A 243,793-nucleotide genomic window follows, 5' to 3' on the forward strand; every position below is an offset into this window, starting at 1 on the left:
CTAGTGGAGCAGATACTGTGTCACGCCCTCTCAGTCACATCGGGCTGTCTTGTTAAAGCCCGGCATGGGACTAATGATAGGCATTTAAATACCAATGCCAATCATTAGCCCCACACCAAAATCCTGATGCCCGGGATACTAAACGTAGGTAAGCTGGGCGTTGGGAGCTCATAGCAGCGAGGGAGTGGGGGCGTTAAGGTATAGTGACTCCCCGGGGGGATTTAGGGCTAGGCTAGGGGTAGGTGGGGGGTTAGCATCAGGCACCACCGGGGGAGGTAAGGTTTAGGGTGCGGGGAGGGGATTTAGGTTTTTCCTGGGGGGAGGTTAAGGGGGGAAGAGGGGAGGGTTAGGGGTCTTACTCACCTCATGGATCTTTATATTCCGGTATCAGTATTTCATCCGCCGGGCTTAGGTCCGTCAGTAATACATACCGATTCCAAGCTCACAGCTACAATACTTCTCCTTTTACATTAAATACATTGTAATATATCATGGCCTATTTGACCCTAACCAATCCTGTGCTCATCACTTTTAGAGTGCGATATATACAGATTACAGGTTGCCCCATTCCCACCTGCCAACCTAACTGCTGCCAGGGCGGGATGTATGACGCATCGATGTACCCCGCCGTACAATATCTAAGTACTAGATACTGAAACCTATATATTTAGCAAAGGCCACAGGTGGGTATACTAGTACATTACAGTGACCAAGAGGTGTATTACCCCACATAGGACTGTTTTGTTTTTTTCTTTGTATTAGCAATTGCCCAGATTATCTTATAATAACTTGTCTACTTAATAAATGAGCCATTTAGTAGAGTTGGGCAATAACCCCACCAGGTGCAGCTGGGAAAGTGCCCTGACTGTGTTATAATAGGTGTAACACAAACCTTAAGGGAGGTGATGGTCCTGGTGTATTCCACAGTTTCCTGGAGGTGCTGTGCCCGGAGCGCTGTAGGGAAAAGGAGCACAGTTACATCGTAGGTCAGAGGACAAACACACACCGACCAAAGCCCTTCCACCAGGTACACAGTGCTCCTGTCAGGCATCAGTGATGTCACTGGTAACCAGAGCCTGATGGGAACAGGTCAGGCCTCAGTGATGTCACTGGTAACCAGAGCCTGATGGGCACAAGTCAGGCATCAGTGATGTCACTGGTAACCAGAGCCTGATGGGGACAGGTCAGGCCTCAGTGATGTCACTGGTAACCAGAGCCTGATGGGCACAAGTCAGGCATCAGTGATGTCAGTGATAAACAGAGCCTGATGGGAACAGGTCAGGCATCAGTGATGTCACTGGTAACCAGAGTCTAATGGGCACAAGTCAGGCATCAGTGATGTCACTGGCAACCAGAGTCTGATGGACACAAGTCAGGCATCAGTGATGTCACTGGTAACCAGAGCCTGATGGACATAAGTCAGGCATCAGTGATGTCACTGGTAACCAGAGTCTGATGGGCACAAGTCAGGCATCAGTGATGTCACTGGTAACCAGAGCCTGATGGGCACAAGTCAGGCATCAGTGATGTCACTAGTAACCAGAGCCTGATGGACACAAGTCAGGCATCAGTGATGTCACTGGTAACCAGAGCCTGATGGGGACAGGTCATGTATCAGTGATGTCACTGATAAACAGAGCCTGATGGGCACAAGTCAGGCCTCAGTGATGTCACTGGTAACCAGAGCCTGGTGGACACATAGGTTAGGCCTCAGTGATGTCACTGGTAACCAGCACCTGATGGACACATAGGTCAGGCCTCAGTGTTGTCACTGGATCCCAGGAACATTATAGGAAGGAAAATATTGCTTAGCAAACCCAGATGACACGTTACCTATACGTGGCACAACAGAAATATACCTATTATCACCTTACCTGCACACTCCCTCTCCCACCGCAATGGACTGATCCCTAACAGCCTGCAATACACAAAGTGTGGCAAAACATTTACAGTTTAAACGCAGTAAGATAATAAATATTAGTTATACTATTATTATAAAATAACACCTGATGGTAAATCTCCTAACCCTACCCCTAACCCTCTCTCACTGTACCCTAAACTTAACCTCTCTCCTAGTGCCTAAAGCTAACAGTGCCTTACCTTAACTCTACCTCCCTAGTGCCTAACCCCACTACTTACAGTCGGGATTGTGACTGGTGTCGGGACTCCAGCGCCAGCTTTCTGAGCGCGAGCATCCCAACAGCCGGGATTTCAACTGCATCCCCCCTCATCTGGCTTTGTCCCCCCTAGGAGCATAGCTAAGGGCACTCTGTATTTACTGTCTAATTGTACGAGAAGCTTTTAGGGCCACAAAAGGTCTATAGGGACTAAACTAGAGCAAATAAGCTCTCAGGGAAATTAAGAAGGCACTTGGGCCAAGTGTAATTCACCCTCTGCTATTCCATCCCTGTTCTACCTAAAGAGAAAACACTATGTATAGATAGATTTGCATCTGACCTGTTCCTTCAGCTGCATCAGCTCATCCTTCAACAGCTTATGCAGCAGCTGGTTGGCCTCCCGTACAGCCTGTAACTCCTCCAGGTGCTACTGGAGGAGAGTGAGGATATCCCTCTCCTGTTGCTGGAATTGTTCTGTGTATTAGCTCAAGAGAATATCAGACTGAGCCATAATACTCCATAATAGATTTTATTTGTTTCTAATGACATACAATCTACACAGCACTACAAAAAACAGAGGCAATGTTCTGAGGCGCAATACAGAGGACATAACACATCACTCATGTTAGTCACAAAGACAATATAGTGGGCACTCCCATACAGATTCGGTGAGCCAAATAAGGTGTTTTATTCAGATTGCCTAAGTGGTGCATGACCTTGTTCACAACGTGTTGCAAGCCAGGACACTGTCGAAGCTGGATAATTGGCTGAGACAAGATCAGCTTAAAGTTAGATCGTAAAGACGCCATCTTGCGAATGGCCGCAAGACGCCATTTTAGAAAATGAGATCGCAAGACGCCATTTTGCGAATGGCCGCCCAAGCGCCATTTTAGGTAAACTCACACTTAAGTACATATGGCGATATTACTATTAGCATCATGCGATTGCATCTTTCACCATTTCTCATACACACATTAATACGCACAATTGCGCTGTTAACTAGTCGCATATTAGCGAATGCATAAGATCCTGTATGAAAACGCTGTTTACTAGCTTCATGCGCACGCATCTGCCCCAAGTTAACTAGCATCTTTATATCAAACCCCAAATACTTACACAGTACATATTCACATAAAAGGTCTCATAAGCTATAAGATTCAAGTTTGTTCATTTATTATAATTGCTGAGAAATAAAGGTTATTTGGTAGCTAATGTTTAATACATGATAAGTAAGTCATGTTTGATATTATAGTGATCTGCACTCTTTCAACAGCATTTTGATATCGTCAGTGTGAAGATCGCAACATACATTCTCAACTTATGGACCGCAGAGACTTAAAGCACAGAAATGTACATTATATGACTAACTGTTAGGATGTGCATGAACAGGAAACCAGAGACAACCAGTTGTTAGAGGCTGGAATGTGTCTATTTGAATCAACCTGTTAAATGCTCTGCAACAGATGCATCCTCCTGGGAACCAATGGCATCAGCGACAAGTCTCTCTATTGTGTTGTCTGTTTCTGTGAGAGTATAAACGTGTGTGTTGTGACCCCAGTCTGAGTCTTCTTGCTGAATGCTGATAGACAGGGGTTTCTTGCTGAAGCCTACATCTGGTCCAGAAGCGCTGCATATGTATAACTGTACTTGGGTCTGTATAATTCTTTGCGCTAAATTGTACTTAGATCATAGCGTGTAACTGACTGTACTTTTACTTGAAATATCACTGTGCTTTGGAACCACAGGAAAAAGGTCTGGAGTCTTTATTTACTATATGACTGCATACGCAAAATAGCGTCATCCCTAGAGGTTTATAGGCAGGATATTAGAAGGTATAGGCAGGAGTGTATAGAGGTTCTAATTCAATATCCTTAACACGTTCTCCACTTGCCCATTCCTCCTTGACATGGTTTAGTACATCTCTCCCTATGTTCTATATCTACAAAATACTCTTCAGGCAAAAGCCAACCAAGTAGACACCAGGCCTGGCCAACCTGTGGCTCTCCAGCTATTGTGAAACTACAAGTCCCAGCATGCCCTGCCACAGTTTTGTTATTGGGGAATGCTAGAACTGTGGCAGGGCATGCTGGGACTTGTAGTTTTACAACAGCTGGAGAGCCATAGGTTGGCCAGGCCTGAAGTAGACCATGAAAATCAACATTTTCTTAAAGGGATTGTCCATCTTCACAAGGGCACCTGCTCTGTAAGGGGATGGAACATGGACCCTTTCAGAGAATGTCCCTTCTTTACAGGCCAAATCCTATCAGTATATCAGCCGTGTACAGCAGCAGGGACAGTACAGGTCACGTGGAGCAGATAGACTCAAATGGGGCTCATTCAATTAATGGCAATGGGCCGCCTAGCATCAGGTGGTGTCAGGTTGCGTTCGTATGTGAATATTATGGTAGACTGAACATCGCTAGATTCCTGTGTACCTCTATGAGATGCAGGGAAAAACCACATCAAGTCACATAGAATCTATAACATATCCAATAAGGACCTGTAGGGACGGCTGTCAGAGACAGGTGGCAGTAGCTGTAATGATCTTTCCCAATCTTCTCCCCATATTTAAATCATCATTGTTGTTTTTGTTTTGTTTTTTTAAATCTCCTCTTAAATCCATATATTACATGTATTATATTGCTAGTATCATTGGTTACAGGCCATGCAGTAACATTATACAGATGTACATTAGCTCAGAACATGGATAAGCCATTTAATATGTGCTATAGAGCATATTTATTACTATTGAGGGGTGTTTGTATAGTTACTGTGATTTGCTTGTCTACACGCAATAGGGATAGGTTGATGGAGCAGGTTATGTCCCATTGAGTTGTGTTAAGGAGTGTTGTGGAAGTAGGTGGAGTGCAACTGTTTTTTTTTATTCTACTAGAATGCTGCTGAATCTGTCCCCTCCTTGTATTACTAGTGACCTGGGAAATGCCAACTGAAAATGTACAAAGCAATCATGGGTAAAACCATATATACACACGCATCTGTCCATGTCACATGTCTGTACAACATAGCAGGTAAGATGATTCTCTTACCATTCAGCTTCTCAATTTGCTGAGCCTGCTCCTCCAGCTGGGCCTTACGGCGGCTCTGAGAGAGAGAATAATGTATTTACAGCAATAGTTATATTACGCAGATATTACCCTGGGGCCCTTGTCATGTGTAGGTGTAAACAGTGTGATACAGAATGACACTTACTCATTAGTGCCCCCTGTTACAGGTGTACTGGTACATGAGCTGGGCTTCTCCTCTTATCGCTGCCAGTCGGTATTGTTACATTGTGGGGATAACTGATTTTACAGCAATATTATAAATAATAATGATACATAGCCCCTTAGGTGTTAGTCTTGGGCACAGATGCCTCTCAACATTTACACCTACTAAATTGGGACAAACCCCACCCTCTATGCTCAGAAACACCCACTTTCAGCTAAGCGCCGCCCCCACTGAGATCCATGAACAAATTTGTTTGTCTCTGTGTTCATACTGCGTGTGAAGATATGGTGATGGTGTGTTTTTATGGATACCGAGCATTTCAACATGTGTGAGGGTCATAACTTCTGGGACTACTCTTCCCAGGTAACACAAACCTTCGGAACTCGGGGAGAGCCACTTATACGCCATTCTTCCACATATAAAATACACATTATCAGGGAGAACATAAGGAATAGTATGCATTATTATCATTAAACACATTTCCCTTGCAAACAATCCTATTTCAGGTTCTTCCATCTGGTACATGCAAGTCTCTGGTTGTATTATTTTAGCACAATAACCATCTGGTACCTTACCAACAATTTCTTTGGTGGAACTCAATGTGTACCGGTACCTAAAATGTTTCCCACTAGATTTAATTGAGCGTAACAGGTCATAGTTTATGGACTCATTATCAGCTCTCTGTGAGAAGGTCATCGTCTGATTATTCCCCATCACTTCCCAACTCCTGGGTTTATTGGGGTTGGTTATGTTTAAACACAAAAGTGATCTATCTACTTGGAATTGATAGAGTTTGAAATGAGGTAGTTTGGATGAGAGGAATTTTCCATCCAATGTTTTCCCTTTTTGTAATTCTAAAATTTCCGTGATATTCAGCGGAAATGGCACCAACCCTACGTTATGCTGTCCCTGTGGCACATGTGAACACACCCAGTAATCAGTTTGATTTAACACTTTGCCTGCCATGCTATGATAATCCTCTAAAGGTTACCCACCCCAGTACGGATTATATTTAGGCTGGCACCGTTGAATACAGTTCTCATCAACTAGGGACCCACAAAGCTCACAAATACAGGAATCTTCAGACGATAAACCTCCACACTGTCCCCGAGTATCCGGAATTATAGCTCTCTTAATAATAACAGTACTAAGATTGATCAGACACTCCCCTGATTGGCATTGCACTCCTCCTGACTCCACTCCATCGGCACTGCCATCAGCTCCCATCTCCTCTATCGGTCCTCCATCACAGAAACTGGGTATCCCCAAACAAACCAAGATGACGGAAACTCTGGAAGAAGAATACAAAAATGAACACAGCAGAACAATTCCTTGCTGTGACACTGATCTACAGTTTTCTTTTAGCTCAGGTTTCTCACTGTCACCTTTTTAATCCTCCCAGCACAAGCTCGCAATCGACAGGTTTTAATCCTCCTTGCATCTCCACCGGTTGATTAACTTCCCTATAGTGAGTGGAATGGACCCACGTATCTTCCCCGGCCACCCTTTGAGGATGTGGTACTTTGTCAACAACGTCAGATATGGACCTTTCCACCGATCAGTCAAACAACCTGAGCTAAAAAAAAATTTGGATAATAACAAATTCTCCAGGTTTAATATCATGACAGTTTGCTTCAGTCATGTTAGTTAATAACATTTTCAATTTCAGTTGTTCTTGCTCATCTTCGTGAGACACTGCACAGTAACCTCATTATCATATTTTCACATGAGGCTGCCTGTTAAACAGTATCTCAAAGGGGGACAGGTAGACAGATGGTCTGGGATGATCTTGATATTAATACCCATCACCTTACACAGGTTATAGAAGACATTACTTGTGAAATGAGTGTCCCTCCTATATTCAATTATTCTAGGGATACTGTATTTGTACACAAATTCCTGCAATTTAAATTCTGTTATCAATATCTACTGCCTGGGCCCCTGGGTTGGACAGTATTCCGAGTATTTGACCTTAGCCTGGCATGGCTGCCCTTTGTCCTTAGCGACCTTGTGTCCTGTGTGTGAGATATAAAGCACAACAGTTTAATATCATTTAAACATGACCTAAATACAACAATAAATTGTCCACATTTTACATTAGAACAGATCCATTGGCAGGTTGAAAAGATTGTAAACAGTCATATAAGGCCTGGGAGAAGATACTGGGGTTGTCTATGAACCCATGGAACACTCGTGTCCATGTGTAGTGTACACCTCCCCCTAGGTGGGATAAGAAAAATACTGACAGTCAGGGTGTTAGGGCACAGGGAAGAAAGCAGAACAGAGATTGGGTATCAGTTACATCAATTACCATTACCAGTTTTTCCCTAGTACTTCCCGTCAGTCAACCTGTCTATCTGCAGACCACAAGTATGACCCGACTCCTAGCGTTGGCTCTCACTCTCCAATAAAGCATTAATGGCCACAATTGGAGCTGGTGCCTGTTGGACATTTGCTGGTCTCTGTGCATATCCCTTATGGGGATATCCAGGTACTCCCTGGTTTGGGAGTCCTACCCTCTTTGCCGTGCAGCTCTTACTTATGTGTCCTGGCTGGTTGCAATTAAAACACTTTCGTGGGAAGGATTGTTGTGTGGGTTGAGCAGGAGAGAAAGGTGGTGGGTATGGGGAAGGATATTGAGGAAAAGGATATTGTGGGAGGTATGGAGCTTGTGGGTAGTATGGGACTTGTGGTTGTGTAGGATAAGTGGGATAAGGCTGTGTTTGCTGTGGTGTAGGATTAGTGAGGGTGTATAACTGTTCAGGTGCAGGTGTGTGTGTGGGTGCAAGTGTGTCTGCTGGCTGTAATGTTACCGTCACCCCTTCCAGAGCTTGAATACTGACAGCCATTAGTTTCTCGCTCTGTGTCTCTCTCTTCTTTGAGATGTTTTTATCATGTTCTATGGCGGATTCTATGAGGTTATCTATTGTGACTCCCCTCCAGCCAGGCTGTGAGGTCTGAATCCGGGTTTTTAGGTTCTCTTTAAGGCCATCCATGAGTATGGTGACAATCATTCCCCTGTGGTGAACGCTATCTTTAATATCCTCTAACCCAGTGTACTGGGTGATAGCCTGCAGAGCCCGGTCGCAATAATCTTCTGCAGATTCACTCTCCTTTTGCTTTATGGTGAAAATTTTGTTCCAGTTAACTACTACTGGAAAATATATACCCAATTGAGTTATGATGCGGGAAATGTTACCTTGGCTTACTTGGTCTGTTAAGGGAATGTCACCATCCAATACACAATCCGTGATAAATTTTGTCACGTCGATATTGCGTGGTAGACAGGCCCTTAACACCACTCACCCATCTTTATTAGTTGGCTCATGAGAACTACCCAAATTCCTCAAAAATCTTTGACCTTTGGCTAGCTCCTTTTTGGGATCGGGGAAATCATTTATGATGGAATTTAGTTCTGCCCTTGTCCAAGGACAATGTATTACAACTTCCCTCATGGGCACTACACCGTTCGCATCTGCATTTCCATTCGGAACAGTTATTGTCCGAATGGGATGCAGACCGGCAGCGCTGCTACCTTTGACCTTGTTACCTGGCTGGGGTTTAATCTGTTGCTGCTACGTATGGCATTAACAACTTCTTCTACAGGTGCAGAGGGTGTTAGCACTTCCCTTGCTGTTACCGATGGAGATGGCGGCACCACTCGTGATTGTCGTGGTACAGCATCTATCATTTGTACAGCATGGGAAATGGCAGACATTACAATAGGCCCATCATCCACATCATGAACATTTTCTTTATGGTTGCTTAAGAGAGGGTACAAATTGCTTGTTACATTTTTAGGTTTTTTTTCGATAACTGTACTTGCACCCCCATCCACATAAGGTGGCAGTGGTGCGCGTGAACTGCTGGCAATACCTTCTGCAACGCTACATTGCCGCACGTACGCGCCATTATGCGTCTCGCACGCATTGCAATCCAGCGCCGCGGGTGTATTTGCTGGCAATGCGCTCGCAATGCTAGTTTGTGTCGCTTGCACATTTTTAAGCCACGCATCCCCTTCATGCTGCCACAATTTTAAACATTCATAATATTTTACCTTTTTACCTCGAGACCGCAATAGACTGATGTGGTCCCGGACATTATCCAATACATCTTTATCAAAACTACCAATTCTGGGAAACGGTCTAACACTCTTCATCGTTATTTTAAACCATACGTCACAATACCTTATTGCATAAGTACCGTACTTAGTATGCATAATACGACGGACCGATCCAAGCGGCGCCTCCAGTAGCAGTACATCATTGTCTAACATCTCTATTGTTTGCATGGCTCCCATCTTGAGACAACTCCTACGTTTTTCAATAAAGATTTAACTGGTGAAAGACAGTCAAGATACTTTCACTTATCTGTGGACGCCTTTGAAAAAGGGTCTATCCACCAAACCCTATGAAGGACCTCTAGATGCCTTCACTCACCTATGGAAGGAAGATGCTCCCATACAATAAAATCCCTTTTTGACTACGTTTCAACTGCTAGGGGGCAGCTAAGTACCCTTTATGTTCCAGTTGATTTTGTCCACCCTCTGACCAGCTCACAATCAAAATCTAGCCAAGATTATGCGGTTCAATTATAATATTCAAATAAGCCTAACAAATCACACACATTGATTACTGAACACTATAATCAAGCTGGGAGCCGAACCCTAACAAAAATAACAAACCATAAACCTGCTCTGTGTAAAGTAAACGGTATGCTGCTACCGAGTCACTAGGCCACCTTCCTGCGCCTAGCCTATGATACCCTTAACATTTAGGTCCCGTGTTACACCCTAAACAAACACTCACAGTTACACAGTTTTTTCCTGCACAGAAAAATACACGTTAACTCAGTTATTGGCAACAATTGAAAAATGTAAACCTCAACGGCATTGTTTAAACACGTGGCAGCACAACTGGAAATACGTATACGCTATTGTGTGACCAGTCGCATACACAATAATGCAACTACTACTCAACCGTATGACTTTCCCTTAGCTGCGTACGCAAAAGTGCGCCTTTACCATGCGCGCCCCCTTTTAAACGCAAAATACTATCAACAAAGGAAAACAAACTTTTTCCTTTCTGGTCCCTGGATTCTATTCAGCGTACCTTGACTCACACGATAACGGATAGCGATCTCTCAGCATAGAGTGGTTGCAGGGAAAACTGCGTGTGGCCACTATCCACCCTTTGGTGAGATATCGATAACCGTATTTTATCGTGTGAACAGGTAAGTGACTTCACTATGAGCCCCCAACTAAGGATTCTAGATTCTAACCTCTATACACCCCTGCCTATACCTTCTAATATCCTTCCTATAAACCTCTAAGGATGACGCTATTTTGCGTACGCAGTCATACAGTAAATAAAGACTCCAGACCTTGAACCTGTGGTTCCAAAGCACAAAGTATTATTCAAGTAAAAGTACAGTCAGTTACATGCTATGATCTAAGTACAATTTAGCGCAAAGAAATTATACAGACCCAAGTACAGTTATACATACTGAAAAAGTTCCCAGCCAGTAAGGAACGAAATGCATTGATTAGCCACCTATCGGAGCTCCATTTATGCTACTAAGGTGACCGTTCAGTGGATGAGTACACAGCACACAAGGAGGACTGACCGCGAGCACTTACACCTGCCAATTAGTACTTGCACTCGGAGGATTATTCCAAACAGCGTGGCGGCTGTATTCAGCATCTCCGATACCATGTGCACGCTATACGGCTCCCCACAGTGTCTCCACAGTGTTCCCATACGGACACAGATCCAGCTATTGAGCCAGTGAGACCTGCGCATATCCAATGGTCGATGACCAAAGACTGCAATTAAATTACGGGTGCTCGTCACACTGAGCCTCACTCTACCACTTGACCTGGACTCTATACCATCATATCTGGAAAGGCCGTACAAATCCCGCATCCTGAAAAGCGGCACATCAAGGAAGTCTGCCGGCAGAAACATCGACCCCACGGGACTCATAAGGACTCGATCCGGAGGAAGATCAAACCCATATACACCTGGACTGTAGAAGGAAGACCAAGGTAATCACCCACCTATTAAGGTGTCCAAGACTGTATTCCTCTTGCATTGGATGTATGTCAGGATTATTCCTGCAACTTGGAACTTATTATTCCCTCTGAAGCAATATAAAACTATATTGTGCCCAGTCAACCCTGGACCCACTATCAGTGCAGAATAAGTAAAACGCTTACAGTGTATTACTCTGCAGAGTACGCACACAGGGGGTGATTCAGACCCGCTCGCGAGCAAAGGTCGCTCGCAAGTGGGTGCGAATGCGCATGTGCACGGCGGAGGGAGCTCCGTCGTGCGCATGCGCGAGACCCGGCGAGCGATGAGAAATACGTCGCATGGGGTCTCACACCAAAGGGGGCGTGCTGTCGATGGTGACTGACAGCACGCCCCCTTTGGTGAGCGTGTCGGGGGCGTGGCTGCCAGACGGAGGCGTCCCCATTGGAACGCCTACCGTCTGAAGCCGGCCCCACTGACATCAGTAATGATGTCAGTGGGAGTGATTTTGGCTCTGATTGCATTTTTAATTCATTGAGCATCTGTGAAATTATTTACCAATTTACCTATATTAGCTCATACACTGTAGGAATCCAACATTTATATGATCATTTCACTAATTAATTTAGGTGTTGTATGCGCTGGGTGTTCCCCCCTCTTTTATGTACCACAGTTATACATACGCAAGCGCTCTGGACCAGATCCCGGCATCAGCAAGATAACCTCCGTCAATCAGCAATCAGCAAAAAGACTAGCAACCCAGGGTCAGAGCACACATATTTATACCCCCCCCCCAGAAATAGGCAACACAATAGAGGAGTTTGTTGCTGATCCCATTGGTTCCCAGTGCGGGTGCATTTGTTACAGGGCATTTAACAGGTTGGTTCAAATGGACACAGAACAGCCTCTAACAGCTTGTTGCCTCCTCTATTTCTCCTGCATGCACAAAAATATATTTTGGTTCTTTATGTCTTTACGGTCCAAAAGTTGCGAACGCATGTTCCGATTTTCACACCGTTGATACCGGAAAGCTGTGGATAAAGTGCGGATCAGTATAATATCAAACACGGCTTACTTATCATGTATTAAATCTTAGATACCAAAATAGTCTTTATTTTACAGCATTTGTAATAAATTAATAAAACTTGGATCTTTTACTTTATAGCTATGGAACCTTCTGTGTAAGTGTGCATTATGTAAGTATTAGGGATATGGGAAAAGACGCTAGTTAGGTTTATCTGATTTGGGGCAGATGTGCACGCATGCAGCTAATAAACAGCGTTCGCATGCAGGATATTGTGCATTCGCTACTGAGCATCATGTTAGCAGCGCAACTGTGCGTAATGTGCGGTGTTTATGCATGAGATTCTATCTATGATGGACTTAACATATACATATATATATACATGCACATACATATATATATATATATATATATATATATATATATATGCACATATCTCATTCCTTACTTACAGTTTGAAACTGCAATGCAAATGTGTTACCCCCAGCTGTGAAGCCGGAGCCATTCTGTCTGGGTGTGGGACTAAAACCTGTTTAGGATTCAGACAAATTAAATTGTGTAGATCAATGTCTGGGTTATATAACAATTGCCACAACTATACTTGTCTATATACAGGGATTCCCAATTTGTATGTAAAACACTCACAGTATTCTGGTGTATTGTCTATTCTATTTACTTTTCTCAAGAGGCTGGTTTTCTAGTTTTTGGTGGATTATCAAAAACATTGCCATCTGTACTTAGCTCGTGAGTTGTAACTTAAAATGGCGCTAGTTGCAAAATGGTGTCTTGCAGATTCTTGTTTCTAAAATGGAGTCTAGCTGCCATTCGCAAGATGGCATCGCGCACGCTAATTTTTATGCTGATTCCATCTCAGACACTGATCCAGCTTCGACAATGTAAATATGTGTGCGTGGGGCTGCTTGTTTATGTGTGTATGATATATATATATATATATATATATATTTATACGCATGGGGGTGCTTGCTTATGTGTGTATGATATATGTATATGTGCGTGGGGGTACTTGCTTATGTGTGTATGATATATGTATATGTCCGTGGGGGTGCTTGCTTATGTGTTTATGATATATGTATATATGTGTGCATGGGGATGCTTGCTTATGTGTATATGATATATGTATATATGTGTGTGGGGGTGCTTGCTTATATGTGTATGATATATGTATATATGTGCGTGGGGGTGCTTTCTTATGTGTATATGATATATGTATATATGTGTGTGTGGGGGTGCTTGGTTATGTGTGTTATATGTGCGTGGGAGTGCTTGCATATGTGTATATGATATATATATATATATGTGTGTGTGGGGGTACTTGCTTATGTGTGTATGATATATGTATATATGTGCCTGGGAGTGCTTGCATATGTGTATATGATATATGTATATATGTGCATGGGGTGCTTGCTTATATGTATATGATGTATGTATATATGTGTGTGTGGTGGTGCTTGCTTATGTGTGTATAATATATGAATATATGTGTGTGTGGGGGTGCTTTCTTATGTGTGTATGATATATGTGTGTGTGGGGGTGCTTGCTTATGTGTGTATGATATATGTATATATGTGTGTGTGGGGGTGCTTGCTTATGTGTGTATGATATATGTATATATGTGTGTTTGGGGGTGCTTGCTTATGTGTGTATGATATGTGTATATATTAGGGGTGTGCACCGGCCACTTTTCGTGTTTTGTGTTTTGGTTTTGGATCTGGATTTTTCTTCGTGTTTTGGATCTGGATTGGTTTTGCCAAAACCACCCTTCCGTGTTTTGGGTTCTGGGTTTTGTGTTTTGGATCTGTATTTTTTTTTTAAAAAGCATAAAAACAGCTAAAATCACAGAATTTGTGTGTTTTTCTGCTCCTATGCTATTATTAACCTCAATAACCTTAATTTCCACTCATTTCCAGTCTATTCTGAACACCTCACACCTCACAATAGTGTTTTTATGTCCAAAAGGTTGCACCGAGGTAGCTGGATGACTATGCTAAGCGACACGAGTGGGCGGCACAAACATGTGGCCCATCCAGGAGTGACACTGCAGTGGCAGACAGGATGGCAGTTTGAAAAACTAGGCCCCAAACAGTACATAATGCAAAGAAAAAAAAGAGGTGCAAGATGGAATTGTCCTCCCACCCACCCTTATGTTGTATAAACAGGACATGCACACTTTAACAAACCAAACATTTCAGCGCCAGGGTCTGCCACATGACTGTGGCTGAAATGATTGGTTCGTTTGGGCCCCCACAAAACAAGCTGGCAATTAATCTGTCCCTGCACAAACTGGCTCTACGGAGGCAAGATGTCGTCCTCATCCTCCGATTCCTCACCCTCTTCAGTGTTGTGTACATCCTCATCCTCAGAGTATTAATTCGTCCCCGCTGGAATCCACAACCACAGGTCCCTCTGTACGTTCTGGAGGCTGGTCTCCCTGGAAGAGTTGATAATTCATTTTATGAACATCATCTTCTCCACATTTTGTGGAAGCAACCTCCTATGCCTTTTGCTGACAAGGTTCCAGGCTGCACTAAACACTCTTTCGGAGTACACACTGGAGGGGGGGCAACTCAGGTAAAATAGAGCCAGTTTGTACAGGGACCTCCAAATTGCTTCTTTTGCCTGCCAGTACAGGTACGGACTGTCTGACATGCCTACTTGGATGCTGTCACTGATGTAATCCTTTAACAGACAGACGCACGCTTGTCGCTGCTGCTTTAAGGATGCAGGTGCGGCTACAGCCCACACAATTCACAAAGACAGAAAAAAAAAGAAGAATATTTTTATTGTTTGTGGAGCACACTTTGAGGGTGTCACCACCCTTTAACAGACAGACGCACGCTTGTCGCTGCTGCTTTAAGGATGCAGGTGCGGCTACAGCCCACACATTTCACAAAGACAGAAAAAAAAATAAGAATTTTTTAATTGTTTGTGGAGCGCACTTTGAGGGTTACACCACCCTTTAACAGACAGACGTATGCTTGTCACTGCTGCTTTAAGGATGCAGGTGCGGCTACAGCCCACACATTTCACAAAGACAGAAAAAAAATAAGAATTTTTTAATTGTTTGTGGAGCGCACTTTGAGGGTTACACCACCCTTTAACAGACAGACGCACGCTTGTCGCTGCTGCTTTAAGAATGCAGGTGCGGCTACAGCCCACACATTTCACAAAGACAGAAAAAAAAAGAAGAATATTTTTATTGTTTGTGGAGCACACTTTGAGGGTTACACCACCCTTTAACAGACAGACGCACGCTTGTCACTGCTGCTTTAAGGATGCAGGTGTGGCTACAGCCCACACATTTCACAAAGACAGAAAAAAAAATAAGAATTTTTTAATTGTTTGTGGAGCACACTTTGAGGGTTACACCACCCTTTAACAGACAGATGCACGCTTGTCGCTGCTGCTTTGAGGACAGTATCATATGCAGTGACAGTAGACTTGTCAGAAATTGTTGGCACGTCCTTCAGTCCGGACCAGATGTCCAAACCGGCCCTTGACTTATGACACAGGCGCACGCTTGGCACTGCTACTGTGTTGCTGCACGTGCGGCTACATCGCACACAAGTCACAAACACATAAAAAAAATATTTTTTATTTTTTGGAGCACTTTGAGGGTTACACCACCCTTTAACAGACAGACACACGCTTGTCGCTGCTGCTTTGAGGATGCAAGTGCGGCTACAGCCCACACAATTCACAAAGACAGAAAAAAAAAGAATATTTTTATTGTTTGTGGAGCGCACTTTGAGGGTTACACCACCCTTTAACAGACAGACACACGCTTGTCGCTGCTGCTTTGAGGATGCAAGTGCGGCTACAGCCCACACAATTCACAAAGACAGAAAAAAAAAGAAGAATTTTTTAATTGTTTGTGGAGCGCACTTTGAGGGTGTCACCACCCTTTAACAGACAGACGCACGCTTGTTGCTGCTGCTTTAAGGATGCAGGTGCGGCTACAGCCCACACATTTCGCAAAGACAGAAAAAAAAAGAAGAATATTTTTGTGGAGCACACTTTGAGGGTTACACCACCCTTTAACAGACAGACGCACGCTTGTCACTGCTGCTTTAAGAATGCAGGTGCGGCTACAGCCCACGCATTTCACAAAGACAGAAAAAAAAATAAGAATTTTTTAATTGTTTGTGGAGCGCACTTTGAGGGTTACACCACCCTTTAACAGACAGACGCACGCTTGTCGCTGCTGCTTTAAGGATGCGGGTGCGGCTACAGCCCACACATTTCACAAAGACAGAAAAAAAAAAAAGAATATTTTTATTGTTTGTGGAGCACACTTTGAGGGTTACACCACCCTTTAACAGACAGACGCACGCTTGTCGCTGCTGCTTTGAGGATGCAAGTGCGGCTACAGCCCACACAATTCACAAAGACAGAAAAAAAGAAGAATATTTTTATTGTTTGTGGAATGCACTTTGAGGGTTACACCACCCTTTAACAGGCAGACGCACGCTTGTCGCTGCTGCTTTAAGGATGCAGGTGCGGCTACAGCCCACACATTTCACAAAGACAGAAAAAAAAAATAAGAATTTTTTAATTGTTTGTGGAGCGCACTTTGAGGGTTACACCACCCATTAACAGACAGACGCACGCTTGTCACTGCTGCTTTGAGGATGCAGGTGCGGCTACAGCCCACACAATTCACAAAGACAGAAAAAAAAATAATATTTTTATTGTTTGTGGAGCGCACTTTGAGGGTTACACCACCCTTTAACAGACAGACGCACGCTTGTCGCTGCTGCTTTGAGGATGCAGGTGGAATCTAGACGGGATTTGTAACCGGGGACACAGTACCTCCATCAATTGTCTAAATCCCACTGCACTAATGGCGGATACCGGACCCACGTCTAACACCAACATAGCAGTCAAGGCCTCAGTTATACGTTTTGCTTCAGGATGACTGCTGTCGTACTTCATCCTCATCGCTAGGGACTGTTGGAGGGTCAATTGTTTAGTAAAAGTGGTGGTGTTCCTACTTTCTCTCTGGGATGATGAACAACTCCCAGCAGCAGCAACAGCACTAGGAGGAAGTGGTTCTTGATCTTTCCCTATTTTATTTTTATCGGAGAAAGTTTGGTCCTCCATTTATGTTATATTGATATATACGTGCGGCTAAAGCGCACACAAACACAGAAAATATTTTTTTATTTTTGCTGGAGAGTAGTGCACTTTGTGGGTTACACCACCCTTTAAGAAATGAGCCAGCCGGATCTTTACTTATGGGACACAGGCGCACGCTTGGCGCTACTTTGTTGATGCACGTGCGGCCACAGTGCACACAATTCACAAACACAGAAAATATTTTTTTTTTTGGTTTGGACTGGAGTGTACTTTGGGGGTTACAGCACCCTTTAATGGTCAAGCCAGCCGGCCCTTTACTTATGACACAGGCGCACGCTTGGCACTACTTTGTTGATGCACGTGCGGCTACTGCGCACACAATTCACAAACACAGAAAATATTTTGTTATTTGGTTTGGAGTGTACTTTGGGGGTTACAGCACCCTTTAACGGTCAAGCCAGCTGGCCCTTTACTTATGACACAGGCGCACGCTTGGCACTACTTTGTTGATGCACGTGCCGCTACTGCGCACACAATTCACAAACACAGAAAATATTTTTTTATTTGGTTTAGAGTGTACTTTGGGGGTTACAACACCCTTTAACGGTCAAGCCAGCCGGCCCTTTACTTATGACACAGGCGCACGCTTGGCACTACTTTGTTGATGCACGTGCGGCTACTGCGCGCACAATTCACAAACACAGAAAAAATATTTTGTTATTTGGTTTGGAGTGTACTTTGGGGGTTACAGCACCCTTTAACGGTCAAGCCAGCCGGCCCTTTACTTATGACACAGGCGCACGCTTGGCACTACTTTGTTGATGCACGTGCGGCTACTGCGCACACAATTCACAAACACAGAAAATATTTTTTTTTTGGTTTGGACTGGAGTGTACTTTGGGGGTTACAGCACCCTTTAACGGTCAAGCCAGCCGGCCCTTTACTTATGACACAGGCACACGCTTGGCACTACTTTGTTGATGCACGTGCGGCTACTGCGCACACAATTCACAAACACAGAAAAAATATTATTTTTTTAGCACTTGGGGGGAGCACCCCTGATGGACAGAGCACCCCCTGGACAACACTACAGCACCCCTTTAGGACTGGGACACTGCACAGGACTTTGGAGTGGACACAGCCCCTATGGAGAACTGACTGCACAACACAGTCCAGCCAGCCCCTATGGACTTTGAAGTAGTGGACACAGCCCCTATTAACAACAGCAGCACAGCACAACACAGCCAGCCCCTATGGACTTTGAAGTAGTGGACAACAGCAGCACAGCGCAGCACAGCACAGCACAACACTACTCTGCACTACACTACACTACACTACACAGCCCAGCCAGCCCTAACTCCCACCCTCCCTCTTCACTGTCCACAGCCGAGTGAGAAAATGGCGCCGACGTGGGTACCTTATATAGGATCCAAAACCCGCGAGACCCGGAAGGCGGGATGATGACGTTTTGCCTCGATTTCAGATCCGAGTCAGGCGGGAAAAGTCGAGCCTGACTCGGATCGGGCTCAGATCGGGGGGGCTCGGGGGGGTTCGGATTTCAGAAATCCGAACCCGCTCACCCCTAGTATATATATATATATATATATGTGTGTGGGGGGGTGCTTGCTTATATGTGTATGATATATGTATATATGTGTGCGTGGGGGTGCTTGCTTATGTGTATATGATATACAGGTTGAGTCTCCCATATCCAAAATGCTTGGGACCAGGGGTATTTTGGATATCGGAATAATCCGTATTTTGGAATATTTGCATAAAATAATGAAATATCTTGGTAGTGGGACCCAAATCTAAACACAGAATGATTTTATGTGTTATATACACCTTATACACATAAACTGAAGGTCATTTTCTACTATATTTTTAATAATTTTGTGCATCAAAAAAAGTTTGTGTATATACATGAAATTCATTTATGTTTCATATACACCTTATACACACAGCCTGAAGGTTATTTTATACTATATTTTTAATAATTTGTGCTTTAAACAAAGTTTGTGTACATTGAACTATCAGAAAGCAAAGGGTTCACTTTCTCAGTCATGCTAAAAATATTCCGTATTTCGGAATATTCCGTATTTCGGAATATTTGGATATGGGAGACTCAACCTGTATGTATATATGTGCGTGGGGGTGCTTGCTTATGTGTGTAAGATATATGTACATATGTGTGCGTGGGAGTGCTTTCTTATGTGTGTATGATATATGCATATATGTGGGGGGGGGAGTGCTTGTTTATGTCGGTATGATATATGTATATACAGGGCTATTTTTCTGGAAAATAGGTTCAGGATCTGTGGGTGGAGGTACTGGTGGTGGAGCCATAGAGAAACAATTATATATATATATATATATATATATATATATATAAATATAAATAAATATAATATTTATATATATACATACACACAGTACAAGCGGTCTGGCACTCCACTAACATTGGTCAGCTTGCTCTGGTGCCCTCCATGACTAAGTAGATTCCAAAAGCCAAAGCGGCGGCACTCAGAGACTGGTAAAAAAAAATCTGTATTATAGTGTCACATAAAACTCCAATGTTTTGGAGCCCGAAGCCCCTTCACACCTTGACAAAGGAGCTTCGGGCTCCGAAACATTGGAGCTTTATGTGACACTATAATACAGGTTTTTTACCAGTCTCTGAGTGCCGCCATTTTTGCTTTATTTGGTAAATATATATATATATTTCTGTATACACTAGTAGAGTTAGCCACAGTCTGCCGGCACTCAGATCAACAGGTACAATGTGCTCCAGTGCCCATTTGAATCAGATTCATTATAGTAGCGAACAAGATGGCAATGAGAGTCAGCTTCAGTGTAAAAAAGGTAAGTTTCTTTGCCCTCTCCTGACTTCCGCAGGTCGTCCACCAGATACTTGTTCCTGGCTTAACATTGATGGAACGCAGACAGCCGGCCAATGGAACGCACGCCTGAAGTATCCATGGTGACGGTGGCCTCGGATCCAGAAGTGCAGCAGAGGGCTGTTCCGGTGGGTGGTGATCTAGAGGACGATGTGGAGCGGAAACAGGTGACATATGGTGAGGCATTTGTATGGGGTAAGTGCACATTTTATCCTTGTACGGTTATGTTTGTGGTCACGATGAAGGGGTAGTTACCCCGAAAACGTTTCACCAACATAACGTCTTTTTGCATTGAAGCTGACTCTGAGTGCCATTTTCTTTGCTACTATTATATATACTAGTATTTAGTTAGGAAGGCACTCAAAAGGGACTTTAAAATAAAACTTTTCTTATGGAAAATACTTTTTGGCCCAACACATTATGTCATAGTTAATGAGAGATTCAGGAATGAGTTATGGTGGGTACACACTACACGATATGCTCCATGAGCGATATCGTCTAGTGTTGTCCCCGGCAGACTGTGCCCAGTGTCGTTCATGACATTGAGCACAGCCGCTGAACGATATCATTAACGATATCGTTCAGCGCCGGGCTCTCTCCCCCATTCCCTGACATGCAGCAATCTGACGAGATCGTCAGGTTGGCCTGCATGTCAGCCTGATGAACGATAATGACGAACGACCTGCGGGAACGCGCGTCGTCATTATCATTCATCTTTTTGGGGTTAAAAATGGACGATAAAGTGGACGACTGAATGATAACGATATCGTTATCGTTCAGTCGTCCACTTTATTGCCCAGTGTGTACGCACCTTTACTGTTTGTTCCTGCTGAAAAATAGCGCTGTGTATATAACAGTTTGTCACAAATTGCAATAGCTATTTAAACCACACCCACATTAGGCAAACCACACCCACATTAAGCAAACCACACCTACAACATTGTTTAATACACCCATCTCTCTGTTGCACGCACTGGTAGAAAAGCCGGGCCATGTGTTTGCGTCTGCCCCCCAGGCTGAAAGTTGCCAGCCAGCCCCTGGTCACAGTTGTATGGAAGAGAGTATTTAATGAGAGCTTTGAGTGAGAGAAGCTTGAATTGAAATCTGGTGGCAATAAGGAGCCAGCGATTTACTGAGTGATACTGCGGATGTGAATCAGCAATGGAGGAAGAGGAATCTTGTGATTAGCACAGATAAAGAGACATCTGAGGGGAACTCATAGAACTACCTGCAAACCTTTCCTATTTCTTTGCCATCTTTACATCCTGAAGGGCATCAATGAAAGAGTCTTATCAATTCTGAGCTAAACTGTAGTCAACAAGGGGCCCTATTTAATTAGCCGTGATAAACCGTTTTCTGCAAAAAGTTTCCGTCGATGACGTCTTTTCACTAGGCGAGAACTTATCTCCATTTTCAATTGCAAAGACTTTTCGCAGGAGCGGAAAGTCTGCGCCTTGTAACCAGTGGAAAAGATTCGCCTCTGAATGGAGGCGAAAAAGTGCAGAATTGGGGGTTTGGGGTGCAAAGTTGCGGGAACACACCAGCAGCCTTGGGACGGTACCCCAAAGGTAAACTGCGTCAAAAAAAGTAAAAAAAATACTTTAGATCAACCGAAAAAAGTACTTTCGTTTTGGGGGCGGAAAAAACTAAGTTGGGGGATAAACTTAAAAACTAGCTAAATAGATTCCAGGGGGTCCCTCAAGTATGCCCCAGGTGTTTTTTTCTTTGCAGGTGTTTGCATAAAGTGCATTTTTTTTGCGTTTTTTAACACATCACTTTAGCGATTTTTAACCATGCTTCCACCCATTTTCATGTACCCCAAATTTGCTGGGACTACATATTTTAGCCAAAAAAAACCTGCTAAATGCTATTCTTCACCACTTGTGCAAAGACGCTAATTATCAGCAATTGAGAGCATTTCAGCACCCCAAATACCTTCAGCAGGGCTATTCGGGGGTATCCTAGTGATCCCCCATGTCAGAGCATCTGTCGGGGGGTGTCAGGCTGATTTCCCTAAATCTGATAGCATTTTTCGCCTGTTTGAGATATCCAAGGACGCGTTTTTGCGTCCTTTGCAATTGAATAGGGCGAAAAGTGGGGACGAGCGCAAAACTTTTCTGGAGGCAAAACTAGCGATGACGGCGGAAAGTCCAGCAGGCGAAAAGCCCAGGACTTTTCGCTGGCAATTAAATATGGGCCAAGATCTAGTAGTACTCATTCCACCATTCTCTTCTGCACAGAATTTATTGCGGCATCAATCATGGGAGGACACATTATACTATAAAAAAAAATCAGTTAAGTTTACAATGTTTACAGTGAATTCACCATTGCTCTGGCATGGAAACAGGTGATCTAAAGGTCAGCTGTCCCCACAAAAATTAGTGCTGCCAAGTCTGACTCTGTAGTGCTACTGCGTATGCGGGCACTTCGGTTCACTCATGCGCGGCTTCTGGCAGAAAGAGCCGAGCAGTGTCGGAGGGATCTGAATGGATTCCTCTTTGCAACCTGGTCTCCTCCCATAGGGAAGCAGTGGGGGTGTGGAAACAAACACCATCTGAAGATGGCGAAAGTTCCCACAGTTAAGCTTGATGAATTTAGGTCCCTATACTGGTGTATGGGGACAGCAGGCCAAATCAGGGCTGAAAGCTAAGCAGGAGCTATCAGTGATATTTCCTGCGTTACCTTTATAATGAATAGCTCTGAGACTTAACAAAAGTAGTTGAAAATTGTAAGTTTCATCTGGTTTTGTATCAATTTAGGGATGATGTATAGACCCCTTTCTTGAGTGTTAAAATTTTTTATTTTTTATTCTTCATAATCTTAATCCAATTGTTTTCAAATCTAGAGACCCTTGTATTTTACATTCTGACTCCTCAGTTGATGACTGTAGCTCATAGAGTAGTTTTGAATTTTACCTTCAGAAATATCCATTTACATTAAGTGATGCTTGGTTGAAGGACCTGTGGTAAGTGTCATTACTCTGCTTGAAAGTGATTGGAGAATAACGTTACGTTAGCCACGTTGACATAGTCCATGGGTACAGTTAGAGAATTCTTTCTCTTTTAAATGTGTGGTGGCATTAAACAAATACAGACTTGCTTGGCAGAAGTATTTTTCATAACTACATTACCCATTTTGTTCAGTGTGATTTCCTCCTCTGATGATACATGTTGTGTTTGGGGCTGTATGACCTATGGAAGGTGCAATAAAGACTCTCTCATCATTGAGATGTTCTTCTTGAGGCCTCAAACTGTAGCAGACTAATATACAAGTTTTTTTTTATATTAACAATTTGATCACTTTTTAACCTAATGAAGCCTGCACAGATCATAATGAGTTTTGCATTGCTTCTCCCTTACTCGTCTGCCTCAGGCAGGTCTATTGTTTGGCTGGGTTTCCCATCATTTTGCAGTCTGTTTGTAGTCATTTGTAAAACCAACCATTAGTAAATCTGAGGATCCTATTCTACTCTACATATGTGGAAATATTGATTGTTGGTTCGATACTCTATTGGATTTTTGGTAGTTGTGCCATCGGTTTTTACTTTAGTCAATGGTCGATTGCAAAACCGACGGAGATGCAACCAAAAATCAAAACCTAACCTTTAACAACTGTATCCTTTTGTATTTCCTTTTTTGTTTTTATTAATACTGCTTACTGTACTGTATGTGCCAAATGGAAATTGGATTTTTTTATTCCTTTCTCCATATCTTGCTTTCTGCATCCGCAATGTTGATGTCTTTACTTATGGTCAATAATAATGTTTGGAAGTAAAATGAAAATTTGTCTGTGCGGAGGATTCATTATATCCAACTGCCAACCATACGAGTAAGTCTTTGTTATCATAATACAATGGATGAAATATCATGGCAAATTTAACTCAGAAGTGTCTATCACTCTTTCTCATACAGTATGTCTCAGGTTAGTTAATAAGGATGTGTAATAAAGGACTCGGATGGCAGTCTGTTCTGGGTACCAGAAGATCTGCATTGCAGACAGACAATAAAAGATGTTCTGAAGGCTTTATCAGTCATTCAGTAGAACAAGTTTATTAAAAGAGAGTGCAAAGGTCTAGGTTTGCAGATAGAAATTATAGTTGGCTAGGCTGTTAGAAGTAGTTGAATAGTGAAGAAGAGCGTGCTAGGAACCAAGAAACAGTAGCAATAATTAGGCAAGTTAGTAAGTAACTCATCTAGGCTTATAAAGAGCCAGATAGGAAAGAGGAGAAATATATCAACCAAGGGCCCTTGCTGCATTGACCTCTATGATTAAGAGCTCGGCTTAGCAGGTAAAACCCTTATACCTGTTGCCAGATTAAAGATCATACGTTAGATGGCACCATAGTTGGCATGTAACCCATTCTGTAGATAAAAACGGAGCCGAATGACCCATACACACAAGTTCCAATTAAAATACTTTAATGGTGAGTGACCGAAGCATGCCATTGTATAACAATCCCACTCTTAGGGAGAGGCCCATGGAACCAAAACATGACCTCAGTGAGGGTGTTATTTCAGTATATCCCTTAATAACTTGTAGGTATTAAGATCTTCAGCTTTGGCACACTATCTGCCCTCAGACATGTGACCCCACCAATGGACGATCCAATCCAAATAGCAGTTACAGCTTCAGGAATCCAGAAATCTCTATACTTCAATTTCTTTGGAATCTCAATATACAGGAGGTGGAGCTTTGGGAACTATAGATCTAAAATTATTTAGTAGTGGGGTCTCAGGTCTGAAATATGGAAACAAAACAAAGATTTTTATGGTGGAAGTTAGAGGGTCAAAATGAAATGTGGAGCTAACTTGTGAGATTACACTTACAGAGCCCTGGCTGTTGTCAGTCAGCACCATGTTGACAGCTGGAAGATTAGTTGAGGAAAATACATCTGAGAAATATTTAGGATTTTCTCCAGTAAATAAATATAAAGTGCTTGTGGAGGGGTGAGGTTAGGGTTAGGCATTAGGGGGAGGTCAGGGTTGGATAGCGGGGTTAGGATTAGGTAGCAGGGTTAGGCATTAGGGGGAGGTTAGGGTTAGGTAGTGGGGTAAGATTTAGGGGGAGGCTAGGGTTAGGTAGTGGGGTTAGGGTTAGGCATTAAAAAGTCCAATATCATCCACCATAAGTATCTATTATAAGAATCTAACCTATATATCATAAAGGTGCTTTCATAATAATCTATTATTGATTCCCTACCAGTGTTCAAAAAATTTTCTTGTGCATTATTTATTCTTTAATGATCTTATTGTGAAAATACATTCCAATTAGTCTAACATTATTTCCCTAATTCTTATATTTATGAATTGTAATTGTGCAAGTGACCGCTAAAGATATCCAACGTATTAAATAAAAGGAAAAATACTGTGAACAATTCTAAACACCACTCAAAAATTAACATGTAAAATTGATCTACATCTCGTGTCACAATGAAAATATTAAGTATTTATCCTTACCTATAATAACCTTTTCTTTTAGGGCGTATATAACCTTAACCCTATTTATATTCCCAAATATTCCTATAATCACACTTCCTACTAGAATTATTCATACTCTCTTATTTGATCACCCAAATGTAGCTTCCAATATTCATTTTAGGAATCAGATCTTTATAAAAACCAATTATTACTTATTACATCATTCTACCAGGATTAATAGACAAACTCCTTAGATATTATATATATGTGAGGGGTGGGTGCGGTGCAATGCCTGCTGCCGTGCAGGTGTACGTCTGTTACTTACCTTGCGTATCACCCTCTCACCTTCAGGCCGTGTGTTGAGCAGACGGTCCTGGAACCTCCATATAGAACACGGACACGATGACCTAGGGGGAAGGAGACGAGGTGAGTACCGTCCTTCCTCACGTCGACAGACGCGCCCTACCGAACCGGGGGATAAATTCAGGTTTTAAGTGAAGATCATCATTGGCACTTTTGGCCTCAGATCCCGAATTTTCACCTATCGGTACTCACGCACCAGGTGAAGATCCGTCCTTGCACCGGGTTGCAAGGTTCACCGTCCGCCCAGAAGGAAGGAGAGATAGATAGTGACAAACAAAGAGAGACAGTACACACACATATTCCTCACCGTGTCCACACTTGCTCTTTGTCCGCTCACTCGCCTACAGGTCCCTGTAAGGAGATACACAACACAGCCGTGCAGGGCCTAAACCTATGTCAAGCAACTACACATACTAAAACGGCATCACCCTCAACCTATGGTGTGTGTAGTGCGACAGATATAACAACAACTAAACATTTGCCCTGCACGACAGATATAACAACAACTAAACATTTGCCCTGCACGGAACACCAATCACAGACTAAATATACAAGAGTCAAACACAGTACTGTCTCTTTAAATGTCTGCTACCTACCTATCCAGAGCTGGCCAGCTCCTCTTCTCGGTGACTGGGGAAACCACTACCTCATGGGTGGAAGCCGTACAGCTCTCCACAACTGCTCACACCTCTCATCCGCCTCTCTGTTAGCGCTGCAGCTAATGGGCTCACGGCCCTGGGCCTAACGCCCAGGGTCTTACCTGCGGCTCAGGCCTAGGTGCCTGCCAAACGGTGGGCTCTGGTAGTGGTCTGGGCCTAATGCCCAGACCAATTTTTATGGGGCTCAGGCCTATTTGCCTGCCTATCTGTGGGGCTCATATATAGGGCCTAGTGCCCTCCTGTATGGGTACAGGCCTATGCCTGATTTATGGCCACGGGCCTGGTGCCCGCCTACTTTATTGAGTAGTGACCTGGGCCTAGTACCCAGGCCACTTATTCCTAATTAAGAGGAGATCCTTTTATGGGGCCTAATGCCCGCTACTGTGCCCCGGGCCTTGTGCCCGACTAATTGCCCACGGGCCTAGTGCCCGACAATGCTCCACGGGCCTAACGCCCGACAATCCTGGCGGTCTACGGAGGGGGTATATGGTGGGCCTCACGGAGGGCCTACCTGTGACGTTGGAAGAGGCTGCGGGGGGGAACTTCGTGACGCTCTTTAACTTCCCTCCCCCGCAGTCCTCTCCGGTCCTCAGGTGCATTCTTCGGCCGCTGGCCCGTCCTGGCCAGCGGCGCCGCCTCTTCTTCTTTTCTTCCAGCCGGCGCCGCCTGTCTTCTTTGTTGACAGCGGCGTCTTCTGGCCTCTTCCGCGGCCGCCGCCCCTGGTGCCGCGTCGATCCTCCGCTCTTCGGGAGGTCTTCTCTCCTCCCTCTCCGCCGCCGAACGAACTGTTCCCGCTCGGCGCCGTCTAATACAAGACGGCACGAGTGGGCGGGGCTAAGACGCGGCGAGCCGCGATTGGCTCATCGCGTCCGCCTCTGATTGGCTGCTGGCCCGCGAGCCGACTGACCGGTGCTGGGAGCAGGTACTCTGTCCCAGCGCCGGCTACCCGCCGCTTCTTGGCTGCCGGGCGCCAAGCTCCGCTGAGCTTGCGCCCGGAGCCAAGCTTCTCCCAGCGCCAAAGTACCGCCGGCACTGGTGAAAGGGACCAGGCGGTATCTGCATTAACGCTAGGGACATTACTGTCCCAGCGCCGGCGACGGATGTGTCCCGCAGAGGACACATCCCCTCTGCCTGCCCCTGCACCTCGGCTGATGCTGGGATCAAACACGTGATCCCAGCACAGCCTTCCACATATATACAATTTATTCCAGAAAGTTTGTATAGCTGTTATTTTCATTGAGGCCATTAGGGATTACTGTATTCATCAAAAAGATCCACCTTGTCTCCTTTTTTCCAAGCTTTTACATCTCCTCCTCTGATCCCCATTTGTATTCTTTCGATACCATAGGCTTTTAAATGACCAGTGGTTCCTCCATGCACTTTAAGGAAATGTCTTCACATGCTAGTGAGTTGTACATATCTATCTTGATCTCTTCCATTCCTGATATTTCCAAGATGTTCAAGTAGCCTTTGTTTAAATTTCCTACTCGTCATATGAATATATCTTTTCTGGCAACTGCACTCCAATCAGTAAATAACCTCTTGTGTATCGCAGTTAATATAGTTCTTGATCTTATTTTTATTTCCATATCTATCCACAAATTCTTCAGTCTTTGATGTTTTGGCTTGAGAGATGGCTGAATACTAGGCTATCTTTAATGTTTGCCGATTTTCTCCAACTAATTTCTATTTTGTCCCCAATCTCCTTCGCCAAGTCATCATCTGTCTGGAGAATGTGCCAGTGTTTCTGTAATGTAGGAACAATTTCTTCCCACTGATTACAGAAAGTTCCAATGAATCTTGTTTTATTGTTTAAAGTTGTCTTATCCTTGTTCTGGGGTTTCAGAAGTTCTCTCCTATCACTCTCTTTGGTGGTCTTATAGGCTCGTTTAATGATTCTCTTGCTGTATCCTTGTTTTTCCAAACTTATCCTGGAGTCTGGGCAGGTGATGCAGCTGCTGCCATCTTCAGCGATGCCACGGTGTTCTAAAAAGAGTAGCAGATACTGAGTTACACCCTCCCAGTCACATCATGCCATCTCATGGAGCAGAGGGTGTGACACATTATCTGCTCCATCAGACACATCAGGCCATCTCATGGAGCAGATACTGTGTCACACCCTCTCAGTCACATCAGGCCATCTCATGGAGCAGATACTGTGTCACACCCTCTCAGTCACATCACGCCATCTCGTGGAGCAGATACTGTGTCACACCCTCTCAGTCACATCAGGCCATCTCATGGAGCAGATACTGTGTCAAACCATCTCAGTCACATCAGGCCATCTAGTGGAGCAGATACTGCGTCACACCCTCTCAGTCACATAAGGCCATCTAGTGGAGCAGATACTGTGTCACACCCTCTCAGTCACATCAGGCCGTCTAGTGGAGCAGATACTGTGTCACACCCTCTCAGTCACATGAGGCCGTCTTGTGAAAGCCCGGCATGGGACTAATGATAGGCATTTAAATACTGATGCCTATCATTAGCCCCACACCGAAATCCTGATGCCCGGGATACTAAACGTAGGTAAGCTGGGCGTTGGGAGCTCATAGCATCGAGGGAGTGGGGGCGTTAAGGTATAGGGACTCCCCGGGGGGATTTAGGGTTAGGCTAGGGGTAGGTGGGGTGTTAGCATCAGGCACCACCGGGGGAGGTTAGGTTTAGGCACCACCCCTGGACAGTTAGGTTTAAGGTGCGGGGAGGGGGGTTAGGTTTTCCCTGGGGGGAGGTTAAGGGGGGAAGAGGGGAGGGTTAGGGGTCTTACTCACCTCATGGATCTTTATATTCCGGCGTCAGTATTTCATCCGCCGGGCTTAGGTCCGTCGATAATACATACCGATTCCAAGCTCACAGCTATAATACTTCTCCTTGTACATTAAATACAATGTAATATATCATGGCCTATGTGACCCTAACCAATCCCGAGCTCATCACTTTTACAGTGCAATATATACAGATTACAGGTCGCCCCGTTCCCACCTGCCAACCTAACTACTGCCAGAGCGGGATGTATGACAAATCGATGTACCCCAGCGTACAATATCTAAGTACTACATACTGTCACCTATATATTTAGCAAAGGCCACAGGTGGGTATACTAGTACATTACAGTGACCAAGAGGTGTATTACCCCACATAGGACTGTTTTGTTTTTTTCTTTGTATTAGCAATTGCCCAGATTATCTTATAATAACTTGTCTACTTAATAAATGAGCCATTTAGTAGAGTTGGGCAATAACCCCACCAGGTGCAGCTGGGAAAGTGCCCTGACTGTGTTATAATAGGTGTAACACAAACCTTAAGGGAGGTGATGGTCCTGGTGTATTCCACAGTTTCCTGGAGGTGCTGTGCCCGGAGCGCTGTAGGGAAAAGGAGCACAGTTACATCGTAGGTCAGAGGACAAACACACACCGACCAAAGCCTCCGGCATGACCCCTTCCACCAGGTACACAGTGCTCCTGTCAGGCCTCAGTGATGTCACTGATAAACAGGGCCTGATGGGAACAGGTCAGGTATCAGTGATGTCCCTGGTAACCAGAGTCTGATGGGCACAAGTCAGGCCTCAGTGATGTCACTGGTAACCAGAGCCTGATGGACACATAGGTCAGGCCTCAGTGATGTCACTGGTAACCAGAGCCTGATGGGCACAAGTCAGGCATCAGTGATGTCACTGGTAACCAGAGCCTGATGGGCACAAGTCAGGTCTCAGTGATGTCACTGGTAACCAAAGCCTGATGGACACATAGGTCAGGCCTCAGTGATGTCACTGGTAACCAGCACCTGATGGACACATAGGTCAGGCCTCAGTGTTGTCACTGGCTCCCAGGAACATTATAGGAAGGAAAATATTGCTTAGCAAACCCAGATGACACGTTACCTATACGTGGCACAACAGAAATATACCTATTATCACCTTACCTGCACGCTCCCTCTCCACTGCAATGGACTGATCCCTAATAGCCTGCAATACACAAAGTGTGGCAAAACATTTACAGTTTAAATGCAGTAAGATAATAAATATTAGTTATACTATTATTATAAAATAACACCTGATGGTAAATCTCCTAACCCTACCCCTAACTCTCTCTCACTGTACCCTAAACCTCTCTCCTAGTGCCTAAACCTAACCCTCCCCCCCTAGTGCCTAAACCTAACAGTGCATTACCCTAACTCTCCCTCCCTAGTGCCTAACCCCACTACTTACAGTCGGGATTGTGACTGGTGTCGGGACTCCAGCGCCAGCTTTCTGAGCACCAGCATCCCGACAGGTGGGATTTCAACTGCATCCCCCCTCATTTGGCTTTGTCCCCCCTAGGAGCATAGCTAAGGGCACTCTGTATTTACTGTCTAATTGTACGAGAATCTCTTAGGGCCACAAAAGGTCTATAGGGACTAAACTAGTGCAAATAAGCCCTCAGGGAAATTAAGAAGGCACTTGGGCCAAGTGTAATTCACCCTCTGCTATTCCAGCCCTGTTCTACCTAAAGAGAAAACACTATGTATAGATAGATTTGCATCTGACCTGTTCCCACAGCTGCATCAGCTCATCCTTCAACAGCTTATGCAGCAGCTGGTTGGCCTCCCATACAGCCTGTAACTCCTCCAGGTGCTGCTGGAGGAGAGTGAGGATAGCCCTCTCCTGTTGCTGGAATTTTTCAGTGTATTAGGACAAGAGAATATCAGACTGAGCCATAATACTCCATAATAGATTTTATTTGTTTCTAATGACATACAATCTACACAGCACTACAAAAAACAGAGGCAATGTTCTGAGGCGCAATACAGAGGACATTACACATCACTCATGTTAGTCACAAAGACAATACAGTGGGCACTCCCATACAGATTCGGTGAGCCAAATAAGGTGTTTTATCCAGATTGCCTAAGTGGTGCATGACCTTGTTCACAACGTGTTGCAAGCCAGGACACGTTCGCCACTTGTCCATTCCTCCTTGACATGGTTTAGTACATCTCTCCCTATGTTCTATATCTACAAAATACTCTTCAGGCAAAAGTCAACCAAGTAGACCAGGCCTGGCCAACCTGTGGCTCTCCAGCTATTGTGAAACTACAAGTCCCAGCATGCCCTGCCACAGTTTTGTTAATAGGGAATGCTAAAACTTTGGCAGGGCATGCTGGGACTTGTAGTTTTACAACAGCTGGAGAGCCACAGGTTGGCCTGAAGTAGACCATAAAAATCAACATTTTCTTAAAGGGATTGTCCATCTTCGCAGAGCACCTGCTCTGTAAGGGGATGGAACATGGACCCTTTCAGAGAATGTCCCTTCTTTACAGGCCAAATCCTATCAGTATATCAGCCGTGTACAGCAGCAGGGAGAGTACAGGTCACGTGGAGCAGATAGACTCAAATGGGGCTCATTCAATTAAATGCAATGGGCTGCCTAGCACCAGGCGGTGTCAGGTTGCGTTCGTATGTGAATATTACGGTAGACTAAACATCGCTAGATTCCTGTGCACCTCTATGAGATGCAGGGAAAAACCACATCAAGTCACATAGAATCTATAACATATCCAATAAGGACCTGTAGGGACGGCTGTCAGAGACAGGTGGCAGTGGCTGTAATGATCTTTCCCAATCTTCTCCCCATATTTAAATCATCATTGTTTTGTTTTTGTTTTGTTTTTTTAAATCTCCTCTTAAATCCATATGTTACATGTATTATATTGCTAGTATCATTGGTTACAGGCCATGCAGTAACATTATACAGATGTACATTAGCTCAGAACATGGATAAGCCATGATATTTGTGCTATAGAGCGTATTTCTTACTATTGGGGGGGATGTTTGTATAGTTACTGTGATTTGCTTGTCTACACACAATAGGGATAGGTTGATGGAGCAGGTTATGTCCCATTGAGTTGTGTTAAGGAGTGTTGTGGAAGTAGGTGGAGTGCAACTGTTTTTTTTTTTATTCTACTAGAATGCTGCCGAATCTGTCCCCTCCTTGTATTACTAGTGACCTGGGAAATGCCAACTGAAAATGTACAAAGCAATCATGGGTAAAACCATATATACAGACGCATCTGTTCATGTCACATGTCTGTACAACATAGCAGGTAAGATGATTCTCTTACCATTCAGCTTCTCAATTTGCTGAGCCTGCTCCGCCAGCTGGGCCTTACGGCGGCTCTAAGAGAGAGAGAATAATGTATTTACAGCACTAATTATATTACGCAGACATTACCCTGGGGCCCTAGTCATATGTAGGTGTAAACAGTGTGATACAGAATGACACTTACTCATTAGTGCCCCATGTTACAGGTGTACTGGTACATGAGCTGGGCTTCTCCTCTTATCGCTGCCAGTCAGTATTGTTACATTGTGGGGATAACTGATTTTACAGCAATATTATAAATAATAATGATACATAGCTCCTTAGGTGTTAGACTTGGGAACAGATGCCTCCCAACATTTACACCTACTAAATTGGGACAAACCCCATCCTGTATGCTCAGAAACACCCACTTTCAGCTAAGTGCCGCCCCCACTGAGATCCATGAAAAATCCTAATGGTGCAAACAACAGAGTATAACAAATAACAGTGGACTTACCTTTCTCCTAAAGCAGGGCCAGCGGAACTTGAACGGGAAACAGCTCATTGCTGCACCCCAATGCCTCCTCCCTACTCTCTCCTATCCTACTACTATATACAATAAAATAATATACTAAACTAAAGAAAATACTAAACCTATACTATAAAGAAAACTGCCTATCACTAAGAAACTACTATAGATACTAATATACCAAACGAAAGATAATCTTAAACTTATACTAAACCTATACTAAAAAGAAAACTGCCTAAAACTTAAAACTAAAAAACTACTAAAGATACCTAAAACTATACTAAGAGATAAAACTATAATAAATAAAACCTAACTATCACTAACACCACCAGCGCCAGACAATGCTTCCTGCTCTAGGGGGGACCATGCAACAGTATAACCTGTAGTGTTCTGCCCTGGCTTACCACTTATTGTGTAACAATGGGCCATTGTGATGTCATCACACAGACATTAGCAGCAGCCATACAGGCAGATATTTGTATGAAATAAAAAGTATCAGACTGTGATTAGGTGTGAGCAGGGGCAGGATAGCATGCCACCCAACTGCCCCAAATTACAAAGCCTAAAAGGGACAATATTTCAAACAAATTGGGCATAGTTTGGCAGATTTGGGAGGGATTATTGGGATTATTTTGTTCCAATGTAACATGTCTGAATGTTGTGCAGTGGATCAGGCAGTGCCACGCACCATAGTAAAGTTTGGGTAGGGGACCTGGCGATGCTGTTCCAGCCTCCTAGGACACACACTGTGCCCTTAGAAGGCCAGAATGGGGCACCTCTTCTGTTCATGTGTAGCTCTGTACTGGCAGAGGCATATCTCGGCTTTCTGTCAACCAGGGAAAGACTTACCATCCCCCCACCCCCCCATCAGAGAAAAGTAGCGATAAAAGAGGAGCATTATAAAGGCAGTGATGGCTGTCATACAATGTAGAAATGCAGAGCCAGCGTGACAACAGGGCAGTTGCCCAGGGGCCCCAACATGCCAGGGCCCAACCCACAATCACCAGTGTGGCGGGCCATATGAGGATTGATTATTCTGTGTGGCATAACGGGTACTGTGGGCACTACACTGTGTATAACACACTTGTGGTACTGGGAGTATTTATACATTATATTTTTTTAATAACTTCGTCAGTATATCTTATTGACAATTTTATCAGTAGCGGTTCCAACAACTTAGCTGCTCTGGGGTCCCACAAACATTAATCTGGAGCTATAATTACCATCAATACATCACAGCTGTAACTACAAGAGCAGATAACCCCAGATTTGGGCAGTAACACCACTCCAATGTGCCATGTACCCAATATAACATAAACAACCCGCTCAGCATGCCAGTTGTGTGTAACACTTTTCACAAAGATGTTTTTTTTCAAAACATTTTGCTTTGAACAAGACTATTCTATGCCGCCAAACACCCCGTCCCGGGATATAGAATGAGCGTGTGGGGGTTGTACCATAGTTGCCTACCTTTGGCTTCTCCTCCCTGGGAGAAGCCTTGGTAGGAGAAGCAGGTGGGCTGTGACGGGGCAGGGCCTGACAGCACGCGTCATTAAGCCCCCTTCGTGGCAAATTGCCGCGATTGGCTTAAATTTAAATAGGGAGTAGGGCTAAATGACACAATTCACTGAGAATCGCGTCATTAAGCCCCGCCCCCTCTGTACGCGGGAGAAGTGCCTACCCTTCCGGGGGTGCGGGGGGTGCACGAGAAATTGCGAGCCTCCCGCGAAAACCGGGAGGGTAGGCATGTATGGGTTATACACAAGTCTGAGCCTGAGTGCTTGGCTTTGTGTCTACTTTTAGGGGCAGTATGGAACTGGGGCTTGAAGGGCACACTAGGATAAAGCAATGGTAGAAGCCCATGAGGAGCACAGCTGACAGGACGTGGGTACAAGCTCACAGCACATGCTGTATGAGCAGTGCCCATTTCTACATCAGGGTCCATAGAGTATCCACAGGATACCTTGGGGTATAGGTGATGACGTCAGGCATCGGGCACCATATAGTTAAGTTTTCAGCCTCCCAGGATGCACTAGGGTCCCCCTCCTATACCCCGCCCCCGAGCCAAGGCATCTCAGTTTCGTTGGTGCTCGGCTCGGAGTCGGAGCATCTGTTTAGAGGGGTGCTAAGGATAGCCCCTGAAGTTTTCTTCAAGGCAGTTGTGACTGAACATCTGGGAGTACAGCATGGACAGTCACTGCTGATGTCCATGCTGTCTCTCCTACACCCCGCCGGTACCAGAACGCCGGTACTGATCCGGGGATGCTGGTAAGCATTGGCGTCATGGCTAGCGGTGACCCCAGATGTTTTGGACCATGGCCGGATTCAAGGGGCAGCAGGTAAGCAGCGGGGGTCCCACGGTGGGTCCCTCCTGAAAGCACATGGTCCACAGTCCCCAGGCAGGGGGCTCCCTGGGGACTGGCTGCAGCGTGGAGCCAGGTAGCTAACCTGCGCTTCCACTACCCCCTAGGACAGTGGGCCGCAGCTGAGTGGCAAGCGCTGCGGCGTCCCAGTGGTTAATTGCATGCCAGGGGAGCGCTCCTTCCCTGTACACAGCCGGCGCCTCCCCCGCTGCACACAGCCCTCTCTGCACTGCCAATTGGTCCTGTGGCAGCGCTCCTCCCCCAGACCGGCCTCCTCTCTGCTCCTCGGTGGCCATCTTTGTATGGTGAACGCTGCTGGAGCTGCTGAAGGTGGCATCGCGGTCTGGGTCCCCCGGCATACCTCTCCTCCGTTGAAACAAGTCTGTGTATGCAACGCTGTGTCCTACCAGGCTCTGTGTCTGTGTAGTTGAGGAACAGCACTGATAGTGCAGGGATTAATTCTTCTGCATTGTATGTGACTTCTGCTAGCGTCTGCTGCCTGAACTTTCACTTTCTACTGTCAGCCATTTTACTGTCCCTGCTCTTCCTCTGCTAAAGCCCTTGTGGTGCGGTGCTTGCAGGGTGGTTCTCCCACTATACTAACGAGTATCAGTGAGAGGGGTCACATACTTACCATCATGTCTGAGAGTGACAGCTTATGTGTATTAAGTGCAATGCACCAATAGCGGAGGGGGAGGGTAACGCGGAGGGGCTATGTCGGCAGTGTTATTTATTGGCGCGGCCAATTACTGTCACGGCCCCAGTACAGGAACCTCCCTGGGCTTGTTTCGCTAAAGCGCTTACAACCCTAGTGGGCCAGTTAGCTCCGCCACCTGCGTTTTCTCAGATGGGATTGTCCCAGCAGTCAGTGGTTTCGTCACCCATGCAACTGATGGTACCCCACAGTCTCCCTATTTCCCCCCAGGTTTCACAGGAGCCTGCGTGGGTTAATTCACTGACAAATTCGGTACAGCATTTGTCGGACGTGTTACAAGGGGAGTCTGTGTTGCGGCCACATAAGCGGCCTGTGGCGTCTCTGTCTGCTCCTTATGAGGATGATGACGTGACGTCCGATGATGGTGAGATTCTGGATCTATCTGACCAAGAACCTCTCCGTACTAAAGAGTCGGACGCTAAGTCCAAGGTTTATATTCCTGGCCTTATTCGGGCAGTCCGCACGGCTTTAGTTATTGAGGATGACGATCCTCCGGTGTCCAAGTCCAAATATGCCTTTTTTAAGGATATTAAGGGTGACGCCACAGTGTTTCCTCTTTCGGGTCAGTTAGTAGACCATTTAGAGGAGGCGTGGAAACACCCTGGTAAACGGTATCAGCCCCAGAGACGTTTAGCTGTGGCTTATCCGTTTGCGGACAATTATTTTTCTAAGTGGGGATCCCCTCCATAAGTGGATTCTCACATGACACGCCTAGTCCGAAGTGCCACCTTGCCCATGCCCTCCACGTTCTCCTTGAAGGATGCTATGGACCGCAATGTGGAGATCTGCCTAAAGTCCATTTATTCCCTCGAGGGGGGGGGGCATCCAGACCGGCTATGGCCGTATGTTGGGTAGCCAGAGCTATGGAGCACTGGGCTGATAGTTTGGAGGCGTCTTTGGATTCCGACTGTTCGGCTGAACAGGCCGAGTTGGTAGGCAATCTCCAGGATTTGGCCACTTACATCAATGAAGCGGCCTTGGATATCAGTATCCTCACGTCTAGGATTTCTTCGGCAGCTGTTGCTGCTCGTCGCACCTTATGGTTGGAATCTTGGAAGGCAGACGCTGATTCCATAAAGGGCTTAGAAGCTTTGCCTTTTAATGAAGAAGTCCTATTTGGTCCGGATCTGGACAAAATTGTAGCCACGCTGGCGGCAGCCAAATCTGCATGTCTCCCGTCTGCTGCGGTCCCTTCAAGTTCGGATACGTCGTCCTTTCGGCCTTACAGGCCCCAGGGTAGGCCTAAAGCACAGTCTTTTCCTCGACAGGCTGGGCCCAAGAAATCGGCCAAGCCCAGGAAACAGGCCTGGAGTACCAGACATCCGGCCCCTAAGTCAGATGACAAACCTGCGGCCTGATGGTCCGGGCCTTCCTTTGGGGGATCCCAAAGTGGGAGGCCGCCTGCTGTAGTTCGCCCAGTGTTGGTCGATAACCACGACAGACAATTGGGTTCACGTGGTGGTTTCTCACGGGTATGCCCTCTCCTTTCGGCACAGGTCCCCATCCCGATTCTTCACTACGGGCCTTCCATTAGACCGGAACAAAGCCTTGGAACTGCGGAAGGTTTTGCACACTATGCTCCAGGCTGGAGTTATAGTGCCTGTTCCATTCTCCCAGAGGGGCCAGGGTTTCTATTCCAATCTATTTTTGGTGCAGAAACCCAATGGGTCGTACCGTCCGATTCTCAACCTCAAGGCCCTTAACAAGTCCTTGCGGGTGCCGCGGTTTCGGATGGAGACCCTACGGTCCATCATTCTGGTGCTGGAACCTGGGGATTACATGGCGTCATTGGACATACAGGACGCTTATCTGCATGTCCCTAGTCTCTTGCGCCATCAGCAGTTCCTCAGGTTTGCAATCCGCAATGATCACTTCCAGTTCCGGGCGTTACCTTTTGGCCTGGCGACAGCACCACGAGTGTTCACCAAGGTCATGGTGGTCATGGCGGCTTACCAGCGGCTGCAGGGAGTATGCATGTTGCCGTACCTAGACGACCTACTGTTGGTGGCAGGATTTCCAGAGCTCCTTCTACGCAACTTGGACCTGACCATTGCAGTTCTGCAACGTCACGGCTGGTTAATAAACTGGCAAAAGTCCACCCTGATCCCGTCTCAGAGGATTCTGCACCTCAGAGCCTTATTGGACTCCAGACAGCAGAGGATCTTTGTGACGGGGGAAAAGATCTCTGCCTTACAGTTGAGGGTGCGCAGTTGTCTGCAGAGTTGCCGAGTGTCTCTGCACTCGGTGATGAGGTTACTGGGCTCCATGGTGTCAGTATTCGACATGGTGGAATATGCCCAGTTTCACTCCAGACCTCTGCAGCAATTGATCCTGTCCAAATGGAATGGATTGCCTCAGAGTCTAAAGTCCCAGACGATGGTGCTCACTCCGGAGGTTTGGTTGTCTCTAGCCTGGTGGTTACAGACGACCCACCTCAACAAGGGTCGTCCATTTTGGGTGGCGAACTGGGTCCTGTTAACACAGACGCCAGTCTTCGGGGCTGGGGAGCTGTCACGGGTCCACACTTGTTCCAGGGCAGGTGGACTCAGGTGGAAAAGGAGCTTCCAATAAACATCTTGGAACTCCGCGCGGTTTTCAATGCTCTCCAGCAGGCACATCGGGTTCTCCAAGGTCACCCCGTGCAGGTCCAGTCGGACAATGCCACCACCGTGGCCTACATAAACCGACAAGGAGGAACCTGAAGTCAGGCGGCACTCGTAGAGGTGTCCCGCATCCTGGTCTGGGCGGAGCGCAACCTCCTGGCCATATCAGCAGTATTCATCCCGGGAGTCCTCAACTGGGAGGCGGATTTTCTCAGTCGCCAGGACGTACATCCGGGGGAATGGTCTCTGCACCAGGATGTCTTTCAACTTCTGGTGGACAGGTGGGGTCTTCCAGAGATAGACCTCATGGCGTCACGGCACAACAACAAGTTGCCGGTGTACCGGTCTCGAACAAGAGTTGAAAAGGCATGTCTGGTGGATGCACTGTCCGTCCAGTGGACGTTCCGGTTTGCTTATCTCTTTCCTCCATTTTCCCTTCTTCCGCGGAAAATCCGGAAATTCAAACAGGAAGGAGGTACGCTCCTGTTGAAAGCTCCCGAGTGGCCCAGGCGGCACTGGTTCTCAGACCTTCAGAGTCTGTCCGTGGACATTCCTCTGCGGTTGCCGCTATGACCTGACCTGCTATCACAGGGTCCTTGTTTTCACCCGGACCTGACTCAGCTGTCTTTGACGGCATGGCTGTTGAGATGGCCATGTTAAGGTCCAGGGGGTTTTCCAGCTCTGTGGTGCAAACCATGCTAAGGGTTCGGAAACCATCCTCTGCGAGGATATACCATCGTGTGTGGCATACGTTCTTCCAGTGGTGTCGACCGAGAGGTTATGCCCCTTGGGAGTTCCATCTATCTAGAGTGTTAGCTTTCCTACAGGTGGGGCTAGACCATGGGCTTCGCCTTGCTTCTTTGAAGGTGCAGGTGTCTGCCCTGTCTGTCTGGTTCCATCGTAGGATTGCTGCGATCCCTGATGTGCGCACCTTTATGCAAGGTGTTCTTCGAATTCAGCCACCTTTTGTTAAACCGGTGGCGCCTTGGGATTTAGCTGTGGTCCTGAGGGCTCTCCAAGGACCGCCGTTTGAACCACTGGGCTCAGTGGACCTTAAATGGCTGACAGCTAAAACAGTATTCCTTCTGGCCATTGCTTCAGCCAGACCCCCTTTTCTGATTTTTCATAGGAACAGGGCGGTGCTGCGTACTCGTCCTGGATTCCTTCCCAAAGTTGTTTCAAGTTTCCATATCAACGAGGAAATCGTTGTGTCGGCTTTTAACTCACCTGATCTTTCAGTGGGTGAGACCACTTTGGACGTTGTGCGGGCATTAAGGATTTATATTGACCGCACTTCTTCGTTTAGGAAGTCGGATGCCTTGTTTGTCCTCTATGGCTTCCGTAAAAAGGGTTGGCCTGCTTCAAAGCAAACTTTGGCAGGCTGGATTCGTATGGCAATTTCAGAAGCTTATCTTCATGAAGGCCTTCCGGTTCCATCCTCTGTGAGGGCTCATTCCACTAGGTCTGTGGATCCTTCATGGGCAGCTCGACGTGGTGCCTCTGCAGACCAGATCTGCAAGGCTGCCACGTGGTCTTCTGTTCATACCTTTGTGAGGTATTACGCGTTTGACACCTTTGCCTCTCAGGATGCTTCCTTCGGGCGGCGGATTCTCCTTTCAGCACAGGAGCGTCCCCACCCTTAAAGGATACTGCTTTGGGACATCCCCAAGGTATCCTGTGGATACCCTATGGACCCTGATGTAGAAAATATGAGATATGGTAAGAACTTACCTTTGTTATCTCTATTTCTACGAAGTCAATAGGGGTCCACAGGACTCCCGCCCTGTCGCACCTGTGCTGCAGATGGGCTTTACTCTGGTCACCGTTTTTTTCCGTCTCCCCCTGGTGAGAATGTGATTCTTGTGTGTGTCCAGATCTTTTTTCTCTCTCTTCCTTCTCCTCCTCCGGCCTATGGCTTGGTACGTAACTGAGATGCCTTGGCTCGGGGGCGGGGTATAGAAGGGGGACCCTAGTGCATCCTGGGAGGCTGAAAACTTCACCTATACCCCAAGGTATCCTGTGGAACCCTATGGACTTCGTAGAAATAGAGATAACAAAGGTAAGTTCTCACCATATCTCATATTATCTTAAGGTGCATTCAGGTGCCAGGAATAGTGAAACTGCCCATGTAACCTATGGCTCTCCAGTTATTTTGGAACTACAAGTTCCGGCTTGGCATCTGACAGGACATGCTGTGCTTTGTAGTTCCACAACACTGAAGAACTAGATATATTGAAAAAACTAGTGTCATTAGCTGAAAGCCACCTACCTTGCAGCGTGCGTTCTGGCTGGTCTTCCCATCTGTAGTGTCTCTGGGGCAGTGCAGGGGACAGGGCCGGTGCTAGACTTCTAGGTACCCTAGCAAAACTTCTGCATGCACCCCCCCCCCCATACTCATTTAGCCCCTCAGGTGAAAATGACTTTGCACAGGTGGAGTGGCGGATTTTTTATATATATATATATATATATATATATATATATATATATATATATGTTCTAAATAAAACACACTCCACCTGTGCAAAGTCATTTTCACCTGAGGGGCTAAATGAGTACGAAGAGGGGGGCATAGGTAGAAGTATGTATATATATACACACACAGTATCAGAGGCGTAACTAGAACTTTTTGGGCCCCATATCAACAATTTTAATGGGTCCCCCTAACTTGGGTCTTACACAATGCTCACAGTAGTAGTTCTCTTAAAACACTAAATGCCCACTTGTAATCAGTGGCGGGCTGGGCTGGGGGGCAGGGTGCCATCTGCCCCCCAGGCCGGCATATTGTTAACGACTGCGGGCCGCAGGCGCGCTATGCTTGCGCAGACTCAGAGACTGCAGCTGGGAGACATGTATAGTATGCTCCCGGCCGCTCAGAGTGTGTGGCCATGGATTGGATGCAGCGTTTTGGGGGCGGAGCTGTCTAGGTCAGAGTCACATGCAGCAGTTCCTTGCCTGATCTACAGTTCTACACTCGTGCATAGCTGCTGCTGCTGTCCATGCTTTATAGTGGCTGGCCCCTCCCTTGGGACCAGCCACCAATGATCAAAGCTCCTACAGTCTGGCCCCTCCTCTCCTGCTCCATTCTCTGTCCCACTTTCATCCTCTCCCCCGACTCCTCCCAGTACTCATGTCTCCTCTTCTATTCACTCCTCCTCTCTATACCTGTAGCCATGGCTGCCCTCCTAGTGCCTGCATTACCATCAGACACCAGGTAAGTGGCTTGGTGTGCAAGGGGGAGCACTTGCATATGTGTGTGTGATACAGTATACGATGTATATATGTGTGTGTGTGTGGGGGTCTGTTTATATATATGTATGATATATGTATATATATATATGTGTGTGTGGGGGAGGAGGGGCGTGCTTGTTTATGTGTGTATGATATATGTATATATGTGCGTGGGGGTGAATGTTTATGTGTGTATGATATACAGTATGTATATATGTTTGCATGGCGTGCTTGCTTATGTGTGTATGATATATGTATGTGCATGGGGGTGCTTATTTATGTGTGTATGATATATGAACATGTGTGCATGGGGGAGCTTGCTTATGTGTGTATGATATATGTATATATGTGCATGGTGTGCTTGCTTATGTGTGTATGATATGTATATATATATATGTGCGCGAGGGTGCTTGCTTATGTTTTTATGTATATATGTTCGTGGGGGTCCTTGCTTATGTGTGTATTATATATGTATATATGTGCGTGGGGGCCCTTGCTTATGTGTGTCTCATATATGTATATATGTGCATAGGGGTGCTTGCTTATGTGTGTATGATATATGTATATATGTGTGCGTGGGGGTGCTTTCTTATGGGTGTATGATATATGTATATATATATATATGTGCGTGGGGGTGCTTGCTTATGTGTGTATGATATATGTATATATATATATATATTGTGATAGGATCACTGGTAAAGTGGTCTGTGACAGGGACATTTATCCCAGATTCCTGTCCTATGTGTTTAAAATCCCCAGGAGAAAGTCTGCAGTGTAGCAGGCTTGAGTCTCGGCATTTTGAAAAGCCAGTTTGGGACCTGGGGGTTGTGGGTGAGAGGAGAGGGAGGGCTCCACCCACGGCCACTCCAGGTTTTGGTTCTCGCAGCCTGGTAACAGGCTTGTTAGGGTTTCCTCCTGAGAGTGGCCAATATAAGCCTAGTGTGTATAGGGCTGAGTGTCTCACCTGGGAGAGCAGGCAGGGAGTTTGCTCAGAGACACTTGGAAACCTAACTGTGAGTGTTGTGCTGTGCCTTTGTTGCTGGTGAGGGCATTAGGCCCTGCCAGGTTCTGGTAGTGAGGGAACTACCTGTGAAGTTAGTGCCCCGACAGGGCTAGGATTTATGTTTATGTTTTCTTTATGTTATTTCTGACATTGTACAATAAAGACTGGCGCCGACCAGCTTGTACTTGCATCCAGACTGGTGTGCTGCTTCCCTGCTGCTGTGGGTGTGTGTAAGAAAGGAGTCCTTCTACCCAGGAGAGGGAACCCCTAATCTGTGTCACAATATGGTGGAGAATGCGGGCACCCACACACACTGAAGTTGCAGCAAGAGGAAAACTTTCCGTTTAAAAATTAAAGGGACAGACACCCAATTGGTGAGTGTGGAAATAACACTGTGTCCTTGGAGTCCCATAGAGGAGGCATCAGCCAATGCTCAGAGAGGCAAGGTTCAGCTTCCAACCTACACCCCAGGACAAAATGGAGGACATTATTAAGGCCTTGCTCCAAGCTACAGCAGCTCAGCAGGAGACAAACAAACTTCAGCAGGAATCTACCAGGGCTCAGCAGGAGACTAACAGACTTCAACAGGTCGCCATTGAGGAAACCCGCCAGGCCTTAGCGGAAAACAGCCAGGCCATAAGAGAAGTGGTACAGCACCTGGTCGCCCGGCCAAGAGAGGTTACTGCTGGTCCTCCCACCCCCACTCACTCCGTACGAGCCAGTCACTTCCTCCAAAAGATGACTTCGGGCGATGATGTGGAGGCCTATCTCGCCGCATTTGAAAGAATGGCCGAAAGGGAGAGTTGGCCCAAGGAGCAGTGGGCAAGTCTGGTGGCACCTTTTTTGTCTGGGGAGCCACAAAAGGCCTATTTCGACTTATGCCTGGCTGATGCCAAGGACTATAAAAAACTAAAACAGGAGATCCTAACTCGCTTGGGAGTCACCTCCTTTGTTCGTGCCCAACGGGTCAACCACTGGGAGTTCCATATGGACAAGCCTCCACGTTCACAGATGCATGACCTCGTCCATCTGTCCTCAAAATGGCTACAGCCCGAGACGCTGACGGGACCACAGATCGTGGAAAGGGTCGTGATGGACCGGTACCTGCGATCGTTACCTGCGACTCTGCGCAAGTGGGTGAGCCATGCAGACCCTAAGTCCGCGGACCAGTTGGTCGAGCTGCTGGAGAGGTACATGGCGGCTGAGGAGCTGATGAGTATGCCCCACCGAGCCCCGATGGTGCACCGGCGAACTCCCACAGACACTGGTAAGACTGTTCCAGGGGAGAAGGGTGCTGGGCGGTGGGATGTACCTAAGACTGAGGGTGTAGAACCTGGAGACAGGCCTGCCAGGCCAGGAAGGTTCTTGCCCCGTAAACGACTAGACATTAATATGATTCAGTGTTTCCGGTGTGGAGACTTCAGCCATATTTCCGCTAATTGTTCACTTACAACTGAACCTATGCAATGTGATACTGCTCATGTCTACCGCAGGGCGTCTTTCTTTGCACAGACAGCCTGTATGGCTGACCGGCAGGCTGAGACTGATAAGCACATGTGTGTACTCACTGTAGATGGCAACCGAGTAGAGGCACTGTTAGACTCTGGTAGCTTGGTGACACTTATGAAAGCTGAGCTGGTGAACCCCTTGAGGCATACAGGGAAAACTGTTGGTGTGACCTGCATACATGAGGATACTCGATATTATGTTACTGCCGAGGTGAACATCGAGACACCATGTGGTTCTGTTATAGTTTCTCTGGGTTTGGTGCATGGTCTGATGTACGATGCAATATTGGGGAGAGACTTTGCTCACTTCTGGAAGTTGTGGGAAAGCCGTTTTGTTCCAGAAGTGAACAACCCTGATCCATTTGAGAAGGTTGTCGATGTAGTGGAGGAGGGAGTTTCTTCTGAGTCAGAGGTACTCCCTTTTTCTACTATGATTGGCGAACTAGAGAATGCGGAGCGTGACGGTGGCCCGCCAACTGATGTGCCTCCCATTGAGGTGGGAAGTGTTGTTGGGCCAGGTGATCGTCTGCCTGATTTAGAGGTCAGAAGAGAGGTCTTTGCCGTGGAGCAGTTGAATGACCCTACTTTGGTAAAAGCCAGGGAGAATGTAAAAGTAGTTGATGGTAAACCCGTAGACCCTGATAGTCCTTTGTCCTATCCCCACATGGCAATGTGTCAGGATTGGTTATATCAGGTGACTAAGAAGGGGGAAGATGTTGTGGAATAACTAATACTTCCCAAAGCCTACAGAAGAACAGTGTTGGATCTGGCCCATGGTCATATAACGGCAGGCCATCTAGGGATAGAGAAAACCACTGAGCGAATAATGCAGAGGTTTTTCTGGCCAGGGCTTCATAAAGAGGTGTCTGACTTTTGCGCATCCTGCCCTGAGTGTCAGTATCATGCTCCCAGGCCACATTTTAAGGGTCCACTAGTTCCAGTGCCTATTATAGAGGTGCCGATAGTAAGAGAGCACCTGGAACCGGCTCAACAGGCACGGCAGAGGGTATACAACCGCAATGCTCGGTTACGCAGCTTTGCTCCTGGGGACAGAGTGTTAGTGTTGGTTCCCACTGTGGAAAATAAACTGTTGGCTAAATGGCAAGGGCCCTTTGAAATCTTAGAAAGAGTGGGACAGGTCAATTACAAAGTTTACCAGCCGGGGAAAAGAAAGCCGGAACAGATATACCATATAAATCTGTTAAAGCCCTGGAAAGATTGAACGGTACTGTCGGCCGTCCGAGCCCCTCCAGTAAATCCAGGGCCCTTAGTTCCCGAAGTGACAGTGGCAAAAACCCTGTCGGCAATTCAACAACGAGAGGTCAAGGAGTTTCTGGTCAGAAATAGGGTGCTGTTCTCTGACGTACCTGGGAAAACCTCGGTCGTTAAACATGACATCATCACTGACCCAGGGGTTAAAGTTAATCTAAAGCCCTATAGGTTACCAGAAGCACCAAGAGCATCGGTGTCGAAAGAAATTAAAAATATGCTAGAGTTAGGGGTTATTGAAGTATCACATAGTGAATGGTCAAGTCCCATTGTGTTGGTTCCAAAACCCGACGGGAGTGTGCGTTTCTGCAATGACTTCCGAAAGTTGAACTGTGTTTAAAAATTCGATGCCTACCCGGTGCCACAGTGGAGAAGGAGGCGTTGGCCATAAAGTGGGCGTTAGAGTCTCTCAGGTACTACTTGGTTGGAAGAAACTTCAAATTGATCACTGATCATGCCCCTTTGAAGTGGATGTCCGAAAATAAGGGCAGTAATGCGAGAATTACGTGATGGTTCTTGGCGTTACAAGCTTTTAAATTTTCAGTGGAACTCAGGCCAGGGGGCCTGTTGTCTAAAGCAGACGCGTTGTCACGCGTTCATTGTTTGGGGGCTTCAGTTGTTCCGCCCCATAGGTCGAAACAAAGGGGGGGGATATGTGATAGGATCACTGGTAAAGTGGTCTGTGACAGGGACATTTATCCCAGATTCCTGTCCTATGTGTTTAAAATCCCCAGGAGAAAGTCTGCAGTGTAGCAGGCTTGAGTCTCGGCTTTTTGAAAAGCCGGTTTGGGACCTGGGGGTTGTGGGTGAGAGGAGAGGGAGGGCTCCACCCACGGCCACTCCAGGATTTGGTTCTCGCAGCCTGGTAACAGGCTTGTTAGGGTTTCCACCTGAGAGTGGCCAATATAAGCCTAGTGTGTATAGGGCTGAGTGTCTCACCTGGGAGAGCAGGCAGGGAGTTTGCTCAGAGACACTTGTAAACCTAACTGTGAGTGTTGTGCTGTGCCTTTGTTGCTGGTGAGGGCATTAGGCCCTGCCAGGTTCTGGTAGTGAGGGAACTACCTGTGAAGTTAGTGCCCCGACAGGGCTAGGATTTATGTTTATGTTTTCTTTATGTTATTTCTGACATTGTACAATAAAGACTGGCGCCGACCAGCTTGTACTTGCATCCAGACTGGTGTGCTGCTTCCCTGCTGCTGTGGGTGTGTGTAAGAAAGGAGTCCTTCTACCCAGGAGAGGGAACCCCTAATCTGACTGTGTCACAATATATATGTGCGTGGTGGTGCTTGCTTATGTGTGTAAGCTATATGTATATATGTGCATGGGGGTGCTTGTGTATGATATATGTATATATATATTAGGGGTGTGCACCGGCCACTTTTCGTGTTTTGTGTTTTGGTTTTGGATCTGGATCTTTCTTCGTGTTTTGGATCTGGATTGGTTTTGCCAAAACCACCCTTCCGTGTTTTGGGTTCTGGGTTTTGTGTTTTGGATCTGTATTTTTTTGAAAAAAAGCATAAAAACAGCTAAAATCACAGAATTTGTAGGTTTTTCTGCTCCTATGCTATTATTAACCTCAATAACCTTAATTTCCACTCATTTCCAGTCTATTCTGAACACCTCACACCTCACAATAGTGTTTTTATGTCCAAAAGGTTGCACCGAGGTAGCTGGATGACTATGCTAAGCGACACGAGTGGGCGGCACAAACACGTGACCCATCTAGGAGTGACACTGCAGTGGCAGACAGGATGGCAGTTAGAAAAACTAGGCCCCAAACTGTACATAATGCAAAGAAAAAAAGAGGTGCAAGATGGAATTGTCCTTGGGCCCTCCCACCCACCCTTATGTTGTATAAACAGGACATGCACACTTTAACAAATCAATCATTTCAGCGCCAGGGTCTGCCACACAACTGTGGCTGAAATGATTGGTTCGTTTGGGCCCCCACAAAACAAGCTGGCAATTAATGTGTCCCTGCACAAACTGGCTCTACGGAGGCAAGATGTCATCCTCATCCTCCTCATCCACCGATTCCTCACCCTCTTCAGTGTGTACATCCTCATCCTCACAAAGTATTAACTCGTCCCCACTTGAATCCACCACCACAGGTCCCTCTGTACGTTCTGGAGGCTGGTCTCCCTGGAAGAGCTGATAATTCATTTTGATGAACATCATCTTCTCCACATTCTGTGGAAGCAACCTCCTACGCCTTTCGCTGACAAGGTTCCCGGCTGCACTAAACACTCTTTCGGAGTACACACTGGAGGGGGGGCAACTCAGGTAAAATAGAGCCAGTTTGTACAGGGGCCTCCAAATTGCCTCTTTTTCCTGCCAGTACAGGTATGGACTGTCTGACATGCCTACTTGGATGCTGTCACCGATGTAATCCTCCACCATTCTGTCAATGGTGACAGTATCATATGCAGTGACAGTAGACATGTCAGAAATTGTTGCCAGGTCCTTCAGTCCGGACCAGATGTCCAAACTTGGTCCTGCCTGCCCTGCATCACCGCCAGTGGGTTGCTTAGGATACCTAAGTTTTTTCCTGGCAGCCCCAGTTGCGGGAGAAAATGAAGAAGGAGCCGTTGACGTGTCACGTTCCGCTTCAGCTGACAGTGTGTTCACCAGCAGGTCTTTGCACCTCTGCAGGCTTGTGTCGGCCGGAAAGAGAGACACCACATAGGCTTTAAACCTAGGATCGAGCACGGTGGCCAAAATGTAGTGGTCTGATTTCAACAGATTGACCACCCTGGAATCCTGGCAAAGCGAATGAAGGGCTTCATCCACAAGTCCCACATGCCGAGCGGAATCGCTCCGTCTTAGCTCCTCCTTCACTTTCTCCAGCTGCTTCTGCAAAAGCCTGATGAGGGGAATGACCTGACTCAAGCTGGCAGTGTCTGAACTGACTTCACGTGTGGCAAGTTCGAAGGGCTGAAGAACCTTGCACAACACGGAAATCATTCTCCACTGCGCTTGAGTCAGGTGCATACCCCCTCCTTTGCCTATGTCATAGGTGGATGTATAGGCTTGTATGGCCTTTTGCTGCTCCTCCATCCTCTGAAGCATATAGAGGGTTGAGTTCCACCGCGTCACAACCTCTTGCTTCAGGTGATGGCGGGGCAGGTTCAAGAGTGTTTGCTGGCGCTCCAGTCTTCGGCACGCAGTCGCTGAATGGCGAAAGTGGCCAGAAATTTTTCGGGCCACCCAAAGCGTCTCCTGCACGCCCCTGTCGCTTTTCAGAAAATTCTGCACCACCAAGTTTATTGTGTGAGCAAAACATGGGACGTGCTGGAATTTGCCCAGATGTAATGCCCGCACAATATTGGTGGCGTTGTCAGATATCACAAATCCCCAGGAGAGTCTAAGTGGGGTAAGCCACTGGGCGATGATTTCCCTCAGTTTCTCTAAGAGGTTGTCGGCGGTGTGCCTCTTACTGAAACCGGTGATACACAGCGTAGCCTGCCTTGTAACGAGCTGGCGTTTCTGAGATGCTGCTACTGGTGACGCTGCTGCTGTTGCTGCGTAAGGTGATACATCTACCCAGTGGGCTGTCACAGTCATATAGTCCTTAGTCTGCCCTGTTCCACTTGTCCACATGTCCGTGGTTAAGTGGACATTGTGTACAACGGCATTTTTCAGGACACTGAGGACACTTTTTCTGACGTTTCTGTACAGTCTCGGTATCGCCTGCCTAGTGAAGTGGAATCTAGACGGGATTTGGAACCGGGGACACACTACCTCCATCAATTGTCTAAATCCCACTGCACTAATGGCGGATACCGGACGCACGTCTAACACCAACATAGCAGTCAAGGCCTCAGTTATACGTTTTGCTTCAGGATGACTGCTGTCGTACTTCATCCTCCTCGCTAAGGACTGTTGGAGGGTCAATTGTTTAGTAAAAGTAGTGGTGTTCCTACTTCCTCTCTGGGATGATGAACGACTCCCAGCAGCAGCAGCAACAGCAGCAGCGGCAGCAGTAGGCGTAGCAATGCAGGATCCTCCGGAGGAATCCCGGATAGGAGAGTCAGTCATGCCAGTGATATGGCCTGCAGGACTACTTCCGATCCTGACTAAGGAGGAAATTGACGAGGAGGGAGTTGACGGTGTGGTTTGCAGGCGCTTGGATACAACAGGACAACGGGATTTAGGTGTCCCTGGACTGCTTACGGTCTGAGCCAAAGTTTCTGAACTTGACAGTAACTTTTTATGAATGCGCTGCAGGTGCCGTATAAGGGAGGATGTTCCTAGGTGGTTGACGTCCCTACCCCTACTTATTTCACCTTTACATATGGTACATATGGCAAGACAGTTGTTGTCCGGATTTGGATAGAAATATTGCCAGACCAAAGAGGTGGAATGTTTGGTCTTCTGCCCAGGCATGACCGTGATGGGCTTTTTCATCCCACGGACAACAACTGTCTCCCCCGGAGCCTGATTTAAACAAACCACATCACCATCAGAATCCTCCTCGCCAACTTCCTCCTCAGCGCCAGCTACACCAGTATCCTCATCCTGTTGTACTTCAACAGTGACATCTTCAATTTGCATATCAGCAAGTGGACTGTGGGTGCTCCTTTCAGCACTTGCAGGGGGCGTGCAAATGGTGGAAAGAGCCACCTCTTCCCGTCCAGTGCTGGGAAGGTCAGGCATCGCAACCACCACCACACTTGGACTCTCCTTGGGGATTTGTGATATCTTCTTAGAAAGCACAGTTCTTCGCTGTGCTTTTGCCAGCTTAACTCTTTTGATTTTTTTAGTGGGAGGAGTGCTTCCATCGTCATGTGAAGCTGAACCACTAGTCATGAACATACTAGGGATCGACCTTAGCCGTTCCTTGCCACTCCGTGTCGTAAATGGCATATTGGCAAGTTTACGTTTCTCTTCAGCTGATTTAAATGTCTTTTTCAAGGTCATTTTCCTGAACTTTGCCATTTGGGATTGTATGTGCCCTCTACTATGACATTGGGCATCGGCCTTGGCAGACGACGTTGATGGCATGTTATCGTCTATGTCATGACTAGTGGCAGCAGCTTCAGCACTAGGAGGAAGTGGTTCTTGATCTTTCTCTATTTTATTTTTATCGGAGAAAGTTTGGTCCTCCATTTATGTTATATCGATTTGATATATACGTGCGGCTAAACACAGAAAATAATTTTTTTTTTGGTTTGGACTGGAGTGTACTTTGTGGGTTACAGCACCCTTTAACGGTCAAGCCAGCCGGCCCTTTACTTATGACACAGGCGCACTCTTGGCACTACTTTGTTGATGCACGTGCGGCTACTGCGCACACAATTCACAAACACAGAAAATAATTTTTTTTTGGTTTGGACTGGAGTGTAATTTGGGGGTTACAGCACCCTTTAACGGTCAAGCCAGCCGGCCCTTTACTTATGACACAGGCGCACGCTTGGCACTACTTTGTTGATGCACGTGCGGCTACTGCGCACACAATTCACAAACACAGAAAATAATTTTTTTTTGGTTTGGACTGGAGTGTACTTTCGGGGGTTACAGCACCCTTTAACGGTCAAGCCAGCCGGCCCTTTACTTATGACACAGGCGCACGCTTGGCACTACTTTGTTGATGCACGTGCGGCTACTGCGCACACAATTCACAAACACAGAAAATAATTTTTTTTTGGTTTGGACTGGAGTGTACTTTCGGGGGTTACAGCACCCTTTAACGGTCAAGCCAGCCGGCCCTTTACTTATGACACAGGCGCACGCTTGGCACTACTTTGTTGATGCACGTGCGGCTACTGCGCACACAATTCACAAACACAGAAAATAATTTTTTTTTAGGTTTGGACTGGAGTGTACTTTCGGGGGTTACAGCACCCTTAACGGTCAAGCCAGCCGGCCCTTTACTTATGACACAGGCGCACGCTTGGCACTACTTTGTTGATGCACGTGCGGCTACTGCGCACACAATTCACAAACACAGAAAATAATTTTTTTTTTGGTTTGGACTGGAGTGTACTTTCGGGGGTTACAGCACCCTTTAACGGTCAAGCCAGTCGGCCCTTTACTTATGACACAGGCGCACGCTTGGCACTACTTTGTTGATGCACGTGCGGCTACTGCGCACACAATTCACAAACACAGAAAATAATTTTTTTTTGGTTTGGACTGGAGTGTACTTTCGGGGGTTACAGCACCCTTTAACGGTCAAGCCAGCCGGCCCTTTACTTATGACACAGGCGCACGCTTGGCACTACTTTGTTGATGCACGTGCGGCTACTGCGCACACAATTCACAAACACAGAAAATAATTTTTTTTTGGTTTGGACTGGAGTGTACTTTCGGGGGTTACAGCACCCTTTAACGGTCAAGCCAGCCGGCCCTTTACTTATGACACAGGCGCACGCTTGGCACTACTTTGTTGATGCACGTGCGGCTACTGCGCACACAATTCACAAACACAGAAAATAATTTTTTTTTGGTTTGGACTGGAGTGTACTTTCGGGGGTTACAGCACCCTTTAACGGTCAAGCCAGCCGGCCCTTTACTTATGACACAGGCGCACTCTTGGCACTACTTTGTTGATGCACGTGCGGCTACTGCGCACACAATTCACAAACACAGAAAATAATTTTTTTTTAGGTTTGGACTGGAGTGTACTTTCGGGGGTTACAGCACCCTTAACGGTCAAGCCAGCTGGCCCTTTACTTATGACACAGGCGCACGCTTGGCACTACTTTGTTGATGCACGTGCGGCTACTGCGCACACAATTCACAAACACAGAAAATAATTTTTTTTTGGTTTGGACTGGAGTGTACTTTCGGAGGTTACAGCACCCTTTAACGGTCAAGCCAGCCGGCCCTTTACTTATGACACAGGCGCACGCTTGGCACTACTTTGTTGATGCACGTGCGGCTACTGCGCACACAATTCACAAACACAGAAAATAATTTTTTTTTAGGTTTGGACTGGAGTGTACTTTCGGGGGTTACAGCACCCTTAACGGTCAAGCCAGCCGGCCCTTTACTTATGACACAGGCGCACGCTTGGCACTACTTTGTTGATGCACGTGCGGCTACTGCGCACACAATTCACAAACACAGAAAATAATTTTTTTTTTGGTTTGGACTGGAGTGTACTTTCGGGGGTTACAGCACCCTTAACGGTCAAGCCAGCCGGCCCTTTACTTATGACACAGGCGCACGCTTGGCACTACTTTGTTGATGCACGTGCGGCTACTGCGCACACAATTCACAAACACAGAAAATAATTTTTTTTTAGGTTTGGACTGGAGTGTACTTTCAGGGGTTACAGCACCCTTAACGGTCAAGCCAGCCGGCCCTTTACTTATGACACAGGCGCACGCTTGGCACTACTTTGTTGATGCACGTGCGGCTACTGCGCACACAATTCACAAACACAGAAAATATATTATTTTTTTAGCACTTGGGGGGAGCACCCCTGATGGACAGAGCACCCCCTGGACAACACTACAGCACCCCTTTAGGACTGGGACACTGCACAGGACTTTGGAGTGGACACAGCCCCTATGGAGAACTGACTGCACAACACAGTCCAGCCAGCCCCTATGGACTTTGAAGTAGTGGACACAGCCCCTATTAACAACAGCAGCACAGCACAACACAGCCAGCCCCTATGGACTTTGAAGTAGTGGACAACAGCAGCACTACACTACACTACACTACACAGCACTAACTCCCACCCTCCCTCTTCACTGTCCACAGCCGAGTGAGAAAATGGCGCCGACGCGGGTACCTTATATAGGATCCAAAACCCGCGAGACTCGGAAGGCGGGATGATGACGTTTTGCCTCGATGTCAGATCCGAGTCAGGCGGGAAAAGTCGAGCCTGACTCGGATCGGACTCGGATCGGGGGGGCTCGGGGGGGTTCGGATTTCAGAAATCCGAACCCGCTCACCCCTAATATATATATGTGCGTGGGGATGCTTATGTGTGTATGATATATGTATATATGTGTGCATGGGGGTGCTTGCTTATGTGGGTATGATATATGTATATATGTGTGCATGGGGTGCTTGCTTATGTGTGTATGATATATGTATGTGCATGGGGGTGCTTGTTTATGTGTGTATGATATATGAACATGTGTGCGTGGGGGAGCTTGCTTATGTGTGTATGATATATGTATATATATGTGCGTGGAGGTGCTTGCTTATGTGTGTATGCAGGTTTGTACTGGCCCACAGGGGTATAGGGGAAACCCCCGGTGGGCCCCACTGCATGAGGGCCCACCCCCTTCTCTAGGGATCAGGTTCCAGATTGTGCACTTAATTATACATTATACATATGTTACATTATACTGCACAGGACTATGCTGTATTTTCTACAATGCATACCTGTTATTAATCTGGTACATTATCTTGCATTCGCTAGCAGCATTTACTATATATATATATATATATATATATATATACATATATATATATATTATATATGTATATATATATTTATTTAAAGAGGCCCATACCATGCTCTCTACAATGGTTAGCCAAGCCTGTGGAGGCTTGCCACACCCCTTCTGGACGCTGGCTTCACCCCTTGGTGTGAGCCCCTATCACTGCATTCCCCCGGTGGGCCCTTCATACCCCAGTCCAACACTGTGTATGATATATGTATATATGTGTGCGTGGGGGTGCTTGTTTATGTGTCAATGATATATGTATATATATTGGTGGGGGTGCTTGCTTATGTGTGTATGATATATGTATATATGTGCGTGGGGGTGCTCGCTTATGTGTGTATGATATATGTATATATGTGTGCGTGGGGGTGCTTGCTTATGTGTTTATGATATATGTATATATGTGTGCAGGGGATGCTTGCTTATGTGTGTGTGATATATGTATATATGTGCATGGGGGTGCTTTCTTATGTGAATATGATATATGTATATATGTGCGTGTGAGTGCTTGCTTATGTGTGTATGATATATGTATATATGTGCATGGCGGTGCTTGCTTATGTGTGTATGATACATGTATATATGAGCGTGGAGGTGCTTTCTTATGTGTGTATGATATATGTATATATGTGTGTGTGGGGGTGCTGGCTTATGTGTGTATGATATATGTATATATGTGTGTGTGGGGGTTCTTGCTTATGTGTGTATGATATATGTATATATATGTGTGTGTGTGGGGGTGCTTGCTTTTGTGTGTGTGATATATGTATATCTGTGCATGGGATGTTTGCTTATGTGTGCATGATATATGTATATATATGTGCGTGGTGGTGTTTTCTTATGTGTGTATAATATATGTATATTTATGTGCGTGGTGGTGCTTGTTTTTATGTGTATGATATATGTAAATATGTGTGCATGGGGGTGCTTGCTTATGTGTGTATGATATATGTATATATACATGCGTGGGGGTGCTTGCTTATGTGTGTATGATATATGTATATATGTGCATGGGGTGCTCTCTTATGTGTGTATGTGATATATGTATATATATATATATGTGTGGGGGTGCTTGCTTATGTGTGTATGATATACGTATATATGTGCATGGGGGTGCTTGCTTATGTGTGTATAATATATGTATATATGTGCGTGGGGGTGCTCGCTTAAGTGTGTATGATATATGTATATATGTGTGGGTGGGGGTGCTTGCTTATGTGTTTATGATATATGTATATATGTGTGCGGTGGGTGCTTGCTTATGTGTATATGATATATGTATATGTGTGCGTGGGGGTGCTTTCTTATGTGTGTATGATATATGTATATATGTGTGTGGGGGTGCTTGCTTATTTGTGTATGATATATGTATATATGTGCATGGGGGTGCTTTCTTATGTGTGTATGATATATGTGTGTGGGTTTTCTTGCTTATGTGTGTATGATATATGTATATATGTGTGTGTGGGGGTGCTTGCTTATGTGTGTATGATTTCTACTTCAGGGTCCATAGGGGGTCCACAGGGTTGACCTTGGGGTATAGCTGGATCTGGATCCATGGGCACCACGCAGTTAAAGCTTTGCTGCTCCCAGGATGCACTTGGGCCCGTCCTCCTCTATACCCCGCCCCCGAGCCACAGGCACCTCAGGTTTAGTTGGTGCCCGGCCGGAGTCGGGTCACCCTGGGCAGTGCGGCTGCATAAGCAGCCCCTAAGCTTTATTTTTATTTTTAAAAAAAGATTTTATTTATTTCATTTTTTGTACTTCTTCAGAGCGGCAGCATCAGACTGTCCATCTGGACGTCCACGCTGCCGCTCCAACAGCCCCGCTGGCGCTGCGACGCCAGTACTGATCTGGGGATCGCAGCAGGACCCCGGAGTCAATACTAGCTTGGCTCCGGGACCTCCCACTGACTGCTGCCGGATTCTACGGGGCCAGGTAAGCCGCGTGCAGCGCTTTGCGCTGCGCGTGGGGATGAAATGCAGTCTTTAGCCGCCGGTCTCTGGGGACAGACCGGCGGCGCTAGTAGCGGCGGCGGGCTCACCCTGCACCAGGAATACCCCGCGTGACTGCTGGACCACCAGGGTGTAAGGTCTGGAAGGGAACCGGCATCCCTGGGGGTAAATTACTAGCCAGGGGAGGCAGCCTTCCCTTGTTTAGCGGCTCCTCCCCTCAGCCCAGCGCGCCTTCTCTCATGTGTGCTGGTGTCGCTGGGCTGTTCTCTCTCTCGGCCACTCCTCCTCAGAGCTCTCCGGCGGCCATCTTCTCAGGGCAGCAAAGCAGAGCTCCCAGGCGGTATCAAGTGGACCGGTCCCCCTGCGTACCTCTCCCCTGCAAAGGACAGTGTTCGCAGCACTATAGCCCTCCCAGACACTGAATCTGGGAGGTTGATTGTAGCTGAAGGTGCAGTGAGTATAACTTCCTTCATGGTATGTGACTTTTGCTAGTGCTGCTGTCTGTGCTTATTTATTCTTACTGTCAGCTTATACCTATCCCTTTCCTTCTCCTACGGCCCGCAGGTGCGTGGGGGAGGGGTGTTCTTTCTGTGTACCTCACTTATATAGATCTACGTATTTGTGTGGTCCGTCACATACAGTGGTGTGCTACACAGTTCCATATTGTGGGCTGTTTGTGTTGCATACTTGGGAGTGCGCAGGTGTTATACGCCTTACCTCATTTCGGTGATACTCTTTTATTGCAAAGTTTTTGTATCATGTCTGATGAGGAGAATGAGCGCTCCGTGGCTCCTGTGTTGTTTTCCTGCTGGCTCTGTTCGGCAGGGGTTGATGGGGTGGATTTGTCTCAGGACGGTCTGTGCGGACGGTGCCCGGTCCCTCTAAACCCCTGGTGGCGCAGGATCCTCCTTGGGTGATGTTTACACAAGTGCTGGCGTCAATTGCGGACCGGCTTGCGGTCCCGACTGCGGTCCCTTCTAGGGCGTTGCCCCAGCCTACCATCCCCCGTTCCCCGGGGGTTACGCATCTGGTGCAGTCTCCTCCCGGGTCTCAGACTGTGGGTCCTTATGCAGGATTGCCTGTATACATGCAGTCTCCCACGGTGACGCAGCAGTCAGTGGTACCCTTTCAGGGGTATCTTCAGACGGTACCCCCTCCCTGGGTGGATGTCCTCTCCAGCTCTGTTCAGAGCCTGGCGGCCTCGTCATCGGCTTTTCAGTCAATGTTGCACAGTGATTTGCCCCCAAAGGTGTCCAAGCGACCCATTCCGGCTTCACTGGCGGCGCAGTTCATGAACACGGACGTGTCTTCGGATGACGGAGAGATCCATGAGGACTCTGACTCAGATGCCGCGGCCCAGGAGGTGGAGGCTAAGTCCTTCATTAATGTGCCGGCTTTGGTTAGGGCAGTGCGGGCCATCCTTCATATAGAGGAGGATGCACCGGCTCCCAGGTCGAAGTACGCTAATTTTAAAAAGGCCAAAGTAGCTTCGACTGTTTTTCCCCTGTCAGACCAGTTGACGGATCATATGGCGGGGGCCTGGCAGTTGCCCAGCAAGAGATTCCAACCGCAGAAACGGTTGGCTTCCAACTATCCTTTTCCTGAGGCTCATTGCAGGAAATGGGAACCTCCACCTGCGGTGGATTCCCATGTCACCCGCTTAATTAAAAGCGCTACGTTGCCTTCGCTGTCGATCTCCTCTCTGAAAGATCCCACGGACAGGAAAGTGGAGACTTGTTTAAAGTCTATCTACTCTCTCTCTGGCGCTGTGACCCGTCCGTCCATGGCCATCTCTTGGGTGGCTAAGGACATCGAGAGCTGGGCCAACGCTTTAGAAGATACCTTTCCGGATGATGCTCCGGATATCCAGAGAGCGTTGATAGGACAAATGAGGGATGCGACTTCCTACACTGGGGAAGCATCGTTGGATGAAAGCTTGCTGACCTCTAGGGTGTCGGCGGCAGCTGTGTCGGCGCGTCGGTCCTTGTGGCTGCAGTCTTGGAGAGCTGACGCAGACTCCAAAAAGGGCCTGGAGGCCTTACCTTTTAATGGAGAGTTGCTTTTTGGTCCAGACTTGGACAAAATAGTGGATACTCTGGCAAAGTCTAAATCAGCTTTCCTCCCTTCGGCTTCTGCACCTACCAAGGTACGGAGCTCTGCCTTTCGGTCCTTTCGGGTTCAGGGTAAGGCCAAAGGTCGGTCCTTCCCGAGACAGTCGGCGACCAAGACCGCTTCTAAGCTCAAGATGCAGGCCTGGAGTGCCAGGCGCCCTTCTTCCAAGCAGGAAGATAAACCTTCTGCCTAATGGGACGGGCCTCCCTCTGGGGGACACCAGGGTGGGAGGCCGACTTCTTCAATTTGCCCAGTGCTGGCACAATACCACCACGGATGCCTGGGTTCGAGAAGTGGTCTCCCAGGGGTATGCCCTGTCTTTTCGGCACAGACCGCCCCACCAGTTTTTCTGCATGAGTCCTTCTCAGGACAAGACCAAGGCTTTACAGATTCAGGAGGCTATAGAGTCCTTGCTGAAAGCAGGGGTCATTGTTCCCGTTCCTCAATCACAAAGAGGGATGGGGTACTATTCTACTCTGTTTCTGGTGCAGAAACCCAATGGTTCTCATCGCCCTATCCTCAATTTGAAGTCTCTGAACAAATTCCTCAGAGTTCCCAAATTCAGGATGGAAATGTTACGTTCCATCATTCTGGCAATGGAACCTGGGGATTACATGGTGTCCCTGGATATACAGGACGCCTACCTCCATGTTCCGATAGCACCTTCGCACCAGCGGTATCTGAGGTTCGCTATCCTTCAGCATCATTATCAGTTCCGGGCATTACCCTTTGGTCTCTCCACGGCACCGAGGATATTCACAAAGGTTATGGCAGTCATGGCCGCACATCTTCGGAACCATAATGTACAGCTGCTGCCGTATCTGGATGACCTCCTGTTGCTGGCAAGTTCCCCAGAGGTACTGCTTCAACATCTCCACCTGACGATCACTTGCCTGCAAGCGCATGGGTGGTTGATAAATTGGAGAAAGTCCTCCCTGATTCCATCGCAACGGATGGTTCATTTGGGAGCCCTGCTGGATTCTCATCAGCAAAGGATCTTCCTGACTCCGGAGAAGGTCTCCTCCCTGCAGCTGCGGATACGCAGTTGCCTGAGCAGTTGCCGCCTGTCGGTCCATTCGGCTATGAGAGTTCTGGGGTCCATGGTGTCGACATTCGACATGGTGGAATTTGCCCAGTTCCACTCCCGGCCCCTGCAGGGGCTGATTCTATCGTAGTGGAACGGGTTACCTCACCAGATCCGCTCTCAGATGCTGGTGTTGTCCCCAGAGGTTCAGCAGTCTTTGGCTTGGTGGCTTCAGACAGCTCATCTAGTCGAGGGGCGCCCCTTTTGGATCCTGGACTGGGTCCTGCTCACGACGGATGCAAGTCTCCGGGGTTGGGGGGCAGTGAACGGCTCGTTGTCACTTAAGGGTCGTTGGTCTGCGGAAGAAACTCTTCTCCCCATCAACATCCTGGAACTGCGGGCAGTATACAGGGCCCTGCAGTCGTCTGGCCCCGCTCTTCACGGAAGGGCGGTTCAGGTGCAGTCTGACAACGCCACCACGGTGGCATATATCAACCACCAAGGAGGAACTCGCAGTCGGGCAGTGTTGTCAGAGGTGTCTCGCATCCTTGCTTGGGCGGAGTGCCACTTTCCAGCCATCTCGGCGGTCTTCATCCCCGGAGTCCTCAATTGGGAGGCGGACTTCCTCAGCCGTCATGATGTGCATCCCGGGGAATGGTCGCCTCACCCAGAGGTGTTTCAGCTACTCGTGGACAGATGGGGGCTGCCGGAACTGGACTTGATGGCCTCCCGTCACAATCACATGTTGCCCATTTACGGGTCAAGGATAAGAGACGCAGGCGCATGTCTGGTGGACGCGCTGTCGGTGAAATGGATGTTTCACCTGGCGTATCTGTTTCCTCCGATTATCCTTACTTCCTCGGGTCCTGCGGAAATTCAAGCAGGACGGTGGCACACTCGTGCTGGTGGCTCCGGCGTGGCCCAGACGTCCTTGGTACTCCGATCTGAGGAGCCTCTCCATCGACGCTCCGTACCTTCTCCCTCAGCGTCGGGACCTGTTGTCTCAAGGGCCCTGCCTTTACCCGGATCTGGGTTGGCTGTCTTTGACGGCGTGGTTCTTGAGACAGCCGTCTTGAGGTTTCGGGGTTTCTCCAGTTCGGTTATTGTTACCATGCTCAGGGCACGCAAGCCTGCTTCCGCACGGATTTACCACAGGGTGTGGCGCACTTACTTTCAGTGGTGTGAGTCCAGAAGCTATGATCCTCAGGTGTTCCGAGTTTCTAGAATCTTGGAATTTCTTCAATCAGGTTTGGACCTCGGCTTACGCCTCTCTGAAGGTTCATGTGTCCGCTTTGTCCGTGTGGTTCCAACGACGGATTGCTACCCTGCCAGATGTTCACACCTTTTTTCAAGGTGTTCTCAGGATCCAGCCTCCCTTCGTGCCTCCTGTGGCTCCTTGGGACTTGGCGGTGGTGCTACGGGTCCTGCAGAGTCCTCCTTTTGAGCCTCTTGAGTCAGTGGAACTCAAGTGGCTGACGTTTCAGACTGTTTTTCTCCTGGCAATTACTTCTGCCAGGAGGGTGTCAGAAATGGGGGCGCTTTCCTGTCACCCTCCTTTTCTGATTTTTCACCAGGACAGAGCGGTGCTCCGTACTCGTCCTGAGTTTTTACCTAAAGTGGTCTCGAAGTTCCACATCAATCAGGAACTTGTTGTGCCAGCTTTTCAGTCACCTGATCTTTCAGCTGGTGAGGCTTCCTTAGATGTAGTCCGGGCGCTTAGAATCTATGTGGACTGGACTGCTTCGGTTAGGAAGTCTGATTCGTTGTTTGTCCTCTTTGGTTTTCACAAGAGGGGATGGCCTGCCAACAAGCAAACGTTAGCCCGTTGGCTTTGTTCCGTTATTTGTGAGGCTTATGCACAGGAGGGTTTACCTGTGCCGGCCTCTGTTAAGGCTCATTCCACTCGTTCTGTGGATCCCTCTTGGGCTGCTAGGCGTGGCGCCTCTGCTGTTCAGTTGTGTAAGGCGGCCACTTGGTCTTCAATTCAGACATTTTTGAGGTTTTATGCATTTGACACTTTCGCCTCTCAGGATGCATCCTTTGGGCGCCGGGTTCTCCTTTCAGTACAGGAGAGTCCCCGCCCTTAGTTGAACTGCTTTGGGACATCCCCAAGGTCAACCCTGTGGGCCCCCTATGGACCCTGAAGTAGAAAACAAGAGATATGGTAAGAACTTACCTTTGTTATCTCTGTTTCTACGAAGTCCATAGGGTCCACAGGGCGCCCGCCCTGACACACCTGGCTTCATATGGGCTGTGTGGCCTGTCACCGGTTTTCCGTCTCCCATTTCTGTGAGTATGGGCCCTCATTCAGAGCCGCTCGTTAGCGGCAGTACGCTCGTTCCGAGCGATGTTTGCACATCTGCGCATGCGTACGGTTTTTAGTACGCATGCGCGAACCAGTCAGTGCGGCCAAAAATCGTTTGTTCGCTATATAGCGAGTGCCTGCTATTTTGAGTGACAGAATGAGGCGTATGTGGGTGGTAACAGGGGAAGGTGCTTGAAAATGGGGAGTGGAGATCCGAACGCAGGCGTGCTTAAAGGTCAAAATGGGCGTATTATGGGTGTGCATAATTAATACAGCAGCGTCATTGACCACGTCACTGGGTTATTTTATAGCCAGAACTGCTCGCAAATTTGTGGTAGCAAACACCAACCACAAGAATAGCGAGCAGTTCATACGCTGGTCGATGTACTCGATTAATCTAATAAATAGCGGACATGACGTATGGTGCGAGCGGCCAGGGGGCGTTTTTAACAAATAAACGAGCGTATGTTTTGCTCGCTCGTTCAGACTTAGAGGTGTGAACAGACTGCAATTTGCGAACGGATCATTTGAATAGCCACCCCTTGTTTTTGAACGAACGACCGCAAATAGCGAACGGCTCTGAAAGAGGGCCATGGTTTCTTGTGTGTTCCAGTCTTCCTTCTCTCTGTTTAGTCTCCTCCTCCGGCCTTGGCTGCTTACCAACTGAGGTGCCTGTGGCTCGGGGGCGGGGTATAGAGGAGGATGGACCCAAGTGCATCCTGGGAGCAGCAAAGCTTTAACTGCGTGGTGCCCGTGGACCCAGATCCAGCTATACCCCAAGGTCAACCCTGTGGACCCTATGGACTTCGTAGAAACAGAGATAACAAAGGTAAGTTCTTACCATATCTCTTGTTTTATGTATATATATGTGTGTGTGGGGGTACTTGCTTATGTGTGTATGATATATGTATATATGTGTGTTTGGGGGTGCTTGCTTATGTGTGTATGATATGTGTCACTGTATATATATATATATATATGTTAGGGGTGTGCACCGGTCACTTTTCGTGTTTTGTGTTTTGGTTTTGGATCTGGATTGGTTTTGCCAAAACCACCCTTCCGTGTTTTGGGTTCTGGGTTTTGTGTTTTGGATCTGTATTTTTTTTTTAAAAAGCATAAAAACAGCTAAAATCACAGAATTTGTTGGTTTCTCTGCTCCTATGCTATTATTAACCTCAATAACCTTAATTTCCACTCATTTCCAGTCTATTCTGAACACCTCACACCTCACAATAGTGTTTTTATGTCCAAAAGGTTGCACCGAGGTAGCTGGATGACTATGCTAAGCGACACGAGTGGGCGGCACAAACACGTGACCCATCTAGGAGTGACACTGCAGTGGCAGACAGGATGGCAGTTAGAAAAACTAGGCCCCAAACTGTACATAATGCAAAGAAAAAAAAGAAGTGCAAGATGGAATTGTCCTTGGGCCCTCCCACCCACCCTTATGTTGTATAAACAGGACATGCACACTTTAACAAATCAATCATTTCAGCGCCAGGGTCTGCCACACAACTGTGGCTGAAATGATTGGTTCGTTTGGGCCCCCACAAAACAAGCTGGCAATTAATGTGTCCCTGCACAAACTGGCTCTACGGAGGCAAGATGTCATCCTCATCCTCCTCATCCACCGATTCCTCACCCTCTTCAGTGTGTACATCCTCATCCTCACAAAGTATTAACTCGTCCCCACTTGAATCCACCACCACAGGTCCCTCTGTACCTTCTGGAGGCTGGTCTCCCTGGAAGAGCTGATAATTCATTTTGATGAACATCATCTTCTCCACATTCTGTGGAAGCAACCTCCTACGCCTTTCGCTGACAAGGTTCCCGGCTGCACTAAACACTCTTTCGGAGTACACACTGGAGGGGGGGCAACTCAGGTAAAATAGAGCCAGCTTGTACAGGGGCCTCCAAATTGCCTCTTTTTCCTGCCAGTACAGGTATGGACTGTCTGACATGCCTACTTGGATGCTGTCACCGATGTAATCCTCCACCATTCTGTCAATGGTGACAGTATCATATGCAGTGACAGTAGACATGTCAGAAATTGTTGCCAGGTCCTTCAGTCCGGACCAGATGTCCAAACTTGGTCCTGCCTGCCCTGCATCACCGCCAGCGGGTTGCTTAGGATACCTAAGTTTTTTCCTGGCAGCCCCAGTTGCGGGAGAAAATGAAGAAGGAGCCGTTGACGTGTCACGTTCCGCTTCAGCTGACAGTGTGTTCACCAGCAGGTCTTTGCACCTCTGCAGGCTTGTGTCGGCCAGAAAGAGAGACACCACATAGGCTTTAAACCTAGGATCAAGCACGGTGGCCAAAATGTAGTGGTCTGATTTCAACAGATTGACCACCCTGGAATCCTGGCAAAGCGAATGAAGGGCTTCATCCACAAGTCCCACATGCCGAGCGGAATCGCTCCGTCTTAGCTCCTCCTTCACTTTCTCCAGCTGCTTCTGCAAAAGCCTGATGAGGGGAATGACCTGACTCAAGCTGGCTGTGTCTGAACTGACTTCACGTGTGGCAAGTTCGACGGGCTGGAGAACCTTGCACAACACGGAAATCATTCTCCACTGCGCTTGAGTCAGGTGCATACCCCCTCCTTTGCCTATGTCATAGGTGGATGTATAGGCTTGTATGGCCTTTTGCTGCTCCTCCATCCTCTGAAGCATATAGAGGGTTGAGTTCCACCGCGTCACAACCTCTTGCTTCAGGTGATGGCGGGGCAGGTTCAAGAGTGTTTGCTGGCGCTCCAGTCTTCGGCATGCAGTCGCTGAATGGCGAAAGTGGCCAGAAATTTTTCGGGCCACCCAAAGCGTCTCCTGCACGCCCCTGTCGCTTTTCAGAAAATTCTGCACCACCAAGTTTATTGTGTGAGCAAAACATGGGACGTGCTGGAATTTGCCCAGATGTAATGCCCGCACAATATTGGTGGCGTTGTCAGATATCACAAATCCCCAGGAGAGTCTAAGTGGGGTAAGCCACTGGGCGATGATTTCCCTCAGTTTCTCTAAGAGGTTGTCGGCGGTGTGCCTCTTACTGAAACCGGTGATACACAGCGTAGCCTGCCTTGTAACGAGCTGGCGTTTCTGAGATGCTGCTACTGGTGACGCTGCTGCTGTTGCTGCGTAAGGTGATACATCTACCCAGTGGGCTGTCACAGTCATATAGTCCTTAGTCTGCCCTGTTCCACTTGTCCACATGTCCGTGGTTAAGTGGACATTGTGTACAACGGCATTTTTCAGGACACTGAGGACACTTTTTCTGACGTTTCTGTACAGTCTCGGTATCGCCTGCCTAGTGAAGTGGAATCTAGACGGGATTTGGAACCGGGGACACACTACCTCCATCAATTGTCTAAATCCCACTGCACTAATGGCGGATACCGGACGCACATCTAACACCAACATAGCAGTCAAGGCCTCAGTTATACGTTTTGCTTCAGGATGACTGCTGTCGTACTTCATCCTCCTCGCTAAGGACTGTTGGAGGGTCAATTGTTTAGTAAAAGTAGTGGTGTTCCTACTTCCTCTCTGGGATGATGAACGACTCCCAGCAGCAGCAACAGCGGCAGCAGTAGGCGTAGCAATGCAGGATCCTCCAGAGGAATCCCGGATAGGAGAGTCAGTCATGCCAGTGACATGGCCTGCAGGACTACTTCCGACCCTGACTAAGGAGGAAATTGACGAGGAGGGAGTTGATGGTGTGGTTTGCAGGCGCTTGGATACAACAGGACAATGGGATTTAGGTGTCCCTGGACTGCTTACGGTCTAAGCCAAAGTTTCTGAACTTGACAGTAACTTTTTATGAATGCGCTGCAGGTGCCGTATAAGGGAAGATGTTCCTAGGTGGTTGACATCCCTACCCCTACTTATTTCACCTTTACATATGGTACATATGACAAGACAGTTGTTGTCCGGATTTGGATAGAAATATTGCCAGACCAAAGAGGTGGAATGTTTGGTCTTCTGCCCAGGCATGACCGTGATGGGCTTTTTCATCCCACGGACAACAACTGTCTCCCCCGGAGCCTGATTTAAACAAACCACATCACCATCAGAATCCTCCTCGCCAACTTCCTCCTCAGCGCCAGCTACACCAGTATCCTCATCCTGTTGTACTTCAACAGTGACATCTTCAATTTGCATATCAGCAAGTGGACTGTGGGTGCTCCTTTCAGCACTTGCAGGGGGCGTGCAAATGGTGGAAAGAGCCACCTCTTCCCGTCCAGTGCTGGGAAGGTCAGGCATCGCAACCACCACCACACTTGGACTCTTCTTGGGGATTTGTGATATCTTCTTAGAAAGCACAGTTCTTCGCTGTGCTTTTGCCAGCTTAACTCTTTTGATTTTTTTAGTGGGAGGAGGGCTTCCATCGTCATGTGAAGCTGAACCACTAGTCATGAACATACTAGGGATCGACCTTAGCCGTTCCTTGCCACTCCGTGTCGTAAATGGCATATTGGCAAGTTTACGTTTCTCTTCAGCTGATTTAAATGTCTTTTTCAAGGTCATTTTCCTGAACTTTGCCATTTGGGATTGTATGTGCCCTCTACTATGACATTGGGCATCGGCCTTGGCAGACGACGTTGATGGCATGTTATCGTCTATGTCATGACTAGTGGCAGCAGCTTCAGCACTAGGAGGAAGTGGTTCTTGATCTTTCTCTATTTTATTTTTATCGGAGAAAGTTTGGTCCTCCATTTATGTTATATCGATTTGATATATACGTGCGGCTAAACACAGAAAATAATTTTTTTTTTGGTTTGGACTGGAGTGTACTTTCGGGGGTTACAGCACCCTTAACGGTCAAGCCAGCCGGCCCTTTACTTATGACACAGGCGCACGCTTGGCACTACTTTGTTGATGCACGTGCGGCTACTGCGCACACAATTCACAAACACAGAAAATAATTTTTTTTTTGGTTTGGACTGGAGTGTTCTTTCGGGGGTTACAGCACCCTTAACGGTCAAGCCAGCCGGCCCTTTACTTATGACACAGGCGCACGCTTGGCACTACTTTGTTGATGCACGTGCGGCTACTGCGCACACAATTCACAAACACAGAAAATAATTTTTTTTTGGTTTGGACTGGAGTGTACTTTCGGGGGTTACAGCACCCTTAACGGTCAAGCCAGCCGGCCCTTTACTTATGACACAGGCGCACGCTTGGCACTACTTTGTTGATGCACGTGCGGCTACTGCGCACACAATTCACAAACACAGAAAATAATTTTTTTTTGGTTTGGACTGGAGTGTACTTTCGGGGGTTACAGCACCCTTTAACGGTCAAGCCAGCCGGCCCTTTACTTATGACACAGGCGCACGCTTGGCACTACTTTGTTGATGCACGTGCGGCTACTGCGCACACAATTCACAAACACAGAAAATAATTTTTTTTTGGTTTGGACTGGAGTGTACTTTCGGGGGTTACAGCACCCTTTAACGGTCAAGCCAGCCGGCCCTTTACTTATGACACAGGCGCACGCTTGGCACTACTTTGTTGATGCACATGCGGCTACTGCGCACACAATTCACAAACACAGAAAATAATTTTTTTTTTGGTTTGGACTGGAGTGTACTTTGGGGGTTACAGCACCCTTTAACGGTCAAGCCAGCCGGCCCTTTACTTATGACACAGGCGCACGCTTGGCACTACTTTGTTGATGCACGTGCGGCTACTGCGCACACAATTCACAAACACAGAAAATAATTTTTTTTTTGGTTTGGACTGGAGTGTACTTTCGGGGGTTACAGCACCCTTAACGGTCAAGCCAGCCGGCCCTTTACTTATGACACAGGCGCACGCTTGGCACTACTTTGTTGATGCACGTGCGGCTACTGCGCACACAATTCACAAACACAGAAAATAATTTTTTTTTTGGTTTGGACTGGAGTATACTTTCGGGGGTTACAGCACCCTTAACGGTCAAGCCAGCCGGCCCTTTACTTATGACACAGGCGCACGCTTGGCACTACTTTGTTGATGCACGTGCGGCTACTGCGCACACAATTCACAAACACAGAAAATAATTTTTTTTTTGGTTTGGACTGGAGTGTACTTTCGGGGGTTACAGCACCCTTAACGGTCAAGCCAGCCGGCCCTTTACTTATGACACAGGCGCACACTTGGCACTACTTTGTTGATGCACGTGCGGCTACTGCGCACACAATTCACAAACACAGAAAATAATTTTTTTTTTGGTTTGGACTGGAGTGTACTTTCGGGGGTTACAGCACCCTTAACGGTCAAGCCAGCCAGCCCTTTACTTATGACACAGGCGCACGCTTGGCACTACTTTGTTGATGCACGTGCGGCTACTGCGCACACAATTCACAAACACAGAAAATAATTTTTTTTTGGTTTGGATTGGAGTGTACTTTCGGGGGTTACAGCACCCTTTAACGGTCAAGCCAGCCGGCCCTTTACTTATGACACAGGCGCACGCTTGGCACTACTTTGTTGATGCACGTGCGGCTACTGCGCACACAATTCACAAACACAGAAAATAATTTTTTTTTTGGTTTGGACTGGAGTGTACTTTGGGGGTTACAGCACCCTTTAACGGTCAAGCCAGCCGGCCCTTTACTTATGACACAGGCGCACGCTTGGCACTACTTTGTTGATGCACGTGCGGCTACTGCGCACACAATTCACAAACACAGAAAATAATTTTTTTTTGGTTTGGACTGGAGTTTACTTTCGGGGGTTACAGCACCCTTTAACGGTCAAGCCAGCCGGCCCTTTACTTATGACACAGGCGCACGCTTGGCACTACTTTGTTGATGCACGTGCGGCTACTGCGCACACAATTCACAAACACAGAAAATAATTTTTTTTTGGTTTGGACTGGAGTGTACTTTGGGGGTTACAGCACCCTTTAACGGTCAAGCCAGCCGGCCCTTTACTTATGACACAGGCGCACGCTTGGCACTACTTTGTTGATGCACGTGCGGCTACTGCGCACACAATTCACAAACACAGAAAATAATTTTTTTTTTGGTTTGGACTGGAGTGTACTTTCGGGGGTTACAGCACCCTTAACAGTCAAGCCAGCCGGCCCTTTACTTATGACACAGGCGCACGCTTGGCACTACTTTGTTGATGCACGTGCGGCTACTGCGCACACAATTCACAAACACAGAAAATAATTTTTTTTTTGGTTTGGACTGGAGTGTACTTTCGGGGGTTACAGCACCCTTAACGGTCAAGCCAGCCGGCCCTTTACTTATGACACAGGCGCACGCTTGGCACTACTTTGTTGATGCACGTGCGGCTACAGCGCAAACAATTCACAAACACAGAAAATAATTTTTTTTTGGTTTGGACTGGAGTGTACTTTCGGGGGTTACAGCACCCTTTAACGGTCAAGCCAGCCGGCCCTTTACTTATGACACAGGCGCACGCTTGGCACTACTTTGTTGATGCACGTGCGGCTACTGCGCACACAATTCACAAACACAGAAAATATATTATTTTTTTAGCACTAGGGGGGAGCACCCCCTGGACAACACTACAGCACCCCTTTAGGACTGGGACACTGCACAGGACTTTGGAGTGGACACAGCCCCTATGGAGAACTGACTGCACAACACAGTCCAGCCAGCCCCTATGGACTTTGAAGTAGTGGACACAGCCCCTATTAACAACAGCAGCACAGCACAACACAGCCAGCCCCTATGGACTTTGAAGTAGTGGACAACAGCAGCACTACACTACACTACACTACACAGCCCTAACTCCCACCCTCCCTCTTCACTGTCCACAGCCAAGTGAGAAAATGGCGCCGACGCGGGTACCTTATATAGGATCCAAAACCCGCGAGACTCGGAAGGCGGGATGATGACGTTTTGCCTCGATTTCAGATCCGAGTCAGGCGGGAAAAGTCGAGCCTGACTCGGATTGGACTCGGATCGGGGGGGCTCGGGGGGGTTCGGATTTCAGAAATCCGAACACGCTCACCCCTAATATATATATATATATATGTGCATGGGGGTGCTTGCTTATATGTGTATGATATATGTATATGTGTGTGCGTGGGGGTGCTTGCTTATGTGTATATGATATATGTATATATGTGCGTGGGGGTGCTTGCTTATGTGTGTATGATATATGTATATATGTGTGCGTGGGGGTGCTTTCTTATGTGTGTATGATATATGCATATATGTGTGGGGGGGAGTGCTTGTTTATTTCGGTATGATATATGTATATACAGGGCTATTTTTCTGGAAAATAGGTTCAGGATCTGTGGGTGGAGGTACTGGTGTTGGAGCCATAGAGAAACAATTATATATATATATATAAATATAAATAAATATAATATTTATATATATACATACACACAGTACAAGCGGTCCGGCACTCCACTAACATTGGTCAGCTTGCTCTGGTGCCCTCCGTGACTTAGTAGATTCCAAAAGCAAAAGTGGCGGCACTCAGAGACTGGTAAAAAAAAATCGGTATTATAGTGTCACATAAAATTCCAATGTTTTGGAGCCCAAAGCCCCTTCACACCTTGACAAAGGGGCTTCGGGCTCCGAAACATTGGAGCTTTATGTGACACTGTAATACAGCTTTTTTTGCCAGTCTCTGAGTGCCGCCATTTTTGCTTAATTTGGTATATATATATATATATATATATATATATATTTGTGTATACACTAGTAGAGTTAGCCACAGTCTGCCGGCACTCAGATCAACAGGTACAATGTGCTCCGGAGCCCATTTGAATCAAATTCATTATAGTAGCGAACAATATGGCACTCAGAGTCAGCTTCAGTGTAAGAAATGTAAGTTTCTTTGCCCTCTCCTGACTTCCGCAGGTCGTCCCCCAGATACTTGTTCCTGGCTTAACATTGATGGAACGCAGACAGCCGGCCAATGGAACGCACGCCTGAAGTATCCATGGTGACGGCGGCCTCGGATCCAGAAGTGCAGCAGAGGGCTGTTCCGGTGGGTGGTGATCTAGAGGACGGTGTGGAGCGGAAACAGGTGACATATGGTGAGGCATTTGTATGGGGTAAGTGCACATTTTATCCTTGTACGGTTATGTTTGTGGTCATGATGAAGGGGTAGTTACCGTGAAAACGTTTCTCCAACATAACATCTTTTTGCATTGAAGCTGACTCTGAGTGCCATTTTCTTTGCTACTATTATATATACTAGTATTTAGTTAGGAAGGCACTCAAAAGGGACTTTAAAATAAAACTTTTCTTATGGAAAATACTTTTTGGCCCAACACATTATGTCATAGTTAATGAGAGGTTCAGGAATGAGTTACTGTTTGTTCCTGCTGAAAAATAGCGCTGTGTATATAACAGTTTGTCACAAATTGCAATAGCTATTTAAACCACACCCACATTAAGCAAACCACACCCACATTAGGCAAACCACACCCATATTAAGCAAACCCCACCTACAACATTGTTTATTACACCCATCTCTCTGTTGCACGCACTGGTAGAAAAGCCGGGCCATGTGTTTGCGTCTGCCCCCCAGGCTGAAAGTTGCCAGCCAGCCCCTGGTCACAGTTGTATGGAAGAGAGTATTTAATGAGAGCTTTGAGTGAGAGAAGCTTGAATTAAAATCTGGTGGCAATAAGGAGCCAGCGATTTACTGAGTGATACTGCGGATGTGAAGCAGCAAAGGAGGAAGAGGAATCTTGTGATTAGCACAGATAAAGAGACATCTGAGGGGAACTCATAGAACTACCTGCAAACCTTTCCTATTTCTTTGCCATCTTTACATCCTGAAGGGCATCAATGAAAGAGTCTTATCAATTCTGAGCTAAACTGTAGTCAACAAGGGGCCCTATTTAATTAGCCGTGATAAGCCGTTTTCTGCAAAAAGTTTCCGTCGATGACGTCTTTTCACTAGGCGAGAACTTATCTCCATTTTCAATTGCAAAGACTTTTCGCAGGAGCGGAAAGTCTGCGCCTTGTAACCAGCGGAAAAGATTCGCCTCTGAATGGAGGCGAAAAAGTGCAGAATTGGGGGTTTGGGGTGCAAAGTTGCGGGAACACACCAGCAGCCTTGGGACAGTACCCCAAAGGTAAACTGCGTCAAAAAAAGTTGACATAGTCCATGGGTACAGTTAGAGAATTCTTTCTCTTTTAAATGTGTGGTGGCATTAAACAAATACAGACTTGCTTGGCAGAAGTATTTTTCATAACTACATTACCCATTTTGTTCAGTGTGATTTCCTCCTCTGATGATACATGTTGTGTTTGGGGCTGTATGACCTATGGAAGGTGCAATAAAGACTCTCTCATCATTGAGATGTTCTTCTTGAGGCCTCAAACTGTAGCAGACTAATATACAAGTTTTTTTTTATATTAACAATTTGATCACTTTTTAACCTAATGAAGCCTGCACAGATCATAATGACTTTTGCATTGCTTCTCCCTTACTCGTCTGCCTCAGGCAGGTCTATTGTTTGGCTGGGTTTCCCATCATTTTGCAGTCTGTTTGTAGTCATTTGTAAAACCAACCATTAGTAAATCTGAGGATCCTATTCTACTCTACATATGTGGAAATATTGATTGTTGGTTCGATACTCTATTGGTTTTTTGGTAGTTGTGCCATCGGTTTTTACTTTAGTCAATGGTCGATTTGCAAAACCGACGGAGATGCAACCAAAAATCAAAACCTAACCTTTAACAACTGTATCCTTTTGTATTTCCTTTTTTGTTTTTATTAATACTGCTTACTGTACTGTATGTGCCAAATGGAAATTGGATTTTTTTATTCCTTTCTCCTTATCTTGCTTTCTGCTTCCGCAATGTTGATGTCTTTACTTATGGTCAATAACAATGTTTGGAAGTAAAATGAAAATTTGTCTGTGCGGAGGATTCATTATATTCAACTGCAAGTCTTTGTTATCATAATACAATGGATGAAATATCATGGCAAATTTAACTCAGAAGTGTCTGTCACTCTTTCTCATACAGTATGTCTTAGGTTAGTTAATAAGGATGTGTTATAAAGGACTCGGATGGCAGTCTGTTCTGCTTAGGATTAGGTAGCAGGGTTAGGCTTTAGGGGGAGGTTAGGGTTAGGCATTAAAAAGTCCAATATCATCCACCATAAGTATATATTATAAGAATCTAACCTATATATCATAAAGGTGCTTTCATAATAATCTATTATTGATTCTCTACCAGTGTTCAAAAAATTTTCTTGTGCATTATTTATTCTTTAATGATCTTATTGTGAAAATACATTCCTATTAGTCTAACATTATTTCCCTAATTCTTATATTTATGAATTGTAATTGTGCAAGTGACCCCGCTAAAGATATACAACGTATAAAATAAAAGGAAAAATACTGTGAACAATTCTAAACACCACTCAAAAATTAACGTGTAAATTGATCTACCAAACATCTCGTGTCACAATTAAAATATTAAGTATTTATCCTTACCTATAATAACCATTTCTTTTAGGGCGTATATAACCTTAACCCTATTTATATTCCCAAATATTCCTATAATCACACTTCTTACTAGAATTATTCATACTCTCTTATTTGATCACCCAAATTTAGCTTCCAATATTCAATTTAGGAATCAGATCTTTATAAAACCAATTATAACTTAGATTGCTCATCATTCTACCAGGATTAATAGACAAACTCCTTAGATATTATATATATACAATTTAATCCAGAAAGTTCATATAGCTGTTATTTTCATTGAGGCCATTAGGGATTACTGTGTTCATCAAAAAGATCCACCTTGTCTCCTTTTTTCCAAGCTCTTTCATTACATCTCCTTCTCTGATCCCCATTTGTATTCTTTTGATACCATAGGCTTTTAAATGACCAGTGGTTCCTCCATGCACTTTAAGGAAATGTCTTGCCATGCTAGTGAGTTGTACAAATCTATCTTGATCTCTTCTAGCATTCCTGATATTTCCAAGATGTTCAAGTAGCCTCTGTTTAAATTTCCTACTCGTCATATGAATAGATCTTTTCTGGCAACTGCACTCCAATCAGTAAATAACCTCTTGTGTATCGCAGTTAATATAGTTCTTGATCTTATTTTTATTTCCATATCTAGCCACAAATTCTTCAGTCTTTGATGTTTTGGCTTGAGAAATGGCTGAATACTAGGCTATCTTTAATGTTTGCTGATTTTCTCCAACTAATTTCTATTTTGTCCCCAATCTCCTTCGCCAAGTCTTCATCTGTCTGGAGAATGTGCCAGTGTTTCTGTAATGTATGACCAATTTCTTCCCACTGGTTACAGAAAGTTCCAATGAATCTTGTTTTATTGTTTAAAGTTGTTTTATCCTTGTTCTGGGGTTTCAGAAGTTCTCTCCCATCACTCTCCATGGTGTCTTATAGGCTCGTTTAATGATTCTCTTGCTGTATCCTTGTTTTTCCAAACTTATCCTGGAGTCTGGGCAGGTGATGCAGCTGCTGCCATCTTCAGCGATGCCATGGTGTTCTAAAAAGAGTAGCAGATACTGTGTCACACCTTCCCAGTCACATCATGCCATCTAGTGGAGCAGAGGGTGTGACACATTATCTGCTCCATCAGACACATCAGGCCATCTAGTGGAGCAGATACTGTGTCATACCCTCTCAGTCACATCAGGCCATCTAGTGGAGCAGATACTGTGTCACACCCTCTCAGTCACATCAGGCCATCTAGTGGAGCAGATACTGTGTCACACCCTCTCAGTCACATAAGGCCATCTAGTGGAGCAGATCCTGTCACACCCTCTCAGTCACATGAGGCCGTCTAGTGGAGCAGATACTGTGTCACACCCTCTCAGTCACATGAGGCCGTCTTTTGAAAGCCCGGCATGGGAATAATGATAGGCATTAAAATACCGATGCCTATCATTAGCCCCACACCGAAATCCTGATGCCCGGGATACCGAACGTAGGTAAACTGGGCATCGGGAGCTTATAGCAGCGAGGGAGTGGGGGCGTTAAGGTATAGGGACTCCCCGGGGGGATTTAGGGTTAGGCTAGGGGTAGGTGGGGGGTTAGCATCAGGCACCACTGGGGGAGGTTAGGTTTAAGCACCACCCCTGGATGGTTAGGTTTATGGTGCGGGGAGGGGGGTTAGGTTTTCCCTGGGGGGAGGTTAAGGGGGAAGAGGGGAGGGTTAGGGGGTCTTACTTACCTCATGGATCTTTATATTCCGGCATCAGTATTTCATCCGCCGGGCTTAGGTCCGTCAGTAATACATACCGATTCCAAGCTCACAGCTACAATACTTCTCCTTGTACATTAAATACATTGTAATATATCATGGCCTATGTGACCCTAACCAATCCCGTGCTCATCACTTTTACAGTGCGATATATACAGATTACAGGTCGCCCCGTTCCCACCTGCCAACCTAACTACTGCCAGGGCGGGATGTATGACAAATCGATGTACCCCGCCGTACAATATCTAAGTACTAGATACTGAAACCTATATATTTAGCAAAGGCCACAGGTGGGTATACTAGAACATTACAGTGACCTGGAGGTGTATTACCCCACATAAGACTGTTTTGTTTTTTTCTTTCTATTAGCAATTGCCCAGATTATCTTATAATAACTTGTCTACTTAATAAATGAGCCATTTAGTAGAGTTGGGCAATAACCCCACCAGGTGCAACTGGGAAAGTGCCCTAACTGTGTTATAATAGGTGTAACACAAACCTTAAGGGAGGTGATGGTCCTGGTGTATTCCACAGTTTCCTGGAGGTGCTGTGCCCGGAGCGCTGTAGGGAAAAGGAGCACAGTTACATCGTAGGTCAGAGGACAAACACACATCGACCTAAGCCTCCGGCATGAACCCCTTCCACCAGGTACACAGTGCTCCTGTCAGGCATCAGTGATGTCACTGGTAACCAGAGCCTGATAGGCACAAGTCAGGCATCAGTGATGTCACTGGTAAACAGAGCCTGATGGGAACAGGTCAGGCATCAGTGATGTCCCTGGTAACCAGAGTCTGATGGGCATAAGTCAGGCATCAGTGATGTCAGTGATAAACAGAGCCTGATGGGAACAGGTCATGCATCAGTGATGTCACTGGTAACCAGAGTCTGATGGGCACAAGTCAGGCATCAGTGATGTCACTGGTAACCAGAGCCTGATGGACACAAGTCAGGCATCAGTGATGTCACTGGTAACCAGAGCCTGATAGACACAAGTCAGGCATCAGTGATGTCACTGGTAACCAGAGCTTGATGGGCAGAAGTCAGGCATCAGTGATGTCACTGGTAACCAGAGCATGATGGGCACAAGTCAGACATCAGTGATGTCACTAGTAACCAGAGCCTGATGGGGACAGGTCAGGCCTCAGCGATGTCACTGGTAACCAGAGCCTGATGGGCACAAGTCAGGGATCAGTGATGTCACTGGTAACCAGAGCCTGATAGGCACAAGTCAGGCATCAGTGATGTCACTGGTAAACAGAGCCTGATGGGAACAGGTCAGGCATCAGTGATGTCCCTGGTAACCAGAGTCTGATGGGCATAAGTCAGGCATCAGTGATGTCAGTGAAAAACAGAGCCTGATGGGAACAGGTCATGCATCAGTGATGTCACTGGTAACCAGAGTCTGATGGGCACAAGTCAGGCATCAGTGATGTCACTGGTAACCAGAGCCTGATAGACACAAGTCAGGCATCAGTGATGTCACTGGTAACCAGAGCCTGATAGACACAAGTCAGGCATCAGTGATGTCACTGGTAACCAGAGCTTGATGGGCAGAAGTCAGGCATCAGTGATGTCACTGGTAACCAGAGCATGATGGGCACAAGTCAGACATCAGTGATGTCACTAGTAACCAGAGCATGATGGGGACAGGTCAGGCCTCAGCGATGTCACTGGTAACCAGAGCCTGATGGGCACAAGTCAGGCATCAGTGATGTCACTGGTCACCAGAGTCTGATGGGCACAAGTCAGGCATCAGTGATGTCACTGGTCACCAGAGCCTGATGGGCACAAGTCAGGCCTCAGTGATGTCACTGGTCACCAGAGCCTGATGGGCACAAGTCAGGCATCAATGATGTCACTGGTAACCAGAGCCTGATGGGCACAAGTCACACCTCAGTGATGTCACTGGTAACCAGAGCCTGATGGACACATAGGTCAGGCCTCAGTGATGTCACTGGTAACCAGCACCTGATGGACACATTGGTCAGGTTTCAGTGTTGTCACTGGCTCCCAGGAACATTATAGGAAGGAAAATATTGCTTAGCAAACCCAGATGACACGTTACCTATACGTGGCACAACAGAAATATACCTATTATCACCTTACCTGCACGCTCCCTCTCCACCACAATGGACTGATCCCTAACAGCCTGCAATACACAAAGTGTGGCAAAACATTTACAGTTTAAACGCAGTAAGATAATAAATATTAGTTATACTATTATTATAAAATAACACCTGATGGTAAATCTCCTAACCCTACCCCTAACCCTCTCTCACTGTACCCTAAACTTAACCTCTCTCCTAGTGCCTAAACCTAACCCTCCCCCCCTAGTGCCTAAACCTAACAGTGCATTACCCTAACTCTCCCTCCCTAGTGCCTAACCCCACTGCTTACAGTCGGGATTGTGACTGGTGTTGGGACTCCAGCGCCAGCTTTCTGAGCACCAGCATCCCAACAGCTGGGATTTCAACTGCATCCCCCCTCATCTGGCTTTGTCCCCCCTAGGAGCATAGCTAAGGGCACTCTGTATTTACTGTCTAATTGTACGAGAAGCTCTTAGGGCCACAAAAGGTCTATAGGGACTAAACTAGTGCAAATAAGCCCTCAGGGAAATTAAGAAGGCACTTGGGCCAAGTGTAATTCACCCTCTGCTATTCCAGCCCTGTTCTACCTAAAGAGAAAACACTATGTATAGATAGATCTGCATCTGACCTGTTCCCTCAGCTGCATCAGCTCATCCTTCAACAGCTTATGCTGCAGCTGGTTGGCCTCCCGTACAGCCTGTAACTCCTTCAGGTGCTGCTGGAGGAGAGTGAGGATATCCCTCTCCTGTTGCTGGAATTTTTCTGTGTATTAGGACAAGAGAATATCAGACTGAGCCATAATACTCCATAATAGATTTTATTTGTTTCTAATGACATACAATCTACACAGCACTACAAAAAACAGAGGCAATGTTCTGAGGCGCAATACAGAGGACATTACACATCACTCATGTTAGTCACAAAGACAATACAGTGGGTACCCCCATACAGATTCGGTGAGCCAAATAAGGTGTTTTATCCAGATTGCCTAAGTGGTGCATGACCTTGTTCACAACGTGTCACAATCTGATAACATTTGTTGCAAGCCAGGACACGTTCTCCACTTGCCCATTCCTCCTTGACATGGTTTAGTACATCTCTCCCTATGTTCTATATCTACAAAATACTCTTCAGGCAAAAGCCAACCAAGTAGTCCAGGCCTGGCCAACCTGTGGCTCTCCAGCTATTGTGAAACTACAAGTCCCAGCATGCCCTATCACAGTTTTGTTATTAGGGAATGCTAGAACTGTGGCAGGGCATGCTGGGACTTGTAGTTTTACAACAGCTGGAGAGCCATAGGTTGGCCAGGCCTGAAGTAGACCATAAAAATCAACATTTTCTTAAAGGGAATGTCCATCTTCGCAGGGCACCTGCTCTGTAAGGTGTCGAAGCTGAATAATTGGCTGAGAGAAGTTCAGTTTAAAATTTTATCGCGGCGATGCCATCTTACAAATGGCCGCAAGACTCCATTTTGGAAATGAGATCGCAAGACACCATTTTGTGGCCAGTGTCAATTCAAGTTATAACTCAGGAGCTAAGAACAGATGGCAATGTTTTTGTAAATCTACCAAGGGCAACTGGAAAAACAAGCTTTCTGAGTAAAAGTAAATAAGAATAGACAATGGGTATTTTTACATACAAATTGGGAATCCCTGGATGCAGATAAAGTATAGTTGTGGCAATTGTAATATAATCCAGGCATTGATCTACACAATTGGATTTGTCTGAATCCTAGACAGGATGGCCCCAAACTCCACAGCTTGAGGTGATAATACATTTGCATTTCACACAAGAGTCTGTGAGAACAAAAGAGGTTTTGTTTTCCTTTGAACACACAACAGGTGGGGGCCTGCTGACAGAGGGCATGTAGAACTACAACCCTCAGCCATCCACACTGCTGGATGTTCACTTTGTGTATGAGAGATTATGCACTTAAATCTCACCCATTAATAACTAGCGTCCTTATACCAAACCCCGAATACCCACACACTACATATTCGCACACAAGGTTCCATTAGCATCAAATTGTATGATTCAAGTTGGTTAAGTTAGTTTAAATGCTAAGAAATAGAGGTTTTTTGATAACTAAGGTATTATACATGATAAGCAAGGTGTGTTTGGTTTCGTTCTGATGCGTACGCTTTTTACAGCATCCCGGTGTTATCGGTGGAGAGATCGCATCATGCAAACTCAAGTTACGGATCGCAGAACTTACAAGCAACAAAATGTTTAGCTGATGGAATGTTACAGGAGGCGTTACTAGAAAGACCCCTGTTGTCGGAGGCAGGGAAAGTCTATTTGAAACAACCTGTTAAATGTGCCGTAACATATGCTTCTCCTCTGGGAACCAATGAGATCAGCAGGAAGTTTTCCCTTTGTCCTGTTTCAGTCTGGGGGGGAATAAATACATGTGTCCAAATACTGGTTTGCCAGTTCATGCTGAATTTTGGGTGTACTGAGGATATCTAGTCTGAGGTCTATCTCTGGGTCCAGAGGCGCAGCGTAAGTATACTGTACTTGGGTCTGTATTATTTCTTTTTACGCCTAACTTGTGTATGTATAGATTGAGTGTAACTGACTGTACTTTTACCTGAATAATACTTGTGCGTTGGAAACACAGATTCCACTCCTGTCTTTATTTGCGGTTATACTGCGTACGCAATTAGCGTTCTGTTTAGAGGTTATAGGCAGGTTTTTGTCTTAGAGGTTCTAGGCAGGTGAATCTTAGAGGTTTATAGGCAGGAATATACTAAAGGTTAATACAACAGTTGGGGGCTCATCGGTTTATCACACTATCTGATACACGATAACACTCGGTCAGTCCTCTTTCAGCAAAAGGGTGGAGGCACCTTTTGAGAGACGCATTAGTCTTTCATTACCACAGTGTTGCTGAGAGCGTACTGCCGGTTATTGTGTAGAGGAAGCGCTGATCAGAATCCAGGGACAAGAGAGGAAAAAAAAACGTTTTTTTTTCTCTGTTGATAGAACCTTACGTTTAGAGGGGTGCCGCAGTATTGAGTATGCGGCTGAGACACATTTTTGCGTATGCAGTTAGAAAAAGTAATTATACGCTTGTGTGGTAGTCGCATATTTGTGTATGCGGCCGATCGCACAATAGCGTATACGCACTTCCGGTTCTGCTGCCACGTGTTTGAACAAAGCCATTGAGGTTTACATTTTTTTTTCTATCTACCAATATCTGGGTTAAACGTTTATTTTCTGCGCAGAGAAAAAGTGTGTAACAGTGAGTGTATTGTTGGTAGGCGTAATTTATTCCCTAAAGTTAAGGGTACCGTATGATCCTTAAGGGCTAGGTGCAAGGGTTAGCCTAATCGCTCGGTAAGCAGCTTTACCGTTCTAAACACAGTATCAGGTGTACATGTTGTCTTTGTTGTATAGAGGTGCGTGAGAGTGGCCGACATATAAACTCTCATAGGTCTGGAAGTTACCTTACTAAAGCTTATCCGGGTCTGGAAGTTGCCTGTTTCAAAGCTTATCTAGGTGTGGAAGTTGCCTTATTAAATCTTATCCAGGTGTGTGGACGCCGCCGACTTAAATCGTTCACAGGTAAGTGAAAGTATCTTGATTGTCTTTCACCAGCTTAAATTTTTATTGAAAAGTGTAGGAGTTGTCTCAGAATGGGAGCCATGCAAACAGTAGAAATGTTAGGCAATGATGTGCTGCTAATGGAGGCGCCGATCAGATCGGCCCGTCGTATCATGCATAACTAAGTACGGTACTTATGCAATAAGGTATTGTGATATATGGTTTAATATGACGAGAATGAGTGTTAGACCGTTTCCCAGAATTGGTAGTTTTGACAAAAATGTGTTAGATAATGTCCAGGATCACATCAGTATGGTGCGATCTCGAGAGAAAAAGATTAAGTATTTTGAATGTTTAAAAATATGGCAGCATGAAGGGGATGCTTGGCTTAAAAATGTGCAAACGACGCAAACTAGCGTTGCGAATACATTGCCAGAAAATACATCCACGACGCTGAGTTGCAATACGGGCGAGCCGCAAATTGGCGCGCACCCGCGGCAAAGTAGCGTCGTGGAGAGTATTGCCAGCAGTTCACGCTCACCTCCCCCACCTTTTGTGGATGGAGGTGCAAGTACAGTTACCAAAAATACCAATAAAAATGTAACAAGTAATTTGTACCCCCTCTTAAGTAACCATAAAGAAAATGTTTATGATGTAGAAGATGAGCCTATTGTAATGTCTGCCATTTCCCATGCTGTGCAAATGATAGATGCTGCATCACCACAATCACGGGTGGTGCCGCCATCTCCATCGGTAACAGCAAGGGAAGTGTTAATACACTCAGACCTCACAGCCTGGCTGGCGGGGACTTACAATAGATAACCTCATAGAGTCTGCGATAGCACATGACAAAAACATCTCAAAAAAGAGGAAGACCCAGAGCGAAAAATTAATGGCTGTCAGTATACAAGCTCTGGAGAGAATGACGTTAACATCACAGCCAACAGACACGCTTGCACTTGCACACACACTCATGTCAGAACAAGTTGCTCTCACTAACCCCACTCAACAATAAACACAATTCTATCCCACTAACCCAATGCAACCACAGGTCCCAGGATATCCACCCACGTCTTTTCCCCCACAATACCCTTACCCTCCCTATCCTTACCCATATCCACCACCTTTACCCTCTGCTCAAACTTCACAACAACACATGCTTTCACCTGAATCACGGACATGTTTTAATTGCAAACAAACAGGACACTTAAGTAGAAACTGCACAGTAAAAAGAGTATGGACCCCACATCAAGGAAAATCTGGACACCCCCATAAGGGATATGCACAGAGACCAGCAAATGCTCAGCAAGCACCAGCTTCAATTGGAGCCATAAATGCTTTATTGGAGAATGGTAGCCAACGCTAGGGGTCAGGTCATACCTGTAATCTACAGATAGTCAGGTTAACGGGAAGTACAAGGGAAGAACCGGTCTTGATGGTTGATGTAGCTGGTACTGAATATCCTTTTCTTGTAGACACAGGGGCGACCAAGTCAGTGATGAAATCTCCCGTTAATTTACAGGTGACCAACGAGACAATACCAACAATGGGTGTGACAGGTAAAGTGGAACGTTATCCTTTAACAAGGCCCGCAGAGGTTGGTATTGGGCCGTTGCATACCAGACATTCTTTTCTTCTGGCTGCCGCAGCTCCTACTAACCTGCTGGGCAGAGACTTTTTATGTAAAATGGGATGTGTCATATATTGCACCCCTGATGGTGTATATTTAGATATCCCAGAGAGAATGGTATACGAGGTGCGGGATATGTTAGACACCCCTCAAAGGATAATGTACCACTCTACAGTTTTAAAAGAAAATCCATCACAAGTAGATGAAATGATGTCCCAAATTCCAGATTCCCTTTGGACAAAAGATGGACAGGACACTGGATTAATGGCAAACGTAAGCCCGGTAATGATAAACTTAAAAAGCAGTAGGCAAGCTCCAAAAATTCCCCAGTACCCACTTAAACAGGAAGTGGAACTAGGGGTGTTTCCAATAATTGAGCGATTATTGCAACAAGGAATTTTAGTTCGTACAGCTAGTGTAGCCAACAGTCCCATCTTTCCAGTAAAGAAGAGTGGTGGGAGGGGTTATAGGCTGGTACAAGACCTTAGAGGTGTTAATAAGGTAGTAGAGAGCCAATTCCCTGTAGTGCCAAATCCAGCTGTCATCCTGATGCAGATCCCACCAAATTCAACCCATTTCACTGTCATTGACCTCTGTTCTGCTTTCTTCTCTGTGCCTCGCCATCCTGACTGTCAGTACCTATTCGCATTCACATACAGAGGTGTGCAATATACATGGACACGATTTCCCCAAGGTTTCATAGACAGCCCCAGTATTTTCTCCCAGGCATTGCATGACTGTTTACAAGCTTTTCAACCTGCCAATGGATCAGTTCTAATTCAATATGTGGATGATTTATTGCTATGTTCTGACTCTTTTATGTCATGTGTGAATGATACTAAACTTTTGTTACTTCATCTCTCGCAAACAGGACACAAAGTGGCTAAGGACAAGTTACAGCCGTGCCAGCCCAGAGTAAAATATTTGGGACACTGCCTAACCCAGGGGTTACGACATCTCACAAATGATAGAATCCAGGCCATACAAAACATGACACTGCCGCAGAATCAACAGCAAATTCGTACCTTCTTGGGAATGTTTGGATATTGCCGAATGTGGATACCAGGTTTTTCTATTTTGGCCTTGCCTTTACAGGAGCTAGTCTCTTCCTCAAAGCCCGATCACGTCATACACACTGAGGAATCAGAACAGGCTTTTCTTAATCTTAAGGATAGTCTGACAAAAGCTCCTGCATTGGGAATACCTGATTATGAAAAACCTTTTGATTTATATTCTATGGAAGCCGATGGTTGTGCTGCAGGTGTCCTTACACAAAAACATGGTGATGCCAGTAGGCCCGTAGCATACTACAGTGCCCAATTGGACATGGTAGCAAGATCACTCCCCACCTGTTTGAGAAGTGTAGCAGCTACCACTTTACTGGTGAGTAAAAGTGAGGACGTAGTATTGGGCCATGATATGATTGTCTACACTCCCCATGCTGTATATGCCCTGTTGAACTCAGCTCAAACCAGACACATCTCCTCAACTAGGTTCACCAAATGGGAACTACCCTAATCGCTCCTGCAAATATTACAGTTAAACATTGCAGTACGCTGAATCCAGCAACATACCTGCCATATGTACAACATGATGTACAAAGGGTGGAAGGAGAGGAGTTGCTGGCGGGAGGTGAGTTCGGCAGACATGATGATACTCACGATTGTATGACATATCTGAATCAGACCTTTACTGCTAGACCTGACATACATGACACACCTTTAGAGAATGTGGATGTAACTTTCTATACGGATGGGAGTTGTCATAGACAAACAGACACAGGTGAATTATGTACAGGTTATGCTGTTGTAAATGACACAGACATCATGGAAGCTAAACCTCTCGGTCCTCCTCACTCAGCCCAGGTGGCAGAGTTAGTAGCACTGACTAGAGCATGTGAACTGGCAGCAGGCAAATCTGCTAACATTTACACTGACTCGAGGTACGCGTTCGGGGTGGTGCACGACTTTGGGGCCCTATGGCGTCTGAGAAATTTTATGACAGCAGCAGGCACACCAGTTGCACACTCCCGACACATAAAACATCTCTTAGAAGCAATCCAACTGCCCAAAGTAGTGGCAGGAATTAAATGCAAAGCCCACACATGTGAGGATGACCCAGTGTCACTGGGCAACAACAGAGCTGACGAAGCTGCAAAATGGGCAGCGGGGTTAAAAAATGCCTTCTCCAATTGAAACAATTATGTCATTCCAAACCATTGATATGCTGAAATTAATTGAGATGCAAAATTTGTGTTCAATTCAGGAAAAATCCATTTGGAAGTCCAAGGGGTGTGGGCAAGAGTCCTCCGGGCTCTGGAGGGACGGACATGGTAAGCCAGTAGCCCCCAAGGCATATTACCCCAGCCTGGCTGAAGCAGCACATGGTCTGACTCATCTGGGTAAACAGGGCATGTGCAAGTTGGTGAGGGCATACTGGTGCGCACCAGGGTTTTCTTCACAAGCAGAGAAGATAGCAATGTCCTGTCTGACCTGCTTGAGAAAGAACATAGGGAAAGCGATCCCTACCGAACCGTCCCACATTCCACCAACTGATGGACCTTTCCAGGTGATACAAATTGATTTCATCCAATTACCACCCTGCAGGAACCTTAAGTATGTATTAGTGTGCACAGACATATTCTCTAACTGGGTTGAGGCCTACCCAGCAGCCACTAATACTGCTGCGTTTACTGCCAAGAAAATAGTTCAGGAATTTGTATGCAGGTACAGTATCCCTAGAATCATCGAAAGTGATAGGGGTACCCATTTCACAGGTGATGTTTTCCAAAATATGTGTAAGCTGATGGGTATTAATAGCCGACTTCACACCCCCTACCGACCGCAAGCCAGTGCCAAGGTAGAGAGGATGAACGGGACTATTAAAAATAAGCTAAGTAAAATCATGGCGGAGACTGGACTGGGATGGCCAGAAGCTTTACCTTTGGTCCTACATAGTATAAGGACCACTCCTAGATTTCCTCTGAATCTGTCCCCATTTGAAATATTGTTTGGTAGACAACCTCATTTGATTATAAGTCCACAGGAAGATCTAAAGGGTAACAACGAGGTAACTGTGAAGTATCTTATATCAATGAGTAAGCAGTTAAAGCAACAGCAGCAGAAACTGAAATTGTTGTCCCATGATATGCCTGAAATGAACTGCCATGATGTTGAACCAGGAGAATATGTAATGATCCGAAATTTCTTACGTTCAGGTTGTTTGACTGATCGGTGGGAAGGTCCGTACCAGGTGCTGCTGACGAGTACTACATCTTTGAAGGTGGCCGAGAGAGATACCTGGGTCCATTCCACTCACTGCAAAAGGTCAATCAACCGGTGGAGAAACAAGTCGGAAACAAAGCTGATAGTGTGGATCCGTCGCTCGCGAGCTTGTTCTGGGAGGATTGAACAGGTCGTAGTGAGATACCTGAACTGAGAGAAATTTGCAGGTCTTGTTGTGACAATGGACGGGCCTGCTGTGTTCATTTTCATATTCTCTTTCAGAGTGTTCACCATCCTGGTCGGTTCGGGAATATCCAGTTTCTGTGATGGGGGACCTATTGAGGAAACAGGAGCTGATGGCAGTGCTGATGGAGTGGAGAAAGGAGGAGTGCAATGCCAATCAGGGGAGTGTCTGACCAATCTTAGTACTGTTATTGTTAAGAGAGCTGTCATTCCGGATACTCGGGGAAGGTGTGAAGGGTTATCGTCTGAAGATTCCTGTATTTGTGAGTTTTGTGGGTCCCTAGTTGATGAGAACTGTATTCAACGGTGCCAACCTAAATATAACCCGTACTGGGGAGGGTATCCTTTAGAGGATTATCACAGCATGGTAGGCAAAGTGTTAAATCAAACCGATTGCTGGGTGTGTTCACATGTGCCACAGGGACAGCATAATGTAGGGTTGGTGCCATTTCCGCTGAATATCACGGAAATTTTAGAATTACAAAAGGGGAAAACATTGGATGGAAAATTCCTCTCATCCAAACCGCCTCATTTCAAACTCTATCAATTTCAAGTAGATAAATCACTTTTGTGTTTAAACATAACCAACCCCAATAAACCCGGAGGTTGGGAAGTGACGGGGAATAATCAGACGATGACCTTCTCACAAAGAGCTGATAAGAGTCCATAAACTATGATCTGCTACGCTCAATTAAATCAAGTGGGAAATATTTTAGGTACCGGTATACATTGAGTTCCACCAAAGAAATGATTGGTAAAGTACCAGATGGTTATTGTGCTAAAATAATACAACCAGAAACTTGCATATACCAGATGGAAGAGCCTGAGATAGGATTGTTTGCAAGAGAAATGTGTTTAATGATAATGATGCATACCATTTCTTATATTCTCCCTGATAATGTATATTTTATATGTGGAAGAAAAGCGTATAAATGGCTCTCCCCGAGTTCCGAAGGTTTGTGTTATCTGGGAAGAGTAGTGCCAGAAGTTATGACTCTCACACATGTTGAAATGTTGGGAATACATAAAAACACACCGTCACCATATCTTCACACACAATATGAAAACAGAGGCAAGAGAAATATGATACCTGGTGATATGCATAAAGTCGCTCAGTTAATCAGTGAGACAACTGGCTTACAAGTTTTAGCCGCCCTGGATCCCACCAGAATTGCTAGGGGTACATTAAATTTTAGATATATCCAGGAACTTGCTAAATTAATAGATAATATCACCGAGATGTACGATGACACATTCAGGTACACAGGGAGAGAATTGCAAGCGTACAAGAAAGAACTAGTGCAACACAGGCTAGTGTTGAATAATTTAACTGCTGTTACTGGAGGGTATTGCGTAATGTTAGCCACCCAATTTGGAGTAAAGTGTTGCACTTATGTCACCAATGATACCAGCGACCCTAAGGAGGTGATAGACCAGAAGATGGATGAGATTCTGCAGCTGAAGTGGGATTTCGTAAGAACCATAATGCATCAGTGGCTGAAGCAGGGGAAAAGATAGAAGGATAGGTGTCATGGCTGAACCCAGTGAAATGGTTCTCGGGTCTAGGAGAGTGGGTCCAGGAAGTGGTCGCCAGCGTAGGCAAATTCTTGATCCTTATACTGATTGTCATCATAGTAATTGGCATATGCGTCCGGTGTGTTCCTATTGTGTTGAAGTGTGGAAAATGTGAAAACAGAGTGAAACGAAGGAATGAAACTATGATGGTGGTCAGAAATGATAATATGTATACCGAGGTAGATACAGAACTGCACTACAACCCTGAGCTAGGAAGTACCATCATTTAAATGTATAATATTTAGACATGCATAGAAGATATTATTGAAATGTTATTTATAGAACACCCAGACAATGTAAAGTCTCAAATTCCCCTTCAAAACTGCTGTTATAAGACTGGTGCATTCCCACATCTGTAACATGATCTCCCAAGATCCGCGGTGTGCGTAAAATAGTAGTTTTATGCCCCCGCCTATTGACACATTATTGATGGATTAAGAACCACCTTGTGCCATCCCATAATAACACCAAATAATATGTAAATGTAAGCCTAAATTAAATTCTAATAGCAGATTGTGATAGCATGTTGTTTGCTATGAAAGGGTGGACAGTGTCAATTCAAGTTATAACTCAGGAGCTAAGAACAGATGGCAATATTTTTGTAAATCTACCAAGGGCAACTGGAAAAACAAGCTTTCTGAGTAAAAGTAAATAAGAATAGACAATGGGTATTTTTACATACAAATTGGGAATCCCTGGATGCAGATAAAGTATAGTTGTGGCAATTGTAATATAATCCAGGCATTGATCTACACAATTGGATTTGTCTGAATCCTAGACAGGATGGCCCCAAACTCCACAGCTTGAGGTGGTAATACATTTGCATTTCACACAAGAGTCTGTGAGAACAAAAGAGGTTTTGTTTTCCTTTGAACACACAACAGGTGGGGGCCTGCTGACAGAGGGCATGTAGAACAACAACCCTCAGCTATCCACACTTCTGGATGTTCACTTCGTGTATGAGAGATTATGCACTTAAATCTCACCCATTAATAACTAGAGTCCTTATACCAAACCCCAAAAACCCACACACTACATATTCGCACACAAGGTTCCATTAGCATCAAATTGTATGATTCAAGTTGGTTAAGTTAGTTTAAATGCTATGAAATAGAGGTTTTTGATAACTAAGGTATTATACATGATAAGCAAGGTGTGTTTGGTTTCGTTCTGATGCGTACGCTTTTTACAGCATCCCGGTGTTATCAGTGGAGAGATCGCATCATGCAAACTCAAGTTACGGATCGCAGAACTTACAAGCAACAAAATGTTTAGCTGATGGAATGTTACAGGAGGCGTTACTAGAAAGACCCCTGTTGTCGGAGGCAGGGAAAGTCTATTTGAAACAACCTGTTAAATGAGCCGTAACATATGCTTCTCCTCTGGGAACCAATGAGATCAGCAAGAAGTTTTCCCTTTGTCCTGTTTCAGTCTGGGGGGGAATAAATACATGTGTCCAAATACTGGTTTGCCAGTTCATGCTGAATTTTGGGTGTACTGAGGATATCTAGTCTGAGGTCTATCTCTGGGTCCAGAGGCGCAGCGTAAGTATACTGTACTTGGGTCTGTATTATTTCCTTTTACGCCTAACTTGTGTATATATAGATTGCGTGTAACTGACTGTACTTTTACCTGAATAATACTTGTGCGTTGGAAACACAGATTCCACTCCTGTCTTTATTTGCGGTTATACTGCGTACGCAATTAGCGTTCTGTTTAGAGGTTATAGGCAGGTTTTTGTCTTAGAGGTTCTAGGCAGGTGAATCTTAGAGGTTTATAGGCAGGAATATACTAAAGGTTAATACTGACGATTCAACAAAGGGGATGGAACATGGACCCTTTCAGAGAATGTCCCTTCTTTACAGGCCAAATCCTATCAGTATATCAGCCGTGTACAGCAGCAGGGAGAGTACAGGTCACGTGGAGCAGATAGACTCAAATGGGGCTCATTCAATTAAAGGCAATGGGCCGCCTAGCATCTCGCGGTGTCAGGTTGCGTTCGTATGTGAATATTATGGTAGACTGAACATCGCTAGATTCCTGTGTACCTCTATGAGATGCAGGGAAAAACCACATCAAGTCACATAGAATCTATAACATATCCAATAAGGACCTGTAGGGATGGCTATCAGAGACAGGTGGCAGTAGCTGTAATGATCTTTCCCAATCTTCTCCCCATATTTAAATCATCATTGTTTTTGTTTTGTTTTTTAAATCTCCTCTTAAATCCATATATTACATGTATTATATTGCTAGTATCATTGGTTACAGGCCATGCAGTAACATTATACAGATGTACATTAGCTCAGAACATGGATAAGCCATGTCATATGTGCTATAGAGCGTATTTATTACTATTGGGGGGGGGTGTTTGTATAGTTACTGTGATTTGCTTGTCTACACGCATTTGGTATAGGTTGATGGAGCAGGTTATGTCCCATTGAGTTGTGTTAAGGAGTGTTGCGGAAGTAGGTGGAGTGCAACTGTTTTTTTTATTCTACTAGAATGCTCCTGAATCTGTCCCCTCCTTGTATTACTAGTGCCCTGGGAAATGCCAACTGAAAATGTACAAAGCAATCATGGGTAAAACCATATATACCCGCATCTCTCCATGTCACACGTCTGTACAACATAGCAGGTAAGATGATTCTCTTACCATTCAGCTTCTCAATTTGCTGAGCCTGCTCCGCCAGCTGGGCCTTACGGCAGCTCTAAGAGAGAGAGAATAATGTATTTACAGCAATAGTTATATTACGCAGACATTACCCTGGGGCCCTAGTCATGTGTAGGTGTAAACAGTGTGATACAGAATTACACTTACTCATTAGTGCCCCATGTTACAGGTGTACTGGTACATGAGCTGGGCTTCTCCTCTTATCGCTGCCAGTCAGTATTGTTACATTGTGGGGATAACTGATTTTACAGCAATATTATAAATAATAATGATACATAGCTCCTTAGGTGTTAGACTTGGGCACAGATGCCTCTCAACATTTACACCTACTAAATTGGGACAAACCCCATCCTGTATGCTCAGAAACACCCACTTTCAGCTAAGCGCCGCCCCCACTGAGATCCATGAACAAATTTGTTTGTCTCTGTGTTCATACTGCGTGTGAAGATATGGTGATGGTGTGTTTTTATGGATACCGAGCATTTCAACATGTGTGAGGGTCATAACTTCTGGGACTACTCTTCCCAGGTAACACAAACCTTCGGAACTCGGGGAGAGCCACTTATACGCCATTCTTCCACATATAAAATACACATTATCAGGGAGAACATAAGGAATAGTATGCATTATTATCATTAAACACATTTCCCTTGCAAACAATCCTATTTCAGGTTCTTCCATCTGGTACATGCAAGTCTCTGGTTGTATTATTTTAGCACAATAACCATCTGGTACCTTACCAACAATTTCCCACTGAGATCCATGAAAAATCCTAATGGTGCAAACAACAGAGTATAACAAATAACAGCGCCTTTCTCCTAAAGCAGGGCCAGCGGAACTTGAACGGGAAACAGCTCATTGCTGCACCCCAATGCCTCCTCCCTACTCTCTCCTATCCTACTACTATATACAGTAAAATAATATACTAAACTAAAGAAAATACTAAACCTATACTATAAAGAAAACTGCCTATCACTAAGAAACTACTATAGATACTAATATACCAAACGAAAGATAATCTTAAACTTATACTAAACCTATACTTAAAAGAAAACTGCCTAAAACTTAACACTAAAAAACTACTAAAGATACCTAAAACTATACTAAGAGATAAAACTATAATAAATAAAACCTAACTATCACTAACACCACCAGCTCCAGACAACGCTTCCTGCTCTAGGGGGGACCACGCAACAGTATAAGCTGTAGTGTTCTGCCCTGGCTTACCACTTATTGTGTAACAATGGGCCATTGTGATGTCATCACACAGACATTAGCAGCAGCCATACAGGCAGATATTTGTATGAAATAAAAAGTATCAGACTGTGATTAGGTGTGAGCAGGGGCAGGATAGCATGCCACCCAACTGCCCCAAATTACAAAGCCTAAAAGGGACAATATTTCAACCAAATTGGGCATAGTTTGGCAGATTTGGGAGGACTTATTTTGTTCCAATGTAACATGTCTGAATGTTGTGCAGTGGATCAGGCAGTGCCAAGCACCATAGTAAAGTTTGGGTAGGGACCTGGCGATGCTGTTCCAGCCTCCTAGGACACACACTGTGCCCTTAGAAGGCCAGAACGGTGCACCTCTTCTGATCATGTGCAGCTCTGTACTGGCAGAGGCATATCTCGGCTTTCTGTCACCCCGGGAAAGACTTACCATCCCACCACCACCCCTCACAGAAAAGTAGCGATAAAAGAGGAGCATTATAAAGGCAGTGATGGCTGTCATACAATGTAGTAATGCAGAGCCAGCGTGACAACAGGGCAGTTGCCCAGGGGCCCCAACATGCCAGGGCCCAACCCACAATCACCAGTGTGGGGGGGCATATGAGGATTGATTATTCTGTGTGGCATAATGGGTACTGGGGGCACTACACTGTGTATAACACACTTGTGGTACTGGGAGTATTTATACATTATATTTTTTAATAACTTCGTCAGTATATCTTATTGACAATTTTATCAGTAGGGGCCCTAACAACTTAGCTGCTCTGGGGGCCCCAGAAACATTAATCTGGAGCTACAATTACCAGCAATACATCACAGCTGTAACTACAAGAGCAGATAACCCCACATTTGGGCAGTAATATACACCACTCCAATGTGTACATCTGGTATAGGTAAGTATGTGTGAATGGGTAGGTGTGTGTAAAAAAGTTATAATAATCACGGTGTGTGTGTTTTGTCTTTATTTAACTATTTATTTTACAGTGGGAGTACAGGCGCCGCCCGTCTGCTGGCACTTGTAGTTCCACAAGTGCCAAAGGGCAGCATGCTGGCACCTGTAGTCCCACTGTAAAATACAATAGTTTACTTAAATTTCCCCACTTTATAACCCTCGTACCCAACGCTCCAGGGGTGCGGGGAAGAGCCCAAGGCTTCAGACCAAGCCTGGGGTTAAGGGAGAGGGGGGACCCCTTTTTTGGGGGGTTCCCACCTCTCATGAGATCCCCAGCTTGGCCTGACTGGTTTGGGCTGAGAATGCTTTGGACTCGGAGCCCCGGTGAAAGGGTCTCCAGGCTGTGGCATTACAGCCCGGCCGTTTTGGGTCTGGTGCAGGTTTTAAATATAGTGAGGACACTACGCAATTTTTTCCCCCCTATATTTAAAATCAGGACTGGCCCTGCAGCCTGGTGTTGGTTTCTAAATTACGTGGGAACCCTACACATTTTGTTCCTCGTAATCTTAGAAACCAGGACAGGCTGGCAAGCCTGGGGCTGGTTAAGCTTTAGGGGGGGGGGGGAGAGGAGGACCCTATGCCATTTTTTTTCTGATATTTAAATTTATTTTCTATATTTACAGGCAGAAACATACATGGATCACAGCGATCTGTGTATGTTTCTGCCAAACTCTCAGATCTCAGGCAGGTGTATTTTTTTCACAAGTTTTTACAGGAGAATTTTCCCTTCTCATGAGAGTTTTGAAACTCTCTGCTTGGTAAATTCCAGAATCCTATCTGTTCCAGTGAAAAGGTTCTCAAATGTTGCCGATGATGAATTGAAGAAAGTTTGCTAACTCTCCAGTATTTTCCCGTAGCAAAGGAGATCTCTCTCCCGAGTTTCACATTAGTAAATTTGAGAGTGGGAAAAAATGGCCAAACTCTCCAAAGTTTGCAAACTCTCCCAGACTCGATTCTTAGTAAATTTACCCCTGAATCTGTGAAATAGGGCTCTGATACCAGCGGTCGTGGCTTTTCCTCACATCAGGTTACATTGTGTTTCATCTGTGATCAATCCAAATCCTCTCCGGTTAAAGTTGCAGCCCAGCATCCCTGGTGCACTGTGAGTGGCTTTAAGCTGCATCTGTGGTGTGACTAAGATGCAAAATTGAAAGAAATAGATGGTACACTGCTCATCTCATGGTGTCTAATTCGTGATAGACGTCTTATGCCATATGGCGCAAGGACACTTAGTATATGAGGACACATAGTGAGTTCTAGTGATGTGGTGTTATGAGCTGCCGCGCTGGCCATGATGGCTCACATCGTTTGTCACGGGATTCAGTATGATTTACCGCATGGCCGGCGGTTCAAATCCCGACAGCAGCATCCCGGCAGCAGAGAAAATCCCGATCGTCGAGAGGTAAGTATTCACTAACCTATTCTCCCCCCTAACCCTATCCCTCCCTTAGGGGTGCCTAACCCTAACCTCCCCCCTAAGTGCCTAACCCTAATTCCCTAAACCTAAGCCCACCTTCCCCGCCGTCTAAACTCTATCCCCCCCTTCTCCGCCGCCAAAACCTAAGTCCCCTGGGGGGGTGCATAACCATAACCCCCCCTTCCCCTAGCCTAACCCTAAACTCCCAGGGGGGTGCCTAACCCTAAATACCCCCGGAAACCCTAAAGCTAACCTTCCCCCCCCGACACCTGTCATTTAGCCCTTGCCGGGATTAGACAGTCGGGAAGCCGACGGTAGGGATTCCGTCCATCAGCTTCCCGACTGTTTCCCTGTGTCTCGTCCCGGTCATTGCTAGGCCACTTCTGCCGGACGACTATGACATAATGACACTCGGGTGTCTGCGATAACACAGGTGTCTGCGATAATTAGGGGATTGTTGATTGGCTGCTGTACAGCTAAAATGCAAAGAGGACTTAAGCTGCATACACACACGATTTTCTGTCAGATTATCTGTCAGATTTTTTAAAGTGTAATGAACGATTTTTTGGAACTACAAACGATTTTTGCATATTTCCTTAATGAAAATCGTCTGACTGAACTACAAACTACAAACGTGAATGCGCATGAACGATAATCGTTCTTCGTTTTAGCTCAGAAAGTGAACGATTTTTTCAACAATTGAACGATAAACGATATCGATAATTGTTCAAAAAATCATTGTGTGTGTATGCACCTTAAGCCTTCTTGCTGGTTATAGTGTCCTCCGTCTCCCTCTCCATATGTACTGTCCAGTCAATGCAGGGGACACTACACCCCCCATCTGCACCTATATAACCTCTTCCTCATTTTCATCCTCCGCCTCAGAAAATCTTCATGTTTAATAATAGTCTATATGATGGATCTTCTTAGCTCCTGCTCCCTTCTGTTCTCTTTCTTCTTTTTCCTACATATGTCAGTGTATATAGGTGTATTTATGACTCCAATATGTTGCTTCTGTGTGTATACATACATACGTGTGTGTACGTGTGTGACCCCCAGTGTATGTGTGGACCCCCGGAATGGGCGCTGGGAGAACTACATCTCCCACCAGCCCCCGGGACTCCCAGAAGCCCCCTCTCCAGTAAGAAGATAGAAGGGAGGCCACTGGGACCTGCGGAGGCCACCGGAGACCCCCGGGCAAGTGAGTGAAAAATGTATTTATGTTTACGCGGCGCAGGGTTTTCAGAGCTGAAAACTCTGCGACTACTATTTTTTTCTTCTTTTATTGAACACGACAGGTATTGGGAGCGCGCATACTTGCGGTATTCCAAAATTGGGCGCGAGGGGCGCAAGGCTTTTTCTTTGCTAAACCTTGCGTCCAATTGAATATTCCCCATAGTATTAAATACAATTTGCAAAGTGTCACTCAATTTATGGGAAAAAAATGTAAGAATTCACCCAGGGACTTTAGTAATTTCAAGTCCTTGAGCACCTCTGCCCTAATGATAAGGGAAGTAAGAAGCTTAGAGTAGGAGGTAGAGATCTGGGGAACGGACAACCCAGCCCAGAAAGCATTTTGATGCAAGACATCAATTGAATATTGAGCATAAAGCTAGTTTAAAATTCTTTTAAAGACCTCCAGAACCTCCCTACCCCTATTTACCCGAGAGCCATCTGCTTTTGATTAGAGCAATAACATGAGTAGAGGGTCTAGTGCTCTGTAACAGATTGGACAAAAGACGTCCAAATTTGTTCCCCTGTTTATAAAATTGGAAGTTAGTATAAAAAGGTGTGTCTAGTATTATCAAGGATAGCATCAAAATCAATTTGAGTTGTTGCCTGAAGATACTGTAAGCTGTTTTATTTATATTGTTTATACGATAAGGTTAAAGCAGATTGAGGGCCTGATTCAGCAAGGATCGCAGTAGCAAAGACGCACACAATTGGTCGATTAATTTGCATTGTGCATGAATCGCAGTGCGCATGCACGAACTAGCAATTGTGATGGGAAATGTGTTTGCAGAGGCTACGCAGACCCCGGGCACAGTGATTGACAGGAAGTGGCGTTTGTGGGTGGTGACAGGGGGGGTGGTCGGGTGAACGCAGGTGTGCCAGTGCGTTGGGATGGCGTTGCAGGAGCGTGCACAAATTATCCACTGTAATACCATATGCAGCCTGTGGCCTCATAGCTTGCACTGAAGTTAGCAATTCCTGAGTGAGGTCTGACCTGCCTTAACTGTGCGTATGGGTCCGATGTTACTCAATGTTACCGATTGTTTCACTATGTTGCCCAAGTATACGGATGTGAGTAAGGGGAAGTGGGCGTCCTTATGGTAAGCTGTGATCGCAATGGGATTGCAAACATTTGCATTTCACTGCTAATATTAGCAACTGCGGTGCGTGCGAGCGATCCTTGCTGAATCATGTCCTCAGTCTGCAAATACTCTGATGAAAATATTTTTTATATTTACATGTATACAAAATAATCTCTCCCCTCATGACCGATTTAGCCGCTTGCCAAAACAATAAGGGATCAGAGACGAGCTCCTGATTATTGTGTAAATATTATTGCCATTGCACCTCCAACTTAGGGCTTGATTCAGAGATGTATGTTATTCCGATGTTTATGCAGTTGCACAATAATCGACAATCTACGCATACATCTAAGTGAATTGTACAGTGATAGAACTTTTCACTCGCAGTGTAATGATTAGGCATTTGAGGGAAGTAAAGGGGAAATGGCAGCAATGAATGCAGGTGTTTTGCAACTGTTTTCGGGGCATGTCACATCCTTCGTCTGCGATCCCGTACGCAGTCAAAGTGATTCCGGCATCTCAGTTCCTGTGACCAATGTGAGTAGCCATAGGGTTACTCAGAACTGCGATAATCAAATGATCTGCGTCCGGTGCTTCGTCTTTGTACGCAGATACTTGGATTGCAAAGCTGCAGGTGGGCGTCTCAATATATTTCTCGGCGTCTGCGACATTTGCATATTTTTGCACAGCCGCTGCATACGGGATTGCAGCTGCGATGGTATTAGCGTACAACTCTGAATCAGGCCCATATAACAAAATTTAAGGGAGTTGGATAAGTGGGAGAGGAAATGCCACTTACACAAAGACGTGCGGGATGCCGACTGTCTTAATACTGGCAGCAAAATCTCAACAGGTCGGGATCCTGGCACCAGTACCCCAACCGTCGGCATGCCTAAGGTAAGTATCGGGGTGCAGGGGGAGGGTAGCGTAAGGTAGCGGGATTAGGGTTAGGCACTAGGGGGTGTTAGGGTTAGGCACCGGGGAGGAAGGGTTAGGATTAGGGTGCAGGGAGGGGATGGTTAGGTTTAGGCACTAGGGGGGAGGTTAGGTTTAGGCATCGGGGAGCGGGTGTTAGGGTACGGAGAGGGGGAGGTTAGGTTTAGGCACATGGGGGGGTTAGGGTTAAGCACCAGAAAAGGTGAGTTAGGGGAGGGGCTAGCAAAATACGTACCATTGACTTGTATAGCTGTTGGATTCTGGCTGTCGGGATGTCGCTGTCGGTATTCTGACTAGTGGCATCCCGACAGCTGGGATATCACACCCAACCCGTAGTGGGCAAAGTACCCCATATCATAGCATGATCTGAAAAACAAATTTGGGCTATTCCCAAATCTGAAATCTACAGAATGAATCTGTGTGAGGGGAGGAAATAATCTACTGTATACGGGATAGAGTCCTATAGGCCGCAGAGAGACAAGTAAAATCCGTACCTGTGAGGTGATGTGCCCTACAACAGTCAACTAAATGTAGTTGATCAGCAAAATATTGAATCCCCAACACTGGCTGTTTAGGGGATTTTGGGGATGGGAGGAGTCGTCCATAGAATGGAAAGCTGTTAGGCTGAAATTACCTCCTACAATGAACTGTGAATCCACAAATGGATATAGTTGGGCCAATAGGCTTGGGAAAAAGGAAAAGGAAAAAGGATTTAATAGATGACAAAACACTATTTTCTGTTAGTATGGAGAAATATTCTTTCCTAGGATGTTTCAAGAACATTCCTTACAGCCAGGGTCAGATTGGCCCACAGGTGTACAGGGGAAATGCCCAATGGACCCAATTGCCTGAGGGCCCCACCTATTCTTTTAGGTGTCAGTAACAGTGGACAGGATCATGAATGAACTTGGATGTTGGTTTGTTTCTATAGATTATCCCTCCTGCCATTCAAATTGGATGGTCCTGACACACCCCTCCCCTCCTTTATAAAGGGATCCTGTTATTTACATGTCCTCTTTAAAGGTTGGCCAAGTCCCTCTGCAGTGGCTGGCTACAACCCTCTGGTGGCTGGCCACACACATTAACCCCTATCACTGCATTTCCTGGTGGGCCCTACTTGACCCAGTCCAACACTGCTTATAGCTATAAATTATCCTTTCTAATTGTTATCATTTATTTATATTGTGCCAAAATATGTTAAATAAATATATGAAATAAATATTTGTCATTTACATCAATACCTGACCCATTGGAGCTTACAGTCTAATTTCCTTAACACACAAACACACACACTCATTAAGGTATATTACAGTCTCTAGTCATTTAACCTACTGTACCAGTATGTTTTTTGGCATGTGGGAGGATTGAGGAAACCTGAGTACCTGGCTGCAGGAATCCCTACATCCTGGTTTAGAAATTCTGGACCTCATTCAGAGTCGGTCGTTGCGGCCGCTTGGACGTAAGGAAAAAGCGTCTGGATATGCAAATGAAGCGCTCGCAAGTTGCGTCGTTAAGATGGGATCGTTCGCTGGACGAGCGAGGGGAGGATGCGGCCATAAGACTAAAAACACGCCCCCTTCTCGTTTGCAAAACACGTCATCTCCGGGCATATAAGGATTAATCGAGACCATCGGGAACCATCGGAGCTGGTCGTAGAGCTTAAGGTTGACCATACCCTCTCTTAAGCACTACGATCTAGTCAGTGTAATAACCTCCCATGTCACATGTGCCATGACACTACTTAGTTAATTATGCACTCCCAGAAAACGCCGTTTGCATAGTCAGGCATGCCTGCGTTCGGATCGCCACTCCCCCGTTCACAAGCACCTTCCCCTGTTACCACCCACAAACGCCTCATCCTGTCACTCAAACTAACGACCCGGCCAAGTTGAAGGAGAGAGAAATTTCCGATCGCAACAGCTAGTTTGCGCACGCGCATTGCGAAGCTTACGCATGCGCTGTTTTGCGAACATCGCTGGGTACGACCGACTCTGAATGAGGTCCTCATTGCTTACATTACATTGGATAAAATTTGTATCTTTATTTGAAAGCATGAAAGTATATGATAGAGCACCAAAAGGCAGATGCCGTATAGGGTGTTGGTCAAAAATGATTACATCTTAAACAAATACATTGTAATTGCGACATCCTTAGTGACACTACTTAGTGACATACTGTAAACACACAATGACACCAGTTCTTGTAAATCTATAATTTGCATCACCTAATCCTATTTCCTGTAAATGAATAGGTAATAAAAACCGAAGAGACTTTTCTGACTTATATGTTGTTCCGCTTTACTTTTTTTAAATGATTCAGTAATTTTCATTCAAATTTGAAACGCTTTTCACAGCAATTAATGACAAACATTAGCCATCGCCTCGTAGTGCCCGATTCAGAGTTGTATGATTTTAGCATCGCTGCTGCGTGTTTGGATGCAGCAGCGATGCTACAATATGCTAATGCAGCAGGAGGTGTCTTGTGTAAATAGAAGACTCCTGCTGGCTTTGCTGCCATGGGATCACTTGCGTGAACATTGGCCATCTTAGTAACTCCCAGGTTACACAGAATGGCCGGTGTTTTCACACAGCCGGGGCCAGTGAAGCTTAGAAGATGCAGACATTGGTTTTGGCACGCCCAGAAAAAAGGACCTTCATGCCCCCATTTTCTGGGACACTGTCCGTCGCCAACCCTCAAAGAGCTGCAGCATGCCAATTATGCTGCGGTCAAAGGGGCGCTGCGAGCGATCTCAGACAGTTGTCGGCACATGCGCAGTACAGACCAATCGCCCTCCATGTTGTATGCAAATCATTATATATATATATATATATATATATATAGAACAAGGGCACTGTTAATAGCGCTACACCAAGAATTATCTGTGTTTAAGTCCTTTAAAATGAATTCTTCCAAAAATACACTCCCCGTTTGACAGGTGGCCGCCAATTTTCTCCTGAGAGACTGTTGTTGTATCATCTCAAATAGTAGTAATCTAAAAAAGGAGGTGAGAAAAGGCGCTCTCTGGTGTAGTATTTTAGAAATATTAGAATTTTCAAGATAAGTATTTCAAGTACCTTCATCAATTAAAAAACAGGCACATCAGGGGTCTTAGTGTGGAGCCAGCGTGTACTGGTTCTCAAAAAGAATCCCAGAATCGACAGATAACTTTATCAAGTGTGCCCTCGGAATTCTGAAACAATCACTTTGGTTCCGCTCCTCCCCGTACATTCAATGGTGGAACCTCCTCACACCTCCTCTCGCCCTGCCGCTGCTGCATCCAAATATATATATAAAGAAAAACACCATCATATTGTACAATATAGTGCAAATAACAAACTTTGCGTGTTATTAATATTATTGTTGATTACAAAATTGAGAAAATTTTACATCATATAACTACTTAGGGCCGGATTCAATTAGTTGCTATAAAACTTAACGGTGGTGAAGTCTTCGTACTATTCGCCAGTTTGATGCAATATTTTTGCATCTTTTGTCAATACGCGCTCCCGTTTTTCACCCTATCATATTACAAAAGACATGAAAACTCATACGTGCAAAACTGTGCATGGCGAAACCAGCGAAATGTACAGCACGTTTTGTGGAAATCAGTCTGTACCCCATAAAAAGCATAACTGACATAGGAAATCAATATAGAAGTGTATTAATAGCCCTAATACAAGTATTTTGGGTTCTTAAATTGTGTCAAATGGTTGTTATATGCTTATTTGCAGGGACGTAGTTATGACTCTCAATCCCGACAGCGGAATCCCGGCAAGGGATTTAACATAGGCGTCGAAATACCGACGCCCATGTTAATCCTGACGCCGAGGACGACAGCCCGAACGAAGGCAAGTCCAGGGCGCCCTTAGCCAAAAGGGGGGAGGGTTAGGATTAGGCACCACCAGGGGGAGGTTAGGGTTAGGCACCCCCTCCCCCCCGCCGGGAGGGTTAGGTTTTGGGTGCGGGGAGGGGGTTAGGATTAGGCACTCCCGGGGGTTATTTAGGGTTAGGCACCACCCCGGAAATTTAGGGTTAGGCACCCCTAAGGGAGGGTTGGGGGGAGGGGGAGAGGGGAGGGTTAAGTAACTTACCTGACGCTGTCGGAATTTCATCTTCTCGGCCTGACGCTGTCGGGATTTGAACAAACAGCCGCCGGCATTTCAATCCCATTCCTTATTTGCATAAGTGTTGAAAATTATAAAAAGCAATATTTTTGGAAAAAATAATTGCTGTAGTTAAATTGGGAGTACATTAACATGGGTTCTAGTATATTTTTGTTTCTAGTGCCCCATAACCTAACAAATCTTGGAATCTTAAGCCTTTAAAAAGCATTATTTAGGGGTCTATTTACTAAACAGTGTTAGGAGACAGAGAGAAAAGTGATAAGGTGCCAGCCAATCAGCTCCCAACTGTCATTTTTCAAACACAGCCTGTGAGATGACAGTTGGGAGCTGATTGGCTGGCACCTTATCACTTTCTTATCACTTTTCACTCTGTCTCCTAACACTGCTTAGTAAATAGACCCCTTAATTTCTTAATGTTCCTTGCAGAGTTTTTCAAAATAATGTATAAGGTATCTTACATCCAGGGGCGCCGAGAGGAGGGGGCAGCCGGTAATAATCATCTGGGCTTGATGGAGGGGCCCAGCGGGCCTCTGATCCGCCCCCTAACCCCCCCTCCCCCATACCATACCTGTTTCTGAACTAGGAGCTTTATAATAGCTGCCTTGGAAGGAGGGGTGTGCAAGCAGTTCCGTCGGCCCAGGGTGCAGGAGGGTCCTGGGCATGGGAGCAGGTACTAAATTTGCCTCATGCCCCTTCCACCCCCCCCCCTTCCCTTAACTATCATTGGCAACAGCCTGTATCTCCCCAGCCCAGAGCTCTTCCCCCATCTTGGTGGCATTGGATGTTGGGGTAATTGTGTAAATTATAGAAAATACTTTGTTCTTTACCGTGGAACTACAGGTCCCAGCAAGCCTGCTTTGGCATGCCAGCATTTGTGGAACAACAAGTGCCAGCATGCCTGGACATTGAAGGCCTGCTGGTACCTGTTGTCACTTCATTTGATGGTGGTGCTTCCAAAGACTGTAAAGTGGTCACTTTAAAATGTACGAAACAGACATTTGCATACATTATGAAGTATTGCAGGGCTACGTAATGTAATGTAAATTGACCCTACTACTATTATTATACTACTATTCTGCCTTTATACATTACTGGACTTTAAGGACTTCATCAAACCTACCAATGTTAAAAAATGCTTTTTTAAAAAAAAGGCATTTAAAGGCTACCTAAATTTTCCTGCTTTGTATTCATTTGCAAGTGTGAATGAGCCCTAAAGGTGGGCAATACTGTCCTTTAGTTTAAACACATTAGTAAGCAGTGTGTAAGGGTGAGCAGAGAGACAGAATGCATTTTATATGCAAGTAGTAAATTAAACCCCCAAGTCTATGGTCTGCTTCCGGTCAATCAGGGGTTTAGGTTTAAGTGAGATAATGGGGGGTGGAGTTAGGAGGGTTGTCAGCCTATAGAATGGTTTTGGGGGAGGAGTTTCAGGGTCATTTTGTAGAGTTATTCAAATCCATTCTAGTGTGTTCTGGCTTGGAAATCGGTTCCCGCCCACCCTCCCTTGGATTTTTGGGTTTGTAGGTGTTGGCTTTGTTGTGGCGGGAAAGAACGGTAGCAGTCGCCATCTGTCTTTTGCAGCTTGAGGTGCTCTCCCTTCCAATACATGGCTTAGGCTGATTATACCCTACTCGGGTCAGCGGCAACCACCTAACCAGGTGGGCCTTATGGTGTGTCATTGGGGTGGGAGGTGGATACCTTGAGTATGGTAATGGGCTGGCTGCCTGTCTCCCATTTGGAAGAGCTGAATGAGTGTGCAGATGGTGATATTGCTTAGTGGGGCCGTTCTTTCTGCGACACCATACTGTGTCTATTCTTTCCTTCTACCTTTGCTTAGATAGTTAAAACCTAAATAGTAGGTTAAATAGTTTATAATTCAATAAAGTAAGTCTCCGTGTCTTTATTTCATTATGGTTAAAGTGTTAAGATGTTTTACTCATGTTGGTAGGAGGGAGCACATATCAGACGATGGGGAGTTTATAGGTTACTACTGACTCCTCAAGTGACTTCTCTTAAAAACTCAGGTAATCATACATACAGATCTATCACATTTACTCATCTTTGGCAAACATTTGTCATATTAGGAAAGTCCACAGACAACAATGTTTTGTAGCTTGGGAAACAATTACGGTATGTTATGTGTCAATGTTTAATTACATGATTTCTGCAAATCACCTTCAGGGTTTAGTTTCAAAATCATACCAGCAGTACACAGAATAGAACAAAAATGTCATTTACCCTAATAAATTACATTTATAGCACATAACTTAAAGTGTCTGTCAACTTTTGTACAACCCCTCATCTTTACATAATATGCCCTCCCAATATAATGATCACAGCTGCTGACCCCAGGCGGAGGGGCAGGAATATTTGACCACTTCAAAGGTTCGGTTCAAGGGTATTAAAAAACCTTGGCAGTACGAATGCTTTAATTTTGGTTTGACAGTCACAGGTGAATTCTTCATTAAATGTTCCTTTCAAATTAAAAGTTTAAGTTTGCAGCTACATTTTAAAACAACAGACATTCAAATGAACTAATACTGTATTTTTTCTGTTTGAGGCTACAACACTAGATTTTATGTTATAGTTGTGGCCGGCACCCGACCACACCTGGCCAAAATGGCTGCCGCGGCACTGAATGGGTTAACCTTCGTGCTGCGGTGCCATTTTTTAAATGTGATATGCACTAGGCGTCATTTGCTTAAATTGTATGGCTTAAACTGTTCGCTCATTGTGCCATGGGTCGGGACCCTCTCCGACGGCCGCAGCAGCTCTGTGTATTGACCCCCTGGAAACCGTTGCAGCTGGGAAGTAGTCCCAGGCTGCAGGCTGACCGCTGGGGACCAGGAGCCTGGCTCCCAATGTCCTAGTGCAGCAGGGCTGAGAGCTACACATGGGGAGACTGGACAGTCTGGCTCCCTGTGCGTTGAGATAGTGTTTAAAGCATAGGCAAACGCAGGGAGGGGGGTCTGGTTGCCTGGAAACCCCTCTCCCCAGTCCACACCATGACCACAATAGAAATAGTAATATAATAGAATTTTGCTGGTGCTGCATGTACTTTTCACTATCACAAATGAATAATTAGCACCACATGTGGATCTTTTAACATGTCAGTCATCATCAATAGGGTTATTTACTGTGTTAATACTGTATAATAATACACTATCCAGCGCATAAGGAGACAAACATGTACATACAGTATATGTCCAGGTCAGTGCTAGGTTCTTCTGCTTCTCCCCCAGACCACCGCACTTGCTCCAATGCTCTATAATGGTGCCCACATCTGAAATAAAAACATTCAGCTCAGACAGGATGACCCTACTGCTGCATTTAATGGCTATACTGTGATCACTGGTCCTGTATGTGCTATGACACACAAAGTGCGGCTGTAGCCTGTGCATTGAGAGCAAATCCGGCTTCCAGTGCAGAGATGCAGGGCTAGGAGGAGCATAACTTGTAGAGCACTGCAGGGGTGCGCTAAGCGCTGGGCGAAGTGTATAAAAAGAAAACACATGGTTTTAAATAAAATTTACAAATATATATATATTTACATGTAATGTAATAGGACAAGTCTATGCAGGGCCACCATCAGGAAGGGTCACTGCCAGGACTGGAACCCGGGCTCGAGCACTCGGGAGGGGGGGCGAGGGGGGCACGTCCGACAACTGCTACTGCCGGCCGCTACTAATTCCCTGGCTCGCGGTTGCAGACAGTGACATCCAGGCCCAGCGGTGGGGACCCATCCGCTCCTATCAGTACGCATGTGGCCGTCTGCTGCTATCCTCCTGGCCGAGTCCCCCCACCACACAGTACAGTGAGTAAGTCACCCAGCTGCGCCACTTACCCGCATTGCCTGGCGTACCCACTGCCCTGCCCTCAATAACATTTTTCTGTCAACGCTGAAGCAGTCGCGGCGTAACGATGTGCTGTCACGCCGCTCAATGAGAGGAGCCGCGTCCGACAGGCGAGTTAGAGTAATGTGAAGAGTCAGCATCCGGAGCATACAGACAGAGACCATCTAGAAGAAGGAGCGAGATAGGTAAGTTAAGTGTGTGTGTGTCCTTTCTCCCAGACCCTGGCCAGGCCATTGGATGATTGTGTATTCAGACAGTGGACACAGAGCATGATGGGGGAACCAGACTGTCCCTGCTCCTTGTGCTCCATTGAATTCTCCCATTACATGCTGGCAGACTCCAGCTATTTTTAATATGCTTCAATTTTTTTAGATGTGCTCTACCTTCTCTGAAATATAATCTCTTTCTGCATTTTCTGTTATTGTGTATGAATAAAGTAGCCAAGGGGTGTTGTGGGGGGTCAGGGGTGGTCTGTCTATTTAGTCAGTCCTGGGCCCCACAATTTCTGATGGCAGCCCTGAGTGTATGTGCAGCACTGTGCCGGGCACACCAATCCTGTGTAAGTATGTATATCTATCTATCTATCTATATATATATATATATATATATATATATATATAAAATATATATTTAAGCTGAATGTCTTTTAAATGTATCATTTAAAGTGAAATGCACTTACCTTTGTTTCCCTGGAAGTCTATGGGGATCCAGGGCTTTGTGTGAACTGCTGGATCCCCCAGCCCCTTCCAAGGAAACAGGGTGCCCTCCTGTGCAACGTCATGCCTGAAAGTGATATGAGGAGGTGCATGGGGAGCTGGCCAATACAGCCAGATAATTATTTTCAGGGAGCTCTAAATAGCTTCCCCTCTGTGGCCAGGAAACTCTGCCTGGGGACCTTGGTTCCCACCTCTTCAGCTCAGATTCAGGCTAGAGTTGGCAGGCTTAGGGGTCTATGTACTAAGCAGTGTTAGGAGACAGAGAGAAGAGTGATAAGTAGGTGATAAGGTGCCAGCCAATCAGCTCCCAACTGTCTTCTCACAGGCTGTGTTTAAAAAATGACAGTTGGGAGCTGATTGGCTGGCACCTTATCACCTACTTATCACTTTTCACTTTGTCTCCTAACAGTGCTTAGTAAATAGACCCCTAAGTCCCTTAGCAGATTCCTGGTAGTACATTTTGGAGGGAACGTCTTTTTCATTCTAGATGTGATGGAGCCTGGGCGTCGCTGAGCTCTATGTGTGGGCTCAGGTAGAGGGAAGTGACCACTCCACACTGTCCATAGGATATAAAGTTAAAGGTGAGCATGCCTTGGGCATGCAATGCACATGCACATAATTTGATTGGGTAAAACCACAGGGAGGACTTACCCCCCTGTGGTAATGTGTATTGGAGTAACATAAAAGAAGGCCTGCATGCCTGGTTTGTGTGTATCATTTTGTACATCAATAAGGAATGAACTGCTATAATATCTGTATGCTGTGATACCCCCAAAGGGAAGAGTCTTTTTGAAGACTATTTCAGCAATACCAAAAATGAAAAATAGGGTGCCTCAATAATCAGTATGATAATTATGATAGCTCCAAAGATAAGGTGCACTGTGCTGTGATGCGATGATAGTCCCGGTAACAAATAAAAATGTCCTCTTATTCCTGGATGTCGCTCATTGGGAGCGGTAGCAGCTGCTTAAATGCATTAAGATGTTGCTGGTAAAGTAATGAAGCAACAAGTCTGTCGCCAGTCTATGTCACCCGCGTACTGCTCAAAGGTATGGGTATAGACACCTAACACGTTTCTGATTGTTGCTAGCCGTTTCCTCAGAGGCCAGGTACACATCAGAACGCTGAAGTGTATCCCGTCTGACCTGACGCCCGACGGAAGTATATATTGGGCGATATATGCACGATCTGGTGTATGACTGCGGGATATACACTTCCATCCTACATTCACCTGCATGCGGTCATCAGCAACAACGTCCCATCTGACATGCAGCATATCAGTTGGGACCATGATTCTGACGACACACATGAACGCGCGATTGAGGGTACACACTGAGCTATATGGGCGATATATATTGTTACGATCCACGTCGGAACGTTATATTGTCTAATATATCACCTGATTTGTACCCGGCCTTACAGAATCAACCAATTTGAAACATATTTGAGCATCTCACCAGGAAAGGAACAAGAGCTGATCTTTTTGTGCACTTTGTAGTGCACTAAATGTAACAATGAGAACTTGTGCTGCTGGTCATAATTTTTAAAAAGGGTTTCAAAGAGTGGAGATTGTGTAATTACTGTACATGGGTATTCTTGTATTGGGGGTTTTACAGAGACTCTTTGCAGGACTATAGAAAAAAATAGACTTAATCCAGGGGCCCCGCACCGCACACCCTGCACCCATATAATTTAAAACTCACCTGTCCGTGGTCCCGCGTCAGGTGTCAGCGCTGCACAGAACACCAGAAAATGGCCGCCATGGCCATTTTTACGGCATTGTGCGCATGCGCAGTAGACTCCGGGTACACTCTAGAGCCTCTACTGCTTCTGTTGTGGCCGGCCAGCCGCTTCAGTCGGCTGCCGGACGCCAGGGAGAGAGTAGGGGGCCCAGCGCAGAAAATGCACACGGGCCCCCTCCTCTCTTAAGACGCCCCTGACTTAATCCCAATCAATACAATTTGATTACCATTATAAAACAGGCTGAATTAGGGCAAAGCATTCTATACTCTGTATTGATAACTCCACCAATTCTGTTTCTGATAAACTTTTTTCTCTCTCTTCTTTATTTGGCTTTGTCTAGTCTCTTACTACCTATAACAGTCACTCACTTCATTTCATCTTCTCCGGCTTTTGTGCAATCAATCTCCAATGTTTCCAACAGATACTTCCTACTCATTGACCACAGCCTCCTTTCATTCTGGGCATCTTACGCTGCCATTATCCAAATACAGTTTCACTCCTTTTGATACCCTTGACCCTGCTCCTCCATCCTCTGGTATCAACTTTACTACTCCCATTAGATTATAATTGCTCATGAGCAGGACCCTCTTGTTTTCCCCCATCTCATTCACCTGTGCTTCCTTGTACAATGCCTTTTGCAAAAGTACAAAAATATAAAAATATACCTTGTCTATTATTATTATTATAATTATTATTATTATTATTATTGCTACCAGTTATTTATTTAGGGCACACATATTACGCAGCATTTTACAGAGAATATTTGACCATTCAATCACTGCCCCAGTGGATCTTAGAATGTATATTCCCTACCACATGTAAATGCACATACACAGACTAGGGTTACTTTTGCTGGGAGCCAATTAACCTACCAGTATATTTTTGGGCTGTGGGAGAAACCAGAGGACCCTGAGGAAACCCACATTTGTACAGGGCCATGGTGGGAATCTAACTCACAACCTCAGTGCTGTGAAGCAATAAAGCTAACCATTACACCATCCGTGTCTGTTACATCTGATGTATAGTGCTTTGCTTCTTGAATGTCCGGTATAATGCCTGGTCGTGTTCGGTCCCTTCTTCTCTGTAATACTCTAAAGTTCTACTTCCCATCTGCATGCATGAACTGTATAATATCCAATAGATACAAATACATCAACGTACATATATATTATATGCCAATATTATGATAAAATGTATAGCTAAGATGTTCACTGACCAGTTTTTTGTCTGTCACAAAGTTGGTAAAACTTGCTCATGGTCATTATTTGTTTTTAAGTTGAATATAATACATTTAATATACCTTTTCTACAACAATATTTCAGCCTATAGTTCATTGCACACATACCGTGTCCTTCAATTAACTACTTATTGTAGCTCAAATTCTTTACATAATATCCCATACTGAAAACATGACAAAAGAATAATGGTATTTTCAGGAGTATTTATAATTACCAAGCATTCTGTCAGGCTGACAAAGCACACACCCAGCCTTGGGCAACCTTCAAAAAAGTGTGTTGCTCTAATAAAAATAAATGTAAGACGTACCCTACTAATTTGCATACTTAAGGCATTTTTGCAGGAGGGAAGTTAGAGATTTGGGATAAAAGCAGTGACATAATCATGTTTAATTCTAGTAGGATTCAGTCTTCTGATCATTTAACCACTTGAATAAAAATCATAGAAGGCACAATGACAAGTAAGTACTGTATAATTCATTTCATAGTAGATGCTTGCAATACTTATTATTTACTTTCAGCAGTGAGTATATTTGTCTTGCTGTGGTGATAACATGTACAACTCTAAAGGGTTAATGGGAGCTTAGTATAAAAGCAACTCCATGTGAATAAGAACTGTACTGTATATAGGATATATGTATATAAAAATACACATGTAAAATAAAACTTTGCGTGGCTTTCTGCAGACATGCTAACAAGCCTCATTCTTAAAGAAAATAGCACTTAATATCCTTATTTTGCAATAACAGCAGTTTTCAGTGTTATGTAAAATATGTTTCCAAATTCCATATCTTCTATGGTTTTATAATATTTCCAAAGGGGCATGTCCGGTGTGGAATGGCCAGTGACAGACATGGGAGAGTGTATAAAATAACTGTTTGAGTATCTCAGAAAGTCGATAGCACATTGTCAGTACACAGTAGTCAAGCTATATTGTGAGTAACATAAAATATGCTTAGATAATGGACTAATAGCTGACTCTGAGTAAGCTAAAGCTCAAATATAAAAAGTGTCATGACTTATTTTAATGAAATAATTAGTATAGAGTCTCTCTCTCTCTCTAGTACTCACACACATCTGAAATGTTATATCTTATTGATGATATACACAATACAAGAATGACATATGAAGCAGTAGTGGTACATGTAGCCCTAGGTAAAGAAAGTGAAAGTCTATAGTCTTCTAATTTGTATTTAGTCAGAACGTTGATGATGGTAATGATGACCCAAAGCCACAACTGGGTGATGCATAAAATTAAATACATCCAAAATAATGACAACTTGCATTTGAAGGGAATGTAATGTTCACATTAAGCTTTGTTACATAATTAGTTCTAGGTTTAAATAAAATAACGATAACATAACAATGCCATGCTAATTAATTGCTAATGCCACAAGATCTTACTTTTCCCATTCAAAGAATCTTGTTATAACTGGGTCACTCCCAGCAGAGAATATATTAGCAATGTTGTACTTAAATCTGCACTACCACCTAGTAACCATCACCTAACAATCCAGTGGTCATAAAGCTATAGTGCAGATTAAGTTACAAGGTGCACAATGTATTGTATTTACACTATCACTTTACTTACAGGTTCAGACCTGGCCACGCAACTGCCTCTCCTATGTATCTAACCTTAATAGTTTTAATAAATCAGTGTTAGAGTTAATTCTGTCTGCAACATGCACAAACAGATTTCTGCATATTTTAAGGACAGAATAAGTTTTATAACCCCATAATGTTTTATATCTAACAAATAATTTTGAGATGTGGTTTTAATTGTTGACATGTAATGAAGAATCATAGATTGTAAAAACTACTTCATTCCTCAAACAACAATTGAACTGAATATATAAATTATACATTTACCAACTTAAAAAAGACAATATTATATGAGAAGTGCACAGGAGTTTTGTAGTTGGTGGATAAAGAAAAGAGCATTGTAATAAAAGAGTTTCAAGCGGCAACAAAAAAAATCACCGTAAATAAACAAAGGTAACCAAATTGGTCTAGTGGTGGAAATATATTAATGTTCTGCAAGAGCTGTAATATTAATAATAATAATAATAATTTGGTCTATTTACATTTTTGGAGACAAACTACAGTGTAAAACACAAACAGGGCCCCTACCATGCCCCCTAAACAATTCCAGGCTTTGGTAATTAGTACCCACTCCCTGAAATTTCATAAGCTTGAATGAACAGATGAGTTTTCAGGGAACACTTGAATGTTTGAAGACTAGAGGAAAGTCTTATTATTCATGAACCATCCCAAATTTTCCTGGTTACTAACTAACATTGCTCATCAATGCTGCTCACTGCATTATTTTAATTATTTTCTGCATTAAGCAGCTGCCCCGGCTAATAGTAAAACTACTCATACACTGCCAGGTTCTGTGCGGCCGTGTTCCTGCACATGTGCGCTGAATAGGTCAGCGCATGTGCACAAAAATATTTGTAAGGAGCAGAGGGTTCTGAAACAATCACATTTCGCTCTCCGATAGCTCTTTCCATTAGAGCTGCTAACTCCATCTGAAGGTGACATTAGCTATCAGATACATGTGCAAAAAAGCTAAGGGTTTAGGAGCTTACTAAACTGGCCAAGACTGCAACTCCCATATACTGTAGTGTTGGAAGGGGTCCACTCCTGCACTGCCTCCCTTCAGCATGTGATAGATAGGACTGACCCGGCTGTCTCTAGGACCTGCCGGAGCTCAGCTAGCATCCCCACACGTCTTTATTCCCTGGCACCACTTTGGAGCCTAGCAGTGCCTCTGTATTACCCACAAGTACACTATACTGCCACAGTTGCACACTAGACCACCAGTGCTACCATCCACCGGGGCCAGTACCCAGGGGTGCCGAGAGGGGGGAGCAGGTACTAATTTCCCAGGCCTGGGCCTATTGGAGGGGCCCGGCGGGACCCTCCCTCTTACCTGTCAGTAGCCCAGCACACGCTGCTGTGTACTGGGCTGCCATCAGAAATGGTTGGGCCCAAGACTCCCCCACCCTTTTTTTTGAACAGCAGCAATTATGTGTATGTATTAGTATTTTCAAAGTAGTATTAATGATTATATATCCCCTTGATAATTGAGATAATCTTTCTGTCTATCACTGAAGTGACACCAGGCAGCGCAGTCTTTTGGTTTCCTTTTAAATTTTGACACATCTGTCTCTCCAGCCCAGCCCTGCTGTCCAGCTCTTGTCTCCAGTCCCTGCCCAAGACAGCCAGTTCCTGCCCCAGACAGCCAGTCTCAGATAGCCAGCCCCAAACCCCAGAAAGCCAGCCCCAGACAGCCAGTCCCACACTTACCTACTACTTCTTGTTGCTCCTCAGTCGTCACAAGACGCGACTCGTCTCTCTATCAGTAGTGCGGCTTGTCGTCATAATGTCACGCGCCGGGTCTCACTCTCCAAAACAAAAAAAAAATCTTGCTGCTTTTGTAGTGCAGCGAGCGGCGGTGGTGCCGAGAGGGCAGGCCCCCCTCTCTGTCTGGGCTCAGGACTCCAGTCCTGGTAGTCCCCCCCCACTGATGGCCGCCCTAGCAGTGGGAAACAGCAGCAGAGACAGTCGGAGACAGCACCAGTCTCCTCTTCTCTGCATGTGAGGCGGAGCAATCACTGATAGCGCCCCCCTGGATTTGCGCTGGGCTGAGGGCTTCACAGCACCCCCTTCCCCCTCACCACGCAAAAAGAAAGGAGCACGGCCACATCTTCCACGGTTACGCCATGTCCACTTTCCTGGGTTGGCTCTCCATACCCCTGCCAGTATTGCAAATATGCCCGGCGCACTAGTGATACCCTGAGCTCCAGGCTGCCGCAATTTTATACCTATTGCTGTTGAACCTGTGATTTTCCCTGTGTCATAATGCTACCTGTTGTTCTACCTAATATAATAAATCTGGTTAAGCATACCATGCGTGGACTAACCACCACCAGCACCTACTACTGCAAAATATACCTATGGAATATCACTCACATTCTGGACAGATATATAATACCTTTCTGCACCAACTTGTCTGCACAATCCACTTCACTTTTCATATTAACATCAGCACACAGGTACTATAATTGATCACTGTGCCATTGCTCTGCTAATAGTTTATGAATTTAGAGTGTTCTAGCATATTACTCTGCTAACATATACAGGACTACAGGAACCAGGGCTGTTACTAGGGTAGTGTGACCAGTGCCATGGCCTGTCAATTTTCCTGTTTATTATCATTGTCACTTGTAGCTTCCTCTTATTTTATCCTCAGCATCTCCTGGCCTCCCCTATCTCTTCCCTGGCCCTTCCCCATGAGGCCATGGCCCTTTTTCAAGTGCTCTATATTATGTCCCTATTTAAAAAATGGGGGGGGGGCACCAATGATCTCTCTAGCACAGGGCACCAAAAAGTCTACCGGTAGTTACGGCTCTGATAGGAATGGCATTATTCAGTGGTATATCTACAACATCTCCTGAATTGAATTGATTACGCATACAGATCCACTGCGAAAATATGGTAATGTTTGCAAACGCAATGCCGTCGCAGCTCAACATAAGGACGCCCACATCCCTTTACTCATATCCGTAATACCGTGCAAGTCTGCGAGACCATTGGTAACATTGAGTACCATCGGAGCCTCACGCACAATTACAACAGGTCTGATAGGTGACAGCCTGACAGGCAGAGGTGGGCTAGGCCGGGGGGCAGGGTGCCATGTGCCCCCCGGGCCGCAGCGCCATGTGGGCCGCGGGCAGTCTGTGTTTATGTGACACAGCTGCACCGCGTGTGTAGCGCTGACCGGACGGAGTTCAGTCAACACTATACAGTGACAAACACACAGCCGCCGGCAGCTGTGTGTTTGTTTTATGTCTGTCAAACTCTGCTGCGCCCACTGACGGAGCCAAGCTGGAGCTCACTCATGAGCTCCATCTTCCGGCTCCCACAGTGGTTAATGAGAGCGACGTCATGACGTCTCTCCCATAATGCAGAGCGGGCCGGCCCGGAGGACGGACGGAGGAGCGGATGGTGGGACCGGGGATTCAGGCAAGTGTTTTCTTATTTTTTTTATTACGTGTGTGTACTGGGGGGGTGGACCACTACTGGGGGCACTACAAGGGGGGGATCACTACTGGGGGCACTACAAGGGGGGGGGACTACTACTAGGGGCACTACAAGGGGCAGTGGCAAACGCAGGATTTCTAGAGGGGGGTTTCTAAATGCTTGATTTTAGAGTGAGTGTGGCCAGTCCATGAAGAGGGCATAATTACCACTTATCCAGCTTTAATATGCTTCATACAAAGTGTATTGTGTGTCATAATTCTAGCATATACAGGACCAGAGATCAAAGTAAGCCATTAAATGTAGTGCCATCCTGCCTGAGCTGAATGTTTTTATTTTAGATGTGGGCACCATTCCAGGGCATGGGAGCAAGTCCTGGAGTCTGGGGGAGCAGCAGAAGAACCTAGCAGTGCCCTGGACATATATGTAAATATTGGACTCTATAGCAGTGCATACCTAACGGTGCATGTTTTCCAAATCCTCTAATTGGTGCACAGGTGTATTTCTACCTCAGGGTCCTTAGGGATCCACAGGGATACCTTGGGGTATAGGGCTTGGCTCCAGCCATGGGCACCACAGAGTTAAAGATGTCCTCCTAGGATGCACCGGGCCCCTTCCTATACCCCGCCCCCAGGCCAAGGCACCTCAGTTTCAGTAGGTGCCTGGCCGGGAGCTGGTCATCGCAGAGGGGGGCTGTGTATAACAGCCCCTGAAGATCTTCAAGAGCAGTAGCATAGGACTGTCCAGCGGACGTCCATGCTACCACTCCGACACTCTTCCAGCTAGCGGAACCCCCGGGGGCCTTGGACTGTGGCCGGATGTACGGGGGGCTACTTAAGGTAAGCAGTGGGCATCTGCGGTAGGCGCCCGCTGAATCACAGTCCGGCGTCCCCAGGGCTGGGGGCTCCCTGGGGACAGCAGTATAGTGGAGCCAGGCGGATGCCTGTGCTGTCCACTAGACCACCAGGGATACGGGGCTGGAGCGTTGCGGAACACGCTCCAGCATCCCGGGGGGTTAATGGCCTGACAGGGGAGGATGCCTTCCCTGTAGCGCATTACTGCTCTCCACCGCCTTACGCAGAGGTTTTGGCGGGCTGAGGCAGTGATCCTCCCCAGGCCCGCCTCCCTTCATCCTCCGGCGGCCATTTTATGAGCAAAGACGCTGTGGTGCAGGGTGCGGAGCCTGGGTGCCCCTTACATACCTCTCCTCCGAGTATAAGGTCAGCGTATGTAGCGCTATCACTGCCAGGCTGTAGGTCTGTGTAAGTGATAGTGCACTTTGTGCAGGGTTTCTGCATTGTATGTGACTTTATGCTAGCGCTGTGTGCCTGATCTTTCTCTTGTCAGCCATTTTACTATCCCTATTTCTTTCTCCTGACCAGCCCTCTCAGTGCCAGTACTGTCAAGGTAGGAATTTACCTCACAGTTTAAGATTTATTTCAGGCCTCATACGGGCAGTCCGTGCGGCCATGGTAATTACTGACGACAACTTACCTGCAGTGCCTACTCATGCTTATTTTAAAGAGGTTAAAGGAGCTGCAGCAGTATTCCCTCTATCTGATCAGCTAGTTGATCACATGGAGGAGGCCTGGAAATCTCCAGGAAAAAGATTTCAACCTCACAAGCGTCTGGCTCGTACATATCCCTTTGCGGAAGATTACTTCACTAAATGGGAGTCTCCTCCTCAGGTGGATTCTCACGTGACGCGCTTAGTAAAGAGCGCAACTTTGCCTAAGCCGTCTATGTCTTCTCTGACGAATACTACAGACCGTAAAGTGGAGGTGTGCCTAAAGTCTATTCCCTTGCTGGAGGAGCATCTAGACCAGCTATGGCTGTCTGCTGGGTGGCCCAGGCTATGGAAAGGTGGGTGGACGCTTTGGAAGCATCATTTGCTTCTGAGGGTACCAGCGAACAGGTTTTGTTAGTGGGTAACCTTCAGGATTCCGCTACGTACATTAATGAAGCAGCTTTGGACTTGAGCCTGCTTACTTCTAGGATTTCTGCGGCGGCTGTGGCCGCTCGACGCTCCTTGTGGTTACGTTCGTGGAGGGCGGATGCTGAATCCAAGAAAGGCTTGGAATGCTTACCATACAATGGGCAGGTCCTGTTTGGACCAGCTTTGGACAAAATAGTGGACACGTTGGCGGCTGCCAAATCTGCATGTCTACCCTCAGCCCCGACTCCGTCTGGGTCTAAAAATCCATCCTTTCAGCCCTATCGCCCTCCAGGAAAACCTAGGGTTCAGTCTTTTCCTAGACCTTCAGGCCCCAAAAAGACCGCTAAGACCAAGAAGCAAGTTTGGAGTACCAGACGTCCAGCTGCCAAGCCGGACGACAAACCCTCAGCTTGACGGGTTGGGCCTCCCCTTGGGGGATCCCAAGGTGGGAGGCCGACTTCTGAAATACGCCCAGTGTTGGGTCAAAACCACCACAGACACTTGGGTAAGGGAGGTGGTATCTCAGGGATATGCCCTCTCCTTCCGCAGAAGGCCTCCTCATCAGTTCTTTGTAACAGCACGTCCTTCAGATCCAACGAAGGCTCTAGCAATCCAAGAGTCGGTGTATTCTATGCTTCAGATGGGAGTAATAGAACCTATTCCGTTATCCCTGAGAGGGACCGGATATTACTCCAACCTTTTTCTGGTTCAAAAACCAAATGGTTTATACCGACCTATACTCAACCTCAAGTCCCTGAACAAGTTTTTAAGGGTCCCTCGGTTCCGAATGGAGACTCTGCGTTCTATTGTTTTAGCTATGCAGCCTGGGGATTTTATGGTGTCCCTGGATATTCAGGATGTTTACCTGCATATCCCCATTGCCAGGGTTCATCACCATTACCTCTGATTTACAGTGTCGGACCTCCATTACCAGTTTCAGGCTCTACCGTTTGGCCTTTCCACGGCTCCTCGGGTGTTCATAAAAGTAATGGCAGTTATGGCGGCACACCTGCGGTTGCAGGGAGTTCGCCTGTTACCTTACTTGGACGACCTTCTGTTGTTGGCAGGGTCACCACAAGTACTTTGCAGCCATCTACAACTGACAATATCTGTATTGCAGGCTCACGGCTGGATAATGAATTGGAAGAAGTCCTCTCTAATTCCTTCTCAGAGAATGGTCCATCTCGGGGCATTGTTGGACTCTCAGTAACAGAGGATCTTCTTGACGGAGGAAAAGATAGCCCTGTTGCAGTCCAAGATACGCAATGTTCTAAGCAATCGCTGAGTGTCTCTTTTCTCAGCGATGAAGTTACTGGGTTCCATGGTGTCAACGTTCGACATGGTGGAGTATGCCCAGTTCCATTCCAGGCCTCTACAAATGTTGATCCTGTCCAGATGGGGCAGAAATCCCCATCGAATAAAGACGCAGATGATCAGGCTCACTCCGGAAGTGCGCCTGTCTTTGACGTGGTGGTTATCTCAGCAGGGGACGTCCGTTTTGGATTTTGGATTGGGTCCTTCCAACAACGGATGCCTGCCTTCGGGGCTGGGGCGCTGTGACAGGCCCACACGTCTTCCAGGGCTGGTGGACGTCAGAGGAATCGGACCTGCCAATCAATATATTGGAAATTTGAGCAGTGTTCAGGGCGCTGCAGCATGCGAGACCGTTCCGGATGGGGAAACCTGCGCAGGTTCAGTCAGACAACGCCACCACGGTGGCTTACCTAAATTGTCAGGGAGGAACTCGAAGCCAAGCGGCTCTAAGGGAGGTGTCCCGCCTTCTGACTTGGCCGAAATGGCCGGAAGATTGCCTTCTGCCCGTCTTCATTCCGGGTGTGCTCAACTGGGAGGCGGACTTCCTCAGCCGCCACAATGTACACCCGGGGGAATGGTCTCTTCACCAGGAGGTGTTCCAACTCCTGGTGGACAAGTGGGGTCTTCCTGAAATAGACCTCATGGCCTCCAGACACAACCGCAAGCTGTGGGCGTAAGGATCCCGAACAAGAGATGCAGGAGCTCTCCTGGTGGACGCTCTGTCAGCACGATGGAACTTCCAATTTGCGTACCTGTTTCCTCCATTCTCCCTGCTACCTCGAGTAATTCGAAAGTTCAGGCAGGAAGGAGGCAAGATCCTGCTGGTGGCCCAGAAGGAGTTGGCACTCGAATTTCCAGTGTCTATCCATCGACACTCCTTGGCTGTTACCTCAGAGGCCGGACCTATTGTCTCAGGGTCCTTGTCTCTACCTGGACCTGAGTCGGCTATCTTTGACGGCGTGGCTCTTGAGACTTCCCTCTTGAGGTCTAAGGGTTTCTCTAGAGCGGTGGTCAATACCATGTTACATGCTCATAAGCCGGCTTCAGCTAGAATTACCACAGGGTGTGGCATACCTATTTTGAGTGGTGTCGCCCTAAAGCGTACGATCCTCACGAGTTTAGAATATCGAGAGTGTTGGCTTTTCTTCAGGCAGGCTTGGATTTAGGTCTACGCCTTGCTTCACTGAAGGTGCATGTTTCTGCCCTGTCAGTTTTGTTTTAACGAAGGATTGCTACGCGGCCTGATATCCGTACCTTTATGCAGGGTGTCCTTCGCATCCAGCCTCCCTATGTACATCTGGTAGCTCCATGGGATCTGGCTGTGGTTCTGAAGGTGCTATAGGATCTTCCATTTGAACCTCTGGGTTCTGTGGATCTGAAATGGCTTACGGCAAAAACAGTGTTCCTTTTGGCTATTGCTTCAGCTAGAAGGGTGTTGGATTTGGGGGCTCTTTTGTGTCATCCCCCTTTTCTAATTTTTCATTCGAATAGGGCGGTACTTCGTACCCGTCCCGAATTCCTTCCTAAAGTGGTGTCTAGTTTCCACATTAACGAGGAAATTGTGGTCCCAGCCTTTAATTCATCTGATCTCACAGCTGGTGAGGCTTCTTTGGATGTGGTACGGGCTCTGCGGATTTGCGTGGACCGTACCAGTTCTTTGAAAATATCGGACTCTTTGTTTGTCCTATATGGATTTCATAAGAGGGGTTGGCCTGCCAATAAACAGACTTTGGCACGCTGGATCTGCATGGCGATCTCTAAGGCATACACTCATGAGGGACTTCCAGTGCCACCCTCTGTGAAAGCTCATTCTACAAGATCTGTGGGACCTACGTGGGTAGCTCGACATGGCGCCTCAGCTCTTCAGCTTTGTAAGGCGGCCACGTGGTCCTCTGTCCATACTTTCGTCAAGCATTACGCCTTTGATACATTTGCTTCTCAGGATGCTTCCTTGGGGCGGCGGATTCTCCTCTCGGCACAGGAGCGTCCCCTCCCTTGAAGGATACTGCTTTGGGACATCCCCATGGTATCCCTGTGGATCCCTAAGGACCCTGAGGTAGAAAACAGGAGATATGGTAAGAACTTACCTTTGTTATCTCCGTTTCTACGAAGTCCTTAGGGTCCACAGGGCGCCCGTCCTGACGCCCTGTGCTTCCGTAGGGTGTTGTTCTGGTCACCAGTTTCTGTCTCCCTTTTCTATGAGAATGTGAATCTTGTGTGTTCCAGACTTTCTTCTTCCTTTTTCCTCTCTCCCGGCCTATGGCTTGATACTAAAACTGAGGTGCCTTGGCCTGGGGGCGGGGTATAGGAGGGGGCCCGGTGCATCCTGGGAGGACATCTTTAACTCTGTGGTGCCCATGGCTGGAGCCAAGTCCTATACCCCAAGGTATCCCTGTGGTAAGTTCTTACCATATCTCCTGGTTTTTTTACTGGCTGATACATGTTAAGAGATCCATAGGTGGTGCTATTTATTTCATTTATGATACTGAGAAGAACATGCAGCGCTAGTAAAATTCCATTATATTACTATTCATGGTGTGGGCTGGGGAGGGGGGTTTCCAGGCAGATAGAAACCCCCCCCTGCGTTTGCCTATGAGGGGGAGCACTACTACTGGGGGCACTACAAGGGGGGGACTACTACTGGGGGCACTGCATAGGGGGGACCTCCACTGGGGGCACTACAAGGGGGGGACTACTAGGGACACTATAAGGGGGGGACTACTACTAGGGACACTACAAGGGGAGGGGACTACTACTAGGGGCACTGCATAGGGGGGACTACTACTAGGGGCACTGCATAGGGTGGGACTACTACTGGGGGCTCTATATAAAGGGCAATACTGGGGGTACTGCATAGGGGGGACTACAACTGGGGCCACTATTTAAAGGGCACTGAATAAGGGTTACCACTATTGGGGGCACTGCATGGGGGGGGACTACTACTGGGGGCGCTATATAAGGGGCACTGCATAGGGAGTACCACTACTGGGGGCATTGCATAGAGGGTACCACTACTGGGGGCACTATATAAGGGGCTTACTACTGGGGGCTCAAGGGGCACTGCCAGGGCTGCCAAGAGCCGTGGCGGGCCCAGGTGACAGGGGGCGTGGCCTAATCAGGGGAGGCGTGGCCACGTCCCCTTAGGGAAAAAAAACCTTTTTAGCAGCACCGCTTCACTGGGAGGGGGCACTGTGAGCCCCTCAGCCTGGCGCACAGCCAATGGGGGTCACGATCAGCATGATCGCTCCCCCCATAGGCATAGGAGACGGCTCCAGCTGCTGCGAGCATTCTCCCACTGCAGCCCAGCACACAGCAGCTTGTGCTGGGCTGCTGTGATGTAGGAGGGAGGGGGGGGGCAGTGCCGGACCAGGGCCCCCGCCGGGCCCCTCCAGCAAGCCTGGGCCCGGGTAATTTGTACCTGCCCCCCCCCTCTCGGTGCCCATGGGCACTGCACAGGGGGGACCACTACTGGGGGGCACTGTCTAAGGGCAATGCATAGGGGGATCACTACTGGAGGCCTGCATAAGGGGGACCTCTCCTGGGGCACAAGGGGCACTGCATATGGGCACCACTACAGGGGGCACTGCATATGGCCACCACTAAAGGCGGCTGCTCCTAATCTTTATTTTTACTTCTCTTTACTGTAATCCCATATGGACCCGTCTCCTCCCTGGAACACCTGAGGGGGGGGGGGCGCCGTAGCACGCACGTGCTCCGGGCACCCTGGCTACACGCAACTCCTCTGGTAGTACTCACTACACTTACTGCCCCTACATTGGTCATGCAGTACCTGTTCCAGCCCAGTCCCAAGTTCCCAGTAGAATTGCGGATGTGATGTAATGACATTGTAATGCTTCTGGTAAGAGACTAGAAGGGGCTGCGGAGCAGAGGCAGACAGAACTGGAGAAGCACAAAAGGTTGGCATGCATAAGGTAAGTTACAAATAAGTACATTGGGTCTGATTCAGAGATGAAAGCAATGCTGATATTTACGCCATTGAGCAATTATCGTTCTGCACATGCATCTGAGTCGCAAGTGTCATTACTGATGTCATTCTTAGCCTCTTAGTAAGGCTTTATTTGCAAAGTGATTGACAGGCAGGAGCCGTTTGGGGGTGGCAATGAGGAGGTACCAACTCAAAAGCAGGCATGTTGCGATCGTTTTCGGGGTCTATTTCAGTCTGCAACTGCAATCCCGATTTCAGTCAAAATGGCTCCGGCGTCTCAGTTCCCGCGGCCTGCGTTTACTCAGAAGACCGATAATCTACAGATCTGCGACCGAGCTGAGTCTTTGTATGCAGTCATTTGGATTCATGAAGCCGCTGGTGGTCGTCTCAATACAAATCCTGGCGACTGCGACATGCGCATGTTTTCGGGGATTAGCGTACATCTCTGAGTCCCATTAGCACAAAATAAAATGCACTGCATGTCTGCGTATTCTGTGGGTAATAAATTATTCAAAGACAGTGGCATAACAAGGGGGGGTCGGGCAGGGTGCGTGCTCTGGACGAACGGGGGAGGGGGGTGGCCACTACTGGGAGGACCTCTACTGGGGGTGGGGGCACCATTATTGGGAGGACCTCTACTTGGGGGGGGAACTACCACTGGGGGCATTATAAAAGGGGCCTACTAGTAGAGGCACTGCACTCGGGGGACCACTACTGGGGGCAATAATAGGAAGGGCCACTACAGGGGGCACTGGATAGGGGGGATCACTACTGGGTGCCTGCATAAGGGAACCACTACTGGGAAAACTGCATGGGGGGAACTACTGCTGGGGGCACTATATAAAGGGCACTGCATGGGGGGATACCGCTACTGGGCACACTGCATTGTGGGGACTGCTACTGGGGGCACTGCATAAGGGGGAACACTACATGGGGCACTGTATTTGGGAGGACCACTACTGGGGATACTGTATAAGGGGCACTACTATGGGACCACAACTCCATACTGGGGGTACTGTATAAGGGGTACTACTGGGGTTAAGGTGCATATGGATAGGAATGTTCAGTGTTAAAATAAAGGGGTGTGTCATGTTGACACGCCCCATTTTTAAGTGACCACGCCCATTTTTTTCACCGCGCGCGCCTTAGGTGCGCGCACATGGGGGGGGGCTCCCTTTTCAAATTTGCCCTGGGCTCCAAATACCCTAGTTACGCCACTGTTCAAAGAGCAACTTATTTAAAGTCTGCAGCTCTCCCACAAACTTTTATTGTATCACAGGACAGTATACATTAGGTATGAGGAAGGAGAATATCTTTAAGACTCCAAAGCTTGCCACATTTCTGACACCTACTGAGAGATTTGGTTGTGATTGTTCTTCCCAGCAAATACAATACAATTCTGCCAACACTTATCACAGTCATTTTAATTACTTTCTATTCTAGGTGTGGAAGTATTAAATAGCAACTCCCATTGTTGCATAATAGCAATTGCAAATACAAATGCCAAAGAGTCTGCAGCATTTTATGAGTTGACAACAGCCCTGTAAGAGTGTATTCAGTGTACATAACCTTATACGTCAGGTATCTAGAAAAAATTAATTTACAACTAGTTTCCCAGCTCTTATTGTCTGAATACTGATGATTCATCTTTTCAGTGTATGGCACAAAGCCAACTAGTAGCCCAGACAATTCCATATTTTATTTCAAATGGCTAGTCTATGTCCACATTTACTCAAAATACAAGCAACCAATCCAGGAGCAATTTCAACTCGCCACAGCCCCCTGCATCTCATAACAACCTATGCCATGTCACCACAGTCCCCTGCATCTGACCACAGCCACCTGCATCTCGCCACAGCCCCCTGCATCTCACCACAGCCCCCTGCATCTCACCACAACCCCCTGCTTCTCACTCTTGCCTCCTGAACCTCACCAGTGTCACCGCAACCCCCACTGCTGCTACCCTGCAGCTGGCTGGAACCTGGCCACTGGGATGTGATAGGGAGGGCAGAAGGTTCATGGATGAGAGATTCGTATTGCAGCTACTGTAAGCATTATCAGCAGAATGTCGCTGGAGCACCTGTGCATATTTCCACATCAGGGGCAGAACTATGGGAGACAATGGAGGCGCCTGCCGCCGGGCTCCAGCTCTGAAGGGACCACTTGTCCACAACATATGTACCATCACGGCCACCCCATACACGGCACCCCTTCCCGGCACCTGAGAAGCCACCATACACTAGTGGAGAGCTCCATGTTAGACCATCTGCTGCTGCCTTTATCTATAGCCTGTCTGCATGCAAATTGCTACATTACAGTGTCAGCAGCTGTGGCAGGGGGGCACCAAATTATAACTTGCCTCCGGGTATCTGGGATGAACTTACGCCACTGTTCCACATTCTCCATGCGCACACCTCCTCAGCTGCTGAACATGGCAATGAGCAATGTCCTCTTTGCACAACGTACCCTGTATTTCCTGGGCTTCCTGTTGAGCTTCCTCGCCATGGTGCCCCTGTCCGAGAACAGCGCTGTCTTCCATGGGAGGTGGCTCCTGTTCACCTAGGGCATGCGGCTGAGCATGAACTTCACGCTGGAGAGGGAACACTTCACGTTGGAGTGGTGGCCACAGTCCGCCTGCAGGTTCAGTGTAGGAATGGACATTGGAATCCGCTGGTTACAAACCATCAATGTTTTTGTTCCAATGGTAGTGTTTTTACTATTTGATGGTGGCGGCATGATGTTTGCAACCATTGAATGGAAATCATTTGATGGTGTTCCGATGGTTGTTTCGTTTTTAATTCCTGATAGCTATGCCTCCCTTGGCTCCTTCCTGGCTACTGTGTCTGCATCAGGGCATCTTCATGGGTTCATTGGAGGCTGTCTCTCACTCTCTGACTGCCTCAGACATGACCCTGCTAAGTTCCTGACTCCGATCCCTCTCTAGGTTGTTGTTAAGCAACAGGGCACATTGTTATCTCTAATTGGCTCTCATTGTCTCAGAGAGCCAATCAGAGCACAGCCCTTGGCCCAGCAGCAGCCTCAATTTCAGATGCTCTGTTGCGGTTTCAGCACCCTCACCAGCTCCTCCTATTCAGCAGCTTTGTGCAATATCTTTTTCTGTGACTTTGCTTCACTGAAATGATCACTGCTCGGCTCCCTCTTGTCACACACCTAAACCTTCCTCAATCAATGTCGTATAGAATAGTGAAAACCCCCTAAAAATCCATCCAGTGGTTCAAGAGATTAGCCTGAATGAACAGAGAGACAGAGACAGAGACAGAGACATGACTGGGCTATGCTCCAAACGAATAAAATATAAAACATTGCTGACGGAAAAGTTTAACAAAACAAATTAAGACTACATTGAATTTACCGTTAATAATCCTAGGAAAATCACGTTTACCAAAATACTGTACAGAAGTGTGCAAGTTTTTGGTTTATTAAAACAATAGAATTGCTTACTATCGTTTCAGTTCATCAGTAATGCTCTCCAATTTCGTAAGTGTGGCAAGAGACGAGGCAGTGCTGAAAAATTCTCTAATTCTCTTTCCATTCAGAACCAGTTCTTGTATTTTGTTTATTTTTGACTCACTGAAAGCAATTATTCTTATTATTTTATTGTAAGGAGTCACTCTTTTATTATTATTCTTGTATATCTTCTACTTCTAGAATTCCGTGTAGAACCAATCAGTACATCCCCGACTGCTAAGTGTCTTTGGGGGAGATGTATCAAACCTTGGAGAAAGCTAAAGTGGAGAGAGATAAAGTAGCAACCAATCAGCTTTCAATTGTCATTTTTCAAAAACAGCCTGTAAAATGGCAGTCAGAACCTGATTGGTTGGCACATTATCTCTCTCCAAAGGTTGATATAACTCCCCCTTTATATTGTAAGTCCTTGTTTGTTTTATCAGGGCAAATAACACTTTTTGGGCTGATTCGGAGTCGCATGCAATGCCGAAGTTCACAGAGACCAGTCATTTTATTTACTGCGTTTAAGTAGATAAAAAGTCAATGGTGCGACCAATGGTTATTATTATTATTATCCTTTATTTATATGGCGCCACAAGGGTTCCGCAGCGCCTTACAAAGTACAAAAACAAATGAGCACACAAGACAACAGTTATTAACAGTACAGACAATGCAGGACAAGTACATGATTTATAAACAATGCTGCATAACACCTAAATAAGCAGCAGGGTGTCAGTAAGCAGTTTTAGGCACCATTGTAAATGAAAGTAAAAGTAAGGCAAGAAGAAGCACGTGAGGAAAGAGGGCCCTGCTCGTGAGAGCTTACATTCTGAGGGGAGGGTCAGACAAACAGGGGTGACACAGATGGGCTAGATAGTGAGGAAGGAGCATAGAGTAGTGGGTTAGGGTGAGCGCTGGAAAGCATTGAGGAAGAAATGGGTCTTGAGGGCCCAGTTGAAGATTAAAAGCCAGGAAGCCAAGTGATGGAGGAATTTTGCAGGAGCAGTGGTGTCAGAGTGGTAAATCCAGGGTTTGGTAACGGCAAGGAGAATCAAGGCATTACAGATGAAGTGCTCATGAACAGGGACCAGTTTATTATAGACACAACTGGCTTTCCAGAGGGAACAGGAGAGAGGGATAGAGTTAAGAGGCGAGAGGAGAATGAGATTATTAGGGTTGATGTAGTGTGGAGGTGATATTGATCTAGAGAAGGGGGATAAGGAGTGTGGGGTTATGTGGCTGGCTTCTGAATGAGGAAGGGTGACAGCAGGTGATGGGTAAGGTGGAGGTTTAGTGTGGTGTGGGGGGGGAGAAGGATAAGTATCTTGGAGAAAAGAGAGGGTGCAGGGTTTAGCGGTGGTGCAGCAGGACCATGGTGGAAGAGTAGTGAATAATACTGGAGTTGTGGGAGATGCAGTTGAGAGACTAATATGTGATGAAGAGAGACAGAGGAGGGGGAGAATGTAGAGGGGACTATGGATGGAGAAAAGAGGTGAAAACTGGTGGTAGAGGAGAAAATAATGTAGCAGCTGAGTGAGGGAGGAGTAGAAGAAAAGAGACATCGTGTAAATGAGGCAGTCGGGGGGGGGGAAAGTCAGTAGTAGTAATGAGTGTGAGATGAGGGAGCAGTACAGGTCAAAGGTCAAAATCAGATAAAAGGAAGAACAGTGCTGGAAGATGTAAAGGCACAACTACAATAAGATATAACCAAAAAAAAGAGTGTAGAGCTGTTAAAAGTAGCAAGACTTGAGAATTAGTCTAAAGTATGAAAATATATATATATATATATATATATATATATAAATAAAAAGAAAAAAGGTATACGTGTGAAACAATGGTCGGTACTACAGTGGTATAAAGATAAATTGACAGTGGTATTGGAATGATTTAAACAATGTAGAGAAGAAACGCAAACATACAAGTATTAAATGTTCAGTAAGCAGGTAGTTGCTTACAATGATGAAGCAGGGTGTTGGCAAAAGGTGTGTCCAGGTTATAATGGAAGCTGGTTGCTGAGTAGCAGGGTTTCCAGAAGCTCAGAACATCCTTTGCTTTTTCCAAGTTATAGAGAGCTCTTTTAAAATGTTGTCCTCCTGTCTTCCTCCTGTTTAACTCCTGACTAACTCTAAGTTATGCTGTACATGTAGTCCCACTTAGAAAAATCCCCACTTTGAAGTAAAACCTAGCAGCCTTGTACAAGCCTAAAGCCTTGTAACCTACTGATTATATAGTTAAGCATAACATGTGTAGTCACTGATTACACCCACCCTCAATACCCTCACCCACACCAGAAACAAGTCATAAAATTCTAATACAAACAAGCAGAGCCAAAACAGCATCCCATGAAGCTAGGAGATAAGATCTGACTAGATATTTACATTTAAAGTTACTCTGGATTTTACAGATATTAATTAAAGACAGTATACCTAGCAAATGAGAATTCCAAACAGCATTGGTTTTTCTATAATAGATGCCAGGTGCAAATATATGATTACCTAGCAAATGAGAATTCCAAACAGCATTGGTTTTTTCTATAATAGATGCCTGGTGCAAATATATGATTACCTGCAATGAAAGAATGGAAAAATCCGTCAAATCATCATCCCTCACTGATCACAGAGGATATAGCTAGTAAGAACTCCTGATTAACTCTTTAAGTTATGCTGTACATGTAGTCCCACTTAGAAAAAACCCCACTTTGAAGTAAAACCTAGCAGCCTTGTACAAGCCTAAAGCCTTGTAACCTACTGATTATATAGATGCACCAAGTGGTATTTCAGTGTCTAAAGAAGGTCAAAGTGGGTGTCTGTTACACATGCAGAGTCGCGGCTGTACACCAAGGAAAGGTTTGTAGCAGTATTAGCATAAAGTCACACATGCTACACCAGCAACAGATGCACACACGGACATGGCAGCGTCCAATCAGAATCAGGCCCTTTCTAATCAATAGAAAAAAAAGTGTCTGCGCAGGTATCAACACAAATCTCAAGGCTGTTGAATAATTAATCATATAAATTTATTACACATATAAATGAACTGCAGTTCAATATAAAACCATATTAGGTCATCACATATAAAAATAACTCTTATGTTTACACCCCAGTCAGAATGTAACTAAATGCTGATGCAATCATATAAATAGTCCCAAAACAGATGTTATGAACAATAGCAGATATTAGTTCCCCTCTGGATGCTGAGAGGGTATAGATGCAATGATAAATATATTATGGGTATCTGATGTTGCTTCAGAAATGTATAGTAACCAATTTTGGACCCCAAAGGCAGAGGGTGGTATCCCCAATATCCAAGCTAAATGTGTTCACAGCACTTGATATTGTGAGTGGAATGTCAGATCTCCTGGCTACATCTGTGCTCCACCGTCTCCCTTCTGGCGATAAGATACTATGGAGTACCCTGGATGAACGCCGCTCCAGTGGCTCCTAACATGAGAGGGGGGGTGTAGTTCGTGTGTAATGTGGATCCCAATGTCACGCCGCTTCAGCGTGTGAGGGAGAAGACAAAGTCCGGCTGCTGGTGCAGCACAACGCACTCCTGTGGACCCCAAAGTTACACCGCTCCAGCGGCTGCCAACTCCAGCATGTGAAGGGAGAAAGTATAGTCCGGCAGCTGATGCAGCACACCGCACTGCTGGTCGGAGTACCAGCAGTGGATCACTCAATAGCAGCTGACCCAGGTACAAACGCTGGTAGAAGATGCTGGTATAACACAAGGTTGGATAGGGGATAATAAATTGGAAAGCAGTCCACTGTGATTCTTGCGTGACTCGTTTCTCTCCTATGGCAGGAGTTTTTTCAACTGCACCACCCCACACAACTCCGACCAGCAGTGCAGTGTTCTGCATCAGCAGCCGGACTATACTATGTCCCTTCACACGCTGGAGCGGCGTGACATTGGGATCCACATTACACACGAACCCCCCCCCCCCTCTCATGTTAGGAGCCGCTGGAGCGGCGTTCATCCAGGGTACTCAATAGTATCTTATCGCCAGAAGGGAGACGGTGGAGCACAGATGTAGCCAGGAAATCTTTTGACATTCCACTCACAATATCAAGTGCTGTGAACACATTTAGCTTGGATATTGGGGATACCACCCTCTGCCTTTGGGTCCAAAATTGGTAACTATACATTTCTGAAGCAACATCAGATACCCATATTATATTTATTAAGGATACTGCCTTTGAACCTCTATATACCCCTGCCTATACCTTCTAATATCCTTCCTATAAACCTCTAAGGATGACGCTAATTTGCGTACGCAGTCATACAGTAAATAAAGACTCCAGACTTAGAACATGTGGTTCCAAAGCACAAAGTATTATTCAAGTAAAGTACAGCAGTTACACGCTATGATCCTCATATAATCTTAGCGCAAAGAGATTATACAGACCCAAGTACAATTATACATACGCAGCGCTCTCTGGTCCAGATGTTAGGCATCAGCAAGAAACCCCTCGTCAATCAGCATTCAGCACAAAGACTAGGAACCCAGGGTCAGCACACATATTAATACCCCCCAGAAATAAACAACCTAAAGGAGAGGGCATATGTTACAAGGCATTTAACAGGTTGATTCAAATAGACACAACCCAGCCTCTAACAACTGGGGGTCTCTGGTTTCCTGACTTATGCAATCATCCTAACAGTTGTTCATATTATGTACATTTTGTTGCTTGAAGTCTCTGTGGTCCATAAGTTGAGAATGCATGATGCGATCTCCACACCGATGGTACCAGAATACTGTTGAAAGAGTACGCATCAGTACAATATCAATCACGGCTTACTTATCATGTATAAAACCTTAGTTACCAAATAATCTTTATTTCACAGCATTTATGCTAAATGAACAAACTTAAATCTTATACTTTAAAGCGTATTAAACCTTTTATGTGAGTATGTAATGTGTAAGTATGCGAGGTGTGATGTAAAGACGCTAGTTAACTCGGGGCAGATTCGTGCGCATGAAGCTAATAAACAGCGTTTTCATACAGGATCTTATGCATTCACTAATATGCAATTGTGCGTATTAATGTGTGTATGAGAAATGGTGCACTTAAATCTCACTTAAACTAAGTGAACACCTAGCAGTGTGGAATGATGAGCATTATAGTTCCACACGCCCCCCCCCTCTCTCAGCAGCCTCCACCCTTCCCAAGCTCAAAAGCACAGACCTTTGTTCTCCCAGGTTCTTGTGTAAATGCAAATTAGCACAGCTACAAGACCCAAACCTCACATAACACTCTTGGCTTTGAAGGTATTTTATTGCAGGAAGCCTGCTAATGTAAGGTGCTACAAACGACCCTCTTGCTGTATTCGAGCAGGGCCACCTGGAGTGAGAGCAGACGTTATGTCCAGGAAGCTTGTCTACACAAGCTAGTTGTCACGTGGCCATTTGCTCTGTTCAGCTAATGCAATCCAATTTTGACTTACTGTACAGCCATTTCTGAATTATATCCTTTAGGGCAATTATAATAATATACACTTTATCCAGAGCACCCAAACTACGTAAAGTCATGAAATGGGCTTTTGGTGAATCGCCGTAACTTATGGCGATGGTCACAGATGCAATCGCATGATGCTAATAGTAATATCGCCACATGTACTAAAGTGTGAGTTTATCTAAAATGGCGCTTAGGCGGCCATTCGCAAAATGGCGTCTTGCAATATTTCCAAGATGGCGTCTTGCGGCCAGTTGCAAGATGGTGTAGCTGCGATTCAATTTTAAACTGATCTTGTCTCAGCCAATAATCCAGCTTCGACATCATTGCATCTATACCCTCTCAGCATACAGAGGGGAACTAATATCTGCTATTGTTCATAACATCTGTTTCTACATCAGGGTCCATAGGGTATCCACAGGATACCTTGGGGAATAGGTGATGATGTCAGGCATCGGGCACCATAGAGTTAAGTTTTCAGCCTCCCAGGATGCACTAGGGTCCCCCTCCTATACCCCGCCCCCGAGCCAAGGCATCTCAGTTTCGTTGGTGCCCGGCTCTGTCGGAGCACATGTTTAGAGGGGGGCTAAGAATAGCCCCTGAAGTTTCTTCAAGGCAGCTGTGGCTGCACATCTGGGAGTACAGCATGGACAGTCACTGCTGACGTCCATGCTGTCTCCCCTACACTCCGCTGGTACCAGAACGCCGGTACTGATCCAGGGATGCTGGTAAGGATCTGGGGTCATGGCTAGCGGTGACTTATGTAGTGGGTCTGCACTACAGGGTCCGGGGGTTGCTGAAAATCTGGTTGCCAGGCAACCAAATCTGGTCACCATGGCGACCTGGCCCCCAGTTTTTGTCGAGCCCTGCCCTACAGTATAAAATACATAAGAGCCTGGGTCTATAATTGCACCAAACATCACATAAAGTACATATGTGTTATTCCTAACTAGATTATAATATCTTAGAGTGAAGCATGCTAAAGTTTACTTTTTTAGCTCATATACCTTTATAATACCAATTATAATATATTTATTATATTATGCTACTGAAATTTCTATCTGTACTGAGAAATAAAAAATGTGCTAATTTGAATCGACAAGGTGTTCTCAATGGGGAAGGGGGTAATCCTTGTGTTCTTAAAGTGGCTTCAAAACATACACAGCATGATAAATGTACTTCTTCTGTTTCTTTTAGCCCTACAGTTGATAAGTTCTAATCTTCAACAAAGCACTAATGCATCAGCACACAGAACCTCTGATTATATGACCAAAGACCTCATTGTGCGAAGAGGGCTATCATTCACTCTTGAACTTCGGTTCAACAGACCTGTGCAGTCCGCAGACAATCTCTCCTTAAAAGCTGAGACTGGTAATGCAACATACAATGTAGTAATGTTATTTGAAGTAATTATAGCACTCAACTATTCATGTTTTACTGCATGATAGTGAAAAAATTACCATAGCTTTGAATAATGATGTACAGCTGGTAATATCTGTTCACTTTTAGTTTATTAACTAAATTTCCCAAACATTCTGTAATCTGAAATTATATTTCTTAGGCCCTTCGCCATCAGGATCCAGAAATACAAGTGTGTTAATGCCCATCTCTGGCTCTGGCAGTGGAACAACTTGGAGTGCATCCAGTAGATTCACCAGTAATACTAATAACTCCTTGAAAGTCACCATCAACTCTCCAGTCAATGCAATCATTGGACTTTATCGTTTAGGCCTGCAATTCTCCAGTGGAGGGAGTACTACCACAAAGAGCCTGGGAAATTTCATTTTGCTATTTAACCCCTGGGCTACAGGTACTTTGTTTAATATACAATACATCTAGCTAATTGACGCATCAGGAAAAAGTATGCATCCTATAAACTGATATTGTGTATACTATTAGTATAGTAGTTTGTCAAGTCCTGCAAAAATGTGAAGATCAGTCTATCGTTCAACACACACCCTCTCAGATGCATGTTAATATACTGTACTAAACAGAACGTACTGTAAACTACTGGGGAGCTTAGAATTTCTGCAGATCTTACTTTTAAATCTACAGTTCAAAGGGTTCCTAGTTTATGAGTAAGGCTGGGGCCACAAATAGGTCTTAGTATAATTACTTGCTAGCTAAAATAAAAAAAATATATATATTATTTTTTATTTATTACCAGTTATTTATATAGCGCACACATATTCCGCAGCGCTTTACAGAGAGAATATTTGGCCATTCACATCAGTCCCTGCCCCAGTGGCGCTTACAATCTATATTCCCTATCACATGCGCACACACATACACACTAGGGTTAATTTGTTTTGGGAGCCAATTAATCTACCAGTATATATTAAAGTGATAATACATTCAGCATTAGATTCAGATGGGAGAAGATGTCAAATCCAAGTTCAATGTAAGTAGAACGCTTACTTTACAAAGGCAGCCATGAGAAAGTTGCCTGAAGCCTTCAACAAGCATCAGCTTTGCACAGACTTGCAGAGAGGGCTGGTGCTGAGTAAAATTACAATATCTGTGCTGGCCTTAGACAGTGTATACATTATACATAAGCTGGTTACAAGTTGCCTCTGATAAGTTGGTCTTACTCATACTATTTGAAAATAACCATTAAGTAGAACTGAATGTCACCTTTATATCTTGAATTAGTGAAATACTTTTACATCTGAATACTATATAACCAGGTCACTGGGAGGGCAAAGTGTAGTGATCTGCTTGTTCAGACATTATGCTACAAACAGATGGTCATGCTTTGCAATGCTCCCTAAACACCTAGGTCAAACACAGAGCAATGGAGGTCGTCATTCAACCCGGGTTCTGCCATACCAACTAATATCCTATACAGAAGAATGGGATTTGGACTGGTTATCAAAACCTACACATGGAACAATGTTTTAGAAAATTGATTTACTAAAATCATATTGTGCATTGGCAGCACTAAAAATTACCTAATTAACATACATAGCTATAATTACAGTCTCTATCTGTTGGTTGTTGGTGACCGTGAAGTGACCTAGGGAAAGGATTGCAATCATTTTCCTTTTATCAGGGACACATATGAATTAGACAGGTACTGTGACTAGTTGACTTCAAGTGTACATTTAACCTAGTATTAATCAGCGACAGAACCTGTGTAATTTATATGTCTCCCTGATTAAAGGGATATTAAAGTAACCCTAACGGAGGACAAAAACTTTAAGAATGTTATCTGCTCTGACAGCTGCAAAGATCTTTGTTGCAAGGAGATGTTGATCACAGATTATATATAATTGGGATTTAAATAATAATTTTAGCCCTTACCTCCAATGATATCAGCATCCTTATTTAGAAAATAACTCAAGTGACAGAGATGCTAATATGTTGAGGAAGTGATCATAACATTGGCAATCCAGTTGTTTTCTACTCCCACTTGGGGATCTGCAAAACTTTGATGCACCTGCAGCAACCTAATAGTTTTCTGCAATGCCAGGTCATTACTGTTTTTAATTCTGTTCAAGGGGCCCCTATCAATTGTTCAGGACAGTGTTTAAGGACATGCAATACAAGGATAACTAGTGGTACACTTTCCTCATTGACTGACTTAATTCATCCTTGAATGTCCTTTGTAAACAGTCATTAGCCAGGTGATGTAACCAGGTCAGAGGTGGTGGCAACATTTCATTCTCTTTCCAATGTCAATTAAAACAATTTAGTTGAATGGTGATGACTTGCAAGCCAGTATCCATTGAAGCAGGCACATTATCCCAGTGGATTTTAGTGTCAAGGGTAGGACAGGGCCCTACATAGCAAGGCCACCACTCCCCCTCAAATTGGACCTAATCTTGAGGCATTTTCCGAGGGATGGTCCGTGGCTACTGGACTTCATAGTTTAAAGGCTCCCTCTGATAGCAATTGTGCCTGCTTATGTTACATCTTCAACATATTGATCCTTCCTGAGAATCATACTGATCTATTGAACGTCTTACTGCCCTACCAGGATTTCTCTATGTATTTCCAAATGTTCTTTGACCCTCCAGTTATCTTGGTTTCATTGTTGCTCTTCCTTCCGGTCTCAGAACTCTTGTGTGAGATTGGGTAACTTTATGATCAATACTTCAGGCAAGTTAGGGATCAGCTGTTGTGCTCCTTGAGTCACTGTAGCTTGTGGCATTTCCTGGTGCTGTCATCATATTGTTGTTGGAGTAGACCCCATAACCATTATGGCTAGCCATCTGGGGGTTGCAACGAGAAGAGTCACAAATGAGTTTTGATTTTCTCTCCATAAAACGTCTTCAATAAACTGATAAGTTACCACTTTATCTACTTGTCTGACTTTGTTGGTGTCTACAAGTTATATGGTTTTCAATGCCTAATGAAGACTGAGAGCAAAGTCACATAAAGACTCCCCATACTGTTGTTTTCTGGTGTAGAAATTAATTTTTAATTCTAAAATGGACCTTGTCTCAAAGATGGTAGCCAATCTTTCCATGATCTTTACTACTATACTCTTCTTGCTGCCTGCCCATGAATTTACTTCTCTTAATGTTATGCCCTTTAGTTGTCCCTTGAAGATTTCTATGGTTTGTTGTTCTATCAGGGGATAGTGATGGAACATCAATCTCATTTTGAAGATCACCGGTCTCCGGTGTCTCTTGAATAACTTGGTAGCCAGGGAGTAATGTATCAGTTATCCATGCCACTGATGTTTATAATGCAATTGAATCAGAATTAAACTTGAGAAGATTAGAAACAAGTTTCAAGGGTTTTCTGCCATTTAGCTATAGACAATAGTTTGCAACCAAGCTTTCATTGGTAATGTATTCAAGGTTATTTTGGCTACTAGGTATAGATAGTTCCCTGTTAAAAAAAAAAAAAAAAAAGAGAGAGACAGAAAGAAAGATAAAACATTAAAATGTAAATAGACTGTTTCTATAATAGATTTTGAACAGTAGACGTTTACTAAAAAGGAGAAAGTATATCTGCACACTCCAATAGGTAGCAAATTTAATTCATATAACAAACCCCATATTAATTATCAATCTTATGATGTTTAGTTAGGGGGGGTGCAAGCCTAATTTAATTGAGTTGAACTGTAATATGTAGAAAAGGAGCTAGGGGTTGTTTGTAACAGGCGCACATAAAGAAGAGTACAGTAAAATATAAAGGTTAGGAACTTAAGACTGACTGACATACATATTAGTGTATAAAGAAAGAAAAATGTGAACAAAGAATATACAGTCAGGTGCATAAATATTGGGACATTGACAGAATTTTCAGATTTGGGCCTCTATTCACCACCAAAATAGATTTCAAATAAAACAAACAAGATGTGCTTTAACTGCAGACTTTCAGATTTAATTTGAGGGTAATTACATCCAAATCAGGTGAACGGTGTAGGAATTACAACGGTTTCTATATGTGCCTCCCAATTTTTAAGGGGCCAAAAGTAATGGGGCTATCAACTCAAAAGCTATTTCATGGACAGGTGTGGGCTATTCCCTCGTTATTTCATTATCAATTAAGCAGGTAAAAGGTCTGGAGTTGATTCTAGGTGTGACATTTGTATTTGGAATCAGTTGCTGTCGACTCTCAATATGAGATCCAAAGAGCTGTCACTATCAGTGAAGCAAGCCATCATTAGGATGAAAAATCAAAACAAACCCATCAGAGAGATAGCAAAAACATTAGGTGTGGCCAAATCAACTGTTTGGAACATTCTTAAAAAGAAAGAACGCACCAGAGAGCTCAGCAACACCAAAAGACCCGAAAGACCACGGAAAACAACTGTGGTGGATGACAGAAGAATTATTTCCCCGGTGAAGAAAAACCCCTTCACAACTGTTGGCCAAATGAAGAACACTCTCCAGGAGGTAGGTGTATATGTGTCAAAGTGAACAATCAAGAGAAGACTTCACAAGAGTGAATATAGAGGGTTCACCACAAGATGTAAACCACTGGTGAGCCACAAAAACAGGAAGACCAGATTAGAGTTTGCCAAACAACATCTAAAAAAGCCATTACAGTTCTGGAACAACATCCTATGGACAGATGAGACAAAGATCAAATTGTACCAGAGTGATGGGAAGAGAAGAGTATGGAGAAGGAAAGGAACTGCTCATGATCCAAAACATACCACCTCATCAGTGAAGCATGGTGTTGGTAGTGTCATGGCGTGGGCATGTATGGCTGCCAATGGAACTGGTTCCCTTGTATTTATTGATGATATGACTGCTGACAAAAGCAGCAGAATGAATTCTGAAGTGTTTCGGGCAATATTATATGCTCATATTCAGTCAAATGCTTCAGAACTCATTGGACGGCGCTTCACAGTACAGATGGACAATGTCCTGAAGCATACTGCAAAAGCAACCAAAGAGTTTTTTAAGGCTAAAAAGTGGAATGTTGTGCAATGGCCAAGTCAATCCCCTGACCTGAATCCGATTGAGCATGCATTTCACTTGATGAAGACAAAACTGAAGGGAAAATGCCCCAAGAACAAGCAGGAACTGAAGACATTTGCAGTAGAGGCCTTGCAGAGCATCACCAGGGATGAAACCCAGCGTCTGGTGATGTCTATGCGTTCCAGACTTCAGGCTGTAATTGCCTGCAAAGGATTTGCAACAAAGTATTAAAAAGTGAAAGTTAGATTTAGGATAGTTTAGTTTGTCCCATTACTTTTGGCCCCTTAAAAAGTGGGAGGCACATATAGAAACCGTTGTAATTCCTACACCATTCACCTGATTTGGATGTAATTACCCTCAAATTAAATCTGAAAGTCTGCAATTAAAGCACATCTTGTTTATTTCATTTCAAAGCCAGTGTGGTGGTGAATAGAAGCCAAAATATGAAAATTCTGTCAATGTCCCAATATTTATGCACCTGACTGTATAAATAGCAAGGACCACTATTTAGTTTCTTATATTATTGGCACTGTACTATGATGGAACCGAGTAAATCCAAATGGTACACATATATTTAGTATATTTATCAATATACATATAGATACTCCGCAATGGACAGAGTGGTTGTAGGCTAAGATATTCACTACTATTTGTCTGCTAATGGCATGCAGCGGTCTTGAGGGGTATATTTTTCACAACAGTAAAACCAAATTTCCTTAAACAGTAGTGTCAGATTCACTAGTTATAATGTTCATTGAGGAATCAAAACAGTCATGTCCCTCAGTAATGTGTGATATCATATCACTGCTTGCTCAGTCATATTTGATTCATGCTGTTAAGGAATTAAAATTGCTACAGCAGTCACACTATAATATAATGTATCATTCTTGTCACTGCGCTATATTCATGAGCACTCACAGAATGTATCAATCTGATGCCGCACATCTACTAGGCGACTGTGAAACAAGAGCACGATTACGACAATGTAATCATGCAGTCGTTTCACAGTCTGTGATGTGCCTACACTGAACGTCCAGTCGTTCAATGTAGGCACATCAATCATCCCCGAACATGGTCAACCTGATGACATCGTCAGGTTGACCAGCATGTTCGGGAGATGATAGATGTCAAAAACGACCAGCGGGCACAAGCATCGCTGGTCGTTTTCGACATTAAAATGCCCGATTTGCGGATGTTGTTACCGTTCAATCGCTCTGTTTAATCGCATAGTGGATACTAGTCTTGAGAATGATTGATATTTTGCAGGCAGCAATAATGTTGTCTTTGTTACTGTTGCTGGCAGACTGTGATAAATTCTGCCCAGTTTAATATTAGAAATAATTCCCATCCACTTCATTGACCGTATCTTGCATAGACACACAGATATAATTTATATAGTCAAATTTCCATAGATCTATTTATTTTCAAATACATCAGTATATTCAGGTGAGACTATATAGATTTAAATATAAACTGCAGCCAACCATAGACACATTTATTGTTGGTAACACTATGGTGTTTATCCAGATTCTAAAACTCCCACATATATATTGTTACAGTGCGAGTGTATTATTCCTCCTGAAGATAATGATCTCCATTTAGGGATTATTCTTCATATGATATTAAATATAGGGGACATTGGAGTTTATTGGCAGAGAGTAGTATTGCCGTTCAGTATTAGTGACACTCAGTGGGTAGTTTGTATAATACTCAAAACCTCCTCACGCAGTTCTGCCCATAAGTGAGAGTGCTGCTTAATATCAATGTCATTCAATTTACTATATTCATATTGATTTCAGCTCAAACTACCTCACTCTTACATTTAATTATTTCAATACTGTGCTAGTACAGGTAATCATATATACATTTCATGAAAACATGCAGTGGACATGATGAAATGCCAACGCACGCGTTCCACTGTATAGACAGCTTCATCAAGGCTGTAAGAAACAGAAGTTGCATGAGGACATGCAAGAACTTAGCAGTCAAGAATGTGATCCCTGCCATTGTGATGTATCACTTTGCTGCTCCCCTTCCACAGCAGCTGTAATGAACTACAAGCCCCACAATGGGATAATGGCCACAGCATATTTGTTATCTTACCTCAGACTTATTTGTTTCATATAATACTTTCTTGCCTCACATCTCGTTTGTTTTTTGAACTGGACATCCAGCCATTGCTAATGACCCCAGACTCAGGTACTGTACTTTATTCTGCAGATCTAGATTCTGGAAACCTTCCTATGGAATCCCTTCATATCATTATGTTATCTTAATATGAACAAAGTTTAATAACATCATTTATGTATCTTACCACCCACGCAGGGGATGTGGTGTACATGGCAAGTGTTGCTGAGAAGAATGAATATGTTCTTAATGAGACTGGGGTTATTTTCTATGGAAGCTCACAGACTCCATGGAGTAGACCATGGGACTATGGCCAGGTAACTTTTTAGGACCTTTTCAACTACATGAACATGAAGTCTTTGAAATTAGCGAGATGTTTGTCTAATCACCATTATACAGTAGAGAGCTAATTGGTGAATACTATACAAAGCTGAGTCGATTTTACAGTGATCACCAATGGGTTCTGTGCAGTATAATGGAACTTGTCACAAATGATTTCTACACAGTATATAGGTCTAGAATGTGCCTTCGACTACATGCAATGCAGAGCGACAGAGTTGACTTTAGACAAAGCGTGCCACAAGGAAGATGCCAAAGATAAGATTTACAGCATTAGAATTGTACCCAAAATCCTATAATATATAAATAAAAATCAATCATATTAAAAACCAACACACAAAAGGGAGTGATAAGCATAATCCATTTCACTGAATAGTATATAAAAAACAGTCCATTCTCTTATACTTTGTGAACATTCAGATTACATTTTCTGGTGACTAGAGTACAATGCAGACCTTACTCTCTGAATGCTACTATATACTATACAGACATACATTTTTGGTGACAACTATACAATACAGACAACAATCTGCTGTTTTCCTATATAACAAGACAGAACCCATATTATACTGTGCTGCTGTCTAGAAGAGAATATAGACAGATACTACATTTCCCTTTTGGGTACCCTACTCCTTCCTTATCAAGGTGGTTTCTAAGACTAGAGCTAGGAGCTATCATAACAACCATAGCCAGCTTCCAGCACTTTAATTAGCACATAGTATCACATGGGAATTTCTACACTGCATTCTGATTGGCTCCTGGAGCTCTTTGTAGAAACTTAATTCAGGCTTCTATTACCTTGCCATGTTTATAAGGTGCCCTTTATTGTACCTACTTTAACTGACATTACAATGCCACCAATTGATGGCAGACATATGTTTTGGGTCTCTCCTGGTGGTTTTTTTTTTTATTGCACCGCTGTATTGTTCCTTTGCTCAACTTGTGGTTTGTTATTTATCTCCTTAATTGCAGTTTGAAGAAGGCATCATCGATGTCAGTTTAAAATTACTGGACAGTAGTGTAGAGTACAGAAGAAATCCTGCTACAGATGTGGCTCAGAGAAATGACCCGGGCAATGTGGGAAGAATACTAAGCGCCATGGTGAGCAGCCAATAATAGTTATAACGTTTGTAAGAAACTATACAGGGAATTGAGACTTGCAGTAAGTTATGGTGTATAAGTTATCAGGCTACTCTGGACAGTGGGCCAAGAGGTAGTGTCACCAGGGGAACCAAAGGTCTCAATTCAACCAAAACAAATACTCTATGCACTTGTATAAGAATATGTTTGATCTAATTCTAATACATATTAGGATATAGAATTATGGTAAACAATTTGCTATAATGAGATCCCAACTATGATGGTGTGGTCCAGACAATAGTATCAAGACTATTATGACTACATATTAAAACTCACAGAAGTGTAAGACTAAAATAAATTAGCAATATTATAGGAGAAAAACTTTATTTTAATGAATGAATGAATGAGGTAATCTACAGTACTAGCAGGTTGGACTTTGAAGTGACTTTTCATACTTCCCACCTACTGTATGTGCATTATCGGGTGCATCCACACAGTTAATTTAAGCACAGACTGATTTTCCATGGTTAGTTCCAAGGACCATAAAGTCAGCTAGGGAGACAACTAGGAGAATATAGAGCAGGAATATCGGTTCATAGTTTTTGTGGTCTGCAATAAACTCATATTGAGTCTAATCAGAAATATCAGATTTATCTGTGAACAACTAATAAATAATGTTAACAGTATAGGAAGCAGTTTTGAGTTAAGAAATCAATTTTTTTATTTACATTTTAAAAGGAAAATGTCACCTAGGCACCAGAGCTCATGAAGTTGCCATTAGAGTTGCATGGATACAGTTTATAAACATCAAGCTGCTTTCCAAGCCATAGAATTGTAACTTGCACAGACATGGTGAGAGACACAACTATTAATTATCCAGCTGCTGACAAACAGAACAGCCTGGAGAAATTGGGTTTGTCTCCATTCCTTGTTTTTGAATGTATTATACAGCTAATAAGGTATGGGCTACTTGGAAAGGTTTCAGATGGAGGCATGTATTAGACAGACAATTTAGGGGACTATTCTATTCATTTTATACATATAGCAGCAGATATAAATATTACATTATATCAACACCCCATGTTCTGGAGGACTGAATAATAACCCAGGTAATATTAAATGCGTTGGTACAGACATTTAAAAAAAAAAAAAATACACTCCCTCATGCAGAAAAACATTGGTGAAAGCCAATGATACTACATGTCGCCAGAAATAATGGTATTATTGTTGGTGAGAACAATTAAATACATTGGGTAAAGTAATAATGCTCTATCGCTACCGAAAACTCCCATTTTTTTGTTCGGAAATAGGGCTTTTCTTCCTTTGCTAAATAGGCACCTAATCTGAATTAAAAAAGATGGCAGCACTCCACCAAAATCCTCAACCAAACTCCAGTGCTAGTCTGCTGGGTGTGATTAGCACTATAACAGGGATACTCGGAATGCAGAGTCCCTCTGACAAAGTGGAAACCAGGTCCAGGTTTGTCAGTGCAGGTCTGTTGCCTCTGTGGGAAAGGGGAGCAACAAATAGAAAGCATGCCCAACAGACATCCAGCTCTTGCGAAAAGGCACTGGGACTAGTCAGTAAATGGCCTCCAATGCTTGCTGAAACATAAAGTTCCCCAATGGCTGGTAGTAGTTCCAAAATTAGACAAATAACTGGGGAATCAGTGCTGCTTACAATTGGACATGAAACCTTTTGGTTTTCTTGCTCATCAAAAGCCTCAGTTTGTACACGGTAAGTAGGTACTTCTGTTGCAATGAGCTGTGGGTTGGGCATGATTAATGGAATATTGGGAGCAAAACGGTAAAGAGTGAAATGGCCTCACTGAATGTAAATGCTGCATATGAGTCTAGTTCATTGTTTTCTCTTAAGTACAGGGCTGTATAATCAAAGTATCACTACTTAGAGCACTGTGGATCAAGTTCTAAGGCTTGTAATGAAGAGAACTTTGGACAACAGGTACTTCAGAGGATGCCGTAGCCATTTATTGGAAAAAATGTATTTCCAAATTTTGTCACAAGGTGGAGATGTGGCAATACACTTGAAGAGCACTAGAATTGCTAAGGCAAAAATGTACAGAAGAATGGGTCATCAGCTGCTACTTTAAGACATCTTGACTACCCTGTTCACCGGACCTCACCGTATGTGACTTTTGGTTTTGAGGTTTTTTTTTGAAGGACCAGGTGTATCAAGAAGAATGTCACACAGTACCCTGTCAGATCTCAAAGACAGCATTAGACATCACATGCTGACTATTCTACCTGACATATTACATTCTGCTTTAGAGAATGCTGCTCTTTGAATGGAAACTGATGTTGACCACAGTGGAGGACACATTGAACAATTGTTGTGCTCTTTAAGTGAGTAAAGCAGTACCCATAAGTTTTTGTGGGGACTGTGATACTGCTGAAATGAGAAAAGTTCCTTATGTTCTCATATCAATTAAACTTTTTAGATGTTACAAAATGCATTGACAACAACATACTATTGCAACCAAAGTATTCTCAGCTTTGCTACAGTAACCAATAACCAAATTTTTTCTTTAGGTTAACAGCAACAATGATAATGGAGTTATTGTTGGCAACTGGAGCGGGGACTACACAGGTGGCGAGGTGCCCACAAAATGGAATGGAAGTGTTGACATTTTGCGCCAATGGATGCAAAGTGGACCTGTGAAGTTTGGACAATGTTGGGTTTATGCTGGTGTTCTATGTACAGGTCTGTAAGATTAACTACATCATTAAAGAAAATCTGTAGCTAAACATAATAGATTCGATACACAAGTTTGTAGTCTAAAATCTAATTAATTGTTTTTTGTTTTTAAATTAAAATTTGCTTACAGTATCAGGCCATCCTGCAATGGACTTTGAGATGCCTTTAAGACCCCTATGCCAAAATGATTTAACAAAATGAATTGCTTTAATTCCAAAATATTTCCATATCCCCTTTACCTGCTGCTGTGCAGAGCTTCAACGAGAAGCCCTAGGGGAAACACTATTGAGTTTACTAATATAAAGGGGAAAAGCTGGATTCTGCTTTATATGTGTTTGTGTTTAGTGCTTAGATGCCTGGGAATACCTGCCCGTGTGATCACAAATTTCGATTCAGCTCATGATACAGATGAGAACCTCAATGTGGACCGGTATTTTGATGAGGATGGCAACGAAACTCCAGACACAGCTGACAGTGTATGGTAAGAGATGTTATTTTTAGATAATTGGGCAAGTCATTGTTTCAAGAATCTAAATGGCACTATCTGTACTTGCACCATAATAGAACATAATTTTATGGTACATTCATAACATTTTTCAAACCATGTAAACATTGCTATTACAAATATAGCTTAGAGCTATGTTTTGGAGGTGGAGTTGTTAGGTATTTTACACAACCTTGTTCTTCCCCTCCAGCCTAGTAGATGGGTGTTGAAATCCCCACCACTTCCACTGCTGGAGAACTTTCTTTAGATCCTGAGGTCCAATGGACTACCAGAAATATGATCATAGGACAGAATAGAACATCTCACTGTTATTTCTAGCACTTGATCTAATTTTTGGGTTTTCAAAAAGCTTTTCTGCAGATCTGCAACAGCAGTCCAAGAACAAGTCAGTGAAAGAAACAACTGCATTGTGTGAAGGCCTCCTACTGTTGTGTACTAGTCTGAGGAATGTCATATTGTGTAACCCTCTTTTCTCCAAATCTGCAGATCAACTTTAAATATCACCTTGTTAACAAGATGTCATGGAGGCCCGGCCCAGCTTATATTTTGCTGGGACATTAGGCCATAAGCCTTGTCATCATACAGAATTGATATAAAATAAAAATATAATTGAAGATAACCTTATAATAGGCTAGTAAATGTGAGATATCTGTCTGAGAAGTGTTAAGTCAGATATTGTAAAATACCTATACTTAAAACTGTGTTTAACAGGAATTTCCATGCATGGGTTGAAGCTTGGTTTGCTAGAAAGGACCTTGGTTCTACATATGATGGCTGGCAGGTTTTGGATGCCACCCCACAGGAAGAAAGTCAAGGTACAATATTTTAACATTTAAATATATTATTCTGTAACATTTAAATTGAGGGTTTATTTCTCCTTAACTGGTAGGAAAATACGTACATAGTTTGTGCACAGTACTATCTCTTCTACAGTTTGTAGGCATGCATAGAATATGTGTTAAGAGTCATAAGAGCAACTGGTAAAGGCAAAGTAGCTATCCATAGACTTAAAAAGCAACAGTGTGATCATCAGAATTTAATTTTTTCTTAGAAATTTTCATTTTAAAAATGCAAAAGAATTTCTTGAACTTTTGATTAACAAGAAAATGTATTTGAGAAGCTCAAACATATTCAACCATGTTCAACCTCTGTAAACTGGTTCAAGATGATTTGCTAGATTGCAATCAAGCCTAAATTGATACAATTCAGCTACTTTTAGTGCCAAATCTTGAACACAAATTATAAACTTCAAATAAAGTAGCATTCACAGTTTGAAATAAACATTTAGAAAATACTGTACATTTTAATAAACTTTAAATCTTATTAAATATTGTTTCAAATAAAAAAAACCTACTAACTCTGAATTTAATGGAAATATTGAGTCGTGAGTAAAAGTTGATCTTGAATAGCAAACATTGAAAGCAAATATCAAAACTCAAAAGTGATCGGTAAACTAGAGTGGTGCCAGATAAAATAAGCAATGTAGTGGTCATGATATTTATTTATATTCTAATTGGATACTATTGGTTATATCACCTTTTCTCACAGTAACCTGCGGAACTATTTTTATAAATATCCTCCATGGTTTCGTTTCATAATTTATTAGGGCAGATGCAAGACAAGCCTGGTCTCCTTTCATCATGCTATTTATATATACTCTGTTGTCTTTGCAATAGGTTCATACCGTCTTGGACCATGTTCTGTAAAGGCTGTTAAAGAGGGAGATGTGGACCTACAGTATGATGTACCTTTCGTATTTGCTGAACTGAACGCTGACAAAGTAGACTGGTTGGTGTATTCTGATGAGTCAAGAAGAAAAATCCGTTCAAACACCAACTCGGTAGGAAGATTAACCAGCACCAAGGCAGTTGGTTCTAATGCTCGAGCAGATGTAACCAACAACTATAAATATGCAGAAGGTAAAGAATATTTCATTTTATTTTTCTGTGAAGTATATTTTTTTAGCTAAAAAAATTAAACAGCCAATAAAACAAAAAATAAATAAATAAAATAAAGGCAGCTTGTAACATCTACAAATGTGTAAAAGAGGTTTTAACTTGGAATGGACCATACATGAAGTAGAACTGAAAATAACCCTGTAAACTGAGAACATGCAAATGCATTGTGTAACTTTAATAAAATGCCCCTTTAATGTCAGTCAGTTGTCTTAACACGTTTCCAGTGTTGCAGGATGGGAAATCAATGTACTATGTACAGATGAAGAGCAACGATTTTAGACAAGAGGTGCACTCCTGTGCTAATATCATTGGTATTTATGCACAGAGCACTCAGCTGAAATACCATCTTCTCACATTGGGGCTGGAGCAGAGTGATACCAATGGCAGTCTGTGTACATAAATTAAGTATGCTGCTTATGTTCACAAACCTGCCCTGTCCCTATGCAAGGTTGTGTGATTCTGACACTTGCAGATATCAGTGACAAGGATCATTAGGTTTGGTGGCATTTATCACAATTGTAACAAATAGGCTCCTATAGCCTTGCAAGGGTTTTTGAGTTAACAAAGCTGAACTCGCTGCCATTAAGAGAATCTGAGATTTGGTAAATGACAAAAATTGATCAATAAGAATTTTGACGTAGACTGTAACCCATCAGCATTTTTATACATGTCATATAACACTGTACTCGTTATTTCTAATTTGTAAAATATTTTAAATATTTTCAGGCACTCCCAAAGAAAGGGAAATATTTAGGAAGGCTCAAGGGAAGCTGCAAGGTTCTTCTTACATGACACTTGCATCAGCCTCTGCAAGACGGGCTGTTGCGTTCTCAGCCCATGACACAGAACCAGCACCAAAGCCAGATTTTTACGGCACTTTCAAACCAAGCACTGAGACCCAGTTTGGCCAGGATGTCACTTTAACCCTGACAGTGAAAAACACAAGTGCCAATAACATGTCCTTAAAGGTCAAAATGACTGCCACGGCCATTGTATACACCAATGCCTCCGTTAAAGACATCCTAACCAAAGTCCATTCTGTCACCCTGGGTCCAAATGAAGGTATGTTTCATTGTATCACATATGTTTTATTACATTGGATCTAAACCTTTTATTATTTGTGCAAAGGAATGTTCACCTTTATTTATATGTTAGCTCTGGTTACACAATAAACCATTTAAAAGTTGCTCATTCCAAAATAAAACTGCCCAGCTAGTAGCAATATATGATTTATCTTTGTTTTATCTTCATCAAGTGTTTAAATGATGCTCAAGAACAGGGAATGGATTCTGCACAGGATATTCCTCCTATATCCTAGATTGCCAAACGGTGGCAATCGTCCGGTATCTGCAGGGTTGGACTGGCCCACAGGGGAACTCCCCGGTGGGCCACACTGTCTGGAGGCCCCATCCCTTCCTCTAGGTGTCAGGTTCCAGACTGTGCACTCAAATTATACATTGTTACTTTATTAGTGGGTCAATTACCTGGCAGTTACCTGGTGGAGCAGGACCACAGATAAACATGGATTCTTGGCGCACTTCTATAGAAACTACACCAAACTTTGACAAATGGTTAGCCAAGCGGTTGTAGTGGTTGGTCATACCCCCTCTGGTGGTTGACCACACCCCTTAAGCATGGGCCCCTACCACTGCATACCCCCGGTGGGCCCCTCATGTCCAGTTCGACACTGGGTATCTGAGGTGTAAGTTATATAATCATGATAAACTGACCTATGAATGAATGAATACACAATGGATAAGAGATAAAGTAGTCGTGGTGCTCGCTAGAGTCAGACAGTAGTAATCCAAAAGGTGGAGAAAAATAGACTCTTTGCTAGGGGCATTCTTATTTCTTAATATTATCATTATTAAAAGTTTTGTTTTAATCTATTCACTAATACTATAAGAGTGCTCCTAGCAAACAGTCTTCTTTTCTCCCCCTTTTGGATTTCAACTGTTTAAATGTCATACTTAAGATGTATTTTTATTGGTAAAGAAAATAAAATGTTTATTAAAGGGATGTAGTTGGCACACATGCGGTCACGATGCAGATGCTCAGAATCCCGGCTCCAGCAGGGACCCGACGGTAAGTATTAGGCTTATGGGGAGGTTTTGAGTTTAGACCCTAGGGGGAGGGTTAGGGTAAGGATGTGGGGGGGGAGGGGGGAGGGTTAGGCTGCGGAGGGGGGAGGGTTAGGGGGTTAGTGTTAGTATACTTACATGGTTGTGGTACTAGGGTGAGGTTTAGGGTTAGGCTGGGGTGGGGTTGAGGTTAGGCTGCAGGGGGGAGGGTTAGGGTTGGGCTGCCAGGGGGTTAGACTGCGGAGGGGGGGGTGCTGCAGGTGCTGCAATCATGCTTTGTGCGTCTTTATATGCCACCATCAGTCGCATCATTTCACCAGCCCTATGCTAGGAGCAGATCATCCATCAGAGTATGGCTTCCAATATGAGCAATTCAGCATCTCTATACGTTTCACTTCAGCAACACTCCCATACTACATTACATCTGCATGTGATTAGCCAACCTCCTGTAACCACTCAGGAACGCCCACCACAATTCTAATACACTTCTTGGTGTATGCGAGTCTGAATTTGTACTGCAACTCTGTAAGGACCCCATTAGGATGCATGCTAGATGCAACTCTGATGAAAAACAAGAAAAAATAAAACACATTGGCCCCTACAGGAAAATGCATGGAACCGACCCAGTGGGAACTTTCTTGCTTTCCCGGTGGCCCAATCTGCCCCTGGTTATGTCAGTATGCGCATATGCACAGGGTCGAGGAGTGCGGCTGCCACTGCACGGGGGGTGGAAGTCGCCTTCTTGACTCTGGAGGTGTCCCCACCCTCCACCCCCCCTTGCCGGTATTCATGGTATGAGCTCATTGGGAGGGAAGGGGTGGCGGCAGTGCAGCACACGGTGCACATGATGGGCCGGTAATCCTTACCGAGCAGCACCACCTCCCGGTGCTCTAGTTGGCCGGGATTCTAAGAGACAGGGGCATGCCGCGAGACCAGGCCTCATGACTTATGGCACGCCCCCGTGAAACTTAACTATGCCCATTTTGCGCGCGCACAAGGGAGACTGCCAGTCCCGGGCTGTCCCTGCATATGCATATCATGTTTTCTTATTTTTTAGATTTCATCATGTTGCACATTCACCAACTACACAAGTTTTTTTTTTTTTATTAATTATAAGTTATTTTCCCACAGCATGGACACATTTGGCAGAATACCAAAAACAGAACTTAGAACAAACTCATTAAAATCTATTCACTTGACGGTTTCTCTTTGTTACAGAGAAAAACATACCACTTACCATAACATACGCACAGTATGAAAACGCCATAACTACAGACAATATGATCAAAGTTGTGGCTGTGTGTGAGGATGAAAAAGGAGGGAAACTATTAGTGGATACAGTCATTACACTTAAGAGCCCACCCATTGTGATAAAGGTACTGTATGAGTATAAAATAACCTTAAAGCTCTATACAAAATATAAAATGCTCTTGTAAGTCTTTACCATGTATGTAAGAAGTAAATAAATATATATTGAAAGCACGTTATAAAAGTATATATTCCCCCTAAATCTAAGATTCAGTCTGTCAAGATACAGTTTAATTTTACAGGAGTAATTTACAATTATTATTATTTTGATGACTATTAATAAAATGTAGCCAGCACACTACATAGGGCTGTACAATATGGGGCACACACAGAGATCAAAACTGGATATTAACCAACAAACAAATCAGTAAGAGGACTCAGCTAGGTATATAGTCAGAAGGTCGACACCAGAATGTTGATAGATTCTGAATGTCGACATGGACTTTATGCTGGCAACAAATATGTTGACATACAATAGGTCAACATGGTAAAAATTTTACATGTTCAAAACGTTAACATTAAACATGCCAACAAAGAATGTTGACATGATTTTTTTTTTATTTTTTTTTTTTAGAGTTATGGTTAAGTTTATGGTTATGTTTAGGGTTAGGGGTTTGGTTTAGAGTTAGGCTAAAATAAGCAAAAAAAATGTTGACATTCTGGTGTCGACATGGTAAATGTCAGCATTCTGAATGTGTTTACATTTTAACCATGTCTACATAATTGTATGTTGCCATATTTGTTGTCGACCAAACATCAATAATCGACATTCTGTCGACTTTCAGAACCCATCGACATTCTGAATGTCAATTAATGTCGACTAGTCATACCACACTACTTGGGAGCCTACAATTTATAGGGAATTTGGAGATTTGGTACTGTACAGTCGGACTGCAGTGGGAATAGTTGTTTAGTACTGTAGGGCTAATTGATGCAGTCAAGAGTCAGGGGTTTTTGTGTATAGAAGGAAAAGAAATATAAGTTTGTCGGAACTCTGAGGTGTGGTAGTAATCTGGAAGAAGAAACTAGGGGGGTTAAGAAGGTGGCACAGGTGTTTGAAGACTGCAGAAAGAGATGAGTTTTTTTGAAACGATTGAAAGTGCAGAGGCTAGGGGAAAAGCTTTGTATGCGGAAGGGAATTCCAAAGATTGGGTGCAGCCCAAAAAAGGCCTGTAATTGGGAATGGGAGTAGGTAATAAGTATACATGTGAGGTTCAAAGTAGAGGGGTCAAGATATTTTGATAGAAGGGAAAAGATATATGTTGATGCAGTTTTGTGGCTTTATATGTTTGTAGAAGTATGTTATATTTAGTTAAGACAAATAAAGGCAACTAATATAGGTAACAATAAAAGAGGAACAGCAGTATAATGGTGCATACACACGGTCAGATCTGTCAGATGAACGATGAACGATTTTACCAATGATTTGAATGATTGAATAATTTCAGACAGATAGTATTAAAATAAATTAAATCATCAAAATCTGACTGCAAACACAGAGTATGTCAGATATCGTTATCTGACATGCGGGAACGCGCATCGTTCATCGTTGCAGGCCCACATGTCAGATTTTCTTTCAGATATGAACAATTTTTAAAATGTTATCGTTCATATCGGACAACAAATCTGACCATGTGTATGCACCATAAGAATGTTTTTCCTGGAAACTTAGTCTGATTGCTGCATTCAAAATAAAATGTACGGAAGAAGCTCTGTTCAGGGGAAGACCAGTAAGAAGGAAACTTGAGGGTCATATAGACAAGGCTCTTAAGAAGCTTGGTGGGGCATGAGTTGGGACAGAAGTATGCAAGAGAGTAGATTTTAGGTAACAAATGGTTTTGTTTTGTTTTTCAGATGAGTCATTTCTTTATTTATGATGGAAATATATAAGTGGCAAGAGGAGGATTACAGAATTACAGATGTTAGTTAAGACTGGGATGAGCACAGGAGAGCATAGGCTCAAGTAGTACAGGTAGTAGAATGGGTGAGGAGGAGAGTAAATATATCAACTTCATTTAGAACAGCAAAATGAGGTGAAGGTGCCAGGGAAGAGGAACCTATTTCATGTAGAATCTTGTCAAATTTGTCTTTGAAGTAGGAAGCCAGACCTTGGCCAGTGCTGATGTTTGGGAGTAGAAGCCTGAGAGGACATGAGATTGGAAACATGCTTGTTTGGCAGCATTAACAGCTTTTCACTAGGAATGGTAGATAGCAGTATATCTGAGAAAGCCATGAAAATGTGAGATACCCCAATGATGTTCTACTCAGCGGAAAGGTTTTGAAGGCATTACTGTTCATTTAATGAATGTGTTAATTGGGGGAGATTGTGCTCCATGCAGAGAATAAATACTAGCTGGATGTACTTCATCAAAGGCTGTTACAAGGGTTTTATTAAAATGTATATATTATATTATTTTATATATGTATATACTAAATACCATTTTGTTTTTCTTTTCAGATTACAGAACAAGCCCATGTAAATAAGCCTCTTCATGTAGAAATTACATTCACCAATCCCATTGCGGAGGATGTTGAGAACAGTGTTCTGACAGTAGAGGGCAGTGGGCTGGTAAAGGAGCAGATTAAGATTGAGTAAGTGTGAAAGTGTTATTGTTGTTATTATTATTATTATTATTATTATTATTATAGAGCCACAATGCTAATGAATATACTACTATCAGCTGGTGTGTTCAGTACTTAATCAGCCAAACAGAAGCTCCTAGCTAGTGCACCATCACACACCCTTATTCCAGGACTCCAGTACCCATAAAGAGAGAGACAAGGAGAGGTGGAGAAGGGCTCCCTGATGCTCTGTGTTGGTCCCGCCTGCACCAGTGATGATATGGGAGTGGACGGGGCAGGGGGCATGCCTGTAGCGCTACTAGCCGGAAATGCACCCTGCTAGCCAGATGCAGGAGTCGTAGGGCAGCAATGGTGCTGCACCCAGGGCCAGGGCTGTAGAGAGCATGTGCTGGGCTGGGGAGACACAGGCTGCTGCTGATGACAGTTAAGGGAGGGCGAGTGGCAGATTTAGTACCTGCTCCCATCCCTGTCCATGCCCCTGCCCAGGACCCTGCACCCTGGGAGACGACCCTGCTCGCACACCCCTCCCTCCAAGGTAGCTATTCTAGTGCTCAAGGCGACTTTTATAAAGCTCCTAGTTCAGAAACCCACAAAAGCTAGTCATTGTTTTCTCTTTTCTAGTTATCACTACAGGTTATGTACAAAATTCACCATTTGTTTTCTCAATAAAGCATTCTATACATGCACATGTCCAGTCATCCCGCCTGAGCCTGTGTATGATTTACTCATACACGCTGACTGAGGGAGGGGGGGGTTGATTTAACAAATCTTTGGTATGTTGTGTTAAAGGGACTACTTTTTATCTTTGCTATTTTTTTGTATGATCTTTATGTTTTCATCACACTATTACTGTATCTAATTTTCAATAACATCATCAATATTTTGTCAATCTCCACAATCAGTCTGGCTGTGCAAACCTCTTTCAGGTAGTTATTCCAGTCCACCACCATGCTGCTGCATAGTTCAAGCTGCCATCTGCACCAATTGATGGATGTCAGCTGTTCTGACCAGCAATAGATGAAGCTGGAAAGAACTGACAAAGGGGATGCGGTAGTGACATGTGGTGAGGTTTATGGCTGGGGAGTCACACATGGAGATGGGTCTGAGTGCTGGGAGCCCTTCTCATCCCCTACTTACTGTAATTCTCCCCTCACTACATTAAGCTTCAGTGTCCATTGATTCTCCTACCTGCATCACTGTGTCTTCTCTTGCTGCTGCTGACTGAGCTCCAATCCCTAAACACTACAGTGAACTTCCTGGTCACATGACACATCCAAGGTGTCCAACAGTGCTCAAGGCATGCCCCACATACTCGGAGGCATGCCTCTATTAGGTCTCTTTCAGTGCAGTTTACTGCCCGTGGTTTGGCCCTGCCCCCAGCTCTGCAAGCAGTGTCTCGCTATACAGAAGTGAGAATGAGCTGTTTGCTGCCTCATCTCTCATCTCCCTGCAGTCCCACGGGGCTCCACTAGCTGGTAAGTGTTAACTATAAAAATTATTACAATGAACAAAGATGATGTTAATAAGTTATAAATATCTTCTTTGTATTATTCTAATCATTTTTATATCAAATCTCAGGAGAATGACAGGGGAGGCTCTACCCTGACTGCATGTCCCTGGGATGCAGCTGCCGCCAAATCAATTCCTCACTTTCGGGTTCACTTTAGCGTGTGTGGAAGTTAGCAATTTCTGAGTAAGATCAGAACTTGTGCAAGTCTGCGTGAGGCTGTAATGGTACTCGATTGCAGTCTTGCTAAACATTACGAATGTGTGTAAGGTAAAGTGGACGTCCTTATGTAGTGCAGCAGCGGCATTGCAATCGCAATGAATTAGCATACTATCACAGTTGAACTGCGTGTGTAATTGCTACTGCATTCGTAGTTGCGATCCGTAATCAAATCCAAGCTATCATTTAACTAGTACATTCTATAAAATGATAGGTCAAGTCTAATTGTCTGCTATGGACAAAACCTCCACTTGTACTCTGTAGAAGGTTAGCATAATATCCCCCTAAATGTCATCTGATCACTTACTGCTCAGATGGAGAGACCCAGTAACTATGGTCAGACACGGGTTTTCTGCCAACCTGCAGCTAGCTGGTGTTCTGCTCTGTATAACCGCTACCGGTGGTGACGGTTATATTGAAAGATGGCTGGGGACTTTGTCCAATCACTAGGCCACATCCTTATGAGCTCTGCAGAGGAAATATAATACAAATAATAATAATAGAGCAGATGAATAAAAATAACAGCCCTACATAGAGCTGCACTGCAGATCCTCAGAGGCTGCCTACTCCCTCAGACACTAACTGTAACTGAGGAGGGTTGGGGAGGGGAGGAGCTTCAGCCCTCTAAGAATGTGGTTAACCTTTATATGCCAGCTCCTTAGCCCCCTGTTAGCAGCGTCCCCGAGATAGGATGGTGGAAAAAAAAATTGTTTACAAAATTATCACTTTAATACAGAGGAAATAGAAACAATCAGCGGTTTTACTAGATAACAAAGCATACAATTGTTGGGGTCATTTTTCTGCTGATTAACCCCTTTCTGCTGCATAGCATAGTGATAGAGCTCTCTTCTACACTGCGCTGCAGTCACATTTCCTCCAGTCTGTGGTAAAATACTAAAAGGGTTCAATCCAATAAAGTGCGAGTTCCCTCACAGCAGGAGTAAATGCAGCTGTATCCTGTATCCTGTATGTCACACTTGCGATACCTCTGGACTCACGGATTTTTGTTTGCAGCCCTATAGGGGCATGTCTAGCTAACCTGCTCTTTGTGTGCATTTGTTTTTGTAATGCATCTTTTTTTTTTTTTTTCTGTGTCATATGTGTGTATAGTGATATTTTTAATTGTTTTACTGCATGAGTGCCCACCATATCCGTTGTAATAAATGTATTCTCTTACAGCGTGCCTTCACTTAAGAAGAATCAAAGATCGGTGACCAAGGTAGACATCATTCCTTACCGAACTGGCCAAAGATGTGTCGTGGTGGACTTGTCATCCAATAAGTTCTCTGACGTTAAGGGGTCATTACTTGTTAATGTTGTCTAAACAAATTTGGTTATTTTGCTGGGAAACTAGTCAAATGAACGGAATGTAATTGAACAATAAAATGTGTTTATCTTAATGAGTAATATTCGTATTTGACCAGAGTTTCATTGTAGTACATTAAATAATTCCTGCACTTTACAATTCTCAGTTATAAACATTGTGTGATGGGGAACCCTGACAGGGCAGACGTGTGACTTCTACAATGGGGGTCAAGCTCAGGATGCTGATGTTTTTTATTAGGGCCTTATTCAGAGCTGGACGCAGTGGCTGTGCTAAAATCTGCTAACGCCGCAGGAGGCGTCTAAAGAAAAAATACGCCCACTATCGGCTTCTCTGATCTGCTGTTGCGTCTGAAGACACAGCCATCGGATCAACTTGTGACCATCGGACATCTGAGTAGCCCTTAGGTTAAAAATCACACTGCCAGGGTCAGTGACCCTGTGTCCAAGGACGCAGCCACTGGCTTCAGCATGCCCAGAAAACAGGGTCAACATGCCCCGTTTTCAGTAACGCTCCCCCAAAGCCAGCAGCATGTCAACCATGTTAATCTTTGGGGCACTGTGACCAACATCGCAGCAACAGATCTGCACAGTGCGGCTCCTGCGCATGCGAAGACCTACAAACAATGGAGGGTTACGTAAATATTGAATTTACTTACATTTCTGAATATGCCATCCCCATGTTTATGGAGTGATTATCACTAAACCATGCAGCGACTATCTATTCGCAGTGTGACAGTCAGGGAGCGTTTGGGGGTGGTAACAGAAAATAGTGCCGAGGAATGACGGTCAAGGTGTGTCGCGACCATTTCGGGGGCGTCTCCTCCTGCAATTGCGATCCCGTATGCAAGGAATATGGCTCCTGTGTCTCAATTCCTACAGCTTTCTGTGGGACCATACACTCACTCAGGACAGGAACAATCAACTGTTCTGCAACAGATGCCGTGTCTTTGTACACAGATGCTATACACTATTAGGTTTACATAAAGTGGGGAAAGCCTCTCTAATACTATATTTTACACAAATGCTTGAATTTGCAAAGCAGGTTGGTGTCTCAATACATCTCCCAGTGGCTGCGACATTTGCGTATTTTTGCAGAGCAGCTGCGACAGCATTAGCGTACAACTGTGAATCAGGCCCTTAGTACTGTGTGACACTGCTTGGGAAGAAAGCTTACTCATGATAAACAATTACCCCATGTCCCTGCCAAAAATCCTGGTACATACATATATACTTGGGTTGATGCAAAGTTGGCCATAAATGTGCCCCAAATCGCTATACCTTCACTAATAGCTTTGAATAAAGTGTTATAAAACCCTCTCTAATACAAATACAATAAATAGAAGTCTATCTGGTTTAGAAAAGTAATAGCTAAAATGCATAAGAATAATATATGTACAAGCAACAAAGAAAACACCAATCAGTGCAATCACTTCATCAATTCGGAAACAAGTGAAGCACTAGCAACTGTACTCATTATAAATGTGTATTTGCATCTGCTGTCAAACAACTGCAAAAAGAGCCATATCTGGGCAGTAACCTGCCCTGTGCTGGTCCTGCCCCAAACATGTGACCTATGGAGTCACAATGAGGGGGAGGGGCCACTGGGACAAGGAAGAAGCTGAGCACCAAGGCCCATATTCAATTTGAGGCGAAAAGTCCGGATCCTGTCATTTTCGCCTGTTTTGCTTTTACTCCGTATTCAATTTGAAAGACTTTCCGCCTAGGCGGAAAGTCAATGCAATGTACAAGGCGAAAAAGTTTCGCCTATGAATAGCAAGCGGAAAAAAGTGCAGAATTGGGGTTTTGGGGTGCAACGTTGTGGGAACCCCCATGCAGCCTTCAGACAGTCCCCCAAAGGTAAACTGTGGCAAAAAATGACTTTGAAAAAGGGGACAAAAAAAAAAAAAAAGCTGGGGTACAAAGTTAAAAACTAGCGAATTTGACTCTGAGGGGGTCCCCAAGTATGCCCCAGGTGTTTTTTTTAATTGCAGGTGCTTGCGGCAGGTGGATTTTTCATAATTTTTTTCAACTTCACTTTAGCAACTTTTAAATATACTGACCCCCATTTTCAATTTAATTTTCAAGTACCCCAAATTTGCTGGCATAAGTTATTTACAGGAAAAAGTACTCCTGAATACTATTCTGCACCACGTATAGAAAAACGCTATTTAGCAGCTAGTGAGCCCATTTAAAAACACCAAATACCTTCAGCAAGCCAAATCGGGGGGGTACCATAGTGAACCCCCATGTCAGAGCATCTTTTGGGGGTATCAGGTTGATTTCCCCAAATCTGACAGGACTTTCCGCCGTTTTCGCATACTTTCAAATTGAATACGGGGTAAAGCGGGCACGCACGCGATACTTTTCCGCCTGCAAAACAGGCGAAGTAGGCGAAAAGTCCAGGCCGCGAAAAAGTATCGCAGCTCGGCTCAAATTGAATACGGCTCCAAGAGTGTAATTAGGACGCTGTGGACAGATTTGCGGCATACTTGCCTACTCTCCAGAAAGGGGTGGGAGGCTCCTGCACCCTCGGCAGAGTGCCCAGATCTCCAACATTCTGTCAGCTTTCTAGTGATGTTCGCAGGATGGGGAAATAATGGCAGGAAATTGCGGGTCAGTAGGGAAGGGACAGGACTAAAATTACGCAATTACATAATTTTAGCTCCGCCCACTCCCCACTGACCCGCAATTTGCAGCATTTTGCCATGACGTGACAGTCCGGGCCCGCCCCCTAAAGTAGTTAGCTGCATCTCTACAAGCTTCTCCTAGACCTAGAGAGAAAACCAAAAACTATGCTATGCATGCTGCCGGTTTTCTGGGATGTTGCATATTTTATGCTACACAAAATACAGACACACTGATATTCTACTCAAGAAGAATAAAGGAAGACAATACCATTAGCCTAATAGTGTAGAAGAGAGGAACTATTCTACCAAGTAATTCCAAACTGAATAACTAATAATTTACTGTATTATTGAGCACTTCAACCAAACATCACTTCGGTAGGTTGTCATCTGTATCTTCTGACTGAATTGGATTTTCCACTACGTTATGTAGCAGATTTTGAGGCATATTTATTAATAGATGTGACCAGCTCCCGATAATGAGGATTCCTTATCGCTGCAATTTGCGGTAATAAGGGATCCTTATTCACCTAAATGTACAGTGTGTTTCACTGCTATTGGCCCCAAAGTTTTTTCACCAGATAGTGATTGGTGAACTTCGCCAGTGGCTTCTGACCTCCAAACTGCTGAATAATTGTCTTTGGCATGACTTTATTGACTCAGTTTTCCAGGACGTCTGGACAATACGCGTTGTTCAGCTGTGTACCGGTTCATATCGACATGTAAGACACAGACACAATAAATGTGGGTGCCTCATTACACAACATCACTGTCAGAACCAGACATACCTACAGACTAGCAGTGGCGGCTCCAGAGCTGGGGCATACTTGCCTACCCTCCCGAGAGCCTCACGGAAATCGGGTGCCGCTCCCGCCCACCCGGAAAGGAAGGCAAGCCTCCTGCAGCGGGGGTGGACGATGACGTGTCATCATGACCCTGCCCCCCGATTCACAGTGCCGGTAATCTGCATTGTGTAGCGGGGACGGGGCCAAAATGACGCGATCACATGACCATGCCCCTGTTCTGCCCACAAATGCCAGGTATTATGTCCAGCCGCACCCCCCCTATGCCAGCCATGCCCCACTGCTATGCCAACCTGGCTGCTCCCTCCCTGTCAGCAAGGATGAGCTGGACCTGCAGCACAGTCCAATAGTCTAACAGGGGAACCACACCAACTGCCATCCTCACTGGCAGTTGGAGTGGTTCCCATATTTGAATTTTGGACTGCTGACTAGGGTGGTGAACAGCTGGCCTTCACTTTGCACATGCCTGAACAGCTGGCCTAGATGCTAATGGCGAGTACTTTCAACACTTGCTATGGCGTCCTCGTGTTTCTCATAGACCAAGGTATAGTCTGTGTCACATTTCACTAAATTATGTCAATAAATTTAAAAGTTATAAGAAAACTTTGAGGCCAATAGCGAGTGACACACCATGTATTATTACTAAGTCGCCGGGACAGTACAAGTACAGTGATTGTATCTGTGATCACTTTACTAACTATTTCGGCAAGCTGCACAAGTGCTGATGGCGGTCAGCTCATGTGCAAATGGGGAGTCGGGGGGGGGGGGATCCTACGGATCCCTCTGCCAAAAAAATCTGCGTAATGTCGCCCATATGCTAACACCATTCTGGAATTAGGTAAATTTGACAGCTTTGCAGCCCCCATAGAAACCTATGGGGGCTGTGGCTGCTGTTTGAAATGGAGGACCCACGGCAGAGAGACATATCTCATATCTCCGGGAAGGAGAAGCCAGGTCGGCAGCATGATTGCGTCATCGTGGCCCCACCCTCCAGCTACACAGTGCTGAGATCACAGACATTGTAAAGCGGGGATTACTTATCTTTAGTTATTATATCTATTCTTCTGAAGTCTTTTCCAATGATTCATACACATAAAAAAGAAAAAAATAGAGAATCTAGTGCAGACAGTTTCCACAGTACAATAGCATTGGAGGGAAAAAAAACTTTTGTAATGAGAGATTTTCCCAATATGATTATATATATGATGTACTAATCCATCAAAACAAGTTTTAGTACAATATTTTAATATATATGAGTAAATAATACACAGCCACAACACATAAATTATGGGGTTAAAATCACAGAAAACATAAAAACAAAAACTTTTAGTGAAGTTGGCCTCATACCAGAGTCAGGTAAAAAATGAGCCTGTAGTAAGCTTGAGGGATAGATGGAAAAAACCCGGGATCCACCTCAGCTACCTTCCAGGAACGTCTTCCACACAAGTCTGGATAGAATGCCAACCGCAATCCCCCTATTCTCAGCCAACGCGTTTCTACCTCTCCGGAGGTCTTTCTCAAGGCAATGGGGGTCCTATTGTTACAAGCCTCCTTATATACCCCTATCAATTAATATCCTGATATGTGGGAGGAGCCAACTTCATTACAATAAATATACCATAAAAAAATGCCCAAACTTTATGTTATCTTATACTACCTACAAATACAGTGATCTCATTATTTGAACAGAAGAAAATTCATGTTTTGTCATCATCCCAAAAAACGTAAGTTAACGGACCCGCTACTTCCGGTCCGCGCTCCCGCAGTAATGTAGTCTAAAGTCCATAGATGCACGTGGGTCCTATGTCCTGTGCAGCCCATAATGGTGTCCTCCTTCCCCCGTCTCTTGGTTCCTTGCCACCATAGAGCCGACGCCAGAGACGAGAACCGGAAGTGATGTCGCGGTAATATGAAAAACCGGAAGTAAGTACTCTAGAGTCGTAAGGCATCTTGGGATATGTAGTTTTATTATCCCAATAGTTCGTTTATGTCCCAAATAGATCTTATGGATAATTATAATGTTCCTAATAAATAAGAATATATAAAAAAAACATCTTAGTTACTGCAAGACCTTTTAAAATGTCAAGACACAACCCCCAATATAAAAATAAATAAATAAAAAGCATTACCTTAATAAGAACATCATTAAAAAAGATAAAAAAGGTGCATACTGCATATAAATAATCTATAATTATTCTAAAAACCACTTTAATTCAAAATCCTTGTTTAATCCTTGTGGATATAAAGTTTTAAAAGTATAAATAGAGTGCATCTCTGCTTTTGCTAATTCTTTCGCTAGATTATTGTTTCTCCAATTTCCCTTTATTTGTTTTAAAATACCAAAGACCTTTATCTGTTTGATATCACATTGGTGGATTTCTTTAAAGTGCATTGATAGTGCATGTGTTACCAGGCCTTTCTTTATATTTCGCAGATGCTCTGCTAACCTTATTTTTAAAGGTCTGGAAGTTCTCCCAATGTAGAACATGTCACAGTTACAACCTATATAATAAATTACATTTTTAGAGTTGCACGTAGTAAAGTCCTTAATAACGTGACTAATGTCCTTTATCTGTACCTCTGTACACTTCCTTTCTCCTTTAACAGTTTTACACATTATGCACTGGCCACACCTATGAAACCCCTTTGTGGAGATCTTTCCTTTTTCAATTGGTGGAGAAAGTGCACTTTTTACAATCTTATCTTTAATACTTTTAGCTCTTCGATATACGAAGTTAGGTTTTTCTGGAATTAAGGTTTTCAATATTGGATCGCCTTTCAAAATAGACCAATGCCTTCCTATAATTCGTTCTACCTGTTTGTATTGTGAATTATATTCTGTAACAAAAGAAAGATTAAAGCCATTATCCCTCCTTGTTTTTAATTGTTTATTTAATAATTCTTCCCTTTTCAAATTATCACACTTGGTCATGGCTTTCTCGACCTTATTTTTATTATATCCACTTCTTTCAAAACATTGCACCATACTAGCAGCCTGTTCCTTAAATACTTTATCGTCTGAACAGTTTCGTTTGAGTCTTTGTAATTGACTATTTGGAATAGAATCCAACCAATTAGAATGGTGACAGCTGGTTGATTCTATGTATGCACCTGAATCTGTAGGTTTTATAAAATTACGAGTCAATAATCTTCCATCTTGGATATAAATAGTCAAATCTAAAAAATTGACAGTAGTATTACTGATTTCAAATGATAATTTAATATTATAATCATTTTGATTTAAAATTTCACAGAAGGTCTCCAGTACTTGACGTTCTCCCTTCCATATAAATAAAATATCGTCAATGTATCTGGCCCAGGACACCAGATTCGCCCCGAATTCACTAGTCCACACATGTCTAGTTTCCCACATGCCCATAAATATATTGGCATAACTCGGGGCGAATCTGGTGCCCATCGCTGTACCAACCTTCTGTAAATAAAAACAGTCCTTAAAATGGAAATAATTATTTTCCAGAATAAAACTTATCCCTTTCTTTAAAAAATTCTGGAGTTCCAAGTTAAGATTGCTCTGTTCTAAAAACACCGTTACTGCCTCTAAGCAAAGCTCATGCTTAATAATTGTATATAAAGAGCTGACATCGGCAGTAATTAAAAAATAATCTTCCTGCCAATCAATATTTTTTAATAAATTTAAAACATCCATTGTGTCTTTAAGGTGAGATTTATTCATTAAAACTAGGGGTTGTAAGTAGTGGTCTATAAATTCTGAAAGGTTTGCAGTCACTGAATTAACTCCAGATACGATGGGTCTCCCTGGGGGGTTCAAAATATCCTTGTGAACCTTCGGTAAAATGTATAATACAGGTATTGAGGGTTCTTGATTAATAATAAATTTGGATTCTGCTTCAGTTAATGCAGATTTCTTTACATATTCACCAACTAATTGGGTTAAATTATTTAAAATCCTTTGTGTAGGATCTTAACTTGGAACTCCAGAATTTATAAAGAAAGGGATAAGTTTTATTCTGGAAAATAATTATTTCCATTTTAAGGACTGTTTTTATTTACAGAAGGTTGGTACAGCGATGGGCACCAGATTCGCCCCGAGTTATGCCAATATATTTATGGGCATGTGGGAAACTAGACATGTGATTTCGGGGCGAATCTGGTGTCCTGGGCCAGATACATTGATGATATTTTATTTATATGGAAGGGAGAACTTCAAGTACTGGAGACCTTCTGTGAAATTTTAAATCAAAATGATTATAATATTAAATTATCATTTGAAATCAGTAATACTACTGTCAATTTTTTAGATTTGACTATTTATATCCAAGATGGAAGATTATTGACTCGTAATTTTATAAAACCTACAGATTCAGGTGCATACATAGAATCAACCAGCTGTCACCATTCTAATTGGTTGGATTCTATTCCAAATAGTCAATTACAAAGACTCAAACAAAACTGTTCAGACGATAAAGTATTTAAGGAACAGGCTGCTAGTATGGTGCAATGTTTTGAAAGAAGTGTATATAATAAAAATAAGGTAGAGAAAGCCATGACCAAGTGTGGTAATTTGAAAAGGGAAGAATTATTAAATAAACAATTAAAAACAAGGAGGGATAATGGCTTTAATCTTTCTTTTGTTACAGAATATAATTCACAATACAAACAGGTAGAACGAATTATAGGAAGGCATTGGTCTATTTTGAAAGGCGATCCAATATTGAAAACCTTAATTCCAGAAAAACCTAACTTCGTATATCGAAGAGCTAAAAGTATTAAAGATAAGATTGTAAAAAGTGCACTTTCTCCACCAATTGAAAAAGGAAAGATCTCCACAAAGGGGTTTCACAGGTGTGGCCAGTGCATAATGTGTAAAACTGTTAAAGGAGAAAGGTAGTGTACAGAGGTACAGATAAAGGACATTAGTCACATTATTAAGGACTTTACTACGTGCAACTCTAAAAATGTAATTTATTATATAGGTTGTAACTGTGACATGTTCTACATTGGGAGAACTTCCAGACCTTTAAAAATAAGGTTAGCAGAGCATCTGCGAAATATAAAGAAAGGCCTGGTAACACATGCACTATCAATGTACTTTAAAGAAATCCACCAATGTGATATCAAACAGATAAAGGTCTTTGGTATTTTAAAACAAATTAAGGGAAATTGGAGAAACAATAATCTAGCGAAAGAATTAGCAAAAGCAGAGACGCACTCTATTTATACTTTTAAAACTTTATATCCACAAGGATTAAACAAGGATTTTGAATTAAAGTGGTTTTTAGAATAATTATAGATTATTTATATGCAGTATGCACCTTTTTTATCTTTTTTAATGATGTTCTTATTAAGGTAATGCTTTTTATTTATTTATTTTTATATTGGGGGTTGTGTCTTGACATTTTAAAAGGTCTTGCAGTAACTAAGATGTTTTTTTATATATTCTTATTTATTAGGAACATTATAATTATCCATAAGATCTATTTGGGACATAAACGGACTATTGGGATAATAAAACTACATATCCCAAGATGCCTTACGACTCTAGAGTACTTACTTCCGGTTTTTCATATTACCGCGACATCACTTCCGGTTCTCGTCTCTGGCGTCGGCTCTATGGTGGCAAGGAACCAAGAGACGGGGGAAGGAGGACACCATTATGGGCTGCACAGGACATAGGACCCACGTGCATCTATGGACTTTAGACTACATTACTGCGGGAGCGCGGACCGGAAGTAGCGGGTCCGTTAACTTCCGTTTTTTGGGATGATGACAAAACATGAATTTTCTTCTGTTCAAATAATGAGATCACTGTATTTGTAGGTAGTATAAGATAACATAAAGTTTGGGCATTTTTTTATGGTATATTTATTGTAATGAAGTTGGCTCCTCCCACATATCAGGATATTAATTGATAGGGGTATATAAGGAGGCTTGTAACAATAGGACCCCCATTGCCTTGAGAAAGACCTCCGGAGAGGTAGAAACGCGTTGGCTGAGAATAGGGGGATTGCGGTTGGCATTCTATCCAGACTTGTGTGGAAGACGTTCCTGGAAGGTAGCTGAGGTGGATCCCGGGTTTTTTCCATCTATCCCTCAAGCTTACTACAGGCTCATTTTTTACCTGACTCTGGTATGAGGCCAACTTCACTAAAAGTTTTTGTTTTTATGTTTTCTGTGATTTTAACCCCATAATTTATGTGTTGTGGCTGTGTATTATTTACTCATATATATTAAAATATTGTACTAAAACTTGTTTTGATGGATTAGTACATCATATATATAATCATATTGGGAAAATCTCTCATTACAAAAGTTTTTTTTCCCTCCAATGCTATTGTACTGTGGAAACTGTCTGCACTAGATTCTCTATTTTTTTCTTTTTATGTGTATGAATCATTGGAAAAGACTTCAGAAGAATAGATATAATAACTAAACATAAGTAATTTTCACATTTTTTTAATTGTGTTGGGGGCGCTCAGGTGTGATTATCCTTTTTTTTGTTTCTTTAAATTGCTCTTGAGAGGTAATTTGGATACCCTCTCTATAAAAGGATTCAACTAGAGCAGCCGAGGTGCAAAATATATCACCTAAATTCTCTTTTATATTGTAAAGCGGGGGACAGGGCTATGATGACGCGATTCAGCTGGCAATGCTAGATTCCAGTGAGAACATAGAGCAGCTGCTCAGTATTATCACTATGCAACTGTGGACCATAGACCAGGGGTGACCAACCTGCGGCTTTGTTTGTTCTGATGCAGCTCCTGACACATGCAGCCCTGCTTCCTCTGACAGATGCGCAGCTGTTCAGAGGAGGCCTTACTTGTATCTGGGAGGCGCATGTGAGCGATGAGCGATGTGACGTTGTGATGTCATAACGCATGTGAGCGATGTGACGTCATGATATCACATCGCATGATAGGCAGAGCTAGTGGCAGCCACATGGAGCACGGCAGCAGCTAGATGCCCTTCATCAAGTGGACCCTGAAGTCATCACAGCAGGCGGTTGCAGAATCGCGGACCCTAGAAGATGGGAGGCTCAGGGACTGCCTTACTTAACAAGGTAAGAGCTGTGTGGCGGTGGAGCTGTTAAAATAACTCCAGCTTTTTCAATGTTTTCTATATTGCTCTGGCTTTTCTTTTACTTCAAGAATGACCTTCACGGCGATTGTGTGCGTGGGGCATGGCCCTGTGCCAGCCAGGCCACGCCCCATTTTTGCGCACAAGGCTTTGGTGTGCGCATTATATCGGCTCTTCAACTAGAATACAGATATTTTTCGGCTCTTTGCCTCTGACACGTTGGCCATCCCGTTGGCCCCCCTGCCATAGAGGCATTGCCTTAACTGTTTACACTTTTCCTAGCACTGGTTCTCGCTGGCTAAAATATTTACCAAAATACAGATCTTCACCAATAAAGAAAATTGCAGGTACTATTTCTTCGTTACCTACAAGCAGGGGTGTAGCGTGTAACCACCCCCCAAGTGTGCCAGGTGGGGGGCGTGTCCAGCATGTAGGGGAAAATTAAAGGGAAATAAAAATAAACATTAAGGGCAGTATCAAACTGGGATATGGAGGGCTAGATATATACCAACCCACTATGAAATTCCACCAATTAAAAATAAACCACACAGAAGTTCCCCTTATTCACATTACAACACACAGTAGTGTCTTTTATTCATGTTACACCACTGTAGTGCCCCTTATTCATATGATGTTACAAAATAATGGCCACAATGCACATTATGCCACACATTAGTGCCCATTAGTTCACATTATGACACATTTTTGCCTATTTTTTCACATTATGCTACACAGTAGTCCCCACATTTCATATTATGCCACAGTAATGTCCATAGTTCACATTATGCCACAGTAGTGCCCCTTAGTCACATTATGCCTAACAATAGTGCCCAGTATTTAAGTTACGCCACAGTAGTGTCCCTTTTACACATTATGCCACAGTAGTGCCCCTTATACACATGCCATAGTAGCGGCCCTTATTGGCATTTGGCGTCAGAGCAGTCAGGCATGACCTCACATTTTGCAGATGTCACCATGTTAGATGACACGGTCACAATGCTGTACTGCGCTGTACTAGCATGTCGCCATGTTGGGATTGACATATCGTTGTCCCCCTTCTGCTTGTCAATCTTTCGAATATCAAACAGCCATACTGAACCCCTCTAGCTGGTATAAGCCACATTTAAATGTATTTAAATATAAAAATAGCACTGCAACCAAAAATTGCGCTCCCACCACAGAAAGATGCTGACCTCAAAACTACTATATAAACCACATTGTCGCTGTTGCTGTCTTCGCAAGTATATTAATGGACACATGACCCGTAGACACCACAAGTTTTCCTCTATTGCTTCTTACAGAACTCTGCTCTGTGATTCAATATTTATATTGACAGTCTAACTCAGACACACTTCCAGCTGTCGGCATATCCAACTAATAAACTTTGTATTGTGGTTCTTATTCCAGCTTTATACTAGATGGTGCTGTTTCATGGAACACCACATCCCTGGATTTTATAAGCTTTATGTTTGTAATGTCCCATACTGTAGTCTGTATCACTTAATTTTCTGGCAGTATCCAAGCATGATTGATACACTTCACAGACTTGGGATCCAATTTACATCTTTTCTACATTGGGATGTGTGCATATGCTCTGCACCCAAAGAGTTGGAGATGATGGACGCTTGGATTTCTTCCAGACCACACCTCTAGAGGTATTCTGACTTTCAAAGCTACTGTAAATGCACAGTTTTTCATATATCCTGCTGTAGACACTGCTTCTACCCTTAAACTCTTCTCTAGCACTTTGTTCACTAGTGCGGTTGGCCTGCTCACTGACACCATTCCAAAATGCCCACGTTGGTCCCACAGATCAAGTAGAATGTGCTGTCACCGTGTTTGGAACAGGGAGCTCAGCCTGCGTGTAAGCCTGAGTGATAGTCATGTGCAGCCATCGAGCCAGAGTTTGTTAGCCGGCCAGCCTAGTTTGTGAAAACCATAAAACACAAAAAGAGCGTCTGATTTTCTAAAAGAGTTTATACAATCCACATAGATATGGAGAGCCCGAACCACATCCAGGGAGGCTTTACCTGCAGAAAGGTCTGAAGACTGGAATCACAATCTCTTCATTCACATGAAAATGGGATACTACCTTAGGAAAGTAACCCGCCCGTGTACGGAGGACAGCTATATCCCGGTGAAAATGGGGAACGACAAGAGAGTGCTGCCAAATCAGAGACTCTGCGGGCAGAGGAGATAGCGAGTAGAAAAAGTGTCTTTGGTTCAAATGGTGGAGCCTGTAGCCCCTTGAGAACCAAAGACAAATCCCACTGTGAAATCGGTGGGATAAAGGTTGGCTGAACTCGGAGAACACCCTGAAAAAAAGTTCTAACATCCGGCAGATAAGCGATCCTTCGCTGGAACCAAACTGACAGTGCAGAAACCTGTACTCTCAGCGTGGCCAGGCGGGGACAGAGGTCTAACCCATCCTGAAGAAAAGCAAGTACCTGGGAAACCCTAAAAACCTTAGGGTCATACTTTCTCTGGGAACACCATTGACCACAGAGGAAGAGGAAACGTATGTCGATGAACCAATGGCACCTGGGCCAAGCATGAGCTACCAGTATTACTTTGCCCCCCTTTCTGCTTGAAATTCCTGAGACCCCTAGGCAGGAGGGAAATCAAAGGAAAGAGGTACACCAGCTTGAAGTCCCACCTCACTGCCAGCGCGTCCACGATGGTGGCTTAGGCATCTCTGGTCCTGGACCTGTAACTGGGGACCTTGTGGTTGTGACGTGAGGTCTACATCTGGTAGGCCCCATTTGTTCATCAGGAGTTTAAAGACTCCCGGATGGAGAGCCCAATATACGGCGTGCATGTCCTGACGACTTAGGAAGTCCGGTGCCCAGTTGAGGACACCCGGGATGAATATTGCCGCGGTAGCCAAAAGATGATGTTCTGCCCATATCTGAATGTTCTTCACTTCCCTCATGGCTTCCTTACTTCGCGTACCTCCCCGATTGAGATAGGCTACAGTGGTCACGTTGTCAGACTGGATCTGGACCGGCCTGCCTTGGAGGAGATCCTGTGCCAGGATGAGCGCTTTGTATACTGTACGAAGCTCCATGATGTTTATGGGCAGGTGACTTTCCTTATTTGTCCATCTTCCCGGAATTATCACCCCTGGCTGCTTCTTTAGAAGCATCTATTGCAGTTTCTCCAAATAAGAGTCCGCTTCCCGTACGTGGGACATATATGTCAGCTGTTCTCTGGTAGCATCTGGTAGAGTGTCTTCCAATGTCCCCATCCATTCAGCCTTGGATACCCAGGCCACAGGCATAGCCAGCTGGGCAACAGCTACAGACAATGAAAACACTGATTTAAGGTTTCAAGTCTTCTCTCTGTGGGATCCTTAAGGGAAGATGCGGACGGTATAGGCAACGTAGCGCTCCTGACTAAATGCGTCACATGAGCATCCACAGTAGGAGGGACTTCCCACTTTCTATCCTCTCCCACTTAGCAAATGTACTAAGATGCTAATCTTTTTGTAACATGGAACGGTTTATCAGGAGTACTCAATGCTTCAACTCAGCTTTTACCTCCTTCTGGTGTTTAAACACTGAAGCCTTAGGTCTATCAGCTGGCTCATAATCCTCTATATTTAGGATTGATTTGACCACCCTCACCAAAAAAGGGACATCCACTGTAGAAGGATGGTCCTCCTCTCCTGAGATAGATCCTTGAGAAGAAGCCGGCACATCATCTGACTCCTCAGATGACGCGGCAGAATCTGCAAGCTGGGCAAACTTGTCCACTTGTGCGCTTTAATGGCTACTGGTCTGTTTGCCTGCAACATTTGCTGAAACGCAGCAGCTTACTGAGCCGTACTCTGACTTGAGTGGACATAAACATCCATCCAGGAAGGATGTATAGGGGGCGCAAACATAGCAGTCTTGAACTGCTGTGGGTATCCCATTATGGGAGGCAGCGTTGGAGCAGCCAAACAGTCCACTAGCCACATCATAACCTGAGACAAGGAGGACACCCAAGATGACTCTTGTACAGGGGCTGGTAGACTGGACTGGGGAGGTGGTTCTTTATAACAAATAGCACACAAACCATCCTGTATAAAATCCTGAGGGGACAAGCCCACCGAACAGCTTTTACATTAAACAAGCACCAGGGCCTCAGCCTCCTGTTTACCCTTACTTTTAGACATAATTAAGTGTAAATGTGACTGCCTTCACAAGTATCAATAAATGTTTTACGTACAAAATTTAAAATTCCCCGCACACCTGTAGCAAAGGGTTGAGAAGAAATAGCAGTGATAGTTATAAGTTTAACTGACAGTAGAGAATGCTTCTACGTTTATCCGGCCACAGTCCTGGGTCCCAGCATCGCCGCTAGCCAAGCTCTGCTGATGCCTGCCGAAATAACCTGTCCAGTTACTGGTGTTGCAGCACCTCCGGAGGTAGATGGAGCAGCAGCATCGGCATCCATTAGGACGCCTAATGCTGCTTGCTCTGAAGAAAAAATATTAAAAAGCTTGGGATGCTAAGCAGTCCCACTGTTAGGAGGTGCAACTGACCCTGCACCACCAAACAAAAAACTGAATGCCTGTGGCCAGGGTATATGTGTAGGAGGACCCGAGGCACCCTGGGAGCTGAAAGCTGAACTGTTTGGTGCCTGGATCACTCCAACCTCATTTCCCCATGGTATCCCTGTGGACCCCCTATGGACCCTGAAGAAGAAATCTCTTTAATCCCAGCAAACATAACGAAGAAAAAAATAATATGAGTGTATTTATTAATCTAAGATAAAAGTAGAGATTATACTTTAGTAGTTTTTAAATTGATCAAAGTACTAAATAAAATGGGCTCCAAGTCTACCAATCACATGAAGCATAGCAAAATGGTTAGATTATATACTCAATGTATAAATCCATTATTACCAAGTGCAATACTGTCACCAAAAACATGGAGAATAAAAAATAATCTTAATTGACCCAAAAGAGATATGTAATTTTGGGGTGGAAATGAAAAAAAAAAAAAGTGTTGGAAAATGGAAAAAGAAGTAGGGGGCCTGGTACTTTGGGGGGCTATATGGTTGGGTTTTAGGGATTGCACAAGGCTGCAGCAGGTGTATTTTGAGGTTTTTCATTTTCATTTTAGAGACATCAAAATATACTAATACTCATTTTCAGGTAGCCCAAATTTAACCTCTACTTATTTTTCCGAAAAACCATTGAATTCTATAATTTTTCCACACATATGCAAATAACAGCCCTTTGAAACAATATGGGTTCACTAAATACCTTTATTAGGGCTACTACTACTATTCTATATTGATTCCCAGGGTCACTGAAGCTTTTTATGGGGTACAGACTGATTTCCCCAAAAAATGACGCCCAGAGTCTATAACTCCGACGCTGGCCGCGCACAGCTCAGAGCGCTGCCGGCTGCCGAACGGAGAGGAGGGGGCCCGTGACGGAGGCTGCACACGGGCCCCCTCATCACTAGAAACTCCCCTGATGTGGGCCTTAGAATTGAAACTGTACTGCAGTGCAGGAGCAATGGTGGGGGTGACTGGAGAGAACTGGAGTAAGGATGTGTGTGTGTTTCTCTGTGGGGGGGGAGATCATATTTGAAGTATGAATTTTAATGATGGAGGTGGTGACATTTGGGGTCTGATTTTAAATGCGGGAGGGCTCAGATCATAGGTCTGATGTACAGTAATTACACTAACAAAATAAAACCATTGGGAATCATAGTTTATTCATTATTTTAACATCATTATAATTTTACTCTAAAATAGTTGGTGTATATATAGTATATTATTTGTATATAAATAAATGTATTTATATATTTTTACATACAGTGTCTGTCTTTACCAACTACATTTATTAACTATCTGTAGAAAATTAATACATTTATGTCTGATGAGAGTATCATCATCCAAACCATAGGAATGGTAAATTGTAGAAGTCACCAAAAGCAGAAATAATACTGTCTTTAAGTCACTAGAATGTTCTCTTTAATATGTATGTTCACTCATAATGCTGTTTTGTATGTCGGTCACTAGAGTGGCCACCGTATTGTATATAGGTCACTATTATGCTCTCTGTGCTGCATATTGGTCACTGGAATGCGCCCTGTGCTATATATCTGTCACTAGAATACTTTGTGGATTGTGTAGGAGGTTATTGTAATGCTTTCTGTAATTTTATAGACGTCACTGGCAGAAACGCTGGGGCCACATTCTTGTGCTTGCCCCCCAGAATGAAAGTTGCCAGCCAGCCCCTAGTTTTTAGATTTGTGGGCGATCTAAAACCTGTAGCACTGCTGTATTTAATGTTAATGTATTCTACTGTACATGTACGCAAGTTCATCTCCAACATTTCATTGGTGAATTGCCTAGCTATACACCAACATACAAGACTAACAATACATTCTTTGAGACAAGTGAGAGAAAATCACCAACATACAAGACTATCGAAAGAAAGCGTCAAAAACAGATAGCCGTGAGAAGACTACCCTAAAATAAGAGGAAGCTACTAGTGAGAATGATAATAAACAGGAAAATTGACAGGCCCAAACAGTGCCCCCTGCCCTGCGGTGCCCTGTGCCATGGCAGAGGTCGCACTACCCTAGTTACAGCCCTGACTAGTACCAAGTGCATACTGGGACTTGCAGATGTGACTATTGCCTATTTAGCAATGCCACAGTTTAGCAGTCATACAACAGGACGTCTAAAAGACTGAAAGGCAGTAAGAAATGTAGGTTATTACAAAATTTGACATCATTTTAAAAGTATAGTGTGCTTGAATCCATGATTGATTCCTAGATAACTAATACAATAGCTAGTGAGATGGTAAGACAAAACAACAGAACTAGAAATAGATCACATCCAACCTTTTCAATTTTGAATGCTCTTCTGTGTCTATCGTTCCTCAATTGTCAGAGCAGCAGAGCTTTAGAAAACAGTTTATCATTTTCTTGCTATTACATGCTGATCAGAGTATCTGTTTGGAACAGTGAATCCATGAATCATGACTTTATATCTAGGTAGGCTATAGTTCTGTACCAGTTTATAGCCCACATTAAAAAGAAGAGGCAATCACATTAAAAAGGAGAGGCATTATATAGGAACGGTGTTCCATTGCCACACATACAATACAGTAACATTTATAAGAGAGATTATCATGGCATCCAGTTACCCAAGGATCAGCATGTATCACTATATACTTATACATTTCACATTTATCGTGTCTCTTACATGAGTGTTTTAATCTGCAGTTAGTTTAACTGTAACAGATGAGGCTCAGTATATCATCACTGAGTAGTAGAGCAGTGATTCTCGGACTCCAAATGTAAGAGTTGCATTGTTCTCTAATAATGGCAGTCCCCAGCAGAGTCCATAGCATACATTATAGGGGATCTGCAGCTCACTAGTTGCACAACTGCCGGAAAGTGATAAAAAAAAATCCACCGTAGAATAGCACTGTTAATATTGTAAGGTGCTAAGCAATAGGAAAAAAGTATAGCCAACAATTTAGCAATGTCAAAAAGTAAGGATAAGCAGTTATTTGTTTTTTCAGGGCATCAGTGTTATCCTGAGGAATGACTGAGTAGATGGGTATAATACTGGATGCATAAACAATGTTAATGGCCCTCAAATAGTCAAGTGATGTTTTTGTATATTAAGCCTAGACTATTACTTTCACCCATTATTTTGTAAATTTGCACAATCTGACAGTGATCATAAAGGAGACGCAACCAACTGCATGGCCAGACTGGAATATCTGCAATGACCTCTAGTTTGTATTGTCTGACCTACAGAAAGGACTTGTCTGATTACTGGTAAGCTTAAGCTCCAAATTTAAGTTAAGAATACACCCCTATTAAAATTTACTGTGAATATCTGAAAACAAGTTTGGCATTCAGTTCAGAGGCCTTCAGATCCACTGGTGTACTCCAGGTTAGGGCTGTAATTCTGAGCACCTTGATGCTATAATTCCACCCCACAAGTTATATCTCAAATATTGTGCATATACTTTCCATACCAAGAGAAATAATGTAATAGGGGAGATACTGGGAATCAATGGCGATACGAAGAGTACAAGGTATACATTACATTTCCCTGCACTGAGAACCTGAGAAAAAGAAAACGTCACTAAGTATGATGGAAATTACACAAATATTTCATTAATTACAGATATCTGCCCTATTGGCCTTAAATATGGAAAATGTTCATGTCTGAAAATATCACAGGAAACTGAAAATAATCTACAAAAGGCTGTTATTAAAAAAATATAAAACATACAAAATATTAAGTCCACGTTTTATGGAGGATGGGTGTAAAGCCCACAATTTAAGGAGGATAGACGGAAGCCCACATGTAAACCCATGAATTATGGAGGATGGACGGGAAGCCCACATGTAAGACCGTGAATTATGGAGGATAGACGGGAAGCCTACATGTAAGGCCACGATTTATGGAGGATGAATGTAACCCCATGAGTTATGGAGGATGGGTGGGAAGCATACATATGTAAACCCACGATTTATGGAGAATGGGCGGGAAGCCCGTATGTAATCCAACTATTTATGGAGGATAGGCAGGAAGCCAACATGAAAGCCCATGAGTTATGGAGGATGGTCGGGAAGCCAACATGTAATCTTTGCTCTATGTGTTTGATGACAACTTGATTCTTCTTCATCATACAGTGTTGGAGCAGGAAAAGTTACATTTCTTTAAAGCCTCCAAGAAAATCTGTTCATCTTCTAGGAAGTCTCTGTCCTGTTTCAAAGAACAAGCATGATCAAATAAATTACATTGGTGACTTAGATAAGCAAATATACATTTGACCAAATCACCTTCCCATTTTATATCTGATTAGGCAGTACACTAGAGTTCTTAAGCTCGTACACACTGACAGATATATTGGCTGATCAATTGATTGGCCAATATATCTGGTGCCTGTCGGCCAGTGTGTACCAGCGATATGTCTGTGAACTACGTCGTTCGCAGATATATCGCGTTGGCTGCGCTGCACAGCCGTGGGAAAGATATGTCTGCAGACATATCTGTCCATCGGCAAGTCTGGGCGGTCTACCGAGGAACAGGAGGGGGCGGACCAGTGGGAGTGGCAGCTACCTGGAAGATGATGGTCGTTCAGTGTACATGAACGACCACCATCTACAGATATATCTGCTAGTTGTGTACCCACCATGAGTCTTCTAAGAAAGCTGCTAATTATAGAAAACATCATTGTACTTTTTCAGAAGAAGGTCACATTCAGAGAGAAATGATAAACTATGGCCCTCATTCAGAGCCGCACGCTATTTGCGGTCGTTCGTTTAAAATCAAGGGGTGGCTATGTAAATGATCCGTACGCACATTGCAGTGTGTTCACACCTCTAAGTCTGAACGAACGAGCAAAACATACGCTCGTTTATTTGTTAAAAACGCCCCCTGGCCGCACGCATCCAACGTCATGTCCGCTATTTATTAGATTAATCGAGTACATCGACCAGCGTATGAACTGCTCGCTATTCTTGTGGTTGGTGTTTGCTACCACAAATTTGCGTGCAGTTCTGGCTATAAAATAACCCAGTAACGTGGTCAATGACGCTGCTGTTTTAAATATACACACCCATAAAACGCCCGTTTTGACCTTTAAGCACGCCTGCGTTCGGATCTCCACTCCCCATTTTCAAGCACCTTCCCCTGTTACCACCCACATACGCCTCATTCTGTCACTCAAAATAGCAGGCACTCGCTATATAGCGTACTAAGGATTTTCGGCCGCACTGACTGGTTCGCGCATGCGTACTAAAAAGCGTACGCATGCGCAGATGTGCAAACATCGCTCGGAACGAGCGTACTGCCGCTAACGAGCGGCTCTGAATGAGGGCCTATATTCCTACACAGTCTACAAAGCCTACATCTTCCAGTGAAAATGCAATAAACAGGTATAACCACAGAATTGCCCCGATGTACTTGCCACTGACTATAGTTGCTATTGGTCAGTTTCCAGTTATAACATTGTGGAGAACTTTAGTGAGCAGAGCAAGTGTATCCAGAATGCTGATTAGGAGAACCACAGTCACATCAGCATTCTGGACTGACCATTAGCCATTGAAGGATTGGTGAGTACTTTACTAACTGCAGTGTCTGTAGCAAAATGTATGTTTATACAATAGTTTGGATACCAGTCAGATAATTTATCACTAATAAGAATTGAAAAAAATATGAAACCTTGCACCTGTAAATATAATTATTATAGTTACAGTATATAAATCTCTTACCTATTCGTGAAAATAGTTTTGTGGCTAATTCATGTGTTACTGTAGCAACAGTAATATTGTACCATTATCGACAAAAATATTGACAGTAATGTAATAAAGCTGACCACACAGATGTAGATTAAGGTTGCCGATAAAAAAAAGAAAAAAAAGAAAGCAAAACCTTGACGTACTGTGTGGACTTATCCTGATCAGCTAAAATCCAGTCTAGTTGAATCAAAATTGTTCTAGCTTGGTTAAAACAGTGTCTTTTTTGTAGCTTGCATAGGATTAGTTGGGATGTAGTTATGGGACCGGCGGCACTCAATACCAACAGCTGAATCCCGACAAGGGACTTAAGATAGGCGTCGAAATACCGACGCCTATCTTAATCCCGACGTTGGAACGCCAGCCCGAACGAGGTAAGTCCGGGGCGCCCTTAACGTTAGCCGCGGGAGGGAGGGTTAGGTTTAGGGAGTATAGCAGGGTTAGGTTTTGGGGGGGGGGGGGGGGGGGAGGTTAGGGTTAGGCCCCTACCTAGGGTTAGGCACCATTGGGGGGGGGGTTAGGTTTAGGCACTAAGGGGTGAGTGTTGGGTTTAGACATGAAGGAGGGAGGGCTAGGTTTAGGCACTAATGGGGAGGGTTAGGGTGCAGGGTGGGGAGGGTTAGGCTACAAGAAAGAAGGGTTAGGGTGGGAAGGGTAAGTATACTTACCCGACCCCTGTCAGGATACCAACCATCGGGATGCTGCTGTCGGTATTCTGATATTCTGACAGGAGGCATCCCGACAGCCGGCATTACATAGCCATTTCAATTAGTTAACTAATTAAAGTGATGGAATGGAAAAATAATATATATCCATCTCTTAATTTTTACATTAATACGATACAATGGCAAAATTAATAATGGGGTCAGACTGCCATTATCGGTTTACTGCATCTTTGATGTGTTTAGAAAGCAGAGTGAGGGCAAACATGAGCAGAGGTATACAGTACTTCACTTAAGCCTAAATATACCTGACAAAAGCTAAGCAGTCATAACTTAATAAATGTGCTCATAGTTTGTATAGAGGGACAGTATAACTGTATAACAAGCAAATGGATACCCATGTAGTCAAATTAAGCAAACACATGTTGTAAGAGCGCCTTTATACTAAACAATGTTTAAAAGCCAAATATGAGACAATTTATTGTATGTTCACCAAACAAAGTGGGTTACAGTGAAGACCAGTACCTGTTGTGCAGAGATTTTGAGTAGGGCCAGCTTGGCGTGGAAATCGGACATCTGAGGAGTGTTCTGTTGGCTTTCTGAGTTGGCAAGGGTTGCAGCAAGGGACAAACCTGAAATGGGGATTGTGTTTTAAATGGTTACCTGACAATAATGGCAACAATTGTGAACCAAAAATGCAGTGTGCACAGAAACAACTATACATGAGAAAACCCCCCACGATATTATTGCCCGAGGTATTGTGAAAACAAATACCGATTAGAAGCAGGAGGTGCTATTGAGAAAGGAAGACACAATATTATTAAACGAGTAAGAAAAAAAGGTTATTTTATTTATTTTCAAAATTTACATATAAATATATAATTATTAATTTCCCTAAAATATATTTTATATATATATATATATATATATATATATATATATATTTCTTAGCCTTTGTGAAATATTAACAAAAATATCAGAGGAAAAATTATATTATTTTGAAAAATAGAATAAGAAAACATAAGGCCCCTTACACCAGTATACGTATTAGACAGACCTGTACCCCACACCCTTGATTATTAATGTAAATAACTAAATAGCCAATAACGTGTCAGCAACTCAATGCATACCAGTATGCTGACATGGTTAAGAGGTTCAGTTGTTTTTCAGACCAAACACCAAAATAGGGAAGAAATGTGATCTAAAGCAACTTTGATTGCTGGTGTCTGGTGGGTGGTTTGAATATCTCAGAAACTAATAATCTCCTTGGATTTTCATGCGCAACAGTATCTAGTGTTTACAGAGAATGGTGTGCAAAACAGAAAACCACCAATGAGCGACATTTGTGGTCAGAACCATAATGTTTAGAGGTCAGATGAGAATTGCCAAACTGGCTTAAGGTAACAGGCGGACAACTGTAAAATGTGTTACAACAGTGGTGTGCTGGCATGCCGAAGAGCATATCTGAAGGTATAGTATGTTGACCCTTTAACTGCAGCAGAAGACTTGACCAAGTTCCACACCCGTCAGATAAAAACAAGAAACTGAGGTTACAATAAGTACAGCTTCATCAAAACCGGGCACTTGATGGTTATAAGACATAGAGCCTAATTCAGCAGAATCTGCGCAGGTGCCAGACCCGTTCTGCACATGTCCAGAACGGGACTGAGAGCCCGCATGTAAACTGGCAGCAGACTTTCAGTGATTGACAGTCTGCTGCCGTTTGGGAGCGGGGAGGGGGCCGCGATGCCCTCCGTTTCCCGAAACGGAGGCATGTCCCTGCTGTTGCCGGGGAGGGAAGAAGCCAGGATCTCCATCGGCTGACGGAGATTTCCTTGCCTCTTCCTCTAAACTGTGGCGGCCGGCTGCAGGACCCTATGGGTCACAGCAGCCGCAGATTATCCGATGCTGCGTTGGACAACACAGCTCGGATAAGTCATGCGCAGGAGGCGTGATACCTCCTGCTGCATTACCATATCTGCAAGGATCGCAATTGTAAAGCTGCCTGTGCATACATCATATATCTATAGCCTGCGTACAGCTTTGCAATAACGATTGTTGGAGAATCAGACCCATTGTCTTGTATGAAAAGTCATTTTCTGCAGGGATTTGCAGATGGTAGAGTCAGAATTTGGCATGAATCCAAGGTTCCATTCTACCTTGTGTGAGCAGTTCATGGCAATGGCTGAGGTGGGTGTAATGGTGTGGGGAATGTGTTTTGAAACACATTAATCTTCTTAAATCCAACAGAGCATTGTTTAAATGCCACAGTCTAGCTAAATATTGTTACTAACTATGAGTATCTCATCACTGACACACCCTATCTATGTTCTATTGGCTACATCCATGTCAGCTGAAAAACTCACTAAACACACTACAGTTAGAGAGTAAGAGGGGTATTCAATATGGGAGCGAAAAGTCCGTGCTGGACTTTTCGCTCCACATCGGAGATTTTCCTGGGATAAAGTATCGGGCGCGCGCCCGCTTTATCCCAGTATTCAATATAAAAGCTACGAAAACGGGACCTGACGAAGTGGGATTTGCGATAAACTACGAAATTTTCCTGGAAAAAATTGTAGGACCCCCCTAAAGTTGTAAAAACATGGGGGATCACTATGGGTACCCCCGTTTTAGCCTGCAAATGAAAGTCGGGATTTAAATAGCCGCAGCAGGTGTTTTTTTCCCGACATTGAAGAAGTGTTGCAGAAGAGCACTTAGGTTATTTTTTTCGTTTTTTTAAGTGGTCCCATCAAATTTGGGGTACATGAAAATGGGTACTAGCATATTTTTATGTCCCTAAAGTAAGTTTTTAAAAATTCTGCAACTATGCACCTGCCGCTAATAGCCTATTCTAGAATACACCTGCCGCATACTTGCAGAATAGTCCTGAACCTATTTCCCTATTTTTAAACACTTTTTTCGCAATTTTTTTTTTTCACCCCAATTTTTTAATTAATTTTTTGGGGTGTCCCTATTTTTTTTTTTACATTTTTTTTTGACACAGTTATTTTTAAAATGTCATTCCCAGGGGTGCAGGCTATTTTTTTTAAGCCTGCACCCCTAAACCCCAATTCTGCACTTTTTTTCACCACCTATTCAGTGGTGAAAAATTATCCCAGTTTTTTTTCAAAGACTTTTCAAACCTGCGAAAAGTCTTTGAAATTGAATACAGTGTAAAACTAAAACCTGCGATAATGACGTCATAGGTGCGATATTAACGCAAAAAAATGAGTTTTCGTTCCATATTGAATTCCCCTATAAGACTGGGAGAGCTCAGAGCTGCAATTTGCTAAAGTACAAGCATATTAAAATCTTAACCACAGCACATTTTCCAATTCAATGTCAACACTGAAATTCTTAAAGAGAAGCGCATCAAGAAAATAGTCACACTTGTGTATGGGAAAACCACTGTTCATCCTCATAGCCTGTCACTTTATAACACTAAAGAGGATCAATGTAACAATATAAGCCAATGTTTAGCAGAATGCAGACCATCATTTCACTTTGAAACATTTACAATACTGAAGTACAATACTTTGTTCAGAATCAGCATGAAATACCGCCGGCCGCAAGCGGCAGGGGTGAAGATCCCGATCGCTAATTGAGACAAGTATTGCTAACCTTACTCCCTACCCTAACCCTCCCTTAGGGGTGCCTAAACCTAACCCCCCCCCCTTCGTTCGGTATACCGGGCTCCCGGCGTAGGTCTAATGACAGGCATCGGGATATCGACACCTGTCATTTGTACCTTGCCGGGATTTGACAGTCGGGCACCCCCCCTAGTGCTTATCCCTAACCACCCCTTCCCAGCAGCCTAAACCTAAGTCTCCTGGGGGGTGCCTAACACTTACCTCCCTCCGGGGGTGCCTAACCCTAACTTCCCCTTCCCCTAGCCTAAACCTAACCTTCCCGGGGGGGTGCCTAACCCTAAGTCCCCCCGGGAGCCCTAAAACCTAACCTCCCCCATCGTTCGGTATACCGGGCTCCCGATGTAGGTTTAATGACAGGCATCGGGATATTGACGCCTGTCATTTGTACCTTGCCGGGATTTGACAGTCGGGAGGCCAGCGGTCGGCATTTCGACTGTCGGCTTCCTGACAGCATCCCCTTTGTTCGACACTCTGTGCCTCAGTGAAGTCATTGATCCCAGTGATTATTGGTTAAACCCACAAAATGGCTGACCCAATTGTTTGTAAGTGATGGGTTCACATTAACAGGCGTTAGACAAGCCTATGAAGCAAAGAATACAGATTCTATACAAAGTATTATGTAAACTGCATAAATATATGTATCACCAGTCTCACCATTCAGATGAAGAGCTTCTGACAGGGGTGTGCTCTGCTGAGACTCCAGGTGTCTGTTAGGGAGCAGCGAATGCATAGTGGGCAGACCCTGTTGAAGCTGGCTCAATTGCCTCCTCTGATGAGCTAGATTTTTACGTGCCTGAGAAATATATAACGAAATAAGAGGCATGAGAAATACAAGACAAATATAAGAATAAACACATTTAACTAAAATGCTTAAATACTGTAATGTCCTGCTGATAATGAAGTTATCTAAGGAACAGGATCTTTTTAGAACATAATATTTTTCCAGAATATATTTTCTATCCAGCCCTATATATAAGCCCCTCACCTGATGCATATGTTCCTCCTGCTGTCTCAACCATTCCAGTTGTTGTTGAATGGCTCTGAGCCGGTCCAGGTGTTCCGACTCCACCCTCTTCGCCTCAGCCAATGCCTTTTCCCCCTCCTCATGGCGCTGTGAGGCAACCTTGGATGAGGATCCAATGCAGGTTTAAGTACAATACATATGTAAGCCTACAGTGTATTCATATGTAATAGGAGTATGTTTTTTTAAAGAATGATACAGACTTTAGGAATGCTGCTATTTTCCATCAATAAAAAAATGTTTTTGAGTCTCTCAGTATATATATATATATATATATATATATATATATATATATATATTTATATATATATATTTAACACGGTCTAACACGTTTTCTTGTATGTTTACCACTTAATGTACAGTATGTGCTTAATCTGTACATAGGTCGACATACCCCACTGTGTGCATCATGTGACTGCTGTAACCAAGGATCCTTAGGCTTGCATGCTGGGACTTCATTGTCACTGACACATTGTGTAAGTGGTGCACATGAGTATTCCTTAACTGATTATGCACAATCACATGAGCAAGTTCATTGGGAGTCATGAACACATTGCATTATGGGGGATAGAGACATTTCACCACTATAGGGAACAAACCACATGGAGATACATAATACATATTTAACTGCATTTCAAAAGTATTCCACAAGATGTCAGACACTAAGTTACAACAGTGTTATTTCCAATCAATAAAATATGTAATAGAACACCTTTTCAGTTTATTTCAGTTATAATCAGATTCTCTGTGTGATGCATGGGACATTTACATACATTCAAGTACTTGAACGTTTCTATAGCACATTTTTTTCTGGTGACCAAGTCTTAAATACTTCCTTGTTATAATATACACCAGAAGAAATGTCACTATGTCACTACAGTAAACAGGAATTTTTAAAAACCCTGCGTGATGCACAGGTCTCTCTGAGATTACTGAAGATCGTTGCAGTGAGGACTTTGACGTAGTGTGATTGACAATCATGAAGAGTTTGGGGGAGGTAAACGGGGGGATATGCAGCCATGTCGGGGGCTTGTCTGTGCCTGCAAATTCGTACGCAGTTTACTTCCAACAGACATTCTGATTTCCCCAGTTTCATATTTACATTGTGGGTTTCAGGACCTGGTGCCAGCAGCAAGAGTTTGGACTTTGAGGAGTGTGATTTCATCAGAAATAGGGTGAGTAACGTGAACCTACGCATGGGCTAGGCAGTGCAGTTTCAGAGGGATTTTACTTTTATTTATTAGACTTGCATTTGGTGGGCTGTCATGTGCTTTCTACTTTCCATTTCCAGCGTCAGGAACTAAAAAGCAAGTGGGAGTGAGACAGTGAGTGCGTCTGCTGCAGCTGCTTTGCTTTATCTCACTGTGTCCAACTCCTCCCACTTCCTTTAGTTCCTGATGAACTAATACAGTGTTTCTCAAACTCGGTACTCATAGAACTCTAACAGTGCGTGTTTTCAAGGTATCCTCAGGACCACTACATGGGAAACGCACACTAAAAATAGGATTTTGGTACTTACCGATAAATCCCTTTCTCCGATTCCACAGGGGACACTGGAGTTCAAGACAGTGGGGTATAGACGGTGGTAGAGTAGAGCCTGGCACTTTAAATCATTTAGAAGTGTGACTGGCTCCTCCCCCTCTATGCCCCATCAGCCCCAGTTTAAGAACTGAGCCCGAGAGGAGACGGAGGACAACAGGAAAACTAGGAGGAGAAGACCACAGAACGGAACAAGACCGACTGAAGGAGAACAGAGGAATCCACTGCAGGGAACACATGCAGTCACACAACCATATAAGGAACCAAAGAAAAAACGGCAGGTACGCAGCGCTGGGCGGGCGTCCAGTGTCCCCTGTGGAATCGGAGAAAGGGATTTATCGGTAAGTACCAAAATCCTATTTTCTCCTTCATCCACTAGGGGACACTGGAGTTCAAGACAGTGGGGACGTCCCAAAGCCAACCTCCCGGGTGGGAAGCGCGGAGAACTTGCCGATCCCGCTGCAAAACCGAAACAGGGACTGCCAAGAACCGTAGGCCCAATGTAAAGGCAAGAGCTGAGGAACAAGTGTCGTAGAGCACAGAAGACAATCAGAACTCCTTCATGAACAGCCACAGAAATTCCACAACATACAGCGTAAGTCGAATGGAATAAAATGGCTAGAGAGAGAACACCCGCAGATGAGAATCAACAAAACACCGTAAGCTCAGCTGAAAACACTAAGCCAGACTGTTGGTAGCAGACAGCCCCAACCAGAATCCATAGAAGGGCAGTAACACGAGGACAAATCTCGAGAAAACCGTACCAGAGCTTAAAACAGGAAGCTGCAACAGTCGCAGACAGCAGAATCCCAGCACTGCTGGATAGATATATAGATATAGATATATATATGTATATATGTGTGTGTATGTATGTATGTATGTATAACGAAAGCAATCTACAGATACAGAGCTGATCCTGTCCACAGACTCCTAACAAAGAGTATACAGGGAGGCAAAAGTCAAGACTGAACCGTCGCGATGAACCATTCATGAGGTCCAACTATTACAAGGCTGTCAACCAGCAGAAGGGTTAGACCATAGAAGTTTTAAACGAGTTGAGAACTTACTGGGCATGAGGAAGAGGCAGCTCCGAAAGGATTGAGACTACAATTTCTTTCAGGGTGTCAGAAAGCAGTACAACCCATTCTGGAAACAGAGGGATAAAACAGCAACTAAAACCCTGCAGCTGAAAAGAAACCCACAGCAACAAACCCCAGACAACAGACCACTTCCAACATGATGGAAGCGCGTAGTCAGTACCAACTGCTGGCCCGAACAGAGGACGGATGCAACAGCCCCCCAAGGAGAGTTACCAATATAGGGAAGCTAGAGCACTAGGTCAACCACATAGGTATCCGTCAGTGTAATGAAAATATCAGATACTGAACAGGAAAAACAACTAAACCAACTGCGTGGAATATAGTGACTGTCACACTTTACTGTAAAGATGTGCAATAGCCCATAGATTTACTTTCCTAACAAATTCTAGGAGAATAGAGTAACTTATCTCAATGTTGGAACTATGCACCCACATGCCAGGAAAGCTCTAAAGTGTAGAGCCAACTGATATGACTGAAGGCTGCAAGGACAGCCGCTAGGGTGCGGAAGGGAGAAAACGCTATGTAATGGGAGGTTGCATGAAATAGGAGCATCTTCCGAGGCTTTAGAGGAGTAAGTCCACTCACCTGTGAGTGAGCAGAAGCCCTCTGGATGCTATGTAGAAAGTCACTGACCTTTTCCATCTCGCATCAACCCACCTCGTCAGGTATAGAGAGTAGCTTCAGTGGCTACGAACCAATGCTCTACAGCGCAGATTTCAGTCTGGATATGTTGCAGAAGAAAATACTGTAGAGACTAGCAGAATGTTAGCGGAGACAAGAAGGTCGTACAACAGGACTCTATAGCTGAGCTTGTCCCCTTAGGGATGTGCATCCATATATAGATTATACATTTACCTAGTGCAAGTATCCTTACATTAACACTTATCATGGTAAAATGCTCATTAGCCAAGAGGTAGGATAGCAAAAGAAATTAATTAAGACCCTTTACCGGTGAAGATACACATAGAAATATCACATATTTGATGATGATGGACCCCCACCAGTGACCCCGACATTTATAGTGGTCACAACGAGAGGGATTAAATTTGAACCTCTAATACAACCCAGGCCTCACCCTGCCTATATCAGTGGATGGCCCTTGGCGTTTAGGCTTAGGAGTAGTATCTGCAGTCTGTTGTAATGTAACAAATTAAGCCCTGAGGAAGGAATAGAACCTGGATTCCCTATGTAATGATAGGAATGTACCTAGGGGACACTGTAGAGGCTCATTACAAGACAATAATATGGCGTACCGGAATCTATACTGAGAAGGGTACCTGTATATAGACATAGAATGCATTAGTTATCCCCAAGTAAAGAAGGGATATATCTGCAGTGATTACCCCAGTTAGGGCTACAAACAGGTTTTCCCAATTATTAGGAAATAGTCATACAAGGAATGTGAATATATCAGTATATATACACACAGACATAACATACAGTAATAAGTTCACTTGTCAGACTCCTGCACCAGGAGTGTATGTATGTATATATATATACACACACACATACATACACATACATATATATATACATATATATACACATACATACACATACACACACATACACATTGTCCTGCATGCTTAGTGTCTTAGAAGTTTGCTACCAAGTGCGTCACTGGGGTGTAAACAATAGGTCCCCCAAAAAGGGGTGCTATAGATATACGGGAACAGAACTATAACCCCAGGAGGGTGTAAGAACATGTCTTTATATACATGTGTGGACATACAAGAAGGCACCAGGACATGTATAGGGTCCATACTAGAAGCACTGCTTTATGGAATTGTGACTATCACAATGTAAGCTGCAGAACATGACTGTAGTCTATAGAGCCACCTAAACAATTTTTGTACGTGCTGCAAAAGCGAGCAGTCAGATTAAATATATATATGGATATATCCTACAGCTTCATGTAATCCCAGGTCGGCTCCCCATCCGTGGGATTATAGGTAAACCTAATGATTGTGGAAGTATAGGCATACCTACACATATATACACACAGACACACACACACAACAATCCTTAGGGAGAGTTAGTGTAAAGCAGAGTAATTGTAAAAACTATCGCATCAGGAGAGTAAAGCCTCCAAACTCTGCATCTTTCTTTTAAAATAAGCTAGGTATCAGACATAAAACTGCCAAGAACATATCCTACCCTTGCCTTTATGGCAAGGATAAAAAGCGATATATATATTATGTATACGCATACTGTACCTACAGACAAGATTAATAGGTGATTATAATATCTTAAAAATAGAACATGAGCAATAGTTAGAGCCATGGAAGGAACTGAGCCAAGACCTTAATTGAGCCCAGGACAAATTTCACTCAAGGCATATATATGTTCTAAAGCAGGGCTTAGCATAAAATACAAATATATTATATATATACACACACACCACACATATGTGGCTTACCTCCACGCAGGGAGCATGCTCATGTGCTGCGTTGCGGCCGTCATTCTGCTACGGCGGGATATTTTAGTAGCGTGCTGTCCCAGACTGGTTTAGATCCTAGGGACACATCTGTCCTCGGTGTACTCGCCTTATCAGGTGAGCCATTTGAGCTCCAGTTGAACCGGCTTTTTTACAGTGGGAATCAAAAAGACGAACTCAATGCTGTGAGGTAGTGACCACTACACTGGCAGCTACTAACTTCTTCTTGTATGTGCAGCCAAACGGAGCACATAAAATATAAATCTATATAGATGTATATATGCATACCTTCTAAGGTAAGCAGAGAAGGCTGGTGAGAACTGGAAGGTTTTAAAACTAGACTATAATTTAGTTTATGCATGGATACTGCCTTTCTTTAAGGCGAACCAATGTGATGAATGAGCCTGGGGATGGGATGCAATCATCTGCTAACCCTGTTAAGGGTATGCTATAACCCTAAGTTCTGGCAGCAGCACCAGAACTGTGGCTGTTAATATACATACACATTGTAGAGATATATACTGTACATATATTTAGTGATTATAAGGAAGATGTGCACCAAGAGGTAGCCTCCACAGGCTACAATATCAGACAATGCTTTTAGCCGGGATGTGTACCGGCTGAACAAACTGGCTCCACTCAGAACTGCATTATGCGGTTATAATGTGCAAAAGGGGTTGGGCTAGTTCTCATTGTGCTAGCAACAGCTGTCCACTGTCGCTAGCACTATTACTCCTGTCATACAGTGACAGCCATCTTTACCTTCTGCACTGAAGAACTCCCTGCTGCAGGAGTTATGGCAGTCCTAAGGAGGGAAACCGGGAGACAGCCGCGCTCTTGCATGCGGCTGGTCAGCACTGCACTCCGCCCAGAGGCCTTACGTAGCTGTGTGGACGCAGCTGCAATAGAGAGGAGCCTGCTTAATAACAATTGCTTCAGGGCTGACCCGCGGATATCGGGAGCTCTACAGTGTAAGCATCTGGTCCCCGAGCTGGTATATTGGGAGAGCTGCGCTATCGCTAAGCCCCGCCCCCAGTCTCCATAATCCCAGCCGGTCTATTGCTGTAGCGCTGGCTGGTCGCTTGGCGCCCTTTGTTTCACCCTGCTGTGCTTTAGCTGCCCGCCTCAGCACCAGCTGGAAAGGTGGGAATACACCGCTATGTAAGGGAGCACTTTAGCGTCCCTCCCCATGCTAAGAGCGTGCGCCTGCAGCTCGCTGCCCGCCTCAGCTACCAGAGCGATGCACAGCGCTCCCACTGTAAGTACAGAGGGACGTGCCGTCTTCTCCTTTGTATTAGAGAAGAGCTGCTGGAAGGTACAAAGGGCATTTCCTGCATTAGAATGCAGAGCTGTGCCCAGGCCAAGTTAATGGCTCCAGGGCAGTCACCTTCTTTATAAGAGGTGGGCCGGGAAGGCGATCCAGTCTCCGTATAAAGGAGCGTACAGGAGTGAAGCCCCGACCAACAAGGTTCAGCACGACAGCACCGCACTGTCATATACTCTCCCAAACAACTTCTGTAAGGGAGTGCAGAGAGGGAGAGCCCTTACTAAAATAGCGCCGCTGGTGTGCAGGACGCGCCAATTAATCCGCCACCCGTTTCTTTAAAAACCACCATCTGTGGAGATTTCGGGTGGGGAGGTAGTTCTGCTAACAGTAACAGAATGTCACTGAGCCCAGCTATTCATCCACTGCTCCTGCTAATGCAGAGCAGTGGTTATACTTACAAGCTGTTGCGGCCGGGATGCTGGGCTGAGGGGGCGGCGAGGAAACCCGGACACGAGCCAGTGTCAGCTGTGGCGGGTCCTCGCAGTGTCTGATGACACCATCTGTAAGCCCCCTTCTCAGGGTCACCGGACACAGGCTGCAGTAGCCGTGGCGGTACCCACCCGGCGGCTCCCCCGTAGCAGGCAGACTGCCACAGCAAGCAGTCTGCCTGTCCTCAATGCTTGTTTATAAAACAAAAGAAAAAGATAAAAATTTATGGAAAGGCTGGAGACAGCCTGATGTGCTACCGGCTCTCTCGGGCACATTCTAAAAACTGGGGTTGATGGGGCATAGAGGGGGAGGAGCCAGTCACACTTCTAAATGATTTAAAGTGCCAGGCTCTACTCTACCACCGTCTATACCCCACTGTCTTGAACTCCAGTGTCCCCTAGTGGATGAAGGAGAAATTATATGTATAATATATACATGAGTTAACACATGCAACTGACATTCCCTGTATAAATATTTCCTGCCCCAGTGGTCTATTTTGTGCCAGTTTTCATTGTGCTTTTATCACTTGTGTGTTAGACACTGCCTGGACACTGGTGAGTGAAGAGACTCCGCTGGCTCTGTGTATGGAGGATCTGTGTACCTTGCTCATACTTTCTACTTCCTCAGTCCTCTGTCGCACACGCAGGGCAGAGGCATTGACGCGTTCCTTCTCAAGGCGCAAATCTTGCCTCTCCTTCTCTAGCGCCTCCCTGGCTAAGACTAGCTGCTCCTCTTTGTTTCGGAGCTCATTGGCCTGGACTTTCAGCTCTGCCTGTTCCTGGAGGAGAGAAACACATAGTGGATCAAAAGTGAGAAGCACTACTCCAGTAAGAAAATATATTTACTAAGGTATTATGTCAAATTCTATGTGTGACTATAACTTTTTGTCACTGAACTTAAAGGTTCCATTTACTTATGGCAAATTAGGTGAGTGGATAAGTAAAGTGTTTGAAAATAGTACTGGCAAAAAAAAGAATGAATGGAAGTCCACGGCAGCCAAAAATGAGGATCAATTAAGGTAAGGGAAACAGTTATATGATATTTCATCTAAGACTAAGATACAGGATGTGTTTAATTATTTATGAATCATAGCGGAGATACAATCTGTGGATTTTTATTACCATACAGGACTTACATTTTTTAGCATCATGATCATTATACATGCACCATGCCAATGTCGGACTAGTCTGCCTAGGTCAGAGTACGTGGTCAACTTAATGCTATCTCAGAACAGACATTTCTAAGGCTCTCCATCGGGTGTAGTAAGTATCACCGCCGGCCGCGTGGATGGCGGTTCAAATCCCGACAGCAGAAGCACGGCAGAGGTGAAGATCCCGATCGCTAATAAGGCAAGTATAACTAACCATATTTCCTCCCCTAACCCTTCCATAGCCCTAACCTCCCCCCAAGTGCCTAACCCTAACTCCCCCCCCCCCCCCCCGCAAGTGCCTAAACCTAACCCCCCCTTCTCCGCTACATCCCTCTCCATCTAATATAGGGAACATATGGGACAGATATCGACAGAATATAAATGATGATTATTGAGTCCTGGAAAATGGGATGTTATCATTTCTGATTACCATTAAGTCTTTTTCTCAGATAGTGAGTAAGCGCCCTGTAGATCCAGAAGGAAGGATACTGGAAGAGTAGCTGACTCATCTACTGCTTATTAACTCCCACCCTCCCGACTGCTCCGCCTGGCTTGTTCACTGGTAGCCAAGCAAGTAAAAAAAAATCAGCTACATAGATCAGAACCACAGCATTCCAGGTGGGATGTTCTGTGCCCCATTACAAGCAGCAATGGTAAGCGCAATAGGGAAGAACAGATGATGGGTTATCCCAAGTGTCTGCTAAACAGGAGGGAAGAAATGTCTAAAGCACTTGGAGGTTTGCTGCCTAAGGCAGCCTGCAAACATGTTCTAGCAAATCTCCATTAAGCACAAAAAGGGGCGACCACCCATGTGAAAACAAATGTCACTAGCTTTCCATCAGTTGACTAAGCCTGCCTGATCTCCATTCTGATCCAACCGGAGATACATTTGTAATGAGTAGGTGCCACCCATCTAATAGTACCAGGAGTGACACCTTGTGGTAGGACTCTTGGGATCTGGAAATGTGTATCTGCAAACAGCAGATTACTTCCAAGATGTGATGCTCCACACCCTTAGTGTCCCCAGAATAACACAACCAACTCTCATTTTGTTGGAAGGAAGGGACCGCCCCCAGAACTACCTACATCTCAGGTTGTCTTTTCTAATGTTTAACAAGGCTGAGAGCCACAGTCTCAGAAATGTGTCTATAAGGTACACTGAAACAGCACAAGATGCAGAAATGTTACTCCAAGTCCAGAGGGATGATGGCTAGCCGCCATATTTTTTTTTAAACAGGGATCATGAAGGCTTGGTTGGATCTTTATAGTCCTCATTATTTAAAACAATGTGCCCTTTACGAAAAAGAAAAGCCATCAAATCAGCCACTGGAGGATACTAGCTCGACTGTCAAAGCCTATTTATCTTTGACCCGGCTCCTTCAATAATCTCTGGTTTCTCTGTCCCCTTATGTGTGCATACCAGGCTTGGCTGTCCTGTGCTAAATGTAACACAGATGAAGCTATACAACACTAAGGTGAAGAGTTTGGGCCTCTACATTTACACATAGTTTCTTTGGGGGGGAGTTAGGTTTAGGCACCACGGGTGGTTAGGGTTATGCTACAGACAGGGGGATTAGGGTTATGCACTACCAGGGGTAAGGGTTAGGCACTAAGGGGGGAGGGTTATGTTTAGGCACTAATTGGAAGGGTTAGGATGTGAGACAGGGAGGGTTAGAATGCAGGAAGGGAGGGTTAGGGGGCGAAGGGGAGAGGGATAGCCCCTGTTCGGATTCTGAGCATCAGGATGCCGTTGACTGTCTTTTGACAGCTGGCATCCCGACTGCCGGTCTCCCATACCCAACCCATCTTGACGATAATGGCTGCTGGGCTTCCAAGCTGGAGATTATGGTGAATCCTCATTATGGTTTCTCTCAACACACACACTAGCAATCCTAGTTTTTATAAGTGAGTTGAATGGTGGCTTACGGTCTGCTCTGCATACTAGCGATCCCAGTTCTCTGAAATAAGTAGGGTGGGAGTTAGCGGTCATTTACTTCCCTCTATCAAAGGTACTGTAATGACCATAGCAAAGGAACTGGGATCTGCCCCCAGCAAAGAATATTTCCCCTCACTTTACTCACAGCTGTGGCAGGGGGCACGTCAGGTGGCTGAGAGTATGTGAAAAGCAGTTGATGAAGATGGTGCACAGTAACTTAGTCAGGCTCTGGCCACAGATGTGCAAAGTATAAGGACAACAAAATGGAATACAATAACAGCAATAAAATACTAATGTATTAATAAATATAAGGGCCCTACAGTATGTACCCCTTCTATACCTGGTACATAAAAAGGAGGCTGAAGTGTGCCCACTGTACAGTTTGGGCATGTGATGGGAGGGGGATTCCATGGGCTTTAAAAGTTGTAAATAGTAAATGTCTGAATAGCTTTAATACAGAGAGAGCTTGTTCTCTGATCGAGCAAGGAAATTATACTAAAATATAATATTATTCACTAACCTTAGCAAGGCTAATAATGGCTCCTTCTCTCTGGGTCTCCACCATTATTGCTCTACTGATGTCTTTCTCTGCTCGCTCCTTGCTCAGTTTCTGCTGGGTGTGAAACTCTGACCACTCAGCAGCAAGCTTCCGTCTTTCCTCTGCGCAGCGTGTCATGACCAACTGCTGTTCCTCCAGGAGAGCGCTCTGTCCACGAGGTGGGGTAGAAAAATCAGACTACGTGACATTTCAGAGATATGCAATTATTTCTTTTATATCAAGCTACAATGATGCATTTACATTATTAACACAATATACATAAAACCATAGAACAACAACAACTGTCTTGGTGTATGTACCAGAAAGAATGACATTCACCACTAAGCCCTCACCTGGTGACTTGTGTTCAACCTGGAGACCCTCAGGCCAATGCAGAGTTTGAACACAATTTGGGTCAAAGTTTGCAGACATAAAATGCGCTCACAGTTGCAAACATGACAACATGAATGAAGGTAGGAGCCAGTATAGACCAGGCATATTTCACACACACACCATGCTTTTAGACACTTATTTTACTTGTGACGTGCACATTTGCTATTAGCTTTCAATAATACTTAAACACTCCATCTTAAGAACCTAACATCTTCACAAGTAAGGAAAGAAGCATCTATCAGCTTTTCAGAGATAAACATGCAATCAGCCAATCGGAAATGGTAAGTTCTAGCAACAATCATTATCAACATGTATCTGCATCTACCAATGGGCACCCACAAATGATACGGCTTGGAGTGATGTGTATGCATCTTTATGGCAACCTGTGTCTGTTTGTAATTATAGTTATTATATGCCCTTACAGTACTGTGTATATTTTAGAATGCCTCTTCCATCTTGTCCCATCTTTCTGGGAGCAGATGTCAGATTCTTACAAATATGCATTGGGATCGCATGCGTTTGGCCTCTTCCTTGGTTTTCGCAATGTAAACTACTGTAAATTAAATTCACCATTAGCACCACCTCCTATCTCTAGACCGACATGGATATGAAAAGTTCAGAAAAGCATTACAAAAACTGCATTTGCTAAATTAAAAAAAAAGAAATATGAGGTATAAGTATAGCTTACAACATACTGTTTCAAACTAAGGTTTTACTGAGAACTATGACACACTTATCTCTGGTCACATAATATTATAAACATTTTACCAGCACATACAACAGTGAGGCCTATGTAGAGTTGGTTGCATTCACGCAAGATGCATCCCATGCTGACCACTAAACAGATGCATATGCACCTATAAAGGAGGAAGATCACGTGGGTACAGACCTTGTTCGGCTTTCAGAGTAGGGTCTCACATCTTATCATCCCTAGTTGCTACTGAGAGCTCGGACAGGGACAAGGTCTCCCCTCAGCACTATTGCGCAATTGCTACAGTAGGTGAAAGTGGCAATGCTGTATTGCAGAAATACTGGATGGAGCAGATATACAGTGGCTTGCAAAGGTATTAAAACTGCCTGAAAAGTTAACAGATTAGAAAAAAGCCAAAAAGAAAAACTACATGAAAGCATGCCTTGTGTCTGCCATAAAACATCAGTGACCCAGCTGATATGTGGAATAAGGTTTTGTGGTCAGAGGAGACAAAAAATACGGAGTTATGGAAGACTAATCTTTGTTAACTCTTTTTCTTCAAAGTCCATAGGGTCTACAGCAGTGATTCTCAACCTCGGTCCTCAAGGCACACTAACAGTCCTGGTTTTAGTGATATCCATGCTTAAGCACAGGAGGTAAATCAATATAACTAAGGTAATAATTTAGTCACCTGTGCTCAACTACCTGGTCTACAGGATCCCATGGGGAAAATGTGGTTTGGGTGATCCAGGCACCAAACAATTAAGCTTTCAATGCCTTAGATTTTGTAACGACAAACTGCTTACATCGCTGAGGGTGTACGACCAATATGCGCGATCCCATGCAACATCGTCAAGTTTGAGGTAGTGCACATCAAACCTGACGACATCACTAGCGATATGGTGCACACTGCCTAGTGTACATCCAACCGGACAACCTGGGATATGTCAATGATAAAAGCAAGGAAAAATAGAAATGATAGAAGCAAGGAAATACTGTGTTATATTGTTTGGTCGTTTGTACACTCAATATCGCTAGTTCTGGGCTCATGGGAAATCGTCTGGAAAGTCAGAACAATTGCCTGTCGTTTCAGTGTGTACCCAGCTTTAAGCTTAGGAGAACGTCCAGCTTTCAGCAGGACAATGATCCCAAGCTCAAGGCCAATGCAACACTAGCGTGATTCAACAAAAAGGTTAATATTTTACATTGGGCAAGTCAAAGTTCAGATCTCAATCCAATAGAGAATCTGTGGCACTACTCCAAAATTACAGTCCACAAACATCATCCAACCAACTTGAACCAAATCTGCACGGAAGAATGGCTTAAAATTATTCCCAAACTGTGTGCAAACCTTGTAGAAACTTACTCTAACAGACTTAAAGCTGCTTTTGCAGCAAAAGATGGTTCTACCAAGTATTAGTCTACAGTTGAATACTTATGCAAGAAGCATTTTTAGTTTTTATTTCTGAAAGGTTTCTGGAATAATCTGTGTTAGGTGTAATTCATTATACAGGCAAATCCGTTAATTTTTTAAGTAGCACTGTATATATGAAGTTTATGGTCAGACTGTTACTAATTCTTTTTCAGTGTTCATTTTAGAACATTTGTCCCAGATGAGTAATACAAATACTAATAATAAATCTAAATTATATATATATATATATATATATATATATATATATATATATATATATATACTTGCTTTGTAGGTCGGCACTCCAAATGCTGTAAACAGCTGCGTCCGGTGCCCTCCTTAAATATGACCCCGAAATGCAGGGCCACAATGTGACAGAATATAGGTGAAGGCGGCACTCAGACGACTTGTAAGAACTCCACGAAGCCCAGTTCAATCTAGGATTGGACAGGCAAGTTTTTTACAGAAGAAACGTACAGGTTGCTTTCGCTGTCCTAACTGTACCACCTGTAATTATATGGTGAGTGGCAATTCTTTCAGACATCCCTCTACTGGTAAGGTTATTTTTATCAAACATTTTTTGACTTGCAGTTCAAAATTTGTGGTCTATATGATCACATGTCCTTGTAGTAAAAACTACATCGGCAAAACTGAACGAATGTTTAAAGAGAGGAAGGCATTACCATCGCAGTGCCATCAGATTAGCCATTTCTAAAAAATCAAGCGACCAGCCGGTTGCTAGGCATTTTTTGGAAGCGAATCATAGCTTAGCTTCCCTCAGATATCGGATCATCGATCATGTTCCGATGTGGATCCGTGGCGGCGACAGGTCACTTAAATTACTTCAACTTGAATCCAAATGGATTTTTCGTTTGGGTACAATGTCTCCGTTAGGACTTAATGAAACTTTAGGATTAAATGCATTTTTGTAATGGTGTTTAGGCTGTTGTTTGATTGACATCGATGTTACTTGTAGCATAAAATAGGGATGTTTCTCAAAATTTGTTTGATTAACGTTTTATAGATGTACTCTAGGTTGGTTGACACATTTAGTTTTCATGTCATACTTACGTCTATTCGGATTTTGCTGCAATGTATCAGTACTACTTATTAGTTTTATTATTGGTTTTTTGTGACAGATTACGTTGTTACTATGTTAACATAGTCTGATGTCATTGAGGTATTTCATTTACAGCTGTGTTTGTTTTTAATTATATTGGTGGTGGTGGTGTTGTGCACTTTGTCTAATTAACTAATGCCGTTTGTCTGTGTTGCACATGGACATCCGGTCACGTCACTTGGTGTTCAGTATAAAAGTGTCTTGTTAATGTTTGACTGTATCCTGACGAAAGAACAAATAAAGGTTCTGAAACGTTGACATTTGAACTGGGCTTCGTGGAGTTCTTACAAGTCGTCTGAGTGCCGCCTTCACCTATATTCATTCATTCTATCTATCTATATATATCTATATATATATATATCTATATATATATATATATCTATATCTATATATCTATATATCTATATATCTATATATCTATATATCTATATATATATACACATACACACACACACACACACATATATACATAGACACACATTCATACATACACACACATATACACACACTCTGCCGTTCAAAAGTTTGGGGTCACTTAGAAATGTCCTTATTTCTGAAAGAAAAGCACTGTTTTTTTTTCAATGAAGATAACATTAAATTAATCAGAAATACACTCTATACATTGTTAGGTGGTAAATGACTATACTATCTGCAAACGTCTGGTTTTTAAAGGAATATCTACATAGGTGTATAGAGGGCCCATTTCCAGCAACCATCACTCCAGTGTTCTAATGGTACATTGTGTTTGCTAAGCGCGTTAGAAGACTAATGGATGATTAGAAAACCCTTGACAACCCTTGTGCAATTATGTTAGCACAGCTGAAAACGGGTTTGCTCGTTAGAGAAGCTATAAAACTGGCCTTCCTTTAAGCTAGTTGAGTATCTGGAGCATCACATTTGTGGGTTCGATTATACTCTCCAAATGGCCAGAAAAAGAGAACTGTCATATGAAACTCGACAGTCTGTTCTTGTTCTTAGAAATGAAGGCTATTCCATGCGAGAAATTGCCAAGAAACTGAACATTTCCTACAACGGTGTGTACTACTCCCTTCAGAGAACAGCACAAACAGGCTCTAACCAGAGTAGAAAGAGAAGTGGGAGGTCTCGGTGCACAACTGTGCAAGAAGACAAGTACATTAGAGTCTCTAGTTTGAGAAATAGACGCCTCACAAGTCCTCAACTGGCAGCTTCATTAAATGGTACCCGCAAAACGCCAGTGTCAACGTCTACAGTGAAGATGCGACTCCGGGATGCTGGCCTTCTAGGCAGAGTGGCAAAGAAAAGCCATATCTGAGACTGGCCAATAAAAAGGAAAAGATTAATATGGGCAAAAGAACACAGACATTGGACAGAGGAAGATTGGAAAAAAGTTTTATGGACAGACGAATCGAAGTTTGAGGTGTTTGGATCACACAGAAGAACATTTGTGAGACGATTGAAAAGATGCTGGAAGAGTGCCTGACGCCATCTGTCAAGCACGGTGGAGGTAATGTGATGGTCTGGGGCGGCTTTGGTGCTGGTAAAGTGTGGAGATTAGTACAAGGTAAAAGGGATTTTGAATAAGGAAGGCTATCACTCCATTTTGCAACGCCATGCCATACCCTGTGGACAGTGCTTGATTGGAGCCAATTTCCTCCTCCAACAGGACAATGACCCAAAGCACACCTCCAAATTATGCAAGAACTATTTAGGGAAGAAGTAGGCAGCTGGTTATCTGTCTGTAATGGAGTGGCCAGCGCAGTCACCAGATCTCAACCCTAGTGAGCTGTAGTGGGAGCAGCTTGACCGTATGGTACGCAAGAAGTGCCCATCAAGCCAATCCAACTTGTGGGAGGTGCTTCAGGAAGAGTGGGGTGACATTTCTTCAGATTACCTCAACAAATTAACAGCTAGAATGCCAAAGGTCTACAATGCTGTAATTGCTGCAAAAGGAGCATTCTTTGACGAATGCAAAGTTTGAAGGACAAAATTATTATTTCAAATAAAAATTACTTCTAACCATGCCAATGTCTTGACTATATGTTCTATTCATTTTGCATGTCATTTGATAAACAAAAGTCGGTTTTCATGTAAAACACGAAATTGTCTGGGTGACCCCAAACTTAAGAACGGTAGTGTATGAGGGAGGAAAAAGAATTGAATATTACATGAAATATGATATATTACGAGGGTGGTTCAATAAGCTCAACTTGTACATAATTCAAAGATCTGCACTTTATTCTATCGGTATTAAGAAATACATGGCATCTTTATTTATAGGGGTTAAAAAAAAACACTCATTTATGAAATGTCTTTAATTAGTGGCATGTCTCCCCAATCCTGTGTACAGACACATTCCACATGTGTAATAAAACAGTAATTGCCTGTAAAGGTTGTTTGCTGACAGGTATAGGCACGTGTTATAGTTAAACTCATATTATTGTCTGGCTACAGATATATAGGTTATATAGTATATATACACATATCTGGCTGGAGGAATGTAAACAGAGTGTAAATCACTTTGATTATAACCAGAAAAATTTAGCCTGTCTGTACGCAAGAGAAGCGGAATGCACTTCGCTGGTTATATGTAATCGACTGCAGAATAAGGTAAATGGAAAGACAGATACAAATATTTTAAATATCATTGATGGCACTGCTAAGTGATTGGTAGCTGGCTAATGCTGTGATTTATTGCGTGGAAAGATGCATCTGTTACCTACATAACCTTGTCAGTAGATCTACAGTGTGTGGTCATTTGAAGAATGCAGCTGCGAGTAACAATTTGAATTGATCGATTTGAGTGGTAAAATACAAGTAGATCAAGAATACTCTGCTGTCTTTCCATGTTCTCAAACCTATTGGAACCAAAAGCTTTGCCCATTCGATTAGTTGCAGGCAAATGAAACAGATACACTTACTTAGCTTGCATTCAAACTGTAAAATAAGGTAAAATGTGAAATAAACTAATAATATTGATTCCTATTGGTATATTCGTAGAGATACTACAATCTGCATTAGTCAAATCATTTAGATAGCAAAATGCTTTCTGACCTTTGCCCTCTCTAGCTCCTCTCTTTCCATAGCCAATTGCTGGGTCATGATTCGTCTTTGCTCCTCAAGGGAACGTTGTAGCGACTCCACCTTTGTCTGTTCTGCAGAAACCCTCCAATGTTCCTGCCACAAAGAAGAGCGGTTGACCCCCAAATATACTTTTCTATAGCATTGAATAACAAAAAGTGGCCAGTGGTTAAAGTGCTATAGTCACCTGTTCCAGCAGACGGCTTTGTTCATTCAACCGAGTCTCCATATTAGTTATGATCATGCGCAGGCTGTTCCGTTCCTCCTCCATATCTTTCTGCTGCTGAGTCAGACGTTCCTGCAGTGCTGCCCGTAAAACAGGATCAAATTATAGTTTGAATGAGAAACCTGCTAGTTATCTTAAATGCCTGCAAAATATTGTTCGGCAAAAGCATAATGCTGGCTACACACACTGCTACATTGCCAGGGATATCGGATAAATGTCCTTATAATACTGCTCATGTGGCCAACCACTATTTGCATGCTCCATAAGTTAAGGTGCCAAATTAGTGATTCTGTTACCAGGCAATCTGATCAAATTTCAGAATCAGGGCCAACAAACGTTTTATTCTGCACATCACGAAATACACGGTAGTGTATGGTAAATGTGGGTGAGGAGATGGTTGGGCAGTTTGGTACCTCGAAGTTGACCCTCTCTCTGGCGCGCTCCAAGTTCTATCTCCTGGGTTGTATTTATCTGGGTGCTCTCTACTCGCACAGAGAGATCGCTCAGTTTGTAAGAGAAAGATTCCATTTGCTCAATGATTCCATTTAATGACCTATGAAAGCCAAACAAATGAATGAATAGGATGACCTGGCTGCTTGGGCAACCACAAGAACAGCAAACAGGAAGAATAATGTTAATGCTGACTCATAAACCATTAGAGCAATGTGCAATGTTACATGGTAACTAAGATTGTGTCTTCATGTTAGTTCTAAGAAAATAAATTAAAAGCAGGGAAAGATACCACACTTAACCATGAAGAGACCACCATCACTTGTTTGGCCCCTCATACAGATAATAGGAGTTCCCCCTCATTGTCAGTAACCGCCTGTTAATGCCTCCTCCCACTGCATCGTGAGCGGCTTGTTTTGCTGCCGCCACTAGGCTTATGCGGCACCACTTGCTCCAGCAGGATCCTAGAATCGCTTCTCCCAGACTCCTACAATGGCAGCAGGAGTCGCATACTTCTGGGAATGTGTGGTCAGGCTTCTGCAGCACATCCTGGTTGGTGTAAACTAAACCCCACTATCCACTTACTATGGACAAGTACTGCTATTGAATGGAGGCAGGGCCCGGAGCTTGGAAACATTGGGGGGGAATAGTGTTTTGTGCTATTCTGGTGGTTACAGAACGCAAGAAGTACCTTGGAAGAAAGTTTATGTACTGTATATTTAGCTCCAAATAAAAGGACAGTACTCCGAGTCAAAAGTACCAAGAATACGCACAGCATAAAGATGTTCAGAAGAAGATACACATCTTTAGATGGCGAGAACGATGCAGTGACAAACAGCAGTGATTTTAGATTACCGCTGTTTGTTAAATATTGAAAGGATGACTTAACCCTTTAGAGAGTGCTAAAGCATCGTTAATAAATGAGGCCCTCAGTTCAGAGTTGCAGCGCACAAGTTAAACAATTTTAAATATACATTTAGATGGCACCTAGAACTATGAAAACACCACCAAAGCACCTAGATCTCTTATGGGATGCCTTTACTTTGCAGGCTGTTCCATTTTATCCTTTTTCTCTTGATTCTCCGGCTGTTCTTGGAGGAGTAACTTATCCTGTCTTAGTTGTTGGAATTTGTTTTATCATTTGTCTGTTGAAAGGCAATTATTTTGTAAATGTTTGTTTGTAGGTGATCAGTTCCACTTCAATTTTATTATCCCCACTTGTCCTGACAATCAGGTTTCCTTGACTTCTTAGAACAAAGCTGGTAAGTCTCTACAGGTCAGTGCTGCTTGGTCTAACTCTTAAATTCAGAATATTCTTAAATATGTGGAGAATTTGCTCTATTAACTCTGGATTCGGAGTATGCAGATTATGTCAGACTTTGATTCTCATCCAACCCTCCACTTTCATTCCTCCTCGGCATTTTCCACAACAACTAAAGGAGCAGGATTTACACAACTCTTTGTGGTATTATCTGGTAAAGTAAGAAGTATCTGAGGTCAGAAGAAGTAGAAAGTAGGACACATCATCACCTCATTGCTCTGCTCGGGCAATGTTGTAATATCTGTGGTGTCTCAGTCCTTTAGAAAAACACAAATAGTGAGGTCCAGATTTGCTACCACAAGATGGCTCTGAAATCTTTTGAAATGATCCAAAATTTAACTCAAATTATTTTTATATGCAATTAGAAGTCTTTTTTATCTTGTATTTTCCTAAAGAGCAAGACTGATACAGTTAAGAGACATATGGTCCTACGCTTCATTCAGATGGGCAAGGTATTATAGCAATACACATATCATATTCTAAATTGTCAAAAGAATAGAGTTGACATTTACATGCCTGTCAAGGCCGGCTATGATGGGCAGCAAAATTGATGGCAAAGTGTTGAGCTCAGATAGGTGTATTGCGAATATAATTGCTGGTTGCTGAAGATATCACAGCTGCACTTGGCTGACCAGGGTGTTGCTGGCATGTCAGATTTCAGGCTGGAGGGAGCTGGTTTCCAAGAGCTCAGTTTTCAAAGACTCAACTCCCAGTGGTATATTTACTAAAGTGAGAGTTTTTAGAAGTGGAGATGTTGCCCATAGAAACCAATCAGATTCTAGCTATTATCTTCTAAAAGGTGCTAGATAAATGTTAATTAGAATTTGATTGGTTGCTATGGGCAACACCTCCACTTTAAAAACCAGCACTTTAGTAAATATACCCCCAGGTCTCCGTGTGGGTTTCACACAGTTCAGGACAGATTCATCACCATGGCCTCTGGATTTTATTATGATCATACCAAAGGACCCCGATTTTCATCAAAATATGAACTAATTCCTCATGATTTCACTCTGCTAAATATAGATTGATTTACAGTGAGGATAAGTGCTGACAATTGTTTTTCTGCAAAGGACCATGATAGTCTCTGTTGTCTCAGGAACTTGAATACAAGGTGGGATGCTTGTATGAGTATGGGGGAACCGCAATGCACTACATTATTATTTTGCTGGCACCTACCTAAGATGGCCTCCAAGCCATGCTCCACTTTCCAGTTATATAGTTTTAATATGTGGTATAACAGTAACCTGCTTGGATAAATCTAGTGGATCTATCAACCTCAGAGACATTTGAAATTCTGATGACAGACACTACTTAGTGATGCAGTCTAGCATAAGCTTGCTTTGAAGGAGGAATTTGATTACCTATTGCTTGTATCAGGTAAGTGTAGTCATACAGAGAATGGAAGCATCTACTCTATTTAGATATATGATCGGACATCAAGTCATTGAAAAGTAATAGCCCTCATTAAATTTGTATTCAGACAACATAATTCACAGTGAATTTGTCCTCTGTAAAATTATGTACTGACCGCATACAAAATACTACTGTGCCACTTCTCGTGCCCTACAGTACATATGCTCATTTGCTCCTGGACCAGTGGTAGGGATATTTTGGATTTTCAGAACCAGTGCACACATTTACGGACAGCTAGAGATATATTTATGCAAGTCAATTAGTGGGAGGTCACTGCTGGATTTGGAGCAAGTCAGAACAAACTACTTTTGCCAATACTAAAGTCCTCTAATGAAAATCGCCACAGGTACATATGACTGTCAACATGTTAAAACAAAGGATACATTTTCTGATATTTAATTATTGTTAGATCTTACTCAGACCTTCATGATTTGCTTTCTAAAAAATTATCTACGACAGACTAGATAGATTAGGTAAACCGTCATTTTAATAGGCAAGAACCATGTTGCTTTATAAGCCACAAGAAAGGCACCTATAGCAGCAACTGCACAGCTGCTCTGTGTATCCTCCTGTACTGTACATGTGTAGTGCGATTACTGGTGAACAACTTCAGAAATGTGATTTCATGTATTTCAGGGCAGCTGGGCGTTACATGGCAATGGTCATACAATAAGGACTGTGTGTGTATGGCCATTTATCAGTATTGCAGGAGAGTGCTTCACTGAATGGTGGTAACAGGGGCAGTTCCCCTTGATCTCTTTATAATGAAATTGTAGTTGGCCATATAACACAAAGCACCTATGAAATCTGCAAAAATGTTAGCTGTAGTATGTTTGTGGCTTGTAATGTGATCATAAGATTAATTGTCTGTAACAAGAGTGATTAGGGTTATTTGATAATTGTTCAGCCAAGAACTTACAACCAAATGGTTCATCTACTTAGTCCCAAAGTTGCTTGGTACATTGGCTACTGAAAGCATGGGGATCACGGTCAGTATCTGCGGCTTCAGTGGCCAGGTCCATGCCAGAGGTGGGTGATCTCACAGAAACAGGCTGCTGGGAGAAGGAGGTGCCAATCACAGCATTTACACAGCCAACCTGGGTAATCCCCATCTGTCAATGAGTGATGCCGTCCAAAGTAAAATAAAATAAATTGAAGTAAAAATAAAATGGCTGTCTCACAGAGCCAGGAACAAAGCCCCCAGTTCCAAATGAGTTCCCAATGGGGTATAAAGGAGTGCCCAAAAGCCTGTCTATGCACTCTAAACTCCATGGTATCCAGTGTCTCCCAATTAGATGGTAGGGAAAAGTTAGCTATTCACCATGTACAGTATACGTCAGTTATCAGACTGGAATGTATGAAATAAGACATCATATTTGTGAGCTTGGCAAGCCCTTTACTACCAATATCTCAGTCATTACTGTAATAAGACTTTAATAAACTGGATCCCTTTTTACAATAGTTTTGTGAAGGAGCAGTAGTGTCGCACCTTGTGTGTGAAGAAGCGCTGGTTACTGCATCAATTTCTTGGTCTTTGAGGCGTTTGATCCGCTGCAGCTGTTCCTCGTGGTCTCTGCGCATTTCCTGGACAGATAATCTGATGGACGGAGAAAGAACATATTAAACAATTTTGAAAACCTGCCTGGTATGAAAGGAATGGGACATCAAGCCTTGCTCCTCACCTCTGCAGCTCTCTTATCCTTTCTACCTCCCCGTCCTTTTCCTGCTGGAACTCTGTGAGTTTCCGCTGGTACTGAGCCAACATTTCGGCTTTCTCGCTCTCTGCACTCTGGCAGCGAGCAAGATATTGTGCAGAAAGCTCCTGGTTCTCCAAGCACAAACGTTCCTCTCTCTGATGGGCAGACTCCTCTATCAGCTTCAAGCGACTTCTATGAATAAAGGTTATAGATTTAAAAATAAGAAAATAAATGAAACCACATTGAGGTAGTTTTAATCTATACACTATAACAGAAGCTGCAGTATTGCCAGCATAAGTGTTATGATGTAGCCACAAGAATACAGAATACATTTATTTTGTAATGGATATAGATTCATACATTTTAATTATATTGTTGTCACTCATTATTTAATGCCAGTAGTGTTATATGCAAAAGGCAGAGGAGATAGATATAGCAAATAAGCAAATAAAAAAACACAATGGATATTCCACTTTCAGGTTTTAGCATTTATACTTCCAAACGCAAACTTTACTGTATCCTATTCACAAAACAGATCTTACTTTCATTATGTAAATGTATATTAAAATGGTTATAGGCAGAACTGTTTTAACACTTAATACCATCTAAAGTTAGTCTAAACAATGATACTGCCCATCTATTGTTCATTGCGGGAAATTAACTAAGTGGACCTACAGTAAAACCTATATTGTTACTAGTGCAATATGACTACTTAAACACAGGCCTATTTATTAAACAGCAAAACCCCCTATCTATAAAGTGGTTATTGCAGGTGATAGAGGTCACCCTTGCTGGCAATAAGATTCAACTGGATTGACGTCAATAGCTTGCTCATGCTAAGGGAAGCCTATTAAACAAAGACTGTTGCAGTAAAAGTACCCCTAAAATACTTGTTCTGCCATTGTCATCTCCGGATGGCATTAAAAGAAATTAATGTAAAAATGTATAATTTGAACAATTATTTATTTATTTTTTTAAGTCTTCAATACTATTAGAGGATTGCTTTACTAAAATATTTCAATCTATTTGAATAAAAGTATTTTATTATTTGAATAAAGCATTCAGTCATCATTAGTATTGGAAAACCATATTTTTATATATTTTATCTATAATTGTATAATTTTGGAAAATAAATAAATAATATATAATTATTTTTTTTAAATTAGTGGAAAATAAAGTCCAAGTTTGGGCATTCAGTTTCACTGCACATGTGAGAACCAGCTAACTGGGTTGCACATGTACATAATGGCCGCCGAGACCCAGTGAATAGCTAAATTAAGCCATGCTGCTCCAGACCAGTACTGCAGCAGAGTATGGCAGCGGGTATGGCCTGACTCTCAAAATATGTAGTAGCGAGTGTGCATAGAGGGGAAAGAATAAAAATAGTGCCGACTTGGAAGACTAGCACTGATCAGGTGACCTAGGCATAATAAGAGCAAGTAAAAGGTGTTGCTGGTGAATACAATTCCATAGCATGGAAGTTTTGCTAATAGTAGGGAGGTGGGCTTTCCAGGGGCAGAACTACCCTGGCGGTGCAGCCGATGCACTGCACCGGGGCCCACCGTAAAATATGGGCGTCCACACTGCCCGGCGCTGTTTGTAGTTGTATGGCAGGCTGCAGTGCAGCTGCTTGCCAGGCAGTCATCAAGGCTGTGACTGAGCCGGCCGGCAGCTACACGCAGAGAGGACCAGGGCACAGTGCAGTCAGGCTCAGCACTGCAGTGCACTACTGGGTAATATACTCCAGTAGTCTCTGCAGTGGGGTCAGAGGAGCATGTGCTGAGCTCTGATTGGTGGAGCCCATCACATGCTCCTCTGACCTGGAGTTCAGCAGCAGCGCAGCCTCATGGGTGTGACTCATTGTGAGGCTGTGACTGTTGCTCTGCCGCTTGCCTAAGGATGCTGCTGGTGAGTACACTGTGTGCACTACAGGTGGCATAATGTGTGGGGACTACAGTGTAGCATAATAATGTGTGGGCACTACAGTGTAGCATAATGTGTGGGGACTACAGTGAGGCATAATGTGGGGGGGGACTACAGTGTAGCATATTGTGTGGGCACTACAGGTGGCATGTGTGGGTACTACAGTGTGGCATAATGTGTCGGGCACTCACTGCATCTCTCGCTCACCTCTCCCTGTCACCTTCTCCCTCTCAGTCACCCACTGCCTGTCACCTCTTCATATAACCCTCTCCCTGTCACCCACTGCCTCTCCCCTCTCCCTGTCAAACATTGCCTGTCACCTCTCCCTCTCACCCACTGCCTCTCCCTGTCACACACTGCCCGGCACCCACCCCCGTCACCCACTGCCAATCCCTCTCCCTGTCACCCTCTTCCTCACTTTTCCCTGTCACTACTGCCTGTCAACTCTCCCTATCACCCACTGCCTATCCCCTCTTGCTTTCACCCATTGCCTGTCAACCATTCCTGTCAGCCACTCCCCTTCTGTCACCTCTCACCCTCTCCCGTCACCTACTGCCTCTTCCCTCTCCCTATCACCCACTGCCTGTTATCTCTCCCTGTCACCCACTGCTTCTCCCTGTCACCTTCTTGCCTCTCTTTGTCTAACTCTTGCCTCTCCCTGTCACCATCTACCTCTCCCTGTCACCCACTGCACTTTCAACTTGGGAGTTTGCCCAAACTCCCAAAATTTGCCCAAAGCAAATTTTTGAAACTGGACCCACCACTCACAAGTTCTGCCACTGGGGCTTTCTATTAATATATTAATCTAAACCCAGTTTTGCTTATAATGTTAATCACACGTGCTATTATAGATTTTATTATATGAAGTCTAAATAAGTGTTGGCAAAGTGTGTACACAAATATATTGTAAAGTACCTGTGTGCATTCTCGATTAGCTCCTGGTCTTCTTTGTGTCTCTGCTGCAAAGTCTCCAAAAACAGGTTCTGTTGTTCCAACTCTCGCTGAAGCTTTCTTACCTGTAATGCAGTGTGTTTAAAGCATGACATTGAGTCTGTCAACATTAATTACATAAAAGATCTAAGCGCAACGGAATATGCTGCACTATATAAGAAACTGTTAATAAATAAAATAAATAATAAGATTTTGAGTGGTGTGCACCTGATCTCATACCTGTGCCTTAAGATCCAGTAATTGATTCTGTGGTTGTAACACCTCCATGTCAGAGTCCTGGTTGTTTTCTTGAAACTTAGATGGAACAGGAACTGACTGCCACAGAGAGAAAAAGGTGCAAGTCTGAGCCTCAAAAGAAAGGCCAACTATGCAAGACATTTCAGAAAGAGGACCAAAACCTCCAGTGATCAGAGGATGCATGCACGTAGTGAAGAAAAATTGCTCATTTGGATATTGCCTCACTTTTCTGGTGACAACTCTAGCCCGCTAGATCTGTCCCTAATAAGATGGGCCACTCTTGAAACAAGAGCAAGGGCAGGAAATGCAGGCCTGTCTTCTACTCCCATACCTCCTAGGATGACAGCTGCAATTATGGGATGTAATTGGCATCCCGGCGCACACAATGCCGGCGGTCAGAATCCCGACAGCAGTCAGATTCCCGACGGTATTAGGGTTAGGCTTAGGCACTAGAGGGAGGATTTAGCCTGCAGAGAGGGGAGGGTTAGGGTTAGGCTGCGGGAAAGGTGGGTTAGGGTCAGTTTACCTGCATGAGTCGTTTACGCTGCCGAGATTCTAACCATCGGTATTATCAGCGCCCTAGGTTCGCGTATCCAACCCGCAATTTTACCTGCTGATGAGGAATGCACCCATCCTTAACCAATTTTAGAACACTTCATCCTGATTTTTGCACGTCTCAACATTTCTCCTCACTCAACTGTGTCTTCTTATATTGTTGTTGTGTGTTCATCTGTTATTTCTTGTCTCACTGTAATCGACTACCAAAAATAAAGTCTTCAAAAAACACTTGCACGGAAGTGGCACACAAATAAAATCTTTAAAATACTTTGACCTCTAGTTGGCAAAGAGCAGATGACTTGGTGTGGGCAATGTGGCAGGAGAATGAGGAGCTGGAGGCCCCTGACAGGTCATGATTTGTAAGAAAGAAAAGCAAATTATTTCCTTTCCTTCCTCTTCTCAGAAGACTTACTTTGTTAGACCAAACATGAAAGGAATGTTCAGTTTCACTTACCCTTAAGACTATATGATGTTGCACCTGTAGCTACTCTTCGTCCTATCTTAGCCCCGCTTCAATTAACAAGGTAGTGGAGAAGTGGTCGAGTAGCTTTTGGAAGTACTGGAGTCCGGAAAACACAGGACGGAATTGCTGACCTTGGAAGAGTTTGCATTCTATAAAAATCTCTTCTTAATCCAAAAAACAAGCGGATCTCCTTACCCATTCGGAACATAAAACCCTATATACTTAACTAGAGTCCATTAAATAGCATGCAGTCTTCATGGACAACAAAGATTCATACTAGTATGTACTAATTTGGGAAGGTCACCAATATTTTCTCAAATTCGGAATCAATTTGTGATCATCATTTCTAATTACAGTTGTTAGGTTTTGGCCTGCCAACAGCTTTTTTTTGTGTTCATAAATATCATAGCTGCTCTTTTGAGGTCCAGTAGGGTGACTGTCATTTCTTTCTTTAGATGCATGTGTTTTCAGCTTCCAAAACCAGGACTATAAATCCAGTGGTTTGGGGGTAAAAAGCCTCTGTTCATCTGAATATCAGAGCAGTGTTTCAGTTTTAAATATTTAATGCATTCTTAAGATGTTGGTTATGGAAATTTTATGCTATAATCTTCTAAGCTACCTTTTGATTCTGCATTTGTTGGGTGGAATGAACTTGCCTTTCCCTGTACTTATGTAACCTCTGCCATACATTAGTATCCACTGAAATAACAAGAGGTGGGATCGAAGTATACTGAGATGATGACAATGTACTGACTTTGTAACTATGCAAGTATACAGCAATTTCAAAGGCTATAGTGGAGTCCGGCATTGTGGTCAACATTCATATTGGTTTGTCTGAGCTAGGACTCAGCCTCAGTATATACCTCAATAGTGCTCAGGACTGGTCAATCTGCAAGAGTTCAAATGCGGGGAAAAAAACATATCCAAAAGTTCAATACTGCTAGGTTCTGTCATTAGAAGCTAGGGAGGGTGTCAGAGCTCAATCACATTATTGGACCAGGGCTCTAATTAAACTTTGCCCCTACCAGCCACAATACTACAAGTAATTGTAAATAGGCAGAGAATGGAGGTGGGCATTTCCTCATCCTGCCACCTACATATTCGGGGATGCCCTCAAAGTTATTGTCTGGTAATCAGTGTGAACACCAAACAATAATCCCATAGACTACAGACATTTTTATGGGGATGTGCCCGCCTATCCTGGATTTAATAAGCCCAGGACACCCTCATTTGAAAGGGTACCCATTTGTAAAGTATACAGTCTCTTAATGGTTACTGTCTGGTGATCACCTGTGTGCAGGAGAGAGCATAACATTTGCCCAGTCTGTTATACTGTCTCCTACAACTTCTACCCTCTTTGAAAAAGGGGTGTCCTTTCTTTTGATGTCCCCCTTATAATGAATACCATTATCTGGTGAGCACCAGACAACAACAGGAAGCATTAAAATGTAAAGAGGTGGGAGGTTCTAATGCCCAGATATCCCACATTCTGGCATCAATAAACTTTCATTTAATGAATTAGGTTGTCTACTTTTCAAAATGGTATGCCTTGTTGGGCTACCACATTATTCCTATACATTTCATGTCAAGTGCAGATTTTATTATGAAAATCTTTGTGTGGAATTTGACTTTTTTTGCTGTTTTGTATTAAAAAACAATGCAAGGGGATGTAATCGCCCGGAGCCGGAATCCTGATAGCACTGTGAATCCCGGCTCCAGAATCCCGACGGTGAGTATTAGGCACTAGGGCAGCGATTTACAACCACTGAGCGGTTGACAAGTGTGCCGTGGCAGTCAGCTTAGTGTACTTGTAATGCAGTGTGTTTTATTCCTGTTAGGCCAATGTAGTGTGTTTTATTCCTGTGGAGGCCAATGTAGTGTGTTTTATTCCTGTGGAGGCCAATGTACTGTGATTTATTTCTGTGGAGGCCAATATAGTGTATTTTATTCCTGTGGAGGCCAATGTGTGTGTATTTTTTTATGTGGGAGCCAATGTGTATGTTTTTTCATTGGTCATACACATTGCATCGCCAGATGGTGTGCCTTGGCAATTTTAAAATCTTGTGTAGTGTGCCTCGTGTTGAAAAAGGTTGAAAGTCAGTGCACTAGGATCAGTGTTATGATCAGGCTGCGGGAGGGGAGGGTTAGGGCTAGGCTGCGGGAAAGGTAGGTTAGGGGGAGGGTTAGGGTAAGGGTTATTTACCCAATTCTGTCAGAATGCCGCTGTCTGTATTCCGACCGTCGGCATCCTGACCACCGGGATCCCGTACCCAACCCAATACAAGAACCAAATTACCGTATTTCTTGGCTGTGTTAATAAATACATAAGTAAAATATACAGATATACTTTAAATTCAATTTTCTTGAAATTTCAATAACACTTTTTGGCAATTTTGGGGAGATTTTATTTGCCGTGTCAGTCAAAATAAGCAAACTAATGCTATTTTCAGAAAAATGTAAAGTTTTTTAAAGAAGAAAAAAAAAAAAAAGGAGACTTTATGCAGCCACTGCCTAAAAAATTACAAATATTGATGTTGGAATGTGACCAGTCCAAAAGTGTACATTTATTCAGAGTCAGCTTCCTTGACTCTGTTAGAACCTCCAACTCTAGTATTTCCTTCCCTTTTAACTTCCTGTTCTAGTTACATCAGGACATACAGTTGTTATGTGAGAAGGGGCTTGATCAAACACCCACAGTAGACACCTTGTTATGCATCACATACTAACCTGGACTCTGGACTGATCTCTGCGAGTTTCTGAAGGCCCAGAGGAATGAGCTGTAAAACTGTTTTCCTTTTGCCTGTATGCTGCAGAAGTAGTGGAAGCGGATATGTTTACAGAACTATCCCAAGGTAAAATGGTCCTGTGGTATGATATTCATGGGAAGTTAGATAATTAGCATACATTAACTAGAGTATATTGCACACCACCAGATGGTAAGGAAAGAGATTCAATAATACACACCTAGATACCTCTGCTACAGCCTGAATAGATTCTCTAATGATCTTGCCAGGATCTGATTGCTGAGGGGTGTTCACGGTTTGACCACTGGGAAAAGAAGTGTGGCCATTTTAACATAGCATACCATCAAAAGTCAGACCATACTAATTGGGTTATTTTAGTCAAGAGAAAGTAGAAGGCATACCACTAGCAGGGCTGCCAAGAGAAATTCTGGGCCCCGGGACAGAAAGTTCCTGGGACCCCCCCAGCCATACATAGCACATGACATTTCAGCCGTCTATTGGAGGGGGGAGACAGGGAAAGATCTCATTGGCCGTAGCGCATAGCAGCCGGATTGGTGTTCCTGCTAGACCGCGGGCAGGGCGCGAGCTGGGAGTCTCTGCGAGCACCTTTGTCGCTCGTGCTCCCAAAAAGGGAGGAGGCGTGTCCTTGTGACACAACCCAATTCATCACACTTGGGGGCGTGCCCAGCACTTACATCGGTGTTGGGCTTCCCCCAAGCTCACCCCTCACACGCACAGTGTCTAGTCACCTGGCGGTAATCGGTGCAGGATGTGCTATAGCATGTACGTGCAATCACTATAATATATGTATATATAGATAGATATGTGATATATTTGTTTATATATACAGATATATGTGTGTCTATATATATATATATATATATATATACACATATGTGTATACACACACACACATGTGTGTATATATAAACAAACATATCACATATCTATATATATATCTTACACACATACACATTTACCTATCAAAATAAATATATATGCACATATACATACATATATATATATATATATATATATATATATAAGCATGAATATGTTAGGTATATAATACACAAGGATGGTTGCAGTTATTATATTTATAGATCAAAATTATACAAACCGCAGCGCCGTCACACTCACAGTCATCGGCGCGCTCCTCGGCTCTTCCCTCAGTCACACACAGAACCCAGGATCACCCAGCCTTCCTTTCTGTGTGGTCTCTCCCAGACTGTCCCTGCCCGCTTCCCGGAGTCTGCCCTGGTAAAGAGTGAGAGCCTCGCGAGATGACGACGTCATCATCTCGCGAGGCTCTCACTCTTCAACAGGCTCGGGAACCATGGCATTAGCTCCGCAGAGGCTGGGAGTTACATACTGTACCATCCAGTGGCCAAGACATCCCCCCCACCCAAACTACCGCTGCAGGCGGAGGTTTTAATAAGGTGAGCCTTTTTAAAATAAAAAGGTTAAAAAAAAAAAGCATGCGGTTATTAGTGAGCTGTGGCCCGGCCCCCTGACATAGCCGGGCCTGGGTAATCAATACCCCCCCTCTCGGCACCCCTAACCACTACCTATATTATCTCCAATTGTATAGCTCTATGGGACATACAATACTATAATAGTTGGTTACAGTATAGTAAAATTGTAGTTTGCAAAGAAATAATAGTAAGTTCTCAAGAGCAGGGCACTCCTCCTTCATATACCATCATCTCCTCTCCAATGCTAATAACAGCTCTGAACCTCTGGGTTCAGCCCAAGCTGCTTTTGTGGGTATTAGGACTATGTATGCAGCAATCTTTATATAGCTTTTATCCCATGTTCTGCAATGTATTGTCTTGCAATTATTTTGCTATTTTTTCTTGTTTGTCTACACTATTTTTGCTTATGTACTTATTAAGGCTTATAATAGGTAAATCCCAACAACTAACATGTTCTGTAAATTATAAATTCGTATTAGCATAGAATATTTATACATATACATACAGTGATCAAAGAGAGCTGGCACTTCTTCCCCTTCTTTTAAGCTGGGTACGCACCTGGGCGACAGTCTGCTGATCCCTGGGTCGGCGGATGAGTTTGTAAATACAAACTTACCAATATGCAGCTCAATGTGTCTGCACTGGCATCACAACTGGGCGGGGCATTTGAATTTGCCCACAAAGTTGAGATGTCAATCACTGGTGGTCCCTGCAGCAAGTGTACGGTCGCCCGTACACACAGCCAGATGCCAGAGTTTGACTATTTATTCCATCATTATTCAACACTATTCTCATCAGCTATCTCAGGGCACAGGTAGGTACAGTACTTTACTGATAGGCCAGATTTCCACATGCTGGATGCTATTCTCACTCCCTATTCTTTATGTGTGTTTGTATTTGTTCGTCTAAAGTATGTTTAGGACACGGTCTAGGTTAGAGACAGAGCAACACTTTTAGATTTTTTTTTTTACAACTTTAATAAAAAACTACATAAGATAAAATATTAAGTGCTAACAAATAATATATTTTTGTTTTATTAAATGGTGTTGAAAGCATATCAAATTAGGTATAAGATTAATTTAAACCTATTATTATTAACTTATATTATGATATTATATGGCGCCACTAGGATTCCGCAGCACCTAACAAAGTACATAAACAATTGAGCAGAACAAGAGAACAGTGACTTACAGTACAAGACAATGCAGGACAAGTACATGGTATATAAACAATGCTGCAACAGTGGTCATAACAATCAAATAAGTAGTACGGTGGAAGAGGTCAAGTGTTAGGTTCCGTAAGTAATACCGTGTTTCCCCGATAATAAGACACTGTCTTATTTTTTTGGGGGTTCCAAAAAACACCATAGGGCTTATTTTCGGGGTAGGTCTTATTTTAACTAACATTGACAGCAGTGTCCCTTATGCAGGCCCCCCTGTAGCAGTGCCCCTTATGCAGGCCCCCCCTGTAGCAGTGCCCCTTATGCAGGCCCCCCCATATAGCAGTGCCCCTTATGCAGCCTCCCTTGTGTAGCAGTGCCCCTTATGCAGGCCCCCCCTGTAGCAGTGCCCCTTATGCAGGCCCCCCCCTGTAGCAGTGCCCCTTATGCAGGCCCCCCCCTGTAGCAGTGCCCCTTATGCAGGCCCCCCCCTGTAGCAGTGCCCCTTATGCAGGCCCCCCCTGTAGCAGTGCCCCTTATGCAGCCTCCCTTGTGTAGCAGTGCCCCTTATGCAGGCCCCCCTGTAGCAGTGTCCTTTATGCAGGCCCCTTTATTGCAGTGCAAGCCCCCCTGTAATTGATCCCCCACCAGTACAGTATGGTACTTACCTGAGTCGCTGCCGTCCGGGATGTTCCTCTCACTTGCGCGCTGACTGGATCTAACATGATCCAGCAGGCGCGGCCGCACAGGATCCTCAGCGCGCGGGTGACGTCATGACGTCACCCGTTCACTGCATGACTGGGAACGCTGGTCTCTGCAGCGTTCCCAGCTCAAAAAGAGAATAAGGTAGGTCTTATTTTCAGGGTAGGGCTTATTTTAGACCGGGCTACAAAAGTAAGGGTAGGGCTTATTTTCAGGGTAGGTCTTATTATCGGGGAAACACGGTAGTAAGGGAAGGAAAAGCACATGGGGGAAGAGGACGCTGCTCGTGAGTGCTTCCATTGTAAAGGGTAGTGGTAGACAGACAGGGGCGACACAGATGGGGTAGATAGTGAGCATGATGTTAGGATGTAAATTCATTCTCCATAAAAATTATATATAGTTATTTTTTTGTAACTATGGACTGAGGAGCTCATTCAGACCCACTTGCTAGGTGCGTTCACTCTCTCCCAGAAAATGCAAATCCAGCGCAAGCCCAGCAAGGCAGGTGATCGCACGGCAAGGCATTAGCACACCCACTATGTCTTGACATGCGATCACTTTGTGTATGCAGACACTCACCAGCCATTCATAAGACGCCCACTTGCGCACGTCATCTCCTGGAAGTGCATGAAACCATTGGTACATCGAGCACCATCAGATGCTATCGCAGCACTTGAGGTTGACTATACCTTTCCACAAGCACTGCGATCACTTCAGTGTGAAATACAACCAAGTGATGTATACTTTGACGCTACCCCTTTATTATGCACGCCTCTGAAACGGCATTGAAGCACTCAGGCACGCCTGCATTCGCACCTCCGCTCCCCCATTTCTAGTGGCCTGCCGCTTTTACCTCCCACAAACGGCCTCTCCGGTCACTCATTCAGCTCGCCCGTCTATGCTGGGCGAGCGAACGCTTCCCGATCTTGCGCAGTGGTTCGCGCACCGGCATTGCGATGCATGCTCAGATTGCATAATATCGGCAAGCTACGGGCGATCACATCCTAGCGAGCGGGTCTAAATCAGCTTCTGAGCGACGGGTAACATAGGGATTTTTATACCTATATTAAATCTTTTACTGTGAGTCTGTTGATGGACACTCTGCTCCAATTCTTTATGGTCTTGTTCTTTACTGTTCTCTTTGTTAAGGTTCTCATTCCTGTCAATTTTGTTGGAGATCCTTTTACTCTCCTTTCTCTTATTCCGTTCCTCGTATCGAGTGGAGGGAGGCAAATTCAAAAGTGCTAAAGCTCTCATGATGCACCTCTTTACCACAGTGTTCTCCAAAGGACTCAGAAAAAAAAGGATTTAACATAAGTGTAAATTTCCCAGTTTCTCTCTCATCCACCTAGAACTTTGGCGTTTTCTCCAAACTGTCCCTATAGGAGCGTATGCTCAGAGGTTGCAGTGCGCCGCACTTTATGCCCACTATGGCCAACTTTGGACACAAAAATCTAATAGAATATGCTGTAACCTGTTTAGGAACAGGTTAACCTGCCCTAGCTAAGCCTGATGAATTTTACCAAAGTAATCCATCTGACAATGGGCGATTTTGACGACAGCTATTTTTTTCCTGAGACTTACCCCAGTCTAAGGCCGGAATAAAAAAAATTCATGATTTAGCTTGCAGACCACTTTGCTGAAAGGTTTAGGTCGAAGGACTGCCCTGTCTTCATTAAAGATAAGAAAAGCAGACATACATCTGAGTTCTAGCTCTGACACTATCCTAGTAATGGAGAAAGGAAAAATAAATAGGATAAAATAGGATTCTTTAAAACCACTGAATCCAAATGTTCAAAGCTTGTTGTAAGGCTTTCAAAGCCAGGCAGAGATAACAAAGATTTTGTATTTGCATCAGTCCCTGTAAGATGGCCTGCACATAAAGTAAAATAGGTTGAAGAGGGCTATAACCTTCAAGGAACCTTCAAGGAACAAGTCTCATACTCTACTGCAAAAAGAGCAGTAACCATGCTAAAAAGATGTACTCTTCCTTTCAAATCAGCAGATGAAGGTCTTTCAAACACGGTCATAATTTTTGGCAGAAACTAGATTCCTAGCCTTGAGCATGGTCTAATCCACACCTAGAAACACTTTGCTCTAAAGATTACAGCTTCAAACAGCCACTCTGTTAAAACCAGCTGAGCTAAACTAATGAAAGTGGCCCTAGTTTCACAGATCTGTTCTTGGAAGCAGTTCCCCTGAAGGCTTGCTACCACACTTAGCATGTCTCTCTACCATGACTTTCTTTAGCACCCCCAACATGCTGGAAGATTTCAGCGTGAAGGAACCATTCCCCTTGGTAAAGGGTCTGTCTGCTTAGAATATCTGCATCCCAGTTTTCCACCACAGAAATGTACACTGTAGGGTCACCAAGGTTGGAATATGCCTCTCTGCCCATGATCTTGCGGAGGACCCTTGAAGCAACCAAAGTGATATTTTCTGACTCTGTCTTGATGGCCCTTCGGTCACCTCACCCATCTCTTGAGAGAGAAAAAAAGCAGAGACTGATCTCTCCCAGTACTGAAGAACTGAAGCATAAGCCAGTTTGTCATGCTACTGAGGAGCTGCCTAAAGGCCAATGGTCATGAGCCCGAGACTAGGATAAGTCACTCTACAATGTTCCCATGGGAGGTGCAGAAAAGGGGATCCCTGCTCTGCTTCCTAGGATGTATGGCTAGCTGTGTAAGCTCTGAAATAGAGGAATCCTTACCAAGCACGAGCAATCCTCAGAGTCTGAAACATCAGACACTTTGCCTTCCCTAGGGTTTGATCCCTTCTAAGACTGAACCAAAGCAGTACTCTAGAGCTAGGCAGCAAACGTTTCAAAGAAAAAGGAAACCTTTACAAGGCCCTGCACAGAATTCACCAGGATTTGTGCCAGAGCTTGCTCTTCTAGTGGTGTTGCTTCGAGGTCTAAAGACCCCGGGCAAAGTGACCTCAAATTAATAGGACCATTCCCTTGCAGCATAGGGTGTGGAGGTAAGGATGAGGTATAGGGACAGCTGTAGAGAACATTCTGTAAGAGAGGTGATGGCTGTAAGGCTATTTACACCTTTGCACAGGGCCCAGCACATCTATGAGCAGTCTAGGAGGACAGTCCCCTAAGTGCCAGGCAGTTTTCAGTATGGTGCTGCCCTGCTTTGTAGCCTCAACTTGACCGCCCACCAAGTACTGGAGGCTCTCAACCTCATCTATCTGTGCATCCCTGGGCTTCTGGGTACAGACCCTGACTGCAAGTTCCCCTCTCCCAGCAGGAGAGATAAGTCACTCACCTCACGCCACATCTCCAGTGTGTATTCTGGCGCATGCTATATCTTGCTGCCTACTCGCAGCAGCAGCACAGAGTTTCCAGGTACTACCTGCGATGGCAGTAACCAGTGTTTCATGGAGGCAGGAGTAGGTACTGTAATGGCAACTTACAATATAGTAAGCTGTGTGCGTGCAACTGACAGCCGCACTGGCTGAATGTAAAATTACCAATAAAATAGAACAAATACTGCCAGAGGCAGCACAGTACAAAGCTCCCTACTCCCTGCAGAGTGCTTATATAGAACATGAGCTTTAAAATGAGTGAAAATTCTGAATTTAGTGTCAAACTCTTGGATACGGCTCCAAATGCCCAAGTCCCAGTGTCCCTCATAGAATGAGAAATAATTAAAATTATATATCTAAAAAACAGTGAACTTTGTAAGGGTATTTGGTTTTTAGACTCATATTAAATAAATACAATTACTTGTTCACAGTATAGCCAATTCCTTGTTTTCATAGTATAAAGTAGTAGTATTTAACCAAGATCATTATTGTTCACGAAAAAACTGCATCATAACTAACCTGTTTCCAGAAGTCTCATTCAGCTCATTGAGATTCTGGCCTTTTGGCTCTCCAACTTTCTGATGTTTCTGGGCTTTTCTCCGAGACAAGGAAGAGGACAACCACTCATCATCATCTTTTTGCACAGTAGGAGTCTCAATAAGGTCGGCTCTTGGCTGCACTGTAGGTCTATTATCTGCTTTTGTTGCAATTGAGGGTCGGCCAGCAGAGCTGGGTGTCATAGTAGTGGATTGTGAAGGTTCACTTAAAGGAATTGTGGAATTTAAATTTGGCACATCATCTTTGAGACCTAACCAATCTGCCCCACTCTTCTCACCCTGGGCTGGGCTCTGGGCCACAGGGGTGGTGGAGCGAGATCTTGCGTCCGATTTCAAGCTTTCATTACCATCTGCTGAAAATCTGTGTGTTAATGAAAGATAAATGTGACTGAAAATTTCACAAATGGAACAGAGCAAAAAAAGATTGATAGTGAGTGACAGAAATATTGGGGACGGGTACAGTAAGATAGGGAAGGGGACAAGAGTGTAGACAAAGGTATGAGGAAGGTTCAGTATCTCTAGTACCTGACTGATGAACGTCGGGATTGGCGTCCTTCTGGGCTGAATGCCATAGTGGGTTGGTAGGAGCCAAAAGCAAAGTCCTCATCACCCAGTGGATCCTCTTTTTCTGTCAAAATACGTTTTCATTAGTTGTTCTGATGTACAACTTACTATAACAAATAAAAGGGATTTTTTGAACTTGTCATTAAATCAATTACTTTGACGTTATAGGGCAGTGGTGGAAGGGGTGGATTGGTCCCCAGATGGATCCAACCAATCTGACACTTTCACAGCTTTGCAATAATGCAAAGAATGGGACTGATGTGACTTCCTCTGCACAATGGTGGGAGGTAACACAGCAGATCAGAGGAGAAGAGGAAGGATGTCACGTGATGGTCCTGATAAGCATGTTGGGACGTCTGAGGGGCATGTGGGAAGCTCTTATTGGCATGTTAGGGGCATGTGTGAAGCTGTGATGGCATGTTGATATGTATAATGGGCATGCAGGGAGGTCTGATGGGCATGTAAGGGGCATGTGGGAATAGGTGATGACGTTGCATTTTCTGATGGGTAAGTAAGGGAGATATGGTAAGATCTTATTTGCTTGTAAGGGGCATATGGGGAGGTCTGATGGTATGTTAAGAATTCTAATGGGCATTTGGGAAAGTCTGTTAACATGTCAAGAACACTGTTTGGTATGTAAGGGGAATATGGGAATGTCATGTAAGGGGCATGTGGGGGAAGTCTGAATGCATGTGTCCGATTGGTGAAGCAAAAACTAGAGTGATGTCTGTGCCCAGGTGGCTCAAGGATAAATGGAAATCACACTTGCTCACCTGGGATTTTCTGGTACTTGGGATCCAGTTTGAACTCTTTTTTATCCCCTGTTGGTGGCCGCTCCAACAATTTGGCAGAAGTCCCCCTCCCAAGGAGCTCATCTAGTTTGGAACGTGCAGGCCTTGGAGCAGAGCTGAAAACATGAATACTCTTTATTCTATTGGTCAAAGCAGAACAAAACGGTGTGTAATTTGTTGGGGCTTCGCACTTAAACTGCTGGATGAGACAAGACCGCACACTCGAGCAAGGGAGACGCTAGGTTAGGGTTGGGCAATAAGTGTCCCTACAGCTGTTGTAGAACTACACATCCCAGCATGCCCTGCCAGTTTTGCTATTTGGCCATGCTAAAACTGTTGCAAGGCATGCTGGGATTTGTAGTTCAACAACAGCTGGAGGGCTGCTTATTACCCACCCCTGCGCTAGGTGCAGGCAGAGGCAAGCGGAATGAGATTGCACAAACCTGAAAGGAGGATATCCCGACTGGGGCTGGTGAGTATTCTAACCCTCCCAATTCCCCCACTCCCTAACCATCCCTTGGTGGTGCCTAACCCTAATACTCCGGGGGTGGTGCCTAACCCCAAGTCCACCCGGGGCTGCCTAATCCTCACCCCCCCTTCACGCACCCTAAACCTAACCCTCAGTCCTCCCAGGTGTGCCTGAGCCTAACCCTCACCCCCCCCCCCCCCCCCCCCCCCCCCCGCGGCTAACAATTAAGACGCGCCGGACTTACCTCGATCAGTCCAGCGTCTGTCTTCCAGCATCGGGATTAAGATAGGCGTCAGTATTTCAACGCCTATCTTAAGTCCCGTGTAGGGCTTTAGGCGAGGCAAGCAGCTTGTTGCAGTTTACTGCAATATTTTTGATCTCCGATTAACTTCACCATAGTTTTTACAATGCTGCCACCATTCTTTTAAACCTCCTGTTTTATGTCTCTGTATTCAGCTTCTCTTTAATTTTCTTTTCTTCTCTCCAGCTGGATGTTATACTTCCGCTAATTGTACAACCAGATGTAACCTACACAAGGCGCCCCAGAAGGCTGCTGAGGATTGGTTCTTTCTTTGACAGAATCATGCTCATCATATAACAAACTTTTCAGTCACCCATATATGTCAGTTTCTTCCATGGCTTATCCCACACATTGTCAACTTTGTAGTGTGCCCAAGATGGTTGCCTCGACTGGTACACCCATGAGTGGGATGAAAAATACTTGCAACTGATGGTTATGTAAGGGCACTGCTTTTACCTTTAGTTCGCTGCAACTTCCCCATTTTGTGTCATCTTTTCTAGGCACTGCTTATTACATCCAGGGTAATCTATGTAGCGCGACCAAAATGGCTGCATCGTCTGGTAACTTTCGTGGGTGGGTTAAGTAACCTGTGAAATTTATTACCCATATTGGCTGCACTAACCCTGCATTAAGCTCATTGTCCCCATTCACTATGATCAATGTTTTTCAGGTTTTCTACTTGCTGTATTACTAAACCTCTGTGCTATGCTTTTGATGTTTGTAAAGTGACTTCGAGTCCTGCCGGAGAAAAGCGCTATATAAATTAAATTATTATTTTTTATATTACTTATGCAGAAATTACGGACTTTACATTGTAATTAGATCAATGTATTGATCTATGGGTTTAACCTTTGCAAATATTTAATACCCACCTCTCTTCTTTCTGGGGACTTTGAGCACTGTCTCTGAATCCCAAAGCATCCATGATGTCATCAGTATCCTCCTCAAAGTTCAAATCTTCCTTTTTGCGAGCAGGTGGAAGATGTCTTTTTGGGCTGACAACTGATGAGTTTCCTGGGACTGTTACAGGAGGTAGAATTTACAAACTTTCCAAAGAGTAGCATATCCATCAGAAAAAGAGTAGAACATATAGACATTGGAAGTGAAAGTCTTATTTTCCAGGACTTACCAGAGATCCTTCCATTACACACACGACTATTTGAATGGCCAAATTGAACAAGTAGACCAAAATTCCAGCAATCACCATATTAAGACCAATACAATAGAGTGAATGGAAAATATAAATCTGATCGGTATTGATCAGATTGCTTATGGGCACACAAACAAATCTGACTGACTGGGGCCCATATTGGAATAAATGTGATTGATGATTTATTGCACAATCAAAGTACCATTCACCGTAACCACTACGAAGAGACTGCGGTGAGTTGAGAGATCAGGGGCCAAATGTAATAGGGTGTCAGTTTTAGTAACAGTACAAACTTGCACTCTCTCGCACTTTTAAAAAGTGCAAGTTTGTACTGAAACTCGCAAATTCAATAGCCTGCAAATTTTTCAGCTCGAGGCTACTGCATTTGCGAGTTTAGGACTATGTAAACTGACACCTTTTAATGCGGATAGCATTAAAAGATGCGAGTTTTAGAGAAGCCATCACAGATCAGTGAGATCCGTGATGGCTTCTGTGTGTGTTAAAAAAAAAAAAAAAACGTGCACCCCCTCCCCAAAAGCATAACCAGCGCCGGGCTTTATAAAGCCTGTTCTGGTTCAAAAAATACAGGGGCCAAAATGCGTAGGGGGCCCCTGTATATTAAGAACCAGCACAGGGCTTTGTTGAGCTGGTCCTGGTTCTGGAAAATCAGGGGACAAAACGAGTAGGGGTCCCCTGAAAATTCCAGAACCAGCACCGAACTCTGTCTAGCGGGGGGATAGTGCCACAGCCAGGGAAAACCTTTCACCGGTTTCCCTGGCCAAAGCATTATCCCTGACCGCTAGTCAATCCAGGCCGGGGATCCCTGGGGAGTTGAGGACCCCCCCCCCAATAAAGGGGACCCCCCTCTCCAGGGCACCCCAGGCCTAGACTGATAGCCCGGGGCTATCCCCGGCACCCTAGGGCGGTGGGTGCCGGGTTGATAGTGTTAGTGTAAAATTAAAGTTTCCATATTGTCTTTAGTTGTAGAACCACAAGTACCAGCAAGCCTCCCCTGCATGCTGGTATTTGGAGAACCACAAATACCAGCATGCGGGGCATTACGGGCCCGCTGGCACTTGTAGTTCCACAACTAAAGAAATACGTAAATAAAACAAACATACACCGTGAAAGTATAATTTTTATAAAACATACATGCACACTCACACATACTCACCTAGTATCCGAAGTAATCCATAGGGGTGTACCTGAAAAAAAAAATCCATACTCACCTCTCCTATGCGTCGATCACGTCCACTTCTCCAAGTAAGCAATCCAGGGGTTAAAATAAAAAAACGCAAAAAACCCGATCCATGCGGACTGAGCTAAGGTATGTGTGTACACATACCTTTGCTCCGCGTAAATGACCGGGGCACACGTGTGCCCCGTCAGTGAAGGGGCCGCCAGCCAATCAGGGAGCATCTCCGTCGGAGCAGCTCCGTTTGGCTGAATGCGGCCAGCCTGTGTGTCCCATAGACTTCTATGGTGAGAAATCCCCATTGAAGTCTATGCAGGGAGCCGCTACATCGTAGCCGCAAGATTAATTGAGGTTAATCTTGTGGTTACATCAATGATACAATGTCGCGACATTGTATCATTGATGTAACCACAAGATTAACCTCAATTAATCTTGCGGCTACGATGTAGCGGCTCCCTGCATAGACTTCAATGGGGATTTCTCACCATAGAAGTCTATGGGACACACAGGCTGGCCGCATTCGGCCAAACAGGGAGCTGCTCCTACGGAGATGCTCCCTGATTGGTTGGCGGCCCCTTCACTGACGGGGCACACGTGTGCCCCGGTCATTTACGCGGAGCAAAGGTATGTGTACACACATACCTTTGCTCAGTCCGCATGGATCGGGTTTTTTGCGTTTTTTTATTTTAACCCCTGGATTGCTTACTTGGAGAAGTGGACGTGATCGACGCATAGGAGAGGTGAGTATGGATTTTTTTTTTTCAGGTACACCCCTATGGATTACTTCGGATACTAGGTGAGTATGTGTGAGTGTGCATGTATGTTTTATTAAAATTATACTTTCACGGTGTATGTTTGTTTTATTTACGTATATCTTTAGTTGTGGAACTACAAGTGCCAGCGGGCCCGTAATGCCCCGCATGCTGGTATTTGTGGTTCTCCAAATACCAGCATGCAGGGGAGGCTTGCTGGTACTTGTGGTTCTACAACTAAAGACAATATGGAAACTTTAATTTTACACTTTACACTAACACTATCAACCCGGCACCCACCGCCCTAGGGTGCTGGGGATAGCCCCGGGCTATCAGTCTAGGCCTGGGGTGCCCTGGAGAGGGGGACCCCTTTATTGGGGGGGTCCTCAACTCCCCAGGGATCCCCGGCCTGGACTGACTAGCGGTCAGGGATAATGCTTTGGCCAGGGAAACCGGTGAAAGGTTTTCCCTGGCTGTGGCATTATCCCCCCGCTAGACAGAGTTCGGTGCTGGTTCTGGAATTTTCAGGGGACCCCTACTCGTTTTGTCCCCCTGATTTTCCAGAACCAGGACCAGCTCAACAAAGCCCTGTGCTGGTTCTTAATATACAGGGGCCCCCTACGCATTTTGGCCCCTGTATTTTTTGAACCAGAACAGGCTTTATAAGGCCTGGGGCTGGTTATGCTTTTGGGGAGGGGGTGCACGTCATTTTTTTTTTATTTAAAAACATGTACATGTTTCTGTGTGTACTTATGTAAAATATCTCATGGATATGTGCATGTTTCTGTGTTAATCTAACCTGCTCAGGATGTACTCGCTAGCCTGAAGCAGGTCTATTATTTGGGGACTTTTGGTAAGCTTTTTTTTTGCGAGTCTGAAACAGACACTCTATTTCATTGGGTGAGATGATTGTTTTCAATATGAAAACATCTGGACGCGAGTTTGAGAATGGAGAGTTTTAGTAACTCTGAAAAACGCGAGTTTTAGTGAACAGACACCCTATTACATTGTAGAGTTGTGAAAAATTGCGAGTTTAGCACCAAACTCGCAATTTACCAAAACAGACACCCTATTACATTTGGCCCCTGGTCTGCTGAAGTCATACACCATGATGAATGGAGAGATCTGGACTACTGAGACTACAGACTGTAATTGGCTGTGACATTGGACCATGAGCTACTTCTTATTCAGGTGTATGTGAACAGGTTCCATTTCAATTTCTCTCATCATTCTTCATCAAATCAGTGTGCCCCTACTGTCCAGATAGGGACATAATTAAGTATCACTAATCAGACCTCCAAAGTGATCAAAGGACCACAAGGTATTTCAGGATAGGATTGTGCGGATTTTGGTGTGACAAGGCTACTGAAAACAGGGCTTTATGAGAAAGCGACAGTGTCATTATTTGAGGAGAATGGAAGCAACCAGGAATCCACAGAGAGTTATACAGTGTAATGAGCATGGACCTCCTACAACAAAGAATATTGTAGGAAGACTGTGATGTCAACCACCTCTCTATATATAACCAAGTACATACATCTGATTTGTTCTAAATATGATTTATATGCAATGAAAGCCTTTCTTTGCATTTCCTCGTGCCCAAATTCCTGTCTAAAGTGACAGGAGATCGGGGTGCAAAATTCAATTGTTTTGGGCGGGCATGACTTTTTGTGCATGTCGCACCCAAAAGCACCAGGTTTAGCCACGTACAGCTAACTCCTAGGGGCTGCGAGTGTATAGAGGAAGGGGGATTCAAGCATTTGTGCTAAATTTGAAATGCCCAAACTCCAGCAAGATGCCTCTGTACACCCAGCGTAGTGCAACCAGCTTACAGAAATAAAAAGTTTGTCACACAAAAGCCTGCACATCTCTGCTGCAACTGGAATGCTCTGTGTCTCATGCAGTCAGGTAGCAATCATTTTGTGAAGCAACTAAGTATTCCACTATTACAGAGTTATCCCCCAACTTTCTTACCAGTTGTCTTTACAGGGGCAGGATCAGGGACAGATTTGAGCCCAGCAGTTTTCGTCTTCTTAGCAAGTCCATTATCTTCATCAGATAAGAGGCCATCAAGTGGGTCATTTAGGTCTTTAGAACATTAATAGAACAGAAGTCACATCACAAAGATAACTCAAACAGAACACTGAAGCACAATTTCACTGTAAAATATTCATCTTACAACATTAAAACTACTGTATCTGTGCTCATGTAAAATTGCTGACTGCCCGCTATTTTTATATTTTTACATTAATTGGCAATTGTGTCCTGCTTTATCTGTAAATAAACTTAAGATGGGTACACACAATGCAATAATCAGGCCAATCAGCATTTCCAGCTGCTTGGTATGATAATCCCAGGGTGTAAGCAGCACCCGGGGCTGATTATCGCTCCAAAACCAGTCGGATCAGAGGTTTGGATCTGCTGCATGACATCTGTCCAAAACCATGAGCTGATGATATGCACATTTTTGTAGTTTGTATGAATTTCATCGGACCAGCATTTCTGCTGATAGTTCATTTAAATATGTCACTTTTGCGATGAATTTAGGACAGATAATCGATTGGATTGGAATAATAAATCATAGGGCCTCATTCAGAGGCGGTCGTAGGATGCAAGCGGTCGTTAACACTCACAGCTCTAACGACCGCTAGGGTGATGGTCGCGATGGTCAAGACCATCACGACAATCGGGGCGAACGACGAGACCCTAAAGTAGGGTCTCGTCAACCATAAGCCCCAGGGAGCTTCCTGCTCCGTTTGAGCAGGAAGCTCCCCACTGACATCACTGATGATGTCGGTGGGGTCGCCCCCAAACGGAAAGCGTTCCGACAGGAACGCCTCCGTTTGGCTGGGCACGCCCCCCGCCGACCAGCAAACGGAGCGAGCTGTCACTCAACATCGACAGCTCGCCCCGTCTGCTACAAGACCCCTAACGACGGATCACCCGTCGTTAGCCGGGTCTCGCGCATGCGCACGACGGAGCCAGCTCCGTCGTGCGCATGCGCACTGGAGCAACATCGACCCAGTTGTGAGCTCTTAGAGCTAACGACCGGGTCTGAATAAGCTCCATAGTGTATACACTAGAAATCCGATGTTCTCAATATTATTTAATCATTCTGGAAATTGTAAAGTTGGTCTGGTCGCGAGTAAGATCATTCAGATCTATTTACAAAAGGACCTTCTTGTCAGCAGATCAAAATTATGGAATACAGAGGAAAACTACTTTTCATTTTAAAACAAAATCTAATTCAAATCACTAAAAACTTGTCTATGCTACAAAACAGGATCTTTATACTCATGTTAAATCTTTTTTTATGAATGTATTGGAGGACACGGTTACCTTGGGTTATAGAAGCTCATCCTGGAATTTGGGGCATTACACATTTTTAAGTTTATCTGTAACAAGCTCTAGTAACTTACCATCGAATGAGAATTTTTTGTATGGCCGGGCTGGACCAGCAGGTGCAGACAGCGGCTTCTTCTCACTCTCAGGAGCAGAGTTCACTGGTACGTGGGAAATAAAAAGGATATATAATTTATGGGCACCAGTCATTTTCTCTATTGTTTAGTTATTTTTATATACAAAATACTATCATCATTACCATGATATACAGTTAAAGTATATTTCCACTCATAAAGTTAATTTTTATTTACTTTGCCACAAGAACCCCTCCTCCCAATTAGCAGGACTGAAGGAGTCCTACACAATTATCATTGGCAGTACTCACCCCCACCAGTGCTTCCCCATGTCAACAATAAGGAAAGTTAAAATGGTGGCTCTGTGTTATTAAAATTTGTTAAATATATATATATATCAGTGCTGTTTGCTCTCATAAAGATGATTTAGTGCAGTGTTGCCGTGTACGCCGCACTGCAATGTGTTCTGTGATGGAAATATTCTTTAGGGGCATATTCAATTGTCCACAAAGTTTTAACCACAAAACACCTTGAGGACCTTGCACCAACCTTGAGGACCTTGCACCAATTTTGGATTACCGCGGGTATGCGTGCTCTCGATACCCAGGGTATCCAATTTAAAAATGCACATGTGGTTTTCTGCTTAGAAAACACGGTGTGAGAAGAAAAAAAAAACGGTGGTCTTTGCGGCTCCCAGTCATCTCCCCTCCAACTCTGCACTGGGAAGGGGGCTGCTGGGAGATGTAGTTCTCCCTGCTGCTGCCTCCGGGGGGCTCACACACATGGGGGGGGGTCACACAGACACTCACACACACATTGCTGAAGAAAACAGGATCCAGCCTGGATGAAGAAGATAGCTCTTCAGAAGGTAAGTAATTACTGACTAATGAAGCTAATTGTAAACTTCCAAATGATTAATTAGTCATATAATTTGGGCCTTTTTTTGTTCCTAGAGTATTATTAACCTTAATAACGTAAATTTCCAGTCATTTTTGACCACCTCACAATATTGTTTTCATCAATATTGTCCAAAAGATGCAGCGAGCTGGCTGGTTACTAAGTGACAGAATAGCAGCACAAACACACTGTAGTTTATAGCACATCTATGCAACATTGCCACACAGCAGAAAAAAAAAGTGGTGCAAGATGGAATTGTCCTTGGGCCCTCCCACTCGCCCTTATGTTGGATATTAAAAAGGACATGCACATTTTAACAAACCAAGCACTTCAGCGACAGGGACTGCCACTTTTGTGGCTGAAGTGCTTGATTTGTTTGAGCCCCCACAAAACAAGCTACCAATGGTCTTAAGGCAGCTAACCTAATAGCTCTACTGTGGCAAGATATCACAGTCATTGCCATCCTCACCCTCATCAGTGTGTACATCATCCTCACACAATATTAATCCCTACTGGAATCCACCATCACAGGTACCTCTGTATTTTTTTGGACATAATTGGCAGTAAAGGTCTTCCTCGTGGAATTTCCATTTTGATGAACATCAGTACATTTTGAGGAAGTAGCCTCCTACGCCGATCACTGATAAGGTTCCCGGCTGTGCTGAAAACTCTGAGTACACACTGGAGGGTGGGTAGCTTAGGTAGAGCAAAAGCCAGACTGTATAAGGGCCTCCAAATTGCCTTTTTGTCTTTCCAGTAGTCCAAGGGACTCTCTGACATGCCTATGTGTACGGTGTCATGAAAATAATCCTCCACCATTCTTTGGATAGTGACCCTATCTGATGGAGTCATGGTAGCGACATTACTAATTTTGGCAATTCTTTTAGACCCAACCAGATGTCACAAATTGACTCCTCTGCATCACCATTGGGTCTTTTGGGAAAGCTGAGTTTTTTCTTGGCAGCTGCCGGAGAAACTGAAGGAGAGGTTAACGTGTTGTGTACCATTTATGCTGCCATCTTGCTCACCAGGAGCTCTGTGCATCTCTTAAGATCTGAGTCAGTTTGAAAGAAAGACACAACGTATGACTTAAACCTAGGATCAAGCGCGGTTGTCAAAATGTAGTGATTGGATTTCAAGATATTAGCAACCCTTGGATCCTGGCGAAGCGCACAAAGGACTTGATCTACAAGTCTGACATATTTAGTTAATTTCCTCCTTCAATTTCTTGAGCTGATTTTCCAAAAGTCTAATTAGGGGAATCACCTGACTCAAGCTAGCAGTGTCGAAACTCACTTCACAAGTGGCTACTTCGAAGGGTTTGAGCACCTTACCCAAGACGGAAAGCATTCTCCACTGGGTGGACTAAGGAACACTCCCCCTCCTCTCCCAATGTCACGGCTTGTTGTATAGCTGTGGATGGTTTTTTGCTGTTCATCCATCCGCTGAAGCGTATAAAAGAGTGGAATTCCACCTGGTTGCCACCTCTTCCTTCAGTTGGTGGCAGGGCAAATTCAACGGTTCTTGCAGCTGCTGCAATCTCCTGCATGCTGTGGCTGAATGGCAATAGACAGCATCTCCTGCACACCCCTGTCATTTTTTTTTTTTTTTAAACCCTGTACCACCAAGTTGATCGTGAGAGCAAAGCAGGGGATGTGTTGGAATTCACCCAGCTGTAATGCTTTCACAATATTTGTGGCATTATCAGAAATGACAAATCCAAAGAGAGTCCAAGTGGGGGTAAGCCATGTTGCTATGACATTCCTTAGTTTTTCCAAGAGGTTGTCAGCGGTATGCTAGTGAAGCCGGTGATACACAGAGTAGCCTACCTCTGAATGAACTGGCGTTGTTTGCTAGATACTGCTTCTGCTACTACTGAAGGGGAGTCATGTAATCTTTAGTTTGCCCACTACTGCTTGTCCACATATCTGTGGTTAAGTGGACAGTGGGTACAATGGCATTTTTTAGGCCAATCAGTTTTTGTTTTAACGTCCTAGTACAGCCGAGGAATGGCTTTTCGGGTAAAATGGAACAGGAGATGGAATTTAGTACCGGAGACACAGGACCTCAATTAACAGTGTAAAACACACTGCATTAATGGAGAATATTGGAAGGAGATCTAATACTAGCATAGCCGCCATGGAGTGATCCACTGTGCGACTGGGTGAGAGCCGTCATACTTTGTTGCTCTTTCAAAGGATTGTTTAACAGTCAATTGTTTTGTGAAACTACAGGTTGAGTCTCCCATATCCAAATATTCCGAAATACGGAATTTTTTTGGCATGAATGAGATAATAAAACCTTTGATTTTAGATGGTTCAATGTACACAAACTTTGTCTAAGGCACAAATTATTAAAAATATTGTATAAAATTATCTTTAGGCTGTGTGTATAAGGTGTATATGAAACCTAAACGAATTTCATTTCTGTAAACTTTGTTTGAGCCAAAAAAATATTGAAAATATTGTATAAAATTACCTGCAGGCTGTGTGTATAAGGTGTATATAACACATAAATGCAATATGTGTATATTTGGGTCCTATTCCCAAGATATTTCATTATGGTATGCAATTATTCCAAAATATGGAATATTCCGTTCTCCAAAATACCCCAGGTCCCAAGCATTTTGGATATGGGAGACTCAACCTGTACTACTAGTAGTCTTCCTAGTCCACTTCTGGGATGAACATCCACCCCCAGCAGCAGCAGGCCTAGTGCACAAGGATTCTTCTGAGGAATCCTGGATAGGGGAGGAGCCACCCAACCTTAAATTGTGTGCAGGACTACCTCTGATCATTACTGTGGATATTGAGGATGAAGGTGTTGGCGGTAGAGATTGAAGGTGCGAGAAGGGAGCTAGCTGATGCTGGACTATATACTAGGGATGTGCAGGCTCGGATAGGTTCAAGTTTGCACGCAGAGTTCGGATTTTTCCCTCCAAAAAAAAACTGAACTCAGAACGAAGCAAAACGTCATCTTGCATGGACAAACATCATTCCAGGAATGATGATGTTTGTCCATGCAAGATGACGTTTTGCCTCGTTCTGAGTTCCGTTTTTTGGAGGGAAAAATCCGAACTCGACGTGCAAACTCGAACCTATCCAAGCCTGCACATCCCTACTATATATACACACACACACACTCGTTCGTAAATCATATACAGAGATGTACAATAATGTACATAGATGTAGTCAACCATTTGGCCAATATGTCCAGAATCATAAGTACATAACAAACATAATAACTGCTTTAAAATCGTGACCCAGTGGGGCCCTTGCTAGAGACGAGAGGAGCCAAAAACCCAAATTAAATAATTATAAAGTATCAAGGATTTAGTCCTCCAGTAGAATGGGAGGATCACCCAACAGCAGTCTGGTTTTATACCATTCTGCATTTTTAAAGGGAATGTCTAATTCGACCCTAAAAATCTGCAAGGGACTGGACACAGCTTGCCACTTCGATGAACACCGTGATAGAACTGTCTCTTAGAGATGGACACAGCCCCAGCAGCACAGCCCCCTAGAGACAGACATAGCCCCACTTGGACACCGCAGAGCGCAGCATGCAGAAGCGTGACTGGAGCCGAGTCCCGGCCGCTGCTCCTTATATGGAATCCAAACCCCGCGAGAATCCGACACCGGAGGATGACGTTCGGCCTCGATCTGAAATCCGAGCTTGGAGAGAAACCCGAGCCAGGACTCGGATGCGGCGTGGATTAAAATGTTCAGAGCGGCCCGGATTCAAGGTAAATCCATACCGCTCATCTCTACTTAATACCTTTAATCAGTGAAAGAGAAACGTATCTGTAATAACATGTTGGCAGGCCTTTTATACAAGCCTTCCAAGCTATAGCAGACAAATATGACAACAAAACAGGAAGGAGCTTGGGACTATAAGTGATGGCTTGGTGGGCTGTATGCCACCCATGGGTTGCTCGTTGCCCATCACTGGTATAGACTGCACTAAAGAGAAACAAAAATACAGGGGACAAGAGTGTGCACTGAGATGTCCTTTTAAATCAATGTGGCCACATTTCAGAGGGTAGCAGAGTGGAGAGAAGTGATGAACATGTGCAGCAGCTGAGACTGTGAGCAAGGATGTAACACCACTGACCAGGAACATGTACAGTATATAAGTGAGTTTATTTCCAGCATTTAATTTTGTATTTTTAGTGGTGTGTTGCAAATAAGGAAAAAAAAAAAATAGAAGAGTATGTAAGGTCACATCCAGAGATGTGTGACTTCTACTTTTACAGTACCTCGTTTAGCACCTGTTGTCTTGTCTTGAGGTTTCAAGTCACTGCCAGTGATTTGGCTCAACCCAGAGTTCTTTGCTGGGGCCGATTTTGGCTTTTTAGATCCAAAAATTTCTGCATCCATGTCATCCAAGTCCTATAAAGGAAAATCAATTACAGGTTAACAAAAAGCTTTGTGAAATTAGTTTTTCAGCATACAGCTGGAATATCCTTTGTTTTAATCTATTGCATAAACAAAAATCCAATCCCACTGATTCTGCATTAGTACATGTGGGTTCAATAACCTTGCGTCCTGTATATCCCTGTTAATGCATTTCGTGTACCCACTGTAATCTGTATATAGTAATTTTTTCTCTTTAGACATTTATGATTTTGTTCCTTGCCTCACTCAACTGCTGTTCCAATAATTAAAGAAAGAAAAAAAAAAAGAAGAATAGGAGGTTTTGTTTTTTTGGTTTGTTTTTTTAAAGGTTTTAAAGGTTTACTCTAATGTGACATAACTAAGTTTTTATTTACCAATAAATTAGTTTCACTGAGACTGGCTGATGGGACAATGGGATTAAGTACAAGGTATCCGGTCTAAAGATCTACAGTAAAAAAGGTAGACAATGTCTAGATCAGGGATGGGGAACCTCAGGCCCCAGGGCCATATAAGGCCTGCGGAACCATTTGATTTGGTCCTTTGAGCTTTTTTCTGCTAGCCTCATCTGGCCAGCATGGTGCCTAGAATGGCACCCTACAGCCAGAATCTATGCAGCAGTGCCGCCTGGAGCATCCTTAGGATGCTTCAGATGGTCACACCGCTGCCCTTACAGCTCCCCAAAGCATCCCGAGGATGCTCCGGGCATTGCTGTAATCACTGGCGATTGTGGTCCTGCCCCGTGTGACGTCACACAGAGAAGGCGTGGCGTGCACCGGGCCGGTGACTAATGTTATATATATCAAAATGGCTCTCGGCAGAAAAAAGGTTCCCCATCCCTGGTCTAGATAGACACCAGATGTTAGATAGGCAATAGGTCGACAGGGACAATAGCTCGACACACGAAAGATGGTCGACACAATTTTTTTTTTGGTTAGGCGCTTACCACAATGGTTAGGGTTAGGCACCAGGACGGAGGGTTAGGCATTTACCGGAGGATTAGGGTTAGGCACTGGAAGGGACGGTTAGGGTCAGGCACCTACCCCGACGGTTACGGTTAGGCACCAGGAGGGAGGGTTAGGGTCAAGATCAGGGTTAGAAAAACAAAATAAAAATGTGTCGACCATTTTCATGTCGACCTTTTGACCATGGCGACCAGTTGTCCCAGTTGACCTATTGCCTGTCTAACATATGGTGTTGTCTACCTTTTTACTGTAGATCTTTCAATCCACAATCTTGTACAAAAGGTCCCGCCAGTCACTACTTAAACACCAACTGCAGCCAGGGAACTCAATTTATGCATAGTGATAAGGAACAGAAAAGGCACAAACAAGGCAGAATAATTCCTTTGAAACTGGACAAGGATAAAAAGCATTACTTTCTAGTGAAGTCAGAGTACCTTTTGGCAGAGCTGTCTTCTCCAATTTAAGTATTGAAGTCACAGGCTACGAATGGTACAGACTGTAATTAAAAATAGGCAGAGTCCGAAGGCCTGAAAGGGGGCTGGTGAGACTTTGGCAGCTTCTGAACCTATGCCCAGGAAGCCTGGGGGCATGAGCAGCACTGGACTGCCCTAGAGGAAGCTTACAGACAGTGTCCACATACATACAATTTAACAAGGATACTATTGGAAACACTTGGGGCCTGATTCAGAGCCGTTCGCTATTTGCGGACGTTCGTTCAAAAACAAGGGGTGGCTATTCAAATGATCCGTTCGCAAATTGCAGTCTGTTCACACCTCTAAGTCTGAATGAGCGAGCAAAACATACGCTCGTTTATTTGTTAAAAACGCCCCCTGGCCGCTCGCACCATACGTCATGTCCGCTATTTATTAGATTAATCGAGTACATCGACCAGCGTATGAACTGCTCGCTATTCTTGTGGTTGGTTTTTGCTACCACAATCTTGCGAGAAGTTCTGGCTATAAAATAACCCAGTGACGTGGTCAATGACGCTGCAGTATTAATTATGCACACCCATAAAACGCCCGTTTTGCCCTTTAAGCACGCCTGCGTTCTGATCTCCACTCCCCGTTTTCAAGCACCTTCCCCTGTTACCACCCACATACGCCTCATTCTGTCACTCAAAATAGCAGGCATTCGCTATATTGCGAGCACATGAATTTCGGCCGCACTGACTGATTCGCGCATGCGTATAACGATCCGTACGCATGCGCAGATGTGCGAACATCGCTCGGAACGAGCGTACTGCCGCTAGTGAGTGGCTCTGAATGAGGGTCTTGGTCCCTGTGATAAGTATTAGAAGCAGGTGTGGAGAGAGGGACTAAAGTGTCTCTTCTGCTAGGGGGAACCTGAATGATGAGAATAATCTGTCAGAATAAAGAACATGGCCTTAACCTCATTGCTGAGAAAAATCTAATAACGGAGCTCCCTGAGTGGAGGAGATGGCTAAGCAGGGATACTTAGTGTCACACTTTACACACCTTGGCTAAAGGATAAGTTATATATATTATTATTCATGCGCATTTGTAACGTGCTGTGGAATTCGATGCCACTAAATAGATGATAAGGACTTAGACAAACATAATGAGGGTAAATTACAAGACACACCTCTATGATGGCAGAATAAATTTATATACACAACAATGTACCAGCTATTATTGATCCATTCATACACAATGCATGCCTACATGGTCTATATACACATCAGATATGCTCAATCAACTGAGGTGCTTGTCTTGCACCAGATAAAACATCACCATCCAAACACAGAAAGCAGATTCACATGTACTTTTGATAGGGTTATTAATGTAGTATGTTAAGCAGGATCTAATGAAAATAAATAGCCTATACACTACCAATACCCTTCATCATTTCACTATATCCTATCCTACCCCACCTGATAATAATGCCTCTGGGTTTTCTACCAGTACAGCCCACCAGGTCCTATTTTCTCAGCATTGCCATCTCTCTCTAGAGTGTAAGCTCTCAGAAGCAGGGACCTCTCCCCATCTGTGCTCTGCATCACATCTGCACATCGTTCATCAATCTCATGTGGAAGTTTACAGTTTTTATGTATTTGAATCTCGTTTTGTCACTTTTACAGTCTGGCACTGTAGAGCTCAGTGGTGCCTCATGAATATTTGATATTTATGATGCCAGTCACTAGAACTCTATTCTAACACATTTCTTTATATACATATTGTATTTGTAAATGTTACTAGCAGGCCTTTCATGCAAAGCAAATGAGATCAGTACATATTTTTCACATCTAGCCAGAAACTGCAGCGGCCAGACATACTCCAAGATTATTCTATGAAGAGGTTTCTGTAAAAAAAAAAAAAAAAAAGATATATATTTACGGTACCTTCATGCTTTCGAGCAGTGCCTGTGGATCAGCATCTGAGACATCAGACTCCTGTACATAGATATTAAATATACAAATCAATTCACTTTGGATAATCTGGTAAATTACCTTCCACTTAATAGTGAATGAGCCCTCTTTGGTATTCTACTTCCAAATCAAAGATTCACCAGGAGATGTAGGAAATTACTATAAATTGTCAGTGCTGGAGCACGAAAAGCCATATTGCAAACATGTTTCTTTACAGTCCCTCCTACCCCAACGGAATTTAAAGAAAATGGATTGGCTGGAAACCACTTTGGATATGGAGCACAGGGCTTCCCAGTTCTTTGACACGGGAGAATTACGTTAATACGCTTCCCCAGGACTTTAAATTGAGGATCTGTGACTCACTTCAGCATACTCAGTAGTACGGTTACCATCAATTATCTCAAGTACCTTTAATTCTCCTGGGCAGCTAATATTTATTCAGTTACCCCTTTTCCTTTGTTTGGTGTGGGGTACCATTGCGCGGCTCTCCGCATCTTTTCTTTTGTTATTTATGGTGTGTTTCTTTTAATATGTTTCCAACCCACTTACAGCTCAGAGAACTACTTCCGGATGTTTTAGTTATTATATTGGCTGTGCTTACCAACTCCTGCTAATATCTAATAATTTACTAATGTGAGCATTTGACATACATATAACTGCAGATTAAACAGATAGATGAAGAAAAATATCAATGCTAATCATGTAGCATTTACTATGTGCTATAGCTGTATCATATCTTGGAAATTCACAATTTTACATGGCATGGTGCATAGATTAATTATTGCAACAGTAATACTGCAGAATGGAAGGCAGACAGTATTTTTGTGCTCATTTTGTCAAGAATGGGTTGTTTGTTAGTAACTGCACATTGCAAATTAGTCTTATACACAGGCTGTACTATTGATGTATGCAGGTTCACTTTAATGCAGATAAAATATGCTTTCTCCAACAATTTCCTGTAAGTCTTCCATTTAGAGCTATCAGTGTCACCTGTGCTGCTTCTTGTGCTAGCTGACTGAAGAAGGCATCATCAAGTGGTGACCTGATTAGAGGAAAAGAGTGATAGTAAATAATTACTCATATAACAATTTAAATATTTTATCAATACACTTGTGTACTGGGTGGAATGAAAACCACAATATCTCACTTCCTAGTAGTGCTAGGCTGGAATTTCCTGACAGGAGCAGTGGCCAGAGGTGATGCCTTGCGTGGCTTGGATGGAGATGGTTCTATAGAGATAAATATTAAACATAAGTAGTTATTCCTCATTGTCATTTTATGTAGATTCCAAACAGCTGTACTGTAAAATTGTCATTTTTAATTTCCTGGAATTAAATAAAAGACTAAATAAACATATACAGTAGTAATATAGCATTTTCAGCTGAGCAGCACTGTGATTGGTGTAATGTAGTAGAAAATGTGTAGTGTTGTGTGCACTAAACTCATCTGACGAAGGGAGTATGATGTAATCCCAAAGTGCGTTATGCGCTTTCTACATTTACACTCTGCAATCACTACAACAAAAAGGACATTCAACTGAGCCGGACTCAAAAGTGTGCAAATCTTCCATAGTTTGTATCTGTAGTGAGGACACCATAGAAATATTCTAGAGAACTGACAGATTAATTACGCTCTCCATTATGTACAATTTCTTCAAGGTCAAATTATTTTTATAAACCCTTCATTTGAATAGCTATGATGTTTAAGACTTCACAGATTTGACCATGTGGCAGCATTTCACATCACAATCAAGCACATGGCATAAATGATCAAATATAGATATTCACTAATATTGAAGAAGTTAGTTAGGATCCTTACCAACTAGCTTTGCATTAAAACGGATTTCCATTTGTTCACTTGAGGTGAACGCAAGTACATGAAGCAAATAGCAGAGGAAAATCCGCAGCACAACAAAAATATGGAGGGGGTAATTTAAACAAATGGATTCAATTCCCTTACATGTTTATATGCTTTTACAAGTGTTATGAAGACATTGGTAGTAAAAGTATATATTTATAAAATATAAAGTTGGTAAGAGGGTAGTAAAAATATGAGATATGGTAAGAACTTACCCTTGTTATCTCTATTTCTACGAAGTCCATAGGGTTCCACAGGATACCTTGGGGGGTATAGGTGTGACGTCAGTCGCAGGGCACCAAAGAGTTAAGCTTTCAGCCTCCCAGGATGCACTAGGTCCCCCTCCTATACCCCGCCCCCGGGCCAAGGCACCTCAGTTAGTTACCAAGCCATAGGCCGGAGGAGGAGAAGGAAGAGAGAGAACAAAGATCTGGACACATACAAGAATCACATTCTCACCAGAGGGAGACGGAAAACCGGTGACCAGAGCAAAGCCCATCTGCAGCACAGGTGCGACAGGGCGGGAGTCCTGTGGAACCCTATGGACTTCGTAGAAATAGAGATAACAAGGGTAAGTTCTTACCATATCTCATATTTTCTACTTCAGGGTCCATAGGGTATCCACAGGATACCTTGGGGATGTCCCAAAGCAGTATCCTTTAAGGGTGGGGACGCTCCTGTGCAGAAAGGAGAATCCACCGCCCGAAGGAAGCATCCTGAGAGGCGAAGGTGTCAAACCTGTAATACCTCACGAAGGTATGGACAGAAGACCACGTAGCAGCCTTGCAGATCTGAACTGCCGAGGCACCACGTCGAGCTGCCCACGAAGGACCCACAGACCTAGTGGAATGAGCCTTCAGAGAAGGAGGGACCGGTAGGCCTTCATGAAGATAAGCTTCAGAAATAGCCATACGGATCCAGGCTGCCAAAGTTTGCTTTGAAGCAGGCCAACCCTTTTTACGGAAGCCATAGAGGACAAACAAAGCGTCCGACTTCCTAAACAAAGAAGTGCGGTCAACATAAGTCCTTAAGGCCCGCACAACATCCAAAGAGGCCTCACCCACAGAAAGACCCGGTGAGTTAAAGGCCGGAACAACTATTTCCTCGTTAACATGAAACTGGGAAACAACTTTGGGAAGAAACTCGGGCCGAGTGCGGAGCACTGCCCTGTTCCCATAAAAAACCAAGAAAGGGGGTCTACAAGAAAGAGCCCCTAACTCAGAAACACGTCTGGCCGAAGCAATGGCCAGAAGGAAAACAGTCTTAGCTGTTAGCCATTTAAGATCCACTGAGCCCAGTGGTTCAAACGGCGGTCCTTGGAGAGCCCTCAGGACCACAGCCAAATCCCAAGGCGCCACAGGTGGAACAAAGGGCGGCTGAATGCGGAGAACACCCTGCATAAAGGTGCGCACATCCGGGATTGTAGCAATCCTACGGTGAAACCAGACAGATAGGGCCGAAACCTGTACCTTCAAAGAAGCAAGGCGAAGCCCATGATCTAGTCCCGCTTGCAGGAAGGCGAGAATCCGAGACAGACGAAACTCCCGCGGTGCATAACCTCTCGGTCGACACCACTGGAAGAACGTATGCCACACGCGATGGTATATCCTCGCGGAAGACGGATTCCGAGCTCGTAACATGGTACGCACCACAGAGCTGGAAAACCCCCGGGACCTCAGCATGGCCGTCTCAACAGCCACGCCGTCAAAGACAGCCGAGTCAGGTCCGGGTGAAGGCAAGGACCCTGAGACAGAAGGTCCGGTCGTAGCGGCAACCGCAGAGGACTGTCCACGGACAGACCCTGAAGGTCTGAGAACCAGTGCCGTCTGGGCCACGCGGGAGCTATCAACAGGAGCGTCCCTCCTTCCTGTTTGAATTTCCGGATTACCCGTGGAAGAAGGGAGACCGGAGGGAACAGGTATGCGAACCGGAACGTCCACCGGACGGACAGAGCATCCACCAGAGACGCCCCTTCGTCTCTTGTGCGAGACCCGTACACCGGCAACTTGTTGTTGTGCCGGGACGCCATGAGGTCGATTTCTGGAAGACCCCACCTGTCCACCAGTAGTTGAAAAACGTCCGGGTGCAGGGACCATTCCCCCGGATGAACGTCCTGGCGACTTAGAAAGTCCGCCTCCCAATTTAGCACTCCCGGGATGAAGACCGCTGATATGGCCGGAAGATTGCGCTCCGCCCAAACCAGGATCCGAGAGACCTCTACGAGAGCCGCCCGACTGAGAGTTCCTCCTTGCCTGTTCATGTAGGCCACGGTGGTAGCGTTGTCCGACTGGACCTGCACCGGGCGACCCTGGAGAAACCGCTGTGCCTGCTGGAGAGCATTGAAGACCGCACGGAGTTCCAAGATATTTATTGGAAGCTCCGCTTCTGTCGGCGTCCACCTGCCCTGGAACAAGTGTGGACCCGAAACTGCTCCCCAGCCCCGAAGACTGGCGTCCGTTGTCAACAGGACCCAATTTGGAACCCAGAACGGACGTCCCTTGTTGAGGTGGGTCGTCTGTAACCACCACGCAAGGGACAGGCGAACCTCCTGGGTGATCACAATCGTCTGGGACTTCAGAGACTGAGGCAGCCCGTTCCATTTGGACAGGATCAGGTGCTGCAGAGGTCTGGAGTGAAACTGGGCGTATTCCACCATGTCGAACACCGACACCATGGAGCCCAGTAACCTCATCGCCGAGTGTAAGGACACCCGGCGGCTGTGCAGGCAACTGCGCACCCTTGACTGTAAAGCAGAGATCTTGTCCTCCGTCACGAAGATCCTTTGCTGTCCCGAGTCCAATAAGGCTCCAAGATGCAGAATCCTCCGAGACGGGATTAGAGTGGACTTCTGCCAGTTGATTAGCCAGCCGTGCCGTTGCAGCAGTGCAATGGTCAGGTCCAAGTGGCGTAACAGGAGCTCTGGAGATCCTGCCACCAATAACAGGTCGTCCAAATACGGCAACATGCGGACTCCCTGCAGCCGCAGAGAAGCCGCCATGACCGCCATCACCTTGGTGAAAACACGTGGTGCTGTTGCCAGGCCAAAAGGTAACGCCCGAAACTGGAAGTGGTCGCTGCGGATTGCAAACCTGAGGAACTGTTGATGGCGCAAAAGAATAGGGACATGCAGGTAAGCGTCCTGTATGTCCAATGACACCAAGTAGTCCCCAGGTTCCAGCGCCAGAATGATGGACCATAGGGTCTCCATCCGAAACTTCGGGACCCGCAAAGACTTGTTGAGTGCTTTGAGGTTGAGAATCGGACGATATGACCCATTGGGTTTCTGTACCAAAAATAGATTTGAATAGAAACCCTGGCCCCTCTGGGAGAATGGAACAGCCACTATAACTCCAGCCTGGAGCATAGTGTGCAATACCTTCCGCAGCTCCGTAGCCTTGTTCCGGTCTGATGGGAGACCCGTGGTGAAGAAGCGAGCCGGGGGTCTGTGCCGGAAGGAGAGGGCGTATCCGTGGGAAACCACCTCCAGAACCCAAGTGTCTGTCGTAGTGGTCGACCAACACTGGGCGAACTGTAGCAGGCGGCCTCCCACCCTGGGATCCCCCAAAGGGAGGCCCGGACCGTCAGGCCGCAGGCTTGTCATCTGGCTTGGGGGCCGGACGTCTGGTACTCCATGCCTGCTTCCGGGGCTTGACCGATTTCTTAGGGCCAGCCTGTCGAGGAAACGACTGTGGTTTGGGCCTGCCCTGGGCCCTAGATGACCGAAAGGACGATGGTCCCGAACCAGAAGGAGCAGTGGCCGACGGGAGACAAGCAGATTTGGCTGCCGCCAGCGTGGCCACAATCTTATCCAGATCCGGACCGAAGAGAACTTCTCCGGTAAACGGCAACGCTTCCAGACCTTTCTTGGAATCTGCGTCCGCCTTCCAGGATCGCAGCCACAAGGTGCGACGAGCAGCTACCGCTGCTGAAGAAATTCTAGACACCAGAGTACTAATGTCTAGAGCCGCCTCGTTAATGTAGGTGGCCGAATCACGGATATTGCCAATCAACTCCGCCTGTTCGGCCGGACAGTCGGATTCAAAAGAAGCCTCTAATGAATCCGCCCAGCGCTCCATCGCTCTGGCAACCCAGCAAATGGCCATAGCCGGCCGTGCTTCCCCCCCTGCAAGGGAATAAGCAGACTTCAGGCAGATTTCTACCTTGCAGTCCGTAGCATCCTTAAGGGAGGACATGGATGGCATCGGCAATGTGGCACTACGGACAAGACGGGTCACGTGAGAATCCACCTGTGGAGGGGATTCCCACTTAGCAAAATAATTATCCGCGAACGGATAAGCCACCGCCAGGCGTCTCTGCGGCTGGTATCTTTTGCCAGGTTGTTTCCACGCCTCCTCTAAATGGTCCACCAACTGACCCGAAAGAGGAAAGACTGTGGCATCGCCCTTCACATCTTTGAAAAAGGCATACTTAGATTTAGCCGCTGGGGGAACTTCGTCCTCAATCACCAAGGCTGTGCGGACCGCCCGAATAAGTCCAGGAATATATACTTTGGACTTAGCATCAGCGTCCTTAGTATGGAGAGGTTCCTGATCGTAAGGATCCAGAATCTCCCCATCATCAGACGTCCCTTCGTCATCCTCATAAGGAGCGGACAGAGACGCCACCGGCCTTTTATGAGGCCGCATCACAGACTCCCCTTGCAACACATCCGACAAGTGCTGTACAGAACTCGTCAGGGAGTTAACCCACGCTGGCTCCTGAGAACCCGGGAGCGGGGAAATAGGGAGACTGTGGGGTACCACCAATTGTCGTGGGAACCCCTGCATGGGTGACGACACCACAGACTGCTGGGACAAACCCATCGGAGTAAACGCGGGCTGCGGAGCTAACTGGCCCACTAAAGCTGTTAACGCCTGAGCGAAACAAGCCCAGGGCGGCTCCTGTACCGGTGCTGTAACCGTAATAGGCCGCGCCATGGACAAACACTGCCGGCAAAGGCCCTCCGCGCTACCCTCCCCCTCCGCTAACGGTACTTTGCACGTGGTACACTGTAGCCGGAGGGGAAAATCACTTTCAGACATGATGGCACCACGTATGTGACCTCTCTCACCAATTAAGTATTAAATAGGCGAGAGACCACCCTGCAGCACCGCACCGCAAGGGCTTTAGCAGAAGAACAGGGACAGTAATAAAGCTGACAGTTTAGAGAAGAAAAGTTACAGGCAGCGCTAGCACAGTCACATACAATGCAGAGAAATAACAATTCCTGCACTAACAGCGCTGATCACTCAACTACACAGACACAGGGCCTGGTAGGACACAGCGCTGCATACACAGACCTGAGCCACAGCGGAGGAGAGGTATGCGGGGGGACCCAGACCACGATGCTTCCGTCCAGCGCTTCCAGCAGCGTTCACCATGCGTTCTGGAGAAGATGGTCGCCGAGGAGCAGAGAGGAGGCTGGCCTGGGGGAGGAGCGCTGCCACAGGACCAGTCGGCAGCATGCAGAGAGGGCTGTGTGCAGCGGGGGAGGCGCCGGCTGTGAGACAGGGAAGGCGCGCTCCCCTGGCATGCATTTAACCCCTGGGACGCCGCAGCGCTACCGCTCTGCTGCGGTCCGCTGTCCCAGGGGGTAGTGGAAGCGCAGGTTGGTCGCCTGGCTCCACGCTGCAGCCAGTCCCCAGGGAGCCCCCTGCCTGGGGACTTAGGACCATGTGATCAGCGGGGACCCGCCACGGGACCCCGCTGCTTACCTCTGTCCCCCTTGAATCCGGCCATGGTCCGGAGCATCTGGGGTCACCGCTAGCTGTGACCCCAGACGCCCACCAGCATCCCCGGATCAGTACCGGCGTTCTGGTACCGGCGGGGTGTAGGGAAGACAGCATGGACGTCAGGACTGACTGTCCATGCTGTTCATCCAGATGTGCAGCCACAGCTGCATGAAGAAAAAGCTTCAGGGGCTCTTCTAGCCCCCACTCCAACAGGTGCACCCGACTCCGGCCGGGCACCAAACTAAACTGAGGTGCCTTGGCCCGGGGGCGGGGTATAGGAGGGGGACCTAGTGCATCCTGGGAGGCTGAAAGCTTAACTCTTTGGTGCCCTGCGACTGACGTCACACCTATACCCCCCAAGGTATCCTGTGGATACCCTATGGACCCTGAAGTAGAAAGTATATATTTATAACATATAAAGTTGGTAAGAGTACTAAAGAAGAGAAGAAATATCCCAAACATGGACAGCACATTCTGAGGCCCTCTCCACTTATGAATTAAGTTGGGGGGAATGGGTCTATCCAGTGGTGGCTTCAGAGGTGGGGCTGTAGCACAGTTCAAAATTCACAAAGGAGAGCCACACCAACGGCCCGGAGTCTCGGCCGGCGATGTGTGGCATTGTTTGGGGTGGCAGTTGGTGTGGCTCCCCTATCTGAATTTTAGACTGCACTGCAGCCCCAGCTCTGGGGCCACCACTGGTTCTATCCTTGAAAAAGTAGGAGCCATACTCTAAACATGCATTGTGAAATGGACAGGCCATTTAGTAAAATGTATTTAGGAAATCATGATTACAATAACCTAGGCTTATTTTATTCCTTAATGTGGAGAAACGCTTTTCAACTATTATTCTCCCCAAATTCATATGTAAATGTAGACAAGCAAATATAACCATTTTAATTTATTTGGCACCTAAAGGGAAGAATTGGGTGGGTGCTAGGACATGAGCACATTTCGGGCCACATGGGTTCTTACTTTTTGGCTAAAAAATGATGGAAGCACTAATGTAATCATGCATAACTCACCATCATCGCCAAGAAGATCTCCAAGGACATCATCAATAGAATCTAGGTACAAGAATGAGACTTATCGATAGAAAAACAGGAAAAATACATTTCTGGATGCATATTGGTGAAATTGAGGAATTGTGTAAATAAAGTGTAAATAATGACGGGGAGATAGAGAGGAAAAGAGAACGTTTGGGAGAAAAGAAAAAACAAAAAGACATGCGAAATGGAAATAAAATAACAGTGTCACCAGACTGACCTTTTAATCCTTTCTTGCTTTTGGAAGCCTACAATATATAAGTGTGTTTTAATATTTTCCTTGTGACTGTTAGGTAGTCAGATAAATATAAATGAATAGCAGCATGAAACTAGTGACCTGAAGTTTTGCAGGGGGAATACATTGCAAATGTAATATTAAAACAAGCATACAACCGTTCTGCAATAAGACATACTGCTGATGCTGATGGTCACTTGTAATGCTTTGATCACATACAAGTGGGCTTCATTTGTCAGCAGGGAGTGTGACATCTCTTGCAGTGCATGCATCTATTCTATAGAATGAATGAGTGATTCCCGCACCATAATGCTCTGTCCTTCTGCGGGTTCCGGAGGTGTTTAGTCAGCTCCGCTTACAGGGGTCCTGGCGAGCTCTCGGGGGGCACACAGACGGGGGGCATCAGGGTTACACGTTATTTCCCATTTCCTATCCCCCGGCGTGTCCCCGCAGCAGGCGTCTCCTCGTTACCATAGTGCCCATAATCTCCTCCTTTCCCAGCGTCACCCCGCACAAAAACCGCCGCTCTCTCCGCTACCCCTGCTCAGCCTTAGTAGTAGCAGCCCTTCCGGGCTCCGAGCACATCAGCATTGTGGGAATTGTAGTTTACTTTTTGGCAGCCGCCATGTTGTAGTGTACTGTGAGACTGTGTCTCAGTCTGGGCTGAGAGAAAACAGTTACTCCTCAATGCCATGGCTGCCAGTTGGTCCTACATCCAGGAAAACATGCGGGGCATTTATCTCTTATTACCCAGTCTTGTTTTATTACTGTTTTGTTCCCAATTGCATACTTGCCTACTCTCCCGGGATGGTCTGGAGCCTCCCGGAAATCAGGTGGTGATCCCAGGCCCCCCGGAAGAGAGTCTCCCGGCCAGCACCAAACACCCGCACCTGCTTGCCGTTCGCTCCCCCTTGTAATTGGATGTCCGGAGGAGCCAATGATGTGATTTGCGCAGAATCGTGTCATCATAGCCCCGCCCCCCAGCTGCAATGTGCCTGTAATTTCGGGATTTTGTAGTGGGGGGGTGTCAGCCATAGTGCAGTCCCGCCCCCAAATTCACATCACGCCCCCCTGCTCTGAGAATCTGGCTGCCTCCTCCCGGAAGAGGCAGCCAGATTGCCGGAAACCCTGCCATTGTAATTGCTGGTGCTATATCATACCTCCCAACTGTCCCGCCATCCTACCTGTAGTCTGCAGTGTCCGCACAGGGGAGAAAGTTGAGGGGAAGCAGGACCACCCAGTCTCTGATATGCAGAGTTGCGGGTGAACAGATGGCGAGCGCATTCACATGGCATCTGTTCGGTTTGCAGGGAGAGCCTGGGAGCAGGCCAGCATCTCCGGGAGT

The 243,793-nt window shown here is 44.4% G+C and overlaps 2 protein-coding genes across 2 annotated transcripts; one reads left to right on the forward strand and one right to left on the reverse strand.

Moving 5' to 3' along the window:
* The first annotated feature begins 108,989 nt into the window (after positions 1-108,989).
* On the forward strand, positions 108,990-153,941 carry LOC148511780 (protein-glutamine gamma-glutamyltransferase E-like). The gene is made up of 13 exons (XM_088482679.1): positions 108,990-109,047; positions 130,950-131,123; positions 131,314-131,562; positions 138,461-138,579; positions 139,574-139,702; positions 142,231-142,402; positions 142,742-142,877; positions 143,613-143,716; positions 144,578-144,820; positions 145,586-145,921; positions 148,159-148,316; positions 150,707-150,840; positions 153,737-153,941. Exons 1-13 carry the CDS (start codon positions 109,041-109,043, stop codon positions 153,879-153,881), a joined length of 2,106 nt encoding a protein of 701 aa, XP_088338805.1. The 5' UTR covers positions 108,990-109,040; the 3' UTR covers positions 153,882-153,941.
* Positions 153,942-172,587: 18,646 nt separating this feature from the next.
* FBF1 (Fas binding factor 1) lies at positions 172,588-243,023 on the reverse strand. The gene is made up of 28 exons (XM_088482505.1): positions 242,754-243,023; positions 242,434-242,461; positions 242,193-242,234; positions 234,729-234,810; positions 234,572-234,623; positions 233,555-233,605; positions 230,092-230,224; positions 224,940-225,023; positions 223,495-223,608; positions 219,296-219,443; positions 217,636-217,769; positions 216,824-216,926; positions 216,261-216,659; positions 209,314-209,397; positions 209,077-209,212; positions 205,311-205,406; positions 205,056-205,156; positions 202,203-202,409; positions 202,010-202,117; positions 197,747-197,886; positions 197,295-197,413; positions 197,081-197,203; positions 190,412-190,597; positions 187,407-187,583; positions 179,938-180,075; positions 179,607-179,745; positions 175,828-175,934; positions 172,588-173,105 (listed from the first exon to the last, which is right to left on the reverse strand). Exons 1-28 carry the CDS (start codon positions 242,754-242,756, stop codon positions 173,025-173,027), a joined length of 3,315 nt encoding a protein of 1,104 aa, XP_088338631.1. The 5' UTR covers positions 242,757-243,023; the 3' UTR covers positions 172,588-173,024.
* Between the last annotated feature and the right edge of the window lie 770 nt (positions 243,024-243,793).

Source organism: Taudactylus pleione, unplaced genomic scaffold (assembly GCF_031769625.1).
Source record: "Taudactylus pleione unplaced genomic scaffold, aTauple2 ptg000290l, whole genome shotgun sequence".
NCBI classification, from domain to species: Eukaryota; Metazoa; Chordata; class Amphibia; order Anura; family Myobatrachidae; genus Taudactylus; species Taudactylus pleione.

Excerpts from the sequence above, each read along its gene's own strand:
- LOC148511780 (XM_088482679.1), top strand. Across the intron at positions 148,317-150,706 it reads GCCCACCCATTGTGATAAAG|ATTACAGAACAAGCCCATGT; the intron begins GTACTGTATGAG and ends TTTTCTTTTCAG. Across the intron at positions 150,841-153,736 it reads AAGGAGCAGATTAAGATTGA|CGTGCCTTCACTTAAGAAGA; the intron begins GTAAGTGTGAAA and ends ATTCTCTTACAG.
- FBF1 (XM_088482505.1), bottom strand. Across the intron at positions 223,609-224,939 it reads CAAAAAATTCTCATTCGATG|ACCTAAATGACCCACTTGAT; the intron begins GTAAGTTACTAG and ends AATGTTCTAAAG. Across the intron at positions 205,157-205,310 it reads TACTGGATCTTAAGGCACAG|GTAAGAAAGCTTCAGCGAGA; the intron begins GTATGAGATCAG and ends ACTGCATTACAG.